At 38.3% G+C, this 288358-nt stretch overlaps 5 protein-coding genes across 8 annotated transcripts; 3 read left to right on the top strand and 2 right to left on the bottom strand.

Moving 5' to 3' along the window:
• Window positions 1-31578: 31578 nt before the first annotated feature.
• atp6v0b (ATPase H+ transporting V0 subunit b) lies at window positions 31579-38570 on the top strand. The gene is made up of 8 exons (XM_026937077.3): window positions 31579-31842; window positions 33527-33575; window positions 33669-33752; window positions 34997-35074; window positions 35165-35234; window positions 35439-35490; window positions 35610-35800; window positions 36777-38570. The coding sequence occupies exons 1-8, from the start codon at window positions 31773-31775 to the stop codon at window positions 36801-36803; spliced, it is 621 nt and encodes a 206-aa protein (XP_026792878.1). The 5' UTR covers window positions 31579-31772; the 3' UTR covers window positions 36804-38570.
• Window positions 38571-46433: 7863 nt separating this feature from the next.
• Window positions 46434-183820, top strand: b4galt2 (UDP-Gal:betaGlcNAc beta 1,4- galactosyltransferase, polypeptide 2). Its single transcript, XM_026937068.3, has 7 exons — window positions 46434-46929; window positions 67968-68397; window positions 110040-110275; window positions 150520-150707; window positions 157150-157272; window positions 170909-171013; window positions 182542-183820. The coding sequence occupies exons 2-7, from the start codon at window positions 68061-68063 to the stop codon at window positions 182690-182692; spliced, it is 1140 nt and encodes a 379-aa protein (XP_026792869.1). The 5' UTR covers window positions 46434-46929; window positions 67968-68060; the 3' UTR covers window positions 182693-183820.
• Window positions 183821-188355: 4535 nt separating this feature from the next.
• zgc:113531 (uncharacterized protein LOC541359 homolog) lies at window positions 188356-198238 on the bottom strand. Its single transcript, XM_026936117.3, has 3 exons — window positions 197681-198238; window positions 191849-191978; window positions 188356-189658 (listed from the first exon to the last, which is right to left on the bottom strand). The coding sequence occupies exons 1-3, from the start codon at window positions 198014-198016 to the stop codon at window positions 189477-189479; spliced, it is 648 nt and encodes a 215-aa protein (XP_026791918.3). The 5' UTR covers window positions 198017-198238; the 3' UTR covers window positions 188356-189476.
• Window positions 198239-199440: 1202 nt separating this feature from the next.
• ccdc24 (coiled-coil domain containing 24) lies at window positions 199441-219745 on the top strand. Of its 2 annotated transcripts, none has more exons than XM_026936541.3 (9): window positions 199441-199536; window positions 199770-199942; window positions 202207-202364; window positions 210259-210384; window positions 211033-211137; window positions 213365-213419; window positions 216580-216637; window positions 218377-218488; window positions 218646-219745. In XM_026936541.3, exons 2-9 carry the CDS (start codon window positions 199790-199792, stop codon window positions 219124-219126), a joined length of 1248 nt encoding a protein of 415 aa, XP_026792342.2. In that variant the 5' UTR covers window positions 199441-199536; window positions 199770-199789; the 3' UTR covers window positions 219127-219745. The 2 variants fall into 2 exon arrangements, with proteins under 2 accessions (XP_026792342.2, XP_026792343.2); XM_026936542.3 differs by lacking the exon at window positions 199441-199536 and adding an exon at window positions 199542-199608.
• Window positions 219746-224236: 4491 nt separating this feature from the next.
• On the bottom strand, window positions 224237-278080 carry slc6a9 (solute carrier family 6 member 9). 3 transcript variants are annotated; one of them, XM_026936540.3, is made up of 14 exons: window positions 277941-278080; window positions 269498-269734; window positions 234290-234446; window positions 232934-233065; window positions 232116-232389; window positions 229667-229799; window positions 228598-228732; window positions 228348-228451; window positions 227482-227719; window positions 226990-227124; window positions 226810-226909; window positions 226616-226716; window positions 226238-226408; window positions 224237-225341 (listed from the first exon to the last, which is right to left on the bottom strand). In XM_026936540.3, exons 2-14 carry the CDS (start codon window positions 269525-269527, stop codon window positions 225123-225125), a joined length of 1929 nt encoding a protein of 642 aa, XP_026792341.1. In that variant the 5' UTR covers window positions 269528-269734; window positions 277941-278080; the 3' UTR covers window positions 224237-225122. The 3 variants fall into 3 exon arrangements, with proteins under 3 accessions (XP_026792341.1, XP_034159631.1, XP_026792340.1); XM_034303740.2 differs by lacking the exon at window positions 277941-278080 and adding an exon at window positions 275893-276162; XM_026936539.3 differs by lacking the exons at window positions 269498-269734; window positions 277941-278080 and adding an exon at window positions 250319-250529.
• Window positions 278081-288358: the final 10278 nt, after the last annotated feature.

The following is a 288358-nucleotide window of genomic DNA, read 5'->3' as shown; positions in this document are numbered from 1 at the left end:
TCACCCACCATTGGTCCTGGAAATGCCTGGGTTTGGCTTTCCAGCAAAGTCAGCACACCGGCCCAGGCAAGCGGACTGCCCACTGTGAGTCTGGCCAGCCCCATGCTTCTGCAACACAAGTGAAGAGATTGATGAATGCTTCCAGGTCGTCCTGCGGACTCATCTTATAGAGCATGCTGTGGGGCACGGCCGCGGCGGCTGCCGGGTCTGCTGCTGGTGTACCCGCTGGCTGGACCAGGCTTCATTGTCCCTGCTGGTCCTCTGTCTGGGCATGAGTAAGAACCTGGAAAGCTGCCCCTGCTCTGTGCGCAGTGAGGGATTGCTTCTGGGTCTTGATGATCTCCTCGACAGGTGAAGTCTCCATGATGGCAGATCTTTCTCAGTTTCCCTGGTTTTGGCATCAGTGTGACACTCTTACGGATTGGACCGGAAATGAGACTGCAGGCAGGCTTGAGACAACTCAAAAGGTCTTTTCATTTTCTCTCACTATTCTCATCGCTTCTCAGCAATTTTATTTTCCTACGCAGGTTGACACAAAGACACACACACACACACACACTTTGTGCTGCTCAGCTATCTCTCTCCCATGGCACTTGTCTCCCCTCTTTGTCCTTGCTGCCGCTCACTGAAACATAGACCACTTGTTAGAAAAATCTTGTTAGAAAAGATTCTTGGACAGATGAAACAAAGATTAACTTGCACTAGAATGATGGGAAGAGAAGAATATGAAGAAGCAAAGGAAGATCTCATGGTCCAAAGCATACTACATCATCTGTCAAACATGTGGACGCAGTGTTATGGCATGGACCTGTATGCTGCCAGTGGAACTGGGTCACTGGTGTTTATTAATGGTGTGACCACTGATAGAAGTAGCAGGTTGAATTCTGAAGTGTACACAGCTATACTTTCTGCTCAGATTCGGTCAAATGCTGCAAAATTGATAGGACGGTGCTTCACAGTACAGATGGATAATGACTCAAAACCCAAAAAGCAACCCAAGAGCTTTTTAAGGCAAAGAAATGGAATGTTCTTAAATGGCCGAGTCAGTCATCTGACCTCAACCCAATTGAGCAGACTTTTCACTTACTGAAGACAAAGCTGAATTCAGAAAGACCCACAAACAAGCAGCAACTGAAGGCGGCTGCAGTAAAGGCCTGGCAAAGCATCTCAAGGGAGGACACTCAGCATTTGGTGATGTCCATGGATTCTAGACTTAAGGCAGTCATTGACTATTTTCATTGAGTCAGTTGAGTATTTAAAATAATCCTTATATCTATAATTATGTTAGTTTGTCCAATTACTTTTAAGCCTGTGAAAATGGAGGGACTATGTAAAAAAAATTGACCGTAATTCCTAAACAGTTAATGCAATATTTTTGTTAAACCTATTGAATTAAAGCTTAAAATCTACACTTCAATCACATTTTAATCGCTTCATTTCAAATCCATTATGGTGGTATGTAAAGGTAAATTTTCAAAAATGGTGTCACTTTCCAAATGCTTATGGAACAGACTGAACATGTTACCAAAGTCCCTCTCCCAACTGCAAACCACATCATCCAAGCTTTGACATTGTGAACCTTGAGAAATATAAATCTAAATGAGCAGAATTTTGATATAAACTGAACTGCACATTTTGTGTTAATGAAAAATTTGTCTACCTCACTATAAGAGGGCGTGTCCGATGATGAGTTCAATTTTGCAGTAATGTAGTGACGAATTTGCAGAAAACCAGAGTGATCCTGCTTTGAAATAGCACATTTTTGCTGCAGCTGCTGAAATGGCATTATAGTGTTATCCTGAAGTAGGTCCGCATATTCCCTTAAAGTGCCATTCAGTGAAAAGCGTAGAGGTTATACTGGGAAGAATTCTGAATTCCTGCATATAGGAGTCAGCAAAAGTATAGCCCCCACTTCTTTTAAGGTATCTTGTAATCTGCTACCACTCTTGAATAGAATTCTAAATATAATTTATATAATTTCTGTTTTTTTGGCCATACCATAGAAACCTTGAGCCACATAAGTTTAAAGGCACACATAAAGAATCGTTTAATGAACCGCAAAGTATCATTTAAGCACTCGATGAATTGTCATGGCATGTCATATATACATAACTGTGGCCTTGTGAATTTTTTTCTAAGAGTGTATGGACTTTAATCTTAAAATCTTAAATATCTTCAATGTTTTCTTAAGCAAATAATTTATTACTTGCACCATTGTTTGCAACATTTAATGTTGTCCTCTTAAATATACTGCAATATTGGGCTAGAAGGTTATTATTGGGTGAATTTTTCATACAGTTTTAGACAACATGAGGTTATTGTTCAGTGGACATGCACTTCTATGGCCCAGTCCCCTTCAGTGTTTGTTAACAAAGCTGTGAACACATACTGTATAAAGGGACACAAAGATGTCCCCTCATGAATGGACTTCTCATCCCCACACAATAACTGCAAGCCAAATATGCAGTTGTTCTGAACATTTGGATTAGCTTCAAGGTCATAGAGACAGCTCGCAATCACAGCTGAGTGCCTGCAGATAAGAAAACGAAGGACATACTGAACAGTAATAGAGGAGGGATGGAGGACGCACACTCAAAAGGACTTGCAACGTCTCTTTAATTACTTTTTTTAATACTCATTGCCTTTTTACATAATCATCCACTACATTAAAATTTGTATTCTGACCTCGCATTAATCACTCTGAAATTGTATTTGCTTAGAGTGCTGTGGTAAAAGTATTTAAGGGTTCTTCAGCTTGTCCATCTGCACCTGAACAACAGGGGTGTATGAGGTACTATTAAAAATAGAGTGAGTTTCTAGAAAAAAGGGGCGAGTGTTCACAATCTTGAAGCCTGCATTGTGACATTTCTGTAGTGTCTTTTACCCAGTCCCAGAGGGAAAAAAATCCTTTATACCAGAATGGGTAACTCTCACATTCTCACACCACCAAAACGCATCTAATACCAAATCATGAAAAGACCCATATAAAATTGCTCCCTGAGCAAGGAAAGCAAGGAAATGATCTCCACTTGTAAGACAAGCAGGACAAGTCAGAGACATGAGTGGAAAAGTTCAATCTCCAATAAACACTTTCAATAAAGATGGCTCTGTTGAGGGGCTGTCTTGACATGCCCAAATTTAGTGGTATTTGACAGGGGATATTTGACTGCAATCTATTTTAAATCAATGTACAATTGATTGCCATTGCTGTTACAATGGCACAATAGACAAGCTTGAATTACATTTTCAGGCTTAGAGTACAAGTTGTCACTACATGTTAATTTAACATTTTTTGTCATATTGTCATTTGTCTGTAATTTGGGCAGACAGTGTGAAAAGACCTATACTCTTCTCCAGCTTTATATACATATATATATATATATATATATATATATATATATATATATTATATTCATGCTAATTTTGTGCATTTTATAATTCTGAAACTTCAGTTATCCAGTATTCAGTTTTATATTCAAGACAGTTTTCAAAGTTTGTACTTGAAATGTTGGAATTACAGTATGTTATATAACACAGCATGTTATTTAAACATTTTTGGTCTTCGGTTTCAAGAACTGCATCATTACCTTCAACCACCAAGATCTCAGAGGCACAATTAAGCAGACAGAAGCTTGGGAAAAATTTACATAATGCAGGCATAAATCACCTCAAATAACATGGTTATGACTTCTGCAGAAATTCAACCTGATGAACCTGAAGCCGAGTTACTGAACTCAGTCAAATTGCCTTGAACAAAACAGCTTTGAAAACAAACCACTTGCTATTTAGTCCTATCTTGTTGCAGGGTGGCTAGGGCAGTTTTTACTGGCTTTTAGTTTGCTGGCTGAAAAGCCTTAGAACCCATATTTGTATTCAGGTGTCAGAGTCAGCTCTGTTTCTGGGATCCAGCCCTACAATTGTCATGCAGTTAGATGCAGTAAAAGGTTGAATTTTGAAAGTATTATGTGGCTGCAACAGAGAGGCAGCTCAGAACCCACAGAGTGTACAAACAAGTTTCTGCATAAATAAACTGATATTGTAGATACAGAACATCCGTAATTACACATGATGGTAAATTATTCATGAAGTTTAACACACACAGCCATTAATTCATAAATAGTTTTCTCTGTAGAGAAGGAATCTTCTAGATTTTAAACAGAATAATAACAGTGAAAGCAATTCACAAAGGAATGAATGAATGAATGAATGAATGAATGAACATACAAATGGAAATCAGTCACAGAACTCCGACCTCTCCAGTTTTTTTTTTTCTGCATAGCACAGTGCTGTGGAATAAAATAAATGAAGTTATGTCATTTACCATAGACAATATGTAGTTTTTTCAACTATTAACAAGCACTGTAACCTACATCCTAAAATATATAATGGCACCCATCCTCAAAAATAATCTGGAGTTAGCTATAACATAAAACACAGCTAGCAACACAGCAACACACACTGTGCCAACTGTTCTCTCAACAGATCACTACAGTGTGAAAAACACTGTTGAAGGAATTCCTGATTAAAAAAAAAAGTATCTATTTATATGAATTTAAATATTAAAGAGTGTGTTCAAAGGCTTGGAGCCAAACCTTGCAAAATGTGGCATTTATTAACATTTATTGTTTATTTATTATTCATTTGTTTCCTGCAATGAAGTGTTGAAGCAACTGTGAAGAAAACTATATTATCATTACCACTGTGAGTATTCCAGGTATTTCGATATCTTATATTGGATATCTTATATCTTATTCATTTGTTCTTGTACTATTTATAATGATTGCATATTGCCGTTTTATTAGTAGTTTTATTATTGTGCTTTTCTTTCGTTCTTTTTTGTTTTTTACTGTTTCTTGATTCTTGTAATGTGCGCAATTTTACAATTGTTGGTTTGACCGACTCCCTCTTATTCTCAGAAATGATATCCCGGTAAAGTGTGATTTAAAATAATACAAACCCTAACCCTAACCGTATCCCCCCACCCTCATGCTGGCCAGGCACATCCGTATTGGCTTGGTGACCCACAATGCTTCAAACACACCTCCTGACTCCTGACTGGTCAGGCTAAAAGCCACTTTACGCACATATACAAAATGTGTGGTGTTTCATTTGCCTCCAGCTACATTACTCTCTGTGTGAGATATTACATTTCTCCCTTGTTGCTTTAGCACAATCACTCATTGCATTGAGATATCAACTGTCCATTGTACAAAATTTGGAATTGTACAATAGACAGTTGTTTAAACCTTAATAAGTTGAAGCCTACATTCTACACTCAACGTTCCTCAAGGGTTCTTTGGATAGTTAATGGTTTTTAGCATACTAAGGTTGTTCTACTTGAAAGATGCATGTTTTGGGTTCTAGATAACCCTTTTCTACTTCTAAGAGTGTTTCTAGTCATGTACACATTTCATTTAGAACCTTTCATATCCTGATTTAAAGAAGGGAAATTTGATTTTGGTTACATGCAACACTTTTAGAGGCAAAGGGATTCCTTTTGGAACATTTTCTGAAAATGAAATTCTCTGTTGTATCATTCCGCACAGAGCATTTAAGGTTCACTCAGCGAGAGATAATGGTGAAACGTGATGCATAGTTTGAAATGATGTCGTGATTGCAGGTTTTGAGAATTTAACAGTATACTTAGGCAATTGAGGAAAACTATAAATCCTACCATTTATAATCTGTTCACTAAATCATTAAATTTGAGCAAAAAAGCACTCTGGACATTGTTATATTCAGGCAATAATCTATAGGATATACCTGGCACTACTCTAAAGAAAGGCATTACTGTGCTGCGTATACTGATGAGCACGCACTTATATTTTACTGCTTCCACAGTTCGTCCACTTTTATTCCTCTAAAAATGCAGAGAAAATCTGAGAGGCAAAATTAAGTAGATAGAATCGTGGGAAAATGTACATAATGCAGGCGTAAATTACCTGGTTTTGAGTTCTGCAAAAATTCAACCTGCAGAATTCTAGTTCCGATAGATGCTTTTAAATTCTGTGATTTAAGTTCTGGCTCCCTCTTTATATTGTGTGAATGTCTAAATGACAGATAACACTGGGCTCTGACTCCACTCTGACAAACTTCTGTTATAGGGCAAGGCTGATTACATGGTCCCCAACTGTAGCCTGTATTTCTTTTGCAATGTTACTGCAAAGCAAATGGATTATTTCTTTGATCAGTTCTGTCTGATCTTTCAGATCTGTTCTTCCAGAAGCATGGGTTAGTGATTCAGTAACATGAAGCAAAGTAAACACAAGTGGAGTGGTAATTACCATTCCACTAAGTCAGCATATCCTTAATCTACATTTATTGATTTGGGTCATGAAACAGAGGCAAGTAGATGAAAGTAAGAGCTTGATCTTTATTAAAAATTCAAATCAATTGTGGTCAAACAACAAGTAAAGGTTAAACAATCAAGCAAACAGAGCAGTACAGAGAAACCAGATCAAAATGGTGAAAGCAAACCATGAAGACAACTGGGAAATAACTCGCTTGTGCTGCCAAAACAGCTTTGACCCATTGAAGCCAAGTCAACACATTGAACTTTTTGTCATGTTCCTCAAACCATTCCTGAGCAATTTTTTGCAGTGTTGCAGGGAGCATTATCCTGCTGAAAGAGGCCACTGCCATTAGAGAATACCGCTGCCATGAAGGGGTGTACTTGGTCTGCAGCAATGTTTAGGTAGGTGGTACGTGCCAAAGTAACATCCACATGAATGCCAGGACCCAAGGTTCCCCAGCAGAACATTGCCCAGAGCATCACACTGCTTCTGCTGGCCTGCCTTCTTCCCATAGCGCATCCTGGTGTCATCTCTTCCACACGGAAGCGACGTACACACACCCAGCCATCCACATGATGTAAAAGAAAACACGATTCAACAGACCAGGCCACCTTCTTCCATTGTTCCTTGGTTCAGTGCTGATGCTCGCATGAAATTAAACTATGAATATTAATAATGACATTGACGCTGATTCACGTTTCATGGTTATTTTTCCAACAGTTGACTCGAAGCATGCAAGATCATAATAGAGACTGCCATGGTTTAGACTGAGAGAGATTGAGAGAGCCACACCAAAGGTCTGAGTAAGAGAGTATACTCAGGGGTGCTACAGCAATCAGTCCACCTATGAACAAACCAATCTTGAAGTCTAACTTGTATCAGGAAGGTCATCCAGCGTAAAACCTGTGTCAAATCAAATACGTGGACCAACGATCTGCTGTGGCAACCTCTAAAAGGAGCAGGTGAAACAACATTTATAGATTATTTTCTGTTAATAAAGATTTATTTTCAACTTTTGTGGAACTAAGTGCAACAGCACCACCAACTGTTGTAATAAAAATATAGAGAATGGTATGAAGAGGCAATGCTGAGGCTGATTTCTTTCTAGGCCAGAGAGTAGTTTAATGTGCCTGCAAGTTACAGTTGTATCAGGTAATTACAAAGAGTGAACCACTTCCTAGAATTCATGTACACTGGAGCTGACATTTATGGTTTGTTACACATTATGAGCAGTGACTGAGAAGGCACATGTTAAATATAGTCGCAGGTGTAATTGACATGAACGAGGTGGATTATTATCAGCCATGTATGTTTCTCTAATTATATACTAAAATAAGATTGACTGAGTACACATTGTCCATTCAAAGTACAAATGACACAAAACTGTAAGTTTTTTTTTTCTTTTTTTAATGAAAGGGTTACAGATTTTCTTATCACCATGTTTGGCATTCAGAGGAAACACGGCATGGACCAAGTAGAGCATTACAGACATGAAACACTTAAAGAAGTGTTAGAAATCAGAAATGCAGCTGCCTTTGTGGCTTTGTGTGTGTGCGTGTGTGTGTATGTGTGTGTGTGAGAGAGAGAAAGAGAATTTGCCCCACATCCTTCTTATGATGCCATAGATAAGATTATCCTGTCTTGGGAATTTCATGTCCTGTATAATAATTTTCAATCCATATTTATATAAAAGCATTGGAAACAAGTAATTATGTACTATTCATTTTTCAACAGAAACATAACTGAATGCTGCCTGAGGCTGTTTGACCTTAAAACATGGTGCAATTCCCACAAGCACTAAAAAGCCAAATAGCAATACACATGCTGCATTTTTGCATATTAAGAAATCTACCTCTGTTATTTGATTTTTTTTTTCTAAATTTAAGTTAACCTTTAAAAAGCCCATTTCCATCTCCTGCTCTTGTTTGTGTTTGCAATAGGGAATGTTATTTTCAGTGCTGTTGTGTGCAAGTTTTGTCATTGTGTGGTGGAGAGGAGAGTGCAGTTACTGTCATACTGTCATACAGAAGTGAACCTTATAGTTGTAACACTGATCCAACTACCACTCATTTATTGTAAGTCTGGACAAAGCGTTTTAACTCATGGTGGCAGGAAACCTGGAGAGATTGCTACTTGCTGAAAAATGTCTTTGTTGCAGTATGCAGTGAATCACCGTGGCTGTTTTATTGCCCAGACCATACTGTGATCCAGCATTGACAAAGCATTTCAACCATTCTATATAATGTATACAAGCACAGAAACAAATACACACACATACACACTATAACAAACTGTTCCAGCATGCCTGAACAACCGACCTGCCCTTGGCAGCATGCAGCTGGTGCTCCATCTCACCTAAATCCTGACACCTGCACCTTATTTCCTGTATTTAAAGACTCTTTAAAAAAAAAAAAAAACACTGGCCAATATATCATTTTACCGCAACACTGAATTTTCCATGTGCTCTCACTCTAACACTTTTGTGCCTAGATTTACTGTCGTGATATTCACCTAGTCTGAGTTTATGTCTTGTTGTAAATTCCTTGTTAAAGTTAATCACAGTCTTTCAGCACATTTCTTAGTTCCAGGTTCCTTTTTCGTCTTGTTTAGTTCCTAGTCTTTGTTTTGATTCAGTCACTTCCAAGTTTCCTGATTCAAGTTTTCTGTTACAGCTATCACTGTTACAATATTGGTCACCTTCTTGCTCTGTCTGTTGCTTCTGCATCTCCTGTTCCTGCTGCCTGGGGTGCTGCACATTTTCATTTTTATGATAAAATAATGAATCATTTTCATGCTACAAGTATAAAGCCAGGCATTTAGACTCTCATGGGCAAACATGCCGGCGGCTATATTGATGTGAGTTTATTCGAATACACCACAGGGCAAAAACAAATTCTGAGAACTGAAAATAGAAAAAAAATTCATGTGTGCTGCCACAAACAGCCTTGTGCCCATCTCCAGTTAAATAGAATAGAATAGAATAGAATAGTGCTTTTTTCCCAGTATGGATCATCTCAAAGCAGCTTTACAGACATCATTAGTATCTTAACCCCCACTGAGCAGGCCAAGGACACCTAACCCTAACCTCAGTAACCAAAAGGATATATTTTAGCTCTTTTGGTTTTTTAAATTAGTGAAAAGAAGAAATTTTCCTTGTTGGGACCAAATGATTGATATTTAGAGCTGGACATTATCCCATCTATCTTAATTAAAGCCCTCGTCCCAGCTGAAGAGACGCAGCCCCAAAGCATGATGCCACCACCACTATGCTTCACAGTTGGGATGATGTTCTCTGAAATTATGTTGTCTTTTCATCAAACATACTGGATCTTTTCGAATTAAGTCCAAAAGGTTCAACAATTGTCTCATCCGTCCATAAGGCATTTTCCAACATGATTTGGTGGAAATTTTTTGTCCTACCACCCATCCCTGATATGTGTAGAATATGGGGATGATTGTCACATGTAAAGAAATTCCAGCAGATACTTTAATATTGTTGTAGGCCTCTTGATACACTCCCTGACATTTTCTACTTGTCCTGTCATCAAATGTAGAGGGTCATCCTGATCTTGGCAGTCCTTTTTTTCCACATTTTTTCCACTTATTGATAACAATCATCAAAGTGTTTCATGGTTGACTATGTCTTTAATATTCATAAATACACATCTCCTGATTGCTACCATTCAGCAGTAATATCTTGTGGCTGTTTTGTGAGCTCCTTGTGGACCATGGCTATCCCAGTAGAATGCGCCTGTGGTGTAATGCAGAGTTGAGATGGATGCAGTTGCAGTTTAAGCGTTTTATTAAAGAGGCAAGCAGACAAATCCAAAATGAGAGTCAGAATAAAAAGAGGAAACAGTCAGAGATCGGGCTATCTATGAACAACAATAATAGAGATAATCCAAATATACACAAATGAGAAAAAGTAACTAGGTCAGTAACTTGGAGAATAACAATGTGAAACAAAAGTCAGGTGGCAAAACACTGAACAATACTCCACCACGAACAAAGACACACCGGGGGTTTAAATATACAAACTAATTAAGAACAAAATGAACACAGGTGCAAATGATCATGACACGTAAGGAAGACAAATAATGACAAGACAGGGGTGGAGACAGGACATGAATCAAAACAAAAACAGAAATGGATCAAAGATCTATCTCCCAAAGAAGAAGGTTTAACAGTCACCTCATCTATACTAAGTAGAAAGGTGGACAAGTTTGATACAATTTAATTTTGGGCCAATGAGTATAACTTAAGTTTTCCTGGGATTCAGTGGGATTTGATATCATGAATAAAGGATATTAGGGTAGGGGGTGGGAGGGCGATGGTAGTTTTGGTGCTGAAATAAATCTGAGTAAGAGTGAAAGTCAAGACCAGGTGAATGATCTGACCAAGGGGCAACATGTAAATAATAAGGAGAAGGGGGCTAAGGAATGATCCCTCAGGAACACCGTGAGAAACAGTGTCAGTGGAGGATTTATTTTTCCAGAGGGTAACAAAGTGAAATCTGTTAGTAATATAGGACATAAACCTGTTAAGACCTGTGCCAATAATTCCAATAATAGATACATGGGCAATGAGCACTTCATGGTTTACAGTATTCAATGCAGCACTTAAATCTAAGAGAAGGATACTGAGGGTATCAGAATCAGTAAAGAAGAGGACGAAAAGGAGGAGAGGATCATAGGTAAATCTCTAACATGATTTATCTTCATTTCTGGATATACATCATAAAAACCTGCAGTTAAAACAAGGATGTGTAGACTTTTATATCCACTGTACACACTTTGCTTTGAACAAATAAAACCTATTTCAACTTTGGGTCTTATCCAACAACAAAAAAAAAATTTCCCCCCGAACATTTGATGTTACATCATGCAGCAGGTAGAAATAGATCTGTGGTGAATGTGGTCATGAAACAAGAAGAAGAAGAAGAAACACAGAAGCACTGTATAATGACTGCTCATTCGATCAGCACGTGAAACTATGCATTGCTTCTACTTGAAGCACCTTGATACATAAGCACATCAATAATGCAGTTAACATTGAGAAGTGTGAAATTATTTTGACCTTTCTACCTCACCAACACAATCATTTACATTCTGTCCTAAAATGTTTGTGGCACATTTTATTTCTCAAATCCATAACACACCTCTACATTTCACACAATCCAATCTTATTTAGTAAAATTAAAGTCAGTTATAGATTAATGAGAATTTGTCATATTCTAGTCCCTACTGTACATTCCCTCAGTATGAGAGAGACATTCTGCAGAACAGAGCAGTCACTCACGTATCTATAGACATCCACAATATGAGTTACAAATCAGTTACATTGGAGCTCCTGGTGTGGCCTGCTACATTTAGTTTAAGGAAATCCTTGTTGCTGCACTAAGTTTCAATGTTTTCAGCCTTACCTGGATGAAAGCATCTGACAAATGAATAAAAATATTCATTGCATGCATTTCCTCTTTGTGCATCTTTTGATATAACTATGAACAACTATTAATATAAATGAGTGTGTAAACATGTAACTATTCACTCACACTCTTTCCTCTTTCCTCTTTATTAAACTAATGTGACATTTGAAGTGTGTGCTCTATTTGAAACTAGATGGCCAACATGCATTACCCACAGTTCAATTACACCAAATATTCACCCAGCGAGAAGTGCCTGAAAGATCTCTTGCTGGTGCACTTACCTTGCTTTTAAAGTGCTTCATACCTTTAAACCCTGAAAACGCATCAGGCTTTCTGGCAAATATTGATGATTATGCTAAATAAGTTGTGCAATATGCTGAGCAAATGGTGTGAAAGTAGCTTATGTTTGCATCAAGCCAAATCTGAAATGGCATTATTCAGAATGTCTCTTGGGTTCTTAATGGCAGATGAGGTTTGCTGAGAGCTGGTGATATGCAAAACAAAATTTGTTAAGTTGTTGAAACGGGACACATCACAACTGCCGTGTGCTTTTGATTAAATTATGTCAGACATGCTTTGGAGAGAGCCAGGTATATTAAATAACAAATTGGTTGGAGCTGAAAAAGCAGGATATTCATATTCAGCTGTTCAAAGAGAGAATCAGGCAGCTGTAATGTTAGATTTAAAATACGGATCTGAACCAAGATAACATACATACACTGTCCACTTTATTAGAAACACCAGTACACATGCAGTTTTCCATGCAGCAGCATAACACTTAAAATCATGCATATATGGTCAAGAGCTTCAGTTAATGTTCACATCAAACATCAGAATGGGGGGAAAAAATGTTCTCTGTGACTTTAACTGTGGCATGGTTGTTGGTGCCAGATGGGCTGGTTTGAGAATTTCAGATACTGCTGATCTCCTGGGATTTTCACACACAACAGTCTCTAGAGTTTACACAGAAAGGTGCGAAAAACAAAAAAAAAACATCCTGTGTGCAGAGCATCTGCAGGCTGAAACACCATGTTGATGAGAGAGAGAGCAAAGGAGAATGGCCAGACTGGTTTGAGCTAATAGGATAGTCTATAGTAACTCAAATAAGCACTTTATACAACCATGGTGAGTAGAAAGGATCTCAGAAGGCACAACACGTTGAATATTGAGGTGGATGAGCTACAACAGCAGAAGACCACATCAGGTTCCACTTCTGTCAGCCAAGAACAGAAATCTGAGGCTATCATGGGCATAGACTCGCTGAAACTGGACAGTTGAAGACTGGAAAAAGTCCGGTTTAGGTGAGTCTGTGCCCATGATGGTCTCAGATTCCTGTTCTTGGAACTCAATGTGGTCTTCTGCTGTTGTAGACCATCCACCTCAAGGTTCGATGTTATGTGCATGCTGAGATGCTTTTCTAATCACGATTGTACAGAATGATTGTTTGAATTACTATATCCTTCCTTGCAGCTCAAACCAATCTGGCCATTTTCCTCTGACCTCTCTTATCAACAAGGCATTTCCTCCCACAGAACTATCACTCACTCAGTATGTTTTGTTTTCCGCACCATTCTGTGTAAACTCTAGAGACTGTGTCAAATTCCCAGGAGATCAGCAGTATCCGAAATACTCAAACCAGCCCATCTGGTACCAACAACCATGCCACGATCAAAGTCACAGAGATCACATTTTTCCCCATTCTGATATTTAATGTGAACATTACCTGAGGCCCTTGACCTGTATCTGTATGATTTTATGCATTTTCCTGCTGCCACATGATTGGCTGATTAGAAAACTGCATGAATGTGCATGTATACAGGTGTTCCTAATAAAGTGGATAGTGAGTGTATGATGCTACAGAAGGTACAGCAAACTCTACAAACAGGTAACTAATGGCAACAAGTTAAAGTGTGTCTGAATGTGTAATATTAGATTTAGAAGCAAAACGTCATGGCAGCACTAATTAGAGATAATCCTAAAAATAATAATAACAGTAGTTATTATTTATTCTTAATATTAGGGTTCATTAGTAAGAATGACGTTGCCATGCCATATTATTATTATTATTATTATACAAAGATAAATTAATCAGAAGAAAAAGTTATACGTTCTAGCATCACAACTCTAAAATAGTGATACCTTCAAGGATATATATTGAGCCAAGATGTTTCACTCAGAATTGCCATATTTCATAAAGTCTACAGGGGGTTTCTTTGACAGAGAAACCTGTGAAAACCTGCTTTCAAAGACAGTGTCATTTGTTATAGCACCAAACCAGGGAACCGCAAGAAAGATTTCAAATTCATATCAAATCACACAGTTCTTGAGGTGTCTCAAAAGCAGAAGATTGGCCACCAAAGCACTTAGACCTCAATACATTTCCGTACCATTCAGTCTCAAAGGACCGGGTCATACCTGTCTCCATTTCATTCTGAAGAATGGGAAGAACAGTATGGCAAACGTCCTGTATAATAACAGTACAGGTGAACAGAACAGTGCCAGGGAAAGCATGAAAAAGCAAGGACTTATTTTCATATAATCTGCCATTCAAACAGAGAATCTTACGTGAAATTTGAAAGGAATTTGAACCGAGGTAGCTTTCATGTTATAAACACCCCATGTTTGTGGGAGTTGTATCCCACCATCTATGTCCAATTCCATATTTTAATAGGAATAATATGTTTGTGAAGCAGATGGCATTTATATCTTATCCAACAATTTTGAATGTACACTTTTTCTAGTATTTTTGTTCTTTAAACAGTAGGCTACCATATTTACTGTTACAGCAGACTGTTAATGATATAACATCGGATTTCATTATCATTAGCCACGCTTTTCTGTTGCACCACTCAGGCCACTGTCTGTGTGTGTTTCCACCAGGTTCCTCCCACTTCCCAGAAACAAGTAGGTTTACTGACTGCACTAAATTGCCCCTAGATGTGAATGAGTATGTGAATGTGTGTGTGTGTGTGTGTGTGTGTGTGTGCGTGTGCATGGTGCCCAAAATATACCTGTCCTCATTTGATCATCACTACATATAACCATTATATAATGTAGACAAAAACTGACACAGATTCTTTTCATGCTGTTAGTTAAACTCTACAGTTTATTTAATTTCTTTCAAGAGTTTAAGTTCTTTAACATGCAAGACCCAAAAAATATCAAATTATTCATTAGTACTTCATTTACTGATTTGGAGGGGAAAACAAATTACACAGAAGTTAAATGATCATGATTTAAATTTAGCTTAAAAATAGAAAGAATAAGGATTGCATGCCTAAAATGTTCATGCTGTTAAGGGAGTAGTGCAACACTTTCAGCTATCAATATTCAGTCTTCAATTAATCAATAAAGATCAACCTTCGCATAGCTGTTTCTGCATGCTGTTTAGTCACGACTGGTTTTCTACAGATTGATGTTGCTGTGGTGATGGAACATGGAGCAAGCACAGCAAGAGAAACGCAATTTCTCATCATCCAAGCAAAGTACCTGCAGTCATACTGTTTGTCCTTGGCTGTTCCACAGAGGTGTATTAGTAAATGCAGATGGCAGTAATTTTATTATTAAATCCCTTGCATTATGTCCTTGTAGAAAACAGTATTTTGTTGTTTTTATTGCATCATGGTTAGAAGTATTTTTCTGCATTAATGAAAATGTGAATAATTTTCCATGCATACACTACCATTGAACCGATTAATATAAAGCTTTATAGTCTATAGAACAAACAAGTGTATTACTCTCTTCTTCTGATCTTTGAAATTCTCTGAGTGTAATATTTAGTCATATACATTTGTAGTCATATATGGGGGGATGAAATATTGGGCTTCCTGGATGATGGTGCAAAATACAAGAAAAAACTATATAAAAAAGGCTTTGTAAACATAAAGTGCACATAGTAAATGTAACTTAATCTCTAAGTGCTGTTACTGCAGCATATGAGTGGGATGAGTGACCTTGCTGTGATTTTGACATGTTCCCTCTTCTGAGAAAAGAGCAGAAAACCTGTTTACTGCAATCACACATAATGGAAATCTAGGGGCAGGTGTTGAGGCAGACAATAAACATTTTTGCAAAACACATATTTGTAAAATGCTTTCATGATTTCTTCAGAGATATTTTTTGCAATTCTTTGTCATTTGAGATCTGTATGGTTCATTCTTTCAGAGATGGGACCACATTTTCAAAGGGAAGATTTTGTGGTGAACACAGAAACGCCTCAGATTTTAAGTAATCATGCATGGACACCAGACTACCTTACAAAAAGTAATCTGAATCTGAGTGTAACAGTTGTAGTTTAGAATTTCTTTACTGTATTTACTGACTGCTTCAGCAACTGCCCTTAGACTTACACTGTAAGCTAGTTACAACTAAATGAAACCTTTTGTCCACGCTAATCACACATATGTGCCAGTCAGGGTCGATTTTAGATTTAGGTTAAAAAAAATTAAAGTCAAGGGATTTCATTACAACCCGTCATTAAGAGACATGACTACCCATCTGCTTATTAATCCATACACATTTATTACTAAACTATTATACTATTACTATTAATATATAAACCATTAAATTTCATATTTCTTTTGGAGAATTTTGCTTCTCTCTGGTATCTCTTAAACCACTGTGGAGGTGTAGATCTTTTATAGTGAGGCATAAACAGGAAAGTGGTTCCCTATAACCTTAAGCAACTAATCTGCACAGTATCAGTGAGTGTTCCTGTGCAGATTAGTCATTAAGGTTATAGGGAACCACCTTCTGAAGCTGCTATTACCTAAGAAGGTAGATGTAGAAACTTGTATACACGCTTTCTATACAATAATGAATGAATATTAATTATTTTATAACCGACGAGAAATTGTTCTATTGTTTACACCTCAGTATAAAAGAGCTATGCCTCCTCTGATCATGGGCTCACTTCTGTATAACTGAAGTGATAACTCACTGCTGCTGTATTGCTGAGATGTGCTCCCTCTGCAGAGTAAGAATAAATTTCTCTCCTTTCGATCTGTAAGATTGTCTGCTTGCTTTTTTTTTTGTGGAATAGGGAAAATTCTTCAACAATTTCCTTACTGTTCTTCAAATGCAGCAATACAGAAAGTCATCCTCAGGAATACTTGGAATTTATTGGACTGAAATTCTGAATTTCATTGCAGAAATAACAACAACACAATTAAGGGGTGGATCCCATGGCTATTTAAAGGCCATGCAAAAGTGACCAGTTGTTGGCTTGCCATCTGTCTTGCCATTGTGCTGAAACTTCACATAGATGGGACCCAGTGGAGCGCCGGGCATGGCAAGCAAATGAATGACAGCCTGCAAGATGCCAATCTCCCTCTCTCTTGCATCACAGACAGGAGACTGACTAATTGGCCTTTTTCTTGCAGTGACCTACATTTGAAGGGTTTATTATAGCTGACTTGAATTGCCAATGTTCTCTTTGCACCTCAATAGATAAAAAATACTGTATTGCAAGTATGTTTTTTTCAATCTGCATACAATACAGTCATGGGAAAAAGAAAGTACACCCCCTTCGATTCTATGTTTTTAATTTATCAGGGCCTAAATAAAAATTGTCTGGTCCTCACAAACTTCTATAATCAAACAAATAATCTCCGGTGACAACAAAAAAACCCACAATAGATTTCAATATGTAGTCATTTTTTCCAAATCAAGTGCGAAAACATAAGTACACCCTTCCTACTTCTACAATCATTAAGAGAGTAATTAGCATCAGGGTGTTACTAATGAAATGCACAAGAATAATTCATCATCAAGAAGTGTGACTACCTCTATAAAAGCAGAACTTTTGGCAGTTTGGTGTTCTGGAGCGCTTAGGTGTGTTTCTATTTCATGGCAAGAAGAAAGGACATCAGCAGTGACCTCAGAGAAGCAGTTGTTGCTGTTCATCAACTTGGGAATGGTTATAAGGCCATCTCCAAACAAATTTGAAATTCACCATTCTATAGTGAGAAGGATTGTTTACAAATGGAGAGCCTTCAAGACAGTTGCCATTCTTCCTAGGAGTGGGTATCCCAGGAGATTAAAGAAAAGGTCCTTTACAGAAGTTGGTGAGGACCACACAATTGTTATTTAGGCCCTGATAAATAAAAGCATTGAATTGAAGCAGGGTGTACATTCTTTTTTCCCATGACTGTATATAATACATAAGTATAAAATTATAAAGGTGGTATACTGTAAATATGTATGAAATATGGTACAACTGCAAATCCATGTTACCAATAATTACTCTACAATTTACAGTAAACAACTATAAAACATGTTTAGAGTAAAATTCTGTAATATCTTAACATTGTTTAAAATAGCACATAGCCAAGTACAGATGCTCAATACAGGATACAACTGAGCTGAAGGTTAATCCCAAACATGACATCACTGGGATTTTAACATGCAACCTTCTAACCTGTGACTCAAAGCCTTAGATACTGAGCCACCACAACTACACCACAACAATACCGCAACTAGTTTGCATTGATTCAACCACTTCTACCACTGAATTAACTCCACTAAAAGATTGCATTGAATCAAGACCCTTCAGCTCAGTTGTATCCTGCGTCAACCAAACTGGGTTATGAGTGACTTTATCCTATGTAAGATATTATAATACTTTACTGTAAATATGGTTTACAGTTGTTTACTGTAAATTTTACAGTACTTTATTGGCAACCCCAGGTAAAACTTTACAGTATACAATAAAAAATTGTTTAACTATTGCTTTTGCCCTGAAAAATATCGCTGCTGTGTGTCTTACCATTTTATTTAAATTAAAAATTTTTAATTATTATTTTAAAAAATCTTTGTCTTGTTCTTTCTTTTTGTACTGTACAAACTTCCCCAACTTGGTTTTCAGATGGTACTCATGACCAGTCAATGACCAGAGGATGTGTTTTTGTTAGAGACTACAAAACACTTCTGTAAGTTGCTGTGGATAAGCGTATCTACTAAATGCCATAAATGTGAATGTCTAAATATGAATGTTCACATCAATTTTCTTGAAGCAAAGCATAGAGAATAAGGCATTTGCTGCTTTGACAAGACTTCAGTGTGCATCATATACAGTGTGTGACCATTCAGATGAAGTGAATCCAGTCTTGATTCCATTTTATGCAACTGAATTTGCTGGCATAAGACAAGAAATTTAAAACATATTGCACAGCCCATTAGCTTCGCATTTCTCTATGGACTATCTATAAATATAAGCAAAAACAAATAAGTCAAAGCAATTTCAGACATCATTCTGTTCCTACTGGTGGATTACAGTATGGCAGAACATAAAAGGGTTAAACATATTGGCTTAATATTGACAAGAGAAAAGAGCACAAGCTGACTGTTTAATCATAGATCCCCAATGGGATCTGAAGTAAAGAGTTTTCTGAATTTGCTTGTTGAGTAATGGCACCAATTTAGGGAGCTCATAGAGGACATCTTAACTAGCAAAGTTTCCAGCTATGGAAACAGCATGTAACCATGCCAACAAATTTATGAAGCACAACTAATTCCATGCGCTTCTCGGTGTTCCATATAAATCACACAGCTGCACTGATCATTTGGGTAATATTACACTCAGTTCAGTGCTTGGCAAAGCAAACTGGTCAACAGCCTCCTCGGGGCACATCCTTGTGTGTATATCTACCATTCAATGCACTATATGCACATATTGCTTCTTTATGATATGGCACTTACACTGAAAAAGGGTGTAACATATTAATTGACTACTCTCTTTGTTAACAACAAAAAACAAAATGTTGTCCTGCTGTGTTGTCCTAAACTTAAGATTAAAGGGTGGTACAGTGGGTAGTATTTTCACCTCACAACTCCAGGGTCCCTGGTTTGAGCTCTGTGTAGAGTTTAGCATGCGTTTCCTTCAGGATCTCTGGTTTCCTCACTCCTCTCAAAAACATGCCATAGGTATAAAGGACAGCGGTAATGTATGTGCATGATGCCGTGGTGTCCCATCAAGGGTATGTTCCTACCCATCACCCAGTGCTCCTGAGATAGGCTACAATTTTATTTGCGTGGCAGTAGCTGAGCTATTTTCAAAATAATGTAGCGTTTTGTTACATTACACAGCTACTCTCCCTTTTTCATATAATTAATTCAACATTATTTTTGAATTAAACAAATGTGCAAACTGTTTTATCCATCCAGAACCAAGTTCAATATTTCTCATTACTGTAGAATGCACGTATACACCCTAGTAACACAGGTCTGTCTGCAGAATACCAGAACTGTGATAAAGCTACAGAAGATGCATTGTACTGGTGATGAAAACAAGGCAAACAAGACAAATATTTCAAATGTCCATGGCTAGGTTTATCAGTATTTATGAGTCTGAAATATTCACACAGCAACAGACACACATTTGATTGTAATCCATTCAATCTGGAAATGAAAATACTGTCACCATTCAAAACTTTCAGCACCAATTTAAGAACTCATATCTTTGAACAGTGTATTTCATTTTTGTTATTGCTGTTGATTAACTTGATGGTTAAGAGAGTGATCAGGAGTAATAGCATTAGGTGCCGAGTATTTCGTATTGCATTAATGTGACGAAGCAGTGAATTGTCAAAATGGCTAACTATTTTGATGCAGCTGACAGCTGACCAAATGTATTTAACCTAATAGTTAGTGCAAGCCAATTTAAAATAAGTAATAGTGGCAAGCATTACTACTGATAGTAATGCAGCACACACCCAAACACTGCTAAATGCTTCAATGTTATATAGCTGCTTTATCAAAAGAATAGTTTGGATGTAGCTTAGCTATTTTAAATCATGGGTAGCTTGTAGCTTAATAAGATAAAATTGTAAAGTACACTAAACGGCCAAAAATATGTGGACACCTGACCATCACACCCATATGTAGGCCTTCCCTAAATGCTGTAGCATTACAATTTCCCTTCACTGGATCTAAGGGACAAACATTTTTCATCATGACAATGTCCCTGTGCACAAAGTGAGGTTCATGAAGACATGGTTTGCTAAGGTTGGAGTGGAAGAACTCGAGTGGCCTGCAGAGAGCCTTGACCTCAACCCAACTGAACACTTTTGGGATGAACTGGAACACCTACTGAGCCCCAGGCCTCCTCGCCTGACATCAGTGCCTGACTTCACTAATGCTCTTGCAGCTTAATGAGCAAATCTCCACGGTAACACTCCAAAATCTAGTGGAAAACCTTCCCAAAAGAGTGGAGCTTATTATATCAGCAAAGGACAGACTAAATCTGGAATGGGATGTTCAAAAAAACACATATGGGTGTAATGGTCCACAAACTTTTGGCTTATTTTCTCCTGAAAAAAAGACTGACCGCCAGTTACTGAAGATGAATGAAAGACATTTTAGAATATACAGAATAGAGACAAAGCTATCAAAAGAGTCTAATGCTGTAGAAAAGGCTAACATAGCCACGGTTTGTCATCTTTGATCATCTGAAATAGCAACTTAGGAAGAGTTTGTATATGCCTGAGGATTTTAATCATTTTAAAATCCTCATAATCTTAAATCTATGCAACTTAGAGACATTTCAGAGGTCACTCAAAGGGCATCCTCAGTGTCTGGTTCCTCTCAATGTTTCTTCATCATGTTGTCTCAGAGAGCTTTTCCTTGCCACTTTTGCCTCCGGCTTGCTCATTAGAGATCTAAAGCTATATCTAGATTTCTCTAAAACTGCTTTGTGACAATGTCTATTATGAAAATTGAATTCTGAAAACAGAAAGGAGACAATCACTTTGACCTTCTGTTCAGTTGAATCCCACCCACACTGAACACTGAACCATGCAGAACTGATGAAGCCCAGAGCATGAGTGTTAGAAACATCATCAAGATTCTAACAGAAGACACCTAAGCTGCCTAGACTCCAGTCCTTTCCTAAAATTAAGATATTTTTCCATCCAATGGGTGTCATGTGCAGTTAGTGTGGTGAGTAACCAAAAGGTAAGTTGCCTAGATTTACAACTACAAGACCTTAAAGACTTTCAAAACATATAGAACTGGAATTGAAAAAATTTTCCACATGGACACATAAGGGCCTGATAATGGGCTGAATAATGCTGTTTTAAATCACTTGCTCAAGGCGTTGAAAGAAATCACTTAAAAACGCTACTTTTCAGGATAATTTGATCTCATGTGGGTAGTGTAGCTCCATGGTGATTTCGCTTCAATTCATGTCAGTTTGCTTTGTGCAGCCATGGCGGTATTGAAAGACTGGGTTACTGACAGATTGGCTGAAAAAAAGTCTTTCCTTTCTGTTAACTTGTCTAGGTGAATGCAGCAGCCTTTCTTTAACAGTCAATCTCTTCTGTGCAATAACCATTAATGACATGGGCGTTTTTCTTCTCTTACACTAAGATGCTGATTTAGCTGCATATAAATATAACAGTTATCATATTTCAAGTGTGTACAAAACAGCACTATATTTTCACAAACTATGGGTGAAAGACCCTGACATTAAATTTAATTATTTGTATTAAATTCAATATATTTTATTTCCACATGGCTTTTGAATCTATTTCTGATGCTGAGATGCAGTCCCAAAATGCTCTATTATATTCCCCTTTCATGAGGTGAAATAAATTTATTATCATCAACACATTACAAAAATGAGAGGCACCTTATAAATAATGTGGGGGTTCAGAATAAAGGACTCTCAAGATGAGGTTGATTGAAACATCGTGCGCAATTGGCCTAAGATGGATGATAATTCAATTATTTATAATGGCACCATGCAGAATCACATACCTCAGTTAGATTAGAATTGGTCATGAAGGCACATGGGAGCAGGTATTTGTGCACTGTCCGTCGCCAACTATGAACAGAATATAGTCAGATACAGACAGCTAATTCTTGATGAACTGGAACGGCATATTATGTTTGCAATCGCTTTATATTCCTCATTCATTTCCATTCTTCCATTCTGCCTTGTTGCTGCAGTTACCACCATACACGACATGCTGAGTATCATGCTCTTAGCCCGATGGTCCACTGATACTCATTATCTTGCATTTTCTAAATCAGCAAGGCTCTTTTGCTGCCTGGTTTGAAGCTGTGGAAATGTGTCTGGAATGTATAAAAATCTAATCAAGTGAATGCTATTTGTTCTTCATTTTGTCCTATACGACGAAAGAATTTTCATGAACAAAACAAACTGATTGATACAATCATTATTTCATAAGAGAGAAAAAGATTGATATAAACTGCAGAAGGCAAGAAAGAAACAGAAGAAGAAATAAGCCCACAAAGTGAATATACACTATTATAATATATATTTTTACTCTGGGCTTGGGAGCTGACATGGAGCCGAGAACAAAAAACACAATCACTACAATGCCAAGCTAAGAACATGCTGTGAATACATAAAAGCAGCTATGGATTTTAAGCAATAGTCTTTGAACGTTTAAAGTGAGCCTGTAGGTCGAAGGTATTGAAAATGCCAAGGTATGTCTGGACCTGAATTCAGAAAGCATGTGATGGGTTGTCATGTGTACCCTTAGTTTACTCCTATGTACACAGACTGAAATCTTATCCACACAATTAGCCATCGTGTGCAGCAGCAGCACATCAACAAGCCTTACTGTGATAACATTATGCAAACCCTGCGTTTTCATTCTGTGCATTTCAATGCTACTCCTGTGTCCCTGCTTTACAACTGTCATGCACAAGATTGGTTTTCTCAAGAGCTGTACCAGCTAAAGATGTCATACACTATACCTGAAAACAAATCCTGATATGTGTGTATGACTGGAATATATAGGCCTGGTGTGCTTTCTCTTTTAATAGGTATATACAGCCACCCTGCAAACATGCAAACGTGCAAATGAAGGAATTCATGTCAGTTTTAATATATTTAAGAATGTGTAAGACACAACGGTGTTGTGTTAGGGCAGGAGAAGTGAAACAGCTCCAGTGGTCTGCCGCAGTGGTCCAGTGGTCTATAAAAGCATTAAATTAAAGTTGCCTGAATACTGTATATTATTATACTTTACATTATTAAGTTGTACACCTTTGGTTAATGAAATGTGAGTACTGAATGGCTAAATAAATGTACTTTTTTACAATCATATCTAACACACAGTCAAATGAAAGGACTAAAAACTGAAATTTCACACAGTATTAATATCACTGATTTTAAAGGAACTTTGGCACCATCATCTGTCTGATAAGGCAATTTTTTTTTGGTTCACAGTCATTATCACTATAGATAATATTGACCTTTAGATTATATAAAGGTCTCATATATGACTTTTAGATAATATAGGTCTCATATATATATATATATATATATATATATATATATATATATATATATATATATATATATATATATATATATATATATATAAATAAATAAAGTGATTTACCGTTATATCACATATATATCTGAAATAATACCTTATAAAGTTTAGGTCAAGGAAACTAAAACAAAGCACATGGCACTGCTTGATTGGGTTGGATTTTGTATCAACCACAGATAGGGCTGAAATCTTCTCAAATATGTTTCTATACAACAATACTTTTCAGTACCTCATTGTGTTTAGCCTAGCCTAATATTAAATTAATCTGAAATGGCTACCTATTTGACATGTAGTAGTGTATTATTGTATAAAAGCCTGTACTTCAAGCTTCATATAATGCTCTATATAGGACGTTTGGGTACAGAGGGTGCCGATGTTCTGACAAATTGTCTTACCAATTATAGGGTCCTACCAAGAGCTTCTGTGCATACACACATATTCATATCCTTGGAGAGATCCTTGAAGCATTTCTTGGGCTTTTCATGCAGGAATTCTCTGAGGCCCAGGACAGTGTCCCACAGGTGGGAAATACCAAGGCAGTATTAATTCAATTCAAATTTATTTGTAACAACAGACATTGTCACAAAGCAGCTTTACATAAATCTGGATATAAAATATAAAATTTTCAAAAATCAGAACTCTAGATATAAAATTTTCAGACTCAGTAGGGAACTCATCCTCTTCTGGTGCCACCAAATAGTGTGATTATAAATCATTCTACTTTTATAACTGTATACTATAAACTATATACTTAAACTTTAAGAGTTTTAAGTTTCATTATCAATCCTTTAATGATGTTGAGTGTAAACTGTTCTTAGCAATTGCTGTCTGAAGGCTATCCAAGAAAGAACATCCACAGCCATCTTTAGGGTGTGGTGGAACCATCCGCAATAAATACACATACTAGAGAAATGAATGTGTATATGTGGTGTTAGACACCTCCGCAGGTGAAAGCTTACTGGAGAATTATCTGTCTCTTTCTGACACACACACACACACACACACACATACTGCTACAAATATATCCTGATGACTTAACTTCTAAAAGGACCTACCTTTGTATTTTATTTTAGGGAATTCATTTTGATTATATGCTAATACCATCAACAATCATCATGATATTATAGTAGCTACTGTTTTATGTTTTATCACAGCCTTGCAATTTCTGGTTGGAGCAGTTATAGATTTATATCATGATGTATATATGAGGCCCCAAAAATGGTTCAAGCCCAGGGGCCCCACTCTGAGTCTGCCCCTGCCTATAACAGTACTCTTGTAACAAAGGGCTCTCGGGCAGGTTATATGGATCCATTAGCAGAAGGTTTATTAAGACAAAAGGCAGGGTCAGAATGTTCCAGGTCAAATACCAGTAAATCTCAGAGAATGCAAAGTCCAAAACACATTCCAATAACATGGTCAAGAAGGCAGGCAAGGTCAATAACCCACAGATCAGAGATAGCATCAAAAGTAAAGGGCAGAACCAGGGCAGAGCCAAGGCAGAAATGAGACAAGCAAGGCAGGGTCTTACACAAGACGACTATCAAGACAAAATGACTCAGAACTTGCATGAGTGATGGGATGAACTGTAAGGCTTTGCAGCAAAGCTAAAGTCCATGTGCTTTATATAGGGAACAAACAGGAAATGACAATAAACAACAATGAAGTCATGCAAAACTCAGGGCGAGGGGGCCCTCTGGTGGTCAGGCCAAGGTTTGACCAAGCTGGACGTTACCAGTTCTTTGGTGGAACTCGCACTTCTCGAGGCATACAAGTTGTTTTCTAGAAGTTTTCGTAGTACGACATATTCACATTCAGTCTTAAAATAGATCAGGACATTAATGTATGATGACACAACAATTCAGGAATTCTCTGAGAATTTCATTTACAAAGGCATAACCAAGTATTCAAAATGACCTGAATTGGTAATGAAAGCCGTCCAAGCTGGATGTTACACTCTAACATAACATAAATGGAGATGACTAATCAGCCTCCTATTTCTTAAGCAGGATTGTCTCCTCTCATGCTGGCATGAGATTAAATCTGTTACACCATGAGCCATAGCAAGAAAGTTTCTTGCAGTCAATTTGTGAGAGTACAGTTGCTAACTTTCAGAGATATACTGGCGTGAGATTTTTCATTTCATTTTTTCGGCTTTTATACTATACTCGTGCCAACATATAGCATTATGCACTGCTTAAGTCAGTCCTCTGTAAGCTGCAGATTTGAAGACGAAACCTGCATGTGAAGATCAGGGTCAAGGAAACTATATTATAGAGTCCATGATATCATTACAACAAGTAAATTCCAGAAAAATACTATTACAGAGAGACTTATCCATACCAAGATTATCTTCCATTTTAATTACAGCCTCACTGTGCTCGCCATCTGGGACAGTGGAACATAAATTAAGTGTCATAGGAAAGCACAAGTCCTTCTGGTCCTTTAAACCTCTTTAAACCTCTGTAGCAGAAACTGTCATGTTAGTCAGCATGATACTGGCAAAAACAATGCACAATCATATACAGACAGATGCTGATACTGATGTGGGGTATACTAACTTTTGATGCCTTGTTCCTATTCCTTACTCTTGGATAGGAGTATAGTGACTTCAGCCATCATTACTTCCTGTAAAAGAACTAACACATCTACTGTAGTTATTAGGGTTGTAACTGAATATGAATACATTAAAAAATGAACAGATAAAATGTTCTGAACAAATACAAATACAGATGCAAATAGGAGGTGCACTATTCATTTAAATCTGAATACAGATACAGACATGGATATCTGGATCGCATAATTGATAAAGATACAGATAATTTCATTGTGTTACACCCTTAGTAGACATATATCTATTCATTCATGCATTTATTAGAATTCATAATATTATAATCTTTACATTCATGAAAAAAAACTTTCGGGAAACTTTTATAGTTAATACCTTTGCTTATACAATCGTTTGCTGCACAAAATGAACTATAACGCTCACTCTGTTTCGATTGCAGAACAATTCCATAATCTGCCAGAAGAAATCGGCTTCCTCTTGGTCAGGTTCTTGATCCTAAGATTTCCACCGGATAAAACGAATCAGGTCCTCCTTCTGCATCTTATTATATTACTGCAACAGATGTTGGAACAGCTTGCTAATATGGATTACTTCACACAAACACCTGACGCAATGGTTCAAAACATTACTGCTTAAATAGCTGGCATAATTAATATTCAGCTTCTGTGTATCTCACCTCATAAGAAGGTCAGGAAGAGTTACATTTTGCCAATCAGACATGTAGTTATCATCATGGTAGTGGATGTTGACCTTTCCTGGGGTCAAAACCTAAGTTATGACTACAGAACCTGAACCTGACTCTATAAACATATAAACATTGTTTATATTACAGTACTGGACTGTTTCTATTTAATCATATCCAGGATTAGAAACTACAACCTTACACATTAGAATGCATTTATTGTCTCTTGTGTATGAAATGTTGTCATGTATCATGTAATGTGATAGGCCTTGAATCTTAATCTTATTTTCCACAGCTTTTATGTTAACATTCCTTTACTTCTGCACTGTGTGTGTCCTACATGGACTGCATGGATGAACACCAGTTTCTCCTCCAGATTGGTATTGGGCTTTTCTGACATTCGCACGTCCATCATGTTCAACAATGTTGTAGAAAACTGTGGGACATTAGAATTTATATGGTTATTCTGTATAATTTTTCCCAGATGTAAAACAGAAACAAAATGGTTCACTTTTCACTAACAGAGGTCACTGTCACCAGAATGTTTCTGATTGTGTTAGGTAACATGTGCTTAAGCTTTATGAACTTTCCATTCTTTTCTCTTGAGAGAGTGCATGGAAATTATTTTACAGTTAAATGGATCCTTGGCTGCAAAAAGTTTGAGAATCTCTGCCCATGTCTGCATTGATGTCAGACGCAAACTCCCTGGAACAGTGTAATGCTAGGTTTGGACACAGCCATGTTATTCTCATATAAGAAGATTAGGAAATATTTCATAAGTAAAACAAGAAATAGGTAAATAAATAAATATCAGTAAAATAGGAACAGCGAGAAATTGAAAAAAATAAAAATAAAGGGGCAGTAATTGATAGAAAGGGGAGTAATATGAAGTTATTTTAATACATTTTCTTGACTATTTGAGATTTCAGGAAAGACTTAAAGGCATGTTTGAGCTCATCATTTTTTGTACTCTGTTATACACATTTATAATCAGATAATCCTCTCTGCTCAGCATGCATATAGCCTAGGAGTCATAATCACAGTCAAATTCTGAGAGACCAAACATCTATATTCTGATGCTAATGAAAACACACACAACAGTAATACGGTTGTAACACTTTCAATTTCAATTTCAATTTTCAATTTATTTATAATGCACATTTAAAACAACTTTCATTGACCAAAGTGCTGTACATAAAGCATAGACCTAATTACAGCATTTAAAAAATGCACAGACCTAATCGCTGTATTAGTATTGCATAGTCTTGTACACAGCAGTAAAATCCATATAACCTTAAAACAACCCAATCACCTATCATTAAAAGCACAGGAGAAAAGATGAGTTTTTAACAGACATTTAAATTCAGACACTGTAGAAGCAGTTCTGATAGATAAAGGCAAAGTGTTCCATAGTTTGGGACCAGCAACAGAGAAGGCTCTATCTCCCCTACATTTTAGTCTTGTTCTGGGAATCCACAACATATGTGTAGTCTGAGATCTGAGAGATCTGACAGGATTGTGGACAGTAAGCAACTCTGAAAGATATTGAGGAGCAAGACAATTAACTTTATAGTAACTTTCATGAATATATCATTACTAGTTATGAAAAGTTTACAGTATACAGCTCATATCATTGTGTAAACAAGTTTACATTCATCTTTGGCTAAATGATTGCATTACATACAGTCATGTATAATTAGGTATCTACATACACTAAATCATATTTCTGACAAATAATTTATTTTGTACATTGTGTAAGTCAGAGTGTTCCAAAATTTATTTAGTGTTTTATATGTGTAATTCTTCAGTAAACGTTTACATCACACATGTATGAACCATGAATCAATCAACCCTTAATTGCAAAATATTACTAACAAAATACTCAAGAAGAACCACAAACGCAAGTTCAACTTTTAATCTGACTCAGTTAAAACTCATTTTAAAATGGTTTATATATACACTGCATGCGCTCATGCTTACTTTGTGCCATGCTTACACTGCCCTAAATCAGTTATTTAGTCAAGACATCTGTAACATTTGCTAATTTAGTTCACTGTAGTTCAAGTTCATGGTGTTTCTGCTCATTAAGCTCATGTGGCTCTTGCTTTTTATATATGTGAAATTTCATATTCATCCTAGGAAATGGAGTGACCCCAGGTTTCAAAGTTTTCTAACGTAAATATTTAAATATTTTAACAAATTGAAATGTTTTACAAATAAGAAAGCAAAAAATCTACAAATTTTATAAATTATTGCGACACTTTTGTGACACTCCACCCTTGCAATGTATATTTATATATTGTTATTTGTATATTGTTTTGATTCATATTCGGAGTATATGAATTTTTAATGTAAGGGGTTCTCAAACTTTAAAGTGAAAATAAAATGAAAATGAAAATAAAATGAACACTATTTAGTGTAAATGAACACTATTTAAATGTGTACAATAATATTTTATCTATTTAATGGAGCCACAGAGCTTTTTACGCCTGACCTTTCCACCACCAGGGCACATTAGGTCTAAGGTCACATCATTTATAGGCCTACTTGTTTTTGAGTTTTAAGATAAGATAATCCTTTATTTGTCTCCCAATGGGGAAATTTGCATATGTGCAAATTTGCATGGGTTTGGAGAAACCCATTCAATTTCAGTGACCGGTCAGATGGGTTATTAACTATAAGACCTCAGTAATAAAGATAATAACTTTCATAATGGTGGGTGTGATTTCCACCACTTTAACTAAATTTAAAAAGCATGAACCTCCTGGCTATCCTTCATGGAATTCGGGGTGTCCCTGGACCTCACTTTAAGAACCATTCTTTTAATGTATTTAGCAGCCTGCCCCATAACATGGGGGGACAACTAGTAGCTGTCCCAGGCCCAGACTGGGTGAGGGCCCTGGAGAGTTTAGTAGTCCACTGACATGAAGTATAAAACCATCTGAAATATGTCTATTTAATAAAACTATGGTGGTAAAAAAATTAGGTTTATGCATTGTTTCCAACTCATCAGTTTAGATAATATTTACTCTATTTATGTAAAATGTTGGTCTGCTGCATTTCTTGTGGCCTTGTATGGCTACTTACTGACAGTTTCTCATACACTATATGGCCAAAAGTATGTGGACACCTGACCATCACACTCATATGTGGGTTACCCAAACTGTTTCCACAAAGTTAAAAGCACACAAAGAAAGCCTAAGAAATGGGGGTTCCAACTTAGGAATGGGATGTTCAGCAAGCACATATGGGTATTATGGTCAGGTGTCCACATACTTCTGGCCATATTGTGTATGTAAAGGGTCTCTGGCCATTAGTCGCCTTCAGTCTTGCAACGTTGCTACAATGTCGCATAATTCAGGAACACAAAAAAGAAAACAGGAAGTACTGGTTAACTTAAGGAAGTTCTTGAAGCAATCCTGAATATTGCATTTGAACGAGTTATAGTTCTGTTATGGCAAAGTTCTTGAAGCAATACTGAATACTGCATTTGAACGAGTTATAGTTCTGTTATGGCAAAGTTCTTGAAGCAATACTGAATACTGCATTTGAACGAGTTATAGTTCTGTTATGGCAAAGTTCTTGAAGCAATACTGAATACTGCATTTGATGAGTTAAAGGTCTGTTATGGGAAAGTTCTTGAAGCAATACTGAATACTGCATTTGATGAGTTAAAGGTCTGTTATGGGAAAGTTCTTGAAGCAATACTGAATACTGCATTTGATGAGTTAAAGGTATGTTATGGGAAAGTTCTTGAAGCAATACTGAATACTGCATTTGATGAGCTAAAGGTCTGTTATGGGAAAGTTCTTGAAGCAATACTGAATACTGCATTTGAACGAGTTATAGTTCTGTTATGGGAAAGTTCTTGAAGCAATACTGAATACTGCATTTGATGAGCTAAAGGTCTGTTATGGGAAAGTTCTTGAAGCAATACTGAATACTGCATTTGATGAGTTAAAGGTATGTTATGGGAAAGTTCTTGAAGCAATACTGAATACTGCATTTGATGAGCTAAAGGTCTGTTATGGGAAAGTTCTTGAAGCAATACTGAATACTGCATTTGATGAGCTAAAGGTCTGTTATGGGAAAGTTCTTGAAGCAGTCCTGCATATTGCATTAGAATGAGTTATAGTTCTGTTATGCACGACGGGCCTGTTACCGGAAGTCATTTTAAAAACAGCTGTATGTTCCAGCATGGTAAAATAGTGAAATGTTGTAAGGGGAATACAGTAGACTAGCACTCATCTTGGTGAGCGCGCGCCCTCCGTTGTGTGGCTGAGTCACGTGCTAAAGTGGTGCTCGTCACATGATCAGCTGATCTCCGCTTCCTCTCTCTGGATGGCTGCAGGATTTTCAAGCTCCTCTGGTTCATCGCTGGTAAAAGAGCCGCTTCGTTCGTGTATACTTTAATCTAAAAGCCTTTCGAGCCACGACAGGCTGTAGACTGATCTGGACGCGCGTTTAGGTAGCAAAGCTGGCGCTTTTGGTTGAGTGGATGATGAACGGCCACGCAATTCTCTACACCGGGGTCACTTTGGCCTTCTGGAGCACCATCCTCATCGTCGGTATGTTCTTTAATATTATCATTAGTCCCTCCATTTCCTCTTGCCATCCTCCATCATTTCTGATGAATGGCATGAAAACGTTTGCTCATAAGATTCGTGGATTTCTTGACAAGCTAGCTTTCTCTTACTCGTTCAGTCGTCCACAGTTAGCATTGCTAATATAATAGCTAGCCTGTGGAACAGCTAGTCAGGTTACTGTCAGCTGTCACACAGCGCCGGTAGACTTCATCGAGATAAAAATGGAGATACTGCTGAAGAAATGGTGTTAAAGCTCGCTGGAGGTTATAATGTGTATTTTAGAGAGCTCTAACTCACAAATTACTTGACGTGTTGCTAACTAGCAGCTAGCCTAACGGCTAGTTAGCGGTGGCACCGTGATAGCATCGGCCTTGACGTTACTGTTTACATCTGCTGAATAGTATGTGTACTTTAGCTATTTGCAAATTCTGAGTATTTCCACCGGAAAACTGACCAGGCCACGGTTGTGAATTTGTAAAACAAGAGCATTATATTTATTATAAAGGACAATGACTTTGTTTTTGTTGGACGGGTTTTAAACACTGAGAGTCACGAATTCTCCAAATGTTCATTTCCAGCTGCTTTTAGCTTCTGCAGTAAACATTAGCACAGCTTTAGTCTGAGCCTTCCTCTTTTACTTTAGTACAGCATAACTATACCCATTCCTGCTCAATATATCAAAAATATCATATCGAGACACTTACAAATGTCGTTGATATACGATATTTATTCCTTCATCACTTTCAGTTCATTCGTTCTGCCTTTTCAGTGAGGAAAGATACACAATACGAATTAGAGCATTGCTTTTGCTAACAAAACAGTGGAGCCATTTACTGAAACTGATCAGCTGAGACTTTCATTCATTCATTCATTCATTCATCCATCTTCTGTAACCACTTTATCCTGGTCAGAGTCATGCTGGATCTGGGGTCTATCCTGGGAATAGTGGGTGTGATGCAGGAATACACACTGAATGGGACGCCAGTCCTTTTCTGGACAACGCATACACACTCACACACACATTCACACCTGAGGCAGTTTAGAGTAGCCAGTCCACCTACTGGCATGTTTTTGGGAGGAAACTGGAGAACCCAGTGGAAATCCGCACAGAGAACCGGCACAGAAAGTCCACACCGGATGTAACCTGAGCTCAGGTTCAAACCTGGGACCCTGTCCGGTGCACAGCCATGTGACTTTATTCCCCTTTACAAAATATCAAAGTGCTGCATGGGGAAAAAAAGCATAAACTGATACAAAAAAATTTCATTCACTTTGTTAAATATAGTTAAAAAGCAGTTATGAGAATACATTAAATTGTCTGGTCGGTTAAATTTGCGTATTTTTACTTATCCGTCATGAAGTCTTTCTAGTCTTTGTAACTTGGGCTGAATGAGGAAGGAACAATTCTCATGTGAGTGTGAGTTATCACACATCCTCAATGGAGCACACACTTTGTCATGGGCCTCTTTGTAGTTGTGGAAACAAGTTAAATTTATTTATTTATTAACTTTGTTTCTGCTAGTTAATACAGAAAGATGTCTCAGTTAGATTACATTTGTCTGAATGATCCTGCCTTATTTATTTATGTGTTTTATGAAAAGGTCTATATTTGTCTGATTTCTTCAGATTCTGATGTGACTAAACTATGTTTCATGTTTCTCATCAGGAATCTGCTATACAATCTTTGACCTCGGATTCAGGTTTGACGTGGCATGGTGAGTGTTAAGTATATCCTTTATGATATAATGTGGGATTTATATCTTATTTAATCTCTCTGCATTTTAAAATCTTGGTGTCTCGTCTGGCAGGTTTTTAACAGAGACGTCCCCGTATATGTGGGCCAACCTTGGAATCGGCCTGGCCATCTCACTGTCTGTGGTTGGAGCGGCTTGGTAAGAGCTCATGCTATTTCCCCTTTTCTCCTTCTTTCACAAGAGAACAGCTCACAGTGAAGGCAGGGGGGATTTTATGATGTGGAAAAAGCTGAACTGCCCATATATCTGTCTTAATGTCTGAATGCCTTTTAACAAAACTTGTGTACATGTGTCAGAGTGCAGCTACACTACACATGAAAAGGAGTTGTGACCTTTTATAAATGAGGAAAATCCATTCACTGCATATGTAATCCTGAGCTCAGCATTAGTGTTCTTATACAATTGCTGTGACAAATATTTGCATTTTTGCTCATTTTCGCATTTGTCAAGGTCCCATTTTACATTCTTTAGTAGAATAAATCAAGAACTACTAAACCAAAGTGAAGGAGAGATCATCTGACATCCTGACAGTACTATAAACATCAAATGCTGCAAGTTAGAGAGCAGAATTGGCCCTGCTTTTCCTCCTGTTGATGTAATTCAGTCTGTCCACTCATGTAGTGTGTATTTAATAGGGCAGTTAGTGCTCTCCTCCAAGTGTGTTCAACCGCAGATGCTACATGAGCTGTAGGGAAAGAAGATGAATTGGTTTCATGTTAGGGCTGGGTGATATGACAATATAATGTTGATATCTTGATAAATATGATTGCAGTACACTGATATTCTGAGATATTGTGGGCATTGTGATAACTTTTTAATGTTTTGTAACTAATATTTACAAAGCCTGGAAGCAGCTGATTTGATGTTTTTCCAGTGTTTTGGATCAATGATCAATTATTAAAAAGATTTTATGAGACCATTTTATTTTTAATTTTATTTGAGCTTTATTTATAAATGCCACACTGCTGCAGCAAACCAGTATATCTTGATACATACCTTGTTGTTGCTCATTACTGCTGAGATTGGTTGCTGACTTTAATAAGTATTTTAATAAATTAGATGATGATAATAATGGAAAAGCTCAATTCATAAGAAGAGTCCTGTAAAAGTGTGAATTTACTGTGATTGGAATCAGACTTTTGTTATTAAAGTCTTTTGAGCACTGATCTACAATAATCTGTAGTTAACATTAACTAACATTAGTTAGGAGATGCTTCTATCCGAAGTGAGATGGAATAAAACCCATGTATGTTGAGCAGATTAGGGTTTACCACTGCTCTCTAACTATTTGCATTATATTATAAATTATATACATATTATGCAGTATATAAACATGCACGTTATATTGGTATTAAGCTTGTTGTATATTCTCGTCTCTGCAGGGGAATTTACATCACTGGCTCCAGCATCATCGGTGGAGGTGTCAAGGCCCCGAGAATTAAGACCAAGAACCTCGTCAGGTTAGTTCTATCTGCCTTCTGTCTTTTATTTTTAGTTTATTCATTTCATGTGAATATTGCTGACGTCGTTATATGGTCTTTGCTCTGCAGTATAATCTTTTGTGAAGCTGTTGCCATTTATGGGATCATCATGGCAATTGTCATAAGTAACATGGCAGAGGTGAGCTGTTAAAAGTGAAAGTGTAACTAGTCGACTCGTTTGTTTCTGTTTCATCACAAATAAAATCTTTTTATAAATAAAGAAATAAATAAATAGAGCATTCGAATTTGAATTCAAATTTATTTAATTCTTAAATGTTTTGTTGAGAGATTTTGTTTTGTAAGTATTTTAATAATTTATCATTCTAAACTTTGTGTGCCTCAGAGGTTCAGTGGCACAACTCCAGAGACAATTGGACCAAGGAACTACCAAGCAGGTATAAAACAGCACATGCGAAAGGAGTTTTAGATTTTACTTCAAATTCATCTTTGAAATTTGGAATTTTGGTTCTGTTTATTAAGTTAATTAAACCATTTTATGGTGCCATATTTCCAGGCTACTCCATGTTCGGGGCAGGTCTCACTGTTGGCTTTTCCAATCTCTTCTGTGGCATCTGCGTTGGCATCGTGGGCAGTGGGGCTGCTTTGGCTGATGCCCAGAACGCCAGCCTGTTTGTTAAGATTCTCATTGTGGAAATCTTTGGCAGTGCCATCGGGCTGTTTGGAGTCATTGTAGCCATCTTGCAGGTGGGTAATTCTTTCCACTTAATGCACTGTCATGAGAAAGAATTATATCTCCATAGAGGAGAGGAAACATATATTTATTTTATGATTAGGCATAATGATAAAGACACTTAAAGACCTCTCATACCTCCAGGAAGAGGAATTAAGTTTTCCTGAAACCATCATGTTCCCTTTTTTCCTGTTGCAACATTCTGAGGGGCTTCCTATTTACTGTAATTGAGTTTGGTATGTGACATTATCATGGTAGGAATCCAAACTGCTTGTAGTATCAGTGAAAGGCTGTTTAAGCAAAAGAACAAGAGTTCGTTGTCACAAATAACGTTACTGCTTTAAAAGAAAAAAAAAAGAGGAGCTGCTAATTATCAGCTACAGGAGACTCTTGTTGTGCTATATGGTGGTTTTTTTTTTTTGTTTTTTTTTTTTTTTAATGGTGTTTTTTTCTTGATGCACATTTATGTTCACTTCTAGGTAATCCACATATGGTTAATTTGTACAACTCAGTGGAATTGCATGATCAATGATGCATGATGTTTGTCTACATGCTATCAGTAATGTTTGTCCTGGACGTTTGTGGACATTTTTGATTGTATTTAAAAAAAAAAAACAAAAAAAAAAAACACTCCTATATAAACCAAAGCCAATATGGAGTTTTCAGTTGTGCTCATTTTCATTATATCAGTTCTCCATCTCCATCTGGCCACACTAAAAAATTGATATGTGCCGTGATCATAATTTATTAGTCACACCCTGGAGATGGATCTGATGTGTTTACTTAAATTCTGATTATCCGGTAACTCTACTGCAAATGAAACAAATGGAATTGTGTGTGCGCGCGTGTGTGTGCAAACGGACTACGCTGTGAATTCATATCACATTCAGTCTGCTTACTCCTCAAGTACAGTTGATAAATTGAATCCTCCCACCAGTTATTTTCTTGAATATTAATATTGTCTGACACGTATTTTTTTTCTTTCCCCAGACATCGAAAGTAAAAATGGGAGATTAGAGAATACGCCGTCTGCAAGACAAACAACAAAAGAAGAATGACGCTGTGTTGGATACACAGCCTGACTATGTAAATACATAGTAAATTATTTAAATGTATTTTCTTTCTTTTTTTTTTTTTTTTCCCTGTGTCTGTTTTTAACCGTTGTTTACCGAAGAGTGAAACATTCGCACCACTTTGTCTTAAAGGAATGCACGTTTAAGTCAAACCCAGATCTTTAAGACGTTTCACACAAATGAACCTCAGAAGAAGAAATATCTTCAACAGGTGTGATGTTGGCCCTATTATCGACGTATAAGATATATGAGAATTGTATTGATTTCTAGAGGTTATTTTATTTGAAATGTATGAATACATGTGTAAAAATATAAGTAGATAGCAGATTCTGTAGAGTAGAATCCCATCATGCAAAGACTGGACTTCAGACACCTAAACTCCCTGAAAGATTACGTGGTACTTTGGTGAAAGTTTTGAATTTCTCTAGGGCTGTGTAGCTTGCTGTGATTTGCTGTTCTGTACAAAACAAAAAAAAAGTGAGATGTTGTTATTTGTATGTATTATGGCTGTCTGAAGTGTTATTATTCCATGGTATGGAGATGCGTTAAAGTCAGATCTATTGTAAATCCTATAGCCAGAACAACTCTGGACACTTTGAATATCGTTCATTCTTGTGTGTTGTGTTCGTTCATCTGCGAAGCCATTAATAGACGAGGACACGGCTGATCTCTCATTATTCCCAATCTTTAAGTGAAACACAGTTAATTTGATATTAATAGTGTTTGTATTTGCATTGGCACCAGGACACACTTCAGTTGCGATTGGTTGAGAATGAGAGGATGTATAAATCTAATGTTTATAAGAATATCTTAAAAAAAAATATGTGAGGCATGAGGATGTTTAGCATTCCATATTTCTCCTACTGTATGTGATCTTCTTTGGTTTTTTTTTTCCTTTACTGACGTAAGATGCACACTTACCTGCATTTAAAGTTCCCTATTCAACCCACTTAGCTCTGTAGGTACTCCTCTCAGGAGATGAGCTTGCAGTGATGGTTGCCACTGCAGAGGATTTGTCTTGCAGTCAGACAGATTCAGGTGGCTTTGACAGGCTTTTGGTTATGTTGCATGCACTTGCAGCTCTTCCTTTAGAGAGTTACAGCTTGACTGTACATTTTGTGTTTTTCTTTGTTTCTTTCTGTAATAATGTATCTGTGTAGTCCCGGGACATGCAATACAAAGCGCTTCAGTGAATTCTAGCTTCTAATGAATGACCTAAACCTAAACTCCAGCACACTTCAGTAAATTCACTGCTCCCAGACAACTCCTTCAACTCGCCAGATAATTCTCAGCTTTAGTATGTGTGGTCATATAGAGACTGTCTGGATTATTGCAATAGATTTTTTTCCTTTTTTTAAAAAAAATTCACACCGGAAAGCCACAGTCTTTTACAGAAACACCACTGATGCTTTATCATTTAGTCTATACACATTTATTTCAAAGCATTCCAGTAATGTATCTTGATGTCAGCTCTTGGAGGTAAAGAAGGCCCTATTAGCAGCTTGGCCGCTTTCATGTGCCTTTGCTAATACGGAATGTCCACATCTATGCCTACCTGTCTGCTTGTAATTCTTGATTCTCTCTTGACCAGGCATCCAGTGATTGTGTTTATGTTCCTGTGGTGATTTTCATTGTTTTGAAATGTAAAAGTGGATGCTGTTGACTTTCATAAATGGTCCTCGAACAAATAAATACATCAAGCCTGTCCTGATGTCCTTTTGTTCCTGTGTCAGTCTCTTGTAAATCATTTCTCTTAATATGTGTATTTGTTAATCAGTAACTGATCATGTTAACAGGCACTAAACTTGAGGCTCTAAACTTATCCCTAAATGTAGAATTGCACTAATTAATTTCTGTGTATGCTTCAACTTAATGCCACTTTCTCTTTAAGGATAATCCGCAGAATATAACTGACATGATCCCACTGGGGCAGGAATTACTCTGTCTGACGCTCGAGAGAGGACACTTAACATGGACATCATGATTATGCAAATAATTGGAAATAAATCTAATAAATTGCAATGTGTCTATGATGTATAGAACCATTTCTTTTTCTAAGATATATTGCAAAGATTGGCATTATTTATGTCGTCCTGCCCCACCAAAATCTATGGTCTGCTGCCCCTGCTCTATAACTTTCATGCAGCATCATGTTTATGGTCATATTAAAGTAATATAAATTTAAATAAGTTATATTTGCTTACATAATTGCTAATATATAATATCAACTTCTGGGCTTATCAAGTTCAAAATTCACTCAATTCATTCAATCAGTTACATAACCGCCATCTTAAAACTCAACCATGAGAAAGGGATTTGTCTGTCTACTAATGAAAATTTTTATATTATTTATATATAATTTCGATTGCCTAGACATACTTGGTATTCAATAATAAATTTGACATAAGAATAAGAAAAATATGATTAAACTATTGAGTACTTTGACATTCTCTGTTGAGTTCTTACCTTCAAGTAATCACTAGATGGAAGCAGAGTGCATGAAAAAACCTCGAGCTTCTAAATACCTCACTCTTCAGCTGCTTCATGGTTTAACTGCAAAGCTAATTACTAAAATTGCTACACATGTTTGACTGTATAGCTATTTAGAAACATATTTGATTTCCCATGCTGTTTTTTTTTTTAGAGAATCCCTTTGGTGAAAGCCCTAATGCCATTTTATGTGCTTTCCAATATGTTTATTCGTTCAAGTATAGTTTAAAGGATGAACCTTTAGCAGCTCAGGAGATTTTATTTTAACATGACTGTAGACTTGAGAAAAGAAGAAACATTTTATGTTCAAAATATGAAGCTAACTACTTTGTTAGCTGATAACAACTGAAAAATGTATAACCTTGCTACATTATTCCGCCATGCCTCCCCAGATAGCAAGTCACAAGTCAAAACGTTTATTGTCATATGTACAAGTACTATGTAATTCTTGCTTGAATGCTTCTCCACAGACTGTAACCAAGACAAAAAATATGTCTGCGAAGAACAGAAATCAACACATCACCATGCCTTGGCACCATTTTGTTGTTGGCCATGTTGGCTTAAAGTCAGTTCGCTACTACATTAGCAAATTATCATGCAAGCTAGTTTGCTAATTAGCTGACTGTCAACCGTTCAGGGAATTCTTTCCCCAAGTTGATTTTCCAATTGTTACCAGTTCACTACGGTCACACTGCAATGCCTTCAGGGCAACATCTGCTCCTGAGGTCCATAGACACCCCATCCACCAATTTACTCCGTCAAAACCTGTCAGCAATTCAGTCATATTTTATTGGATTATGACTAAAAATGACATTTTGTGATTTAATGCTGCCTAAAGGCTTATTGTTGTTGTCTGAATCGAAGTTTAGTGAGGTATAATCATCAGATCAATATGGCTGATCAACTGAGTAAAAAATACTTAAAGTAAGCAGATAATGTAAAATATCCTGTTTCTATCAGTGACCTATTTTTGATTCATAAGTCATTTAGCCGTTCATTGAGCAGATGTTCGAATGATTTGGCTATTTTGTAATGTGTTTCAAGATGAGTTATTCACGTGGTCTTGTTCTGTGGTACATCCAGGTGTTATTTTAAACAAATTATGTACTACAAATAAAGATTGTTCAGGAAAACGCATCAAGTTATTAATTGGACTCACATATTTAGGCACCAAAAGCCATCTGTAGCAATGAAAAACAGTGGTTGTGATCCAGTAACCTGTCATGCACACAGTAATGAATTAAAATATGAGGAGGAACAGAATCTGATCTCTCTGCTTCTCTGGTATAATTTGGTGTCACAGAGTGAGGAATTGCTGGAAAGCCACTGACACTTCATCCTCCTCTATTGTTAGCAGTGTGCAAAGGACCACAGGGGACTAAAATATATGCTTGTTATCCTGGAACCGCCGGGCTACAGTCTAAGTCTGCAGTCCTAAGTTAAAAAAATAAAATAAACAAGAACATAAATAATCCAACACCACAAATATAAAGTAATGCACACAGGTATTGCATACAGCTTAAACACAGGGGCATGCTCTATAGCTTTATTTAGTTTTTTATATAGGTTTTTTCTTTCCCAAACCAAAAAGTTTTCTAAAGCATAAGTATATTTTTTTCTGCAAAATACAAGTTTCAAAAAATTTCATATCCTAACCAATAATAATTGCTGAAGTTGCCCCTGTAAAGAGAAACAGCAGTGAGTCCCCTGCGATGTCTAACAATGCTGGAGATGCTTGTAGAAGGATCCTATCCAACATTTCAAACTCCTTCATATTCTTAGGTTTGTGCTTATGGACTTACCTCTTTCATTTCTTTTGATAGGAGTCATTTCTTTTTCTTTCTTTTTTTTTTTTTTTTTTTTTTGAAATCTAGCAGTCTTAACCACCATTATACATTATATCCATTACTTCACTGGTGCAGTTCTGCCTTTTTTCTCTTGGCAGCTCTTCGGCTTACTGAATGGTCATGATGACAATGTTTCTTCATGTATGATCATTTGTTTGTGTGTATTTTAAATATTCTTTGGAGTGTCAGTAATTTTGCCTTATTAAGTTCTTACAAGAATGTTTTAGAGCAACAAGTAAGCAAGTAATAAATAAGTAGTTTTTGTAATGTTTGTGTGAAAATTTTAAATTATTATATTGTTTATATTTTTGCTTATTTTTATGCCAACAGTAATGATCACGGGGATGAGAAGTCCTCGTCTAGGATTGACTTTTCCTCAACTAAACAAAATGCCTAGTATACATTTAAAGTAAGAACTGGCAAATAGCTCACTGGCTGTCTCACCCGAGCAGCTTCATCCCTCCACCTGAGCTGTACATGAAAACTGACTGTGGAAAAAAGAGAAAACAAAATAATAAACAAAAATGTACAGTACTAAACTACACATTTGGACCTGTATATGGTATTCCCTTACACACCTTACATTCTGGATGTCAGGTGATCCATTACAGTGTAATCATTGAACACCACTTGGCCCAGGGCGAAGTGATATTTCCCATATTTAGTGATCTTTCACTATGTCATAGCAGCCTCTCCAATGTGCAATGTGCAATGGTTGCTGGGATTTCATTCAATGTAAGCGTGTAGCTGCAGTCCTATTATTCAGGTGTCTGTTAAATCTCCAGATGTGAAAGCATGAACCATGAAGTCTCAGTATATGCTGTGTTACTGTGAGATATGTGTTTGGCTAATGCATGGGCAAAGTTGTACACGCATCAGCGCTTCCTGGACACTTCATATAAAAAATGTGTGTGCCAGCATGCATACTCTTGACTGTGTATATGCACGGAGTGAAAAAGTAATGAATGGAACTTTGTTATATTCACCCATTATGATTCATAGAGAACATACAGAGGGGAAATGAAGTAGTCCATTCACAGTTAACTGACACCCTTGCTAATACGAAGCCCTTTTCCCCTGTTATAAGTGCGCTTCGGCCAACCAAAAAGGTGTAATGGAGTAGCTGAACATTTTTTAGAGCACAGCCAGTAACCGAATAAGGTTGTTTTTAAAAAAAAAAAAAAAACGCACTTTGGCTCATGATGATGACTGGCTTATGAATCATTTTCAATTCCCGAGGGCCATTCTCTTGGAAATGTGTTCTGAATTGGAGCCAGCACTGGAGAGGTCATCATGGAGAAATCGATTATTTGGACTGCATCCTGTCTCAATTGCAAGTTGCTTTGGGTAAGATATAATGTGTCTGCCAAATAAATAAATTATGTAAAATGTAATCAGTCAATTCCAATACTCTTACAGGTACTGAAACTTTGGGGTATTTCTCAGCAGGTACGTAATGGTGGGAACTGATCTTGCCTGTCTCACTCATCTCTGAGCCCTGTCATGTCAGCTGCATGGGATAGATTAATTAGATTTTCACAAACCTAATTGGCACAATCGACTTCAACCATGCTGAAATGAAGGCATCAATAGACAAATCATTATCACTACATTAATCTGTAAGTGATCTATGGCACAGTTCTGTCTGAATGATGTTATTTCCGGATGGCCTGGGTCAGTTAATTAATTTAATTAATTGTGTATTAGACTAAGCACGCTCACATTTGTTCCTCTTTCGGTTCCTCTTTTTTTCAAACAAGTGAGTGGGCAGAAATGATTGCACAAATTAACTGTTACATGAAATGCTGAAACTTTTCCGCTCAAATAACTGGAGAAACAAATTGTGCTTTGAGTGGCAGGGTGGCGCAGCGGGTGACATCCACAGCTCCAGGACCCGGCGCTGAAGCTTGAGATACCGTCTGTGTGGAGTTTTATACTGCATGATTTTCTTTGTCTGGTTTCCTCCCGAAAACATGGACTGGCGACTCAAAATTGCCCCTCAGTATAAACAATACTGCGTAACTGTGTGTGATGTAATAGTGTATTTTTGCCTTGAATCTGGTGTTCCACAGATACACATCAGATCAACATTGACTAGGATAAAACAATTACAAAACTCCTCATTATAGCAACTTTTTAAATGTTGGTATTCCTCTTAAATACATATGTGGCTATTTTGTGGCTATGGGCACCCATGAAGATTGCTGGCAGCATGAATTTGCCAGGGTCAGGACATTTTATCGCTAAACCTGGACACCTCTGCCAAAAAAGTTAAGACATGTCCAACAAAACAGAGGCCCTTGAAAAAGCTTTGCAGTGAAATTATTTAAATAAAAGTTTGACCGGATAAAAGGGGGCTAATAAATTGCACATATCACACTAGAGTCAGATATTCAGAAATTGTGCACTTATATGGTATGTACTACTACATAAATAAAAACTGGCTGATGAATGTTTCTACAAATTGTATCTAATTAACTGGCAAAAAAAATGTATATTACAGTATTTTCATAAATCATTCAGCCTCTTTTCTTTTGGTCTGGAATAGAATAAATGGATATTTCTAATATACTAATCTACTAATCATTAAGCATTTTAGCTTCAGGGTTTTTTATTATGACGATTTATATATATATTACTCAATATTATATGATGTCAAAAAATGGAGATTATATAATTAAAAAGAACTGATTAGCAACACAAGTTTACACGCCTTCCTACATATTTTAGATTTAAACTTTGTTTATAGTTATATTTTTAATGCTGTAAGCTCAGAATCATTCCATCCACTCTGATGGAGTTGTATTCTCTATTCGAGTTGTGAGAGTTCAAGCTATTATGAAACAATATTTTGAATTTTTCCAACATAGACAGAATTCTTTCTCTGGTAGTTCTTTCCATTTTATAACTCTATTCCCATCATTGTATAATTATTAACTGTACTGATACCATTAGAGCCACATGTCGGCTCTACTACCATATGGACACATGAAAATTATAACTTTTCATGAACATTGTGGAATTTTTCAAAATGGCTTACATTTTCAGAACAACATATGGAGAGATGTTACCTTAAAGCTCTCCCTTTTAGTTATGCTGTCATAGCTAGACATGCTGGAGTCCCTGCTTCCTGATCACAGTGTACACTCTTTTAAACCACTGTAGGATGAGATCATAGCTAATCTGTTCTGTCTCTGTCTGTCGAACAGTGTGTGTACCCCTGCTGCCTGATGTGATGCCAGTGCCAGATCCTGACACACTTCTACTGCTGTGGCTCTTCTTACCCTCCAGAAATGGCTGATTCATCCTGATACTCTAATTCTGCTTGGAGCTTCTGCACATATGACTCACCTTCTGTTGGTGTGAATGGTCCCACATGGATACCCTAAAGATCTACACTTCCGAAAAACAGGAAGACTCGCCCTTGCTTCAGTGGATAATCTCACCTGGATGCTATAGACGTGTACCTTTGAACTGCTACTTTAATCCTAAACTCTGTTCAATCCAGGACTTCCATTCGCAACATGATCATACTGATGATAACATGCTTTCAACTCACTTAGTACTGTCTGACTTTATAGTGCACAGTTGAAAAACAAACAAATTATGACTCTTAATCTCATTATCTGGTGTCACGCAGAAGAGGATGGGTTTCCTTTTGAGGCTGGTTCCTCTCAAGGTTTCTTCGTCATGTTGTCTCGGGGAGTTTTTCCTTGCCACCGTCACCTCTGCCTTGTTCACTAGGGATCTAAATCAACATCTGGATTCCTGTAAAGCTGCTTTATGTCTATCCTTCTTTTTTATGTGACATCACGCTGTATAATCACTGCCTTCGTTAAGAAGATTTATATTCATTTATACTGGTAATCGACTGTCATAATACACTTGCCTGCATACAAAACATCTTCACCAAGCAGCAGTGCAGCTATTATACTGCCTTGTAGCTATGTGATGGGATGACTGGGAAGTTATCTCAGCAACAAGTGATGATGAAACACCCTGATCTCCTTTACCCTCCCAAATGTGTGAGTATATGTGTACATATCTGGAAAATCAATTTGGTTAAGATTTCTGCAAGTTTAAGGACCTGTTCACACCTGGTTCTTCGTACTTTCCCCCTGAACTGATGAAGTGCACTGAGACCCTGTTCACATCTGGCATTAACAAGCATCCTGGGTGATCGGATCGTAAGTGGACAGCTCTTAGTACAGATGTGAACAGTGGACTCGAGTGATCCGATCACAAGTGGACAGTAGCTGTTTACACCTGGCATTATGAATCCAATCACAGTGACCACTTGTGATCGGATTTCATACATCATTTCTGCGTTTATTACATCTGTCTTCCACTGCATTTATTTTCAGGCAGAAATGTCCTGCAAATCGTATCTCATGTACCTCATGTATCAATTTATAAATGAATGAGAGATGAGATGAACAAAAGAAGCTATGAAAAGCAGCTGCTTTCGTCTCTGCTGATATAGCATTGCCTGCCATACTGTTTAGAATGATTTCCAAATAGTCTCTCAAAAGTTATGTATTCTCTGGCTGGGCAATGTCGAATAGGCGGTCCTTTGTTGCTGTCCGGGACGCACTGAGATGCTTTTGTGTTCCCACTACAAATGTGATGCGGTCATATGCGTCCTAAACCACCCCTGAATGTGGTTTGAGTGACCGGATCACAATGCATCTTCGAGATGCATTGAACCCTGTTCACATCTGTACTAAGAGCTGTCCACTTACGATCCGATCACCCAGGATGCTCGTTAATGCCAGATGTGAACAGGGTCTAAGTGCATTTCATCAGTTCAGGGGGAAAGAACGAAGAATCAGAGTCTATTTCACTGGCTTTGGCGAAGTACTGTTTATTCTCTTCTGAAGTAAGGTGGGTCATTTTAGCCGTCTTTCACCTCTAGTTACTTTGGAGTTACTACCACAACAGAAAAATCATGCGACCGAAATGCTAGAATGGTTAAAGGTGCTCTACAAATACAAAAAGTCAACTGAAGTGAATTGGAACACATTTTTTATCACATACAGTATGAAAGTACTACATTTCAACCTCTTTATTTGTAGCTGTTTCTTTCATTTCTAGCTTTTTAAGGTTGTCACGTGCAAGTACAAGTCACCACAAACACAGGTGAAATACAGCCTCTCTTCTTCCACCTTGTGGCGAATCCGTAAATTGCCGTTTGAACCTTCTGACTCTCCGTACTAAAGATGCTGAAGCAGAAACCTCTGTGTGTGTCAGTGTATTTTTTTTTTTTTTTTTTTTTTTTTTTTGTTATTCCCGCTTGCTCCATCCACACAGCGAAGACGCTGATTTTTTGCCATATGGAAACACAGCGGGCATGAAACTGCAGCGACTCTCGGAATACCGACCTGATGTTTTTGTGCAAACATGCACGCGCTGCATTTTTCCCTGCATTTTGGCGACTCCGCGCTCGCGCTCGCGCTCCGGGCTGCAAATAATGAATTAACAGACAGGAGGAAATAAAGGAGAAGCGGCTAGCTGCAGCCACATTGCATTGTGCTCCCTGGATATCATGCGCATTTTCCTACAAACTGCTCCCATTCCCTCTTAATGAAACCTTTCTTTGTTGTGGAATGGACACTTCTCCCAAAATAAAAATAATAATAATAACGCAGGCTGCTCTGCTAGTCAGCAGCTGAAGTGCTTAAACAAAGAAATGCATTCTTAAAGAAGAAGGCACAGGCTGGATTTAACATTAAGGTAAAGAAAAAAATTATCTATGTAAATATCATTATGACTTTCAATGCATGCATGCATGCATGCAGTGCAGATATTTCCACCTTTTTGTCTTTGTTTGCTTTATTTAAAGCTATCCTGTTCCCTGCCATCTTGATGGAGGCATTAAGAGATGGAGCTTGTTTCAGATCATAAACACAAGCTCTGGATTATGTTATCATACTGAGCTAGATGCAACACATCCAACACTGTACCTGGGGCTGATTTAAATCTTAAACATGGAACATGGTATTTGTTAGATGAAAAGAAAGAAAGAAAAATGGTATCACACAGTTGCAATCTTTTCTTTTGTCACATCTGCAGTGTCTTCACTTGGCCAACTGGCAAGCCATGCATGGCTTTGTCTTATTACACAGCTAGACAGCTGCCTGTAAGTTTATCATCATAGGGTTGAATTAGATCCCTGTGTTCATTTACCCCTAAGATTCATTAAGTAGACACTTCCTTCTTTTTTTTTCACCTTCTGGAAACTTGTTACATTGCTACATGCACCTGCTTCAACTTTGCAAAGATTGATGGCATGTAAATCATTTTCAGTATTATTCATTATTACAGTTTCGTTTGTTCTCCACTCTTCACCGAGTTACAATAAAGTGTTGGTTCATCGCACTAACCGGGTGGATTGTACTGTTTTGAAGGGGTTTTATACTGCACGGTCGACGTGTGCCGGTGTTAAACATTTATACAGTATACTGTGATATTCTCGCACTTTACTCACCTTACAGTCCATTTGGAAGAAGAATGCCTTTCTGGCCAGAGAAGAGGCTGTCTTGTTCAGAAGGCAGGATAGGACAGCTTCCTTCAGAGGGTCTTTATTTCAGACAAATCGAATGAAAGTTTAAAGAAGTGATGGACATAAATTTTGCTCCAAATGAGGTACAGCGTTTTAGTGACGTCATTTTTAAAAAAAAATACAATACAATTTAATAAGTGAGCAATAAAACACAATGAAAATAATTAAAGACAAGGTGGAGTCAAGCAGACGGATGTGAAGCGAGTTACTGTTACCACCCCAAAGTTGATTATTTTCCTAAAACAGCACGTGATTTATTCCACCTATACTGTAACAATTTTTTTTTTAAAACAAATGTCATACTTTTTATTTGTTTATTGTTATTTTCAATGTTATAGAACATCTGTGGATCAAGTCAGTTATCACTTGCGTTATAAAACTATAAACAGTCATTCCCACACTATCTTTCCATCTCACTCTCTCTCTCCATCTCTCTTTTTTCTCTTAATAAGACAAAAAAGCTTGTCATGTTACAGAGAAATTGCAAAGCCGTCTGTCCTGAAGACTTTCCTGTGGTGGAAAAATGAAAGAAACAGCTTTCTCGCTGACTGTTGCAAAGCACTGACACTGGAGACTCCTTCCAAAAATAATAATAATAAATAAACATCTCTTCACAGAAAACTGCATCAGATCAGCAATTGCACGCTTTTAACTCTACATCTGACATACAAGTCCCCGTGTTAGTTGTTACTATAGAAACAATGACGTATTAGAATGAGCACATTAACATAAACCTGGAATTTGCCTTGTAACTGCTGTCAGGTCTGATCTTATAGAAAATTACTCAAGACCTTTTGACTAATCAGCACTCTCTTGTAATTTTTGATACAAAATCTTGATAATATCATACATTACCATATGATTTTTATGTGATATGAAAATACAGTATTGGCACATGGCCTAAAGAAAGTACTCTCTAAGGCTAGTTCCTAAAATGGTTCTACTTGGAACCTTCTGTTCTACGGTTCTACATAGAGGAACTACCAAAGAACGTAAGGTTTCTAGATTTAACTTATTTATTTATTTTTTTGTTTGTTCTTTTAAAGTGTGTGCCGCACAGGATTTATAGTGTGTAAAAAAATTTATAGCCAACTTTAATGAGCACAATGTTGTTTTCACAGACTCTCAGAAAAAAGGCTGTTCAAGGGTTCTTTAGATAATTAAGAGTTCTTAGCTTCCTGAAGGGGTCCTAATTGTACGCCTCTTTGATAGAAAACACTGTTGTAGACAGCATAGAACCTTTAAGAGCTTCTGAATAAGCAAACTGAAAAACCTTTTTTCTAAGAATGTGTATATATTATGATATATTCGTCACTGTCTTGCATTTCGCTTGGGAGGAAGCTGACTAGGTAAGCAGCATATACAGTTGAAGTCAAAAGTTTACATCCCCCTTTCAGAATCTGCAAAATGTTCCTTATTTTACCAAAATAAGAAGGATCATACAAAATGCATGTTATTGTTTATTTAGTGCTGACCTGAATAAGATATTTCACATAAAAGATGTTTACATATAGTCCACAAGAGAAAATAATAGCTGAATTTATAAAAATGACCCCGTTCAAAAGTTTACATCCCCTTGATTCTTAATACTGTGTTGTTACCTGAATGATCCACAGCTGTGTTTTTTTGTTTACTGATAGTTGTTCAAGAGTCCCTTGTTTGTCCTGAACAGTTAAACTGCCTGCTGTTCTTCAGAAAAATCCTTCAGGTCCCACAAATTCTTTGGTTTTCCAGCATTTATTGTGTATTTGAACCCTTTCCAGTAATGACTGTATGATTTTGAGATCCATCTTTTCACACTGAGGACAACTGAGGGACTCATATGCAACTATTACAGAAGGTTCAAACGCTCACTGATGCTCCAGAAGGAAAAACCATGCATTAAGAGCCGGGGGGTGAAAACTTTTGAACAGAATGGAGATGTGTACATTTTTCTTATTTTGCTTAAATATCGTATTTTTTTATTTAGTACTGCCCTTCAGAGGCTACAGAAGATAGTTACATGTTTCCCAGAAGACAAAATAAGTTAAATTTACTCTGATCTTCAAATTCAAAAAGTTTTCACCCCCCGGCTCTTAATGCATGTTTTTTCCTTCTGGAGCATCAGTGTGCGATAACATGCATTTTGTATGATCCCTCTTATTTTGGTAAAATAATGAACATTTTGCAGATTCTGAAAGGGGGATGTAAACTTTTGACCTCAACCGTATAGGCGGAATTATGCTCCTGAAACACTGTCCCATTCAGAAGGCAGCTTAATAACAGCTGAACAGATTTGAAAGCGGGATTGCATTGATCCTTCGCAGAGACGCAAGTGGAAGTCTGTTGCACTCGGAGCACTTCGACATTCCGGGTAAAATGATGCTGAATGCACACAGATAAAGGTAAACAAGCAGGTCTATAGTAGTGCTGAGTGCATGCCACATCACACGGTAAAATTAATGCAGTTGTTCTGTGTGGTTGTTCTGTAGTGACAACTTACTTGTAATTGTAGTCAGTTGCAAATTATTGTGGAATATATATAAGAGGAATAAAACATTCTGGGACATGCTGTTATAGGAAAATAATCGACTAAGCAACTCAGGCTTCATCACACAGCTCATGCCTAGATCAGTTGCAGAATTGGCCAGAGTGAAACACAAGTTATATATTTGTTATTTATGCAAGCTAGTGTGATGCCAGTTGTTAGCTGTGAGACAAGTAGTATTTTTGTGCTTAACACATCTATTCTATTTCTGCGATTTGTTTTTTAAGTTGTGTACTTGGTGCTGTCTCTTTCAAACTGCTTGGGGTGTTGCCTCTGCTTGAGGTTGGTTGTGGTGAGAGAATAGACCTCAGATTTGATGTTTGCACTGTGAAGATAGAGGAGGTCAGATCATTGATCTCCGAGAAGCTGAAGGAGCTGGTGAGTGCCTGTTGCCTCTCTCTCGCTGTCGTCATCTTCTGCTTGTTTCTTCATTTTTTTTCTGAATTGTCTCTTCATTTCCATATTCCTATTTCGATTCTTTCTGCTAAAATTGCCCCTAGGTGTGAATGAGTCTGTAAATGTGTATGTGTGTGTATGTGTGTGTATGTGTGTGTGTGTGTGTGTGTGTGTGTGTGTGTGTGTGTGTGTATATATGTGTGTGCGCGTGGTACTCTGATCGACTGGCATTGTGGTGTATTCTTTCCTCGTGCACTGTTCACAGGACAGGCTCCAGATCCAGCACCCTTACCAGGAAAAAACAGTCACTGCTATTTCAAATCTTCCTTTACTTCTACGACTATAACTACTCCTCTATTTCCATTTGAGTCTTCTTCTTGTTTCTTTTTCATCTTCTTTTGTTCATCAGCGTTTTCTTCTTCTGCTGCTGAATGTGATATTTTCTGAATGATTGTTATTTGGTTCCTAATCGCTTGTATTCTTTGTCTTTTCTTGTAGTAATTCATCCTTTTTTTGGTTGGTCTTAAGTTGTACTATCGCTTCTTCAGTTTCTTGTTCAGTTTCTTCTATTTCTGCTTCTTTTCTTGTCGTTAGACTTAAAAGGTCGAGTTTTGATTGGAGACGTTGGAGTGCCGTAGAGAAACTAATGTAAGAATTTTTTTTCAGTCAGCCAGGTCATATGAACTGTTTAGTAGTAGTAAGGCGAGACTTGTGGGTTGGACTTATTAAAGACATTTCGCCACTCATCCAAGAATTACTGATATTATTATACTGATCTAGCCAATTAAATAGCAGAGCCGCGGAAGGATCAATTAGTAACTAGCCGTTGTTGTTATAGGAACAGTGAGACCGTGGATGGATCGATGGCTTCATTTAGTACAGTAGTGCCATCGTGATATTTTTCTCCTGCGGTTCAGGAGTTCTGATGCTATTCTCACATCCATCCAAGACAGTGGTGTAAAGACAGTATTTACACCATCGAGACATGTCTGTTGGTTGTAGCCAAATTTTTCCAACTTGTGTGGGTGTTTTATGTTATGACTAAGGGAATAAATGTGTTTTAGTGAACCTGAAAGCCAAGATGCTGAGGTGGGCTGAAGTGGGCTGCAGGCCAGTCAAAAAGCTGCTTTCACTTTGTCTTTAAACATTTAATAAGGACTGAGTGCTTACAGAATGCTTATGCTGTTTTCCTGACTGACTATAAAGAGTCAGGGCCCTTGAACCTTGTCACCTCCTCTTCTTCTTTTCAGCTTAATGCAGAAATTTCACAGCAATGACTATTTAACTATTATAACTAGATAAAATTACTATTTTGTTTTCTTTAAAAATTCATAACATAACATTTCATAGATTTAGTCTTTCTTACTGTAGCCTTTTAATTCTTCTTTCCTTACTTTGTGTCTGTTTTTATTTTATTGTGTATGTTGGTTGTTATGAAGAAGGAACGTGTCACACGTTTCCCGCCACACACAACTTTACACACAGTTTAGACTTAATGCTCTTGAACACTTTATAGTGCCCCGAAATCAAAACTGGTGTGTCAAAGCTTTTTATTCCTGTCCCTTAGTGTTGTGGACACAAATACGATACTTTATCATAGTATATAATAGTTTTTGAGTTCATCAATTCTGAGAAAATGTCGATTCATCATGGTAAATGATGATTCATCCTGTACTAGTATTGTGTTTGTCCGGTTAAGTACTCTCTAGAACGTAAATGTTCTGCCTCTGGGGATGGGTCTGGCTCTACAGCGGCAGCTCGTTAGCAGTGAACAGGGTTTGTCTGTGTCTTGACTGTGCATCTTCTCGCTTCTCACACTATTCCCTTTTCCAACCATCCCTTGATTGAGAAAAATGGTTAGAGTTGATTCATTTGGAAGAGGGTGGAATCTGAGTTTATGTGACAGACACTTTTCAGAGGAGTGTTTTTGCCAACATGGGGCTGTTCAACGTCTAATCGAGAGCACTAGTCCTTCTTTGCGTAGCCTCGTCAGGGCTTCTCGATCAGTAAGAGTAAGTAATATCATTTTATCAAGTAGCATATTAGTTCAAATTATTGATAAGCCTACCATTCAGACATGTCAGACACGTCCTGGTGATCACTCTCTGTCACCATTTGTACCGCTGATGCTCGACCTTTGCTCAAATGTGTACGGTATAATTCTGAAATCACATGGCATCTCGTCATCTAGATCATCATCCTCATTAAAGTCAACACGCGTGGGTGAAGGAGGCGGTGTGAAATTCAGTACAGTTGAAAAAAAGGCACTTGTTAAACATTTCCCTGTTCTACATGTTGCTATAAGTTAAAAAAAACATTATTAGGGTGTAAACTGTACCTATTTCTAAGGCTAAATGCTAAAGAAAAGCAGCAAAAATATGTAAGATTGCAATTTTTGTGTGCTTAACATTTGCTTCACCACTTTCAGCTGGTTTTAAGCACATTTATATAGCAAAGTATTGGATCTGTGCAGAAGCAGCGCACTTAGCACTTCAGGTTTAAAAACGAGCTTTTCAGTTCACACATACTGACTGTTTTGAGCATTTTGGTGGAGACAGGGTTTGTGGATACAGGCTCATTAACGAAAGGCACAAGGTATAGACATTTGGAGCGACTGCTAAAAACATAATCCAGCTACTTTCTTTATGCTAGTTCCTTTTTAGCACAATTTCTGCTAGTTTCTTTTGCTGCTTTAAAAACTCTGAAGTGGAACTACTTACAATGACCACACATAACTATGTGAATATAGTGTGTGTTCCTTATATAATGGTGTGTACTACCTAAGGAATGAGCCTGATTTTTTTAAAGATACAGGCTTTAAACTTGCAGTACAGTGAATTATAGTAGTAATTAGAGAAGCAAATTAGTACACTGACTTTGAATGACTTTCAGTTCTTTAATGCTTTTTCTTTTTGTTCAGATCCTTATAATAGTTTCAAGAGATTTGTATGAAGCTGTTCAGAAAACCACAGTATACAAAAGTATAAAAAAATAAACAAAAGGAAGAAACATAAGGAATTAAACATGATATTGTGGTGTGGTGAGTATTGTTACCATCAAGACATTTATTTTTTTCTTATAACACCATGTCCTGATGTATTTTATTCCTCTATATCAATTTGCCAATGATTACATTTTTTATTAATTAAAGAATGTATGTCATACTTTTTATCCATTTATAGTTACATTAAATAAAAGCAGTCCTTCCATCAGTACTCTTCTTTTCTCCCTCTTGTAGTTGAAACAAACAAAAAAAAAATGCAGCTTTACATGTTACTTTACTTTACTTTACTTTACCTTACCTCTGACTGTTACAAAGTGCTGACACTAGAGCCTCCTTCCATAAATGGTAAATAAACATCTCCTACAGAAAACGTCACCTTACAATTATACATATTCATATGGAGCATCAATCATACAAGTCTCTGGGTACGTTGTTACTATAGAAACTATAATGGGTCAATCCATGTGAATTCACCAGAGGCCTTCTTACTGACCATCTCAGATTTGCTTCATACTTCCTGGAAATAATGTCTCTGATATCTAAAAATCTAAGAAAAAATCTAAGATTTTTGACAATCAGTTGGACATATAATGAATGATTGTAGCCTCTTCTCCAATTATGGATTGTGTATATTGATTATTTGGGACTTTCAAAACTGTGAATTGATAGAAATTTCAAATGACTTTTTTACATAATGCAATTTGTGACAGCCTTCAGTAAAATTGAGCATTTCTCCAATGGGGCATGGTGCCAAAGAGGTGTATGTGTATGTAGCAGTGACAAAGACAAAGGGCCTACAGATCATGTTGTCTTGGTCTGCTTTTATAAAAGAGTAGCAGCTCCAAATAGTTCTGGCACATATGGACATGTATAGTAGAGTAGCAGAGCTCTGCCACTATATCCGTTTGTAGCAAAGCATGGAATATTTGAGAGCTTAATAAATATAGTTTAGTTCAAGGTACCAATTTTATATTTTGTGCGTATATGGGCAATATGCATTTGAAATTTATACCTCATAAATCAGAAGGTTCAAATTCTTTCAGACCTATGTATGTATGTATGTATGTATGTATGTGTGTGTGTGTGTGTGTGTGTGTGTATGTGTGTATATATATATATATATATATATATATATATATACACATATATACACACACACACACATACACTCAGGTCTGTAAGTATTTGGTAGTGATGCAGTTTACGTCATTTTGCCTCTGTACACCACCACAACACAATAAAGCAATCAAGATGTGACTGAAGCGTAGACTTTCGGCTTTAATTCAAGGGGTTTAACAAAAATAAAAACAGCCTAATGATGGCCTCCTTCATTTGCATCGACACCTGTTTGGACCGCATATTGAGAGTTCCCATGAACAGCTACCAATTGCAAATTCAACACTTGGAATCTACTCCAGACCTTTTATCTGCTTAATTTGTCATGAAATAAGGAGGAAACAGGCCACATCTGGCCATGAAACTGCTTATCAGTAAATTGTCCAATTACTTTTCTGCCTGTGAAAATGGAGGGACTCCTGTAATTCCTGTAATTCCTCAGCCTGTAATTCCTAAACATTTAATGCAATATAACTCCTTGAAACTCCTTAAAGCTGAAAGTCTACACTTCGACTGGGTCAGAGCATCAAGTCTTGTGGGGTGTTTCTTGTATGCAGTGGTCATTACCTACCAAAAGTGGTTCAAGGAAAGACAACTGGGGAACTGGCGACAGGGTCATGGGCACCCAAGTTTCCTTGATGAACATGGGGAGTGAAGGCTAGCCCGTCTGGTCCAATCCCACAGAAGAGCTTCTGTAACACAAATTGCTGAAAAAGTTCATGCTGGCTATGATAGACAGGTGTCGGAACACACAGTGCATCTCAGCTCACTCTGTATGGGACTGTGTAGCTGCAGACCGGTCAGAGTGCCCATGCTGACCCCTGTCCACTGCCGAAAGCACCTACAATGGGCATCAAAACTGGACCATGGAACAATGGAAGAACGTGGCCTGGTCTGATGAATTACATTTTCTTTTACATCGTGTGGATGGCCGGGTGTGCGTGCGTCACTTACCTGGGGAAGAGATGGCACCAGGATGCGCTATGGGAAGAAGGCAAGCAAGCAGAAGCGGTGTGATGCTCTGGGCAATGTTCTACTGGGAAACCTTGGGTCCTGGCATTCATGTGGATGTTACTTTGACCCGTACCACCTACCTAAACACTGTTACAGAGTAAGTACACCCCTTCATGGCAGCGGTATTCCCTAATGGCAGTGTCCTCTTTCAGCAGGATAATGCTCCCTGGCACACTATAAAAATTGTTCAGGAATGGTTTGAGGAACATGACAAAGAGTTCAAGGTGTTGACTTGGCCTCCAAATTCCCAACATCTCCATATGATCGAGCATCTGTGGGATGTGCTTGACAAACAAGTTCGATCCATGGAGGCCTCACATCACAACTTACAGGACTTAAAGGATCTGCTGCTAACGTCTTGGTGCCAGATACCACAGCACACCTTCAGAGGTCTTGTGGAGTCCATGCCTCGATGGGTCTGAGCTGTTTTGGCAGCACAAGAGGGACCTGTACAATGCCAACAAAATGCCTTTTACCTAAGAGAGGTCAGAGGATTAAAGCCAGATTGGTTTGAGCTGCCAGGAAGGATATAGCTCAAATAAGAACTCTTTACAACCGTGGTGAGCAGAAAAGCATCTCAGCATGTGCAAAACTTTGAACCTTGAGGTGGCTGGGCTGCAACAGCAGAACACCACACTGGGTTCCACTTCCGTCAGCCTAGAACAGCAGTCTGAGTCTAAGTCTATCATGGGGACAGACGGTGAGCCTCTATATCTCTCTATATCACAGACGACTGTGGCCATATAAAAATAATACAGAAGACCAGTGTCAGGCAGCGAAACATTGGCTACAGAGAAATACAACACATATAGTGTGCATGAAATGGCATATTATGATCTAAAAACTATAACATAATGCATAATGCAGCACTACATGATATATCAGACCTAAAAATTATAGTATATTAAACAGATTTAATGTGAATTTCACCGTGTTATATTGTATAAACTGCATTGACGAGCATAGACCTCTTGTATAGCTTGAAGAACATTTCGAAATACCCTGCATCTCTATTAAACATCTGGGATCTGGGCTAAATGAGGAGCAAGAGCCTTCGGTTAGATCCCTTTGTCTGTGAACAAAAATCAATGACACAGACATCAAAGCCCAACCTGGCAGGATGATGTTCTGACAAAATCGAAGCTTTCATCCATGTCGAGGAAGTGAGAATCTCTGTAATTTTAAAGTCGTGGGCATGCAGTGCAGTTCATGTCATGCCTGACATGTCAGTGTACACGTGCTGACTGGGAATTTTTCTCCGGCTTTACAAAAGTGCAGTGTTTGACTGCAGCAAAATATGTTGGCGAGCCAGTGATAGGGGCTGAAATGATATTTTTATTGTGATATTATTACATTCTATTGACTTTCTGCAGCTTGCCCTAAGTGTGCATTTTCCTTGAACTAAACTACAAAAACTGTTTGTGTTACAGGATTGTGAAATGAAAAGCTGCTTTATGTCCTGCGCCAGAGCTTGGGGGCAAGGCCGGTCTAAAAGCAAACATTATAAAATTATAAACAAGGAAATGGAAGAGTATATAGATATCAGTGATATGATATGGAAGATGCAGACATGTCAGTAAGTAATAAATGTGATTAGGCGGGGTAATTATCTCTCTTTTTCTTTTGTTTAATGTTATTACCCATGCTAGATTTCAAGAAGAATTGAATAAACAATGAATTTGATTATTTAAATTTCTCATTTGTCTGATCATGAGCTACAGTCTTGTTAACGTGATCTAAAGTAGGAGTCATAGCTGATGCATTGTTTTCTTGCTTGACACGATTCCAGTGAAATACTTTTTGCCATGAAATAAGTCACGCTGTGAAAACCACGATAAGTTTCTTTCTCTTTTTGTGTAGGAGCTGTGGAGATTGTGTCCGTGCCGATATGTAGTCTCTGTTAAAGCGTTTGAAGAAGGTAGACGTGTGCTGATAATCCATTATGCAGCAAATACTGAGGTATTCAACTCAGGGCAAATGTTATTGGAACACAGGCGGACTCTGTTTACGTTCTGTTAGGGAGGTTGCAGAGGAGTTAGGGATCCATTCGAAGGCTGGCGAAAAAATACGGCTTTTAAGGTTACCTCACCTTGTTGAAATTTGAAGGTAGCATTGAATTTATCTTTCTCAGTGAAAGCAATATCATACTTGAATATTGCGTTAAGGAAAACATGGCCGTCAGAACTGTTTCTAAGAGAAATCCCCAAACTTTCTACTTCTTACGTTTTTTATTTAGACCATTAAAGCACTGAGCGTGTGCTTAAGCAGTATCGCACGAGCCAGGAATGCTGTTGTAGTGAATATCAGCGTGGCTGTGATTCGGCTGTAGGCACGAGGCCACAGGTAATCACAGCTATGCTGAAATTCAGTACAACAGCATGATTGCGAGTGTGATATTGCTTTTATATTACAGTTGTACAAAGAAGATATTAATATTGACCTGACATTTCAGATGAAATATGCGAAAATATTTTGTTCATTTTTGTGCAACGTCAATATTTCCCACAGAAGCCACAGCTGGATAGAGCGTTGCGTGTTGCCATGCCAACGCACAGACTGACTGACAGCAAGTGTAATAACAGTTTCAAAGAAATATTGCTAGAATTACAATTTTTAGGTAGTGAACACAGGCAAGCGGAGTGATACAAACAGTGAAATGTGCCAGTGCTGTTATACTACATATCAGCATTCTTGGAATGCTGCTTGGCCAAAAAAAAAATTAGTGAACCTGAACTAACTGTTGTGTAATCAAAAGTGTATCAGGGACTAACTGCAGTGTGCTTCAGTAATAATAGTAGCTGTAATAAATGTTCATTGTAGTACAGAAAGTGAACATTTTTAGTTCTTATATAACGCAATTGAAAAAAAGCTACAGTTTATTTCAAATTTATTTAATCTAAGCGCACAGTTTTGAGGCAGCATAGGCTGTAGGAGGCATTTATTCATATGTAGATATGTAATATGTCTGTAAACAACAATCTCGATTAGAACATTTTGAAAATAATTATTCAAATTATGCAAATTAATCGTGAAAATCACCCAGCACTAACTTACCGTTGCTCTCTGCTTGCCTCCTGTTGCTCTTCTCACTGTCATGGTTCTTCTCGTGTATATTCTTGCTCAAACATGTATGACTGGATTATCATATCATATCAATGCATACCGTTATCCAGTGAGCATTCCCTCCTTCTCTCCTTCTCCCCTTCTCCCCCCATTCCTCTCCCACCCAAAGTATCCACCATAACCTTTGTAGTTTTTCAAATTTTGCATCCACCTCCAAGATACAGAATCAGGTTGGGGTTTCTTCACTATTCAAACCCGGAAACTTTGCTACACAGCCCGCTGCATCCTCGCTGTAAGATGTGAGTAGAAATGTTTACAATAGATTTATCACTGGTTACATTTTCAGATTTTGGCTGGAGTGCCCATTGAATAACTAAACATTTTCTAACTGCTGTGGTATAAGAGGAATAAAACACTTTCTATAATGGCACACCTTTTTGTGTTTTATTCCTTAAATAGTGAGTGAATGTAGTGGTTTAGGTGTGGATTTCCTGTCACTGTGCAGCTTTCCTGGAACAAGCTGCAGGTTAATACGTTAATTATTCAAGGCCTAATATAACAGGGCTGTTAGTTCATAATCCCTATTAATAATGACTGACTTTCATAATGACTTTAATAAAGTATTTGATTTTTTGCATACTTAGGTGGTCTTAGATTGATTGAACTGATGTGGAGTGAAGATGGTATGTGTGTGTGTGTGTGTGTGTGTGTGTGTATGTGTGTGTGTGTGCAAGCCAGTGTGGGATGTGTGCCAGTGTGAGATGAGCAGCATCACACAGTGTAATGAGGAGACAGTCGGGGTCAGCGATGCTCACCTCTGCTTTCCTCACCTGCTGCCATTACTGCTTATCTGCTCTGTAGCTTCCTCGAGATCTGACAAGTTATGGCTCTGACCCACACTCACCTGCGAAACGCCATGCTGGAAAAGCTTCTGTTTGCCCCTGCCACTTATGTGTTTAATTTCATATTGTCCAAGCTGTGTAAGGGATTTGTTTAAGCGATTGCTTACATGATCTCAGATACTCAGGCATGAAGTTTAGCCTTCAGCGTCTTCTTTTGTAGAGCATTATTTCTTCCAAGTTCTGATTAGAAAGTTGCTGATGATGGAGGAGATGGTTATACTTGATTAAACGATTTACTGTGATGTATGTGATTAGCAAATGACCCTGGATTGATCTGAGGTAGTAGAAATAGAATAGAAAGTATTTTTGAATGCTGGTGTCGTTAATGATTAGTGGGCATTAATGATTAATGAGCATGTGTGTTGCAAGCATTTAAATCTATATTTATGTTTAATGAGTGTACAAAGTGCTGTACTGTGTACACTCTGTGTATATGTAATATTTAAATCATTAAAAAAAACATAATGGGGTATGCTGTTATAGGAAAGTAATCCATGAAGGGCGGTGAAGTTGATTTATTTTCTAATAACAACATCTCCCGAAGTGTTTCATTCCCCTTATAACACAACAATCTGCCAAAGATTACATTTTTTTTATTATTAATTAAAGAATGAGCCATTATACTTTTTATCTGTTTATATTTACAAATAATGTTGTGGAATGTCTGTCAAACTTGCTAGCAAATATTGTGCACAGTGGTGTACGACAAAAACACTATCACAGCACACATAGCACACATAATGTGTATTAGAGTACTTAGTTTTGTTGAGGTTTTGCTAACAGCAAACGTGCAGTGCCACAATGTTTTATAAAAGGAAAAGCAAGAAAAATTAAACTGTTGGTTAAAAAAGTTGTTACCGTAAGTAACGACGCAGTTGGTCAGTGTTGTAAAACTTTTAACAATATCTTTAATACTGTCAAAAACATGTGCTGTTGTAATTTATTCCCCCGAGCTCCACTGCTCTCGTACATTCCTATGCGTCCGTGGTCATACACACATTATTGGCACAGTCAGCAGCGGTACGATGCAGGGCAGATCAATTACAGGCTTGTTAATTTAAATTGACTACTAAATTATCATATGCGCTTCTGTTACTTACACAGCCCTTAGTGTCCCTCTCCCTTAGATACCAATTATCTGTCTCTTTAAATATAGAGCTAGATGTCACATGCCTCTTGTAATCTGACATGAGTAATTTAAGCCAAGTAACCTTGATAAGCTCCAATGATAAGCCTCAAACCATTCTCTGTAACGAAGCGAGCTGGGTCTGAAGAGCATCTGAGGGAAATCAAATCAACACCCCTCATTAATGTTTAAACTCCTCGCTGAGCATATAATAGAGCTAGGATCCTTAATACAAATGTAGCACACTGCTTTCACTTGCTTGTGGATACACAGTGTAATGATCGCCGTATGATGACATCATGTGTGCTCCCTCTCTCTCTCGTGCACCTTGCCGTGTGTGCGGATGTGTCGTACCACCGCTATATATTATAAGTGTAATATTTGATCTTTCATTCATTGACAACGGAATAATCTGGCAACCCTATGTGAGTATATAGTAACCTGCTGAAATAATTGAGGGACAGCATTATCTCTTCGAGTCCAGTCGAGTTATGTCCACTTTTGTTCCGTGAGAATCTATAACCTGATTCTTATAACAGCCAGAGCTTGATTGGATGTCCAATGCCTTGGCTGGAGTCGTAATTATTTGGAACAGTATTGTTGCTGAGGATGCAATGCTTTGGGAACTTAATAATAGAGCATTGGGCTGTCATGTCTTCTTACAGTGGGCATGCATCCGGACTCACTCCATATTGTAGTATACAATAAAGACTTCAGTTTAAGTGTGATTTTTTTTTTTCAAAAAGACAGTGGCATGTTTTCCAAATGTACCGCTGTGTTCCCTAAATAATGGCCTCCACAGTCATGAGGCAGCATAAGAACATGGGTTATCTTACCTTCACTTATATCTGTCCAAGCAAAGCAATCCTTTAATTCTGTTCAATGCATAAGGATTTCCGCGAGATACGGTTAAAAATGTAAGCTCAGTCTCACAGCCAGCATTTACTGCTTTGACTAAGTTATTTTATGTTCGTGAGATTGCAAAGACCTCATTTGTATAATTCCATCTAGCTGCAATGTGACTCGACAGGCAGCTTATGTGAAGTGCTAGCGTTAGAGAACAAGTACAGATAGATATGCATGCACTTTAAATAAAAAAGAGTATGTGATAGCATGATAATGTAGAAAAGTGAAAAAGGCTAGGCAGTTGTAAATGAGACGAAGTATTTCCCAGCATATGTGTAGTTTGAAGGTGACTGTAAGAATGCCATCGAAACAAGCTGTTTTCATCTATTTTGGAGAAGACCCTAAGGGGTTGGCTGTGGGACTTTTTAGGTCTGGAAGTGAGACTGGAATGGGAAAATGCCTCCAGGATACATCCAGCCTTCTGGACTGAAATGGAGCCCTTGAATTATGGAGCTGTGAATGAGAAGTATAGGAAGTGTTCTTCCTATAAAATAAATATGAGCAGGTAGGGCTGTGAAGAATGATGGGCTTTGTATTCTAGTCAGCTTGTTTAGAGTCTCATGGGTTTTCCTCTATATTTCTCCCCAAGTTCACTTCCCCATTTTATTTCATTTTATTATTTTTTTCCCCGAATGCACTTCACGGTGGTGTGACGAACCTAAGTGCTGTAACTACAGTGCATACATTTAATGCTGCTGCTGCTCTACACATATTGGCTATGACTCTACAGTTGCACAATTTTTACTAGGTGGATTAATTAGCATGCGCAGATGAATCAGGATCATGTATAAATCCATTATATAATTTTCTTGCTGTCACACTGGAGCGTTTACTTGCCTGGTGGGCTTGCTAAAAAATGTATGATTTGTCTGGCCTGTTTATTTATTGAGCAAGATGAACAGTGATCCAAGATGCAGTCACTCAGCTAGTGTATGTTAGGAGGGAAAAAAACCCAGGTTCGGGTGATGGGCACGGTGGAGGTTCTCAGACATCAGTTGTCCAGTTGTCCACACCACCCTGTCTTTGATTATTTTCCTAAAACAGCACTCCATGTTGTGTATTATTCCTTACATATGTGCTGCTGTTGTTGCATTGCTTAGTCTGTAATTCCTATTCCCACAGCATGCTGTTGTTGTGTCCTGCTAGAATGCTGCTAAATACTTTTGGTATGTTTTTCTACTGATAATATATTCTTTACTTATAATAAGTCTGTGTTGATTCTCTGATGTCACATTTGAAAGATGAGTGTGAGAGAAATACACTGGAGCTAATGATTGTGTGCGGTAAGAGACTGATTGATTTCATCGCAATCCAGCAATCTGGTCCTCTGCAAGACAGCAAGACAGGCCTCCTGCTCAGACAGATGTTTATCTGTGAAAGATATCTAAATTCCACCTGAAAGACATCTAAATTCCACCTGTTGTTTTGCTCGACACAGCTTAATAAGCGTACCGTCGTTGTTATATCAGCTAATGTCTTTGCCAATACTACGGAGAGCCTCGGCTGATTAATGCTGCCCACATCAATAATGTCTCGGTCTTGTACATGTGTGTTTTAGTCATAGCCTATTGGTCTTCCTTGCACTATATTTTATTCTGGGAACTACCTTGTACCAAAGATGTTCACAAGACACTTTTTCAAGTCTGAGTCAAGTCTCAAGTCTCTGAGCTGCAAGTCTGATGTAACAAAATAACACTTTTTATACTCACATATAAAGCAAAAAAAATAATCATGTTTTAGATATCAGGCTAAATAACATATTTCTGTGTTTTTAAAAATGTCATATAAAATACACCCTCACCAGACACTGTGTAACAAAGATATTTAGTGGCAGCAGCAGCACAATATATATTATACAATATAATATTATGCAGATACAGGTGAAGAGCTTCAGTTAATGTTCACAGCAAACATCAGAACGGGGGAAAAATATTATCTCAGTGTCTTTGACCACCCTGTGATTGTTGGCGCCAGATGGACTGATTTGAGTATTTCAGAAACTGATAATCTCCTGGGATTTTTATTCACGACTAGATTTTACACAGAATGGTGAGGGGGGAAAAAACATCCAGTGAGCAACAGTTCTGTGGGTGGAAACGCCTGGTTAATAAGAGAGGTCAGGGGAAAATGGCGACACTGGTTCCAGCTGGCAGAAAGGCTATAGTAGCTCAAATAACCACTGTTTACAACCGTGTTGTGCAGAAAAGCAACTCAGAATACCCAACACACTGAACCTTGAGGTTGATGGGCTACATCGGGTTTCATTTCTGTCACCTAATGACAGGAATGTGAGGCTACAGTGGGCGCAGGTTTACCAAAACTGGACAGTTGAAGATTGGAAATGCATCTCCTGGTCTGATGAATCATTTCTTCTGTGACAAGCAGATGGTAGGGTCAGAATTTGGTGTCAGCAGCATGAATTCATGGACCCAACCTGCAAAGTGTGAACAGTTCAGACTGTTAGTGGTGTAATGGTGTTGAGAATGTTTTCTTGGCATTGTTTGAATGCAACAGCCTATCTCAGTATTGATGTTGACCACATGCGTCTCTTTATGAGCACAATTTACCCATCTTATAATAACTAATTTTGGCATGATAATGCACCAGGTCGCAAAAGTGAACATTTGAACTGAACATGAAAATGACAGTGAGTTCAGTGAATTTCCCAATCTCCAATCACCAGATCTGTATCTAACAGAGCACCTTTGGGATGTGGTGCAGTAAGGGGTTTGCAGCATGAATGTGCAGCTGACCAATCCGCAGCAATTTTGTGATGCAACCATGTCAACATGGACCAGAATCTCAAAGAAATGTTTTCAAAAATGTGGAATCCATGCCATGAAGTGGCTGTTCTGAGAGCAAAAGGGGTCTTGCCCAGTATTAGTATGGTGTTCCTGATGGAGTGGCCAGTGAATGTATATTTTATATTTTGTTAATGTCCTTTATTTTGATGCTGCATTTATCACACATAACACTTAATATTAACACTGAGTCTCTATCTCTGGCTTATATCATTCTGGCTAATTTAGGTTGTAGTGTTTTTGTCCTCTAGCCTGGTCATGTTCCATTTATTCTGTTTCAGCAGAATTCTGAATGCTGGCTTTAAATTTCCAATTAATGATATGTTGTGTCAGCACTGCTTAATCTGGGTGTTGTTAAAATTTCAGCTTTCTGCAATTGTCACGTTGCCAGTTTGTAGCCAGTTTCTTGTTTTTTTTTTGTTTGAAACATCCATTAAGTTATGACTTTAATGTAAAATATTTATAAGTTGCTGCTATTTCTGTGCTGTTTCACTGTGTGCCCACTGAAAGTGGCCTTAGTGCTGAGGCAAATTTCTAATAAGCTTCATACCTCTCATTAATTGTGAAAAAAAAAATTGGTAAGCACTACTTGAACTTTCAAATGACACTGAAGTGAAATTAAGTGCCCTCTTTGATCACGAGAGGTCCCAGTCCATGCAAACCCATAGAGGCATGCTGACCATAATGCTTACGCTCTGGACCGACACTCATTATCAGTTATGAGGTTACACAACCATGTTAACAGTTAAAAAGGGCTCTTCAGTTGCCGTCACGATACCAGCCCCACACCGCTGTGATCTATGGTGCCTAAGAAAAGTGCCCCAGAATCTGGGCATTTTAGCCAACTTTGGAGCTCTATTTCCGGTTAAAAGCATGACTGCTTTGGAGCTCATTATGCTTCAGCTCATTATGTTTCATGATGTGAGTTTCTTCACATCAGAGACTTTGTTTATTCAGTAACATTTATTTATTCATTTTTAAGGTATTGTGAACCTGTTTACAATATTAAACTTCAGAGCAGTTTGTGATTTATTGTTTTATATAGACAAAAATGCACATTGCTTTGCATTGTTTATGATCTGGAAATAAAAAAAAAAAAAAATATTTTCAGTCAAAAATATTCCGAGAATCACATCAGCTCGAAATGGTGCAGCCAGTATCATGAATCGAATCAAATCATGACTGGAGTGTATTGTCACACTTCCAGTGTAGGTTGGGATTTTTCAGATTTTCTTCACAGAAAAAAAAAACAAGCATGGGTGTAGTGTAATAAAAGAGGATGTATAATAAGTCCACATATAGTGATGAGTGTTGCTGCAACTGTACTTCTTTTTCTCTCCCTTATCTCGCTGCACTTTCCGGATGCTCATTATAGAACTGCATCACAGCGATGTCATGTTTACACTCAGATTAAAGAATTATATTAGCAATATTACTCTGAAACCCTTGATAAAACCCATGGAAGAGATGTCACAACGTCATGTTTCTAGATACACATCCCGACTTCAACCAGTCAGTGTTCACCTGAAGGCTGGTTGATGCACAGTGCCACAGATACACATGACATGCTGTTCGTCTGTGTGCTACACTTACCCATAACCCCCTTCTCTGAGTTGCAATGCAAATATGCTTTAACAGCAGAGGTATAACCAGCCTTCATTTTTAAACTCTAAAGCTCTCTGTCTGGTAATAACAGCAAGGAGAATAAACAGCTCAGGATATTACCAGGAGTCTTTTCTACAAGGCCCCTGCAGTGTTTTGATGAATATTTCACCAGCATTAGTGTTGAAGGTTCAAACAAACAAACAAAAAAACATTATTTGAGGTACCCTTCCCTCTCTCTCTCTCTCTTTTTCTTTCTTTCTTTGTATCCCTTTCTGTGCTCAGCTTCTTCACGCATTCATCTCTGGTTCATACGGTAATGACCAAAAAACTGGGACTTAGGCACTGCTTATGAAATCATTGTGTTGATGCTCCCAGATGGGCTGAAGCCATGAAACGGCAAACAGTATCTGAAGTTTGCCCAGGAGTGAATCATTAAATAAAAGACTGCATTATAATATCAGATATAGTCTAGGGGCCCATTGCGCTTCAGTGCAAGCCTCCTGCAGCTGTAAGTGGAGGGCTCGATCTGTTTCTGCCTGTACATCCACTCTAGAACACCACCAGGGAAGGATGCTTGTTGCCCAGGTTTCTGCATTTTAAAAAGCATGGAGAGATCTCCGAATGAAGTTTGGTGCTTCATTGTCTGTTGGCTGTGATTCGTTATGGAGGTAAAAGTAGGGCAGAGGAGGGAGCTTGTGAATGCGAGCTGCTGTTTCGGCAGATATACAATGTTCCCAGATGGAGCTCAGTGCAGGCTCACTACAAGAGCTATGATTTCCTCCACCTGCTACAGAGAGAATAGGCACATTGAGGACAGTCTTTGCAAAGCCGCAAGCATGTTTGAGCGTATCATCCATCGACCACCCTCGCATGCTGTAAGTCACTAGCAGAGAGTGGCCAGACTGAGAGCTTTCCACTTGGGAGTTCCCACCAGACAGCCAAATGTGAAATCAGGAGACTTTTCCTCCAATGTTTTCACCAGTGATCACTTCAGAAGAGAGGAGAAGAGCAAGATAAATTGGCTTCAGGCCTCCCAGCCTTCTGTTTGCTTCCCTCCTCTTCCCCAGTTCTGCTTGATTGGAAAAAGCCATCAGTGCTGAAATGGCTTGCAGTGAGGCTTCAGTAGCCACTCCAGTTGATCCCAGGCCCAGGAGATCACGACTACAGAAAGTCATTTTCTTACAATTGCTGTGAAAATAACTTCATCTGGAATCAACTCAGGAGCGTATTTGTTTGCAGTGTGTGGCGCATTTGGTTCTGAAAGTGCTTTTGGTCTTTTGTTCACAGCACAGAGATGGGAAGATGCAAATGAGAGACAGACATTAATAATTTGATCTCCCGTGGAGTTCAGATGTGTAATAATTCAACCGAGCTCCATGGTAAATCACGGCTGTCAAATTAATGGCTGCAAGAAAGTGTTGACATAATGAAAGCTTGTTGCAGCCCATGTGTCAGTTAAAAATCTATGAAATACATGACTAAGCTGGCAAAAATCCAGGAATTCAAAGTTACCTAGTTATCTGAACAGCTCTTGAGAGGATTTTGAGTAGCAGTAGCAATTAACAGATTTTAGAACACACAAGTACAGACCTCTTTTTGTGTGTAGACTTAGTGTGTAATTTGAATAGCTTCAGCAAAATGCTCCTGTGATCATGAGATTATTCCAGATCATCAGCTTGTCATTACTTCTCAAGGATCATTGTATAAAAAAAAAAAAAAAGCATTTTGTGTTTATCTTGTCTCCTGCAGGTAGTTTGTCCGTGCTGCTGCCCAGAGGTGAGGCGAGGCAGGGGGAGCTGCTGAGCGGATGCCTGTAGCGGCGGGCGCCGCGTGCCCTCGACAATGAGCCGGCTGATGCTGGGCCGCACTCTGGAGCGGGTCTGCAAGGCTGTGCTGCTGCTCTGCCTCGTGCACTTCCTCATCATGATGATCCTCTACTTTGATGTCTACAGCCAGCGCTTTGACATCTTCAGCCGTTTCAACAATGGCCGCGGCGCCAACGCTTCACGCTGGCCGCACCATTCTTTCTACAATTACTCCAGCGCCAGGCCCAATGCCACCTTCGCCAGCTATGTTCCCGCCTCAGAACAGCTACCACCCAGCGGCAAGCCTGAGCTCAACCGCACACACCCAACCCCCAAGCCTATTCCTCCTTGCCCAGAGGTACCACCTGGACTGGGTAGGTGCTTGAACTTTTTAGTGAGATGAAGGTTGTGTCTGTTTTCTTCTGCTATATTGCTATCGATAATAAGCTAAAGGCTAACAGTGGTTCTCATAACATGTAATTAATAAATACGAGTTTCCAAGAAAAACAATTTAATACATGCATCAACACTGCAGTGCTGTACATCATCTGATTTTGTATTCTTTAAAAATGATCATTTATAAGCAGATACTGTTATGTACTAAAGCTGTGATACAAGATTGCATTTCTCCAGTTCTTAGCACTATTTTGTGGCAAATGCTTTGGAGTGTTTCGTGAGTCTGTTTAGTCAGCTCTGTTGTTTTGTATCACTAGAATGGGACAGTGAGCTAATGTCTCAGGAAAGGCCTGGGGCCTCACAGTAACTAAATAAATAATACAAACTGTTCATAGGGATGATAATGGCAGCTCTGGGAATGTCATATGCACCAGTCTGTAATTATTGGCAGCTTAAGGGGAGAGTTTAAAATGAAGTTAAGAAGCGTATCAGGTAATAAGACCAGGGGCCTTTTTAATGACAAAAAAAAATCCATCATAACTACAGTGTGATGAGCCAATCAAACAGCTCGTTATGTTAGGGAATATGAGAACAAACAGCAAGGATGGCGGATATCTTAATGTCTGGAAACTCTTAATTAGCGCCCATTGAACAGGAGATATGACAGAAGCATATTGTGTGTGTGTGTGTGTGTGTGTGTGTGTGAGAATGAGACCCAGAGCTGCTGGCCTGCCTCTCCAAAGTGCTGTGGATTCTCTGTAGGTTCTAATTAGTCTAAAAGCTGCCTTGCTTTCTATACGGAGAGGGGAATCAAGAAGCAATTTGGTCAGCATTCTACTCCGTATGATCCATTTCAGCTGAGATGCTGAGCCTCTTCTGTCTCCCACTGGAATATCACAAACTCTGGTGGCTGAATGCTGAACCTTCTCAGGGAATCTGGGGGCACGCACCCAATAGGAAAATTTGACCGCTTTAACAGGATCAGTCTGGGTTCCTGTAAAGTGAATAGTAAAAGACTAGATACACATTTGGTCAATCATTACACAGTCCAATAATTAAAACACTTGAAATATCAACTTGGTCTGAGTTCACTCAACAAACATTTAGGAATAAATAAGTGTGAACATTTCATTTAAAGCCAAAATTGAAATGGATTTAGAAGCAAATGCATTACTATTATCTAGCCTGCTTTGCCCAGTCAATAGCTGCATTATAATTATAATTATAATCTATTACTTATCAGGTATCTTGCTTGCTGAAGCTAAGTGCATGCTAGAGTAATAAAAAGTGCATTCTTAAAAAACAGCATTGATTCTGCAGTGTTTTCACTCATGCACCCATTTCATAATAGAGATCACCACTATGCCCATTTTGTTATGTCCATGCACGATAGACTTTGTACCACATGACCTCAAGCACCTGTAGTGCGATGAGTTTACAGAAGAAGAATGGAAGAAATTATGGGCCTCATTTATCAAGCTGGATACAAACGGACTTAGGCCAGAATTGTTCGTATGAGCGTTTACACAAAAAATTTGGTATTCATGAAAATCCTGTAAACTCGGAAAACCTTTCATATCCTACTCCTGAGTGCAAATTCACATGTAAGAAGAATAACTAATGTAAATCTTGATTGATCAGCTTCGAAATGTATAATTTGGGATGAGTTACTGCATTATTATATATGGATTACACTGTCAAGTTCAAATCATTTATTTGAACAATTGACTGACAAGAAGTTAATTGACTGGGTGCGGACCATTCCCTCATTACTTCAAGACAAATGAAGCAGATAAAAGGTCTGGAGTTGATATCAGGTATTGAATTGGCATTTGGCAGCTGTTCGACTGGAGCTACCGATATGTATAAGTCCAAGGAGATCTCAATGCAAGTGAAGGAGGCCATCATTAGGCTGAAAAAACAACATAAATGTATAAGAGAGTGAAAAACCGTAGGTGTGGCCAAATCAACGGTTGGGTACATTCTTAAAAAGAAAGAAAGCACTGGTGAGCTCAACAACATCGAAAGGCCTGGAAGACCACGGAAGACAACTAAAGTGGATGATCTCAGAATCCTTTCCTTGGTGAAGAAAAACCCCTTCACAACATCAAAAGAAGTCAAGAATACTCTGGAGAATCTACAATGAAGAGACGCCTTCATGAATGTAAATACAGAGGCTTTACAACAAGGTGCAAACCACTGGTAACATTCAAGAACAGGAAAGCCAGATTAGACTTTGCCAGAAAACATCTAAAAAGCCTCCCGTGTTCTGGAATAAGATTCTTTGGACTGACAAAATCAAGATTAACTTGTACAAGAATGATGGGAAGAGAAAAATATGGTGAAAGAAAGGAACAGCTCATGATCCAAAGTATACCACATCATGTGTCAAACATGGTGGAGGCAGTGTTATGGCATGGGCATGTATGGCTGCCAATGGAATGGGCTCACTGGTGTTTATTGATGACGTGACTGCTTGTGTTTATTGATGATGTGACTGTAGCAAGATGAATTCTGAGGTGTATAGGGCTATACTCTCTGCTCACATTCAGCCAAATGCTACAAAACTGATAGGATGCCGCTTCACAGTGCAGGTGGATAATGACCCTAAACATACTGCGAAAGCAACTCAAGACTTTTTGAAGGCAAAGAAATCGAATATTCTTCAATGGCCAAGTCAGTCACCTGATCTCAACCCCATAGGGCATGCTTTTCACTTACTGAAGACAAGCCTGAAGGCAGAAAGACCCACAAACAAGCAGCAACTGAAGGTCTGGCAAAGCATCTCCAGGGAGGAAACTCAGACTTTGACTTTTGAGAACATGGACTCCAGACTTCAGGCATTCAATGACTGCAAAGGATTTTCATCCAAGTATTAAAATTATGGTCATATTTACAATTGTCAAATTGTCCAAATATTTTTGAGCCCCTGAAAATGGAGGTGCTTTGTTGAAAATGGCTGTAATTCCTCTTAAAATAAAGCTAAAAGTCTACAATTCTGTCACATCTTGATTGTTTTATTTCAAATCCATTGTGGTGGTGTATAAAGGCAAAAATCACAAAAATTCTGTGATTGTCCAAATACTTCTGGACCTGACTGTGTGTATATATATATATATATATATATATATATATATATATATATATATATATATATATATATATATATATATATTAGGCAGGAAAAGAACAACCATTTTAAGACAAGGCTAGTTGTTCAGTTAAGATGTCGGAGGATGGTCTGGTCTGCACAGAAGGTAGCTGTAAGCTGAAGCGGATGATGCCCTTATCAGGAAACGAATAATTAAAGAGTGGTATGGTTTTTTTTAGAGGATGAATGCTGGCTTATGAGTCGGTTGCGTTTCAGTTTAAAAAAGCTTTGTCATGGTTTAGCCTCCCCCAGTACCAGAGAAACTCTGTTGATTAGCAGTAATACTTTTTTTAAAACTCAGTTTTGAGTCAGACCATTTTATTTTGACCTTATATTGCACATGATGGATGAAACCGAATTCACCTCCGTTATTTCTCTTAATATTTTGCCCTTTTCAGGTGCTGTGGCTCTGCTGGATACACTGCTAAATAATATTTTTTATTCAAGGAGACATAAGCCAAAAGTACTTCAACTTCTGCCAAAAGAGAATTTTTTCTTTTTTTTGCCCATTTTGTCTTTCTGCTCTGTGAACTTGGCCTTTTATGGCCTTTTATGGCCTTTTATGAACTTTTGTAAATCCGGCCTAAAATTATTTTTCGGTTTGGCTTACGCAGACATTTACACACAGATGTGTACTCAAAGTTGTGATGAATGAGGCCCGATGTTGGAAAGCTGTGAGTGAATTTTAAAAAGACCAAAATACCTGCTTGTAGTGAAAAGGAACAAATGTTTTCCTAAACAATGTTTTAATATTATGTAATGAATATTATACTCCTAGTTACTAAACAAACAGTGAATGAATGAATGAATGAATGAATCAATAGAGCAAGTGAGTCATGGGTACGTGTGTCGTTTCATTCAAAACCTGCCAGCCAGGTATTACACATAGAGTGTTTATCAAGACTGAGTTTTGCCCACAGAAACAATGACTAACTATTAAACCAGCCATTAATATTGCTGCTTTCCTTTTAAATATTATTGGAGGATGCACTGTGCTCTTGTCACCCTTATTATAACATTAATAAAGTTATGTACTAAATGACAACTCAATTGTTTTTGCTGTGCGTTAGACCAATAATGAAAAACTAACATCTGAGAATTGTGATAGGAAACATCTGAGAATTGTGATAGGAAAAAAATTTATGCAGCTCTGAATCGTATATAAACAACTTTTGAACTCCTAAAATTGCTGCAGCATTCATATTACAAAAAAACAAGTTCTGTATTTTTTTGTCTTTCTTGCAAATGTGCCATTTTGTAGTGGAGCACTCTGCGCAACAGGGAGCAACCGACGTTCGCAAATTGCACAATCACCTGGAGATAGAGAGTGTCTGATGCCCAAGCTGTCTCGTAAACACATACAATAAATAACTGAATGGAAGCTGACAAGGAAAAGCAGTTCAAGTTGTCCGTGTGATCATTTGTGCAGAAAAACTGAACAAAAGGAAGACAACAAATCATGGAAGAGTGAATGATTGTGGAGACACCAGCAGTAAACCCTGTTTTGTAAAGGGAAGTAAAGCTTATTCAGACGTTTGCACATTCCTGTTTTGAAATGATGAAATCAACAAGATGTTAAATGCAAGTTAAGTTTTACAGATATTCCTTTATATTCTTTTGCATTATTGCAAATCCCTGGCATTTTCTTATTTGTCTTTCATGCTTTGGTAGTGTCTTTGTGTCTGTGCTTATTCCAGTTCTGAGTCATGTTTTGTAACTGTTGGTAGTATTATAACTGAACACAACTCTTAACGTGAATGCTCACAGCAGACTGCTTGAGAGTTTGAGTCTCCTGAATATGCCTTAAATGTCTTAACATAAATGCGTTGACTGTAGACACCTGAATGATTCAAATAACTTAAATAAAGGACGTCACTGGGGATGCAAACTTTTGAGCTTCGTATTAAATTTTTAGATTTAGTTGCTGTTATATTTAGATAATTTTTTAATAGATTTTTAGATTTTACACTTAACTGGATATTGTGCAGAGAGTCAGACATGTCATTTATTTTGATAAAAGGAATATTATGGCTGCTGAGTGGTGCAACAGAAAAGTGTTTTCGCTATCGCCGGAGGGTCGCGAGTTCAAATCCCGACAATGCTACAGCCATTTGTTGAGTCTGTGAGTGGGAGGGATGACATACTGTGTCTCTCCTGTCAGTCAAAGTGACACTAGTCAATCGTGGGTGTCTGTGAGCTCATGTATGCAGAAGAGGGCAGACAGCTCTTTCCTCCCAGTGTGTTACTCTGCCCTATGATGCAGCAGGAGCAGCAGTTTGAAAAGCTGTGGTTGGTTGGCTTTACATGTCTCGAAGGCAGCACATGTTAGCCTTCCCCCTTTTTGATTGGTAGATGTCATATGATAGGGGAGAGCTGGGACTTGTCTCTGTATGCTTTTGCTGTGTGCTTTTTAAAAATAAAAAGTCCTCTATATTACATCTGTCAGACATAACCATTTGTGTTGTCTCTGACAGAAGGTTTAATTGACAGGTGGAGTATTTAATTTCAGTGGAAAATTACACCTGATTACACCATATTAAATATGCTTTCCCCCCTCTCCTAGTGCTTAACTGAATATCCATTCATTAACCCTAATGGATATCCAAATAATAAAATTAGGCAGAAGGACCATCCCTAGTATGAGTGTGTGCACATATGGGGATGAGGTTTGTTGGTATCTGGGATTAGATGCAATGAGCAGAGTGATGAAAAGCGACAGTGCTACGGGGAACACAGTTTATTTTTTTCTCAGCACTGTGAAATTGTGACAGCAGAAGCTAAACTGTGGAAGTCAGTGCCAGTTTTACCCATTAGGATCTGATGGTAGTAATTTGCAGCCATTTTTGCTATCAATGTTCTCAGGTTTCATACTTTGGTATGAACCTTCATATATATGGAAAAAAAAAAAGCAAACTCAAGTTTTATTGATTTAAATGGATAATGATCACACCAAATGATCACAAATCTGTAAAGCTTCAAGAACAAAAACGGATGACTGCCTATGACTACTGCCTATGGAAGATACTGAAGGAAGTTGTAAGGGTTAATGCATTAATGATAAATATTGCCGGTGGCGTGATTTTTATTTTTTTTGCAATTGTTGTTATTCCCATCTGCTATCCCTCAGCATGAAATAAGCAAAGACAAGAATGGCACTAATACCTATTATGGTGGGAAAAAGCTATCCAGTGAATATGACAGATCAGCTGCAGCTGTGGTTATGCAACCGGAACCCGGACCTCAGCCACAGGGAGAACTGCCTCTCGCTGAGCAATGCATGTCATCAGTGGGGGTAAAAATAATCATTAGTTACAATGTCATTGGGCTGCATTTTCCTGGCTGTAATGAGGCAACCTATTGTAACAAATGCACTGTATCACCATTTGATATGCCTGCGAGCAGCGAGCCTTTGCCACCCGTACACTTCTAATGAGTTTTCACTAGGGCTCTTGAGCTGTTGAGTTGTGCTGTGTCATACGACCCTTATGTATTAGATTTCCTCTCTCTCCCTTTCCTCATGCTTTAACTCCTGAACTTATACGCACAAATAATTGAACAGGCCTTGTAGAAATTTTAAGATCTGTTAGTAGTTTAATGCATTATGCATTTTGCAATAAGAGCTACGCATTTTAACATTGCAGCATGCTGCTATGAGTTATCACTCAAAAACATGCCAAAAAGAGTCTTCTCTTTCCCCAATAAATACAGCAGATGAGCCGAATGACATATGAATCTAGAATGACTGACAGTTGTGAAGGGGTTTTGAACTCTCCAATATTAACTGACATCAACTGAGTGTGCATACAGTCAGGTCCATAAATATTCGGACATTGACAAAGTTACTTCAGCTGTCTACTACAGTGTACTGGATTATGGATATTGGGTATGTACATCCTAATCTGGTGAATGGTGTAGGATTTACTGCACTTTTTATATGTGATCCCTTCTTTTTAAGATCTCATTTCAGTGTGGCATTTGTGTTTGGAATCTGTTGCTGTTAACTCTGAATATAAAGTCTAAAGAGCAAGCTGAACGTGTTGGTGAGCTCAGGAACACCAAAAGGCCGAACGACCGTGGAAAACAACTATGGTGGATTACAGAAGAATTGTTTTCCTGGTGAAGGAAATCTCCTTCACAGAGCAGGGACAATCTCCAGGAGGTAGGCGTAGCTGTGTCAAAGTCACCAATCATGAGAAGACTTCACCAAAGTAAATACAGATGGTTTACCACAAGATGTAAAACATTGGTAAGCTTTAAAATCAGGAAAACCAGATTAGAGTTTGCCAAAAACATCTAAAAAAAATACCTGCACAGTTTTTCTATGGACAAATGAGACAAAGATCAAACTTGCACTAGAATGATGGAGAGAGAAGAGTATGGAATGGAGAAGGGAAGGAACTGCTCATGATCCGAAGCATCAGATCTGATCACCTCATATTATTGCATGGCCATGTATATCTGCCAATGTATTTATTGATGATGTGATTTGTGATTGTGTTACTCCCAACCGCCCCAAATGCAGGACTACAGTTTCTCTTTCTGCTTAATGTCAGGAGCTACGAGGAATTATTTGGTAGCTACAGTGAAACTACATAATGAAGGTGTGTAGTACTGTGAGTGAGAAACATAAGTGGGATTTAGGGGGTTAAAGCTTATAGCTACAGCACTCAAACCCATGATTACTTTAATTTTGTTCCAAAACCAAGGATATTTTTAATTAACAAGCAAAAAGCGAAGAGTTTCCTGGATCTTAAAGAAGGAAAGAGTGGATAGACAGATGTAGAAAGTCCCAGCATTTCAGGGCCATGACACTTCACTATAATCCATCAAACAGGGCACACCAGCAAACATCATTTTTTTGGCTCTCTGTGGCTCTCATCTTTCTCTCTGCTAATGGAAGCGGGACTGTGAAGATGCTATGAGGAAGAGGGATGCACTTCAGTCCAGTCTTTCTGAAGAGCAAAAGGAAGCTGTTCACGAGAGTAAAATCCGTGATTCCGCTCCCTGTTGGTTGGACGAATCAGCACTACGAGAGGTACAGTATGTCGTGACTGCGTAGAAAGTTGGATTTTGGCTGCTAAGACAAGACGAGTGAGTCCGTGGCAAAAGCTTAGGGGAATGCCAGATGGCTTTGACTAGAACGCTGCCAAACATTTTGGAATATGATCTTAATTAGGACACAAACACATAAAGCAAAAATTGCTTTACCAAAAAAAAAAAAGTCCGAAATTGAAGGCTGCACAAATATTAGAAAGTTAACCAACTTTTCATTTACTGACAGCAAGGGTGCTTTCATACCTATGGTGTCAGGTGCAGAAGTATCAAATTTTTTTCTTTCATTTAATCCATGCTTACTTGAGTGTGCACCAAACAGCTGAACCTGGGTCTGGAGAAAATCTGGGCCCTTGGTTCTCATCCAAGCGAACCCTGGATCAGTTTATTACTGGTGAGAACAGGTTCATGATGGTCCACACAGAATGGATGTGAAATGAATTACGTGCTTCTCACCGTAGTCAAGTTTCATATTTTGACATTTGTCTTTTTGGCTCTACTAACTTTTCGAATGCACTGGTGGAAGCTGCTGCTACCTGATTTGCATTTCTGCTCGGTTTTTGTTAGATTCGCAACAGTCTGTGCACAGATGCAGAGGATATGACAGTACATGACACTTTTGTTCATGCGGAAAGATAAAGAACATCTTTTCCAGCAGAACATGTATTTATTTCTAAAGTGCTTATAGATCAATGCACATGAAATTGTTTTCTTTTAAATTGCTATATCAGATCTATTGGAGTACTAAAAATAAACCCAGCTATAAAGAGTTCACATAACCTTCCTGCTGGTGAGGTTAGAAAGTGATTCCGTTCTCTATCTGACTTTGACCTTAAACAGCTTTATATGAAACAACACACTGCCTATATACACCTGCGTAATGCTATTACTTTCAGTAAAACAAAATTGCAAAACACAAATTACTGGACCATCCGTTCCTGAAACTGTGTTAACAGTTGATTTTACTTATAGCAAGTTTTGTGGGACTTTTGAAAAGAATATATTTTGCAGCATTGTTTTTGCAGACAGAAGCACCTCTAACTCGTCTTCACCGAAATAAATTCCACTCAGTCTACTTGTTTATTCAGATCTTGGATAACTGTAGTAAAAGGCTATCCTTTTATTCGCTCACTGACATATTAATTGTTGTGTGTTCCTTGTAAATACAGCACATGAGGGTCAATTGGGGAGTCATACGCATATGACATGTAAATAAATGACTAGTGGGCGGGCAATTTTATGCACGCAGCTGAAGCTGATTCATCATTTGCGCACATTTTGATGTCATAGAGGAGTCTCAAGGATCAGCTGCAGATTTGTTCATAGATCATTCTGAGTGCTCAAAATCTGTGGTCGTTTATATCCAGCTTTGATAAATGTGGGCAGATGAAACCAAAAAAATCAGACTCTGTACAGACTTTGTGTGGAAACATCCCAAGTGTGATGAACAGGATCCATAAGTAATTTTTTATGTCTCTGCAAGTATGTCCTGATCAGAGACTCCCTCTATGTAATAGCAATGTGCTACTCTGGCAGGTGCTGTGTGTGGGTGGTGCCTTGCCTTTTCTCCTTGTTTTTTTGTAAACCCCATTATCTCCCCAGTTTTAGTCACTGGCAGCTCCCACCCACCCATCTCCTCTATCGCGTGACAGCTACCAAACAGGGAGATTGAAGGGGAACACATACTTCCTCCCAAACACATGAATCCACCTACAACATCTTTTCAAACTGCTGCTCACACCATCTCATAGGGCAGTTAAACACACTCAGAGGAAAGCTCTAATGGCCCCCTTCAACATACAAGCTCACAGATGCCTATGATTGGCTAGTGTCACTCTGATTGACAGGAGAGAGAGTACTCCCACCCGAAGAGCAAGGCCAGTTTTGAGCTCTTGGCTCTGTCATTGTCGGAAGGCAAACTCATGATGTCTGCTTTTCCAGGGAGCCGAGATATTGCCAATCTTCACACTATGATGAGTGTGACAGCGGCCCCCTCCTTGATCTCCTGCTGGCCTCCACTGAAACAGCAGCTAAACATCATCAAGCATCCAGAACAATGATACTTATCTTTGTCACTGTTCCACGCGATACACTTGATTAGCAGGCTAAGAGAGCGAGTACAGATTTTGTGTTTGGCCATGCGGCAGCAAATCTCAGACAGTCAGGAGACTTGCACTTGGCACAGTGAGGCGAGATTGATCATTTCCTCTGGGACGATGCCATTATTCTCCTTCTGAGAGAAAAGTTGGAGGAGCTCATTTCAGTGAGGGTGCTTAAGACTGTGTCAGGAGCAGGAGAGCGAGAAGGAAAAAAATTGGGTTGATTCTGTTTGATGATGCTTTAAAAGTACTTAGATTTTTTTAATTGAAACTAAGCGATGGAATAATTCAAGCCAAATGACGGCAGGTGTACCTGCTTACTATGTAAAGGCTACACTCTTTGTATACACTCGTACTAGCAGCATTTTTTTTTCACCTCAGGTCACTCTGCGTTGATTGCTAGTGGGCGTGTGTGCTGTGGTTTCACTTGTTGTGCCTGGCTCGTGTACTTCAGGCACATAAACTGCATAGGTAGCCACAGAACATATACAAAACCACCCTTAAGTGGTGTGCTTAGGTTTCTATTTTCAGTTGATTAAAACGTTATTAGAGTGCACTAATTGAAACATAATAATACAGTGTTTGCATAGTGTTCGTCTGATCGTTCAGATTCTTAGCAGCATATAATGAAACAAAAGCTGTGCATGTATCCAAATTAAAACATGGCAAATTAAACACTAGCTCTCTGGCCAAGCTTTCTCTGAGGTGATTCTCAAGTGGGTGTGCCTGAAACGCAGGATTTTTTTTTTTTTATTTCAAATTGTGCTGTCAAATTCACACAACACACTGTGCCTCATATGTGTTTTGGAATCCTGCATTCTCCACTATACTGAGCAGATTTTCGTATCTGCAGCTTGGAACTTACCGATCAGCCATAACATTATGACCACTGACAGGTGAAGTGAATAATATTGATTATCTCGTTACAATAGCACCTGTCAAGGATTGAGATATATTAGGCAGCAAGTGACCAGTCGTTTCTCAAAGTTGATGTGTTGGAAACAGGAAAAATGGGCAAGTGTAAGGAGAGACTTTGACAACGGCCAAATTGTGATGGCTATATGACTGGGTCAGAGCATCTTTAAAACAGCAGGTCTTGTGAGGTGTTCCCAGTATGCAGTGGTTAGTGCCTACCAAAAGTGGTCCGAGGAAGGATAACCGGTGAACTAGCGACAGGGTCATGGGCGCCCAAGGCTCACTGATGCGCGTGGGGAGAGAAGGCTAGCCTGTATGGTCTGATCCCACAGAAGAGCTATTGTAGCACAAATTGCTGAAATGTTAAAGCTGGCTATGATAGAAAGGTGTCAGAACACACAGTGCATTGCAGCTTGCTGTGTATGGAGCTGTGTAGCCACAGACCTGTCAGAGTGGCCATGCTGACCCCTGTCCACTGCCAAAAGTGCCTATAATGGACAGGTGAGCATCAGAACTGTGCCACGGAGCAATGGAAGAAGGTGGCCTGGTCCGATAAATCACGTTTTCTTTTACATCATGTGGAAGGCCGGGTGCCTGTCCATCGGAAGAGATGGCACCAGCATGCACTATGGGAAGAACGTAAGCTGGCGGAGGCAGTGTGATGCTCTGGGCAATGTTCTGCTGGGAAACTTTGAGTCCTGGCATTCATGTGGATGCTATTTTGACACATACCGCCTACCTAAACATTGTTGCAGATCAGGTACACCCCTTCCTGGCAACGGTATTCCCTAATGGAAGTGACCTCTTTCGGCAGGATAATGCTCCCTGCAACACTGTAAAATTGCTCAAGAATGGTTCGAGGAACATGACAGAGAGTACAAGGTGTTGATTTGGCCTCCAAATTCCCCAGATCTCAATCCAATCGAACATCTGTGGGGTCCGATCCATGGAGGCCCCACATCGCAATTTACAGGACTTAAAGGATCTGCTGCCACTGTCTTTATGCCAGATACCACAACACACTTTCAGGGATCTAGTGGAGTCCATGCCTCGATGGGTCAGGGCTGTTTTGGCAGCAAAAGGGGGACCTACACAATATCAGGCAGGTGGTCATAATGTTATGTCTGATCGGTGTAATGCTGCAGTGATTTCTTTAACCTGGATTGAATCGCTGAGAAAAGGCTGCCTGAATTTCGCAGAGAGATGTGCATGTTTGTGCAGATGTTGCTTCATGTTTTTGTTTAGTTCTATAGAAAGACCATCAGCATTGTATCTCACTGGGAAACCAAAGTGGTCCCATACACAAAAACTTCAAGATTTCAGGGCATTTAACAGTTCCTGCTTGTTGCTGATGGACGACATTGCTGTTTTTCCCCAGGCTACTATGGTAATATATTAGTATGCTAGCATATTAGCTCATGAACAGTGTGCTTAGGAGAAGCTCCCCCACAGGGCCTCTCCTGATTCAAGATAAAGAGCTCCTTTTTCAGAGCGGGAGTGTGAGCTTAATTGAGTTTACATGTTTATTATACCTCGCATAATGTAATGACGAATAGCCAACTGTATTATGCAGTCTGTTGAATGTATTTTCAATAGGCAGATTTATTGAATCGAGAGCCTTGTATTGAACAATGATATGATACACCGTATTGTTATACCCCTGTCCTAAGTATACACTTAAAGTCCGTAAACAGCACTGCGATTAGCATTGGATGGTTAAGAAGCTGTGATTGGAAACGAATATCTGGAACTAAAAAACATAGATAATGTGACATAGTTGAGGGGTTGGAGGGGGGTTCTTTGGCACATTGCATCAGTTGGTAGCACCTAAAGAGGGTTTGCTTGGAATCCTCTCAGTGGTGTTCTACATAGAACTTTCAATTTTTTTTTTTAAATTATTGAGGGTACCCCTGGTGTAATAGATCCTGATTAGCATGATATATTTTACTTTGCTCTTCTACTACTAGTACTACTACTACTACTTTGCTCTTCGACTACTAGTTTAGTCATATTTGCATTGAACCTTGTTGCTTGTACCTAACCTTTCTTTGTTGCAGATGGAAATATTCAAAAATATGCAAGACAAAGAGTCTGGCATTTTTTGTGCCACATTTGGGATCACGTTCAGGAGTCCATACTTTTTTGATTCTTCAGTTAACATTTAATTACATACAGGGTTGTCATCTGGTCCAGTTTGGTTTCAATCACTGTTTGGAAAAAAGAAATCCTTGGCTGTTGCTACTTGTCCACCTGTATGTTTGGCCTCATTGAATGGGAATTAATGACTGCACAAGAAACCCTCCGGCACATCTGTGAAGTAAAGGCCCTAGAGGCTTTGGGTCGCATGTGAATAACATGATAATGGTGATGAAATTGGTTGCTTATTGCCCTTCAAACCACCAACCAGTGCAGAATTGGCTAACACATGCCTTTTCAGTACAGCTGGAGCTTCAGTTGATGAAACATACAAAATAACTTTAATGAAGACAGCAAAGAGCTCTCATAGGAACTGTAACTGTGTTTAAATAAGGATGCTTCCTGTGGGGCCACACTTTCTTGCAAGATTGTCTTGTCTTGATGACCTGTCTGCCTTCCTGTGTGCTCAGTGGGTTCACTCCACCACCACCCCATGGTTAATGGGTTTGCAGGATTAATATTGTCATGTGGGAGCAGCGTAGCTGCTGCAAGATTATGGACACATAATCAATGAATGCCAAACATGACAAGGTAGACGAAGAAAGAAAATTGCTCTGGTTCCTGAGTTTGCACAGGTGGCTATTAGGATGTCCATGCATTAACTAGCCTGAACAGCAAATTCCTCTAAATGATGAATGACAAAACAGGAGCATGTTATTGGCAGCTGGAAGGGAAGTACAAAATATCATTTTTTGGCTAAATGAGCTGTGAAGGAAGATGGAAATGTGGCTATACATATAAGCATGTAGTTGCAGCAGTCACTATACAGTAAGTATTTGGGCACTATTGTTTTTATTTAATATACTTCCAGCATACATTTCCAGATTCAGATTCAAATTTAAATACACACATTGTCTTTTGGGTCTGAACATATAAATGTGAAAAAAGTATGTGTGTTTGTAAGCATTAAGAAAAGAGATATGTTTGAAAAATGAATTGCATGTGGGAAAAGTTATTCAGAAACCCCAAATTACCAATATCCTTTGTTGCAAAACTGTGGTTGGCAATTACAGCTTCCAAGATGTCAACGGTAAGAAGTACTTCTCTTTTCACAACATTGTGGTTCAATTTTGGTTCATTCCTTTAGCCAAATCATCTTCATTTCCCCAAGGTTATAAGGGTCCCTCTGATGGACTTGATTCAAAATTTCAAAATCCTCCATAGATTTTCAATAGAATTTAAATCAGGGGGTTGGCTAGCCCATGCAAGGCCTTTTTGGGTTTGGCTGTATGTTTGGGATTGTTGTAATGTTGAAGCGTCTGTCTTCTCCCCATATTTCTTCATTAAATTCTCCCATAATATATCCTGTTAAATTGCTCCATTCATGTTTCCCTTGATAAAGTGTAATGCCCCAGTACCATTTATGGAGATGCAGCCCCATATCATGATGAGTGCCTCTCTACTTCATTGTGGTACAGTGTTTTTAGGATCATGTGCACAACCCTTCTTTCTCCAAACATGACAAGCTGAATTATTGCCAAAGAGCAATATTTTTGTGCGATATAGGAAGGGAGATCATTGTGGTGTAATACATTGCTTTGTGTAACTGCTGTACCTGCTACCTTCAATTCATCCTGCAACTTTTTTGAGTAAATGCTGAGTTCTCTCTTACCTTCTTTATTCTTAGTCTAAGACCATGTTGTAATCATTGAAAATTTGTGTTAATCTAACAATATGAGTGTTACCCACATTAATTTGTCAGAAGGTCATAATTAATATTATTTGTCTGCAAAATAACCCAAAGGAACAAAATCAAGGTTTTGATTTGTTATTTTGTGTTGTATTTTGTGTTAATAAATCTGCTATGGTTACAGTGATTTTTAAGTGTGTACGTACGTGATAAAAATGTGTTGTTCAAGAGAAGTATTGTCTCTAATGCGTCCTCTCCAAGCTGTTGTGTACACATGAAATAAAAATATATATTTAAGATTAATAGATTAGTCTTTCATAATTATTTAATACTGCCCATGAATGGTATTGTGTATTGGCCAAAACATGTATGTCAGGATAAATTTTTCAGACTGTGGCACATTATTTGATATCGCACAAGAAGAACGGAATGAATGTGGAACTGAGACATGGCTCTAGCTGCACTGAATACAGATGTCCTCAGTTTTGGTATTAACAGTGTTTGTTGTGTTTTACTCAATTCTGAATGCTTCCCAGGATGTGTGGTGGACAATGATCCAACAATCTGAAACCTTTGTATACAGTAAGATTAACTTCATTGCTATGTAATATGGCTATGCATATTAATAATTCATAGCTTCATAGCTCTATTTCAGCCAAATATGCACATTACTAATGTCACAGTTAGAATTATTACCTTAAAGCCCCTCAGCGTAAAGAGATGTAAAATGTCATAACCGAACCCCGATTAAAAAGCCTAGTGAACTGTGTGGATCAACCGAAAAAGACAGATCATTTCACATCCTGAGGTGTGATATCATGTTCTGTCTTCATTATAGCACATTAATAAAGGGTTTGATAGTGCGAGTCGTGCCCCCAGCAGCCTGTCAGAATAAAGGCTAAGAAAATCCGGGGTCATGACTGTGATGTGTCTCTTTCGGATAAGGACACTGAAGCGGATCATGTTTTAACAGCAACACTAAAAAAAAAAAAATACTCTCAGGCTTTTTACTGCTTTCAGGAAAGAGAAGCATTAGAGCTTTTCTTCATTAAATGCATTCTCTAGTGAATGTGTGTTTTTATTGGTGGTTTATAATGGATCTTCTTTTTACTCTGACTTGAAAAACAAGATCGCTTTTGACATTAGCAAAGATATTTCAGAAATTATGGATTGCTTCTGTTTGTGCGCTCTGAAGTGCACAAGCACGGTAGATGATACGCTGGTCAGCCTTTTTTTCAGAAACAGTGAGGCAAAATCACAGGTCACTCTAGGTCACTGAAGGACATTGACTTATCGACTTATCGACTCTTTTCCTAGTGTGTGTTTGTATCAGGTGAGAGGCAGATGAGGCCACACGCCTAGCTGCCGCCTCACTCCTGGATTTTTTTTCTGGAAAGAAAATAAATGTCTCACATGATCTAGAAAGATGAGTCATTTTTAAGCCTTCAGGAGTAATAGTATATCCATGGACCTTTTTCAGGGTGTTGGAAAACACCTGCGTATTGATTCAGTGATTCAGGCGAGTATTGTCTTCCTTGCATTTCTTTAAGGCTGACTAGATATCTAGAAAATTAGATGTTTGGTAAAAATAACAGAGCCATTACTGAGAATACAGAGAGTGCTAGGAGTGACCTTGACCTCAGTAAGCGTTGTCTTTGCGAGCATTACATTACAAAAATGGCATTCGGTGCACTTCAGCTAAAGAGCCATAGAATTACAGAGACACACTAATAGAAATGGATGCTGTCTTGTATCCTTGATAGACACACAAGTAATAGTGAGTAGTTAGACTGTTGGTCTGTTGGAGGAGCTTTGTGCTGTAAGCTTTTACTGCAATTGGAAAAGGTTCTGTATGAGCCTCAGGCTTCTCGACTACAGATCCAGATTTGTAGAGAAGGTATTGGAATGGCTTTTGCATGGCATGCTTTTATTATGTCTAGAGGAAGTAGTAGTGGAATGGAGAGAAGCTAAGATTGGAAAATGTAAGGTTACATCTACTTTGGTGCCACAGAACTGCACGTACTGTATACACATAAGTACATTAGTCTGATGGTCAGAGAACTCAGCTCAGATCCACATTGGTTGGGATCCTAGCTGTTGGCTGCTGCTGTTGTCTGTTAACCCTAAGCTGTCATATGCTGGCTGATGCTGTGCTTGAGTTAATTTGAATTGCTTTAGGCGAAAGCATCAGCGAAATGTAAATATAATGTCTGTCTCAAGGGCGTGCATTTAATACTGTTTTCAATATGACTTTATGCCTTTAAGCGAAGGACAGCTTAATGAGTGCGAGACATTTCTCAAGTTCTCAACTGTTGGAAAGTTTTTTTTGTGCAACCTATGCAAATAAGTAGGAAATCCACACAGATTCTAATATTCGACCAAAATAACACGTTCTCCAGAATGATCGTCAATGCCTGTGGTTAGGTCCTTATATCTCTCTGTGGGCGTCCCACTTCATTTTATGTTCCAATTAATTTACTGTATCATGATGCCCTTAAAACAGTGTTGTAAACCACATGATTGCTGGCAGTTGTTTGTCCTCAATCATTTTGATAGGTGGTGCCAGCATCTGACTGGAAGGAAGTAGATAAAGGAGATCAAAACTATTCAGTTTCTCTCAATTACAGTACACATTTGGAGGACATTGACGTTGATTTATGACGTTTAATCACAAAGCCATGAGGCAGTGTATCAAAGTTGGATGATTCGTTTTTGTCTTGCAAATTTGCGACTATTTGTCTTTGTTTATTCTCTGTGTTTACTTGAAAGAGAGCGGTCTTTGTGTTTCGTTCCATCAGCCCTAAGCTCAGATAGCTTTGTGTTGGCAGCGCTGTGAAATTGCCAGAGCTGGTTATTTTCAGCCACGGACGAGCAGCTGTAGGTAATTTGGTTCAGGCAGAGTAGTGAAAGGTATTCACTAGTTTCTGACCTGATCATAAATCATGAGGACTTCAGATACAGTGGCATGATTCAGGTGAAGGCCATGCTTGGTTTGCTCACTCAAGACATATAGGGCAGTGTTTAAAATTAGTTACACTTGCTGTTTTGGTTGGTAATGCTGAAATGATGGCAGCAGTGAAAATCTCATACTTATTACCATAAATTCTGTCAAATAGCAGTGACACTTCTCTCATATTCTGTTGCATAGACGCTGCAGTAATTGCCATCATAGAGCTCAGACACTGCCATAATTGCATCATGTTTCACAGTGGAACAGCACTGCAGGCACAAATAGGAAATTTGATTGACTTAAGTCAATAAATCAATTATCTGTGTGTTTTTCATTATTTCAAGAAGTGTACTCAGTAGACGACTTGCCTTAAAGCTACAAAAAGGGATTTTTAAAGCCAGTTCAATGTCAAGATTGTAATAAACCCTGTACATGCTAATTCTATTTCCCTACTGTGAGCCAGGACAGTTTTTCACCTCAAGACTCTAAACGGCTTCAAAGGAAACATTTTTCTTAATATGTCATATTATTTCTGGTTGGTTTTGCATTCAAGAGTTAGCCTGCTGTTGTTTTTTTTCTGGTCGGCCATTCTGCTCATGGTTTCAAGTCTCAGATTTTATCTGTCACATACAAGAAGCTATAGACTGTGAAATGCTTGGTAGCAAGTTCCAGAGCTGTGCTTACAGACAATAAAAAGATATGGAAATAAAGACTATACAGGATGTATACACGGAGCAATATTTATGTTGTTTAGTGAACAAAGGACATCATCGCCATGTATAATATGTGCTAATGGGAATTGGGGTACGAGAGTCTATAGTGAGTAATGGTATATAGATAGTCATGTACCAGAAGACATGATTCTGGAGATGTGCATAATGTAATTTTTAAAAAAAAAACAACATAAAAAAAAAAACTCTTGAAAATGGAATAAAGACACTGATTTTCTTTTAATGATCAAACCAGGAGACTGATTTTCTTTTAATGAACAAACCAGCTGTACAGCCTGGTTCTGTTTTCACTTCTGTACTAGCTTGGACATTAATTGCTTAGAATATAATTGCTTAGCCAATTACTGTTTTGCTTCTAACTGCTATTTAAAGTCAGTTCAAGTTTGTGTGAAACAGTCGGTACCAGAGGCAATGATTTTTATTCCACTAAATGGAACTGCTCCTTGTTTTCGGCTCAGTCTGCTCTCACTTAGCTCTCCTCTCTGTGGACTCTAATCTGGGCTTCTTGGTATCAAAGTTTTGGTTTGGAGCTTTCAGTCAAAGTCATCTATTGCAGCAGGCCTTCTGCTCACATATCCCTCCAGTTGGCAGGAGCAAGCAGTGCATGTGGTTCAGCTAAACCCCAGACATTAGAGTGGCTACTGAACCATAACGATTTGGCCAGAGAGAAATGGGCTTTTTGACTATGTGGCTCCATGATCAACCTCCCTGGACCTGCTATCTAAACTCCAGCCTTTATCTGTGCTATCACAGCACTGCTGTTTTATAATGGTCATAGCCTAAGCACAGAACAAATATTGCCAAAACAGCATCCTATTTTGATCTGTTGTTTTTGTGCATGCATTGATCAAACGTTATCAACATTTAAAAGGTAACAGAAGTTAAAGTCCTCAGTGGTTTCAGTGCTACTGGCAGGCAACGCTGTTGGCAGCAGGCATCTTAATAATCCAGTTGAATGCATAATTTCCCAGTTCCCATTTCTATGTTTTAATCTTCTGTCAGAGGAGCCAATTTTGGAATTACGTTCTTCATCTGGTTCATTTGCCGCAAAGTTGAGTAAATGTAAAGAGAGCTATGAGTGCAAAGAAACCGAGGAACACAAATGTGGGCTGATCCATGGAAAAGACATGCAAAGCATCACACAACAGCAGACGCCTAGAAAGCCATTACGCTATCTTTTGGGAGCCTAAATAGCAGTTGTACAATAAATTTTTGCCAAAATTGTAGTCACTAATTATTAATTCAATTTCTGTGCTTGGTGAATAGGACTGGCATGGTGTTCTGTGAAGACAATACAAAATGTTAAGACAAAATACAAATGTTACACAACAAAAACTTGTTTTGACTGGCTTGCATTTCAGGCATGAAAATGCTTTACCATGTAGATTTCCATATCTCTTGAGCTTGAATGCTGGCAGTGTTTGGTTTTTACGTACTCGAGATGATACCTGGTCTCTACATACAGTACTTTGTAAAAGTACAGTCTTCGGCACCCTTTTTTTTAATACTTTGTTATAGATTTTTATTTAATGACTTCTAAATTATCGAGTTAGTGCAAAAACATTTTACATTTCCAGATTTCCAAACATTAGTTTTGTAGAACAAAATTAAATGTTACAGAAAAATATTTGTATCTCAGTAAAGAAAGAAAGCAGTGTATTATGTAAGAATACATAATGAAGGCTTCTGGGTTTTGCTGCAAAAATACGAAGCAAGTGCAACAGTCAAAGTCTCCAGAAGAACTGTGGCTGCTTCTGCAAGATGCTCAGTAACACTTACAGCTCATTTCTTTATAAACCTGCACAAATTTCACCTGAGCCTGCTATTTTATTTTTAAATAAAACATTTAATTTTATTATATTGAAGGTGTCTTTGCTCTACAGCATTTCTTTGCATGTGCCTAAGACTTTTGCACAGTACTGTAGGATCATGTTAAATAATTGTGGTTTGTTATTGAATTGTCTGATGAAGGATTGAGCTGAAGAATTCATTGTAAGATTTAGATGATGATTTTCAAAGTGGGAGACAGTATGTACATCCCTTATTAGTGTTATTTATTATTATTACTAAAACTGATACACTGAAGTTATCACTTCCTCATGCAGTAGATACACTGTATATCCAGAGGTTTGAGGACACTTGATCATCACACCCGTATGTCGTTCTTCCTCAAACTGTTGCCACAACATTGGAAGCACCCAGTTTTATAGAATATCTTTGTATGCTGTAGCATTACAGTCTTCTTCACTGGAACTGAGATGACCAAATCATGACAGTGCTCCTGTGCACAAAGCGAGCTCCATGAAGACATGGTCTGCCAAGGTTGGAGTGGAAGAACTCAAGTGGCCTGCACAGAGCCCTGACCTCAACCCCACTGAACACCACTGTGATGAACTGGAACACTGCACTCCAGGGCTCCTCGCTCGACACCAGTGCCTGACTTCACTAATGCTCTTGTGGTTGAATGAGCACAAATCTCCACAGCCACACTCTAAAATCGAGTGGAAAGCTTTAGAAGAGTGGAGGTTATTCTAACAACAAAGGGGGACTAAATCTGGAATGGGATGTTCAGAAAAGCACATATGACTGTGATGGTTAGGTGTCCACAAAATTTTCGCCATATAGTGTAGATCCATAACATGAGGACATGTAGACCAGCATATTGATATGCATCTGGTGTCTTGCCACCAACTTGTAATGTAGGTATTAAGTATTAGAGGTGTTAGAAATTATTTGAATACTGAAATCATTATGTCTGTGGTTGTCATATTCGCAGGACGTTAGTGGCTTTGAAAAAGTAAAGCCACATCTGCTAATAATGCAGAGAGAAGCAGAGTGATGGTGTGCAAATTAGAAGGGGTTGAAAAGGCTGCGGGAGCGGTCGATATTTACTCATGTGGATGGGAATGGCCGAACAAATATGAAGCTCATGGGACAAAAGAGAGATAATATATTTCCAGTAACGTTTAATGCTATTAAAGATGTTAAATGTCAGTGGACGCAAATCAGTTACCTCGGGTTTGCAAATTAAACCAGTTTTACTCTATTAATGGCACTGCAGTCAAGGCACATCTCCAACTGCTCTGCAACACTTTTCATTATACACCAGGCACTGGGCTCGCATTGAAATTTTATTTCTGTGATTTCATTCACTGATTTAGTAAATATAATGTGCAAATATTTGTACTGATGGACAGATTGTTATGAACATGCCTTGCTGCTGTTAAATCTGTTAATCCAGTGAGATTCCAGTCCTGCACTCTGTGGCAGTTTTGAAACGAAAGTTTAAAGAATACTTGATTATGCCAGACTAAAGCTGGTTATCTGGATATCCGTTAATTAACTCAAATTACAGATATTTGAGTATTAATATTAGGTAGAAGGCACATCCCTAATTGGTCCACTTACACATATTTATCTCCATTTATTTATCTACTATTTGCATTAAAACTAATGAAGTTGCAGCTGCAATAATAGAGAAACTGCTTTCACAATACATCTAATCTTGCAGCAGACAATGTGACTGACAAAACAGATTACCAACAGCAGACCTTTTCCTGTAGCCTGTTGGCACACTAGTGACATTATCTTCTTTACTCACCACTAACTCCTTCAAACTCTTAAAAATGTTCAAAGACTCAATATGTCATAGTGTTAGGTTTTTTGCTTGAAACCATTGTACAGAAAATTCAATGTTCTGAAGCTTGTGGCCAGAAAAGTGTAGAAAAGATATCAGAGATCAGATACCCTGTATCTGTAAGCTGTGAGCAAAGTGTCTGAGGAAACCTCAAAACCTTACAGTAGTTCCCAGCAGTTGTGCGAGGTTTGTGAAAGGTTTTCCGAGACCACAGATGACATTCTGGGATGTATATCAGTTGGCCAGGAAAGGTACAAGATGCTAGTGTTTGCTAAATCATATCTCTACCACAAGGGCTGTAATGCTGCTAGGGGATGCTTCATATCCTCTACTTCTCTGATTACTGAAAGCTTTACTTGAAAAAATAGATTTCGACTTTAACTTTATTCCACACTCACATGGCAGTTTAACAAAATTCAAGCATTTACAATCCATTTGAGAATATATGTAACAACAGCTTCCACAAGCCATCAATCGCCAGCTCAGAGACTATACAGGAAGCATTCACACATATAAAGGGTAGATGGAGGTGCTTACTGAGGAGGTGCTTCACAATTTCATGAAATTCACAATGAAGTATACAGTAATAATGAAGCAGGAGAAGAGGAAGGCAAAGATGAAATTCACTCTTACACTAAAAAATTGTCCATGTGGCTAGTGAGAAAAGCTTAAAATAAAGAACAATTTCAACATAAAAATTTAAATTTTTTACATGTATTAGTGAGTTGACAACTTATTTTAAGAAGTTTGTCAAACTGAAAAGAAAGAAATCTGTCTCAGCTTATTAATATATGGATTTTGAACAAACAGCCTTGCTTTCACATAACAACAAAAAAGTATTAAGTTAGTGAAACGTGAAAATGTAGTGACTTAAAAAGCAGAGAACAGAGCTGGATCTTGTCTGAACATGTCAGAGCCAGACCACGCCTATAGGAGGAGAAACAACAGCAGAAACGAACAACGAAGGAAAAGTGCGAGTGCAAACATCAAAAGTACATACTGAGGAGCCTAACTAGTTTTGATTTGTTTTACTAGCAACAGCTATCAAACTATATCGGCACACAGTGCAAAAAATCGTCGTCACAGGACACTAAATTTTAATGTAACGTTACAGCTTGCCCCTGGCTAATTCCACCGTTTGAAAGTTGACTTCAGCTAGCTAGCTAGCATCTTCTAAGTTAGCTACAGCATGCCCTTTGTTAATTTGGAGTTAGTGAAGTTGACCTCTAGCTATCGTGTGTCTTCAGTTTTCTTATGTTTTGTTTTACAGTGGCAGCCGAATGACTGTAATCCGCACTGAATGTTTGAGAATAAGTCTTGCGTTGTCCTAATTTAAATTTGGCACTACTAATGAAAGTTTGTGGATCGATCGATTTTGCATTGTTTTTACAATAAACAATTATAAAATTGAAATTGCTGTGTTTTTTCATTCTGACAGAATTGAAATTAGTTACTATTACTCAAAGAATTAAGATAACAACTTGTATGGACATTTCTGAGTAGACTGAGTAGAAAGCTAAATAAATAACATAGAACAGCTTAAATTAACTAATTTGACCACATAATATTAAGTTGGTTCAACTTAATTAATCTTTTAGAGGACAATTCAAATCATGTTGGTTGTGCTAAACTAATTGAGTTGGGCTAACTAGACAAGTCTCACAATATTTACTCAAAAATGGCTTGAGTTGAAATAACTTAAAAAGATCCATGCAAATTGTTGCCTTAATTTTTTGAGTTGAGCCAGTGTATTATTTTTTAAAAGGAATATTTTGTGGGGTACGAATGACATTTACACCATTTTAGATTTTTATCCCATATGCTATTGAGCAACCAATCATGTTTGCTGTCCAATGTTTGTATTTTTGAATTATTATTATTATTATTATTAATAATAATAATAATATTAATAATATTATTATAGCCTCCAGTTTAGCATAACTTTGTGCCTAAAATCATTGTGTGAATTTAAAGCCGTGTCCTGATTTGACCTGGTCTCATCTTATTCTGAGGCAGTGCGGATGCTGATGCTGACTGGAACAAAAATAACTAAATGGAAGCATTGAATTTTCATGAGCACGTGACAGGTGCTGCTGATGGCTAGATCAAGGCTGAAAGGGCAAAAGCATTGAATTTCATTCACCAGGGTGTTGAGATTTAGAATAAGGGGGTGGATGCACATTTTCCTCTGAAAATTGCATGTTGTGCTTCTCAGCCTCCATTTGTGCCCAATTACCCAGCTGCTGTGTTTACATGACCTCTTCATACTGGTTTTTTCTGAAGATGCAGAAAGGCGTCAACAGTGATACACAGTGACCCTGGGATTGAGCTGCGAGTTGGCTGTTACTACTATTGTTATAATATTACAATACAAGTTTAATAAAAAAGTTTTGCATAGGCCAAGCAAGGTCATTAGCACTAATCATTGCTTGAGAATACTATCCTATCACTTTTGTCAAGTAAAAATGTAGACTTGGTGTAGAACAGATAAAGGTAGCCCATGTGCCACTGGTTATGGACTAGAGTGATGCACTAATTATTGATAACTCATCTGCAAACAGAGGCTATGAAGATAGTAACCTGTGACATTCAATAACATTTTATTGTAAAACATACTGTGTAATTTTTCATACCACTGCAAGATTTACTGAATTTTTGTCTTTTGCCATAAATTACATAGACACTGTTCAATACTTCAGATGAAGCATTTGATATATTTGAATCATGTATTGTTTGCATGTCATACTCACTCAGTATATCCAAAGACTGTGTGTGTGAAATCATATGCAACGTAACAACACCCACAGTTGAAAACAACTTTATGCCATTTTCTAGGTCTTAATAATGAGAAAGGTTACAGAATAACAAGCAGTGTCTGAAAATGTTGTATCTAATTTCTAATTTGTTTCATATTGGATATTTTCTGAACTTTCTCACACCTGATACCAACAGCACTATAAACAGAGTCTGAAAAGTTTTCATTTACATTTACCTTATTAACATAATGAGAACTGGCTGCAGCTCCTGGGGACAATTAGCACATGCAAAAATCTCATTTATATTTTGCTTCCTCCCCTCACTTGCCCTCACTGTGGCATTTTAGTAAATCAGGGCCACTGTCTCCTCTGCAGAGCACAGTGTTACATTTCCCCACTATTATTAATAGACTTTAAACAATAAATAATGTGACAAATTCAACTGATCATGTTATTCGATTTCTGACCAAAGTAGCAGATTTCTTACACACATGGTGCTGCCCAAACCCAAGCTTTCTTGAAATGAACCCCAGGTTCAAGAGATTGGTTCTTGGGACCACATCCAGATTTTCATTTGACTTTTTTTTAATGCCTGACCAAATTACACTCACCTTCCACTTTAATAGGAACACCTGTACACCTGCTCATTCATGCAGTTATCCAGACAGCCAATCATGTGGCAGCAGCACAATGCAGACAATCATTCAGATCCAGAGCAAGGGCTTCAGTTAATGTTCACATCAAACATCAGAACGGAGAGAAAGTGTGATCTCTGTGACTTTAACTGTGGTATGGTTGTTGGTGCCAGATGGGCTGGTTTGAGTATTTCAGAAACTGCTTTTCTCCTGAGATTTTTACACACAACAGTCTCTAGAGTTTACACAGAATGGTGCAAAAAACAAAAAACATCCTGTATGGGGTGGGTCGGCAAGCTGAAACACCTTGCTGATGAGAGATATCAGAGGAGATTGACCAGACTGGTCTGAGGAAGGAAATCTATAGCAACTTAAATAAGCAATCTTTACAACCTCGCTGAGCCAAGAACAGGAATCTGAGGCTATCATGGACACAGAATCACCCAAACTGGACAGCTGAAGACTGGAAAAAGAACAGGTGACCTAATCTAATTTCTAATCTTCAACTGTCCAATTTTGATGAAGGCCCATGATAGCATCAGATTCCTGTTCTTGGCTGACAGGAGTGAACCTGATGTGGTCTTCTGCTCTTGTAGTCCATCCACTTCAAGGTTCGGGGTTTTGTGCATGCTGAGATGCTTTTCTGCTCACCACAGTTATAAAGAGTGATTATATGAGTTGCTATATCCTTCCCGGCAGCTAAACAAGTCTGGCAGTTTTCCTCTGACCTCTCGTTTCAACAAGGCATTTCTACCCACAGAACTGTTGCTCTCTCAATGTTTTTTTGTTTTTCGCACCATTCTTTGTAAACTCTAGAGACTGTTCTGTGTCAAATTCCCAGGGGATATGAAATACTCAGACCAGCCCATCTGGCACCCACAACCACGCCACAGTTAAAGTCACAGAAATCACACTTTTCCCACACGTTCTGATGTTTGATGTGAACATTAACTGAAGCTCTTGACCTGTATCTGCATGTTTTTATGCATTGTGCTGCTGCCACATGATTGGCTGATTAGATAACTGCATAAATGAGCAGGTGTACAGGTGTTCCTTTTAAAGTGGAGGGTGACTGTGCATACATTAATTGAACATAAGACATCAAATAAAACTTTTCAAATAGTGATTTCTTTAGAAATGGCATATAAAAGTAGTGGACAATTGTTTTAAGATTTAAAATTGCTTTAATCTAAATGTCTTGTGTCAGTAATTCTGTAGCACTTAAGGTCAGGTTAGCCAAGATTACAACTCTACAGTCTGTACTTATTATAAAGCTTTTAATAACTAATGAGTTGTGGGAGCAGTATTGATAAAACCTTTTCTCAAGTACTGTATAAGGAATATTGCAGAACTGAAAGTAAGAGGTGTGAGTCATTTTACATTATGTTCCTGCCATAACGATCACAGGGAAGCTATCAAGAGACAATACTGTCTGTGTATATGACGTTAAAAGTAGGTGTTATAAAAGCAAATAAGAAATGATCAACCCCCACAGGAGTTTTTTAGAGCACTACATAGATAGAGCTAATAAAATGTAAAATGATTACAAGATCAGTGTAAAAGCTCAAACAGCAGTGTCTAATGTACATTTAGTATTTGCGTTCCTTTATGACAATATAAAGGTGATGTTGTTTCTGTGTCCTACAGTAATTTCCTCTTCGAGGAGTATAATTCAGTTATAATATATTCAGATGTCATTTTCACACAATTCTAAACTATATACTGCTGTATAAAGTGTCTCTACAACAACTCTTACTGTGAGTATATTTGAGCCTGTCTTTGCCTTCAAGGTATAATGTGAAGAGGACTGCAGTAGTGTGAAACACTCCAAAAGCAACAAGAGGACACTGCTCAATTTCACAGCGTTTTGCCCCCAGTCGAAGAGATTGCAGTTAGTCTGGCTGGCTTTAATAGCCTTAGATACCAAGCCATAGATACAGTATCAGTGTTTTGGACTGTGCTGTGCTTATCTTTGATCACTCTTCTGGGACAGGTATTCTCCATCAACAAGGCAAAGGCTGGATTTGTCGACCTCTCGGCCTTATGTACATTTTTCTCATGACTGATAGCCTGATTCATTTTCAGCATGCCTGTTTGGGATCCTGGAGGAGTGGCACAGCGGGCAGTCCTTGGCATGGGAACACTCACTTTGCCTCCGGTTGCTGCTTCCGGCTCCTTTTTGCTATCTCGGAGCTTTGGCTGAGCTTCCATGGCTCCACATGAAAGGTTGGGTTTGACTGGGAGGAGATGGCAGCTGGCAGACCCAGACAAAAGGAGCCTTTCTTTCCCCTTAGTCGCTTTCAGCTGGTCCTTTTGTATGTCAGGACTCCGGTTTACCCAGGAATTGAGTAGAGAGAAGACGGATTCCGGCCGCCTCGGCTTTGGAAGGGAGCGGCGCAAAAACTCTTTGCTCAAGTACAGCAGTGAAGCACTGAATGAACTAAAATCTTCCCAGAATGTACCTGATGAACTGTTATTTTGTCCATGGCTAGTTAAGCCCTCCATGCATTTGTCCGAACTCTGGTACCCATGGCTACTTAATCTTGCTTAGTCTGTTTTTCAGTAGTCTTTGATTGGACTGATTGGTGTAAGAACGGTTATGGCTTCAACATGCGTGTTGAGTCACATTATCTGTGATCAGTCTAAGCTACTTTGTTCTCTTGTTTGAAATGTGAGTGTTACAAGTATTCTTGCCACCCATTTATCTCACGTCTCAGTAAGTAATTGGTAAAACAGTGACAAGACCACCACAGAGTCTTTTTTTTTTTTTTTTTTTTTTTCTCCAAGCTTGCCAAAAATGAAAATGGTAAAATCATTTTTTGCTGTGTTTTAGTGGGTCTGATCTAGCATTCATTGATTGCTTCCATTTTTCAGCAATTTCTAATTAAGGATTTGAGTTTAAGTAGAACTTAGATACATGCTGCAATCAAGCTAACACAGCACTTTGACTGTGTTTTAATAAGCTCCCTTTCCATTGCCGGAAATCAGTCAATGTTTACAACTCTGGGCAAATCTCAGAAGTCATTTATTTTTTACGCTCTCAGTGGATGGATGATGATCCTCAAGCAGTGAGCTGAGGGTGAAGGAGTTGAATTACAAGAGTGCCTACATCTGTGATAATCATGACTTCAAGAAGACATTGGTCTTCCTCACCCTTTATCTAGATACCATTCCATCATTTGTATTAGCTCCCATTATAATATTTCTTTTTTTCCTATTTCTGGTGATCTATCCCTTTCTCTTCCTCCCCAATGAGTTATAGGAAGGCATCAGTGTTTTCTAACTGAGAGCAACTTTATTATTATTATATGCTCATTTGTCAGCATGTTGCTCATGCCCAGTCACTCCAGTGTATTCCTCTCTTCTCACTGAGAGAGTACTCTTTCTGGTTTCGAGCCTTGTGAAGTGAGCCTTGTGAAGTAGGCCCTGCCGCTGAGAGGACTTTGCTTATAGTATCTGAAGAGGCTGATTTTCATATGCACACCATGAACTGGCACAATTAAGAGCACTGTGCTCAGATCACTGACAAAATAATTTCTGCAGTTAATTGTGTGAATGAGGCCTATTGCTATGAAAAGGTGGATAATAACGTTGAGTGATTGGTTGAGTGGGAGCAGAGAAGATATGTCCATGTTGCGCTGCAAGGCGTTTCATATTATGCCTGTTTCTGAAAGCTAAGTGAAATTCCTATAGATATCAGCAGACTTGTAATTCCTTTGCTATGTCAATGTCTTTATTCATTTAATTTAAGTGTGTGTTATTCGAATTGTGCTTTTAAGCATAGACATTGTCATAGCTGACATATTCAGTTCAATTCAATTCAATTCAACTCATTGTTTGTATAGTTTGCATTTGTATAGTTCTTTTAAGAGTGTACATTGTCACATAGCAGCTTTAGAGAAATAGATAAATTCCTGATATAAATTTTAAATATAAATATAGTTATATTTTTTATTATTAATGAGGAATCCGGAGGGGATGGTGGCAAGGGAAAAAGTCCCTGAGAGGACATGAGGAAGAAACCTTGAGAGGAACCAGCCTTAAAAGGGAACCCATGCTCATCTGGATGACAACAGATATAAATACAGATATAAATAAACAGATGGGTGATAGTGCAGTTATGAGTAATTTCTCTTCTGTAACTGTATACTATATAGTCAAAATGTGCAATTGTGTAAACAGGAAAGAAACAGCTTTGTGGGCCTGAAGTAGGACATGGCATTGGATTGTGGCTGTTGTGGTGTATAAGCAGTGGTGTAGCTTCACTTGCTTTGGGCTGAGGTGCATATTAAGAGGTGATAACACTCTCCCACTGGCTCCTGGCCTACGGCACTGACACTCTATCGAGACCCAGCAGAGCGTGGTTATCTTCGTACACGTCTTCTAAATCACATTCACTCTGTCTGGTATACTAAATCTCCAGTGCTTGTTTTGCTTTATTTTTGTTTTTCTCTCCTTTTACTCAGTTAAAGCTCACTCTCTCTCTCACTCCTTTTCTTTCTCTCTTTTCATGGTACTTGGAGTGCAGTATTTGTCAACTCCTCCTCCATCTGCTGATTTTTTTCCCCCCACCCTCATGGTTCAGTGGTCACACTCTTGCTGGTGGCACTGCATAACTCTCTGCCTTCAGAATGAAAATGAGAGGACTGGACACAGCCCATTGTGCTCCAGCAATTTGGAATCATGCAGTAAAAATGACTGACGGAGTGTTAAGAGCTAATTGCTGTGCTACCGTTTTTTTTTATTATTATTATTTTGACAGTGCATCTGCTAAGCAAGTGTAAAGTGTGTGGCAATCTACTGATGCAAACTGAAGTATATGTTGCTGCTGCTGCTATAGAGAGGTTTCTTCTGATAAAGAACACAATTTGGCTCTGTTCAAATTGATTTAGGTAGCTGTTTTGCTGACTTATATATTGTAAAAAGGTATCATTTTAACTCATTCTAATACCATGGTTCTGCTTGCAGAGGTAGTACTATTTGTTACAGGGATGTCCTTGGGTAATTTGTTAAGGGATGGTGTAAGATATATTTCAAGCCTTGTAACCACAGGACTGGTTGACTTCAGTGGATCTTCGCAATGCCAGTTTTCATGTTCCATCTCTCCAGAACATAGATAGACTATACATTTTAGGACTTTCCAAGTCCTACCTGTTGGCCTCTCCAAGCACCATAGCTCATTTTGAGATGTATATCAACCAGCCTTGATTCCCCTGATGGCATCTCTTACAGGCTGGGGAGCAGTGTGTTGCCACAGTGGGCTTGTGGTCCCTCAGTGTAAGGTCAGAACACATCAGCCAGTTGGAACTGAGGGTGGTTCATCTGTCCCTCTTGCTCTTCTTACACGTTCTGGAACATCACCATGTGTTGGTTCACTGAATGTTGTGATGGTCCGTCCATCAGGATGACACAAGGTCAAGCGTCATTCTCCGCCTTGCATGGAAGCTCCACAGATGGGCTTAACCATAGCTAGCTTTATGGGAACAGCTCATCTTTCAGAGCTTTACTACAATGGTGCAACAGATGGTAATGCCTTCCAGGTAAGTAACAACTACATCCTGAAGCAGAGGTGCCAAAATTGTAAATCCTAGCAGGCAGTGAGAAAAACAGCATAGTTCCTAACACCTTAAATGATAAGACATGTATTGGTTGGAATGATATTCTTCTGCAGTCTGTAGGAAGGTTTAGATTTAAACGCAACCAGCTCAGTGTATAAGCATAGCACAGTCCACTCAGATGTTAGATCTTAAAGATATTAAAGCTTTACAGAAATATATAAAATACAGGCATACAGGTCATTCTCACCGGAGGTTATCCAGGGTTAGGAGAACCCCAGCTTTTGATCTCTTAACAATTTTGCAATTAAGTAAGAGTTAAAGGAAAAGATTCAAAAGTAATCACTGTGCTCTATTTCAACCCACGGACCCTGATATGTGTTTTTATATCCAAACTAAGCATGTGGTCATTACTCCAGTGGTCAAAGTCAGAGCGAGATGAGAGCTTTACTCACTGATTAGATCTAAACACTTTAGGTACTTAACATAGGCTGAGTTGATTGGATTGGCCTTCTCCTCCTGCTAGGCTTTAAGTAGATTTTCTGATCTTGCTAATCTCCCTTTGCTCCAGGAGAGCTTGAGTGAGCTAGCTTTGCCTGTTTATACTGTATATCCTTCCTTTCTACAGTATCTCTCTCTCTCTCTCTCCATTTTTCATGCTCTGTTTTTCTCTTTCTCCTTGACTTGCTGGCAGCCCTCATAATTTGCATTGTGCATGTGCAACCCACTTTTGGACAGAGAAAGACAAAGAGACATCTCAGTAAGTCATAAGGACCTGGTAACACACTCTGTAATCACTGCCTGTGTGTTGACCGCCAGCAGTTCGCCAATCAACACATTGCTTACTGGTTCCAGATACAGGTAGTCAGATATTGTTACACCAGAACATCAAAACTCCGAACTCGTCTTCAGGTGCTGCTGGCTGTTGGAGCTGTGGTAATAAGCTGGCAAAATCACAAAACGTTTGTCAGCTTTTTGTCACACATGCTTCTTTAGCACAAAGAGAACAGAGAGAACATGATGTACAGGAACACAGGGACTGCAGTAGATGTACAGGATGTACATTTCCCCAGTCATTAAGACATTGTTCTGGATCTATGTGTGGAATATATGAATATATGATGTGAAAAACCTTCACATTTCCTTCTATAGGTTATGTAGTTCAGAAAACTAGATGCAATCTCAACCAAAAGTAGAGTTGTAGCATTTGTAATTACTGCCAATTTATAAAGAAATAAGTTTATAATGGAAAATGAGTTTTAACTTTGATTAGTTGCATCATCCACATCAGTCTCTGTGTCATCACCTGAGGCAAAAATCACTCATTTAAACAAAAGCCTCACTGTTGCCATTACCTTGGCTGAAATTCAGTTCTGTTCTGTTCACTAAATTTATTTCAGTTAATGACTTTTTATTAGGTCATTTAAACGTTTACAAACTTTGTCCGCTGTCATCTGCAGAGAATGTGTTAGCACTCTTTTCTGTTTTTATGATGTAACTGCATAGGAGAATCACAGACATTCTGGCCGTTGGTATCTGATTACAAACAAAAATTAATTAGACTTAAGTCTATTTTGCAACAGCACATAACCATCCAGCAATGATCAGTTTAGCTTTGGGCAGACTGATTGCACTCGTAACTGGGCTTGTGCGATATAACAATTTAATTGTCTCTATACGATCTTGCACTGCCACAATGTTCAGTGATGTTTACGCCATTTATATTATATTATGTTACCAGACCTGCCAAACTTCACAGCTTAACATCAGAGTATCCTGGTGCGAGTTATCACTCTAAAAAAGAGCAGTCATTTTCCCCCAGTAACATGGGAGATAGGGATATTAATCTGGAATGATTTGTGCAGGGGGTTTTGAGAATGTTTTGAGTTCAATAATATGAAATAAAATCTATCAAGGTATGTTTGACTCAGCTAAGGTTAGACAAGTATATATACTGTACTACTTACCATTGTAATTACAGCTGCTGGCAAGCAGTTCCTGACTGCATAGCTGCTTTTATCACACACTCCCCTACTCTCCTTAAACCTGAAATAGTGGAAATGCTTATTTTTCTGTCTTTTTTTAGGCTGTTGGTTCTGGGCGATTAAATCCTTTATCATGATTTTATAAAATGAACCCCAAGCAGGGAAAAAATCTATACTGCACAAGCCTATTTACTGTGGTGTTTGTTAAACTGACTCCTTAGCTGCTGTGATCTCTGAAAGCAGATAGCCAGGCAAGGTTAGAAACTATTTAGAAACTAATTAAACACATTTTGATGTTGTTATGGTGAAATATATTGGTTTCTTAGTAGAAAGTAGAGATGGCAAAGTTTTGTATTGGTTAAAAAAGCCCACATATTTGGTTAAAACCTGATTTTTCATTATATTTGGTTGTTTTCCAGCTAAATCTGATGGGTTTTCCCAGATGACAACACATACAGTATACTGATGGATAAATAAATGGCAACACCTAAGACATGGACTGAAATTCCAGCTTTAGCACACTGCTAATTGGTCCCACTGGTAATATTAAGCTAGTGAAGTGTTAGCAAGAACACAGCAGTTATTCTGCAGTCCTTCAATAGCTTATGGAGGCTCTACTGTTGACCTTCTGGGAGCCTCTGAATCTGAATCATCAAGTAAATGTGCAGTTGTAGTGTATTGAGATTTCTTGAAGGGCATCAGCATGAAGCCTGCCATTCACAGTCCTGAGAACCATGTGGGTATTGCGTCTGCCAGGAGTTTGAGAAGTACGGATGGCAGATCTGAAAGTAGCTCTCAAAGGGACTAGTAGATATGTAGGTCCTGCCACTCTGCTAAAATCTTGTCTGCAGTTGGGAAACAGTGGAGTGGTTTTACTACAGAGTGTCTGACAAGGGCACCACTTGTCTTGCTTGCCTGAAGCATTGACATTTCTTTCTCTTGCCTCTTCTGAAGTCATTCTGAAATGTACAGCAAAGAGACAAAGAGCTTTAGACATAACTTGATTAAACTATGTTCCTGAGAGATGACACTAGGTAGAAGTGCTCTGATGGCACAAACTCTATCATTTTTCAGTGTTTATAAAGAATTAACAGAAGAAAGAAATTTTAGAATTTAAGGCATGATGCTACAAGTAGAAATGCCTGTTTTTGTCATGTCAATCATTTTCTGACTTTCGGATACATTTCAGTAATAAAAGAAGAAAGTTTGAGCTCCCGCCCACTTGGCGCAATCTGTTATGTCACAAATCCATTAAAAAAAGTTTGTTTCCTGATGTAAACACCTATGAGGCAAATGATTATGACTACTCACAGATGAAGCAAATAACGTTTATTATCTCGTAACAATGGCGCATGTGAAAGTCTGCGGTATATTAGAAAGTAGGCGAACAGTCAGTTCTCCTGGTCAATATGTTGAATATGGGAGAAATGGGCAAGCATGAAGACCTGAGTGACTTTGACAAGGGTCAGATCATTATGGCCAGATGACTGGGTTGGAGTATCTGTGAAACGGTAAGGCTTGTGGGATGTTCCTGGTCAGCAGTGGTAAGTACCCATGACAGTGGTCCGAGGGGGGACAAACCACCAACCAGAGACAAGGTTTGGGGCACTTAAGGCTCATCAATGTGCAAGGGTGGTGAGGGCAGTCCCATCTGCTTCAAACCAACAGAAGAACTACTGTGGTATAAGTCACAGAAAATTATAATGATGGTTACAAGAGGAATGTGTCACAACACACAGTACATTGTACCCTGCTGTGTATGGGGCTGTGTAGCTGCAGACCGGTCAGAGTGCCCATACTCACGCCTGTCCACCATCGAAAGCGCCCACAGTGGGCTAAACCTCACTTAATAGAGTGGAAACACATGAAACCACATTTGAAAATTACCAAAATTGTTTTTTAAAAAAAAATAAAAAATTCAGAACCAAAAATAAATGTTTCTAGATGACGTTCATTTATGAAATATTTCACATTTCTATTCCTAATTAGAAGCATATAACAAAACATTGATTATTGTTGGATTGATGTTAGATTTTATACTGACAAATAGCATAAAATATGGTATTTTCTTGATTAAACAATAAATAAATGAGATTCCAACAAACTCTAAAAAAACTAAAACAAACTGTAAAAAATCTTTCTCTTGAGAGCACATTCACAATAAAATAAAAAGCTATTCTGACATTAAAATACTAGATTTTTGATTTATTAAGTGTGTAAACTCATGCATTTTTAATTAGATGAAGCTTAATTTAGATAAATAAATGTAATAAATAAATGAAAAAAAAATTCTAATGGAAAAAAATACCTGAATATCAGTAAACAGCAAAGATTAATTGTGACTACTGCGTTCTTTTGGTTTTTTTTTTTTTTTTATTAATTATATAAAAAAAGCGCTATTCACTGGTAGTGTCTTGCCTTAAGTGTATAAACTGGTGCAATTTTTTTCTCCAAACAGAAAATGTTGCATTTTTTTTAAAAAATCATTGTATAACTGTGTACAATATTCATATAGAGGTGCTGACTTGTTCAAAAGGTATATCAGTGGATATATCAGCAGATTCTTACAGTGCTATATTTAAGCTGATATTGTGAGTGGCCCATTTAAATATTGAAATGATCTGTATGCAGTTCATGCCTTTGGTGTTGCCAGATTTTTGTTGCCTTCAATAAAGGGATTTGACCCTGAATCGACCTAACTGCAGGTAGTGAACCAAATGCTGTATAATCTGAGCTGCTGTACTGACCCAAACTTCAAAGTGCTGCAAAAATAAGATTCAAGATGTCTGGACAGAAAAAAATGATGACTAGAATACACAAAATGTTGGCCAAAAATACACTACAATACACTATATGGCCAAAAATATGTGGAGACCTGAGTATTGAACATCCCATTCCAAAACCATGAGCATTAATATTGAATTGTTCCCCCATTGCTTCTATAACAGCTTCCACTCTTCTAAGAAGGCTTTCCACTATATTTTGGAGCGTGGCCATGGGAATTTGTGCCCATTCAGATACAAGAGCGCAAGAGGTTGGGCACTGATGTCGGGCAAGAAGGCTTGGCGCACAGCCCTTATTCCACTTCATCCCAAAGGTGTTGAGTGGGGTTGAGGTCAGGGCTCAGTGCAGGTCACTCAAGTTCTTCGACTCCAACCTTGCCACACCATGTCTTCATGGAGCTCGCTTTGTGCACAGGGGCATTATCATGCTGGAACAGGTTTGAGCCCTTTAGTTCCAGTGAAGGGAAATTGTAATGCTCCAGTATACAAAGTCATCCTATATAATTGTGTGTTTCCACCTTTCTGGCAACAGATTGAGGGAGACCCACATATGAGTGTGATGGTCAGGTGTCCTCAAACTTTGGCCATATACTGTAGTGTAGTTGCCTTTAATATTATTTAATCATTTATTAAGAACCATCTCTGTGTTCTGTGCTCACTTGATTTCTGTGATTTCTATGCGAATTTTCCAAAGCTTAGCTTACCTTTTTCCATTGTTGTATTTGAACGCTAAATGAAACCATTTTTACGAGGTGTTTTCAGCCCTCGACCCCTCTACACACACTTCAGCTGAAGTTTTTTTTTTTTTTTTTTTTTGCATGTGCATTGTGAAACCAATCCAAATAGCAAATGAACCGAAAGGATCAATTTCACTCTGATTCAAAGTTGGCAAACTGACTAATAGGTATGAAAATGAACAAATCAGATGATCCAAAAGATACAAACGATGATACAAATAACAAGATGACCAATGTTCAAATAAATATTTAATCAATGCTATATATAGTATATTGCATATTATATTGAAGCTGATAGACATGCATAACCATAGTTAGTAGTGATAATTGAATTATTATGCCATCTTTGCAAGTTTGTCTTAATTTAGCAGTATGGAATCCACCCAGATAGCACTTCTATAATACAATAGTGTACAACAGATCCATATAATAATGGAGAAACTGGCCAAATATGGAAAAGCTAAATTTTTAAAAATTTTATATTATTTCTTATTGTGTTGTTTCTATATTTAATATTGCTCTATATAGCTTTCCATAGGTTTTGAGTTGATTTACATTGAACAAAACGTGTATCAGCAAAATAAACAGAGCAACTGAGTTTCTAACTCAGGATAAGACACCTCACATTGAGTCTTACGGATATTCTAAACTAATAGACGCTTTTTCACAAAATGCTACCCCCATTATACCATGTGCATTATTGTGCATGTTCTTGGGCATGTAGTGCTCTCTTTGTGTACATAATGAATATTTCTGCGTATACAGTATCTATATCTGTATACCTGGTGAAACCTGGTGTGTTCTTTTCTTTATTGGTTTATACCACAGCTCTGTTGAATGATCGATTCTGACTGTTTTGAAGGAGTTGATTCATTTTTGATAGTAGCATGGCTCTGATGGTAGTTCCAGCTGCAATATTAATACACTTGTTTTAATACGTTATTATTTCTGTAGTAACAATTTACACAATAACTTGTATGGCAGACACTCCAAATAAACAGATTTATTGGTAAGGTGCAGCTAATGTTTTCTGTAAGGAGACACTTTTTAAACATTTACAGAAGGATTCTCAAGTGTATGTGATTTTTAATAGTCAGATATAAATTTGTAGCTGTAAGCTCTCTGATATGAGAGCGTCTTTGGGATAGAGGTCTTCCTGTTCTTAGCTGGCAGAAGTGGAACCTGATGTGGTCTTCTGCTGTTGTAACCCATCCACCTTAAGATTTGATGTATTGAGTGTTCTGAGATGCTTTTCTGATCACCACGGTTGTAAAGAGTGGTTATTTGAGTTACTGTAGCCTTTCTGTGAGCTCGAACCAGTCTGGATATTCTCCTCTGACCCCTGTCATCAGCCCTGCTCACTGGAAGTTTATTGTTGTTTTTTTTGCACCATTCTGTGTAAAGTCTAGAGACATTATATGTCCCAGGAAATCATCAGTTTCTGGAATACTCAAACCGGCCCGTCTGGCACAAACAACCATGCCACGGTCAAAGTCACTGAGATCACATGCTGCATGATCGAACAGGGGTACAGGTGTTCCTATTAAAGTGGACGGTGAGCGTAAGTAACAACAAGAACTAACGTGTCTCACAGACATTACACAACATTAAATGTGACTTTAAATGGACAAAAAGTATGACGTCATTCATTATTAAATAAAAAAAAATGTAATTGTTAGCAAATTGTTGTGGTATAAAATGATTAGAACACTATGGGGCATGCTGTTATAGGGAATTAGTCAGCTTTGGGGTGGTAATGCATCACCCTAGTGTGGATAATTTCCCTTTAACAGTACAACCCGATGTGTTTCAGTCCTTACATATTTACACTATACTTCTATTCAAAGCAATATTTGACTAATGTGCACTTTTTTGATATGTGCAGTGTGTAATTTCACTACTTCCCTCAGCATTTTGTCTGCATGTCTACACTAAAATGTGCTAATTTATGATTATGATAAAGGGTTATATTATACTGTCTACACCTTTATGTTTGACTATCTGTTCCCAGTTCCAATATGGCTGCACTCATCTCTCCCCCTTCTATATCCCTTGCCTCTTTGGCTTTTTTTTTAATCTAAAACCGCTAATTAAAAGTGGCCAGATCCAATCAGCTTTTGTGGAAGGATCACTTCAAAGGGGCCTTTTGAATGTTAGGGGACACAGTAGAGCTGAACACTGGATTTACTGAGAGAAGGAGGAAAAAGCCTGTAATTGGGTTGGTGGCTGCCACATCTCATAAAAAGTGGACGCAACCCTTTATTTGTCCCATCCTCCATCCTATCTTGTCAGGTTTGTAAAAAAATGGACCATTATGGCATTTGCTATAGGCTGGGGGGGAATCAATGACATAACGTAAAGATTTATAAACATTGGATTGTGAGAGAAATAATTGTCCCAAGAAGAAGCCTATCAGGAAAAGCTGATTTATCTCGCTCCAGAGAGCAAAAGAAAACACACACAGAGAGAGAGAGAGACACAAATCCCTAGCTGTCTCCTGCGTGCTGCCCGGGTTGCCCTGCCACTGCTTATTTAATGATTTGGGAACAGAGAATGCTCAAACAAATCAGTCTTTGCTCAAGCAACTTCATTAAGCATTTTTTTTTTTAAAGCCAAACTGTGCTTGTGGGTTTGTGTGTGTGTGTGTGTCAAACAGTTCCATCTGCTGTATTCAGATCAGTAGCTCTGTGATGTTTGGATGGGTTTCAGTCAGCACTGTTGTGTTTGACTGGTGCCTGGCACAGAGGAGTTTCGTTTCATTTTGATTCAGGATGCTGGATTGTGCAGTGCTTGAACATGCACTCGTCTCCCCCGAGTGTCAGTCTCCCACATAATGAAGAGCTTCTGTGTGTTTGATCATTTATCAGCACTGAAAAGTGGCCCATACCTGCTCCTAAAGCTGTCCATCATTAGAGTGTTCTCATTTAGTGGGCTCATGGCTCAGCATGTATCCCTCCTTATATATCCCTCCATGAGTGATTTAACTGTGATGTGAGCTGAGTCGTGATCGTGCCTCTGTTAGGAATTGACTGGAGAAAGCATCTGAGCCATGCAACTGCAACCTGTCTTCGCTATGAATATTTAATGGCTTAGACACCTTTGCTAATGAGAACATGAGAAACCCAACCGTACCCTGGGATCAAGGAGGGAAAATTGGGAGTGTATTTTAAGTTTACTGATTGGATCAGCTGAGATGGAATTTATGAACCCTTGATTCTTACTCAGCTTCTCTGATCATTCCTCAATCATTACACTTTAGAAAGTGTTAAAATGAGATGTTTAGATGTTTAACGTTTAAGCAAAGTAAGTGTATCTGTGAGCCTGCAATCAATTTGTGATCCAGTACATTCCTGTTTTAGGACTATTGATTATCAGTTGTTAAGCTCTATGTTGGGTGGCACGGTACAGCAGGTAGCCTTGATGCCTCACAGCTCAAGGGTTCCGAGTTCCTTCCTGAGCTTACTTTACTATCTCTACGGACTCTGGTTTTCTCCCAAAAACATGCATGTAGGTGGATTGGCTATGCGAATCAGTGTGTGAATGTGTGTGCATGGTGCCCTGTGAAGGACTGGTGTCCCATCTGGGGTGAACGTCTTGTGCCCAGTGATAGATAGACTCCGGATATCCTGCGACCCTGACCAGGATAAAATGGTTACTGGAGATCTATGAATGAATGAGTATCTATGGATGAGCAATAAGCTAGTAACTTGAGGGAAGGATGAGGCCCACCTTCTGCTGGTCACATGACTATGAATTATGCAAAATACCTATATTGTGCAGTATTTTTGGTCTTTATTATACTTTAGTAATTAGTGGGGCCTTTTGCACCGCTTTAGTTCCAGAACTAAATTTACTAAAGTACTGGGCGATTTTGCGCGAACTATTTCCCAGTACCATTTAAAAGGGTTGCATTCACACTGACAGTGGGCACTAGGAAGTGACATAAGCCGGTAGACAGCGACGTCATTTGTGCGCAGCGTTCAACAACGGAAACAAAGAAGAAACGTAAAGAACCCGAGGATGGAGGACGCTGTGATCGGAGCTGTGTTTTTGTTGTGTCTCGCAGGTTTCACAATAATGGACATGGAATGTCGATGTGTATACGTAAAGCAAAATAAGTTGACACTACAGTATGTTTACACGGCGTTTTAAATCATGGCGGGTGAGGGCGTTTTCGTACACATTTGGCCAATCAACGTCTACTTACGTCACGGATAGTACCAGTTATGCTGGTTAAACCCTGCTCCGGAGTAGGAGCTAATTTGGTTCTCGAAAAAGGCAGTCCGGTACTAAAATCGCACCCAGCTCCGGAGGTGCGAAAACGCCAAAAAGTGGGTAGTTCCACAATTAGTTCAGGTACTATGAAAAGGTTCCCGCGGTGCGAAAGGCCCTATTATTATACTATGGTACTATATTATATTATTTCAATATAATAGTTGTATTATAATTGTTACTATAATTGTTATTGTTGAATTTATTGAGTCTCTAAATCTTCCTGTATATTTCCGCAGTCTTTTCACTATTTGGTTGTTCGCTTTAATTATCAAAATCCCCAAAAAGGATGGTTTCCCTTTGGAACCTGGTTCCTCTCAAGATGGACTTCCTCCCATGTTGTCTGGGAAAGTTTTTTGCTTGCAACTGTTGCTTCTGGATTTCAAATTGGGGAACAGTGTTTATGGTTAAAAGTGCTATACAATAAAAGTGAATTGTATTTAGCATTTTTATTCTTCTTAAAATAATGTAAACCATAGGTAAAATAGGTAAAATAATGTGCCATTTTTCTAAACTCGTTTGTGTTGTGTGTGCAGTGGGACGGCTCCTGATCGAGTTCAGCTCTCTGATGAGCATGGAGAGGGTGCAGAGGGAGAATCCCAACGTGACAGAAGGGGGCAAGTACACACCACCAGACTGTCGGCCGAAGCAAAAAGTAGCCATTATCATTCCATTTCGGCACAGAGAGCACCACCTGAAATACTGGCTCCACTACCTGCACCCCATCCTACGGCGGCAGAAGATCGACTATGGAATCTACATCATCAACCAGGTGTGTGTGTGTGTGTGTGTGTGTGTGTGTGTGTGTGTGTGTGTGTGTTTGAGTTCCTAGCCAAGCCTTCTGATGATAATGTTATCTAACTACAGGTTTGAGGAAGTATTACTCATCTTAGGGTGTTGCAGAAACAAAAAAAACAGCATCATTCAAAAGTTTGTCTCCATCCGTCTTATTCTGGGGAGAAAAAAGGTGTGCATCAAGGCTGGACGCTGTGAGCACTCCATCAGTGGAGGGCCAAAAAGCTTCTGATGGATGGAATTGGGAGTGAACTGTAGATTAAAGGGCATCTCTGATGGGTTTACGTGCAGAGCCAGGGTACTGAAAGTGGGCCAGCACTGAGTCAGTGTCGTCTATTCGCATTCTGAAGCATTTGTTATTGTAAAGGTCTCAGATTCAAAATATGGGCAGCAAATGTAAATTAAAAATAATGCTAATTATAAAAAGCTCTCTCTATATATATACATACACATAGATGGATAGAAATAAAAATGGATGGATTAATAGATGTGAACAAAGACAGTTTGTTGGATAGAGAGATATACAGATGGATGAACTTTGCGATGTTTAGATAGTGAAGCTGAAGGGATAAATGGATGGGTTTGGTGTTTTCTAAGCTAGTTGTCCTGTGTATTGACTAGTTATGCTCTCATGAAAGGGGTTCTTTAGATAGTTAAGGGTTCTTAGCTTCTTTATAAAGGGATTCTACTTCGAGCCCTTCCTGACTGGGAGACCCATTGTTGTAAGGTTCCAAGTAGAACCTTGAAGTGTTTCCCCAGAGGAACAATTCAAAGAACTGTTTCCAGGAGGGTCTTAATTATGCAGTTTTTTTTTTTTTCATCAATGACTGGAAGAAATATGAAACTGATTGAACTGTATGGCATAGTGTTTGAGCCATTTCATCCACCAGTGGGATACAGATAATAATTTCTTGTCAGTCTGTAAGCTAGCTTGCTTTATGAAGAGCTGTCACACCCCATCTGTGAACCATCTGTGTATGTTAATGTTTTTTTTTTTTTTAAAGTTCTTTTCTTTTTTCCTGGGTTTAGAAACACAAGTAAGCAAAAGAATCGAGCAAGTTTTCTAATATGCAATTAAACTTTTATAGTCTTCTGTAGTATACTGAAGTCTGTTGTAAAACATGTGAGGCTTATGATGACACTGTGATTATTTTTTGTGTGTGTGCGTGTGTGTGTGTGTGTGTGTGTGTGTGTGTGTGTGTGTGTGTGTGTGCGCACACATTTTTGAGCACACCAAACTTGTCCTCGTTAGTTAATGAGCTGTGGTTAGTAGTGTCCATCTAGTGTCTGCCCTGTCTTGTCCTAATAACTCCCACTATCTCTCACTCCTACACTCTCTGACACACACACACACACACACACACACACACACACACACACACAACACACACATGTAATGTAGCTGTTCTATGCAATCACGTAGCTGCCACTGAGCGTCATTATCCATGTCACTCAGAAAGAGGACAGCACCTTGTGAGAATTATTAGCATTGTGCTTCCTTTCTGTTTTCCATGGTGATCATTAGGCCAGTTGAGGCTGATGCACAGGGCTGTGAAGAACTTCACACCACAGTGCTTCTTTTAGCTTCAGAGAACAAAATGAGCTTTTTCCTCTGAAAAAAATCCAAACTTTTTATTTGTTTTATTTGTTAACTCTTTATTAGTTTTTTGTCTCAGATCAGAAAATGCACAACAGTCTCTTCTAACATGCAAAACATGCCGATAGCTGTTTGAGCTCTTAAACGCCAAGCAACGTGGAACTTCAACCACAGCATATTCATGGCACAAATTATGCTGGCAGATTTCCTCATCCAAAACAGTGAGAAAATACACTGCTTCAGCCCAGATCACTGCTTAATGCACAATCTTATTAGCAGCCTTGCTTTTCCTTTCCAATTAGAACTCCCAACTTCCCAATTTGTTTGCTTACAGAATGTGTCCCTTGGCTTATTGCTATGTTTTGTGACGATAATGAGGAATCCTGTTAGGTTGCGTAATCGACTACACTTTACAATTATACACGAATCATAAAGAAAAAAAATCCACCATTACCAATCTGTCCCGGATTCAGAGTCCAGCTCCACCTTCATCTGCGCATGAGTGTGTTTCAGAGGCACTCAGCTCTTTTAAAAGCATTAGACAACCTAAATCACATTACAGCCAAGCACTTTTCCTTCTCCAAAGGCCATGTGGTTTGAAAACAATGAGATCTGGCAGATGCTGCACAACAGTCTGTCTAAAACAAAGTCTGTCCAAAACAAAACCGCCTGTGCTATCCTTTCTCTCGCTTCTCTCTCACCCTATCATTCTGTCCCAGGCGTGAATATGGCAGCATTTTCCAGACTTTATTCAAATTCCGTTGGAATGCTAATTGGAAAAATGCTAATTAAAACATGGATTTGCAGCTGCATGTCCCTTATTAATGTGCGTAAATAGAGACAATTCAAATTCAGCTGCAGATTGTGGATTTGCATTTGTGTTTTTGTGCATAGCAATGTACAGTGGATGTAAAATGCAAATGCACAATCATTTCATTTTCAGTGTCTAAAAGGATCTGATTGTCTGTGTAGAATTTTGCATGTTCTCCCTGTGTCAGTCTGGGTTTCCTCTGAGTTCTTTTGTTTCCTCACACCTCACAAAACACAACAAATAGCTCCTAGGTGTGAATGAATGTGTGAACGCTCTGCTATGGAGTGACATCACGTTCAGGGTGTATTCCCGACTCGTGCTTAGTGTTTCCGGGATTGGCTCTGGCTCCACCGTCACCCTGACAAGGATAAAGCAGCTACTGAAGACCAATAACAGAAACGGGTGTGATTCTGCCATATTGAAAAGTAATACCAATCCTTCAGTTTGTGATTGCATGTTCACATCCTCACAGTACAACTAAGACAGAAATAGAATCTATTTCGATCCTCTTTTAAATTTGCATTTTCCCTGTCAATGAGGTAGACCTGTGAATCAAAGCTGTAGGTGGGAGTTTGAAGGGGCATTGCATGTCTGTGGTATTTCCTGCAAAATAAGCTGCTTTTGCTATCTTTTTGCATCGAGTCTTTTACTTGATGCAAGTTTACAAAGTCAGCATCTCTAATAATGGTGTTTGTGAAAGGCACAACCTTTCCCAACAGATCAAGAACCCTGTCACCTCAAAGCAAGAAGAAATCGGTTGTGAAATGTCCCCTTTGGCAAACATTAAAATGTCCTTAGCAATCTCCATATTCATACCACTGCAAGAAAATCTGCCACCACTGTCATAAGATTATTTTGATTTCATCACTTCATCACAAAATGTTCCCCAGATCCCCCAGCCCCTACCAAAAAAAAAACCTCCCACCCACAGCATTTGATTGACAGGTCTACCTCATTGATAGGGAAAATTCAAATGTAAACAGGATTAGAAAGATGTTTTATTTTTGGACAGGGTGTAGTGTAAGATGAGTAAGTGCAGTTGTAAATGGAAGAATTGCTATGAAGTTTTCATAATGGAAGAATCAGACTTTAAAAAGGGAAATGAAATCAAATGGACTTTGCATTTGCACTCTAGTTTTGGCAGCCATTGTACCTTTCTGTGCACAAAAATCCAAATTCAAATACACCGTCTACTATTCAATTTCAGCTATGTCTCAAAACCTCACTTGTAAAGGAAATGCAAATAAATGTTTGAATTAGCATTTCCAAATAAAATTTGAGTAAAGTCTTTTAAATGCTTGAACACATGACAGTTGGGAGTCCTTTTATAAATCATGCTCAGTAAAGTGTTAATTTTAAGTGAAGACTTTTAGTTGTAGTAGCCCTCTTCTGACTCCTGACATGGCTGTTCCTAGAGTCAAAACAATTTTTATAAGAGACAGCTCCATCTCTCATCTCAGTCTGTCTGCGTTTCAGTGGTTTGACACATTCATTCTTTGCCAGTTGCGCATGTGGAATTGTCCTGATTTTACATGACCTCCCTGTGGAGTCTGTCCCAAGTCTACCTGGATGGTGGCATTTATTTTCCAAACTGCATTTCTGGAACCTCTTGTTTTCTAATGTCTTAAAATGCCTTTAGTGTGCCATATCTTAGAGCCAGAAAAATGTTTCATCATCTTGTCTCCAGTGGCCCATTAGCCCCTGGTGAAGCAGCAGCCTTGAAAGAGACAATGCCAGTCTCATTTCTTGTGCCACTAACCTTGCCAGCCATGAACAAAATAAAGTTTAGGAAATGATGTCAGAAGGGGCGCTGGGGTGTAAAACGACCCAGTGCTTCCTGCAGATTTTATGCTGGATCATCATTATTCTATAAGCACTAACACTGAGAACTGCCGCTGTGTCCTTCCCAAAGAGGCAGATCATTTCACGTTTGTATCCACTGCAACATATCGGTAATAATGTGTGAAGAATGAAGTGTGGCAGGAATTTCCCCTGATGCAAGAACTTTTCTAGTCTTTGTTTATGCCCTGGTTTAGGTCCCTTAGGCTTTGTGGACAAAATAGTGCTGTAGAAATAAAGAAAGGGAACATTGGTGAGCACTGGCACTCTCTGCAGTCTGCTGCTCCCAGAACTCAGTCATCATTCTATTGGCAGGAACCCCAAACTCCATCTCAAGCCCCTTCTAGACCGGAAACCCCTGAACAACCCCAGACTCCAGCTCAGGCTTTTTCCAGACCTGGAACCTCTGACCAACCCCAAACTCCAGCTTAAGACCCCACCCCCCCCCAGACCTGACAGCTCCATCTCTCCATCTCTCATCTCAGTCAGACCTGAAACCCCTCTACCAAGAAACCCCTCTACCAAGAAACCCCTCTACCAAACCAGAACTCCAATTCTACCAATTACCAACTACCAATTCTACCAACTCTACTAAGCCAGACCTGAAACCCCTCTACCAAGCCCAAACTCCAGCTCAAGCCCCTTCCAGACCTGAAACCTCAAACGCTCTCCTTGGCTCTTTGGTGAGAGTCCGGTGAGACTGTAGGGTAGCACCAGCTGAACTGCCAGGAACGCAGGCCAATGTTTCTCTGTCCCTCATCATGCTCATCATGTCAGCTGGCTGATGGCCCAGTGGTTGGGGCTGAAGTGACGAGCAGTTAATGTGCTGAGATGTGAACCTGCACTTGCTAATGAGGCTCTGCACTGGGGTTCAGCCTGAGCTCCACAGCCAGCCATTTACACATTGATGACTCTGTCAATATTTGGCTGTCATCAATGTTTCTGGCTAAAGCACTCAGCAATGGCACCATGCCACAGAAAAAAAATACAATAACTCTAATATGTGCAGTAAATATTAGCCTACTTTACTAACACGAACTGTTAACAAGTGGGTTTCCTGTAGGTTTGGTATCAGGAGTGTATTCAGGGTTTTGATTAAATTATCTCTGCAGATCTTTTGCAGGAATGAAAAGTGTGACAGTAATAGGTTACGTCTCTTCAGTGTTAAAAGATGACTTGTCATGAAGTACAGGATTGTATAGCTAACTGACTACAGCATATTAAGTTCAATTGATATTTGTGGTCATTTCATTTTAAATTGTTCCTGTTTTTGGATCTCAGATGTTTTTGTGATGGGGTAAAGCCTGACAAAATGGAGGAAAATGGTCAGATAGTTAATTGCAAACATCCACATTGAATATACAGAGAATTAGCGGGAGCTGGTCTCACATGGTTCTCAAAGTGGAGTCGAGGTACCAGGCAGGGGGTGTGCTGTAAAGCAAACCCAGTGGTCCATGACTTTGTTGTTGTTGTTGTTGTTGTTATTACAGAAGTATAAATCTCTCAGCACTCTAAAAGTTATTGTACTTATTGTTGCATTCTTATAGTCATTAGCCTGGTTTTAGACTGCTCATTTAAATGGATTTAATCCAAAACTCAATAATTAAAAAACAAAAGAACAAAAAAACAAAAAGTAGCCTATAAAATCAAAATGGTCTTAATGTATTCTGTTGGTGGACATTTCTGGAATAAAAAGCTGTATGGCTCCAATAAAAACAATTTTCTGCACATTTGAATAATGAGCCTAATATTTGAATAGACTGTGTTTATAAAATAATTCTGTACTAAAGGGGTCCATGAATTTGGTTTACAATTAAAGGGGTCCCTTCTTTAATTACCCTGTCTACTTAAACTGCTCTAACATGTAGTATGTGAGGTTTTGCCATCTTTTTAGTGTGCGAGTCTGAGCTTTATGTCTCTTTTGCTTCACTGGCGTAAGCCTTTTGCTTTGGTTGTCCTATATTGCTCTGTTTGCTTGATTGTTTGACCATTTCCTCTTTTTGCTCATCATTTTTCCTGCCTACTTGAACTAAATTAAGCTTGCACTTATGTCCACCTGCCTTGTGACAGCTCATTGTGCTGCAGTGCCGAAAAGTTTGTTTTCCTGCTGAAAGCGATACATTGAAGAGCAGAGAGCTAATCAGATTGCAACCTTTAAGATCCTCAAGGTTGTGGTCAGAAAGCAGTGTGATGAGATGAAGAGAGAAAGAGACGAGAAAGGAAAGAGAAGAGCAGATGAACATGTGGGCAGAAACAGGAGATGGGGACACTGCAGAGGAGAAATGAAGGAGAACAGAAGAGGCAGAACCAAATCAGGTCAGGGGATGACTTGGCTTCGAAGCTTGGGTGCAGCTGTCAATTTGTGAACCAAAAAAGTACATGACTTTAGTAGAGAGCTCTCAGGATGCTCAGGAAAAAAAGGCTGAGTGTTGAGAGGATCTCTCTCTGACTAAAGTCTGCTATCGTCTCATTCAGAAATAAGCCTTGCTATTTCACTATAGTTACATCGATTCGTTTCTCCCTCAGTGTCCTTCTCAGTGAGCAAATCATTTAAGTTGTAGCCCTTCTAGTATTATGCTAATAACTTGTGCATAATGCATGAAGACGGAAGCAAAGAAATTTGTCAGGAATTAACCTTGATGCAATATCCTTGCACCCTTATTAAAATAATTTTAATTCCTTCCGGATGAAAATAGGCATCTCTAGTGCTTGTGTCTGTCCATTTATTTTTGTCACCACCTAGGGTTTAAGTGTGCTTTCCTCAATTCTATGGTGTGGTAATACAGTGAGATTGTTAGTCTGAGGAAGTTTTGATGTATTATGCTACACCTGAAGTGAGAACCTGCAGGGATTTACGATGTGGCAGTGCCCAAACCACTGACCTTTACTCATGATGTCATTATACCAGCGCCAGCTCGACCTCCCACCGCCGTCAATACATCACTCCTGTCCTCCTCACTGGCTGCAGAGAAAGGAGAGATGAAAGAGGATGAAAGAGGAACCCTCCAATCCTTCCCTATTTTATTCGTTTAATAGAACTAAGCTCAGGCCAAGACGATGAGGAAAACAGCAGGATATGTATGTCTGTTTCTTTATTTCCTGGCAACAGATTTGCCCAGACATGTTGCTCTACCAAAATGGAATCATCCCTCTCATTTGTGAGGAAGTGAGTGTTTCAAATATAGATCAATCATTTTTCTCCAGCAAATCAAATAACAGTAGCGTGATGAGGCTGAATGTAACGCTGTCGCTCACATCTTCTACTGCTGTTTCTGCCGAGTGGCACCAGTCAGACTTAATCCGTTCTGTTCCACAGCAAATTCACACCATGTCCTGGCAATTTCTCACAATTTGAGCTGTCTGCAATCAGCGCCGGTGTGTTTGGAGATACAGAGACTGTGCATGTCACAGAACAGGCCCTTTATCCTGTCAGCATTGACTTTTATCTTAAGATGACGGAGAAATCTGCTTTCCAGGAAAAAGCCAACTACTGCGCCAAGCCAAGGATTAGGCTGAAGAAAGCCCTTGTTTTCTATATGTGCGCTATATTGAAAGATAAAACTCTACTATATGACTCTTATCAGATGTATTGAGTCTGATCTTTTCTCTGTGATTTGTGACTAGTCATGACCGCTTACTCAACCAGGAAGGCACAATCAATTACCGTACTGTCGTGGTCTGAATTCAAATTAAATAAGCCAATAGGTTTATTCAGGGGTGGCACAGTGCCAATGTTGTCTCACAGGTTCATGGTCCCCGGTTCAAACCTGAACTCGGGTTACTATCTGTAAGGAGTTTCTATCATGTTCTCCCTGTGTCCGCATGGGTTTCGTCTAGGTTCTCCAGTTTCCTCCCACCTCCCAAAACCATTCCAGTAGGTGTATTAGCTATGATAACTAAAGATGTAGTGGAGTGGGAGGTGCTCTGAAAGTTAGCCATACCCACTCAATTAATGGTGGAGCTGCCTCTGACATGGTGGAGTGAACAGACCTGGGTGCTCAGCAGCAAAACTGTACTGTAACTGCATTAAAAAGCTGACGGAAATAATATTAGTAGCTACTGAATTGTCTGAAGATGCATTCACACATCTTATAGGTGTGATTGCATCTACAAACAATTCAGTAGCTCACATCATTTTTGTCAGAGGCAGCTTCACCGTTCATTACCGTTAATTAATAAAGAGGTTAAGATAAATGAAAATGAATTAATAGATTGCATCGAATATTACATTATTTAAATTGTAGAGCAGTTTTACATGTATTTAGTTCTGGCAGTAAGAGTTGGAAAGAGTTTATGGGAATCTCAAAAGCACTTGAGGACTTTGCTCCACTTCATTGCTACTGCTTCTTCCTCTATACTCAGCTGCAAATCCTCTCAGTTGCCACAGATTAATGAGCACAGATCAGCACTTCATTATAGACTAAACTATATTTTTTACTATTTTGCCCACAAACAATCTTTGGGAAGAAGATTATGTCAACAAAAACTAATTTTTTCTTTTCTTTTTTTTTTTTTTTTTTGGTTAAAATTTTTTTTTGGTAAAGTGAGAGAAGCTGTTCTTAAGGATTCTTCTTCTTTGGTTCTTCGATAGTTCTTTGTTCTCTTCCTTGTGAGACTGTTTTCCTTTGGTGGATGTTGAGAATCAGGCAGATCGCATTAATATTCATCTCTGCCTTTCTTGTATCATGCATGATGCGGTGCACAGGAAGTACAAAAGCCCTCCAGGAACACTTACTTTAAGAATAATCAAATCCATGCACGGGCCATTAGCACAGATCTGCATATCAAGAATATATAGAGAAGAAGTCTGCACTAGTTCAGTGGTGGTTCTTGATGAGTGTTAGTGGATCTGAGGAACAGGTCAGAGCTGTACGAAAGGAGGCAGGCAATGCGTCTGATGTGTGGGTAGACAGCACATGCCTTTCACTAAACCCCTTTGAACCATTGAGGAGTGTGTTTATCAGGCCCATCTGGTATGTGTTCACAGAATAAAAAGAGTAGTGTGCTTCATTCCTCTTTTCTGACCTCCTTTTGCCCCTTCTTTTACATTCACAACTGAGATAACGCTTGCATGGTATGCTGGGAAAAAATCATAATAGCGCAAGATGAGAACTTTTTTTCTCTTGTATCTTGTTCCGTTTCTCTCAATGTGGCTATAGAGACATGAAAGTAGAGCACACTGAGTCTTGGTTGAGAGTTCCCTCATAAAGCCAGCAGACACCTGGGGTGAAAGCCATGAACCTTGCTTGATAAAGTCAGCTCTGTTTCCATTCCGACTGCATTACACACGGCATAAAGGTCACCGGACACAGAATTTTAACAGTTTAGAAATGATGAAAGAAAAATATATCTGTTGGAACCTTGTAAAGGTGGACTAATAGTGCCTGTTGACTGTACTCATGCTCCGATAGTTGTTTATGCAATGATATTTATTAGGAATGGACAAAAAAACTAAATCAGACATAAAATATCCCTGTTGCTGCATTCCATTCAAAAGGCAACTGCCATGTTTATGTCATGTTTATACTCTCGAGGCGAAAGCTGTCCCATTTGGAGGGCAGCATAAGAAAACTAGCTTTGTTTTAGCCATATTTTAAGACAAGATGCAAGTAATCATGATGTCAGTTTCCTCCTTCTCATTGCAGTTCCCCTGGCAACAAATGCCATGTGCACATGTTTATTTTGGCTTCTCTTCTGGTCCTGTCTCATTGGTTTGTTGCCAGATTGTATCCACCTGTTTTGTGTTTTATTGTGACTAATTTGTCTGGATATAGACATCTTATCCCGCAAGCATTGTTTTCCTTGTCTGTGTTTAGTGTTTCCTAGTTTTGTGTCCTGTCTGTGTTGGATGTGTTGGCGGTTATGGATATACCTGTGATTACTTTGACTGCCTGTGTTTTGACCCCACTAAAAACCGTGGCAGTGGTTCTTGGTTTGCCATAAATAAAACACATACCGAGTTTATGCTCTTGTGTCCTGAACCTTCACCTGCTTGGGAATGAAAACCAAAACAAATGTTTGTTGGTTCTGTTTGAAAGTTCTGTGTTTTACGATACAGAGCCACAAAGCTTTGACTCAGACTAAGGTGAAGGCAGATACAACGTTTGTTGTTGTTCTTCTTTCGGCTGCTCCTGTTAGGAGTCACCACAGAGGATCACTGGTCTGCATATTTGATTTGGCGCCGTTTTTTTTTGTAATAGCCAGACGCTCTTCCTGACGCAACCCTCCCCAATTTTACCCGCAACCTTTTTTTCTGGTTACAGTTGTGTAGCCAGAAAAGGATTAAAGATGTTTTTAAATAAATGTATAAATTATTTACCTAAGTTAATATGCGGTAGCTTAACTACTTTGAATTTGAATACCTTCATTGGCATTGCATGTAACATACAACGAAATTTCGTATTTCTCTCTACTTGTTGTGTCATTTCCCATCATTTGACTAACATTATGTAGACATGTAAGTATGATATTCTTGTCATAAGAAGAGAGAGCTTGGCATTCATACAGATGCCTGTTTAGATAAATTATACAATGTCCTTGTATATTTGAGCTGAGAATATCACGTATTTGAATATTATTCTTTTTATATATTCATTTTTGCTCATGTTCATGAAGAGTGCCAGTTATACCAGAGGATATTGTGTGTGTGTGTGTATATATATCACTAGATTCTGTTGCAGCAATTGTTATTACCAATGAAAATCAATCTGAGGCGAGACAGAAAGCCAGTCAGGAGAGTTGTGGGCAGGGTTACATGTGTTACTTCTCCCTATTTGTAACCCCAGTCTAAGCTCCAGCACACTGCTTGAGTCATGATGTCATGATGTGGAAAGTCCTAGGGTATATGCAGAAAATACGATCATGATGTTACTACATGAAATATTTGTCTTGTACGACTACAGCTAGCAAAAATAAAGAAAATAAAGTCACTTCTTTCTTATTTCTTTCTGAGAAAAATGTAAGGCTTTTGTATTAAGTGTAATGTAAAGAAATGCATTTTAATCTGTACATTACACTTAATACAAAAGCCTTACATTTTTGGTAGTGGATGGTTCAACTTGGGGACAATTTTGAAAAAAAAAATCCCCAAATTGAACCATCAAATCATATACTCTGACTAACTGTGATGCTGTATCGAGCTGCCAGAAGAGTTATGCATGTAAATGAAACTTTTAGAGCAAATTTCCATAAAGCAAACAAAAGAACATTGATAATATTATAAACTCCAATAAATGTTTTATCATCATAATGATCAATTCAGTAATATCAGCACATGTCTAATTAGTAATCTGTATCTTTATTAATTGCTTCTACAGTTGAATATTCAGTGTGGCTAATAAAAGCAGTCGATACAGTCAGTTGGCAGTACAGGATCTGTTTAGGCTGTATTTTATTTAAGATATATAATCCCATAGTGTGACAGCAGCTCAGAATCGTATCATTCAGCTCTAGAGGAAGTGTAGGTGAATGTCAGCGCTGATCTATTTTGGGTTGCAGCTCTCTGAGATGGTGGAACATGGTGTATTTGGACAGATTGGAGGGCTCAGTAGGAGGAAGCTCATGTTGTGGTGCAGGATACACAGTTTTTAAAGGTCTGTTTGCTTTGGACTCCCTCCTGTACTCAGTTTCTTGTCTGCATTTCATCGTGTGATGGAGGCTGTGCTAAAGTTATGAAATGCAGCGCAACCTTCATTTTTCCAGCTTGAATTTTTTTAAAACCAAACACACCAAACCATAGCCGTCATTCACGTTGTGCAGGATTGTTTAGCCTCCAGCCGCCAGCTAAAGCAGCACATTAAGGTTATTTAGAAAGAATTGTGTACCCTTATGAATAAGATTAATAGTTCACCAAATGTACTAATGAAATACATATTGTAGTTAACATTCATGCATTTTTAAACCCAAATTCCACTGTATTATTTGCTAAGCAAAATGTTTTAACTACGTAAATATGCTCAAATAGATGTGATTGGCTTTTATGCATAAGTGAGAAAAACATCTTTGTTTCTGTAGGGTCAGTAATGGCTTTGAACTATATATCTTGCCAGTGTGATGTATAAAAATAAAACACAACGGAGTACGCTGTTATAGTAAAATAATCAATGACAGGGTGGTCTGTTGTGTTGCCACTGCAAAGTTGATTATTTACTTGTAACAGCACGTCCTGAAGTGTTTTATTCCTCCTATACTACAGCAATTTGACAACAATTAAATTTTAACAAATAAATATTGTATATATTGTAAGATTAAAAAAACCAACAACACCACCACCACCATAGCTTGTCATGTTACCAGAAAAATGCAAAGTCCTCTGTCCTGATGACTCACCTGTGATAGAAAACTAACTGTTAAAAAGGAGCTCACACTGGAGACTCCTTCTATAAATGTTAAGTAAACATCTCCTTACAGAAACCTTCACCATATCAAAGATTATGATTTCCTAAAAATCTGTTTATTATTAGTCTTAGAATAGGTTAGGAGTCCTGGTGAATGATCTATATCATAGAAATAATAACATATTAGAATGAGCACATGAATATAAACCTGTGATTTGAGTTACAGATGGAACTACTGTCAGAGCCGTGCTGTTATAGAAAACACCTTTCCACCAGTAAAAATTGGGACTTCGCCACTGCTGTAGTACATATTATAAATTACAATTGTTATGTAAAATTATAATTATGTAATAAATGTGACGAAACACATTTTTGTGTATTGCAGGTATCATTACGTTTATAGCATAAACACTAACTGTTGTTACTCAGAGTAAGCAAATAGCTGTTTGGAGGCTAAAATATGTTTTCTGTACTGAATGTTTTTGTTTTTCTCTCATTTTCTGAAATAAATGTGTTTTTCAGTCTCCCTTCCTGTACTCTTTTATGAAATTTTGCTGCTCTTTTCCCAGAATAGTTAGCAGTCGATGCAGGACATGACAATTTACATATTCTAATGCTGTCTCTTTTTAGGTAATTTTCTTAATTATCTAATTACAGTGTTTTCAAAGTATGCAACTACAAATACATGGAAATGCACAATGAACCACATCTAATAGAAATGCTCTTTATTTTTAACCATTTACATCTTCTATCACTAGACAACACTCTTTAGCTTTAAGCAGAGGTGGGACATATCAGGGATACAATGTATTTGTATTTTTCATTCATCTAAGATGTTTGTCTTTTACTTACTACATTTCAGAAGAAAAAATCTAAAAGTCTTAAAAAAAAAAAAAAAAAAAAAAAAACTAAATCTAAAGTCTAATGGATATAACTACTAGAAAATGTGAATGATTCTTTGGTGTATTTATTTGTGAATTTCTACATTTATGTCAGATACACATACACCAAACAGGAAGGATTAAATCTTTTTGATATTTAAGAAATCTCATTCAAATTAAAAAAAAAAAAAAATTTAAAAACTTATAGATGGTTGATATGGCAAGCTATAGCAACTTTATGGCAGAGATGGCATGGCACAACAATTTATTTTTTTTTTTCGAAACTAAAACCTGGAATATCATACAATATTGATACAATCTGTTTTTTAACTACTAACCTTTAGAATGAGCGATTATTAATTGAAGCATTTCACTAAAGATGGATGTTTAAATCGACCATACTCAAACCACTCTAGCATGTTATTAGCGCATGTCACAGAATCTGAACGGATTCTTACGTTTCCGCCGAAGTTTCCGCAGATATAGGCCTGATACTGCTACCAGATATAGCCATGTAATCTGTGGCTAACACCAGTTAGCTATTAGCATGCAAGCTAGTTTGAGATTAACAGAGCAACTGTTGTTAGAAGCTTTAGCTGCCCAGGTTCATTGGTTCCTTAGTGAACGGCGACTGATTTATCATCAGTATAGAAAATCACTGTTTGATTTACAGGGTTTTTACTTTCATGCTTCAAGTAGATTCAGAAATTTGTACTACTGCACGTTAACTTAAGTAAAGAAATGGAAGCTTTTATCAGAGTATTGTTTTAAATTAAGATTTGTACTTTTACTGGAAAGGAATTTGTATACTTTGACCACCTCTGACTGTAACAATGCAGTGCAAATGATCTCAAAACTAAATGAGGCTGTCAAGTTCAACAGTTGGTGAATGGCAGCTTACTATAAGATCAAACATGGCATCATGTATGTTTTTTTGATCACGTATGTTGAGTATGATATTAGTTTGAGCTAAGGACCGACTCTTTTTTGCTATGGCTTTGTGTCATAGCACGTTGTTAAGGTTTGGCAGTGTTTTGGTGTGTGAAGAGTGGCAGACAAAAGAGCACAGTTTTCTTGAAGAGGACTCATTTGCTATTCTGCTTTTGTCCTCACACCTGATGGGTGAGTGTGTGAATACCCCGGTCGTTTCTCAGTGTCTTTCTCAGTGTAATGCTAGGATAAACCAAATTTGGTCATTTTATGTGTTCATGCTAAATCAAACCCTCTGACATCATGGATAAAGAGTAGGATAAATGATTTACAGGAAACTTTGCCCTACCGCAGTCAAATCCATCATTAGCATGAAATCACGGCACTCCAGCTCTTTCTACATGGACTATTCATTAGTGCGTGCTTGAAATGTCATGAAATTTGTGACAAAAAAGACAATAGACCAGTATATACGATGCTGACATGCCAGTATATGCAGTTAAAAACGTTCTTCATTCTCCACAGCTGATTGTACCCCCTGACTCCAATTTGTAATATTAACATAACTGGAGTCGCATCCATCGTGGCAGATAAGAGGCTGGTGAGGGGGACGGCAGCATACCAGAGATCACCAATGGTTTTCCCTGAGTCGTGTCGGCTCAGGGACTCAGCTAATGAGTTTTATAATAAGCCTCTGAATCTCTCTGTTGTCTCAGTATTTGTTCTACGAAGCCTCTATGAATTCCCCAGCTGAGTTGCTCCATTACGTTGCCTTGAAACAAATTTCTTGACTCAGAGACAGATACAGAAAAGCGAAGGCTGTCATGGCGTCAATGAGCCGATGAGGATACACAAAAGGTGCGAATTGTAAATGCTCCCAGAGAAAATGTTTGATATATCACCTACTTCCTGAATAGAGCTCTGTTTTTATTTGTGTCTGCTTCATGAGTGCCATTCAGATCCCTTTGAAGTTGTGGTTGTGTACACACACACACTCAAACGCACACACACACATACATACATAGGAAGCAGGAAGGCCACAGTAACTAAATAACCACGGTTTCCACTCTTATCAGACAAGAACAGGAATTTGAGGCTATAGTAGTCACTGGTTCACCAAAACTTGGACAGCTGAAGATTGGAAAAACTGTCCAGTTTTAGGGCCACGTAATTGGATGATTGGATAAATGCATGAACATGTAGGTGTACACATGTTCCTAGTAAAGTTGGTGTTGAGTGTACATTTTTCATGTTAGAAAAATAATAAAATGGGTGATTTTGGCCCAAATACAGTCAATGGGTTTATAGTGCTGTTAAGTTACCAGCACAGTTTCCAACACAGAGTCAAGCATGTAAGCTTATTGTATTTTGTACTGCCACGTATTACTTTATGCAGCTTCGAGGCTAGAAATCTTGTGACTTCTGATAAAAACTCCAACTGGACCCACCCTCCACCAGTCCAACAGTAAATTTCATGTTACTCTGGGTATGCAAGTTCTTTCAAACAAGGCCTATAGACTAATATTGATTAAAATGTCTCTGAGCCCTCTCTCTCATTAATGAACCCGAGAGAGCCTGTTTCTAAGGAACTGGACTTGCCATATTGATCGATTCACTACTGGATATTGTTCATCTCAAGGACATTTTATTCCATCCCTCCATCTATAAACCTCTTGGAAGAATAAAACCCACACAGTACATTTTTAAAGGGTTTTATTGTATGAATTCAAATGTCCTTGCTGGTTTTTTTTTTTTTTTTCCCCCCACTTCCACTTGTTTAAGACTCAGTAAATTCTGTGTCCCATAGATGTAGAACAGGATATCTATGGGAAGAGTGAAGCCACATATCTTAGCAGCTAACGGAGTAAATCGTAAGTCCCAGAGACTTTGAACAGGTGCCTTTCTCATAGAACTGGGTGATATGACAATTTAATATCAATATTGTGATAAATTGTGATACACTTTTCGAAGATATCATGGCTATCGTTTAGGTATAGGTATAGGTATCACATTTTTTGTTTTAATAGCAATTGCAAACTGATTGGAAGCTGTTTTCTGCTGTTCTAAAATTGTATAATGTACTTTTTTTAACAGATTTATTAGAACTATTTTTATTTGTTTGTTTCAGTTAGTTATTTTGTAGTTTTAGTTATTTGTTGTTACAATTTTGTACATACTTGTCAAATTTTAACGTTTTACAAATTTTTCCTGTCTTTTTTTTTCATTTTAAGATGTTAAAGTATCATTGTTTTTTGAATATAAATTTTATTTTTTTGAATATAATACTACTTTTGCTTTTGCTGGAAGTTTGTTAGCAAACCTGTATATCATGAATCATATCATATATCACAGAAATGTCTTCAAGTATTGTTATATAATATGTTTGTTATATTCCACCCTCACTTTCTCCCCCATAGTCCCCCTAGCTCGTCATCCAATGTGCTCAGTAATGCAGAATCAGCAAAATCCTAGCAACAAACAGCTCTTACCAGTTAATAGGCTGTCCCTTCTCTCTGACGCAGAGGAAGAAAGAGTATTAGGAAGAATTTGATGTGACAAAGTAGGCCTATGAGGTTCATTTTTGCGAAGTACGTACAGATTATACACTCACTGCCCACTTCATTAGGAATACATGCAAACCTACACATACAAGCAGTTATCTAATCAACGAATCATGTGACAGCAGGGCAATGCAAAAACTCATGCAAATGCAGGTTAGAGGCTTCAGTTATTGTTCATATCAGACATCAGAATGAATAAAGGTGTGATCTCTGTGACTTTGATCGTGTTGGTACTGGAAGGGCTGGTTTGAGTGTTTCAGTAACTGCTGATCTCCTGAGATTTTCACACACAACAGTCTCTAGAGTTTACACAGAATGGTGCGAAAAACAAAAAAAAACATTGTGTGAGTGATAGTTCTGCTTGTTGATAGGAGAGGTCAGAGGAAAATGGCCAGATTGGTTTGAACTGCCAGGAAGGCTATAGTAACTCATACAATCACTCTTTACTACTGTGGTGACTTGAAAAGCAGCTCAGCATGCACATATCATCGAACCTTGAGGTGGATGGGCTACAAGAGCAGAAGACTACACTGAGTTCCACTCCTGTCAGCCAAGAACAGGAATCTGAGACTATCATGAACACAGACTCACCCAAACTAGACAGCTGAAGAGAAAAAAAAAATCACCTGTTCTTTGTCCAGTCTTCAGCTGTCCAGTTTGGGTGAGTCTGTGCCCATGATAGCCTCAGATTCTTGCTCTTCAAACGTCAAAGGATGTTTTTTTGTTGTTTTTTTGCACCATTCTGTAAACTCTAGAGACAGTTGTGAGTGAAAATCGCAGGAGAGCAGCAGTTTATGAAATACTCAAACCAGCCCAGCTGCTACTACGCTCTTGACCTGGATCTGCGTGATTTTTTTTGCATTGCGCTGCTGCCACATGATTGGCTGATTAGAGAACTGCATGAACAGGTGTTCCTAATAAAGTGGACGGTGAGCGCATATTGTAGATATTTACCATACACATTGAGGATGATGAAAACAGAAATGAGAGAAGAGTGTCTTTCTGGACAGCCTCTGTACATATCCATTTTCCTCTACTAATGCAGACATTGTCTTCACTTTTTAAATGTTTCATAAATATATTCCTCTATAAAGCTCAGACTGAATTTTAAAAGAAAATAAATATTGCATTACATTAGTGCAGTGTTGTGTAGTGAGAAGTGTAGACCTATAAAAATGTGAGCTGGTTACTTCCTGCATCTTACAGTGTTGATATTAACCATGTGACAAACAGTAGCTGGTTTCTTGCACATTCATCAAGGGAACATGAAAATATTAGACTGTTTTAGCTACACTTTATGTACTCCAGGATCTAATAAATTTCAACAAACTCTCTGCAGGAAGAGTTTTATCCCCTTTGAAGATTAGTGCAGCACAAAATATTCAGTTCTATAGCAGTAGAGTGGAGAAATCACACACCCGGGTGTCCAGGCTATTCGTTTTTTATTCATAATTGCCCAGCACTCATCATACATTGTGTTAAACTTAATTCCCTTTGCGGTGATGCTATGTTCTTTGATGCTGTAACTCAATAGCCGCAATAGCTCACGCTACGTCTTCCCACCACCCGCTGAAGTACACACATCAGCCATGTGCGTTGTGCACAGATGATGGACGACCTTCTCAGAATCCGGGAACACAAATGAAACCGAGCAAAGTAAAGTCCAGCACAAAGTTGTCATAAAACTCTCCTGCTAGCACAACCTGCAGTTACCGCACGGAATAATATACAGAGAAAATAAAGATGCCTGCTAAACTTGAATAATTTTAACATACGCTATGATGACAGAGCACCAAATCCCATAGCCAAAACACTGGCGACATCTTGCTGACTTTCTGTTGAGGGCCCATTGACGCAATAGAAAACATTTTCATTGAGGATGATAATCTGATCTTAGTCTGTATTAATGCACCAGCTAACAATCTTGTTATATGTTATTACATTACTTTAGTTGCTGCTGCTAAAGTAGTAAACTACTGCTGCTAAACTACTGCTTTAGCTATTACTGTAGCCTAGCCAGTTAGGTTTCTAAGCAACAAAATCATGGGACTGGGTAGCACACTGGAGCTTTTATTTACCTGTCAGGCAAGTTAATGAATTTACGCCCCATGTTAGAGATGTTCCAAATATTGGTGTTAGGGCTGATACTGGCCTGAAACCCTAGACTGGTATCAGATTGGATATGACATTTTTTTTTAACCCAATCACTTGGGGAATTTTATGCTGTGAATGCCTGTGTTGTTGACAGACATGACATTATGCACATAAACACCAAACACAACAGTTACGAAGAGGTTGTTCAGGTCAATTCAGTTCAATTCAGTGTATGTTGAAATGATGTTCAGTTTGAGCATATTGTGAATACGAGTTCTGGAGTGAGGTTGAGACTTGTTTTTGGTAAGTGCAGTCTTTAGGACCAGCCACAAGAGCAGATGGTGAGGCTATATCAGACTGGTATTGCTGATACTCAGGTCTCAGCATGATTTCAGCATTGGATTTAAAAGGATGGATGGAAGAGCATGGTCAGCACACCCCATATTTAATTCAGCAGCAAGTCATAAGCTTAGCCTTTAAAGTTTCCTCAGTCTGGTGCCGTTCACAAGTATGGGTTAAGTGAGTCAATTAAAAATTAATCCACATTTACAAAGGTTTTTTTTTTTTTTTTTTTTTTGGTTCTTAGTGGCTCACATAAGGTCTCATTTCTCCTAACTCAATGTATCTTTGGGGGTTTTGTAAATCTGGTCTATTTTAAATTGATTTGAATATTTCATATGTGGTTTCACCATCTGTGTCATTTGGATGTCATTTGAAAATGCTTTTTCATGCTTGTGACACGTTTGTGAAAAAAAAAAAAAAATACATATATATATAGAGAGATATAGATAGATAGATAGATAGATAGATAGACAGATAGATAGATAGATAGATAGATCAATATGTAAAAGTAGTACATCTAACCATACTGTTATTGCTTCTGTTTATTTATTATTATTATTATTATTATTTTTTTTTTTTTTTTTTTACTGTCCACAGTGGAGTAGGATGATTCACTTTGTTGGATTATCCCCTACATAAGCTACCTTATTGAGTTGGCATCTATCTCCAAAGTCTACTGGATAGAAAAACAGTTCTCACACACACACACACACACACACACACAACTTGTGCTGACCTAGTGAAGCCTGAATACAAATCAAAGAGGTTGGGACATAATGTCTATGTGAATCAAATTGTTATTCATTGCATCTGCTCTCATCCATACTAAAATAGCCTGTTGAATTGAATTTCCTGTGCCAAGTCCTCCGAATAAAGTGTCCTTTTGTGCAGTGTTTTTAAAGTACTTTCTAAAGTGAGCCTTTAAATCCCCAGACTTCATATACTGTGTGTTGTATGGTTTAAGAATGGTTAAATGGTCTGTCACAAGGAAATATAAAGCAAAACCCTTCAGTGTTTGTAAAAGTAAAAAAAAAAAAAAAGAGAGAGAGAGAGAGAGAGAGAGAGAGAGAGAGATATGCATACAACCTGGTTGCAAAAAGATGAGTAACCTAGCAACCTGACTGTAATCTGACTGAAAAATCCATCAAGAATTCTATTTATGAATTGGACTGGCATTGGCTAAAATGTTATCCACATATTTTTTTGGATTACCACTAAAAGACAGGGAGTGCTATTCGGCTAAACTAACACTTTCCAATGGCGTAACTCTAGACGATCCTTATGGCTTTGCATCTTATCACTGGCTAAGTGATGCTAAGCGGTGACCTAGCCGGCAATGACTGGACATACACACTGTACATATCTCATGGAAACTCCAAGCTTTTACACTAGAGAGGAATTTAGGCATATAAGTCTCTTAATGCTTCCAGCTTTGACATTTGTGGGCATGTTTAAGATGTAATGTTTTACAGGTACAATATTGAGGAAGTTATTCTGGCACTGAAAGCCAAGTTTTAGCTAGCTAAATGTGTCCATTATAGGCAACTCCTCAGGAAGACCATGAACTAGATCTAGCATTATATAGCTAGTTTCTTGATGTAGAAATTTGTAGAGATTTGCCTAGCAGTGTAGGTTTGTTAAAGCAATATTGCGATTGCTATGGTGGCCTTGGAGCTGCGGTTGCCACGAGCAGCTTTGTACTCCATCAGTGGACAGTGGATAGGTTTAACAAACCGGACTTCATGTGAAAACTGTCATCAATTTACTGGTTGCACAGTTGCACTATTTGTCCTGTAGTACACAGTTATAGAAGTCTTTATTTATAATCGCACTATCCATTATCACGTAAATGAGGATGGTTCCTCTCAAGGTTTCTTCCTCATATCATCTCAGGGAGTTTTTCCTTTCCACTGTCACCTCCGGCTTGCTCCGGCTTAGGGATAAATTCACATATTTACAATTTATTTTGGTTTAATTTAATTTGAATGTAATAATTTGCAAAGCTGCTTTGTGAAAAAGCCCATTGTTAAAAGCGCTATACAAATAAAATTTAATTGAATTGAAGCAATATAAGTTAGGCGTGTTAGATATTAACCTTGTTCACATGCTTAGTTAGCAAGCCACCTTCACTGATAATGGCGCTTAGCTATATATCTGAGATGATACTTACTCCTTTTTTACATTCTACCTAACTGCCTGTAACCACAGTCATCTTCTGTTGCCTTGGAAAGGTGTCTAATTTGTTAGTATATGGTAAAAACAAATGTCTTTATGAACCCTTTTCCAGTTCTGACACCCAGCAACACAACCTGACATTTTAGAAAACAAATTATGACTTGCTATTAAAAATCACTAAAAATCTTGCTATGTCTCTGCAACCAGGAGGCACAGCTGATGTCCGAGTGACATGTCTCACTCAGGGGTTTATACTCTGCGATTATTTGGTTTTTGGACAGTTCTCAGCAGAACAGTTACACTAACATGGCTGTGGCATCTTGGTTGTGGGTGTTGTTCCGCTGCACGTGTTTATTATTGCACTATCTGGTTTCACCCAAAAGAGGATGGGTTTCCTTTTGAGTCTGGTTTCTCTCAAGGTTTCTTCCTCATACCGTCTTCTTCCTCATACCGTCTCAGGGGAGTTTTTCCTCGTCACTGTCGCCTCTGGCTTGCTCATTAGGGATAAATTTCCAGCTTTTAAATTTATATCTGGAATTTGTGTATTTCTGTAAAGCTGCTTTGTGACAATATTCGTTGTTAAAAGTGTTACACAAATAAATATTGAATTGAGTTGAACGTGTATCAGGCACAGCAGTGTCACTGCTGGGTTGAGATCCACCAACCGAAAATATCCAAACAGGTATTCAGCAATGGAGAACACTTAAAACACTGATTAAGCAATGGAGAACACTTAATATGCAAGTGCATTGAAAGTGAGTCTTAAATTGTACACACGAATGGCAGTGTGTGTGTATATAGTAAAGTGACCGGGAAGTTTATAACCCCCAGCAATGCTGCTGTGCCTGATCCATACCAGCACAACACACATTACCACACATATACTACCATGTCAGTGTTACTGCTGTACTGAATTGGTCTGCCACCCAAATGATACCTGGTTAACGCTGATCCTTTCCACTGATAAACTGATGAGCTACAGTCAGTAATTGTGTACAATATATGTACATACTGATGACTGTTTGCTCAAATGGTATAAGCTGAAGCTACTGGTGCCGATTATATTTGTAAAGCGGCCAAATATTTGACAGTCTATTTGCTAATGTGTTCAGTTCAAAAGGGCAATAACTGAATAAAATGAAGGCAATGATTTTAGTCACATTCAGAGCAGAACAGTTTTAGGAGGAGGAGTCATACCATCTGGTTATCAAACCGCTGGCTTAATTCCCTGTTTTTAAGACTAATGGGGTTGGTAATTAAAGTTCAGTGTGTCAGCAATACAAACTGTAAATCCTTCAAAGTAAAACACACACCTGGGTTAAATCATCTTAGCGAAACAGACTAAGGACCATTAAAAAAATTAAAGCCTATTTTTTAATTGCTTACCCTTTTTATGTCTGGGTTGGACTCAGCAGTGGATATTTTGGCTGTAATATTGAAATAAGGTTAAATGCTCTTTGGGAAGGAGTTACAGTTTTATGCTCTGGAAGTACAAGACATATTTACTGGAGTGTTTATTGCTAGTCTGACATCTTTCAAGTGTAATGAACATGTATTTCTGGAAAGTACATTTACATTTTACAAGCCTTACCAACATTGTAAAGCTAAACAGAAAGACATTTGTGTTGAGATTTCCTCCGCCACATCAGTTCATCTAGTCTTCAGGTAAAAGAACACCTAGAGTCAACCCAGTAACATGACATGTTTAAGACGCCAGTGACCAGAAGGTTGATTTCAAATGGCAGAACTGCCAGATAGCCAATGTCGGGCCCATGATTAAGGCCTTGAACTCTCAGATGTTTGTACTTTGATTGGATTTTGCCTTGCTTCTAAATTGCTTTGGCTAAAAAAGCTACCAAATGAATAAATGTAAATAGAATCAGCTTGTCAGCTAAATGTCAGAAAATCCTTAATTAAGCTTTATATCTAGCTTTAGCTTAACAACCATTGCAATGCTGCCCTACACCGTCCTTCTGAATAAGGACTGTTTTCTAAGTAACCAAATGTGAATGTGTAATTGATTTTTTCAGTCTGTACTTTTGCCCTCACTGAGCTTCTGCAGATAACCATAGAGGTCTTCGTCTTCATGCTTGACCTTTTAAGCAGTGAGAAATTGAGGTCGTTTACAGCGACAGTCCAATTATAGCCTACCCCTAGTTAGATTCGCCACAGAGGTCTCCCAAAGGGTTCAAAGTAACAAGAGCAGTAAGGCCAATGACCAATAAAGTGCTGATATTGGCTCGTAAAGAAAGAAATGACAAAAGTTACTTCTTAAATTTATCAAACATAAGCATATACTGGAGCAATTCAATCTGAAAAGAGTCCATCAACTTGATGCTACTCTACATGTGTAAATATTATCTAGGCCTGAAAAATATATTTATCTATACAGGCTTGCTTTTAAAAAAAAAAAAAAATCAACATCCCATTAACATTTGGATTAAACCATAAATTCCTGTCTGCAGTGGTTAATTGATTTGGCAATTACCTAAGGTTTCACTAAGATTCGTTAGTTAGTAGACATGCTTACATAAATTGTTATTCTAAATCAATCATGGGATGTAAAAATGTCACTAACATTAGCAGTGAAGATTATAAACCTTTATGAATATGACTTCACATTTCAAGGTAAACATTTCTGAAAATTCCTCTCAGAAATCCTCAGTTAAAGCATGTTAGCTAGGTGGCTAGCAGTAAAGATCATGAACATTTATAAATATGACTTTAAAAACCATCTGAGAAATCATGTTCAGTTAGTAGGGGTGTAACGATACAGAAAATTCAAATCTGATACAATAAGATAGGGTGATGTCTCGATATGATACGTTTTCAATACAAAAATTCAAAAATTGCCAAAATGCCTGAGATCTTTATTTTGAAATGATTAAAACATTCAACATTATAAAAGTACAATATTTGAAACTAACAAGACAGTGTTTGTGTGATTCATTCAGACATGTAGCAGCATATAACAATAAACAAATCTGTGCATTTGAAGTTAAAATTAAACATAGCTGTTAAACATTAGCATTCTGGTAAAGCTTTCACTGGATCACCGGGTTGCCACAACAACAAGAAAATGCGGAAAAGGCCTGAAAGTAGCCCAGAATATCTGACATTGGAAAACGATGTCTTTCAACCTTAACCAACTTAATTTTCAATTGTTTCAAAACTATCTCAATTTGGTGTAAAAACCACGATCCTGGCAACCCTGCTGGTGTGGCTCAAGGGTGTTGTCTGAAGTCGCTCAGCTCTCTGTAATTGAAATGCCTTTCTGAATCCTACATTCTCTTCAACACTGAGTAGAATCTCTTATCTGCAGCTATGAACTTCCCAATCGCCGCAGTGCTTTCTTTAATCCAGATTGAATCAGATGGGAAATGCTGTCTTAAAGCAGAGAGAGTGAGGGTGTCTTTGTGTTTTCTTCTATGTGATGTTAGTGCAGATGCTGGGGTATTAGCTAGTATGCTATTAGGAGATGTGTGTTTGTATGCTATGCAGGAGTGTGAGCTTGATTAAGTTTAAATGTTTATTATACATCACATAATATAAGCGGTATTTTATGATGAATAGGCTGCTTTATTATACTGTCTGTTGAATGTATGAGAGTGTATGTATGAATATTTATGACCCTATATAGAATGATATGATACAATATGCAATAGCTAGCTGCTTACAAAAATCTGTAGTGGCTTCCTTCTTCCTACTTGAAGACTTCCATGTATGGTCTTAAAGAAACACCCACATTTTCATTTATGGTTTTGAAGTAATGGCCATTCAGACCTGCTCTCATTTGCATATATATATATATATATATATATATATATATATATATATATATATGTGGACTCACTGATGATCACGTTCAATATACATTGGGCTTGGGAAGTATAAAGACCCCTTCACTTTATGCACAGTTTATTGATTTATAGATTCAATTTAAAATGGATTAAATGCACTTTTTGCCCATTAAATTACAGACAGTAGTCCATAATGACAAAGAGGAAAAAATAAAATATGTTTTTAGAAAATTTTTCAAATTTATTAAAAATCAAAAATTCAAATATCTCATTTAGATAAATATACCCTTGGCTATGGCACTCCATGTTGAGCTCAGGTGCATCCTGTTTGTTTTGATTATCTTGAAATGCCTTCAGAACTTGTCTGGAGTCCACCTGTGATAAGTTCAAGTGATTGGACATGATTTAGGAAGGCACACACCTGTGTGTGTGTGTATAAGGTCCCACAATTCACAGTGCATCTCAGACCAGAAACCAAGCCATGAAAGTCCAAAGAGCTCTCTATAGACCGTTGCGATCAAATTGTATCGAGACATAGATCTGGGCAGGGGTAAATGCTATGTGGCAGGACTCTGAGAGCATGAGAGAAAAGATTCTGTGGTCTGATGAGACTGAAATTGAACTCTTTAGGCTGAACTCTGGGCACTACATCTGGCAAAAACTTGGTGCTGCTCATCAACTGGCTAATACATCCCTATAATGAAGAATGTTGGTGTGCTGCTTCTGAGCAGCAGAGACAGAGAGACTGGTCAGAATTGAGGGAAGGATGAATACAGATGAATACAGAGAAGTCCTGCTCCAGAGTGCACACAACCTCAGGCGAAGGTTCACCTTGAATGACCTGAAACAGACCTCCAAGTCAGTACTGGAGGCACTGATGTGACATTGGGACAAATCTCTGAATGTCCTTGAGTGGCCCAACTAAACCCCAGACTATGTGGAGAGACCTAAAGATGGCAGACTCTCAAATCTGATTCAGATTGAGATGATCAGCCAGGAGGAATGGAAGGAATTGCCCAAATCCATGTGTGCAAAGCTTGCAGAGACTTGCCAAAGAAGCCTTAAGCTATGTTTGTTGCCGAACTTGCTTTAACAAAGTACTGAATAAAGAGTTTGAATGCTTATCTAAATGAGAGATTTCAGTTTTTGATTTAAAAAAAAATTCTAAAAAGATGTATTCTCTTTGATCTTATTTGTTACTATGTGTAAATTAATGGCAAAATATCAATTTTAATCCATTTTAAATTGAATCTATAATACAATAAATTGTGCAAAAAGTGAATGTTTCTTAATACTTTCCGAACCCACTGTGTACACTTAAAGAAACGCATTCTGCAGTCTGCAATCGGTCGAGCACTAATACAGAGACCTCAGTCCAGCTTGACATGAAATGAAATACTCCAGAAAAATTAATAATGGCACCCAAATCCCTGTACTAACGCAGTCGGGTCATACTTTATTTAACATTCCGATACATGCTCAATAAAAAAAAAATTTAATATGTAAAGATCTGGCTAATCAGTACTTCCCACAAAGTCACCTACGATAACTTTGACACCTCTGACTTCACAGGAGAGTTTCATTTCATGCCACTGAAATGCTTTTCTCAATTTCCTCGGAATGCTTTAAATATCCACCACATTAACATATTTATTAACACTGGCCTTATTGGTCATTGGTGTCCATTTGCATTAGCATGCCATTGCATTAGCATTCTGTCACTCTTCCTGGAAGTTTCCTCCTTAGGCTGAATTTTTACAGGCTGTGTGATTTGCATAGTGTCAGGCTATCTGAACAGACTCCCATCTTTCATTATGGCATGAACCAGATCACCAGTGAGAATACCAACGTGTCCCATGCTCCAGGAGTGCCACTCTGAATCATTAATCACACTGTTCTGTGCATTTTGGAGTTGTTGACTTGTGCAGCACAGGGGCAGATGTTTGGGAGCTAACGAGTTGCTTGATCACGTTCCAACACTGCACTGCGGGACCAAGCGCTCATTTGCATCGGCCAAATCCTTATTCTTCTCTGCCCCTAAACACGGCACAACAGACTGTCAGAACAACACTTGAGCAATGGCGCTTAAAACATACGGTAATTCCACTTTACTTACCTGATGCCTGGCTTGCTTCATAACCCACTGATATTTAACACTTATGCGTAAAAAGGGTTGGTGATCTTTCTGTTACTAGTTCATTCTTTCTTCTGGTGCATTCTGATGAATGTTTAATTTCCCATGTTTTTATTTTGAAATAATGAAAAATTTTTTACACATGGTAAGTCTTCAGCTCAGCAAATCAAGAAAAACACATTGAAACCAGTGAGTTAAAGAGTATATAAAATAACGTTAAACATTGAAAAGCAGATGCTTCCACTTGATTTTGTTTGAATATACATTTCAGTTGTCATAACTGATAATATAGCCACATTAACCCTTTCTAGCAGCACACTGGCGTTCCATTCTGCCGGCGGAATGGAAATCGACGTACTGGACATTTGCAATTAGTATAAACAAATTATTATTAGTATTAACGAATTATTTTATCGCCACATGTCTGTTATTTGATTGTCTTTCTAAGATTAGTCAGGACACTGTTGGGTTTCTGTATGTAGAGTATCATGACTCTGTGGTCAGCTGCTGGTGAGCAGGGTGATGGGAAAAGGGAAGGGTGTTGGCCCCCCTGCTGGGCAAACAATTCACACATAACGTTGGTACGGAAATAAAATGGACAGCACAACTAAAGATTTTTTAGAATGTAAAACACCATATACAACTGTCATGATCAAATTATAACATTTGAACCTGTGCTAGGTTAAAAAAAAAAAAAAAAAAAATGAAATACTTATGAAAAGCTGATAATTTACGCTCTCTGGTTTCTCAGCAAAATGACAGGTTTTGTGAGAGAGAGAGAGAGAGAGAGAGAGAGAGAGAGAGAGAGAGAGAGAATATAACAGCATACAAAATGGTGTGGCCTAAACAGAAGGTTTTTTTTTTTCTTAATTAAATATGAACCCTATTACAAAGTAGTAGCCGAATTGAAACCACCATGACCCTGACCAGCCAGTTGCTAAGGACTGCTGCATTAACATGTTAATGAACTAGGTTCATGGGCTTCATATCTGACCTCTCACTCACAGCTGCATGAAAGTAAAACCTCTGGCTCACAATATTTGTTGTGTTGTATCCTGTGGGATCGCAGTCCCGATGCACACAGCTAGACTGAACCAGATACCCTGTGTCAAGCATTCATTAAAAAACAACAACAATAGTGCACCTCTTATTCATATGTGTATTTGTATTTATAGTAATTCTTATTTGGTTACATCCCTAATGTGTGTATTTTTTGGTGAATAACAGGTTTTCAAATATGTTGGTAAGAGTCAGTAGATTTCACTTCATGTCCTCATTGTATTTGATGTAATGTAATGAATTAGTGGAGCAGGAATAACGAGGGTTTGGCATTATCACTATGTATCTGCAAACTGAAAGGTCACGCTGAGTAAAAGCACCACCTATTTCTCTCTCTCTCTCTCTCTCTCTCTCTCTCTCTCTCTCTCTATCTATCTCTCTTGATGACTTTCCATTTAAATTCATAGTGTGCTTTATTGGTATGGCTGCCAATATTTCTAAAGCAATTATAAGATGGTAACAAATTTAGAATTTCCTGTACTGCTCATAAAAATGTAATGCGTGAAATATGTACATCACTGACCCTTTTTTTTTCGGTCCCAAGAGCAGACTGAGCACACAGAAAGCAGCCTGTTTATCAGTGTTTATCAGCCGTTGTGACTATAGACACTATAGATTTATGATGGAGGATGACAGCATGTCTGACAATGTTATGAAAAACAGGAGAACCGAATGCCTGGAGTAGAGCCAGAAAGGCATGTAGAGAGCAGATCTCACACATCAGTGTAGTGGGGATTATTAAGGTACGGTTGGAAAAGCTGCATAGCTTAGGGAAGGCAAGTTTATTAATTTTATACGCTGCGTTAATTTTGGTAGACTCTTGTATTGTGCATAAGAGTTTTAAGTGGAGATGTTTTTCTGTTCACTTATAAGCCCCGTTGGTGCTTGGTATTAAAAAGTAGATATCTCTTTCTGGAGGAAAGTAATTGTATAGTCATCAGGGGCCTCTTTACACCTGATAGTAGAATGCATCCCAAATATATCTGTATTACCTGCAGTGTAAGCACATTTCTCTATTTTTTTTTCTTGTAGCACTCCAACCTTCCTCAGGAGGTGAGTCAGGAGTTGTGTGTAGATCAGGGCATGTTTCTATACCAGCTGTAAATATAGCTGTAGACTGATCTGGTCAGTGCGTATTCCTTTTGAGTCGAGGTCAGGGGGTCAATGTCCTGAATGAGATCCAGCAGACCCTGCAGGGGAAGACATCAGTGGAGTCTGCAAACCTTTCTTCCATTTTTTCTGTCCTCGCCACCTGGTAGCAATGCCTATGAGAGTGGTTCTGTGTAGATCATGTCAACCTTGCCTGGTTCTCACAGGAGCAAATTAAGAGTGGAGGTAGACTATCCTTGGCCTGAGGTCACTTTATCAACACTGCGTTAATTGTTTTAACCCTGCGAATTATCTGGGGCAGCTTGTAGTTTTATGGGACTTGTGTAACAACAGGACCTTGGAGGGATATAGGAGCAAAATGCACATTCAGAGCTGTAATTAACCTTGAGTGTTTATTAAAATGGCGGGTTTACACAGTTAAGACAAAAACACTCAAAGAAAGAAGAAGAAAGTGTGCTAAAGCCGTCTCCCATGATAACATTTTCTCCCTTATTGCGGAACGACATCTTCTACTTCAACAATGTCCCATGGACCTGTTAGACAACAGAGAAGCTGAGCTTTCACACCCATATATATCTTGCTCCTATCTTCTTCAGCATTCTACCTGGAGCACGAACGCTGAAAAGGCTGATTTATGGGCTCTCATTATGCAGTCAGGTTCTTATCTGGAATCCCTGCCGGCTGATGGCTGAGTGTGGGTTAATCAGGCGCTGATGAGACATTGAGTTCACCCATCCTGTGACGCTGCCGTTACCTGCACGCTTTAGACCAAAAGCAGGTCAGCCACTTTATTGCTACGCATTAGCATTCCTTCCATGTTGCTCCCACACTTCACTTTCAGCCTACTTTCAGAGCACTCAGTTCAGTCTGAAGATTTGGGTGTGATTGATAACATTTTTAGAGCAATCATAGCGCATAATTTATTATATATATATTTATCTTTATATATATCGTCTACGTTTATGCCAATAACTTGTTACATAGTTTTAAAAATGTCTACATATGACTTAGAAGCATATTACGCATGTGTTATGAATGTTTTATGCTCATAAAGAGAGAAACTAGCATGCTGTTGACTACTTAGACTAATGAGGATGTTGTAAGAACTGCTGGGTCTGAAACAAGACAAACTTGTATTAATTTATGATTAATATGATTCATCTATCATCAAGTATTCGGTTGACTCTGTTTTTCCTTCTGAAGGTATCATAATAAGCTCTTTCATATTTAATGCATAACATAAAGATTACGAGGAACAAGCAACACAGACTGAAATTGCTTTTCCCATGTAGCTGTTTGAACCTTTTGAAAGTGCTGTTTTACAAAAAGAAATCTATCGTGCATCCTCATGCTAAACATGATAGCCGTTGTCACTGATTAAAAAAGTCAGCAATGTGTTCAGATGAGAGCATTTGATGCATTAAAACAGATGTTGGCCATTAGCACATGATAGATCTATCTTTTAGAGCTCATTGCAATAATCCACATGGGGTTTGACTGACAGCTTCCCACTGGGCTGTTCCGATATCTTGCTCTGTATCAGGTGATTAGATACGAGTCAGGGCTGCATAATATGGACAAGAAATGCAATATGGGATAAAATTGTTTGGATATTGCAATGAAGATATGAGATGCTATTAATGTAATTTGTGTATGTAGCACTTATTTATTTTGAGTCAAAATCTCAGTTGAAATTTCAATCAATGAATGAAGATAAATGGTGTAAAATATAGTAGTACAACAATTAAAAAATAGCAACATTATTAAAACAATTCATAATTAGTAAAGGAGTCTACAGGTGTATCACAGTCACAGATGAGCCAGTTTGAGCAGGTCGGGCTTTAACCTGGATTTAAAGGTGTACACAGTAAACAAGTACTATCAGCTGAGCTGTGATTAATCCTGGATGTTGATAATAAGCCTGCCTCAGCTGAACAAAGTGCTCGAATTGGCTTGTACTGTTCCAGAAGATCAGCAAGATATGCCAGATTTAACCACTGAGAGCATTATGTTATATTAATGAAGACTAATGTGTAAACAATAATATACTGTATATACAGTGGGTGAGAAAAATATTCAGACTGCTTCAGTTTTTTTGCACATTTTATTGTTATAGATTTAATGTGAAATGGATTAAGATGACTCAGAAGCAGTCTGCCGCTGAGAAGTCCTTGAAGAAAACCTACACCATAGGGATGGTATTAGCCAGTTGATGAGCAGTGCCTCAGACGTACCGCTTGGACTTCATAATGCAGCCCATAGAGTTCAATATTTGTCTATTCAGACCAGAGAATCTTTTCCCTCATGCTCTCAGAGTCCTTTAAGTGCTTGCCATATGCCTTTTACTCAGGAGTGGTTTCTGTCTTACCAAGGCCTGATTAATGGACTATTTCTATTACACTATTTCTACTATATGGAATGGCATCTTTTTGGCAGGTTCTCCCATCTCTGTTAGACTGGCCATTGGGTTCTTGGTCATCTGTCTGACAAAGGCCTTTCCAGCCCGGTTACTGAGTTTGGCCAGAGGGCCAGCTCTTGGAGGAGTCCTGGTTGTTCCAAACTTTTTCCATTTCACAATGATGGAGCAACTGTGCTCCTGGGAATATTCAAAGCTTATTTTTATATCCTTGCTCAGATCTATTTGATAGAGGTCTGCAAAGACTTCTTTGGACTTTCATGGTTTTCATGGCTTTGGATTTGGTCTGAATTGTGGGGCCTTACACACAGGTGTGTGCCTTTCTAAATCAAGTCCAATCAGCTGAATTTGCCACAGGTAGATTCAAGTCAAGTTCTAGATACATCTCAAGATAATCAAAACAATCAGGATGCACCTGAGCTCAATCTGTAGTGCCTTTAACCAAGGGACTCAATACTTAGTTTAATGACAGTTTTTAGTTTTTGATTTCTAATAAATATGCAGAAAGTTTCCAAAATCATGTTTTTGTTATGTCATTATGGATTATTGTGTGTAGATTAATGGGAAAAAAGTTGAATTGGAAGTATTATAAGAATATAGAAGTCTATAGCACAAAAAAGTGCAAAAACTACAGGAGTCTGTATACTTTGCAAATCCAGAAGACTTTCAACTGTAATTGCAGTCAAAGGTGGTTCCACTTAGTTTTGGCCCAGGGGGTTGAATACTTATGCAAGCAACAGATGTCTGTTTTTTTTAAATTACCCTTTGTGTGACAGTAAGATAAATTAATATGGTAAAAATCCCAATGAAATCCATTTCACTTTCTGGTTGTAGCACTACAAATGTGGAAATGTTCAAGGGGTGACTTCTTATGCAAGGAGCTGTACAGTATCTTGCACCATTCTAATCTGAAGTGCCTCAAGTCTGAAGAAACTGGTAGAACTAGTTTTAGAAGGGCAGAAATCTCTTGAAGACATCTTAAGAGGTCAGGGTCTGGGATGAAAAGGATGTGAATTGGCAGCCTTCACTTGCTTATGGAGTGCAGGAGCAGTATGATCTGTCTGTTTTGCTTATAATACAAGTGTGATATATATGGCAAGGCAGACCGTGAAAGCCTGGGTGTCTGTCACTAAGCTTGATTGACAAACGGTGTCTGGCTGCATGATGGATGCCATCAAAATCAAGCTTCCTGCTAAGCAACTCTGACCTCCATGCAATTTTCAATGCACCTTCATACTTGTTTGTTCAGCATATGCCAAGAGCGGCAAGGTTTTTTTTTTTTTTTTTTTTCTCGTTTTTTTGTTACGTAGTAAGTGAGCACTGTCCAAATAAGTCTTTAAATATCAGAGAGCGTCCTGTATGGAGCTTATAAGCTGACAATAAATGATTGAATATGAATTTCGGTTATTTTAATTATGTACACGTCACATTGAATTTCAATGGCTTATTTAATAAATTTACATCTTTACGAATGTTAATAATTAAAAAGTATGGGTTACATGTATGAGATTTAAAAAAACAAAAAAAATCAGAACTCTAAATATAAATCTCAGATATTCAAATCTAAAAAATGTAAATCTCCCAGGGAAAAATAGATGCTTTCAGAGTAATAAGACAGTTTTTAAGTTTAGTTAAGTTTAGTTAAGTTTTTATATAATGCTAGTTTTCAATAGTGATTTTAAACATTAAATGCTTAGTATATGCCCTGTGTAACTCTTTAGGTAGCCTTCCTACCTAGCTAGTTAGGCTGTGCTAATGTTAGCCAAAGGTAGTTGCTTAACAGGAATTTAGCTATTTCAGTAGAACATAAAACCTTTAGATGCATATATATCTTTAAAATAAATATTGTTTTGTGTACTCCACATCTATTTGGTTCACTTCATGAATTGGGTAAATGTTCAACCACTCTGAAAATGTCTACTTTTTTTACTAGGAATCCTGGCTCCTTCACCTTTAACCTAATTTATATAAAATCTGTATTTCTGAGGTTTGAATTTTTGAGTTTTGTATTTAGGGTTCTGATTTTTTTTATCTTAAAATTGTAACCTTAAAATTTTGAATTAAAAGCCTTTTAAAGGCAAATGTCACCCCTAGCAAGTTCAAAATTAAAAAAATAAAATAAAATAAAAGTCCACCATAGAAATAAAATGAAAACGATGTGTATATAATTCAAATATACAAAATGTATATTCAGATACTTTTGTCAGCTTTTAAGCTCTATACCCCTGGATCAGATTGGGATAGTCTCTCTTAGTCTTTATATAAATCCCATTGGAGCTTTGTCAGAGTTAAGAAACACCCCATCCTTGCTGTAATAAATGGGGCTGATAACACCAAAGCTCCTCTATAGCTCTTTTTCCCAACTCCTCTCTTTTCTAATCTTATGTGTTGTCAGGCTATTGATGAAACAGAAACATACAGTGAGTGAAATATAATTAGCAATTCCCGGATGTTTCTTCGTAATAGCTTTGCTCTGTACTCAGATGGCTGCCTTTCATTACTGTAAATCAGTTTGCCTGGCCTGCTGCCAGCAATGTCTCATCCGTCCACTGTGAATATCCCACACACGCACCGATGAAGCCTAAAAGTCCGCCTGTGCCGCTTTTTAATATCTTAGTGACCATAAGGAAGGAGCTGATAACAAGACAGTTCTCTCCTGCGTTCTTTTTGGAATCAAAGAAACTCGAACAATAGCTTCCAATAATAGTGCCACATGCAGTGATTTCATAACCGCCCTGCTGAAAAAAGCAGCTTGTGCTGGTCGTAATGAATCAACCATCATAGTTAGACGTGATATTTAAACTGACCAGCTTTACCACTAGCGTTTTGCTAGTTAGCCAGTATGACCATGCTAAACTAATGCCACACCATATTCAGGATAAACCAGTGTGGAAACTAGTTCTTTGCCTTAGTGCAGATGCATTATAATTTTTTTTTTTGTCGTTTTTTTTAGGTTGGTACTTGATCTGGGCTTTCATTAACGAAGAACTCTTATTTCCTCGGAGTATTTTTCCCGTCTCAGCAATAGAACTTTAATACAGTAACGAGTGGGAAACTAGGACACTACTCCACATGCAATACTGTAGTGGGGCTCATTAACAAGACAAACCAGGTAAAGCCTCCCACACAGCCGCAGTGTGCTTTGGGTTTTATCACGGCTGTGCCACATACGGTGTCCTCATTTAAGTCTTGTAATACATCACCCACAACCATATGATTTGTTGCTTCTTTGGATTGCTCACCTTTCTCTTTTTCTGAAGCTTAATCACCTCTGTACTGTCTTTCACTGCCTCTATTTCTTTTTTTTTCATCTACACATACTGATTTTTAAGCTCTCTTTGTTTGTCTCGGCCCCATCTTCAGGCCTGGCATCAATAGCGCTGCTGGGTGATAAGGTCAGCCTGCTGGGAAGTGATAAAGCAGATGCTCACACACACACACACACACACACTCAATGGAAGACAGCCCTGTGTGTAATCACTCAGTCTGAGACCTGACCTAATCAGTCTCTATAGCAACGGGCGCAGGTAGGCCAGACTCCCTTGACTGTCTCTGTGTGAGAGAGCCAGAGGGAGAAGTCCGTCTCAAGCAGCCATCTCTCTGATGATCAGCTAAAACCTAATGGGGTTAATTGCCTCTCACAGGCCAAGGATTGAGGGAGTGATATTGCTGCGATGAGCCAAAAGTGAAGCCTGATTCTCAGCTCTGTAGCCTAGAGTCTCTGTCACTTCTGCTTCATTGGGTTGCGTCTGGTTCTTTTGCATATGGCGTCATCACTTCTTCCTGTCATAAAGTTTTTAAAGTTTTATCTACCCACCGTGGGCTGAAAATGCCTTCTTCCTCAGCCATTTGGCTGCAATTAGCTTGACAGTAGAAGAAAAATGAAGTGTGTGGCAGGTACAAAATAGACTTTTCCCCCTCTCCCCTAACACAGAGATGCAGATTTTGGAGCCACCATTGGATCTAATTAATGCACTGAGATTGCAGGCACTTTTTTTTTTTTTTTTTTTGGTTAATTTAGTAATTTGGTTCAGCGAGAGCATCAGCTTTTAATGCTTCCCAGACGAGTCATTGTCCCTGTTTAGAGAAGCCGATTGAAAAGAAGGCTGGCTTTATTGGGTTGGCTTTGCAGTTTTATGGTCCTGAACTTAGTCTCTGAATTTGCAGTGTCGTTTCTTTATCCAGAATGCTTGAGGGTGCCGTGAAATGATTGTGATGTCTATCTTATAAATCGGAGGTTTTAAACGTGCTGCGTGATTATGGAAGATGTACTGCTTCATTTGCCTGAGCTGACTTGTACCTCACATCTTATTTCAGCACTAAAATGAGTCCTGTAATGGTTAATGAGCATAGCTGCTGCACAAAATGGCAATTTCCCTTTTAGCCTTATCTGCTGTCTTTCTCTCTTCCTCCATTTAATTCTCTCTCTCTCTCTCTCTGATAAAGGTGCACATTGAAGTGTTACTTTGTTGTCTCTGTGCCTCTGAGATACTATGGATTAAAACCAGGACTTAAAAGAAGTCTGCATGATATGTCCTTGGCACTATATCTCATAATATTCAGAGCGCATTTTCTTGTTAGTTTTTAGATGTAAGATGTTTGGATCAGCCTTCCGAAAAGGACGTATTTCATATTTAGACATCAAGTAAATGTTTGACATTTATTTTAATCATATTTATGTGTTTTAATCACATCTTGTTTGTGTAATCACATTTTGTTTAATGTCATTTTGCTTGTTTAATCACATTTTGTTTGTTTAATCTCATTTAGCTTGGTTATTCACATTTTGTTTAATCTCATTTTGCTTGGTTATTCACATTTTGTTTGTTTAATCACATTTTGCTTGGTTATTCACATTTTGCTTGGTCAATCACATTTTGTTTGTTTAATCTCATTTTGCTTGGTTATTCACATTTTGTTTGTTTAATCTCATTTTGTTTGTTTAATCACATTTTGTTTGTTTAATCTCATTTATCTAGGTAATTCACATTTTGTATGTTTAATCACATTTTGCTTGATCAATCACATTTTGTTTGTTTAATCTCATTTTGCTTGGTTAATCACATTTTGTTTGTTTAATCACATTTTGTTTGTTTAATCTCATTTTGCTTGGTCAATCACATTTTGTTTGTTTACTCTCATTTTGCTTGGTCAATCACATTTTGTTTGTTTAATCTCATTTTGCTTGGTTAATCACATTTTGTTTGTTTAATCTCATTTTGCTTGGTTAATCACATTTTGTTTGTTTAATCTCATTTTGCTTGATCAATCACATTTTGTTTGTTTAATCTCATTTTGCTTGGTTAATCACATTTTGTTTTCATGTTTTGTTTGTGCATTCACATTTTGTTCGTGTGATCACATTTTTTTGTTTAATCACATTTTGTTTGTTTAATCACATTTTGCTTGGCTAATTCACATTTTTACTCAGATTTTGTTTGTTTAATCACATTTTTTACTCACACTTTTTTTATTTAATCCCATTTATGGCAGGATCGGTTGACAGTAGATTAAAATAAAAATTTGTATCATCACCACGGACTTGTAACCCGAAGGTGAACCTGAAGGTCGTGGGTTCGAGTCTCAGGTTCAGCAGGGATTGTAGGTGGGGGGAGTGAATGACCAGCGCTCTCTCCACCCTCAATACCACGACTGAGGTGAGACCCTTGAGCACCGAACCCCCAACTGCTCCCCGGGCGCCGCAGCAAAAAAAAAAAAAAAAAGGCTGCCCACTGCTCCGGGTGTGTGTTCACGGTGTGTGTGTGCACCTGGATGGGTTAAATGCAGAGCACAAAGTATGGGTCACTATACTTGGCCACACGTCACTTCACTTCACTACTGTCTGGCATTCCCAAAATGCACAAGTGTATTAATTTAGTATATGCCCTTACCCCAGACATTCCATGCATGCACATTGTCAAGGCTAAACTTTAGTCACATCATGTGTAATACTTTGCTAAAAGATAATTACGCATACTAAAGTACTAACAATAGATTTGCAATAATGTTAGCACTATGTGTTGCGTTTGCTTTAAAATATCTACTTCGAGATGTTCCTTATTTACCAGCTGTGCGTTAAAGCTCTCTGAAGGAGAAGCTTGTGAAAACTGGTGTTATGTGTAGCAACACCTTTCCTTTGCAGATCAGTTTGGCTAGCACTCTTCTCAAAATGACCGTGGATTTGTAACACCATTCTCAGTGGAAGATCTCTTGGGCAGATCTCAGGAATTACAAGATTACATGGGATTTTTCTCATTATGGGATTAGTAGTTCAGGAGTTCAGCAGTGTTTGGTGTAAATAAGATTTGCCTTTAAAACACAGCTAATGAGTCTCGTTCAAACTGACCTAAAATTGAAGTGGTCCTGCATTGATCTCCTTTAAGCTTTGTCATGCAGTCTTTATTGGAAATTACAGTTTTACATGTAAATGCTCATACCGCTACAGATTATTAAAAACTTAGGTGCTTAATAAGCCTGAATATTGCAACAGGTTACAGCTCACTTTCACAACATTGTATCACAAAAATGGAAGCTAACACAAAAATGTGACAGCAATTGTTTGACAAGTGTAGTATTACACAGCGGAGAGGCCAAGCCACTAAAGCACTAAAGGCACCAGAAGCACAACACAACACAACACAACACAAACAAACTTATCACAGTATTAAAGTGTAAATGAGTATAATACTTTACCTCAGTAAGAAATGAATCAATGGAAAAAAGTTAATTTTTTTATTTTAAGCAGTAGGCTGCAATTTCCTGTACCTGAGTGTGTATGTTTCTGTCAAATACTGTGCATAAGATTAATACCTTTGCAAGCATGGAAAATAAAAACACATTACATAAATAGAATTTTTTTATTAAAAAAAAAGCAAAACAAAAAAAATGTTTTTCGTCTAGAGTTTTTCGTCTAGAGTCTTTCCTCTCTAATAGCTTGTATAATGGGTTTTCACAAATCGTGCAGTTAAATACACACAGACAATATGAAGAAGTCATTTAAAAATAAAATGTCAGCCTGCAAATGGGGTGAAGAGTTAGTTACAAAAAGCTTTGTGTATAGAAGCTTTGTGATACCAAGCTTGGTTTTATATTTCCGAATGTTCCGTTGATTAATTTTCTATAACAGCAGCTCTGACGGTGAAGTTTTCTGTCAGGAGACAATTATTTAACAGTTATGGAAGGAGTCTCGGGTGTCAGCGATCTGTAACTGTCAGTAGGTTTACGCTTTCTAGTTTCTCGGGAACATGGCGAGCTTTGTTTTATTTTGTCATATTAACTTAACAGAAAGGAAAAAAGGGAGGCTGCTGAGAGAACGACTGTTTATACCATTTATACTGTTTATACTGTTTATAGCTGTTATAACATAAGTGATAGGAACCAAGTTGATGCCGTTCCCAAAATGCTATGACATATCATATAGTAATAACTTAAAAAATTATATTCGTTGACAGATTGCTGTGGTATAACAGGAAGAAAACGAATATGCTGTTACAGGAGAATAATTTATTTCAGGTGCGGAATAACCCTGTTATACACATCTGGTCATATCACACAACCCTGCTGTGGATTATTTTCCTATATCAGCATGTCCCATCATGTTTTATTCATTACTTAAAACAGTGACACCGAGTCTGTTGGAGTGGGTAAATCTTGCACTGCCAGATCACAAAAAATGTGAATGCAGCAGTCTGGTCTCTACCGCAATCCTGAGCTCAGCAATCAGACGTTTTAACCTTGGAGCTTGATAATGAAGGCATGCTGAATAAATCATTTTGGATGTTTGTCTCATTACAATTAATGTCTTTCAGTTTATTCTGTATATTTTCAACATTAAATACTTTAAAATATATGTTCCCTGTTTAAAGCAGCTTTAATTTGAAAATGAAAATAATATATAATGATCTAGGATGAAATGATTAAGAAATGATTATGAAGTTGGTTGACAGACTTGGTTTAGTTGATACTTTTGCCCAGAGTGTCTTATGATGGCTAAATTTAGAGACAAATTAGAGAAGCAAGGTTCAGGCCTAGTCCAAGGACATGAGCCATCAGCTAGAGTAAAACCCTAAGCCTCTACCATGAGCGCTTTCCAGAGCCTGATCTTTGAGCAATCTCTGGTTTAATGTTGTCTTCCAGCTTGGCGAGGACACCTTCAATCGGGCCAAGCTGCTAAACGTCGGCTATACAGAGGCTCTAAAGGACGCCGAGTATGACTGCTTCATCTTCAGCGATGTGGACCTGATCCCCATGGACGACCGCAACCTGTACCACTGCTACGACCAGCCACGCCACTTCGCCATCGCCATGGACAAGTTCGGCTTCAGGTAAAAGCCAGTCGTACTGTGCAGGGAGTGGGAGCAGTGTGTATAGAAAAGAGATCATTTCTTTTTATTCACTTTTATGATGTTATGATCGTGTTGATCCTTGGGGCATGTAAAAAAATAGCTTCTAACCTGCAGTTAGCTGCCTGGACTTGCCAAGAAACAGAGTGAAAATTGTTAAATGTATTTGAGTGTTAAATGTTTTGGCCACATCGAGTTCTTTACAAGTGTGGAAGCTTTCTCTGTTCCTGGAGAAAGTGTTGGAATGGATTATAATGTGCTTTTTCTTCTTCAGCACATGCTTATAGTGCCTGACTCTTGTCACTACTGTATGATTAAAATCATATCAGACATCCCTGCTAAACATTTGATGGTAATCATAAAACGTTAATAACAAAGCTGACATCTGACTTTAGAACCCGGTTCCAGTTGCAGCAGTGTGTAGCAAACTCCAGGCAATTACTTTTATGGTACGTTATAGGTTAGATGAAAGAAGAGGCTTGCTTCAGTTATGTTTGTTCCTATATATTGGCTCCTATGCTGTAATACATGTGGTTTTCATAAAAAATATACTAAATATAGTTCAATAAAATGTAGATTGCTCTCATATTTTCAGTGTATTAGTGTAAGCTAATTATCCTCAGTCTTGAGTGACCTGCACAGAGCCCGGGCCTTGAACCCAGTGAACACCTTTGGGATGAACAGGAACACCGACTACGCCCCAGAACTCCTCACTCGCCATCCGTGCCTGACCTCACTAATGCTTTTGTGGCTGAATGATCACAAATCCTGACAGCCACGCTCCAAAATCTAGTGGAAAGCCTTTTCCTAGAAGAGTGGAGGTTATTATAACAGCAAATGGGGAATAAATCTGGAATGGGATGTTCAAAAAACACACAGAGGTGTAATGGTCAGGTGTCCACAAACTTTTGGCCATATAGTGTGTGTGTTTGTATGTATTTTTATATATATATATATATATATATATATATATATGTATGTATATGTATATATGTACACCCCAATAAGGCCATAACATTAAAACTACCTACCTGTGTGTGTGTGTGTGTGTATATATGTGTATGTATATATATGAGATACAGTGTCTTTCTGTAAGCGTACAAGTGGCTAGTAAGCAGTAAGTAGTAAGTAGCAAGTAGTAATGTAGGGGAGTCACGCCCTGTGGACGCAAAAAACCCCCCAAAAAACTGAATTTTAATTATCATGCAGCCGTGAACATTAGCAAAGTGTATAAGTGTACATTTTGTGATATTTTTTAGGCTATGTAGTTGAGTATAGCTAAGATGGAAAGGATCCACCATCCAAATATTAGACGGTAAGCAGTGGTCCTGAGTGTGTGGTACAGGGAGGCTTTGTGCATATCACCAAATAGCCTAAGGTCAATAACCATCTACAAAAGCTGCTACGAGCAGACCTTTAGCTCTGAGTTTGTGATGTTTGTCTTATAGGCACATGTGCTTAAACATGATAGAAGCACTCGATCAGATGGCGAGTGCTGTCTGAAGCTGTTGTGAGCTTTTCTTCCTTTTTTTTCTTTTCTTTTTAAACAAATAGAGCTTCAGCTTAAATGCCCACAATGCACTGCTGCCCAGAGCTGGATAGTTCAGTTTTAGTGTTGTGTTCAGTATCTAAACATTAATGATTTGTGTCAGTACAGACGGGTCCTTCACAGACATAAGCGATCATTTATGGAGCTGAAGGAATGGATGAAAGTTGTTAACTAGAAGATAGGACGCTTGTGTCAGCTTTAGTAGCTGGGGGTAATAAAGCGCTGGGGGTAATAAAGCGCATTTCAAGGGTTGATGCATACTTAACACTGTGCCACAGATGCTGATCTTCATTTGTTAAAGGCTTTCCCTCTTCATTATTCTTTAACAGAGCTGATTTAAACTCTAAGCTGGTTTTAAACTGGACAATTTCAGTAGAGTTTTAAGGTTATTATGAGGTGATTCCAATCAAATCTTGGCTGAATTCTATAACAGATTATGTGATGATGTGTTTTCAGTCAGATTGTGTGATGAAGATACTCCAATGATAGACATGCGATTAAAGAAATTTGCTACATTCTGCTTATGATCAGGGCTTGTGTAGAAAATGGGGTCAAAATTATTCTTCAAAGGAAACTTGAAGTTTTTTTCTGCCCTTTAGCATCTTTTGTTTGTTTAGCCATTGCTGCTACTGTATTTGTAGCTGTCTTGTGAATTTTGTCATCCTGTGCCGTTCTTCTATTGAAGGATTTTTACCAAGTGTCGTAGCAGCGGTCCTACTCTGAGATTTTAATGAAAAATTTCACTGCCAGAACTTTGTTGTCGACTGTCTTTGGTTACAATGGCACTAAATCGCATGCTGTTGAGGAAATTATTCTTATATGATGTGCGATTTTTGTCAGCAAAAGCAAAATCAGACAAAAGCGTACAGGGAGAACCCTTTTACTTCACTATACCACTGGAATTCAGGTTTTTGTTTATATATTGTGGTTATTTCTCACAGCAGCAGATGGGAGCTGGGAGCTGGCTAATGCTCATCCATTATGTCAGAGTAGATTCTAGGCTCAGTTTCCTGTGCTGTGTTTATAACAGGCTTGTCAATTTTCAGTCCTGAAGGGCCTCTGCATTGCAGAGTTTTACGTTCACCATCTTTACGCACACGTGATTCAGCTGTACAGTTACATACCAAGTCAAATTAAATGCACTTGAGCAGTAAGCAAAAGAATTGACTATCATACAGTAGCACTGCACTGAGAGCCAGGCCACCTGTGACCTGCTGTTTTAAAGCAAAATTCCAAGAAGGACATCAGTCCATGGCTGCTCACCTGCCTGCTCTACAATGCCACAACTGTTACTGAACAGCTTGAGCTTTTCCAGTCTGCACTTCATCAAAGCCTGTACCTGCTCTGGGCCACAGTTCATGTTTGGCTGCAGTGTTTGCTGAGAAAGTAGACTTCTAGCCTTTGTATGACTCACCTGACGACAAGGTTGGAATCTGGCACTCATTAATAAGTCAGGCATCTTTTTCAAGAGCCCATGCACAGAGCCTGAAATGTGACTCCAATGCCTCGATTGCACTGTTTTTGCCACTGCAGCAGATGGACTCATTAATTTCAGCTTGTTGTCTTTGTGTGTTTGATGTGTGTATAGTTTTGTACTTTTGTCCTTGCTGTTGGCGGTTTTGTGTGGTTGGATATGTTTTGCTGTCATTTTCTCAGCTATTCAGACAAACCCACAACACACATACACACACACACACACACACACACACCCACGGTGTGTTGTAGCCTTGGGCGAACCCCAGGCATCTACCCATGCGTAGTCCTCGGTGGGTATCTTCAGGAGATGCTCACTTCATGCTTTCATCATGAAACCTGTACTCGAGATTCTTTCTTTGCCTTTTTCTATCCAGCATGCCTTCATAACAATGCAAGACCTTTTTGAATCATGCTGTCAATGTACACAAGTATAAAACATCCCCATTCCAATCGTGCACTCTCATTCTGGCCCTGATTTTCTAAATTCCCAAAGAAAGCATCCTAATTTGCATCTGCGGTCAAATAAATTAATAAAAAAGGAGATTTCTGTTTATGCTAATTGTTCTCGATAGCCAAGACAAGTTCATATTGCAGAAGAGTAAACTGAAACTTGCCCCGTGTGTGTCATAGCGTGTCTAGTATATCCTGTTAAAGGGGGTAAAGCCTTGTTAAAAAAAAAAAAAAACTGATCAAAATAAAATATGAATATAAGATAAAAGAGTGGAGACATGAGTGCTCTTTTCATAAAGTATATGTATATAAAATAAATCACTTCACAGGCTTTTTGAATGCTCTGGCATAAGAGCGAATATGTGGCTAATATCGAATATAAAACAAATTTTAGCCTGGTAATAATACGCAACCAACCTTTACACGTATTAATGAGCAGATCTGACGACCTTTATGCATTTTGCTGCTACAAGTTATCACTCAAAAGTACACAGTTTTCCCCCAATAAAAACAGTAGATTAGCTAATTAACACGTGAATCTGGAATGATTTGCACAGGTGTTCCAAACTCTCCAATATTAACTGACACCCTGGAAGCCCCGCCCCCTTCCCTCCATCCCACAATAGTAATCTCTCATCTCGTCTGCTTTACAGATGCACTGACGCAGCACCCTCGCTTTCTGTCAAGGTGAATGAAGGATGTTCCGAGTGCAATAATGTGCAATAAAAACTCTCAATGTGTGTTTAACTTAGCTAACATTAAACGTATAGAGTATATCGTTAACATCATTTAACTGCTGCACCATGTATTAAGGATGTCAGAGAAAAATTGAGAAAAATTTCAAAAAGATTAAACAGGTCTGCAACAGGCTCCCAAGTGGTGCAACAGAAACGCATTTGCCCTGTTGTCCAGAGACTGAGAGACTGAGAGTCCTGACAATGCCACAGCCATCTGTGGCTGGGAGTCCAAGAGAGCAAAATTTGCCGTGCGCTCTGGGTGGGATTGCTGGCATACTCTCTCTCCTAGCCAATCATGGGTGTCCGTGTGCTCATGTATGTGGAAGAGGGCAGATAGCGCTTTCCTCTGAGTGTGTTATGCTGCCCTTGGCTGGCAGCATGTCTCGGAGGAAACACATGTTAGCCCTCACCCTTCCCGATTGTTAGCAAATCTAACACTTTACAAATAATTTTAATGTTAATAATAATTAAAAAGTGTTTAAGAATGCTACTTGCTCTCCTGTGCCAGTCAGCATAGACACGTTCAAACAGTATGGTCAAGCCTGTCATGGTAGACACTAGTGTGTATATATACAGTATGTGTGTGTGTGTGTGTGTATATATATATATATATATATATATATATATATATATATATATATATATATATATACACAAGTTGGTATGGTAAGCAGCCAGCGCTTTGGGGGAAAAAAATACCAGTTTGTTTTAGTTAGCTCTACTTTCCTGCATGTAAACTTTTCTAGTGTCTTCACTCTTCATCTTAAGTAAAATAGCCGAGTTTTTTCCCAAGCTCCTGGTGGTTAATGCAAAATTCTTTATATGCGCATATTACAGTTTGTACCTAAGACAAGTAAGTTGTGAAAGGACTGTATCAAAATGTACTGCCACTCTTCACCCAGCTATAAACACAGGAATATGCAGTGTTCGTCTTTAGAGTTGGCAGGTATACAACTTATATAGGGAAACATGCAAAACATGCTATGTAGCTTATTTGAAAGAAGCAAGACTCCTTAGTAAATCAATTCGTTTTTTTTTTTTAATCAGGGCTTCAGTGGGTAAAAAGTTAAATGTATATTCCTCCTTCTTGTACCTAACCCTTTCTTAGCATGGACCTCAATTCAGATTTAAATTCATATGTCTGCAGTTTTACAACAAAAGTGGATGAACAGAATTTTACACATCACTGAGGTCCTTCAGATGACTTGCCAGCTCTGTTCTGAAGTCACTCCTTCATTACTTTCCCAGGTGTTTGAACTTAATGACTGAAAAGTCCTTTGGAGCTCAGTGGAAGTATTCAGTGGTAAGTGTGCTCAATAGTGCTCAGTGGAGCCCATGTCAGATATACTGGTAGTTCGGAGAGAGAGAATAGGAGGTAGGAAGTGTAGTGCAGGATGAAAGAGGGTCAGGAGGGGAATCAGATGTCATTTCAGACACGGAATTCCACGGAGGGTGAATTCTATCTCCCAGCTCACTCATGCAAGACGGAATTGTGTCAAGTTCAAACGCCTCAGTCGGCACCTAGAGTCGGTTCCTTTTGTTTTAAATCCAGGGAGGGACTTAAAGGATTATTGCCTTACATCTAATGTCAGCTCAGTGTGGAGATTTGGCGCTTAATGGAGCCTAGAAAGTATGCAAGAAATTAGTGATCAGAATGTCAAGCTAACTTGTATTTCCATGTTTGCTTGAGGGCTGGAGAGTGTATGAGCCAGAATTGTACTATATTATGTAGCATAGTAATGCGAGAATAAAAAATCAAGATGTAAATCAGTCCTTTTTTAAATGATATAATCATTTACCTTCACTATCTTTGTTCCATCATTTGAAAGAGTGTTTTCCTCAGCAGGGTGGTGGTGCTTGTCCATATACATTTGTTTTTTTCTGTGAGATCGTGGACCCTGGAGCTGTGAGGCGGCAATGCTACTCGCTGTGCCACATCTAAATAAAAATGTGAAAATCACAGTAGCTTAGGAAGGGGTGGTGGTGTTAAGACCTCAGCATTAACACCAAGTCAAACATTGACATTAACATACTGACAGTCAGAAAAAAAAAAAAAAAAAAAGTCATGACCTTTTCTTTTTAATGACGTGTTCCTTGAAAATAATAACAGTTCCTTGAAAATAGTACTTTTGCCCAAAATGCTGTTGTGTGGATTAAAGCTGGAGTATCTGTTGTGAACTGTCCGTGACTGACTGCTTCCTTTCTCTTTCAGGTTACCGTACGCAGGATATTTTGGAGGGGTCTCTGGCTTGAGCAAGAAGCAGTTCCTGAAAATCAATGGCTTCCCCAATGAGTACTGGGGATGGGGAGGAGAGGACGATGACATCTACAACAGGTGACGTCTTCATATGTACTGTATACAGATTAAGCCCAACATTTTTCTCTCTCTCAGTCTCTTAACTAATGAACTAATGAAATGCCATCTGATAACTGAAGCTTTATGTATAACTGTTATTTTGCTGAGATTCCAGGATGTGTGGCCAGTTAAACAATGTTGAGTAAGGGTTAGGGTTAGAATGCATTTGCTGTTTTTAAAGGCATGCTGGCTCATGCCACAGCATGGAGGCAGGAGAGGAGGAGGCATGCTATGAAATGCCTTTTTCAGAAGTTTCATTGTTACAAATAGCAGTATAACAAATGGCTTTGTCTCAGTATAACAAATAGCTGCTTCTGCAATGCCTCTCGCCTTTCACCCCGGTCAGGTGATTGGTGAGTTGCTTCCTCCTCAGTTAGTGCAGCTCAGACAAGAGACAGCAGCACATACCGAGATGGACCACTCAGTGACTGCAGAGAGACAGATAGATATACAGAGAGACAGATCGATAGATTGATGAATAGACAGACAGACAGGTGGGCAGACAGACAGACACAGACAGCGTCTAATGTGTCTGTGTGTATCTATAAACAGACAGACACATAGACAAGCAGATAGGCAGGCAGACGCATAAACAGACACACAGAGAGCCTAATGTATCTATGTGTATCTGTAGACAGATAGACAAACAGACACAGACTGATAAAAACACATAGACAGACACATAGAGGCATAGTCAGACACACAGTCACAAAGACAGATACATAGAGACATAGACATAAAGACACATAGGTAGACAGGCACATATACACATAGACAGACATATAAACATAGACAGACAGAAAGACAGACCGACAGGCACATATAATCCCCTCCGGAAGTATTGGATCGGCAAAGCAAATTCTTTTTTTTTTTGCTATACAAACATCTGAAGACATTTGGGTTTGAGATCAAAAGATGAATATGAGACAATAGATCAGAATTTCAGCATACATTTCCTGATATTTACATCTAGCCATGTTAAACAAGTTAAAACAAGGCACCTTTGTCGGCATCCAACTTTTGGTGAGCAAAAGTACAGTTTGGTCTTAAAGTAAATTAAACCAACCCTTGCTTGCAATAACTGCATTAAGATGGCGGCCCACTGACATAACCAAACTGTTGCATTCTTCCTTTGTGATGCTTTTCCAGGCTTTGACCACAGCTTATTTCAGTTGTTTGTTTGGGTGGGGTTTCCCCCCTTCAGTCTCCTCTTCAGGAGGTGAAATGCATGCTCAGTTGGGTTAAGGTCTGGTGATTGACTTGGCCAGTCTAAAACCTTCCACTTTTTTCCCCTGATGAGGTCCTTTGTTGTGTTGGCAGTGTTTTTTGGGTCATTGTCTTGCTGTATGATGAAGTTCCTCCCAATTAGCTTGGATGCATTTCTCTGTAAATTGGTAGACAGAATATGTCTGGAGACTTCTGAATTCATTCTGCTGCTACCATCATGAGTTACACCATCAATAAAGATTAGTGAGCCCGTTCCAGAAGCAGCCATGCAAGCCCAAGCCATGACACTACCTCCACCATGCTTGACCAATGAGCTCGTATGTTTTGGATCATGAGCAGATCCTGTCTTTCTCCACACTTTGGCTTTTCCATCACTTTGGTAGAGATGAATCTTGGTTCCATCACTTTTGTGGCTCATCTCTGTATTTCTTTGCGAATTGCAGTCTGGCCTTCCAATTCTTACTGCTGATGAATGGTTTGCATCTTGTGCTATGGCCTCTTTTATTTCAAAGTCTTCTTTAAATGGTGGATTGTGATACCTTCACACCTGCCCTGTGGAGGTTGTTGGTGATGTCACCGAGTGTTGTTTTTCTTCACAGCTCTCACAGTGTTTCTCTCATCAACTGCTGTTGTTTTCCTTGGCCAACTTGTTCACTGTCTCGTTGTTAGTACGTCAGTGGTTTCGTTGTTTTTCAGTACTTTCCAAATTGTTGTATTGGCTATGCCCAATGCAACTGGTTTCTGAATGTCGGTTTACTTTTTGGGAAAAAAATGACTACGTATTGAAATCTGTTGTTTTTTGTTGTCACCTGAGGTTAGTTTTTTGTTTATAGAAGTTGTTGATGACCACACAATTGTTATTTAAAATAAAAAAAATAAAAACATAGAATTGAAAGAAGGGTGTACTTTCTTTTTCCCATGATGGTACATTGACAGACTGATGGACACATAGACTCATAGACTCATAGAGACAGGCAGACAGACGTACTTATACATTGCCAGGCAGAGAGACACATAGAGACAGAAACAAAACACATTAATATCAAGCCTAAAACAAGGACCGATAACGACCTAGCTTGTGCGTTTTTGGTTAATGTTGACGTGTTTCCAAATTTTGTGTTGTGTTTTTGGATTTGCTGTTTTGTTTCCGAATCTGCTGTTGCGATTTCTGATTTGTTGTTGCATTTTTGGTTTGTTAATATATCTTGCACATACTGGCCACTGTAAAGGGGTATAGATAGACAGACGGACTGACGCATGGATGGATGGATGGATGGATAGATAGATAACGTATGGATGGATGGATAAATAGATTCTCTCAGTGAAAGATCTGTCTCTCTCTCCTCACTGAGTTGCGTGTTGTATAAAAAAGTTACTGCGGTAGCTTTAATGGATTACAGCATCAGGATTTCCCTCGAGTGTGTTTGTTCACAAGGGCTATTTTTATAGCTGATGGTAAGATGGCCAAATATTTTAAGTCTTTCTTATAGGAGTGTTAATTGTGCATGAGTATGCACTGTACTCCTGGGGTCTAGTAAATTTTTATTCATTTATGAATCATGTACATTTCACATTTTATGGATGTTGTCTCTGTGCCAAAGCTTTGCCAAGTTGTTCAGAATGCTAGCCTTTCACTTTTTTATTTATATTTATGCAAAAACGAACCTTGACTCTCATTTTTCATGGTCATTGACCGTGTATCTGCAGATCTCTTCTCTGCATTGGTGAAATGCAGTAAGTTTGGACTCCAGGGTGTTTGCTGTACTTTCTCTCTCCTCTCCCATTCTCTTCACGCTCACTGTTCCCCTCCACCGCTTCCCTTCTTTCCCTATTTCCAGACAATAGCTGGTTTGGCGGCTTACGGCTAAAAACTGGGATCGTCTGTCATTCTGAGCAGCGTCTCTGCTTCTGAAAGGCCTGCAGCCGCACACTAATTAACTTATCACCCAAGGCATCTTCTGCACTGTTACTGGTCAACTGAGTGTCAAAAAAATACTAGAGCATCACCAGCTGTCCTGAAACTCAGCAACAAAAATATCCCGTGTGAGGGCAGTGTCTTGAGGGAAAACTTTATGCTTTAACATATTAGCTATGATTTTATAAAAGCTTTTTTTTTTTTTTTTTTTTTTTTTTTTTTTTTACACAAAGCCATTAAATCAGGACAGAGAGAAAGATAGAGACATATTGTTCTGCAGTGATGTCTTGCTAATGCATGGCTTCAGCAGAGCGTTGAGCTCAAAGTTTGTAAAAAATCCCCTGCTAGCAAATCTCGGAGGCCTGAGAGAGATAGATGAAAGCTCTGTTGTGCTAAGGATCTAAGGATGTTATATAATAGCTGAAGTTTGAGAGAACTCTATATTATATGCCCTACAATATCCTTGTTTATGGCAAATTTTCACACTTCTGAAGTTGTGTATTCCATCCTCAAGCCACGATTGATTCGTTGACAGCACTCACAAAATTATCAGTATCGTTGTGTTTTTTTTAACACAAAGCACTGATTATGCTTCTGATCAAGACTACTTCATTTTCAATTTCATCTGCTTCATGACTTTGTCTTTTCTCCTCCATCAGGCTCCAGGTTTCAAGAAACATATATATATATAATTTAACAATAATGAATGTCTGCTCCACAAAGACACATGCAATGCCCTTGGGCTGATTTATTTCTCTCACCTGCGTAATACAATAATACGTAATCCTGGCTCCTTCGTGTCTTTTTTAAGACATTGTGGGCAGAAATAGCCTTTTTTGTAGACCCTGTGGACCAAAATAGCTCTGAGAGAGATTTGTGGAGATGCAGGACACAGATAACTGCCCAGCAACTCTCGCCTTTGACTTGCGTCGAGTTGGAAGAAAATAAGAGAATACATTTCTTCCCTGGCGAGTTTACTTATCCCCTCTAGCCATGTGCAGCAAGAAGCCATGATCTTAGATGTAGCTGCATCTTGAGGAAGAGGACAGAAGCCCTAGAGGGACATTTTCCTCGCTTTTTTCACAGGAGAATAGTGAAAGTGGCACCTGGCAGAAGTGTTCCAGAGTTTAAATGGAGTGGCAAGGGATAGGAGACAGGAGACTTCTATACAAATTTGTGGTTGTCAGTGTGATGGAGGCAGTAAGGTGAATATTTCCTGCTGTGCTCCACATAGTCAGGTGGATTTGTTGTAGAGACACACTGCGAGATTTTTTTTAGAACCACACAAATTGTCAATATTAGAAAAATTGCAGTAACTCCAATTATTGTGTAGGTACTAATTATCGACTTACATATTGTTGAAAGGAGCTGTTTTTTTCTGGACCACTGAGTGGGACAGGTTACAAAAAGGCATATTAACACACTGACTGACTCACTGATTTGTCATTGTGAAACGTAGGAGTCCCCCAGGACATCCCTACACCATGTGGACGAATCAGTAAACTCAGAGAATTAGCAAGGAATTTCACGGCAATGTTATTTTCCCGACCCGTATCCTGACAGTCTCTGGGTTTTGCATGAGCAGCAGTTTTGACTCACAAGTAGTCCAACAATTAGACACCTGAGAAGCCAGTAAAAGAGCTTTGTCAGTATATAGAACAGCAATAACCTAATAGAAACCAGTGAATGGTTCTCCTTCCCTGGTGATCGTTTTGCATCAATTCTCCTACAAGCCTGGTTGCTAGCTAGTAATTATGTATTGTATATAACATAATAGGACTCACACAAGCACCTCTCAAACATTCCTATCTAATCTTCCTTCACCTGTCACCCAAACTGCAACTTTACTGCCCCCACCCAGTGACCACACCTAGTCCTTCCCCACCACTCATGTTCCCCAATCCAGATTTACGATATGAAGATATGAATGACTTCTTACATTTCTGATGGCAGACTGTGATCTGTCTAAGTGTAGACTTGCCTTAGTGTATTGTAAGCTCTAGATGCTCCACCCATGGGATACAGAGTGTGTGAGATCTTTTGTGCACCTTTCTGGCCACAGCCTTCAGAATGTTGACAGTTGCAGTCTGCTTCTCTCTATCCACATTTCCATGTGCTGGTTTCCAGTGAGATACCAAACACCGCAAGACTGCAAGCTTTGTAGAGCAAGATGTAATCTAAAATGTTCAGTTCTTTTCAATTAAATTTTAAGAGTCCAGCACATTTATTGCCTGAGCAGCTTTACACAAATCTGGATGTAGGTTTAGATCCCTAATGAGCAAGCCAGTGGAGTGAGTGGCATGAAAAAAACTCTGGAGGAAACCTGGCGAGGAACCAGACTCAAGAGAGCCCAACCTCTTCTGTAAACCACAGGTGCAATTATACACTCACTGTCCACTTTATTAACACATATACACCTGCATATTTGTGAAGTTATCCATTCAGCCAATCATGTGGCAGCAGCGCAATGCAAAATATTAAGCAGGTACAGGTCAAGAGCTTCAGTTAATGTTCACATCAAACATCACAATGAAGGAAAAGTATGATCTCTGTGACTTTGGTCATGGCATGGATGTTGGTACCAGATGGGCTGGTTTGAGTATTTCAAAAACTACTGATCTCCTGAGATTTTCACACACAACAGTCTCTCAAGTTTTTACAGAATGGTGTGAAAAACAAAAAACATCCTTCATGCGGAGGGTCTGCAGGCTGAAACACCTCGAGAATGACCAGACTTGTCTGGGCTGACAGGAAGTCTATAGTAACACAAATAATCACTCTTTACAATTGTGGTGAGCAGAAGAGCATCTCAGAATCCACAATACATACCTTGAGGTGAATGGGCTACAATTGCAGAAGACCACATCAGGTTCCTCTCCTGTCAGCCAAGAACAGGAATCTGAGACTATCATGGGCACAGACTCACCGAAATGGGACAGTTGAAGATTAGAAAAAAAAATCACCTGGTCTTTTTCCAGTCTTCAGCTGTCCAGTTTTGGTTGTAAAGAGTGCTTTTTTGAGTTACAACAGACTTCCTGTCACCAGTCTGGTCAGTCTCCTCTGATCTCTCTCATCAGCAAGGTGTTTCAGCCTGCAGACTCTCCACTCACAGGATGTCTTTTTGTTTTTCGCACCATTCTGTGTAAACTCTAGACACTGTAATGTGTAGAAAATCCCAGGAGATCAGCAGTTTCTGAAATACTCACACCCATCTGGAGAACAATTTGATTTCATCCTGATGTTTGATGTGAACATTAACTCAAGCTCTTGAACCTGTATCTGCATGATTGTGTGCATTGTGCTGCTGCCACATGATTGGCTGATTGGATAACTGCATGAAGGAGCAGTTGTACAGGTGTTCCTATTAAAGTGACCGGTAAGTGTAAATCATTTCTGTATACAGGTGTAGAAGAGTAAAGGCAGACAGTATAGTGTGCTGAAAGAATGCACCATGCTAACAGAATCCTGTCTTTAAATATCTTTAAAAAAGGGTTGTTTGAAGTAGTTAGTGGTGAGTAAACAAGAAAGTAGGTGGTTCTTGGTCTTCTTTATTGACGGAACATACCATGCGCTCTAGCTTTGCTAGAGGTCTGGCCTGTGAGATTAACCTTACTGTTGTATTTGATTTTTAGAATTGAAAGTAAGCTCAGGCTCTGTAGTACAAGATTCTGTGATCGGCTCGGAAAAAAATCACTAGTGTAGCATGAGGTACACTTAAATATTACTGAATCATTTACAATTTAAAAGTCCTGTAGTGGGCACTCTTAAAATCACTTGTTTGTGTTATTATGATGGCTCTTTCAAACTTGTGTTTAACCTCAGATTAATATTTGGAATAGGTGGCTCCTTGTAATAAAATACTGTTGTTAAGCCTCTAGGGTGTGAAATTTCTTTGAATGTGTGTGTGTGTGTGTGTGTGTGTGTGTGTGCATTGTGTGAAGGCATATGCCTAGCAGACATTCTAACACTTAATCAGAGTTTATTTGCTTGCATTAATGTGTAGGCCTGTTGCAATTATTACATAATAATCCAGCCTCAATTATATTTGAACTGATCTGGATTAATTGCTAGATTCCACAATCACATATATATATATATATATATATAACACAACATTGATTCCAAATTAGTTCTTTATACTGTATAATTATATAATTTTACTCATTATTGCATTTGTAATTATGGTTTGTTTTGCTGTGCGGTTGTCATTGTGCCATTGTCACCAATTTGAATGTCTTCCATTTGCAATATTGTAGTACAGTCTAAAAGGCCAGCAAAAATTGCATTAGTTTTCAAATTTTGATAAATGTTCTTCACAAGGTTTATTATTACTCTACTGTTATTCTTATAAAAGTGCCATAAAGTCCATGGAAAAGACTACTAAATTATTACTCATATTTATGCGTATGCTAATTGTAGCCAGAATGTTATAATCATGACAAATCAGTTATTGTGTGTGTGTGTGTGTGTGTGTGAGAGAGAGAGAGAGAGAGAGAGAGAGAGAGAGAGAGAGAGATGTTTAATACTATCCCAGCATTAGCGTGCACATTTTCGGTGTTTTGTGTATGACGTATGGGGCTACATTCATCAGATATTTGTCTACTAGTTAGCATAAGTGCTGATTTACACACAAACAGACACCTCTGAAGCTCACACACACTGCCAGCTTCACAGTTACGACTGAGAGAGATGCAGGTATCAGAAGCAGCAGTGCTTTTCCAGACTCATATATCACATGTCCTCTGGGATATACCGGATACACACACACACACACACACACACACCACACAAATTTTACACAGTCAGCATTCCACTAACAGAAGGGTTGTTCAATTTAACATGACCTCTCTCTCTCTCTCTCTCTCTCTCTCTCTCCCTCTCCCCCACTCATGCTCTCTTCCCCTCTCTCTTTGTCTCTGTGATCTCTCTCTATTCCCACTCTGCTTTCATTTCAGCTCTGGCAGAGGAGACATGAATCAGTTCTAATGATTCCAATTCCCTCCGACTCCATGGGTCTAATGCAATTAAGTGAACAGCGGAGCAGATTGAGAGAGACGACGTACAGAAATACACCACTAATCCAATCAGAGAGAGAGAGAGAGAGAGAAAGAGAGAGAGAGGGCACTCAGAACGGATATCCAGTCAACAATATTCATTATAACTCTCACTATTCATAGGGAAATCGCAGGCTTCTCATTTCTTAAATGAGGTATCTTTAGCTGTTTAGCTCCAAATAATGCAGTTGTGGTGTTAGTGTTGACATTTAATAATTACTGGCTGGTCTTTTTCTCCTTTCTTCTTCTTCTCTTTCTCTCATTCTCTTTATTAAGGAAATACTCCAGCACTTTTTACACTAATTGCTATCCACCACATCTCTAAAATATAGGTGATTAACACAGATAATAACATTAATGCATTTCTCTCTCCTGAGAGAAGACTGAAAAACCTGTTTCCTCACTTATAATTGTAGACAAAAGGCAGTTGGTAAACTCCAATAAATGATTAAAATCTGTTTGCCAACACTAATAAAAGTGACACATCATATTTTTTATCTCTTTATAATATACATTTAATGTTGTAGAATGTCCGCAAAACAGGTTAGTTCCTGTTATCACTTATGTTATGGCACCTATGGCACCGTTGTTCCCTCACCACCCTCTGTTTTTCTCTCTCTCGCTCTCTCACTCTGGGTAACACGACAAGCTGTAATTTTTGTTTTATTACCTTTGCGTGAGAGCGAAAGAGAGAGAGAGAGAAGTGTAGTAGCAGTGAACTTGTTTCATGGACGTTCCACAGCATGTAATGTAACTAAACAACAAAAAAAACGAGTATGATGTGTGGCATTCTTTGATTAATTAAAAAAAAAAAAAAGAAAGAAAGAATCTCTGACAGTGTGCTGTGGTATAAGAGCATGTCATGTCAGGGCTCATCACACCACCCCGTTGTTGATTAATGTCATATAACACCGTGTCCTGCCGTGTTTTATTCCTTATATAACACATGCACTCAATAATAAAAGTCTGAGAATGAGATAGACATGAGGGGAAATTTGTTTTTTTTTTGTATTTTTATCTAACTTTTGAACACTGGAAGCTCTACAGTAAGAAATGATTCCAGTTATTTACATTTTTTTTCCCTTTTGTGATATCAGTGAGTACGCTATGAATATCAATATATATATACCAAATACCAAATATCAAAAAAGTATACACATGCTCTACATAGGCATCGATTAAAAACAGTTGGAAAACATCAGAGATATGTACAGAAGATACAGAAATCTTTCCAAGTGCTTCTTGGAACCCTCTCTGACAGGGAAACACTCTGTTGTTGGGTTATACATTGACTTTTGAAGGATTCCCCAAGAGGAACAAACTGAAGAATCTTCAATGATTTTAAACATGTATTTTCCTAAAAAACGTGACTGCAGACACAATGGCAATTTGTTATAAATATGTTTGTATTTGACAGTTGAGTTGCAGTAGCACAAAAGACCGGTTATTCCTTTTCTTTAAAATATGACGGAGTCAGTGCTGGGCTCTGTAAAACCCCCTTTACTCCCCATTTTTATCTACGTTGGGTCCTTCAGTGTGTCTTCTGTGTCACTGACTTGTTTCAGTAACCCCTTTAGACAGAACTAACATTCTAAAAGAGAAGCAGGGCGTTTCAGACAGAAGTCCTTCACCAGCGCCAAAGCAAAGTGTTTCTGAAGTTTAATCAATTTGTTGCTTCCGTAGGGAAAACTAGTAATACTAATGGACCCAAGTCTTTAACTCACCACTCCTCATGCATCACAGGAGCTGTTTATTGTCTTTCCTGCAAGAGACGCAATCAGCTGTACGTCAGGGAAGCCAAGAGAAAACTGGCTGATCAGTTTGTTGAGCATTAGAATGAAGGATTTCTCCTTTGCAGTGGCGAGACAGTTGAACAGTCATGGGAATAGCATTAACGACATCTCGGGTTGTGAATGAGAAACATAAGAAAATGATCTCATCTCCTCTCCGTGAACCCAGTGGAATAACCGTCATGTTTTGACAACAATTATCATCATCAGCTAGTTTCAGTATCAACTGCTTTCACCAGCGTTTGTCCAAAAAGGCTTGTTTTTAGCAGAAAAACTTGTATTATGCTGAACTTTTACTACATCTACTATAATTATAGTACACTGACGTGAGAGATTATTAACAATCCACTCTCTGAATAATGTATGACCTGTTGTTTTGTTGAGTGAGACAACGTTCCCTAGAAATACATCCTTATACCTACACTTGGGTTTTCTGTATAAATAAGCACTTTAAGAAAAGCTTTGTGATTCCTGGGCAGAAGCCAAGCTGAGAGAGCATCATTTAAGCAATTTCTACTGACTCTGAGCTTTGTTTAATTAAACCAACAGGATTGAGCTCCATCATGGCTGAAGAACCCATAATGACCATCATGACCATATGGCATCTTCTGATTATCTTTTTCCATATTGGTTCTGCTAACCGTGTGTGTGTGTGTGTGTGTGTGTGTGTGTTGAGAGAGGTAAACAAGGTTTTGATGAGGTTTTGGTTTGGCAATCAGTGAAAGCACTGAGACATAAATAAATAGTGATGTCAAGCTTTACTGCAATTATAAGACAAGAGCAAATAAACATCAAGATATGAAAATGGAAAAGAAATAAGGCTTCTAATTTGATCCCGTTTTTTTTTTCTTTCCTATTTTAGTTAAATAGGCTTTATTTGCATGATTGCTCTACATTGTATTTACATTGCTCTACATTGCCAAAGCAATTATAATTTAACAGCTAACAGCATTTGTGTGTGTATTTATTTATTTATGTGTTTACATGTTTATGTCGTTATACAATTTATACAAATTTAATAATTTCTTAGTATTTAGCATGTCCTTCTTTTGCCTTAATGACAGTGTACTCGAGCTGGTATGGACTCCACATGAAACCTGACGATGTTAGATCAAATCATTCTGAGTGCTACTTGAACATGTGCTTTGACAGAAGGGATAAAACTTAAGGAAAATCTGACTTTTTTTTTTTTTTCGAAGGAGTTAAGACTAAAGTGGTGCATCTGAAGTGGTACCAGGTGGGACTTGGATCCCAACAAAAGCGCCACATGAGCAAGAGATTTCCTTTCATGCAAGCGAGAGGTCGTATAAAGCTCATGAGACAAACAAATTTAAACACCTTGGGTTTAAATCTAAATACAGTTCTAGATACAGATAATTATAGATACAGAGCACTAAGCAGATACAGATAATCAAATTGTGTTACACCCCTAGTTCCGACCATGCAGTCTGATTGGGTGAGAAATGTCATTCCATTGACCAAGGGTTGCTAAGTAACAGCAATGGTTCCATTCCTCCAAGTTGTTTCCAAGTGTTACGCATACGTTAACATATACAACCTTTTTGTAAATGGATGTGTTTGGAAAGATAACTTACATTGTTGTTGGTTTTATAACAATACTCTAAATGGTAACTGTGAGCACTGAGTATAGGTTACAGGGCTGAAGTGTTGTAGAGATGTGTGTGTGTGCCAAACTACAGCCCATAGCAGGTTTAACCATTGAGATCATAAAGAGGTTTGTCATTCACCACCTTCTGTGGCACTGTTTTTAATACATTTAATTAATTCTGCTGCTAGATAGAGATTCAAATTCGTCAGTGTGTTGTAGAAATTTCTCTCTGACCCCGGGAGGCAACCTGCATCACGTTTATACACGAGGCTGAGTGCAGAGTTCAAAGAATAGTATATTAATACCTTAACAACAGCAGTAATTGTCATCCTCTGTGTGTGTGATGTTTTATAGTAAGAATACCTGTGTATGTGAACACACAAATACATACAGTCAGGTCCATAAGTATTTGGACAGTGACACAATTTTCATCATTGTGCCTCTGTACACCACCACAATGGATTTGAAATGAAGCAATCAAGATGTGATTGAGGTGGAAAATTTCATCTTTAATTCAAGGGGTTTAACAAAATATTTTTAACCGTTTAGGAATTAAAGCCATTTTTTTTATAGAGTCCTAAATTCCTTCCATTTTCACAGGCTCAAAAGTAATTGGACAAGCTAAAATCATAAATATTAGAATTATTTTTAATACTTTGATGCAGATCTTTTGCAGTCAATGACTGCCATTGACCAAATGCTGAGTTTCCTCCCTAGAGATGCTTTGCCAGGCCTTTACTGCAGCCGCCTCCAGTTGCTGCTTGTTTATTGGTCTTTCTGCTTTCACCTTTCAGTTGGGTTGAGGTCAGATGACTGACTCGGCCATTTAAGAACATTCCATTCCTTTGCCTTGAGAAGCTCTTGGGTTGTTTCTCGTGGTACGTTTTGGGTCATTATCCATCTGTACTGTGTAGTGCTGTCCTATCAGTTTTACAGCATTTGCTTGAATGTGAGCAGAGTATAGCTCAATACACTTCAGAATTCATCCTGTTACTTCTATCAGCAGTCACATCATCAATAAACACCAGTGACCCAGTTCCATTGGGAGCCATTATACAGTATGCCCATGCCATAACACTGCCTCCACATGTTTGACAGATGATTTGGAACATGAGCCTTTCCTTTCCTTCTCCATACTCTTCTCTTCCTGTCATTCTGGTACAATCTTGTTCCAGAACTGGGCAGGCTTTTTTAAACCTTTTATATATATATTTATAAGTCTAATCTGGTCTTTCTGTTTTACCAGTGATTTGTATCTTGAGGTAAACCACCTGTATTTACATTCGTGAAGGCATTGATTGATCTTGATTGTAGACTCTGACAATGATTCACCTACCTCCTCCAGAGTATTCTTGACTTGGGTAGATGTTGTGAAGGGTATTTTTTTCACCAAGGAAAGGATTCTGCATTCATCCTCTTTAGTTTTCTTCCGTGGTCTTCCAGGGCTTTTGGTGTTGCCGAGCTCAGCAGTGCATTCCTTCTTTTTAATAATGTACCAAATTGTTGATTTGGCCACTCTTGAAGTTTCTGCTGTCTCTCTGGATGGTCTGTTTTGTTTTTTTGGCCTAATGATGGCCTCCTTCACTTGCATCGACACCTCTTTGGACTGCATATTGAGAGTTCCCATAAACAGCTATCAAATGCAAACTAAACACTTGGAATCAATTCCAGTTGTCCATGGACAATTGTCACATCTTGATTACTCCATTTCAAATCCATTGTGGTGGTGTACAGTGTCACTGTACAGATACTTATGGATTTGACTGTTTGCAACAAACAAACCAGCAGATATATGAATAAATTATAACAATAGAGCACATAATCATACCCTACACACTAATAAGTATATTTGGAGAAAAGAAGCTGTTACTGGCTGTCCCATGGCAACAACAAATTCAGCAGCAAGGGATGTGTCTTGTGTCATCTTCTTTTGACTGGGAGAAATGTGATGATTTGTATTGTTTTCCCTGAAATATATCTAATATTTCTCTCTCTTTCTCTTCATCTCTGTCCCTCCAAGGATTACACTGAACGGGATGAAGGTGTCTCGACCAGATGTGAGGATTGGCCGCTACAGGATGATCAAGCACGAGAGGGACAAGCACAATGAGCCCAATCCCCAGAGGTGAGTTCTGACCTTCTACCACACTACAGCATTAACACACACTGCCTCGCAGCATCCTCACTTAACCCGACTCTTTGTGGAGCCATCATATTCACTCCCACTCTTTGTTTTCTCATATATTGATCTGAAAAGTCCCGAGGCGGGTGATATAAATTTTGCATTTCACAGGCGTTTTATGTGAACATTGGCAGGTAGCTTTTCTCTGCTTTTCGGAGGAGGTGTAGGAGGTGCTGCTTATTTAATTGTCGTTGCAGTAGGTGAACAGTGCCAGTAGACTTAAAGGTGCTTCCTTCCGTAATGAGCTCTGTGTAGAATGAAGAGATTAGAGATTTTAAAATAAATAAATTATACTTGTAAGAGAAGCCTTGCTGGGGATTATTGTTAATCTGGAATTCAGGTGATCTAATGTAACACAATTTATTGCCCGGACTTCAACCTTCAAAGAGAGACAGACAGACAGAGAAAATGTTTTTATCTGTTTTATATTCTCAGTGTTCACAAAATCAAATTATAGCCTTCCACCTTTCGCTTATCTATCTATCTGTCTGTCTGTCTGTCTGTCTGTCTGTCTGTGATGTTTGTTCTCAAAGACTGTATCCAGGCTTTGGCATTAAAAATGTTAATATTTGCCATTGCAATATTAAATTTTGAATGAGAGAGAGAGAGAGCGAGAGAGACAGAAAAAGAGAGATGTAGAGAAACAGAAAGACAAACACACACAGAGAGAGACAGAAACTATATTTTCTATTTTATATTCTGTTTTATTCTGAATGTTCAGAAGATCAAATTATAGTATTCCATCTTTTTGATTGTTATTCATTTGATTGCTATATAATTGTTTGTTTGTTTATTTATTTTCACATTTGGTTTTTTTGTTTGTTTCTGATGTTTTTCTGATTTGTTCTCACAGATTGTATTCAAGGTTTGGCAGCAAAAAATGTTAATATTTGAGAGAGAGAGAGAGAGAGAGAGAGAGAGAGATTACCCTAATGACCATGATGATCTCATCTTTCGGAGTAAAAACTGTAGCTGTATTGTCTTTGTAGTCGCATTATACCTTGTAAGTTGCTGTGATATAAGAGGAAAGAGACACCACACAGAGCGTGCTGTTATTGGAAAGTAGTCCTCTTCAGTGTTGGTAGCAGTAACACTGTGGCCACATCACACCACCCCATCGTTGATTTTCCAAATAAAAGCACGCTACATTGTGTTTTATTCCTTAGATATTGAATAAATAATTTCAGCACACGACTAGAAGACAATATTTTTATTTTGTTATGAACCCATACGACGTGCTACAGCAGTTGTTGTGAACTGTTACCTTTAAACTTGCAGTGCATATAAATTCACAGCCGTCCTTCCCACAGTCGTTCACACACTTGATCGTGCGCGTTTATGCTGAGCTAAGTGCATTGTGTGCCTGAATAGTCCGGGTATGAATGGGTATTGATGAATATAAAAAAAGGGCCAATCAATGGCTCTGGGGTTGAATGTTGTGTTGCAGAGATGGATTGTTCTCAGCGAAAGAGAATGCATCGTAGAGCAGCAAATTGCAAAACAATTCCAGCGGCTGCCACAGGCAGTCAGAGGTTGGCTCGCTCCTTATCAATCCTAGATGGAGCTGTGGGTAAGAAAGCAAGACGAAAGTGTGGGCCAGCCATTAAAAGTTGGCAGTGGGCTTTTCTCCACTCAGAACCATTCACTGCTGACATTCACCTTTTTTTTCCTCTTTATTTTTCACTCTCCCTTCTTGCTCTGTCTATCTGTCTGACTCTCCTTCTTGTTTCAGAGCACAAAAATAAGATTTAGACCATTTTTTGCAGAACAGCTACAACAAAAAAAATATGATAATCCCAATCAACAAACTAATTAGATCTACTGAGCTATTCTCTCGCTTTCTTTTTATTCTTTCGGCCCTCTCCAAATGAGCTAATGGAAATAATGAGCGCCACCCACTCCATTAGCTTCATGCTAATTTTGCATGCACGCTGACACTAATGAACTCGAGCCAACGGTTCTGCTTTCACATTTGTTTGGGCTCTATCATGCTTCAGATAGATCACCACTACCCATCCATACAGGCTGTTATTCCCTAAAAAATAAGCCTTAGTGTTCTTGGTAACCTTTGACCACTTCTTCTTTAGGAATGCACACTAAAATGGTTAACAGGATGTGTCGAGGAGGGTGATGCAGCGTTACACGCCTTATTAATGGATGGTATTATATTCAGCCCTGCGGTAAATCACTCTTTTGTAATTGTCAGCGTTCATTCTAATTGCAGCGGCTTTCATATCCCCAAGACAAGTGGAAAAAGCTCAGTGTGAGGCTATTAAGTGCTGCGTGAGACAAACCCCACCATACAAATGAACACAACCGTCTATTGAGAGGTAATATCCAATGGAAATTGCTCATCAATTGGTGTAATTTTCCTTATGCTCCCACTTCGCGTGGTCAATTATACAGCTTTATCGTTCTGTTGTTCTCAGCGGATGAAAAAAATTCAGATTGATATCACATCCTCTACTTCTGTGTTTAGTTTTCAGTTTGGCGTTAGGGCGATAGATATTAGATTTATGAGCACTTTATAAAAGCATATGTCAAAATACAGTAGGTGATATAATGTGCAGAAAGAGAAAATCACTTTTATTAGCCAAAAGAAATCACAATTCAGATTGTTTATGGTAGTTAATACATACATACATACATACATATATATATATATATATATATATATATATATATATATATGTGAGTGTGTGTGTGTGTATGTGTAAGTATGTACAGTTGAGGTCAAAAGTTTACATCCCCCTTTCAGAATCTGCAAAATGTTCATTATTTTACCAAAATAAGAGGGATCATACAAAATGCATGTTATTGTTTATTTAGTGCTGACCTGAATAAGATATTTCACATAAAAGATGTTTACATATAGAGCCGGGGGGTGAAAACTTTTGAACAGAATGGAGATGTGTACATTTTTCTTATTTTGCCTAAATATCGTATTTTTTTTCACTTAGTACTGCCCTTCAGAGGCTACAGAAGATAGTTACATGTTTTCCAGAAGACAAAATAAGTTAAATTTACCCTGATCTTCAAAAAGTTTTCACCCCCCGGCTCTTAATGCATGGTTTTTCCTTCTGGAGCATCAGTGAGCGTTTGAACCTTCTGTAATAGTTGCATATGAGTCCCTCAGTTGTCCTCAGTGTGAAAAGATGGATCTCAAAATCATACAGTCATTACTGGAAAGGGTTCAAATACACAAAAAATGCTGGAAAACCAAAGAATTTGTGGGACCTGAAGGATTTTTCTGAAGAACAGCAGGCAGTTTAACTGTTCAGGACAAACAAGGGACTCTTGAACAACTATCAGTAAACAAAAAAACACAGCTGTGGATCATTCAGGTAACAGCACAGTATTAAGAATCAAGGGGATGTAAACTTTTGAACGGGGTCATTTTTATAAATTCAGCTATTATTTTCTCTTGTGGACTATATGTAAACATCTTTTATGTGAAATATCTTATTCAGGTCAGCACTAAATAAACAATAACATGTATTTTGTATGATCCCTCTTATTTTGGTAAAATAATGAACATTTTGCAGATTCTGAAAGGGGGATGTAAACTTTTGACCTCAACTGTATACATATATTGTGTGGTTTTATTAAGAACGGTGGAAGAAATAGGAGCATGACAACTAACAGCCAAAAATAGATGTGCAGAACTCTTATAACAAAATTCTTTCTTTCTTTTTTTTTTTTTTTAAATCATCATCATTACTATTGCTATAGTTACTTCACGGCCACAAAGCAGTCAGACTATAAAAGACGCAATCTTACAAGATGATGAAGATGAACTTGCAGCAAAGTGCTGAGTAATACACATAATCACAAGCGACAGACTCATCAGTCACCTCAGCTGGTAACAGTATTAGCAAAAGAGAACACACCTAAGTAGACATTTACTCTAGCACTGCAGTGAAATGAAAAATCTTGCTCTAATGCAAAATCTGGGCTGAGAATCAAAACCCAGAATCGATGCTTTTGTAGTAAAAATGTTGACCACTACCACTACTACTACTACTACTACTACTATGACTACTGATGATAATAATAATAATAATAATAATAATAATAATAATAATAATAATAATAAATAAATAAATAAATCATTAAATTAAATCATCAAAATCATTAAATCATCAAAAAAATACATCATTTTTGTAATAATTATTTGTCATTTTTGTATATATTTTGCTTTCCTTTCTATTTTGATGCTTTTAATTTAAAAAAAAATTAATTAGTGCTTGAGTTTTTGTCTCACCCCTCATTTTACAGATACACTGACTTTCACATTAATGAGAATTCCAACATAAAAATATAAGAAACAGCTAAAATTAGGCTCAAAGTTCCAGAATGCAGTGCAGCTATACAGCACAGTTGCGCTGAGTTACGGCAGAGAGACGGCTCAGGTAGTTAGCTGTCTACAAGCATGATGATGATGATGATGATGGCGCTGTAAAACATGAAAGCTGAAGCTTTGGAAGCTAAACTGTTTGAGAAGAGTGTACAGAGAGGAGGTAGAGTTAAAGATAGGGCTGTCCCATTGGTGCAGCTATCAGCAGGTAGTTGAACGGCATTGTGGGTACTGTGGAAAACATATAACCAGAGTGAAAATATACCAACATGCCTATGATAAATAATAAATAATAAATATTGGACTCCATCAGAGATTATGTGTTAAATTATCAAAATTACTATGCAAGTCATTCCGGGTGGATTTGAGCTCTAAGTGAATGTAAAATAGAGCATTGTTCTAAAAACTGAGTGGATTTAGTATGAAATATTCGCTGGATGAAATATTCGCTGAACTTTCAGTGCATCACACCTTTACACGCATCTGCATTCAGTCCTGAGGGTGTTTTTTTTTATGTTAAAGTGTTCTTGAGCCAGGATTTCAGGCATATCTAGATGCTTATGAGGGAATGTGCAGATCAGAATTAGTGAATATTGTAGTAATTGTTCATATATTAACATCATAAAAATAGTGCGAAATTATTAGTGCCTTCTGGGAGACAAACACACAACACCCGTCATTAGCACACTTGTGCATTATTTCAAAAGGTCTTATTCTGCATGATAAGAGGTTTAGTTTTAGATAAAAGGCTTAAGAAGGTTGAAGAGCCTTTAAGGGACGCCTGTCTATTTGATTAGCTCATGTTGGTCCTTTTTATTTCTGACTTCCTATGTTTAGGCCTGCTGCGTGATTCAGTGTGTAAGAACCTTTGCTCGATTAGGGCTGGTTATCTCATGTATAAGAGCTCTGTGTCGTATCTCAAGCACGGATTAATTCTGAGGCTAATCTTGTATGAAATAGGCGTATTTGATATTTTGTAATTTGTATTTCCCTTAAGCCCAGGCTGAAAATTTGCTTATTGAAAATGCCACTAGTTTTCTAAAAACACTTAATAGCACGCAAATTCTGTTCACCTGTAAGTGGACAAGTTTATATACATAGCGCAAGTGAACTCAGAGTGTTGAGTGTGCAGTCATGTGTTATGATACTAGTGGCTTGTCCTTAGATAAAATCCAGAAAAGGAAAGAGAGATAGGTGCGGAAAATGTGCTTGCATTCTCCAAGCAAGGCTGATGTTTACCTGCTGATGAATGTTTGCCCTCTTTACCACTCTATCACTGCCATCGCTGCCTTTGTTTTGGTCACTCCAGCGAAAGAGCTCAGTAATGAGACACCACGCTCGCCCGAGGAAGACAGCGCGCTATTTATCAACATTGCACTGATTAGTTAACATCGATGCCACCTGAATATTAAATCCAGTCTAGCATGAGCCCTCTCATAGACACTGAAGCCGTTCCACCTGAGGACATAAATCGTCAGCTTTGACCACTCTAGCGGCTCTAATAGGCTTTGTAGCTTGTCTGATGATATGGAAGCTGATAGCAGGGTATAAATCATGCCAGGCTTTATGAGGACTTGTTTAACAGTGCTCCCTTGTGACTTGACTTCTATAGGAAAAGTTCACCATCAATTAAGAAGAAAATCTTCAAGGAAACATCTTTTTGTTAGAACTTGTCTGGCACTGAAAAAATAAGAAAGTAGGGCTTAGTAGTCAGGACTGCAGGTTCAAGCAAGGGTCCTTACTGTAGTGAAATGGACTCCTAGAGAGATGGGGCAGTCGTGGCCTAATGGTTAGAGAGTCGGACTTGTAACCCAAAGGTGAACCTGAAGGTCGTGGGTTTGAGTCTCAGGTCCGGCAGGGATACCATGGGATACCCCCAATACCATGACTGAGGTGAGACCCTTGAGCAAGGCACCGAACCCCCAACTGCTCCCCGGGTGCCACAGCAAAAAAAGGCTGCCCACTGCGCCGGGTGTGTGTTCACGGTGTGTGTGTGTGTTCACGGTGTGTGTTTGCACTTCACTTCACTATTCACTATGCAGGTTCGAAGGGCAGTAAGCCAAGTATTCTGGCACATTAGAAAGTCTTCAACAGAGTAGAAAGTTGATATTATGGCTAACAGATAACAGTAACGATAACATTCACTATTACTGACATTAGCTATTATCTGATAACAGTAACATTCACTGTTACTGACTTTAGCTAGCTACATGCAGTGTTCATAATAAACTGAAATTTCTAATGTAGCTGAGTACTAAAGGCCACCTAGCAGACCTGTAAGAAGTGTTTGTGTGGTTGCACTAAATGTTTTATTGTATATTTTGATGTTTTTATAATTACATTAATACATTTGTTACAATGAAAATTTGAAAATAAAATGTCTACGAACAATGTCAATTTCTAAAAAGTGAAATTTTTATAAAACGTATATTTTCAGTTCTAAAATGGACTGAGCCTCATTCGAAGCTGTTCATTGGCCACATCGCAAAACTTGAATACTGTATTTGAAACCAATAAAACCATTACATGAATGTCTAGTGGACACCCTATGATTTTCAAAATCTCAGAAATGCTGTACTGCTCAGCCTGCGCTACTGCTGCCGCTCACGATCAGGTGTTTTGTGCAGACTATACAAGCAGTCGTGAGGAGGCTCACACACTACGTACACATGATCTTTCCATAACAGTTTATGCCCAGGTGTTTAGCAGCATCTTATTATTTATCGGTGGTTATTATGATAGCTACATTTCAGCTTATCTCATGTGCTAACTGTGTTCTTGTGCTTGTTGTGACAGCTTGACGTGTTATATTTACTTTAACCTTACAGGAAATGTCACTTGGTGCGCATGATTTCTCATAAAAGATTGTGAGGAAGAGCATAAGAGACATAAAGAACATAACTTCTGGGCCAGGCAGAAGCAGGAAAAACTGATATCCAGCACTTGATTATATGTTTTATACTATAGGTGCTTTCTACATGTGTAACTGAAATAGCAACTCCATGTTACTTTATTTATCTAAAATTACGGCTAGAATTGGTACCATTTTAAAATGTTCATTATAGTTATATCTTGTGCTACACATCATGACTATTACTGATGATGTTAATATGACGCTCTTATATCACTGGATCTAAACTTTCATGGCTAATCATAACAGAGTCGGCTATCTTCCATGACACATTTATGATATAGTTACATTATTCAGATCTACAGACGATAAATGTTCTGTGTATGTTCTAAGGTCTAATATGGTTTGTGGTGTGTATATAATAGCATTCTACCAGTAGATTAGTTATTAGATTATACCACAGTGCTGTAGAATGTCGGATTCTGATAGTTCTGATAGTTCTGGCTGTAACATGAATGATAACTTTATATTATTGCTTTTGTTCTAATACATTACTGTATCTCTTCTACAGAAATAGCTCATACACAGGGACTTGTATGGTGGACGTGCCACATGATCTAAGACTAATAATTAACAGATTAAAAAAAAAGAAAAACATGGAATTGTTGATGGCGGAAAGTTTCTTATTAGGAGATGCATTTGTAACATTTATGGAAGGAGTCTCATGTTCCTGGGCTTTGTAACACTCATGATGCTTTATAAAGTTTCCCAGCACAGGAAAGTCTTAAAGACAGAGGAATTTATGCTTTGTGGTTTCTTCACAAAATGACAGAGAGAGAGAGAGAAAATGTAAATGATAACAGAATCCATAACATTAAATCTAACCATAACATGTTAAAATATGCAATGAGTCATTCATTAATAATCATTGTAATCCTTGGCAATATGCAGAACACGTCGTTATATGAAAATAATCCACTTCGAGGTAGCACTACGCGCGGCACTCCACGTCATGTCAGACCGTATCACACCACCCAAGCATGGATTATTTTCGTATAACCGCACGGTCTGTCATGTGATATTCCTTATTTATACCACAGTGCTGTTGAGTTCTGGATTCAAATTGGTCAGTAAATATTATTATTATTATTTTTTTTATATAACAGAAGCACTGACAGTAGTTTTGCTGCAAGGCATATCACATAAACAAATCACATAAACATTGATATGGGGAGACTTTCTGTAAGGAGACATTTATTTAACATTCATTCAAACTGGAAGGAGTCTCCAGTTTCAGCACTTAGTACCAGTCAGAAATTACAGCTGTTCCTTTAAGTTTTCCACTACGGGAGAGTCTTTACACTAGGACAGAGGACTTTACATTTTGTTCTTTCTTAGTAACAAGCTGCATTTTTTCTGTCTTATGAAGTTCGAGTGAAAGTGAAGGGACAGTTATGCAAAGTGAAGTTTTTGAGCATTTTGTAGTGTTTGCTAGGTACGATGGGGCCGGCACATTCCGAGTCATTTCAGATCATTACTCAGGTTCCCCAGCAGTCTGTTCTAGGACTGTTGCTATACTTTGTACTCTCACAGTGTTATGTGATTATGGCTGTACCACATGATACAATATCATTACAGAAAAAGCTGAAAGCCAGGTTACACAAGGAACAATTTTTATAGGGATTACATTATAGTGCAGTTTGAAGACCAATAAGCCAAGACAGCTGAAAGAATTAGGTTGGTTTAGAGTAGCATTAAGGTCCAGATTGTTCAAGAACTGCGTCCACGTTATTTCTCTGTCACCTGAGTTTGTGTACTAGCAAGCATTTTCCTGTGTGCCCTGTCTAATAACTTCAATGTCATGAGACCTTGAGTCATAGGACCCGAGAGCCACACTGTGTATGTTACGAAACACACTGCATACTCTGCGTAGTTATTAGATCATTACTATGCAGATACGTTGCTGCTTAATTTAAAATGAATATGCAAGGAACATGCTGCATAAATTTGGAGTAAATTAGTATGAGAGCAGCAAAACCACTCAAATATGTGTAAGTGCAATTTATGTAATGCACTCTAATTTTTTCCCTCCAGATACAGTTGGCCTTGTTCCTGTAGCCCAAGTGTGGCCCTGCCAGGAAGCCCCTGAATTACTGGCATGGTTGTACGTTAGTCAGCTTCCACTCTGAGATCATGATACCAGTGTTGGAAATGATAAATTATAAAGACACCCAGTCATAGTCTAATGATAATTGCCTTCTGTGAGTATTATTATTACTTCAGTCATCTCTACAGTGACAATTTAGAAGTGGATGGCAAATGATAGGTCTTACACTATATTCTCTGTGCACAGTTAGAGAGCCTGTTGTACATCAAGGCCAGGAGGATGCTTAAGGATCTTACACCAGAGCCACTAGCTTTAATGTTTGATTCAGTAAGACAGGCGCAGGCTTCACTTTGACAACTGAATCAAGGCAAACTTTGTACTGCTTCACCCAGATTTGTGTGGCAGTTTGGGAAAATCTGTCAGATGTCACCGTGGCTGAATTCTGGCAAACAGCCAAAATGAGTAACAATCAGATTTCAACTAAAAGTGGGTTTTCCTGAATATTATATACTTATATATACATCTCTGCCATATATCTCTAACAAAAGGATATAGAAATGTTTTATTATCTTAACTTGCCTAGGCTTTCTGCAAAGGTCAGGTGAAGTAGATAAGTGGCCAGTTTATAGGTGCATTAGGTAAGATTAGTCTTTTTTTTTTTCAGGATTAGTTCTCTAACGATAAGGTCGGTTCGACAATTGAATGATTCCCATCCATGTTCACGAAGCTCCACTCCCAGGTCCTTAGCTGGCGCGTGTAGTGTTTATAAAATGACTGACGAGGAAGTGCATCCAAACACAAACAAGCATTCTGGACCGGAAGTCAGTTTTCCAAACGGGTTTTCTCAGCGACTTAATGAACTTTTGCTCAAGTTCAATCAAGTTCTACGTATATCTTCCAGGTTATTTGTATAAGTAAGGAAATAAAAAATCTGATATTACATCTTTAACCACCAGAGCTGTATAAAGGTGGATATAAAGTCAGATGGTGGTTTCCATGGTCATATTTATTATTTATATATTTTATTGATTACATGTTAAATTAAATTAAATGCAAATGAAGTCAATACATAGCGTTTGCACAAATAATGTGTTGGTATCTAAGACTAATAATAAACACATTTTTTTAAAAGACATGTTTAACAAAGAAGTTAGATTGGAAGTTATTTGTTCAGACTTTGTGTAACATGTATGGAAGGAGTCTCCAGTGCCAGCGCTTACAGTAACAGTCCTTTATAAAGTCAGTGGATTGAAATGGAACCTTGCAATTTTCTCCCATTTTGCTTTTGGAAATAACTTTACTCCTGGTTGAGATATGTGAAATAGTGAGTCATATTTCAGTTTTAGGAAAGCATGTAGGTTTTAGAACTATATATATTAGACAACTATTTCTCCAGTCCACCACAAAAATGTGTTTGCAGTAGTGTTGTTGTGTATGTATAAAGTGTAGAATAAACTTCCTGGAAAAAAAAGAGCTGCTGAAGGAGGGGGATTGACTGCTCTGTTATTGCTTTGCCACTTCTGCCATCTTCTGGCTGATGATGTTACAACAATCCGGGAAATGGAAAAGCATGAATGTAATCTTGGATCATTTTCATATATTCGGGATAAATAGATTTCCTCAGAGTGGTGCTGCTGACAGAAAGTGCATACATGTAAAGTTTAATCATTCAGAGCATGTCCGGTCTTTTGGCTGTAGATGACGCTCTAGGCCATGGACCTGACATTTGCACTATTATTATAAATATTTTATTTTAATGCTGGAATGGTAGCATGCTTATTTGGGGGTTTTCATTAAGCTGTTTTATACTCATTTTGAATTTGTGCATGACTTAAACCTGAACGGAAATGACAGAATAAAAGTAGAGGTCCATAGGCAACATGATAAATGGTAATGGAAATAATAAATGATGTTGTACAGGTGTTTAGGATACATTATTCCATACAGGTGTTCATAGTAACCAGGAAAGCTTTGTTGAGGCATGTGTGTGCACTGATAAATAGCATGTACCACTGATTATGCGCTGTTTTAACACACCATCTTGTGATGCTTCTTCAGAATATCCACAACAGTAGATGATGAAAATATGCCGCAATCCACGTTTTCTTTTTTCGTAAATCCGCTTCAAATTTGCTCTCCTGCTTTTTTTCTGACAGGTTCAATAAAATCCAGAACACAAAGAACACCATGAGGAAGGACGGCATCAGCTCGCTGACGTATCGCCTGGTCTCCATTAAAAAGTACCCGCTCTACACCAACATCTCAGTGGAGATTGGCAAACCCCCTCCCAGACCACTCAGAGGATAGACCACGGCCAGGTCCACACACACACACACACACACACACACACACACACAAACATATATATATATATACCGCCCATGGCCGTGCGCCTCTGTGTGCAGCACTGATATGCTGAACAGGTTAGTTCTCAGGAATACACTGGACTTGTTGTGGATTTATACACACAAATCCACATGCAGATTCTGACTCCAGTACAGACACTCAGTATCTTGCGATGAGGGGAACTGACTTTAGAGCACGGACAGCCATAGCAATATGGATGATGCTCTGACAGACCTTCTGGTCAAACGTAGAGGACACAAATAAACATTGTTTCTGGGCACAATCTCAAAGGAGAACCCTGTTCACTCGATGTAAATCAGTTGGAACATTTCAGAAACGAATGTGGTTTGTACCTGCAGCTCGTTTTCTCATCATATCTACAAAGCTGGAGATGATAAAGACACTTAATCGGTGCTTGAAGAAGCCTCTGGATCATCTTCTCTGTCACTTTTTTCTTATTTTGTATTTCTACTCTTCCTGCTCTGTGACTTCAACCACGGAAGCACTGATTGCGCTGAAAGCTTAAACATTTCAGTGACCGGATTTGGGTAAAGTGATAGTGTGCACAGGTGCTTCGGCAACCTTTTTCTTACTAGAGCCCTGCCTTTGGTGGTCTAGAATTGAGTAGAAAGGGATTCTGGGAACTCTCACTTGGAGACCAAGGGAATTCTGGCAAAGCTGTACATGGTCACCGTTGTCAATCGCTTGAAAACAACATTAGAAGCTATATGTTTGTGTTTTTTTATTGGTTGTTCACCTATGCCTGAAGTTTTTTTCAGCTTAATGCATCTTAACATTAATTGCTGTGTGTGTGTGTGTGTGTGTGTGTGTGTGTGAAGTCATGCTCATTCAAGACCACAGTGAACTTTTATCAAACACTGGGGATGAGATTTGATTTATTTTGCAATCCTGTTTTTTCCCCCCTTTTTTTTTTTCATTTACTGCCTATGCACACCATACTGATGCCTTCAGACATTTTATGAGGTGCTCGAGTCGTGTTTTCTTCTTTGGATATCTGTGTTAACTTTAATCGGGCCACCTTTTTTTCATTGCCATTCCCCCAGCCTATTAAAGAAATACATTTCATTCCTTTTTTTCCTCCTGGTGCCTTCTGTTTGACCCCTTGTCATTCCTCTTAATGTGCCGTGTTTTTCTTCCACGTGGTGAGTAGTTGTTTTTTTTGTCACCTTTTGGAGAACACTTCTCTCAAAAGCTAATAGTGTTTCTGAAATTTGGCCTAGATTTACAAAGCTGCCTTGTTTTTGCATTATAGGTCAAAAGTTTCTCTAAAAGAGAAATGTCTAATTCAGCAAACTTCATGGTCATTTATTCAACACATTTATTCAAGCTGGTCATTATCTTAATATTATATTTATAATATTATACTACCACAGCGTTGTTGAACTCTCGATTCTGATTGGTCAGAAGGTAGTAGTGCCAGCTACAAGGCAATTCACAGGTTTATATTAGTATAGGAACAGTTTACACAGGGACTGGTATGGCCACATAAATGGCTTAATAACCATGTGTAATTGTTAATATGGTAATGTTTCAGAAATGAGGAAAAAATTCAGGGACGGAGAGCTTTGTGGTTTCTCAGTAATATGACGAGCTGCCTTTTTTGTCTTTTTATGTCAAGAGAGAGAAAAAAGCAAGGCTGGTGAGGGAACAACTGTATAGCTGCCGTAACATAAGTGATAACAGGGACTAACTTGTTTCATAGGCGTTCCGCAATATTAAACGTAACTATAAATAGATGTATAAGTACGACGTGTTGTTCTTTAGTTAATAAAAAATTGTTCACGTTAAAAGATTGCTGTGGTATAAGAGGAACAAAAAAAAACAGTTCAGGACATGCTGTTAAAACGGTTTTAGGAAAATAGTCAACGCCTCCCTACTATTGATTATTTTCCTATAACAGCACGTCCTGTTATGTTTTATTCCTTACTTATAATATTATATTTATAATACTATACTTATATAATCCTTATACAAATATACAGTATACCAAAGCTTATCAACCGTGTTGCTAGTCAACTGTGGTGCAAATGTAGCTGACATACAGTTTGTGATAACCCACATGCAACAATCTATTATATAGTGCAGCATAAATAGGCCTACGTACATACAACACAAACTCGAACATAATAAGCAAATATAACATTATAACAGCAGTATTGGACACAACGGCATTATAGTCCACTTTTTTAAAAACATATTATACGCAACAGTATGGTTTTAAATATAGCACAGACCATCATGCTGGATGGAAGTAAAAAAAAAAGGTAATTGTATTTTTTTTTCTGTTCCTGTTGTTGGTATATTCTGAACAGGAGGAACAAGAGCAGTACATTGAGCACATCATCTTTTAAATTTTAATTTCCCATACCAGCCATGTGTGGGGTTTATGAGATGTGAAGGGTGTTTTTTTTTCCCCTCTTCCCTCACTTCGAGGCTGTCTTACGAATTGCAGTACACTGCAGGCCATCTGCAGCAGTTTTTTTTATTGCTGTGAATGTGTACATATGTGACAGTGAGGAAAATAATGCGATCTGTCTGTAAGTTAGAATAGTGCGTGTGTGCTGCTGAATTGAATCTACAGTGTAGATGTGAAGGTGCACGTTTTGTCAGTCTGGAGGGGAAGAAAAACGTCGTTGGAATATAATCTCACTGTGGTTTATGAAAGAATGTGTTCTTTTTTGTAATCATCTACATATCATTGCTGCTATATCATGACGCTAGCAAGGCAGTCATCTCATTACATGTTTTGCACAGTGCAAGAAGGAAAAGATCAGTATCACTAATTATACATAAGACAGAACTACTTCATATGATCACAGCTTAAGCACATTCCAGGATGATAGCATTTTTGTTGGGAGTTTTTATGTCGAATATTTTCCCTCTCTAAAGAAGTAGCGCACTGTGTGTAGCTCTGTCTCCCCCCTCTTGGTGTTTATGCTTCCCTCTCTTCTCCTCTCCTCTCCTCTCCTCTCCTCTCCTCTCTTCTCCTCATCCATCCCATCCCTCCATCCTCGTCGGGAGAAAGTGAACCGTACGAGAGAAGGGCAGGGGCTCTCCGAAATATTACACCTGTAAGAAACAAACTCGGGTCTTCAAGCTCGGAGTGGCTTTTTAAACACCTATTGGATCTACTTAGGGTTTTTTTGTACATTGAATGTCAACATATGGTTCTATGTAGAATGCATTATGTCATATCGAACATACTTTTTGTATACAACAAATAAAGAAGAGCTGTGGCTTGGAAACCTGTGTCTTCCTCGTGATACTCATTTGCTACACTGTGTTAACATTACAGAGGAGGGGAAAGTGTGTGTGTGTGTGTGTGTGTGTGTGTGTGTGAGTGAGAGTTTACAGTGCCTCAGACTGTCATGGTGTTGACAGTATCTCACATTAAGGGGACTTGTTAAATGTCAAGCCGTTATACCAGCAGAACTTATCAAAGCATGAGCTAAAGCGTTTTGAAGTATACAGTCTCATATTTGCACAATTTTTAACAGGATAAATCCAGCATATGTCTGACATTACACCCTATTAATACCCTGTTCACTCTTTCACACATCACTGTGGGAGTTGTGTCCATATACCCTGAGCATTTACGACGTCCCATAATGCACCACAACAAGGTCACTACATTAGAGCAGAGGTTCTCAAACATTTTGTAGCCAGCGACCTGTAAAATAAACTCCACAGACACACACAGTATGGATTTATTTTATGAACATAATCCATCTATTCATATACTAAGCTCGTTATTCACATTTAAAACACAATAAAATAAATTCAGTAAAATAACACAATACAATAAAATTCTGGCTATGAATTGGAGTCGTAGAGTTTTTTGTTCCAGAAATTTCCACCCACAGGTCCAAATTGACAAGTGTTTGACTTATTAAAGTTTGGATTAAACCCATTCCGTTGAAGTGACCAGTCAAGCAGGCTAATAACTGTAAGAACTCAATAATAAATGTAAAAACTTGGTGGTTATGATAATGGTGGGTTGTGATTTCCACTGCTGGAAGACCATGTGGACTAAACAGTGAATAGTGTGTGCTTTTGGACATATCCCATAACATAACTCACCAATATGACTTGACATTCGAGTCATTCTATCACAGATAGAATAAGTAAAGAAGATTTCTGTTTTATGTAAAATCTGTGTTATGTTACCGGACAGTCATAAAAGGCATTTCACTCCACATCATACTGTGTATGGTTTTGTGCGTGACCAATAAAATTTGATTTGATTTGATTTGAGATGTCTGACTGTTCATGCAACTTATGTCGAGAATCACACAGGATATCAGATGTTATATTAATGTTCACTAGATACAAGTCTTATAAATAGGTAATAGACACAGAGGCTGGATAGCATTTCTAAATTGAAATTCAAGATTTCATTCCTGAGATCTTTCTCGCTTGAGAATTCCTTTTTCCACTACAACACAGAATAACCTACAGATATATATAAAAAATATTCTGTTAGAGATTTTACTGCATCAGTTTTCACATGAGCACTGATTTATTTAAAACAAACCTTGTAGGTTGTTTCAGAGTTAGAGAACTTGCCACGGTTCTTCTGCAGAGTTTGGCTCTCACTTACTTCTGTCTATGCAGGTCCCAGACGACCTTAATGTTGCTTTCATTAACATTGTACAAAAATTTCTTGGTTCAATTTTTCTGGAAAACATTTTTTGCTCTTTCTGTTGACTGACTACACTATGTGCATGAGACGTAAATATCTAAAAACAACATTTACTAAAATAAATTAAGGTAACCTAAGATTTTGCACAGTGCCATATTACTGTATAAGGTGTTTACATGTAGTAAGTCATTTGATTACTAGATTTACATGATAAAACATTAAAATCAGATTGAAATCCTGGGCTATAGTTAGTACTTTATGTATTCCGTTGTCAATTTGTTGTCATTTTTCGTATATTAAGCTGTATGGTTCACCGAATTTATAAATGGGAGAATGTAAAGAAACATAGTTACATTTCTAGCTAGATAAAGTTCAATAACATTTCTGAAAATCTCGAAAGTCTGCTCTGTAGTTAACTAAATGTTATGCTATGAAGTGTGTAACTTCAAGGTTTATACTGCAATACTATTGGAAAGTCTTGTGCAAAGTCCAGATTTTCCAAGCTATTTGACTCAAATTATAAGTGTCAGTGTGTTAATTTCTTTCTCACAGGACTTGCGACATGTCTGCTGGCCTTTGCTGTAACCACAGACTGTAATTTTAATTTTCTAGTATTGTTAGCCAGGCATGATGGTGTAATATTTGTGATAATCGCTTGATTCTCATAGAAAGCGCATGCTACCTGCCAGCATCATTAACATCCAGTATAAAGATTAGAAAGGTTAACGGCTTGTGACTGCAGGCTTACTGGAGTCACGATAAACACAAGGAAAACTGCTGAATGCTTCATTTCCTACTGAATGTTTAGTCCACTTATACTGGAACAATTAAATTGTCCATCGGTCATTTATTTTACAATTTAGCAGATTCCAAAACTTGCTGATAGAACATTAGAAATCAAGACTTTCTATACAAGCTGATAGAAGAAAAGGAAAAACCTGGTAATCAAGACAAAACAGCATTTATTCAAAGTGGTTTATTTATTGTTGTGTACTTCAGTATATCTCAGAGTTACAGGACAAATCAAAACAATGTTGATTTACACTGTTTAATAAAAAAAAAGGAGTGAATTTCTGAAAATTCTGAAAAAGCTACTTCCATGCCTGCATGGAACTGGAGTAAATGTTAACCACAAAGTGTCTTTTTTTTGTTTGTTTTATTTCGTTTGCAGGAACCTCAGGCACACATGCTTAAACTTTATGATTATGTACATGTGTATATGATTATGTAATCATTAAGTGTATAATATGTGCATTGTTATATGAGCAAATAATCACACATCAGTTCTGTTTAACAACTGTACCTATTGTAGGTTCCAATGCAAAATCTGGGATTCTCTGAAGAAACTTGTTCATGAATTGACTCATAGTTTGAAGGCACAGGTTGAATCGTTTGCAGAATCATTTTCAGTTTCTGGAATATTGCTCTGATTTTGTTTCGTGTCATGTTTTTTTTTCCTGTAAATATTTGAAAACGTATTTACATGTAACCACTAACAGCAGAAGACTTCAACTGATGTGATGGCAAATTAAACAGAAATGTTGGAGGAAATACAGGACAGTGCATTTTATTATACAAACCATTAACAGTTCTAGCTCTGTGTATTGCATGTGTGCATTGTACGATGTATTTTTACAGATCTGTACCTAAATCTAACTTCTTATGCAATAAGGCTAAACAACATTCAAGAAGAAAAGAAAGACTGATGTCACACGTATGGCACCCAATTCATAGAGTCTCATAGTTACTAAACAATGTCTAACACTATTGCTATTGGTTTTGGATTTTGTATTAGTTTTGAATAGCTGATTAAATATTTTTGGAAGTGTGCTCATACTTTTGGTCCTTACTACAGTCTACATACTAGGGCTTAATTTGGGAACATCGCTTACAAGGCCAAAGCGACATTCAGCCGTGTCATTTAACATTTAACCTCAATGTTGGGCACGTTATACAAGACTACTGTTTGTAATCACAAAGGCTACAAGAGGCTACAATCAGCTACGCGAGCACAAGCCATCTTCAGCTTGATATGCAGGCCCTGCTGAGCTTCACCTTCTGCTACTGGAGAGTGTGTGAGTTTTAGTTTTCCCCCTCGCTGACTGTGCAGTTGCGGAGGCGGGTACATGTGGCCACTCGGTTGCCCTCCCAATAGCCGGCATCCTGCCCGTCATGGCATCGGCATTTGGTGCAGGAATCCACCCACACTGCCTCGCCTCCGGGGATTATCTGCGCCCGAGAGTCGTCCACATAGCAGTTGGGACCTAAAACAATAACAAAGACACACACAAAAAGACCATGGACCGGAAATTAAATTATCATGCCAATCATTATGACTAGGGCTATAATGATAATAGCATGACATAGAAATCAGAATTTTTTTCTTTTAAATAATAAATGCTAGAATTATTTAAAACGGCGTGGCCCACTTTATAAATAACATGCTCTACCTCTTGCACGGTATAACACTACTAACACTGCTGTGATGATAAGCATTGTATTTATTACTGAGAATAATAGCTCTGATGAATTAGAATCTAGTGCCCCTACAATCAACTTCAGAAGTATTGGCACCTTATGTGAAAAATAACAAAACAGAAACGAATTTATGTAGAGACTTTATAGACACGGTGGTACAGCGAGTAGCGTTGTCGCCTCACAGCTCCAGGCTTGTTCTTGTGTTTGGGTTTCTGTCTGTGTGGAGTTACACACGTTCTCGCTGTGTCTGTGTGGGTTTCCTCCCACCTCCCAAAAACATGCCAGTGTTTGGACTGGCTACTCTAAACTCCCACAGTGTGAAAGTGTGTGCATGGAGGCCTGAGATGGACTAGTGTCCCATTCAGGGTACATTCTTACGTCCTGTGTTCTTGGAAGAGGCTCCGGATCCACCACAACCCTCAGTAGAATAAAGTGGTTACTGAAGATGAAAGCCTGAATGAATGTATATAATGAAGAATATTACACTAACGATATTACCACAATATTTTCAAGTTTTTTTTTTTTGCTAGAAATGCTAGTTGCAAAGATAATTATTTAATGAGGCTTGAGAAAATAACAAGCCTCTTCCTGTCAGGCCAGCTGTAATGCCGCTTTAAAGCTGTCGGAGGGTCTTACGTAAGGTGTGAAAGGTATACTTATGCATCCAATTCCTGGAAAGTTTCAAACTGTGCCATACTTTTTAATTTTTTTTTTATTAATGGTATTAAAAGTATACTGCTTAGACATTTTTTAAATATTTATTACTTGAACTGTGGCATCAATTAGTGTTGGGTCAGTGCCAGTATGTGGATTGGCTCCTGTAAATTCTAATGAGTGTGTGTGTGATGCCCTGCTGTAAACTAGCGTCCCATCCAGAATATATTCCCGCTCGCACTCAGTGTTCCCAGGATAGGCTACAAATTCACTGCAACCCTGACCAGGATAAAGTGTTCACTGATGATGAATGGATGAATAAAGTAATTACTTGACTTGTGCATCAACCTTCCATCACCATGGAGAAAACCAGAGGACTTGCAACACACAAGAGATTTAAACGCTTTTTGGTGTTAGCTCAATGTGATGGATGACAAGTTCAACAGGTCAAAGACAACAACAGTTTCTGGAGAGAGGAAATTTTTTAAATCATAGCTTGGTTTTGCTACACAATTTAGACAGACTGTAATCATTTAATAATTATTTTGTGAGTAGTTTCTCTAATTTTTGTAGTCATTTTTTCCCCATTCCATGAAGGGTGCCAATAATTCTAGAGTTTAAATTATGAATTATGTTTTTTTTTTTATTATTTTAAATGTCTCATGAGAGTAAATCAAGGTGATATTATAATCTTATGTTATAACCTTGAAGACAAAGAGTGGTGAAACATGCGTTAAGTAATTGTTTTTGACTTAATATTACTAGTAATTTTATGCTGCTTTATGATATTGCCTTAATTCCTTCATATGCTACACCTTTATCTTCATAATCATACCCTAAAAAGAAAGAAGAGACGACTACCAATAGTCCTTCAGCTGGCTTGCAGGCCTTTAGTACCTCAGTACTACCTCAGTAGCATGGTCTGCTGATTTAGCTCCCTGGAGATTCTTTCCTTTTTATCTGTTTGGATAAATGCCATGAGTACCTGCTTCCAGCATACACAGCTCACAGTGCACGCCTGGATGAATTTCACAAGGAGCAATATTACATTTCCTGACTGGAAACTGGCACACTCATGTTCCCGCATCATATCCGTTTTCTCGAGTTTCAGATTATGTGCAAGTATTACACCAGGGTTATTACATTTCAGAGGAGACAAGATGAAGAGAAAAGAGGAACACAGATAAACGATGGCTATATCGCTGCCTGGGGTATTTTGAGTTCGGAATAATAGGATTAGTAATACACTTTGATGTCAGTGTTTGGAAAAGGGGCTTTCTCCCCCTGAATTGGGTTTATCTACACTATTTAAAGCAGCTTACCATCTTTGCAGTCTGGGCAGCACTTCCCTCTCTGAAAGACCGGGTTCACACATGCAGGGGGGGCACAGTCCGCTACCAGGCACCTGGCAATGCCGTCGTTGTCGCAGGTGCACTGCTCACATTCTGATGGCTGTAAAATACACACACATACATTTGTCAGTGGAACCTAGTCTAGCCTAGTCTTGAAATGTAGTATGCAAAGCACATAACATCTTCTAAAGCCACATTTATCATACAGAAAATCAGTTTTCTCCTCAGTGTATAAACGAACCAAGGCAGCTGACAACTGGCTTCTATATGTAGAGCTCTTGTACTTTAACAAATGTAGAGACATGACCATAAAATGACAGGCTTAACCTTTCACATTTTAATACAATGTCACTAGCTGCTCTGCATCATTTTGAGCTTTTCTCACAGAATACTTTATACAATATGTTCTCCTCTAGGACAAAGAAATCACAGGCCAGCACACCCACCTGCTGTTTAAACCGAGACAGCGTGCCACCTGCAGTTCAGATTAAATGGGTTGCCAAAAAAAGAAAAAACACATCAGCTGGGAAAAGCGCTCGACTGCAAACCTGTCACGGGGCTTTGATTACCCCCTCAGGTTTCTTCCATTCCCTAGAATAATCATAATAACTATAATCACTGACTGAGGAAGATAACAAGGCATATCTAAGACTGATCTCTACTGTGTGCATCCTGTGCTGCAGTCCACAGAGTTATTTGCTTTTTTTTTATTACTGAATGAAGGAGTGCTACTCTGCCACCATTATACACGCAAGAAAGGGACAACTTCTGAACTCTGACTGTAAAAGACTATGCAGGAACCTTATAAAACATCACATGCCGTCTCTGCACATCAGTGTTCTGATGTGCTTCCTGTAATGTCAGATCCAGTCCAGCATCTAGTACTTATTCACAATTATTCACAATAATGTAAAGCTGCTTTAAGACAATATGTATTATGAAACACTACAACAGTATATGTATATGACTATAAAAGTGTCCCTACCTACAGGTAGATTTATAAAACACTAAATCAGGCTTCCATAGTTCAATGATTTTCCTACTCATTGATGGTTGATGAAATTCATCACTATCTAGGATCAGTAGGTGGTTTAAAGTGAGGACATTAGTCAAGACTGGAGTTTGGGAACCCTGGATTATATAGTAGGGCTGGCCCGAATAGCATTTCACAGACATCACATATGCATTGGTCATTCAGAATTAACCATAATTTTCATTATGTTCATTATCGTACAAACTGCAAGTCAATAACTTAATAATAGCAATAGCTAACAAATAATAAGCCAAGATACTTCATCCGATGGTGCAATATACGCTCACTATCCACTTTCTTAGGCACACCTGTACACCTTCTAATTCATGCATCTATCTAATCAGCCAATCAAGTGGCAGATTACTTGGGCCAATGCATAAAATCAGACCAAGAGGTCAAGAGCTTCAGTTTCTCATCAAACATCAGAATGGAGAAAAAAAATGTGATCTCAGTGACTTTGACTGTGGCATGGTTGCTTGTGCAAAATGGGCTGATTTGAGTCTTCCAGAATCTACTGCTCTCCTGGGATTTTCCTACACACACACACAAAAGTTTCTAGAATTGACACAGAATGGTGCAAAAAAACATCCATTGAGCAGCAGGTCTGCAGGCAGAAACGGCATTTTGATAACAGAGGTCAGCAGAGAACAGCTGGTTCGCTTAGGATCAGTTAGGCTACGGTAAATCAGATAACCACTCTTTACAACTATGGTGAGCAGAAAAGCATTCAGAATACACAACAGCCCGAAACTAAAGATGGATGGCCTACAATAGCACAAGACTGCATTAGGATCCACTCCTGTCAGCCAGGAACAGGAATCTGAGGCTACAGTGGGCACAGGATCACCAAAACTCCACAGCTGAAGATTGAAAAACGTCACCTGTCCTTTTTCCAGTCTTCAACTGTGCCCGCTACAAGTGTAGTGCAGAAACCATTATTTCATTACCTCCATGGTGCACTTATATAAGAAGTAAGAAAGTAAAGATGAAGCTATAGATAATAAAGAAAGGAATACCAATGTAAGAAATGAATACTCAAGTATTGGCCTGATTGTTTGGGCCAGTCCTACTGTACACAGTTATAAGAAATAATTCATTAGCCTGAGCTCCAGGTTATTATGCACATCAAATATTCTCATATCATCTAAAGATGTCTGTGGTCAAGTCCCTTGTTACCCGTTTCCTTGACAGCAGATTCAGTCGTACTCCACAGAGGACCTGCATGTCCAGAGTCAGGTACTGTTTGGTGATTTCCCTGTTCAGGCAACATCTAATTCAACTCATCTCTACAATACCAGGTTTAGTAAGGTACAGGATCACATTTAGGCTTTCATGCTCTCCATAAATAACCTAATAAACTACACTAATTACAACCTGAGCTGCTAAAGTACATTAGCATTTTTGCTGTACTGAATGTATAGGATATGAATAACCCAGTGGTCACCAATACTCCAATACTCCTCCAATACTCCTCATTCTTAGCAAGCAGAGATCAGTATCAAACCAAATCTAATATTCACCTTGTCCAATGTCTTCTGAAAGTGATTAATTGGATCTGGTGCAGTACAATATATCTCAGTATGTGCAAAAAGGTAAAGCTTGAAGTGGAAGTGGAGTAGTGACCACTGATCTCACAATTTACAGCTGTTATTATGAGGAACTGAAGAAATATTTAGGCTTTAGGTCTCTACTCAGCCTTGACTTTGACCATCTTTCCATTATAATCAGAGGTACAGAGGGGGTTGTAAGGGGGTAGGCCTCTGGGAGCCATCAGAAAGACAGGCAGATTGTTTATGAGCCACAAGATCTTAGTGATTGAGTATATCACTGAGATACACTGCATGCAAGAAGATGCAAAGTGCAAACATGGAAGTTAAACTTTGGTTTTAAGCATATATAAAACACTATAGTTTACCTGCTTAGACAATCATTCCTGGATGAAGGCTCGATTTAAAAAAAAAAAAAATCCAAAATCTATCAAAAGTGACAAATAAATAGGACTGCACTATGGGCAAGTACCATACAGAGACCTACAGTGGGACAACCGCATGGTGGCACCGAACTTTCCAAAAGAAATATTCATCTTGGCTGGCAGTGTGCCCAGGTTCCTTGAAGCAGACTCGAACCAATTTACTGGGTTACAGTGTTTAGGAACCAATTGTCTGAATTACAGTTGGCCTGGGAAACATCTGTAGAAGTGCAGAGAACATTCAACGCACATGCAGATGATTCCAGAAGATAAGAAACTTGGGTTTGAAAGCCATTCCCAGTTGTCTTGCCTCAATAAGCAGTCAGGCTGTGAATACTAATTCAAGAGGAATGATAACTCAGGTGACATGCTGATGTCCATACCACACACTACTATGTGTAAAAATATCTACAGTATGTAAAAATAAAAATAGTATTTAAAAGGAAACTACCCAAAGAGTGGGCCACTTCTTACACACTGTTCATTTAAATTATGTGGCAACAAGGAGCTGGATTCATGCCACACTGTTTTATTATTATTATTTTTGGTTATATATGTATATATGTTGGATATATATATAGCTTACTACTATAATAAACTGTATAATAAATTGTAACCTCTGCTTCAGTTAAGGGCCATGGCCACATGGGTGGCACCAGCTGCCTCCTTTAAAATCAGCCTTGCCACCCTAACTGCCACCTCAACTCTGACCTCAGATCACAACTCTGAGAGATCTACTACTGTATGCAGTTCAATGGGGAGTAATAATGAATCATATCTAGCTTATGTAGTTTTTAATCATTAGAGCATTGTAGATATTTTGACCAAATCTCTTCAGTACACAAAAAAAGGTTACATCTAGCACCACCAACGGGTTTTGGTTAGTTTCTCTGGGAGAACCTTTAAATGTTCTACGTATAACCCTATGTATAACAGGGAAACCCTTTTATATTTAATACTGTATTAGGAAATATAGGGTAAAAACAATGTCAGTACAGTAGGCTAATACATAATTAGGTTGTACCAACTGTTAGTGTGCTTTTGTTCTTCATTTTTCTCCTTGGGGAAACCCTTAAAGGTGCATTAGCTAAGATTTGTGAGAAAAAAAGATCTCCAATGGTTAACTGAATGGAGTTTTTTTTTTTTACTCGCTGACCCTGCCCCCATTTCCACCCATGTACACAAAGCTCCGCCCCAAAAACTTATGGCGGTTCAAGTAGAGTTAACATGCTAAATAGGGTTACCATTAACAAGGGGGTCACTTTCAAGCACACTTGGACATTCAACTGTTTGAAAGCCGAGTTACAACCCATTACATATAAACATGCAAAATTCTCCTCATAATGATTTAAGAGGATGTGAAGCGGCGTTGGGGGCGTGTCTATAAAATGACCAATCCGAATACAAACAAACATTCCGGACCGTAAGGCACGCTTCCAAACTCGTTTTTTTTTTTTTCCAGCTACATAATCCAGTTGTTCTGAGACACTGGCTACTTTCACATGCACATCAAATTCTGTTTAAGGTCTATATACAGGTTGCAGCCATATTCTGAATACGATGTTTATATGCGTACAATATTCCTGTATACATGGTTGTTGTAAGTTTGCCGATCTACACGTGCGCTTTTCCTTTCCCGCTGTTATTTCCCGGGGGATTCAATATGCTGCTGTTGGTTATAGAGTATGCTCAGTTATTCGTTTTATTACTACTTTTTCACATTAATTTGATCAGGACTCTAACCATCAAAAATGCCCAACAACATAGCCTCGAAATGGAAAGCGTTGGTTAATCATACGTTAAGCTACGCATCTGTTAGCACCCACAATTCCTTGCGGACTGAGCATGTGCATATATCTCCTTCCAGTGGATTTTCTGATTAAGGTGTTTACATAAAATAAATTTTCGACTGAAACAAGGGTGCGAATCAGAATTTGGGTAATCAGAATATTGTCTTAATCTGAATCAGCCAATCAGATTGCAGCGTTTACTAACGCTAATTAGAATATTGCCAAATTCTGATTAATATCAGATTATTAATGTGCATGTAACTGTAGCCAATGGCTTAAACTATTTTTTTAAACATTTCTACATAATTGTCCACATTATGTGTACTAGTAAGAAAAGAAAAGTATTGACTATTGCACATTTAAGGCTTTATGCACAACCCATCACCAGAGGGGTTCAGTTTCAGACAAAGTTCCAATTAGAACCATTTTAGATGCCAGAACTAGTCCTTAAACTCTCCAAAGAACACCTTTTCCTACCAAACCATGCTGAAAAATGTGTGTAAGACACATCCTTGCTCCTTTTGGCACACTTTTTAGCAGGTTTGGGACGTTAGCATTCGGTTAAATCTGCCATCTGTTGAACACTTGATACTATTTAGTGTGGAGGTTTGCGCTTTGGGACGCAGCCGGATTGAGACTTTGTGCATTAGAGCAGTGATTCATTAGAGTCATTAAACTGAGAACACCAAAATGATTCGACTCTTTGATTCATTGATTCATTGCTGCGTTCAGGTTTGGGATGGAGGCTGCAGGGAGAAACTTCTAGAAATTCAAAGCTAGGAATAGTTTCAGGAATGAGGTGCATGCTCAGTTAGGAAGTGAGTTGAAGAAGAAGGAGGAGGATGAGGAGAAGGAGGAGGAGGTTTATGCTGTTGCAGGGATTGAATCTTTTTGAATCAGTGTAAAAAGATTTGGTCGATCATAATAACTCCTAGCGTGTTTTTTTTTTTTTTTTTTTTTAAACATTTCCATCCTGTGCAGTGCAGCACTGTGTGGTTTGGAACGCTCACCTGGAAGGTTTGGCCGAGCTCGTACACCTCGCCCCGGTGTTCGCAGCCGATCCTCTCGCAGCGCGTGCAGCAGTCGCTCGGGTAGTGGCTCACGTGGATGCAGGCGGCGGGCAGCGCGGTGCACTCTGTCCGCGCGCACAGCGCTCCCTCCGCCGTGCACTCACACTGCGTGCAGTGCTCCGAGTCCAGGAAGTACCACTCTCCCACATAGTACACCGAGCCGTTAGCCTCACACGTGCCGTCCTGCCCTGCCACTGAGAAGCCCCAGACGCCCTGCACGCACAGCAGAAACGCCCCGATTCCGAGCCACGCAGTCCGCTGCCTCAGCGCCGCCATGCCCACTGATCTGCTCAGCACTAGGTGCACTAGGTGCTTGTGCTTTGCTATCACAAAGTTACACAAAGAAAGCGAGCTGTTACATTGTAGGCTGGTTTCACATTGGCGCTCTTGCTGGCCCTCTTACCGACCCGGAGTCAGACTTGTACGCCTCTCGGATTATGTTTCATTTCACACGTGACAGAGGAATAGAGGGATACTCCTGCGCTCCTGCACGACGCCCCAGCAATATTCTATACATGCTCATGTACTGTAGCTACAGACTTGCGCGCGTGCATACGCATGTTACGTGTGTGTTAAAAGTCATGGCTATCTGCAGTCACTCAGAATATTCCACACTACTGCTTCTGTAAAGCAAGCAAAGTTCCTCAGCTCACTAGATCAGCTCAGCTCTACTTTTTAAATGCAACTACATCTACTTTTTTTGTACTTCATAAATAAATGTCTTAATTATTGAATATCTGGCTCTATAATGACTCCATAACACACAGCTCAGTGTGCACAAAGTTTCCAGAGATACAAAACTGGACTAAAGTCCTTCATCTGTGCAAGCAAAGTGCCTCCTAACAATAATAATAATAATAATAATAATAATAATAATAATAATAATAATGTTCATTGTTGCACTGTGGGACGTGGAACTAAGGAAAAACATTTCACTACATTACATCACATGTATGTTATATGTCTGTGACAAATAAAGAACCTTGAACCTAACAACAACAACAACAACAACAATAATAATAATAATAATAATAATAATAATAATAATAATAATAATAATGATGATGATGATGATAACAATAGTAATAATTGCTGTCTTTATCAGTATCATTACTGGTATTTGTTTGTGTGTGTGTGTGTGTGTGTGTGTGTGTGAGGTTTCCCAGCACAAGTGCACCTGTACCTACATTATGTGTGAGTGAAGGAATCAGTAAACTGTGCCCATTAATATTAATTATAATAATAATTATTATTATTATTATAATTATTAGCACATTAATATTCCCTGTCACATGTAATGAGATTGATTGATTGATTAATGTAATGTTTGTTTGGGTTTTCTTTCTTTAAATGCATTTTCTTTATATTTTCCTGTAATATTGTCTTTCCTGATGAAAAGAATACCATTAAAAGTCTGTTGTTTCCTGATGGTTTATGGCTTGTAATGGTGTTTTGTGTGTTTCAGTCTGGGATTCACTCTGTCATGGCTTTTAGAAGTATAATGGGGCTTAAGCAGGGATTACCACAGGGAGACTAAATATGGATATATGATGGTATTTTAAGTCATTTAAAAATCTAAAATATAAAACCTCCTGGATATTCTGAGATTAAATCCTAATTGAAAAAAAAAAAAAAAAAAAAAAAAAAAAAAAGTAGAAGTAGAAAAACGGGCTGTATGTGCTGTGGGCTCTTTTCCATGTAATTTCACTGTTTCTCGTTTGTAGCTGAAATCTCGCGATAGTTTGTTCCTAGCAACGCGCTGTTTACATCGATACAGGAAGCGGCGAGGGAATTAGGTAAGAATCAATCTAACTAAAGCACGTATTTAATAGTGTTGCTACAAACAGTGGAAAAATAGTTTTAGCCAGGTATTTTAATATTTTTTCATGCTTATGTGCTATCTGATTATATAAATAACTTCCTGTAACTGTTGTTATTAGTCTTGTATGTTTCCAAACTCACTGTTTTCTGAGCAGCTTAGCTTTACTGATTGATTTTCATGCAATGCTTATTATATATTATACTGCAGAGTGCACAGAATGGTGTTAAATGAATGATGTCAGTGGCTTAATGGAGCCTGTCCAGCAGCAGCAGTGTGTATGGAGCCTGATAAAGGAGTGTGTGCCAGACTCTGAGCTTCCTGAGATAAGGGCTATACTTGGGGATGCACTCATAGACATGTACACAGAAATCCACTCTGAGGTAAACCAGACTGTAATTTCCACTGAGTCACCAGGTATCATGATACACAACAAACAAACAACAACAACAACAACAAAACACTTCATCTGCTTTCACAAACGAATGCCTAACTGTGTTCACATGTTACCAACTGCATTGTTTCCCCCAAAACCTTTTGAAGAAAGGATTGTCTGTAAATGTGGTACGCATGAATGAGTAGGTCTGCGTAGATGTTTGCCTTGGCGTCGCTTGGAGTCAGTGAACCCAGCCAAACTAAACCTACAACGTTTCCTGTATTGAAAAAGAAGCTGTTCCTTTTCTGACATATTTGCAGGTTTCTGTCAAGTTTGCGGTTTAGACACAAATCTAGTGAGCCTGTCAGCTTCATATTTACTTATCGCTTCATCCAACATTAAAGCTCTGACAAAAGCAGAATTTTTTAGCAGCAACTCCAAAAGTGCTGGACTTGAACGTTGAAAGTCATGGCTGTCTGCAGTTACTCGAAGAATATTCCACACTACTGCTTGTGTAAAGGAAGGGAAGTGAGTGTGTGTGTGTGTGTGTGTGTGTGTGTGTGTGTGTTCACAATGTCAGTAAAACCAGCTCATGTGAAGATGCTTCACATGTCAGTGTAAGGTAATTTAGAGCTCCCAGAGGTGCACTATCACACATGGCCTAAATGTGTGGAATGCCTTCATGTACATTACATGTATTCATTTGGCAGACTAGTGACTTACAAGTGAGGCAGAATCCAAGCATAAATTTGAGTAGTTGTTGTTGAAGGGCTTTGCTTAAGAATCCAAGAGCATTGGGTAGGATTGGGTTTTAAAATCACAATCTTCCAAGCACGAGTATAGATCCCGCAAACTTTATTTTTTTCTGACTTGCTTGTGCTTAAGCCAAGGATAAGAGCCTGCTGACTTTCAGGAAAGTCAAACATACTGTATGTATCTGCCTAAGTACCTTATTTTATAATACTGTAAATAGTTAACAATTTCTTTCGGTTACTACTTCATAGTAATTGTTTTGTGATTTGTTTATCAATGAGTCACAAGTTTAAGATTGAGTGTGTGGAGATCTGAGCTCAAAAAAAGAGCTAATCAAGGACTTTAATGCTCCAGTTTCATCCTGTTGTTAGGATTATGTAGACATAAAATATCACTTTTTATGATTTTGTTTGTAGGATATTTAAACTTGGAACAAAGTAGACATCTGATAAAAAGGTTACCGCCTTCAGAAGGTTTCCAATGCAGTTGAATCTTGTATCATGAAGAAAAGTAGTAAGGTATAAACTTAGTAAGATTTTGGGTCACCACGAGCCAACAGAACAGCTTCAGTGTCCCTTGGAATGGATTCTCTGGAACTGTACTGGAGGGAAGAGCACCATTTTACCATTTTTCCAAAAGATATTCTCTTAGTTAGTGTTTTGATGATGGTGATGGAGAGCACTGTCTAACACATTGATCCAAGATCTCGCATGGGTGGTCAACTGGGTCGAGATATGGTGACTGTGAATGCCATAGCATGGGATTTACATCATTTTCATACTAATCAAACCATTCACTGAGTCCTCGTGCCCTGTGGATGGGAACAGTCATCCTGTAAGAGACCACTCCCATCAGGATTGAAATGTTTATATAATAACTTTGTATTTTTTCATGCATGTGGATCTCATTCAGCTTTCTGAAAATTTCCTGCTCTCTTGATAATTGTGAGTGTTTAATTACTGTGAGCTCTTAATTGGAAGAAAGGAATGCGATATCGAAGTGACAGAACACAATGGCGTATCCCGAGACTGTTGTGTACAGCGAACATGGGGTTCTGTGCCTGAGGTTTGGACATTTGGCTCTTGGATTCAGAAAGCTTCCTGACATAGATTACTTTAATCAGTTTATCTTTGTAGTTTAAGAAGACTAAGTGCAAGACAAGTGGACAGGGCCTGATTCTAGATCAGCTCAGCTCTTCTTTTTAAATGCAATTACTACCTACTTTCTTTTGTACTTCATATATAAATGTCTTACTTATTGAATATCTGGCTCTGTAATGACTCACATAACTCACAGTATGTAGCTCAGCGTGCACAAAGTTTCCAGACAAAAACAAGACTGGACTAAAATCCTTCATTGTCTGTGCAAGCAAAGTGCCTCCTGATAATAATAATAATAATAATAATAATTGCTGTCTTTATTAGGATCATTATTGGTATTGATATTGGTATTTGTGTGTGTGTGTGTGTGTGTGTACACGCACTGAATGTTGTGTTTTCCCATGTTGGCTCACTACAGGTGCAGATGTGGGAGCAGATGTGGCATGAGGTGCATGATGGAAAATCCCAGATGCCCCATTCCTCTCTTGCTGACCCTCCAGCTGTTAAAGAGCTGCTGCGTTCTGAGCTCCAGCTGCTGCTGCTCAGTCTGAGACAGCAAGCCGTTACACTGGGCAGGTGAGCAGAAATTCCAGTCTGAACCATTACAGCTAACACACAGCTGCAGTGTTACACTAAAATGGCAAACGCAGCGAAGGAAAGGCTCTCCACAGCAACGACTAGTAGCACAGCTGAAGTTCTGTGATGCTCAGAAAAACAGTACAAGGAACACATGTTGCTGTGTGATTGTTGATGCACATTTCTGTCTCTGAGTGCTTGTGTGTGTATGCCTGTGCTCTTACCTCGTGAGGTAATTCATAACCTTTGTTCCTCGGAGTTATTATGGATATATGGATGTTATTGTGTATCATTTCCAGTGCTACTGTAACAACCAAGGAGTTAAACTATGAAGCAAACTGCAAATTATACATGAATAATATGAATGAATAGTGATGAATGAATGAATGAATGAATGAATAGTGCATATTGGACGGTGGTACCCTTGAGAATAGAACAGCTTCACACACTTTATGTTGTCTTACATGTTGCTCCCTGATCCTGATATGTCATTCCTCTGTATACATGGGTAGGGCTGGGATGACATTAACCCTTTAACAGGTGGCTCAACCACACGGTTACACACAGGTATCATTGTAATTCCAATATATAGTGTTCATAAATTCATCTCTAACTATAACTTGGAAATCGGTACGCAAACCAGACAAGTGCCTGCTCCTCATTCATTAAGTTGCCGAGCTAAAATGTCAAAAGTTACTGAAAAGACAAAACACATACCTTGTTTTTGACTTTCCAGTCTTGAAATTATGATATGACAGTCATGCTCCTGTATTTATGTATGAGTTGTTGTTAAAACTCAGGCAAGCACACAAACTGGGCGGCTATGAACTTTTGTGAGCTTTTTTACTAAAATATGTAATAAATATAGATTAAGAAATAAAGAATAAAGTTTCCAGCTATGTGTATAGGATATTTAGTATATTTTATTTGGTTGTATTTGTTTTCTATAGAAGGTGATAGTCATGGTATCGTTCTGTCTGGTGTGTGTGGGCGACTAAATACCTAAAAATATTCAATTATTTTTTCATATCTAAACATTTGGAAAAGCTTACAATCAAAATTCCTTAAATTTGTAGTTGCAAAAGACTGTTTAGCAGCTCACAAGGTTTTGGCATAGATTGTAAGAACTAACATATAAATAATTATTTTGCACAAGTATTTCATTGAGTGCCTGTTAAAAGGTTAAAAATGGATTTGACTTAACCCGATTGGTCTGCATTAACCAGACTGATCCTTGTCTACTTGAAGTCTGACCTCAATGAACAGCCATGCATGAAATTTCTATCGTCAAGTACATGGCAGGAGATGTAAAGGACTGAAACAGGAACTAAAACATCCTGCAGTCTAACAAAGAATCAATTTAAATGGGTGTCTGAGATAACAGAGGGAGAAGAAACCAGCGAAATTCAAGTCCTTTCATGTGAATGAATCAGTCTTTGCACTAATCCAGGCTTCATTTCTATTCTCAGCTCTCAGTTGGCCTTTAGATTCACTTTCCTCACAAATAAATGTGCTGATAAATGTGCTGAGACTACACTGGTCTCTGAGGTGTGGGTAAGGGTCAGGACCCCAATTTGTGAAATGTGGACAAAGCTCCAAAAGAGCGAACACTGGGATTTAAATCATTTATTTGTTGGAGCCGGTAGAAACCGGAAAGGAGCGGAGACAAAATTTAACCCAGTCTTTAAGTATGAAGGCAACTTTAAGCATAATGGAACCTCAGCTATGCTGCTACTAATTGTTTTACAAAGCATTTCTTTAGCATTGTTCACTCCTTGTTTGCTTTTTTAATTTATTGCATTTTATGATAACATTTCAATTTGTTGCCTGGTTACACCTAGTATAGAGGATGCCATGTGGCAAAATAGCAGGCTTTTGGGTGGCCTTGCTTTTCAGTGCAACAATGCATCCGGATGACCGTTTAACTCTTTCTAAAAGAAGTTATTTACAGGTACTACTAGAACAGAAGGAGTGATCGTATCCAAGTAGTGGAAGGATGGTGGAAAGAATGCTGTGTCTGCCAAAGCACTTCCTTCTAAATAGTGGTTTTATGTGTTAGTCCTATAGAATTTTTTCGACATTGATGTCAAACTTCACTTGACTTTGCATGCATTGTAGTTACACACTGACGGTTAAGATTAGAGGCCTGGTTTCCCAGACGTGGCTAAAGCCTAATCGTAGATTAAAAGGCTTTTTCAATGCCGAATACCAACCGACTGTAATTTGGTCCACCCACGGCTTAATCTGCGTCCGGAAAAGTGTTCATTAAAGCTTTGTTTGGTGCGCTAGACCTCATTGTTGGGAGCAGGTGCACAGCAAACAGTGAGGCACTTAATCAGAGAGAACACTTCGGATGTTTACAAATAGTTTTAAAGCGTAATTTGTGATCTCTTTCGTGCTACGTTGAAATAAATCGCCCCAGTCGACACTAGCGGATGCCGACCATACGATGGCCTCGCTGTTTTTCAGTCCTGTTTGTTTTGTTTGTCATGTCTGGTCTCTCTTGCTCTCTCTCTCTCTCTCTCTCTCTCTCTCTCGCCTTGCTTGTATAATTAAGTCTCACACTGTAAGTCAAGTGCTTTCAGATGGGGTGTGGATCTGTGCCCACTGATTTGCTCCAGGCTTGTGTTTTTATTTTTCCCAGCACACAACAGGAAACCTTTGACTCAGTGCCACTTTCGTGGGGGCGGGCTCACCTTTTAAAAAAGAGCCTGATTTACAGGAGTCGACTGACAGCATTTTTTTCTCTTTCTCTCCCTGGGTTTCACCAGCTTCCCTCCCCTCTTGTGTGGTCAGCCTCCACTTATTGTGTGTGTGATTTGTTATGGGTGAAGGCAGTGGAGCCGCACCTGTCCCTTTACACTGAATGCGCATTGATCGAGCGCCTTAACGTGGCCGTGTGAACTGCAAACGCCGTAGGCCCTCAAAGCTCCCTAAATCTCCACAGGAAAGCAGAATAGCAAGTGCAGCAAGCCTGGAAGCCTGCAAAAGCTGTGTGTACATCGTATTTTATTTTGTAACGGAGGCAACATTTTCAGCCTAAAGGAAACTAATGAGTCCTTATTTAATGCAGATGCATAGCTTTCATGAACAGAGCGAAAAAGCATTTACTATTTGATGTCTGTGCCATCTTTTTTTTTTTTTTTTTTTTAAGTCATTAGGAATCCTCTCACTGAGAGCAGCTCTGTGCTACTCTCCAATCTACGCTTGTGATCTGTGCACAATGTAGCCTCTGTTCTCATCCTCGTCCTTCACCACAAACACACACACACACTAAGAGAGATGAGGAGGCTGGTTATCATGCTTGTGGCCTCTTTCTATAAAATAGTGTAAAATATACTGTACATTATATTCACCTTAAGATCCAAATTTGTTAGCTTTTCCTAGATGTCTTCTTTACTGAAGGTTAGTTCTATATAATATATAAGAATGAATGAATGAATGAATGAAAGCCATTATTGTCATTGTATATCTCTGTATACAACGAAATTAGGAGCACTGCGTCTGAATGGTGTTAGAAATCAAACATATAACATTAGACAATAAATGAGACTATAAAGTGAGTATACCGTATGGTATAAAGGTATGTATGTATGTACAGCAAGTATACAGTATAGTATAAAGTATATACAGCAAGTGACTAAGTCATAATATTGAACATTGAGCATTCAGAACAATCTAAGTGATTAAGTGACCAGTGATAGTATTGCACATTACCCTCTACACTGGTGTATGGGTTAGTGTGTACGTTGGTTAATCTGTACATTGGTGTAATATAAGCCTAATAACCCTCCATAAACATTTATTAGGGACAGTTTTTTTGGCATGAGGTTGTGTTATGACCTTTTCTCTGCTGACCTACTGAGATCATTGTTATGATTGACTTTGTAAGTCGATGGAGTTCCGATATGTCCGAGTCACATAATGGTGATGGTGTAATATATCGAACATCACGCTCTTATTTAGTGTCAGACAAAACAATGTTGTTTCAGAAGTCAAGAGTTTTCATAAATAATATATTAATGATGTATGCGTAAGGCACATAGTCTCTGTCATTATGGTGTCATTGGTTATTATCAAAATCTTATTAAAATGCAAAATGAAAAATCAAAAAAATACACTATATGGTAAAAAGTATGCGGATATCCCTCCTGATGATTGAGTTCAGGTTATTGACGTTTAGCCACATTCATTGCTAACAGGTGCATAAAATCATGCACATAGCCATGCAGTCTCCATAGAAAAACACTGGCAGTAGAACGGATTGTACTGAGGAGCTCAGTGACTTTAAACATGGCATTATCATAGGATGACACCTTTGCTATTAATCACTGTGAAATTTCTGCCCTGCTAGATCTGCCCTGGTCTACTGTAAGTGCTATTATTGTGAAATATAAGCGTTTAGGAGCAACAACATCTCAGCCACGAAGCAATAGACCACACAAACTCACAGAGTGGGACCGCTAAGTGCTGAAGTGCATGTACAAATCACCTATCCTCTGTTGCATCACTCAATACAGAGTTCTAAACTGCCTCTGGAAGCAACGTCGGCACAAGAACTGTGCACGAGGAGCTTCAGGAAATGGGTTTCCATGGCCGAGCAGCTGCACACAAGCCTAGGAGCAGATGAGCTTATTAATACTTATGGTTTAGGAATGGGATGTCCAAAAAGCTCATATAGGTGTGATGGTCAGATGTCCACATACTTTTGGCCATATAAGGTATAACTGTCTTTACAATGCAATGATATTAAATATGTAGTAATTAGATGTATGTCTGATGTACTATATGTACACTTTGCCTGTTGGATCTTCAAATATACAGCAGCTAATATGGAAAAAACTCATATTCATCTTAGATTCATATACACTAACTTCATTATCAATAATCTTCTACTTTCAGCCCTTGGAGTTATATTGTTCTATCAACATTTGCTTTAGCAATCTTGAGTCAATGTTATTCATTATTTACAGAGAACTTTATACCTAAATACTGCTTCAAAGCATTAAAAGGTTGCTTTCAAATAACCTTTTACAAAATGCTAGAAAGAGCACTAAATACTCCTAATACTCTTAAATCTCAGTGCAGTTTCATAAGGAATCTTTTCCAACCATTTGCAAACTTTACCTCAGTTCTTCTGCAAGGCTTCGGTGCTCAAATGCAGCTGTTTCTGCAGGTCTCCAGACAGCCTTGATGATGTTATTCAGAAACATGGTCCAGTAACACGTAACAGTGTTGTTTAGTGGGTTTTTGAGTCAATATTACCACTGAGTGCTATATTCAGCTGACACCACAGGACACTTGTCAGTTTATTTTGTTAATCTATATTCATCACCTTCATGGGTGCATCTCAATCAGCTCTCTAGCTCACTAGGTTGTGAATATATCGTGTACACGAGCCTGGCTCACTACACATTGGGACAATTTCTGGCAACATGGCTACGTACCCACATTGTAAAACGTCACAACTGGCATTTATCAACAACAAGCAGGACTGAAATCTTTCTGGCATTATATGTAATATAAATTTGTTAGCTTAATCACACGCGTTTCTGTGACGGGACTTCAAGCAGGATTGTAGGCCAGCTAGTGCATTTTTTAAAAATAATTAAACACTTACAAGTCGTAAGACTCAAACAACAAATATATAGAACATCAAATAAAGTTGAAAATCACTAATGTAAGTGAACGTTTGAGCTACAAAAACAACAACAAGCTACTTAAATTTGTAGATGAATTTGGCTGAGAGTTCGTCCGCCATTTTTTTCGAGCTGAGAGGATTCCGAAAATATGACGTCATTTCCTGTAAGGGAACATAGTGAGCATTGATGCTCCCTGGTTTTTGCAGTCCATTATGGGATTTTTTTAGGGAGCTAACGTTCCAGTGCACTGGAAGGATTTTGCCCTTAAAATGGCCGACTCTGATCAGTGCCCTGTGTCATATCATAAGTACAATGAGCTGCAACTCAGTAGTCATGACTTTTTTAAAGTATGTCCGTTTGGAGAATGTCATAACACAACCTTATCCTGACAAAAGTCTATGTAACTTAACAAAACTGACAAAAGTATTATTTGACAGCTGTCAGCTATTGGAATAAACTGTCACTGTTATTTAGGGAAGTGTGTATCATTTGTCATAAAGGGCTTATGTTCACCTCCAAGGCAGTGTAAACACACTCAGTTTACAGGGTTCTGTGACTAAATCTCTTAATGAGAAGGTACTGCAGTGCCTCACACATGTCCAAACACACAGCCTTCTGCTTTCTGATCATCACACACACATCCACATCCACACTCGTCTTTTAGTCCAGCAGAGTTTATTTCATGGCTGTGGAATTGGCTAGGGATGAAAGATGTGTTCCTGCTGCCCAGTTCCAAATCCCTCTACTTAGTCTCTGTTTTTTCTCTCTGTCTCTGTTTCTGACTGGAACACAGACAAGAAGAAAAAAAGGAAAAGGAAAGGATTCCCTTTATCTTTTATTTTCTTCCTGTCTATGAATCAGTTCAGCATGGGGAGTTAAAGATTACAGCACAGAGCTTCAGAAAACAGGGCACATTAAAGGAAGAGGCAGAGTGTTCAGCATTTAGGAGACATGCATAAACTGCAGACGCACAGAATGTGCTAAACATTATGGACGCCAGCCTTATAGGTGACGCTAACAACCCAGCTTGTTGTGTATGTCAAAATATGCCTGTAGTCATCTACTCAGTGTAAGATATTCCTTTCATAAACCGTGTAGGTAACACTTTATGGGTCTTCATAAATCATTTAAAGCAGGGATTCCATAAATCGTTTCTATAGTGACAGTTCATTCACAGGGATTCGCAAGAAACATGCTGGCATTTAACAAAGAAAAAGTATAATCACTGATATGGTGAAGCTTTCTGTAATGTTTATTTAACATTTATAGAAGGAGTCTCCAGTGTGAGAGCTTTGTAACAGTAAGCTTTCTGACACAGGAGAGCTTCAGAGCAGGCTGGTAAGGAAATGACTGCTTCTAGCTGGGATATTTTAAGTAATAACAGGAACTAACTTGTTTTGCAGCTATCCCAATTGTACTAATTGTAATCTTTGGCAAATTGCTGTGGTATAAAAGCAATAAAACACTTCAAGATGTTCTATTGTTGAAAAAATAACCATGGTGGTCACAACCCTCTGCTTGGCTTTGATCATTTTCCTATAACAGCACACCCCATCCTGTTTTATTCCTTGCATACACCCCATATTTCAGTGGAATGGTTTTCATGTTTCATCTCAAAAGGATACGCTTATAAATTTTGCATTTATGACACTCTATAACTTCATAAGAAGCCCAGAAGAATAGAAATGGATAGAACATTTCTCAAAGCTTCATTAATATATTGTTAGTAATACAAATGAGCAAAATTATTAAAAAAAAAAAAAAGGTTGTAATAAATTAGCATTGCTGGTAAATCAGGACTTTTATTATTGGTAAAGATGTCACACTGCATAAAACCTTTCCTAAATCTTTCAGCATTGTTTTAGAAATGCTTCTGGACACGTCATGAAGGCCCAGTATCCTTTAAATAAAAGTGTTCCCTATTGTTTCACACCAAAGAGCAGACCTGAATAACTGGAAGTGCGTATTATTGCACACACAAATGAACCTTTCTCCATTGTTGATACATGAATGATGGTTACACTGATTATTATTGTTACTATTATTTTTAAATAATAAATTATTTCCGTTACTGTGTGTGTTCTTTTCAGTTTCAATTCACTTCGATTTGTATAGCGCTTTTAACAATGGACATTGTCACAAAGCAGCTTTACAGAAATATAAATATCTATTTATCTATTATAAATTATAAATACTTTGACTCTTGTGCACTAGTTCCTTGTGAAGATCCTTGTCCTCTGTGTGTGTTGTAGAGATGGAGATGAAGTCATGTCCCGGTACAGTCCCAGGGTGGTGAGTTATGCACTCGGCACAGAGAGACAGCGAAGTCCAGACAGCACTGAGTGTACAGCATCAACTAGCAGGCCTGAGTCCAGCAGGTCAGTGTTGCACAAGCATTGTACAACTACCAATCCACTGCCATTTCATCTCATCTCAAAAACTGATACCAAAATATATTTTACAACCATGATTACATCATTTATCATGGATTGGGACACTGAATATTTAAGTCAAATATCTGCACTTTGTGAAACTATGCAACGTGTGTTTCAGAATCATGTGATTCTTTACATCTGACCTTGACTTAATCAGAAAACGCAGGTCTCCAGTGACCCAGTAAAGTAAAAGCACCTAGAAGCAAAGCACGAAAAGAGTGTGAGAAGTGTGTCAAAGGTCACAGCACCTCAGGCACAGATGCATGCAGGGTGAATCCAAATTCGTACAGTCCAATACACACATCACAAGTTTAACAGTTCTGTTAAAAAGACATAACTTTAAAATAAATGAAAATAATGAAGTGTAATAAAAAATTAAGCAAACGGCATGTAAACAGGAGTTTCAGTACAGTACATAAAATGATTTGTCTCTGTATATTTAATTTGTTGAACATAGCTTTTCCTAGACCTTTGGACTATACTGTGTTCAACTTTGTATGTGTTTTAGTGGCAGCAGAATTATTGAATTTATATTTTAGGGTCAGTAATAAGCAGATCTTATGTATTATGTATTATGTATTATTTTATCAGGTCAAGCTCAAGGCTATCGTCTCACTCCAGCATTGAAGATGAAATTGAAGCTCTGCGCCATAAACTGAACATCACCCATATAAACGAGGTTGTGTCCCATCTAAAGTGAGTAAAAATGATCTAAATAATTCAATAGGTTGCAGAAATACAGGCATTCATTTATGCATTTCTTTATTCAGAGATTCAAGTCCTCATTCACAATTCCATACATTTTAAATACTGTTGAAATACTAATTGCCTCGTTTGAGTGACCAACCATTAAAAAAAGTTGCTATTTGACAGATGTAAAGCCCATGTTCAACTGATATACTTGCCTTTCTGCATGTTGACTAATCATGGGACTGCATGCTTCATTTAGCGCCATTATTTAGCTTTTAGTATTTAGCTACTATTGCATCTAGTGGTCAAAAATGGGAACTGTAGCAAGTGCAAATAAATAAAAAAAGATTTTCTCTGCCTCATGATTGGAAGAGGAACAGCAGATAGGACAGTTAAGGACAGTTAAGTTGCTAAATTGGAGTTTAAAATAGTGTGTGGCTACCAGGATCTCATTTTTATAGCAAATAATTAGAATTAAATCAAATTAATTAAAGCAAAGTGTAAGTGCAGACAGTGTGTCTGTGATGTACAGAAGCATTTCTATTGTAAGATATATTGCATATATATTAAGATCGGGAGGGAAAGGGGGATTATGGAGAGGATGATGTCTATACATTAGAAATGCGTGCGCACCACGGTGAACTTGTTTCCCACTCAAAGCCTGAGAAAACTCCTATTTTTTTTCCGACATGAGCTGCTAGACTGTGTGGGGGATGACTGTATACTGTTGTTATTTTTTACAATTTGCTATTTCAGGGTAACTTCACTAGACGCTAGCTTCTGGCATAAGTCAAGTGCAAGCCTCATTTCCCTGTTTCTACCCGGAAACCATGGCAGATGCATACCTATACATTTTGCATTATAGATTGCACAGTTCTTTGTAACATGACTGTAATGTACAGTGTATGATTCTACTGCGTGTAAAACATCCATCTATGGCTGATCAGAAAACAAAGCTAGGATTTAGTTTACAACCACATCCTTGTTGTCCAAGTCCAGGCTCACAGTGGTTGTGTTATAAAGCCTAATAGCAGTCGATTGGAGTGACTTATAGCTTCTTATTTTTTAGAGTAGAAGCAGACGTGGCACAAAAGTTCACTTAGTGCTATAATGCTATACTCTGGGAAGCAATATTACAATAAAACCACGACTGTTTATAAAACTCCTTCACCATGCATTAAATGATATGATATATGATTTTAAAAACCTGAAGCAAGATTTCTATTTAGAAACACAGAACACATCTCTTGGTGTGGCCTCCCACTTTATTCTATTTCCATCCAGTGAGGTAAATGTTGTGGAATGAACGTTCTTCTACTGAGATTTCTTCAGCTGCTCTCCCGGTCTGTGAACACAGAGCAGACGTGTGTGCAGATGTGCTATTTAAAGACTAAGCACCCCCCCCTGTTTCTCCCTCTCCTCTGTTTCCCCTTCAGTGGCACTCCCTGTCTAGACTCCCAACCTTCTACACAACTTCTACAGTTATCCTTTAAGACATCAGATAGCCCAACTGGACATTAACTTCGGACTTTAAGAGAGGTCTTGTTAGCAATTTAGTAATAATTAGCAATTATCAGCCTTTTAAAAGAAGCATGGATGGTGCATGGATGGTGCCTGGTTGATATCAACAGAAAAAACTGTATAATAAAATAAATAAAATAATATCCTGCACTGTTTTCTACACTTAAGCGAATGGAGACTAGTGGGTAGTGTAGAGTGGAGAGGAAGTGGGCCAGTTCAGTCCACCAGAACAGAAACCCCCTTTGTGAGCAAATGAATAGCAGACCCAGGCATATGTAAGATTCCTGAGTCCTAAAAAAAGGAAGCAAATTAAAAGCCAACGGTGTTTTTGTAACAGGGAAAGAGTAGCCCCTTCTTTCACTTCTTTCCTGCTTCTTTTAAAAAAGACTTTGAGCTTTGCAGTAAGATGTTCAAATAGCCTAAACTAGACATAAATTTATTGTATCTCAGAGTAAAGGAAAATTGGAATAAAGGATGTACAATAACGAGACAGAAGCATTAGAAAAAAAGTGATAAAGCAAACAAGAGGAATGTTAGCATTGGTTTCAGCTCAGCGACTGTAAAAATACTGTATGTTAATCCTTGAATCATGTTCCTGTCACTCTTAACATATAATAAAGTTTTAATTTTGATCCCTATATAATCCAAGTAAAATCTTTTTTTTTGTAATGAATGTGATTGCTTCTGATTGTTTGCTTGTATTGAATGACAGATCAGTTCTTACTGAGGAGTGTGAAGTTCTGAAAAATGATGTTCTGTTGCTGCAGGTAAGATTGCCCTTTGTTGTCTATTAATCATGTGATTTTTTTTTTAAACATCCATATTGATGAAAAATGGAAAAATAGAGCAATGCTTGACCATCAGTCAGTCTTCGTTAGACCTGGAGCTTTATTTTAGGTTGGAAGACCTTATCTTGAGTTGATGTCACTGCAGCTGAAGACATATGGTTTCATTAATGTGGATACCTGAGTAAAGGTCAGCGCTCTGTCATATCAGCTCTGACTACAGAAGCTCGTTGTGTTAGTGTAAGATGAGCTCAGGCTAGTTTCAAAACCCCATAAGAAAGGTTTAAATCCAAGTCAGAGTGTATTTTTCAGTACTGCACTCTACTGAAGAGTGCAGCATCACACACTATCGACCATGAAATTTTAATGGACAGGCTTGAAAAGATGGTCAGGTTTGCCTGGTTTAGCTCTAACTTGACAGAGTGTTACCAGTTTGTGAGCATTAAAGAAGAGTCATAAGAGCCTAAAAATGCAGTATGGTGAGTTCTAGACTCTTTATCATTTATCTTTTATATATAGCCTCTTGGATACATAATTCACGAATATAATCTGGTTTATTTCACTTATACCAATGACTTCAACCAGAACAACAAAGCTACACAAAATGAGAGACCATGTTAAAGACATTAAAGCTCAGATATAAAGAAATTTCATTCTCCTAAGCTCTAATAAACAGAAATGCTGACACTGGATATTAAAACTTCAGCCCTAGAGCTTGATGGCTGTTATTTGAAAGCATTGTAGTATGGTGTCCCGCAAGGTTCTGTTCTAGTGTCTTTATTATTCATTTTATACTTTTATACATAGCCCATTGGATACATAATTAACAGATATATTGTTGGCTTTCACTTCTATGATGACGTATGACTTCTATGATACAGACTTATGAGTTTGGCCAGATTCAATAACAAGCTACACAAAATGGAAGAATGTGGAAGCTGTAATAAAAAAGCTGGAACTTTTTTATTACAGCTAGACGTCCCCTAGAGCTTGACGGCTATTCTTTAAAGGCAAAAGAACCTTAGTGTAATTCTAAACTGGTCTATCATTTCTTTTAAATATGACATCTAACATCTCTAAAACTACATATTAAGAAGAGAGGTGATATGATTTCTAGAGAGATCTCTATCACTAGAGAGACAAAATAAGACATATTCCAATCTGTCATAATGCAGTACTTGTACTTGTATTTTTAACCTCTATTTCAGCATGCTGCAAGCTGATGGCGCTGCTTCCACTTCAGAATGCACACATCATTACCAGGAACATATCTGGGGCTGTCCAGTGAGGCACTGTACTTTATGCCTTGGCCATCATCCATTTACTGAACAAGATCAAAAACCTTTTGCCAGTTCAAAGTGTCTGGGCTAACACACATGAAATAATCCTCATAACAGTATAACATAACTATCCAAAGGAGCTGAACATTATTATGGAACATTTTGAAGTATATAAAGCAGCCGGAGGATGGGACAAATAACAAAGAGCTTAACATTTTAGGAAGATCTAAAGAAAACTTTTTTGGGAGTACAGCTGAAGAAAGATGAAGGAGTTTAAAATGAAAAAGTCAGTCATATTATCCCACCTCAGCACTGCTGAATTCCCAAATCCGATTAGTCTGAAGGTGTTTCCTATTTTTCTATAACAACGACTCTGAAAGTAGAACTGGCTGAACTTATTCTTGTTGTTGCTCTTTAACAAAGGAAATCATGTAATTGTTGTTATGGTCAAGCTTTCTGTAAGGAAATGTTTATTTACCATTCGTAGAATATGAGGGTGTCGGCGCTTTGGCAGTAAGTAGGTTTTCTGCCATGGGAAAGTCTTCAGTTCAGGGGACTGATTAACGTCAAGAGAGAGAAAGATGAAGGAGGTTATGTGGGAAAGATAATATAATGTAAGTGATAACAGGAACTAACTTGTCTCACGGACATTCCATGACATTAAACGTAACATTATGTCATAAGTGTCATTGATTAATAAATTAAAACTTGTAATCATTGGAAATTGTTGGAAATGAAACACTCTGAATCATGCAGTTATAGGAAAATCCTGCACTACAGGGTGTCATCACACCATCCTGTCATGGATTATTATGTTATCTTATAACAAAATGTCCCGTACTGTTTGATTTCTTCTACTTATGATGTTTACAGCCCAGAGTGGTTGAAGAGGTATATCTCATCCCAGGCAGCTCTAACATCACCCCCAAACTCTGCAAAAAATGAGCTTTTCATGATTTGTGATCATTGTCATTGATATTTGTAGTTAATAGTTCAGTCATAAGTGTACCTTTACCAGTCTCTCTGTCTCTTTTTCTCTCTTATAAACACACATTTCCTCCAATTTGTGTTGGCACAGCACTGAACGCAATTCCAGATGTGGCACTTCTTACTGCTCACACATGGGAAAACCATCTATCCACACATTCCCAGACATACATACTGTACTACCAGTGTAGCACTCAGTGTCTCCATCCTCACTACTATATGATTTAAAAGAACAGCTTTCAATGAGGTACACTCACTATTACTGAGCTGTTTGGAAAGTATTTACATTTACTACATCATCAACACCCAGATTGAAACTCCTATTCTAAAACATGCAAACTTATTTTATAACATTTTCATCTTTGCCCTTCCGAAGTTGTGTTTCAGCAGGCTTTTCTCCACACTCTTGGCACACTGACACGGCCATCTGCTTCAGCTGCACTGTGGGCAGAAAATTAGCACACACTTAGCACAAACATCATAACAGCTGTGTCCTGCCCACTAGGATACTTAGCTGTTGAATCCATGTATCAGAGCACATAAAGAGGGTTTGATGGGCCTCACAGTGCTCCTTCACTGCCAGCTGCTAGATATCACATGCACTAATGAGGGAGCATGTCCTGTGTCAGCTAAAGCAGTGTTCTAATAGGGCTGCTTGAAGTCCAATCATTTAGCAGTTTTGGGCTGACCAAGTGGACCAAGAATTTATGGGGTTCAGGCTTAGTCGTACATTTGATTTTGCAACATGATGTTCCATTTATTGGTTTCTGTAAGGATAACACAGTTTGTTATGCATTCAGATGCTTCCGTGGCAGTGTAGCTTCACCTGTGTGTGTGTGTGTGTGTGTGTGTGTGTGTGTGTGTGTGTGTTTCAGGAGAGTGTGGAGTTGGAATATCTGAAGCAGAGCGGCTTCATGGAGCCCACTCTAACAGGTCAGTAGGCAGCTGAATCTATAATCACACCCCACATATACTGAATGTATTTCAATAGCCAGTTTATCCTGGTCAGGCTCTTGGTGATCCATCTTGGGGACACTGAGTGTGAGGCACACTGGATGAGATGCCAGTCCATAGCAAGGCATCATACGCACATATCTGTGCATTCATTCACATCTGGGGCAATTTAGAATAGCCCATCCATTTACAGGCATGTTTTTGGGAGGTGGGAGGAAACCAGAGAACCCTGAAGAAACCCACAGTGATACAGGGAGAACATTAAATTATATATGCTGAGTTGGCTGATGCTTCTATCCAAAGCAACTTACAGTCGAGACAGGATACAAGAGTTGAGGGTTATGGATCTTGTTCAAGATCCCAACAGTGGCAACTTGATGGTGCTGGGATTTGAAATCACAGCTAAAATCAGCTAGGATAGACTCTGGAGCAAGCATGACCCTGATCAGGTTAAAGTGGTTATTCAAGATGAATGAATGCATGAATGAATGAATGAATGATATATTTATATATTTATATTTTGTCTGTGATTTCACTTTCACTGAGACTCACAACCGAAATAAAAGTACAATAAAAGGACATTGCAAGGTCAGGTATCATTAGGAATTTAATCATGGATGAAGTTGATCAGAAGGAGGCTTTGATTTAGCTTCTAGACAAAATTTATACATTATTATTTTCTCCTCCACAATATTCATATAGAAAAAAGAAAGAAAAGTAAGGACTTTAAATGAAGCTGCAGAATTAGCTGCTCTGATTTAGGTCTTGGTCATCAGCCATTTATTGTGAATGATTAATCTGGTGAAATACCTGGAAAGTCGTCAAGAAAGAACTTTTATATGAACCAAAAGAATCTGTGGACAATCTGTGGCAATTATGTAGGAATAAAAAGAAAGTTAAAATACAGTTAAAAATACAACATATATTTAGATATGTGGTCCCCCTGGGGAGCCCTTAAAGGTTCTGTGTAGGACCCTTTTTTGGAGGCTTTTTTGGAAGAATTCTTAATTATCCACTGAACACTTTGTTAAATGAATGTATCACGAAATATGAACATTATGAAGCTAATTAACTAAAGCAACAACACTGAACTATGGTTAACCAGATATGTAAAAAAAGAATAAAATTATGGATTTATTCACTAAGATAATTACTGACATAATTATTTCTGAACTGTCACATGGGAGAGTTGTGTGAAACCACTTTGAAGTACATTTTAAACCAAGTTCTTAACCATATCCAGATGTGCAAGCACAAGCTGCTGAATTGGGTTTCACTACCATCTAGTGGTTTAGTGATGAATTTATATCCTGTTTTACTGTTGTTTCACCCTCTGAATGGATCAGTGGCCTGCACAGCACAAACATCTATACTTGATTTGAGTGAAAAACACCTGAAATTAAGCATCGAAACCAGGGAACGAACAATCTTAGCCCTTGAGCTCAGTTAGTGTGTCCTGCCTCAGCACCTCCTCTTTACCCCCTTTAACACAATGACATTTTTCAGTTCCATTTAGCTGCTTCAACATGCTAATTATAACAATATATCCTGGCACTAAATATTTGCTTTATTATAAGAGCACTAAAACAGAAATATACTTTTTAAGTGATGTTTTTATTCACAGAAGGGAATGGAGAGGTTTTTGGTTTGCAGAGACGTCTAGTATTTCTGAGATTGCAGGTCTTTTATGTCACTTTTTGATGCTTATTTCTTCACAGAGCTGAAAAAGGAACGGCGACTTATCCAGCAAGACTTGGAAGCCCTGAATCTGATGAATGACTCTACATGCACAGATAAGCTGAAGCCTGATGTTTCTCAGATTCCCAGCAGGTCTGATTGAAAATCCTGCCCCATAACTGATTTTGTTTCTTACCATTTAACTATTTTATGTTTTTTATTATAAAACCAATTTATCCTATTTCTGTCTGAACTTAGATATTGACAACGTCAGTATTTCCACTAATCACTACTAATCATCATTTTTCAGAGAAATGAAGCTGACTGGTTTGGCAAATGACTCTGAGAAGAAGCAGTCAGTCTCACCAGTCTCACCTAAAACAGATTTTCTTCAACCAAAGCCTCCTCCAGCTGTAGCACTACACGATAACAGACCCGCTCTCCTGGGCAAAACCAGGCACAGAATTTCTCTTAAGGTTACACAACTTCCAGGGTCGTCCCCAAATCCTCCACAGGAACTGGATTTGGAGAACTCTCATATCCAGCCAGTGCCGCAAATTAGCTCTGCTTCTTCAGCCACTGTACAGAGTTCTCCAAGTGAGTCGAAAATTGCATTTGTAGGATCTGCAACCTGTAGACTTAAAGACAGGGCACTGGCTGGGCATTTCAGAGCTGCCCCGACACCACTGATACCTGCCCCACCTGCAGGGCAGAGAGCCACCAGCAGGGGGCAGCGGGTGGGCAGACGCCTGGCACTCCATCAGACAGGAAACCTGCTCAGTGCCACCTGAACGCACCAGCTCCATATTCTCTCAGATTAAACTGCATGATCTGGCAGCTGGCTTAGACGTATTATTTACATTATAAACTTTATAGTAGAGGTTTAACAAAAGACACCGCATGTTTACACATTTATTTCATACATGCAATGCAATTAAACAGCTCAGTTATTCCATAAAAGGCACACAGACAGTTGATCTTTAAAATAAACTTTATTTTACCATTTGAAATTGAACCATTTAAGATACACAGCTGATGCGACTAAGACAATGTTTGATGCAATTTGGCCCTAAGATTCCAAAGACATGGTTAGATATGTTTGATAGAAAGTTCTGAGCTCATTTTCATGGTGCTTTACTCTCCCTCCCTGCCCTCACAGTAATTTCACCAGGACGTGACAGTAGTGAACAATACAGTAGTGGACACAGACCTGCAGAACCTTTGAGTAGAAGAGAATGGGTGGGGTTGTAATATATGTTGCTATTAAACAGCATAAAAATGATCATGTAAAGTGCTGGAACAGCATGAAAATGCAAGATGATGCATTCTGTTCCCAAATAAAAGGTCTCTTTACGACAGCAAGCATCTGGATCAAAAAAAAAAAATCACAGTTTTAGTTATGCTTTACTGTCATTGTCCAAATAAGATAGTGTGCATTAATACTTGGCAAACCCACAAAACATAAATTCAGCTACATTTATAGTGGAAATGAATAACACACAGATGAGCAGCTCAGATACTCAAACCAGGAGTACAACGTGTCACGGTGTGTTACAGTATCTCTGTTGGGAGATTTTGCAGCAACCGTGCAACTTTAGGGCTTGTGACATTTCAATTAAATCAGCAGCACAAAACAACTGGATGATGTTATGTATTAAAATGACTAATAATTTCACAGCTACAGGTTAGTAGGAGTCGATCATCCACTTTTAAACGTCAGTGGATCCTTTGGAAGTTTACAGAAACAGCTCAGTTCCCAGTCTAACTAATAATTCATTTCTCACTAATTAACCAGTTCAACTACTACACGGTTTGTTGAATCCAATATAGCATACACATTTTAGTTCAGGTTTAAACACTGAGCACACAAAAAAAGTGAATATCTATGTGTAGAGGACAGGGAAAACCCATCAGATGTCACTGTGGCTGAATTATGGCAAAAAAATCGAGTTTTGGCTATATTTGTTTTTTCTGCCTATAATGTTCTTGGAAACAAAAATTATTTTTCATCAAAACGTGTTATAATAAAATGTTATTTACATTTTACTCTTGCCTGGGCTATCTTCCTTCAAGGAGCATGTTGGGTTAGGCGTCAGTTTAAGCAATGTGGTGGTAAAAACAGTCGGTCTACTGTAAGATGTCTAACGTGCGCTTCCTCACACGATGAACGACATGTTTTGATCAAGTGAAAAGTTACTTAGCAGCAAAATGGATATAAGCCCAATCAATTCAGTTTGTAATCAGATACTGGCTGTCAAATTACCCTGCACTGCAGTCAGAATGAAATCTTTAATTGCAGTTTTTTCCATCTTCACTTTTCACAATTTCAATTCAAGAAGTCTATAGTCTTCATAACTGTATATGGTAAGGGTCTGAATATATAATTATATACGTATATATGGTAGACATTTATATACTATATATAGATAGACAGTAAGGGTCCCTGGAGGACTAGTGGTTATGCCTCAGTGCTCTCACTGCCCTGGCCCGGGTTCGATTCCTGGCTAGGGAACTGACCCTAGCCACTGGGGTTGAAAAAGACAGTACACTCCCAGTGGCGGTCCCAAGCCCCGATAAAACTGGGGAGGGCTGCGTCAGGAAGGGCATCCAGCATAAAAACTGTCCCAAATCAAATATGCAGACCAATGATCTGCTGTGGTGCCACCTAACAGGAGCAGCTGAAAGAAGAACAACACCCCAGTCTAACCTATATATAGTAGAGAACAACATCCCATAGTCTAACCTATATATAGTAGAGAAAATTTCATCATGTGAAGGGTTTTCCCAGATGGTTTCCCCACACACTTAGTGTCCTTGTGTCCCCTGTCAGACTCCGCTGTTGCTTTATGGTAGGCTACCATCTCGCCAAACAATAGCTATTATTAATATTAGCTAGCTGCTGATTAGACTATGTTCACTTTTCAAATTCCTCTCTTTTGTATCAGGACTCCTGTACTCTGTCCCAAAGTACACACTCAAAGTTTTCTCCACCGTTACATGTTCAAATGAAATCTAATAAGAACTCTTCTATCAAACACTTCTATCAAAAGAGTTTGGAGTACACCTTCAGTTGGACCAGGGTGTGTATAGAGTCATATTTTCATGCTTTAGGGAAAGTGGTTCAGGCAGAATGTATTACACCGTGGTGGAAGAATAACTCTTTAAACCTGCTTTTGTACTGTGCATTCATTGTAAAAGAGGTGAATATTCTTTCTTAGTTGAGCACTGTGAAAATCATTCCTCTGTGCTTCAAGTTTCAGTCCAGAGTGTTAGTTTGGCAACATTTTTGATATCAGCTGGTTTAAGGAGCTTGAGATAAAATAAACAGTGTCACTGTATACAGATAGAAAAAAAAAAAAGATACAACTTTAAGATAACACAGTTTTAGTACTATAAAAATAAAACAAAAGCGACTCTCTTAAAAAGGTAAACTCTTTGTTAAATGACCACGTGGCTAGTTACATACAGGTTTAAAATGACATCAATACTGATATTATTCTGTACTATGTAAAGACTCACTAGTGAAAGATTTTCACTACACATAATGCTGAATACACACAAACACCAGCTAATAAAAAGAAAACCAAACCAAAAGGTCCCCAATCTGATAAAATCATTTAAAAAACTGCACATACACACCTGTCCAGTTATTTAATTATTATTTTTGATATCACTGTAAAATAAAACAGTACAAGACCAGGGTGTATTTGCAATTAGACCAAGTCTCATCATCGCTAGCATAGACACGAATTAACTGAATTCTACACACTAATACCATATTCATTTCAGACGAAGAGGTCAGAACATCAAATTAAATGCTAAAACACAGTTTGTGGGCTACGATTCACCGTATGAACATGTCCTTCATGCATCAACACTGTGCATTCGTATTACACGATATAAGAAATTATTACTGGCATGGGTAAGCTTGCACATGCTAATATACTTTTTCATACCAGCTACAGGTCAAGGGAAGCTACAGGTCAAGTGAAGGCTAGTCTCAGCCTCAGATGCCCTGCTCACAGCCTGACTGAGTGTCTCATGCCTTTTCAGAATCATGAAAGTTGCAAGCTGACTGGACCCCACAATTCTGTACACTGGTTTCCAATGGGAAACACAGTGACACAAGATTTTCAAAAAAAACAACAACAAAAAGACAGTCACAGACATGTCTTTTAAGATAGTACAGAATTTTTGAAACATAGCAAGTAAATGTATTTGGCCATTTGCAATGTCACTGCAAGGCCTTTTCCTGGGGGCGGTGACAAAAAAAAGTACCTGACTCTTCCTATCGATGGGATATTGCGATTTTGAATCTTGATGATGCTACATCTATCTGTGGCCGGAAGTCCAAGAGAGCGAAACTGACCGTGCTCTCAGGGTGGGAGGGATAACATTACTCTCTCCTCTGTCACAGAGTGACACTAACTTGTATATGGAGGAGCTAGCACTTTTCTCCAAGATGTGGTGGTAGAGCTGCAGTCTCCTAGGAACACGTGTTAGTGGTGTGAGAGAGAGAAAACTGGCTAGTGGGTGGGAATTGGAAATGTCCCAGCTGAGACAAAATCGGGTAAAGAAAAAAACCTGAAAGCTAAAAGACTGTTTTAGAAGAGTGTCAGATGTCTACAAGAGGATGTTAATCTCCTTTGTAATAAATAAACCTCGGCCATAACGAGCATGTCTAAGTCCAGGTCAAACAGCGGATTTTCTATAAAAGGCTTGATTCTTCTTATGGAAAACACACAGGTTATTTGCTTATTTAATACTGGGCCAGGGCACGTGCAGGCTTCTAAACTCTGCAGTGACAACATTTTGATGATTACAAGATATGGATTATTGCAGTATATCATGGAAATGACTATGGACACATGCATAACCATGACGGCTAATGTACGCAGCATGTATGATGCTGCTGTGCTCTTTTCATTGTAAAGTCAAGTAATGTAAAATCATTGCACTGACCAGGTTTAAGCTTGTGCTTATTATTATTTCTGTAAATGGCTTGCATCAAGGATTTGCACTGCGCTGTGCCCAGCTGAGCGTCCGATACCTCGCACCTCCCACTACTTCCTTTTTTTTTTTTTCGTTCCTATTGCTGTTTGTTAGTTTGTACCTTTTTCTACACGTTCTGGGGGATAATCATATAACTTTCATCAAGAGGTTATTAAACAAAAAGGAATACTACAAACTGAATAAAATGCCAAACATGACACAGTACTGTTAAGAGATTAACACAGAAGAAATACAACCCAGGAGTTTCATCAGTTGCATCATGAAATGCACTTATAGCAGCTACATTGCAAGACCACTGCCTTCCTCTGGCACTGTCTGGCAATATCCCTAACATATACAGGTGTCCAACATCCCGCTAACACTGAGAATGCTGGTCACTGTGACAATAAAAGACAGGCCTTGGTGACTTTGTGTGACTGGAATGACTGTAAAATGACAATTCCAGTGAACAGCTCACGACCCAAAAACACTACAACGTCTCTTTCGGAAAATAAAACACAAAAATTCAATTCACGGGTGAGGAATGGTAAACATTAAAAAGTTATTACACACGATCCTCTAGCGTCTTTACAAAATAAACGCACAATGATGTAGTACCATACTATACAATGAAGAATGTCAGTAAAGCTCTATTCTATGTATTACACACACTACGCAATTCAGTGAGGTCAGTAATGAGGACTGATTTCGTTTCCTAAATCAGAAGTTCATCTCCAGCATTAACTCTCTGTCTCCACCTTACTGCACTTCTCGTTCTTCATCAGTGTGGTGAGGACAGATTTTAAAAAGATGATACTAAACACAAATATAAAAAAAAATACACACACACACATACACACACAGTCCAGCAATGCCCCCAGGATGTAGGAGGTTTGTGCATATCATACCTTTTTCTTTTTTTTTTTTTTTTTTTTTTGGAGGCAGCATGCCTCTACCCCCATGACAATCCTTGTGTGTGTGCACACACTACAGTACTGAGTCTATGGCAACATCCCTCCTGCCATCTCTCAAATGATCCGTTCGCTCAACATATAGCATATTTTAATTTTCAAAATGGAAGACTAGTCAGAGCCAAAGAGTCGTCTCTTGAGTTAAAAATGTTAGCATGATCACAAGCTGTTGGAAAAAGGTTTAGAAAAAAAAAGGAAAATTGTGCACAACCCTGAGAATGGGTTTGGGAACTTAATGTGCTTAGATCGAGGGAGTTTCCTTCAGTGGCTGTTCTAAAAGCTGAAGGCAAAATATCCTTTGTGCTTCGTCTTGTGCATCTGTTTACTCGAGTAAAAACTGTGGGTTCTGTTAAAAACGACCAAATACAACCACTGATGAAAAGCTACAGGCAGGGGCAAAAAACCAGAAATCCCAAAATAAAGATTTCATGTGGCTGAGATATGATTATAGATTATAGATGGTATGTTCACTATACTCAAAGAACATTTGGTCTTCAGCTTTTAACCCGACCAGCACTGTCACCGCTGTACACACAACAAGCCGAAACCTACAGCTGCAGCAACAGTAGTCACATTTCCAGATACATTTTACATGGAAGGAGAAAGAAACCAATATATCCCACGCTGCACTATATATACACATGGTAGGGATGCATAAAAGACTTCCTGTGTATGCATATGAACACATTTTTGTACTTACAAAAACAGCATTATTAAATTAAAAAGGAAAAAAGAGGGGTTGGGATGAGAACCGATTCTCTCTAGAGGTTAGGAGTAATAAAGCCCTTACAATATGTAAAGGTTCAGCAGGTGTGGCCTCGCGTCTATACACTGGGTGTCGGGTTGAGTGTGGAACCGTTGCTGCCCTTTATGGTGAGCCCGATCTCTTCCTTCTTCTCTTTATCCTGATCTTTCTCTTTCTCCTCATCTTTAAGGGAACGCACCTCCACGGATTCAGGTCCGGCCATCGCGTAGCGGCCCTTGCGGTGCTCTTGCAGCGCCGGACCCCAGCTGGGATGTGGCTTCATCGAGTTCTTCAACCGCTGCAGCAAAGCGGAGAGATCGAAATTAGATTAAGAATTAGAAGACAGACGTATCTTTTCTACCTCGTGGTATACGCTTTATCGTGCTTTCAAGGCGGTTGGAATTCTTCAGAAAAAGCTGAGTAAGCCAAAATAATGGAGCAATTTTAAATGAATGGCATGCTGATGTAGATAAGTAATAGAAGGCTTGCTCATTTTAAAGGAACATTCTAGATTAACTGCATTCATGCGACTCTTTTATGCAAAGCATATAGCTCAGGGTTCTTGCCCTTTCCTTGTGGAAACATTTTTTCCCAAGACTTTGTTTTCACAGAGTTTTCTTTCCAAAATTTCCAAACTTTCTATGCTAAGTTTTGTTGGTAATTTTAAAGGTCATTAACTGCATCCTGATTTCTGCATGTGATTAAATGCATTAAGGAGGCTGCATTAGTGCAGATGATATGAGAATAGCTAAAGACAACAGCTTTTTTAACCTTAGGGTCTCAAGTCTACTTGGACAACAGACAAACAGATTTTCTGAATTTCCATACTTCCAGATCTGTACAGGAAGTCTATGTATGGGAGCAGCTGAGGGTTTCTCTCTTGCACTCACAACCTTCTGGTTACTAGCACAGTCGTGTCGTACTAGCGGTGGACTCATGGTGGATCTGGAGCGAATCCCGGGAACACTGGGCACCAGGCGTGAATACACTCTGGATGGGATTCCAGACCGTTGCAGGGCATCATGCACACACATTCACAATTCAATCACACCTAGGGGCAATTTTAGCATAGCCAATCTACCAACTGGCTTGCTTTTAGAAGCTGGGAGGAAGCTGGAGGACCCAAGGTACTCGTCCTCGTTTAAATGAGCACTTCATTTTAACAAAACACTGACTAGACGCATAACATCTCACCTCCAAAATCGTGGTTCCATCAGACATGGCAATCTTGAAAAGGGCATAGATTGGAATACAGATCACCGAGGACAGGGCCATGCAGAAGCCGATGACCAGAGACCAGTCTGGGTACACGTAGTCATTGTAAGTGATGGGTTTGTACTGGATCACAGTGAAGATCAGGATGAACTGCACACACAGAGGAGGAGACAGTGTTAATGCTAGCTGAGAACTGAGTTTCACTACAAAGCTGATATGCACTTTTACTTAGTTGAAACAATAGATTATATACAGAAAAACACAATTTTTATTTTTACCTCCTTCCAATTTACTACAAAACCCCATTTACTTCCTTACTGCATGGTGACTACCAATCTGGCAAAGGCTCACACTTACCGAGATAATAAGCGGAGAGATGAACCTCCAACAGATCCTGAAGAACACCGGTGGAGGGAAGCCCAGCATCATCTCCACGTCCTTAAAGTAGTTTCTGTGGCCTGCAAGAGGAAAACACACTGAACACTACAGCCCTATCCACACACCAACAGATAAACGTCAGTAAAAGCAGGAAGTGGAGGCGACTGACTTACCATAAACATACATGATGCAGATGCACATGATGCACGAGATGATGACTAGTGAGAAGCTGGCAGCGTAGTTATCCATCAGCAGCAGCCAGTATATTCCTGCCTGCAACCACAAGAGGGCAACACAACATGAGGCATTGCATGGGTCACTGATTTTTATTCTCAGGTGTATGCTGAACTCACCCGTGTGGTCAATGGCACTCCTAAGAGAAACCCGAGGATGGCCACTCCAAGCGTGATGAAGGTTTTGTTTCGGATGATCCAGTCCGTGCCGATCTCGTCCACTATGGCTGTCACCAACGTCTCCAAAAGACAGAACTGTCCAAACACACACACACACACACACTAAAGTGAGGGAATACTGCACTCTTCAAACATTCCGTTCTGAAGAGTGGACTATCTGACATGCTCAAAATAATCCTCGAGTTTATTATTTCCATTTTTCACATGTTGGTAAATGTATGTAAAGTGCAGCACTGTTGAATTCTTGATTCTGATTGGTCAGAAGGTGTTGCTTAATTTTAAAGCATCTTTTAGTAACAATAACACAAACAGGAAGCCTCTCCATTCATCCATGGTGAATGCTCCAAATAACATTTTCCATTTTGATTGGAATTTTTGATATATTCCGACCCAGGCTGAATTTCCGAGACAATAAAGACAGACTGAGTTTACCTGTGTGCCGAGACCCAGCAGGATTAGCATGAAGAAGAAAAGCAGCGACCAGAGTGGCGAGATGGGCAGCAGCGTCAGGGCTTCTGGGTAGGCGACGAAGGCCAGGCCTGGACCGTGGTCAGCCACTTCGGACACGTCCACGCCCAGGTGCTGCGCCATGAATCCCAGGATGGAGAAGATGACAAAGCCGGCGTACACGCTTGTTGCACAGTTTGTCACACTGATAATGATGCTGTCTCTGTTCAGCAAAATCAAAATAAAGTGTCAGAAAACCAGCTAAGGTTGTCACAGAACTCAATATTCCTGCTATAACTGGGAATTAGTGTGAATTCTCCCAGTTCTGAAAATTCACACACCAACCCAAGCTTTAGGTATAAAGTTTTTATAGGGCTTTTTATTCATGGTGTAGCCATTGATTTCATCATTGTTCTTGTACATTGTTCTTGTTGGTCACGTTTTGATGTTTTCACAGACTGTAAATCTCCTTAAGCTGCATTTCATAATGTACAATAATATAAAACATACCCTATATTATTTATTATTTATATACCTTTTTTTATTGTGGCAGTGGTCAGTTTGGTGAAATAAACATTTTCAATTAAATTATGAATAATCATTTATAAAACTTGCTGTGCTAAAGTAAAATTTGGAACCAGGCAATATTCAATATTATACAAGACATCCAATTCATCAAATATGTAAAGAGAAGCATTTCACTGTGCTGTATTTGTATATGTGATAATAAAGGCTTTTTTTCCCCCAAATAGTCAACCCAGCCTGCCATTTTACTTATTCATAAGCAGAATGGTATAAAAATGTCATGTAAACTCTTCAAGACAGTCAGTCAATCATGGCATGGCCAGTACCTGAAACAGTTGTTGTGAAATTTGTTATAGGAAGCCATGGTGATGAGCCCACCCCAGGCACAGCCCAGAGAGTAAAAAATCTGAGAAGCAGCGTCACCCCACACCTACAGGACACACACACACACACACACACACACAAACACACACAAAAACACACACTGTATTATACTGGTGCTAATTAATAACATTGTTTCAGCACACAACCCACTTCTTATTGTTACACTTCCCTCCATGTCAGTGGTATGCTGACCTTGGCATCCAGGATTTTCTGCCACTGTGGAGTGAGGTAGTATTGAATTCCACTGATGGCACCATCTAACGTGATGCCTCGAATGAAGAGAATGGTCAGTACCACGTAGGGGAAGGTCGCTGTGAAGTACACCACCTGAGAAACATCCAATATAGCAAACTTAGTGCAAGGCATTTTTTCAATAAATTCTTCTATTCTGTAGATCAGGGGTCATCAACTGCCGGACCGTGGCCCGGATAAAGACGCAGCAAAGAATTTCAGCGGATGAAACTGAGTACTTGTAAAACAAAAAACAAAAAAAGACAACCAAAAAATTAAAATTTAATATTACTGTAGCAGAGCCGATAAATGAAAAAAAGACAGCCGCAATTCAGTGCCTCTAGTTTTCTATACATGAACTATCATGACCAGCAGATCCTCTGTCACAGCTTATCCTGCTTTTAGCTTAATAATTTAGGTAAATTATTAAGTTAAAAGCAGCTCAGACCAGAGACTATAGGACTAGAGACCATAGGTCTGTTTTCACAGATTTACACAGATTTTATTTCATTTATTTACCCTATCTGGTCTCTGATAAGTGAACTAACAGCAAGGCTCGTTTTAAAAAAAACATAATACACAACGCATATGCGTTTATTCTCCCTGCATTAAATTAAAGACAGACGTGTCTCATCTGTTCAGAGTCCATGGTGCTAGCCAAAACTGGTAATGTGAAGAGTCACTACGAAACCAAACCACCACTTCGAATTGTCTATATTCATTTATATAGACATAAACTCATCAGTAATGGTTAAGCATTAAAAGATATCTGTTGTCACCATTCCGTCAGGGTAATTGCTAATCCAGGTTCATGTAAGCAAGGAGGTTTATGTAACGGAATCTTTACAAATTTTGGTTGCATACCCCTTTAACAATGTTAACAATGCCAAAAGAGCTATACGGAAATATATCATGTGTTATGTTGAGTGTTTCACAAAAAAAAAAAAAAAAAAAAAAAAAATCACACTGAGTCATTTAGATTTCTCCACTGTATGTAGTTTGTGAACAGATGGAGGACAGTCTGGCTCACCTTGCCAGAGGACTTCACCCCACGGATGAGGCAGAGGAACACCACCACCCAGGAGACAGCCAGGCAGCCCAGGATGGGGAGGCGCACTTCACCAAAGTTACCTATGCCATCTGAGATGTTCAGTACATAGTTCCTGAGAGGACAAGACAAACGAGTAATGAGTGAAAAACGAATACATATTTAACCCTCATGTCTGTTTATTTTATTTTCTACCAACAGAATTATTTTATTTTTAAATATTCATCTTTCCCTCAATTATTGGTAATATCAACAACATTTATAGGAGCAGACACATAAATCCTTAAGATGCTTAGGGATCCTCCTAAAGGCAAAGTAACTAATATAGGATCGAATATAGAAATGAAGTCTTATAAATCAATAGAAATATAATTATTAAGAATAATTTCATGAAGAGAAACAACCAGTTTCATGCAAAGTCTCATTTGGAAGTAGGGTAGTATTTAAAAATGTCACTTTGAACATAAGGCTTCTGAAAAACAGCATACAAAGTCAACTGTTCCTTATCCTATTACAAAAGCAAAAAAATAAAAATAAAAATTGAAATAAATAAATAATTGGAAAATTGGAAAATAAATTGAGGCAGTATACTGACTGAGAAGATTTTCTCTCTCCTGCTTATTCCTTTGCTGTAGGTTTTCACTTACTGAGGAAACACTATGTCACTCTGAACCATGTGTTTAGTAAGGACTTCAACTTTGCACACAGACAAAAACAATCCAATATTTCAAGATCGCTGCCCAATCCAACCAATCCAAACAACTCTGCCCTCACAACCAGTGGTCTGGGGAAGAGAACAGCAGCAACAGAAACGCCTTTCATGGTAGAGTAACAAACACAACCCGAGGAGCTAGGCACAAACCATCTAGAGGATGATTCAACACAGCACACACACCTCGCTGTCAAAGCTTCCATTCTTCACACAATGACAGTGGAAGTATGTATACAGAAGGACTACACACACACACACGTACATTCACGTGTGCATGCACGCGCACAGGCATACACAAAAACATTATGCTCTGCTGTTGCCAGCCTCATGTTTAATTCTTCAAGCTGAAGGCAGGCCTGATGACTCAAAAAAAAACCCTCCAACAATCATATCTGTGAACTCCAAATCCAAAACTTGCAGTGCATTCCCACAGCATAAGAAAACTGCAGAGACAGTAATTTCATACACTAATGAAAAAGGCAGTTTATCATAATAATTAGATCAGTTCATTCATTTTTAAGCACACTGCAAGTTTAACTGTTACAAGCAGGGCTGTTTCTGAACTTTCTGGGGCCCTAAGTGACATCTCACAGAGATAAAATGAGCCTCATCATCTCTTCACCCGACTGATTTCTGTCCACGCTAACATCAGTAGGGAAATTATCGCCGATTACGGTAATTTTGTGAGCTTGATTGGGTACGTTTCATACAAATATTTGAAAATTTTGTCCACTGTTTTAATGATGTGATGGTGCAGGAGCATCAAAGACATTTCTGACTGCTGATATCTGATTACAAACTGAATTGATTGTGCTTCTGTCTATTTTGCACTGCTACGTAGCTATCCAACAACTTAATTGAAGCCTGGCATCCACTGTGTGAGGAATTCAAACTTGGCTAACAAGGTTTTAGTCATCCTGTAGGCAGGCTGACTGTTTTTACTGCTTGCTCCTTCTGCAACATGAACTTTGCAGATAGAAAGCCAAGGCAAGGTTATAAAGTACCCTAAATAAAAAAAAACTCCCTGTGTTAGGAAAATATATTCATATTTTCTTCAAGTAAAGAGAGTGAAAATATATTACCGGAATTTTTTTCATTATATTTGGTTGTTTTCAAGAATTCAGCCATGGTGATATCAAAAGGGTTTTCCCAGATTTCCTCACGACTGTAAAATATTATAATTGAGGATGTTCCGTATGTTTAGATTGGATAAGATGTGTTAATTTAGAGAATACTGATCAATCTAAAAACTGCATTGTACTGCACTGAACAGTACTGAATATTTATGTATTTTACTTTCACTTTAACTTTATTTATTTTTTACTTTCACTTTAACTTTATTTATTTTCACTAAAACTTATATTAGTTTTTTTTTACCATAACAGATTTTTCACCCAGAGTATCTACTTATTTATTCTGCACATCATTTTATCAGAAGATACCTAGTATATACTGAGAACTGAGAGTGGATCAGGTGGAGCTACATGGTCTCAGGTGAGGCTCAGTCATTATATAAGAAGTTACAATGAATACAGTAAGTAGTGAGTCTAGCATTTACATCTACTGGCAAATTGATGTAGAGAAGCATGTGTGGGTGCAGCCATAGTGGTCCATACCACAAAATTAAATAATCAGAATACAGTTGTTCTAATATAAATATATATATATGGTAAATCCTATGAGGTTTAAAGAAGACAAACTCGTTGGTGCCATGCTAACCTCCAGTATTCCTCACTGGGACTCGTCCTCTTGGTGTGGCTGATCACCTCAGTGAGGCCTGACACTACATTAGCAGTGACATTGGCGAAGGAGGCATTTGCCCGCGGTGTGCCCACTACACCACTGCAGTCTGGGGTGTTCCAGGGGTTGTTGCAGTATGTCCATGGCAGCAGATTGGTCATGGACATGAAAAAGTAGTAGATTGCGATACAGATCACCACATTGTAATAGATGCCAATGTAAGTGGAGACCACCATCATTCCATAGCCGACACCTGAGAGAAAAAAAGTGCAAGGGCAGTATATTATTTAATCTGTCGGCTATTTACAAATGTAATCTCCTACTGATGCAGGCTGTCAGTTTTTAGAAATATAAACAATATCAGAATCCTACTAATAGCAGCTCGTACAGGAGGAAGTACAAATAAGTGATGGAGGTCATGCGACAGGAACTAAAATCATCTTTTTGCTTCATCATTTGTCATTTGTCAGGACAACTTCAGGTCAAAGTAACCTGGACATAGTTTCTGTAATGTAAAGACTTTGTTTTGTTTTCCAATATAATTTTTTTGTTCATTAGACAAATTCAGACAAGCACATTTAGCTTCATAGGGGAAAAATATTTTTATATTTGTTCATAGAAATCTTGAACTTTTTTAAATTCAGATTTCACAACCAAACAGATCCTGAACATTAGACAACAGGTCTTGGTTAAAAGAAACACTGAAATTTAGACCATAAACCATGTGTCTTACAGTCATTATCAAGTGACATCTGATTCCGTATCTACAGTAAGTGGTACTATTTACGGCGGCTCACCTTTGAACATGGGGCTGACCTTCCACACTCCCAGACAGCCCAATGATGTGAACTGGCCAAAGGAGAGCTCCAAGAAAAACAGTGGGATGCCACAAAACACCAGCATGATAAAGTACGGTAACATGAAGGCACCTGACAAACATATAAACACATCTCATACTAAGTCCTTTATTTAGATCAGGATGATTTTTAGTTAAATAACTGAAATACCATCTGAGCAAATTATTCTGTTATATCAAAACATGGTTGCAGTTACATCAACTTATCACAGGAAAAAAAAATCCAGCATTTTTCTTTTTCAAATTTCACTTAAGATGAAGTAAGGAGAAATGAACAGACTTTTAGAAATAAGGATAACTCTATAATCATAAAGCACTCTTTCTTTTGTTTTGCCAACTGAAGGAGCCCTTAATGGTTCCATATAGAACCCATTTTCAGAAAATGGTCCAAAATATAGGACCCCATTAGGAAGCGAAGAGATCATGACTATACAAAGACCCTGAAAAACCCTTTTTTACTAGTATTCAGGGGTGAACAAATCATAAACTAGGCCAAAAACTGGTAGACGACACAATGGAATAACATATGGCGAGCTAAATAGTTAACTAGTAAAGTGCATTGATTAAAAAAAAAGTAACACATTGCATTTGCACCTTTGACAAAAACTCTTTGGTCAATGTTTCAGCTATAAACTGTGGTCAGTAATGTCAATAAGGAGTAGGGTTTTGTCTTTTTATGGCTGTTGAATCCACTTGTCCGATGGGCAATGACAAATGAAAAACTAATAGCCCAGCCTCACAATCTGCTTGTCCCAGGCTCCTGGGCTGGTGATGTGTCTATTTCGGAGTAGTATAGGCTTCATCAAGAAGCAAACTAAGTATAACAAACTAACACCACCCACAAATACACACAGAGGCATTTAAGTTTGATGTGCTGGGATATGTGGTGCTCTGTAAAGCCCAGTATTGTTTGAGTTTGTTCTAATTCAGTGTATGACCCCTCGCTGGAGGTGGCAGTCACTGAAGCTCATAAAGAAAGAATCAGTGCTACTGGATGCTACTGGAGTCTTGACAGCACCAGGATACTCTATTTTAAGTGAACTGGCCAACTTGATACTAGAGGATCTGCCTTTTTATGGCAATACTGGGTAACACAACTATTCACAACACACTCAGTGTGCAAACTCTGTGATTCACTGTTGCATACTCGATAAGATTAAAGGCAGGATATGTAGTTATTATACAAGATAATATAAACTCATATTGATTTACACAATAATCTTTTTGAATGTAAATAGAAAATCTGTTAAGAATACATTATAAGAGAAAACATGAAAAAAAAAAACAACATAGTCACCTCCACCATTCCTGTAACAGAGGTAAGGGAACCTCCAGACGTTTCCCAGCCCCACTGCGTAGCCCACACTAGTCAGGACAAACTCAATCTGGTTCCCCCAGTTTCCTCGTCGAGAATTCTCATCCTTCTTCACTTGTTCCCCTGGAACCGCTCCATTCTGGACCACAAACACACAGAAGCACTAAGGGTTAGACATTTACAAAAAACAAAAAAAGTGAATACTCAAATGAAGCTTGCATTCAGTATAGTGTTTGAACACACATCAAGCTAACTCCTCACAATTATTTGCATATTATCAGCCCTCTTAGCCCTATTAGCACCCAAATCGTGAAGGTAGATTTCTGCAAACCCTGCAAAAGAGCAAGGAGTGCATGTGAGTGAGGAGTGCAACTGATGGAAACCAAAATGACTGTTGCCTCCAGAAGACTACACTTTGGGTTTGTTGGCTCATTTCCTCCATCTGTTCTTGTCAGATGGTCTTTGGCGTGACCTCCAGAGTGACCACTAGAGAGGCCCAGTGAGTGTGTGTTGCCACAGTCGCAGCAGGAGTGGAACTCACAGGCGCTCTGCTTACACAACTGTCTGGGCTTTTCAGGTTCCCATCAATAATTTAAGCTGAACAACACTTCATATAAAAAAAAATGAACAGAACAGAATAATAATAAAAAAAACACCTGAGCACAGAGAACACAATTGCTAGATAAACAACTAGTTCAAAACATTTTGTGTATGCAGACCATTGCAAAAAATGTCATCTTAGCAAGTGAAAATATCTTGAATATAGTCAAATTTATCTATCATTTCTTATTATAAGATTACAATAAACCAAATATAAGTTCATTAAACCTATTTCTGGACATTATTAGTCATTTTAAGTGTGTAGTTTTCTTATTCTATTGGCAGATAATTTTGCTTCTTTTTAGAAATAAATGTTTAAAATGAGTAAAATTATCTGCCAAGAGAACAAGACTATTTCAAGCTTGAAATGAGTACAAATGGCTTGAAATAGGTTTAATAATCTTATATTTGGTTTACTGTAATCTTATAATAGGAAATATTAGATAAATTTGACTATATTCAAGGTATTTCCACTTGATAAGATGTCATTTTTTGTAGTGTCTGCGTTTACGTTTTCTTTTTGTTCCTTGGTCCAAATATCTAGAACACATCACATTTCTGCATCTCTACAACTCTGTTCTTTTTACTCAGTTAGCATCTCGTGCCATCTCGTGGTTTCACAGCTGGTATCTACAGAACAATGAAGCCCTCAAACTGAAATATGTCATGTTGATTCATTTCTTGCAGCTGGATCGTCTGAGGTTGGAATCACTCCCTCAGTGCAATCAAACAACATTAGAGTTTGTTTGGAACAGGACCGAGACCACCTCTCTCAGATGGTTACGTATGGATCATTTTGGTTACTGTGCTCTCGCCTGATGAAACCAACGTTTAACCCTGGGTATGTGAAAGTACTCTTAATTAACATGGGACAGCCTTAGATGGCCTTTGTACCTGGTCATATTCCTGCTTTTTCATTCTTCTGGAATAGTATAGTTTGTCCTGCATAGTAAATGAACTGGTCTGCTTGCATCCCCCTCACAGAACAGGACATATAGTCTCTAATAACGTGTACACTTACCATTTGCCTGGAGGCCAAACAGCCCCCAACCTCTTTAAACAGCTTTTGACATAACACTGGCAGATACCACACACTGCCTTCTTATGATCAGATCTGAGATATGTGAGGGTTGCCTATTTTTTCCGGCTAGATTTGCTAAGTTTTGGAATGTTGTCCTTTTGCTGTGTGTAAATTCGTTCCCTATTCACCATGTAGTGCAGCCAGTTTTGTGGTTGCTGTCCAAATTTTCAGTGGATAAATTTTATTCTTTGAATAGTTAACTATATTATCATCCATAGCACACCACAAATCCAGTATACAACTGACGCACTGTACTTCCGTATCGTAATGCATAAAGCTTTCTTTCAGCTGAAATTTACCTGTGAGAATGAAAACAAGCAGTCAATTTGTTATAAAAATGGAAATAAAAGATGTATAAATATCTGCTTGTGTTGTATTCAATATAAATAAATCACTTCTCTATTTAGATGATTTCAGGATGCTGGGTAATTTGTAGCATCTGGTGGATCATGACCATGACTTTCTGGAGCACTCACTAGTCAGTGTCGTCTGAATTCAGTCTGGTGTAGAGTTGCATGAATTTTTTTCAGACTGAGTATGAGCACATATTTTTTGGTGCTTGCCAAATACTGATATCAATACTGAATTGAGTAACTTGCTTATTAATCAATCAGGGACAATACAGGGTGTCTTATTTACTGGTTTAAATAGTGGTCATAAAAAGTGCACATGCATGTTCAGCCCTTTAGGCTACTTCTTTAAAAAGTTAGCAAGTTGTGCATTAGCTAGCTATACTAGTTACCTTGGATTGAGTAGGGCTGTAGTGTAGAAGTACAAGTTTTCTTTCACTTCAGAAAACAATGACGTTTTATCTGGTTACTTGTACTGCAGTCTGGTGTCTGCCTTACTGCTGCTATTTACTATACGTAAATAATTTGTTCTTTCTTTCATGAATTTTCAGTAACTGCTTTACCTCTTTATTATTGCATACTGATCTGAGCACCAGGGTTTATAGTATTTGCACTTTTCTTGTACTGGATATATTTAGCTATATTTGGTTGAACATTAAGGTTTTGAGTCTAATCCCAAGGGAGATTTAAATGCACCTGAGCCAAATAGCTGATGGCAGTACAGGCCTGATAAAATGCCTTGGGTGTGGAAGCAGCTGCAACACTTCAGAAATGTGGACTGGCTACAGGTCCTTTAAAAGCAAACACCTTTTTTTCTAATCTATTACTCTCCATTTTTGTCCGTCAATGAACTCCTTGTGCTGAGTTTTATATTTAAGATGTGTTTTCAGGTTATTTGTATTGTAAGAAGATGCTGTAGCTCCCCCTTTTGATATTTTCTTTCTTTTATGCCTTCATTGCCATCATTAATCATAAAATACATTTTTAAATTTGTGTCATCTGTTCATTTGCACGGCAACATACTCTAGGCTTCCGTCACATAGTACCACCTGGTATCGGATGCTGATATCAGAGCTTTTTTGTACAAGTAATTGAGCACTGTATCAGACCAATACAGATACCAGAATCCCTAGGTTGACATATCCCTTTTACTGCTGCCCCTACATAGTGCTCTATCAGAACAGTCTATATAGTAAACAGTTCATTTATTCATTCATGCATCTTCAGTAAGCACTTTATTCTGGCAAGTTTAATCGGAGTCCATTCTAGGAACACTTAGTCTGAGACTCGAATACTTTCTGGATGGGAAACCAGTCCATCGCACTTTATATTGTAAATAGTTATCAAATGAGGAGGGAGCCGTTCCAGACACAGCACCAGGTCTAACTGTTAACTTCTTGGAATTCTTTTTATTTGTAGATAAACCACTTATGTGTCATGATTTGTACAAAACAAATTGGGTATTTTGGTAAAATCCACTTGGTTTATTTGTATTTTGGGGAATAATTAGCTTAGTAAGAAACCAAGAGAAATGTAGCCAAGAATGATAAACAATAACCTTTCAGATTCATTACTGAATGTCTAAGTACAACTGTATGCAAACTTGGCTGGACAGCTGTGCACCTGCTCTCCGTGACGAAGGCACGAAGAGTGAGTTGTGGCTGTGTGCTGGAGAAGGCATGGCACACCTGCACTGCTTAAAGTATTAAATATAACCAGAGAAGATAACAAGGAGAAGGCACATAAACACAAGCACTCTTTCAGAATGGCCTGCTCAAACCATGTTGCACAATTCCCATCAAGCTAGTCCGTTACTGGCAGACTCGTGATCAGGCACTTTGCTTATTAAACACTCAAGCATTAGAAGTTCCCAGAAGATCCCAGGAGTGTGTGAAATTCATAATGCTGTGTGTATTCTTACAAATCCTGCCACATTAGAATTATTACATTCTGATCTCGTGATTCTCTGAACTTGTATTTCCCCACCTACAACTGGTAAAACCCCCCGAAAACGCCCCTTCTACTTGAAATTTCAGCTCGTCAACTTGGGGTAGTCTTCTCAGCTATCAGTTCCTTCCTGTCTACACAGTGATGTCAAATCAACATGGCTGCGCACACTGTAAACAGTGTAAAATCTCCCTTCTCTACTTTTAAATTCGTTTATACCAGTATTAGCTTTAGATAGTTAGTTTTAACACACTACTTGGTTATCTCTATAACACTGACCATACTAACCACTGTTTTGAGAAGCTAATAATCAACATTAGACTTATCATAAATGTTAGCCGGCTAGCTTGTTGCTAAACTATTTGATATTGTCCGTGTTGTAGCTGTACTGCAATCTCAGTCCAAAACGTTGCATGAATATTTGAAGTTCACTACAGAAGAACAGAACCAACAGCCACTCAGGCCTGTAACTGTAAAAGTACAGTTAAAGTAGTTTTTAGTTTTTGACAGAGCAAACAAAAGACACTTTCATGGAGGCATCCATGTTTTTTTTCCCACTTTGCACTTCGAATGCACCGATGTAAATGAAATGACATTATTACAGTTTACCAAATTACCACTTACACCATGAATGCAGCTATATTTGGTTAAACATCAAGGCTTTAAGTCTAATCCCAAGGGAGTTTCAAATGCAGCTAAGCAGTATACAGACCTGATAAAATGCCTCAAAATGCTTTCAGCTTATATAAAGAGAAGCATACCTAATTTTTGACTAGCATGCTAGTTTTAAGTGCCTGCATAGAAATAAATGACCTGAATATCACAGTCATTTCTACTTATATTATTTACTTTCATAATGCCTACTTGATAAAGTAATCTATTTACTCAAGTCACATCAATGTTTAGCCTTAGATTTAATTTAATTTATTTTGTTCAGTCATGGGGACCATCATGCTGTGTCCAGGCTAGCTGTTTTTAAAAAAAGCACTGAGTGAGAGTGAGAGAGACAGAGAGTGATCAAGAACTAAAGATCCCAGCTGGGATCATCTGCCCTGTTACACAAGTACGCACACGCACACACACACACACACACACACACACACACACACACAAACAAGTACAGTTGTACATATATACATATGTATGTGCATTATTTCTCAAACAACTTTGCAGCAGAATGAAGATAGTAGGATGGCACAGAAACAAAACACTGGAGACTCTACAAACACAGGAAGAAGAGGTGAACTCATGAGACTGTGAAAAAAATCTGATACAGGTAGGGAAGATAGGGAGTAGCTGGGCTTTTGAAATGAGCTGAATGTTTGCCAGTGCTTTGGTGAGACAGCTCAAACAGGTTAAAGGTCATTGGCTTTGACTCTGCTTGTAAATACCAAGTAGAGATCTAGTGATGGTAACATATCAAGCAAGATGCATGATATGAACAGGGACCAATAAAGAAAAGTGTGTATTCTTTGATATGATAAACAATATTATCATCTCAGGAAGTTTTCCCTTGCCACCGTCGCCTCTGACTTGCTCATTATGGAAAAATTCATATATTTAAAACGTATATCCTGGATTTATATATTTATATAAAGCTGCTTTGTGACAATGTAAAAAGTGCTATGCAAATGAAATTGAATTGAATTGAATTATGGAGACATAAGCTTAAAATACATGAAAGACAACCTGAAGGACAGTGAGAGTGTTTTTCTCAGAGTCAAGACACCATATTTTGAAACAGCTGAAGCCATCTGTTCAAATACTCCGGTTATACAAGGTTCACCGTTGCTGGAGGGCTGACCTCCTGCTAAACCTTCTGAACCCAAGTGACCCCTCGAGGTCTCATTTCCAACACCATGTTTTCAATCGTTCTCTCCTTGGGGAGAAATTCCTTCACCACAGGAGAGTAGAAGTCCCAGTTCAGAGCGAGTGCAGCTTCAGCGGGTCACTGAGTACTACAAATATCCAAAAAGTGACAGAGTGATTACCATGGTTCAACTGATGTTAATAGTACAGAGTGTCCCAAAAGTCTCCATACATAGGGGAAATGAACACTTTTTAGCAAACTTTATTTCCAAAACATCCATTACATGATCGCCATTTCTTTAACTCTGTAAACACACACAGAGTTGTCTTTCCTGCTCATAATGATCTCGTATTAACACATCTGGGGTTGTGAATGTAACTGCATGTCCATCACAACCTTGTGACAGCTTCATGATTCAGCCATGAGAATGATTTCAATATGTTCTTCTTTTGTCAAAGCCATTCTTAAAGACTATCTGAAAAAATATTTAATAAAACTAAGTACAAAAATTTTTGGAAGACATTTTGCTAAAAAGTGTTAATTTCTCCCATGTATGGAGACTTTTCGACACCCTGCATAATATCGTGAGCTTAATAAGAAGATTTTCAGAAGGCTGAAAAACAGAGGAAAGAGCTCAATGCAACAATCTTAAAATAGCTGCCTTTTTGTCACAAAAGTGAAATTCTGATGCCTGGCTGAAGCAGCATGTTTGAAATGAATTAGTAAATGTAAAAATAGGTTAAGTTCATCATATCTGTATTAGGCGTCAGTCTTTCCTAGACCACCATCTGCTTTAGGCCCCTCAGAGTTCCCTAAACATCATTCAGGAGGTAAATAAGAGGGGCTTCATTCTCCTCCAGTGGGATTAGATAAAGTTGTGTGGACAAAGCTCTTAAAGGGCCCATTATGCAATCCCTGTGAGGTGAAAGTAATTCAGCCAAAGACACTAAGCTTAGGCTTCTCACCCTGGAAGTGGTGGGCCACATTTCTGCACCTTCATTGGTTCATAGCCTTTGAAAACAAAGTAGTTGTTTGATGAATAACTTGCAAGGACAACTGGGTTGGGAAGGGCAACTCTGAGTTAGCATTAGGTTACTGGGTTAGGAAAGAGGGCAATGTGGGGTCATGTCAAATCAATCAAAAATTGTCTTGATATATTTGTGTTGCTTTGGTTTGAAGTTAGATCTAGCTAATTCTGTAGCCATATAATTAAGCTGCAGGTTTAAATATATACACATGTGAGTCAAACTCAAACTTAAAACTGATACTTGATGATCCCCTAGACAATAAAGACACAGTTAACAATGCTAAGGTCAAAAAGCTCCTGTGACTATTACCAGCTTTGTAGTCAAGACTGTCTCAGTCTAGACCAGAGGTGTAGAATTCTGTCCAAGCCACATCAGCATTTTTGTGAGATTGTGAGGGCCATTACGTAAGACTATTCATTTTTTTTATAACATATTATCTATTCTGTCTATTAATGCCAATATCCTAGGCTCTAAATGTGGAATAGGATGTTTCTAGGGAAAAGAAGGACTAATAGAAGCTCTTCACTATTAGGCATAGGTGATGTTTACTAAAGTAATTAATGCTTGTTTTTTTTTTATTATATAGTGGTCCAGCCAAGTTTTGCAAATGCTGAAAATATAATGTTAAGAAAGACATTTAAGAAGAACTCACCCAGGCTTGTCACTGCTAAGAACATACATATCCTTAGTCTCCCCTCTCTACTGTCTTCGCACTCCGTCAACATGTGCACTGAACAGAGGCAGGTAAACAGGTGGTCGCTACACTATGCGTCTGATGTGAATTCTAGATAGTAATACTTTGCAGTGATGAAAATGCCAAGTAGTAGGTACTACAGGCTGTTTCAATTTGAAATTATTCATTCAAATTCATGCAAAACTATTTTGGCAAGTTTGCACGGGATGAATGAAATGAGGCAGCGGGCTGTGTTTGGCCCATGGGCCTTGAGTTTCACACCTGTCTGTTTTTCTGTGGATCCACCGGAAAACTCTTTATGGTTATAATTTCAAATTGTATTATAAGTGAGGACAGTGATATTGGTACACTAAGCAACCTACAGCAAAGGCAGAACTAGAGGAGCAGGACAACATATCCATTTAAAAAGTTATAAAAAGCACTTCTAAAAAAGTCTTTTAAAGTGTACTTTTTTATTTGTGATTTCATAATCATTGTCTTGACCATATTAAAGACTTATGCACAAAAACAAGATGAAATTGAGACAAAATGGCACTGAAACCATGAGGAGAGTGAAGATTAGGGTACAGTGGTCTCAAGACAAAACCTTGAAACTATTACTTATCATTAGCTTTTCACCTAGACTAGTAGCAAGCATGTTTAGGAGAAGGTGTCTTGATTTATTAAAAAAAAAAAAACCCTTTAGAATTCTTTCGGACACCAAAACCCCATAATCCAGTGCTTATGTACAGGTGTGAGTGAGTGTTTACTGTGTGTAGTCCAGTCAGACAGTTCACATTTTTGCTCATTTCAAACTGTACCAAGCTATTAAGAACACGAGATAGCTGGCTCAGGTGTTGCATGGACAGAGAAAACATGAACTCTTTAAAAAAAAATGGCCTGAGGACTGCTCTGGGAAATGATCTAAATCCTATATGGCTTTTTCAATACACAAATTCATGTTTTTTCTTGTTTTATACATCAGCGGAAATTTGCAGCTAATCCTCCTTTCCTTTACACTTCTAAGCAGTCATGTTGGAGTGGTGAAAGCACTAATCCATATAATACTGTATATCCATGATAATATGGAACAGCATTGCTCTATGGATCAGCTCCTGTAGCTATACGTACATTCTAAACATCTTAATGTGATACATTCCACTAAAAAGTTTTTTTTTTTTTTTTAAACAATGACCTCAGACTACTAATAGCCAGGACCAAAAAGAAGTTTACACGTAAGTTTCATCTGCTAGATATTCGTTTACTATATCCAGGCTTCTGATGTCATGGCTTATCTAGTTTGCTAGAAAAAAACTACAACAACAACAACAACAAAAAACCTGCTCACTGCTTAGTTTCTCCACCACACCCAGGTCATGCATTTGGCATGCAATACAGTAAATAAAGTCTTCTGAACAAGTGTAAGTGGAGTGAGGAACCAGTCAGAGCTATGCTGATCAGTTTGTTCTCACTGAATATCGAGCACTTGCAGGCAGAGTCCGAGTTCAGCACAGGCTTGAACATGTACAAAACTGCCGGAATGATCGGCACAGACATCAAGGTCTAGCTGTAGCTATGCGCTGCACGTGCTTAACTGCATCATTTAATTAGTGCTTAGTGAGCATAGCTGTCAAGTGATGCAGGAATGTAGCCTGAGGAGTTCTGAGCCAACGCAAGCTGTTCACCTGTCCCACACACACATACACACATACACACACACTAAAAATAGCATGAGCACAACAAGCCGCTCTACCATAATTAATCTCCATCACTTACAAGTCAAATTAAAGTCAAATTAAAAATGAGCAAAAATCCAGACCATAGGTTTTCAGTCTGATTCAAAATCCCAGACACTGAGATGGTGTGCGTATAGGTCTGTGCATGTCGCATTCATTCATTCATTTTTCATTTTATAATAAAAAAGAAAACAAGAACAGCAGCTTTTTACTTTTACTTTTGTTTTCCTAACACACTAAAATAGGAAATGCATTTTTTTTTCATAAAATTATTTAAAAAAAATAAAAGATTGACTCGTTTTTCATTTCTTTCTTAAGAAGTTAATTTCTATACATTTTACCACATAAAGCCTATTAATCAAATATTCATGAATTCATATCTGGAAGTACAAGTGGGCTATTCTACATGCTATTCTCTGGTTAAGACATGTACTCTGGAACCTTATTCTGTTTTCATAAAAGTTATGATTTTAAAAAAAGGGATCCGCATATGCAGAAATACATTTTCGGTGATTAAAATATTCTGAAATTGCAGCACCTGGAAAATCCTGCTGATTTTTTTTTTCAGTCGTCCACCATTAGCATTAGCCTCTTGCTATTTTTATAAAACATATAGTGATCCATATTAGCATTACATCTCGAACAATGGACTAACGGCAATCTCCCCTTCTTGCTACTAGCCATCCAGTAATCGCTGATACATGTCCAGGACTAATAAACTAATCGTTCAATATGATATTATGAAAAACAAAGGAGAAGGAGAAGTACAAAATTTTGTAATATTTATTCTTTTAAAGCCCAAAACTGTTTTGAACATCGGTGTATATTACATACACTTTTTTTAATTCGAAATAAAAAAAAATGGACCAGGTGGCCATTGCGAAACATTTCAGCAGTCATTTCTGTGTTTATTTGAATGTAGGTTTGGGGTCACTGGCCCCTTTCAGATTTGGTGTCAACATCCATCTCAGGTGGGCAGATCAGATAGTACTAAATACAGGTGTGAATGGGGTCAAATGCTTCTTGTAATCCGATCACTCGGGTCATTGGAGGTGCGGAAGTGGTCTGGGAAGCATGTGTCCACATTACATTTCTAGTGTGAATGGATGAGTCCCGGACAACATCAAAATGCCTAGTCACTAGTAATGTCAGGTTTGCAGTCATCAGGCTCAGTCGAGGCTCATTCAGTCTCACTGTTGATACACGTAATGGGTTGATCTTTTTGCCCATGCGTTGATTTTTATTTGTCCACAGCTTGAGGGTTTTGCAAACATTATAGCAATTAAATCTCTATGTTAAAAATGTGCATACGGTCCATGTGCAGTGTCCCCTCATATGCACCATTCTCAACATCAGCTCTTCTCATTACTGTATGAATCCAGGCTATTTGTATCAGCGAACTGGTCTACACAATTTTTATTTATGACAACATGCAATAAGTAATATTACAATAATACATAAAGTTTAGAAGGAGCAAACTTTTTTTATATATATATTCAGCCACTGGACAGCACTGTTAAAGGAAACGTTATTATACCGTTGGATAGAATGAAATTAAAGCAATGTGCACGTAACAAATAAATCTTCATATATGAGCTAGAAACATGTTTGTTGGACATGTTCTGGAAACACAAAATATATTGGCTGACTACAATACATGCATACTGTTATTATATATTTAATATATTTGAGTTTGTATTTGAGTTTCTGTACACTGTGTTCACGTTCTTTACTTGTTGTTTGTGATGGACTGAATTCTTTTTATCCTCAACCTCTTTACTAAATTTATATATACATTTATAATATGTATATAATAATAATAATAATAATAATATACCTATATGTGTATCAATCAATACGATCTGATGGCTAAATTGTTTGGTATCAGCTAATAGTTTGGATTGCTTTTGTCAAATTTGGCAATTCCTTCAGGCTGTCAATTCTTCAATTCTTCAAATGTTTGAGTGGAAATTTTAAATCATTGTGTATAATAGAGCTGTAATGCAATGCCACTATCTGGATCCGTTGTACTAAAGTACGTGTTGCACTCAAAAACTTGGACTAATAAACCTCCGAAAGCAAAGTAACACTGACAAACTACATAATGTTCCTATTCTGGCACTGAAACTTGCCCAATCGGTGGAAAATAATGAATGCAGATGTTGCAAAGTACCAAGAATCAGTCCACCTTACTTATGCAGGCAATACTGACTGGTCTCAAATGTTCACATTCTCAGCAAACAGACACTCATCACACAAGTGTGATGCCTGGAGTCAATTAGCTTCTAATTCATCTAGGCTTCAGATCTAGACATTGGCAAGGAAACAGTGACTGCGCAGATCCTACACTACCTATAATTTATTAACCTATACTCATCTATGGAATAACAACTATACTGCTGTAACATAATATTCTATTCCTCAGGTTTGGAAATGGCAATGAACTTGCACATACACACTCTGCATACTCCCTCAGCATGCCACGAATGTTATAAAGCTAATACTGGAGGCTGTTAGCTATTAATCCTAAACTAACCTCTAAAGAATATTACGAGTCTTGCCTAAAAAGTAAAAGTAACTTAGCTGTAAATAGAATTGTGTACACATTTGTTGACATTTTGACTTTTTAAGAGTACAAAACTCAAATAAAAATAGGCCTACCAAAGCAGGGCTCTACACGACTGGGAACACTGTTGTAGTTTCATTTTAGAGTCCCCAAAGGTATGTCTTACACACCATGTAAAGGAAGCTCCAGGGGTATCGAAGCCATATTTTGATTATTCACACCAAATACAGATAAGCACAATTATTACATTTTCCAGAGCTGCTTTCATCATATTGTGTTCTCACAGTTCATAGTGCATAGTGCCTGCATGTAAAGAGCATTTTGCAGAGATTGCAAAGACTGGAGCATGTAAGAATTGTAACTGTGTGACAGGACTGGAGTGTGAGGAAGGTTATCTCTATCTTATTCCAGTCTACTCATCTCTCTCTCAGAGTCGGGAGGAATACCAGTGATAATTTTGCTGAGAGGTGACAATGACTAGGTCATAGGGTGTCAACTGAAACACACATGACATTCATATTTATGATTTAGCCTCAGTTTCTTGCTCCTGGCTGACAGGAGTGGAACCTGATGCAGTCTTCTGCTGTTGTAGCCCATCTACCTCAAGGTTTGGCATGTTGTGTGTTCTGCGACGCTTTTATAATCATTACGGCTGTAAAGAGTGATTATTTGAGTTACTGTAGACTTCCTGTTAGTATTGGCATTCTCCTCTGACCTCTCTCATCAGCAGGGTGTTTCTGAGGGCAGAACCGCGACTCACTGGATGAATTTCTTTTTTCTTTTTTTTTTTGCTGTTTTCCACCATTCCACCATGTGCATGAAAAAAATGCTCAAGCCAGCCTCTCTGGCACCAACAACCCTGCCACAGTCAAAGTCACAGAGATCACATTTTTTCCCATTCTGATGTTTGTGTTAACACTAACTGAAGCTCTTGACCTGTATCCGCATGATTCTATGCAGTGTGGTTCTGCCACATGATTGGCTAATTGGATAATTGCATGAATGCAGTTGTACAGGCTATTAAAGCGGCTGCTAGATTGATTGATTGATAGATTGATCCACCTAGATACAGACTGTTACAAGACAGAAAAGAACACAAAGAAATGCCTCAGAAAGATGAGGAAAAGGCACAGGAGGAGAGAGCGCTTAGTAGAACATACGCACTAGTGACTGGCAGCTGTATGCCTTGGAGGGTAGTCAGTGTGAGACAAGAGGAGGACTCTGAGCGGCTGCTGCCTCCAAGCAACCATATGTCTGTCCCGATGTCCGCTTGCTCTCTCGCACTCACTCTCTTCCTGCCTCTCCGATGTAATGTCTTTGTATTGAACAACGACACTACAACATACAAATAGTGAACATTCAATCTGTTCGCTGCTAATAATAAATCACACCTGCGTGATCACATAACGAGTGATAAGGCACAAACCCAGGACAAGCCGTATTATTATTTCTCCATTCCAATGCAATAACATTCATTACATGTCTGTCACACTATTTAAGGCTTTATTCTGGTCAGGATTGAGGTGAAGCAAGGCGAGAATACACTCTGAAATGGACGGAAGTCCACTGCATACCTCAGCAAAATAAATGCCTTTCATTTGTCCATGCTGTGAAAGCATGTGGGGCTCTGTCAGAGCTGGCACAATCATAGCTCTACGTAACTTCTTACAAGTTCTTATTAGTGCAATTATTACTGAAGCATACAGTTTGCCTAAGAAAACCCTTTAGCAGTTACATAAGAATGTGGTGAAACTACTCTGTATTATATGCTTGAAGAAGAAGGGGATGCTGGTAGAGGCAGAAGAAACTGAAGCCCGACATGGACACTAATGCCTTAGAGGTGATCGAAGCAATTCAAGAAGCAGGATAAGTGATCAACAAATATTAGCAGCTTGTAATTAACATTTTATAGGGATGAAGTTGTGCGATATAACAATTTAATCGTAGCTACACAAAAGTCCACTGCCATGATGTCCAGTGACGTTTATTCTGATTAAATTATATGACCAGACCTGACTACCTTTACATATATTGTGTTGGAGCTCTGCAATTCAACAGTGGAGTACAGTGGTATGGGTTACAATTTTTTTCTCCCCAGGAAAATTGGGAGATGAGGCCATACACATTTTAATCTGGGATGATTTGCGCAAGTGTCTTGAACTCTCCAATCTTAACTGACACTGCCGGGAAGCCCCGCCCCTTTCCCCCAATCTTATGTGCTTTCTGTCATGGTAAATTGAGAATATTTTGAGTTCATTAACATGAAAATAAATCTATCAATTTACATCTATCAATTCTATCAGTTTACTTGGCTAACATTTTACAAATATATTAATTTGGACAGAAATGTTCAAAAATGGCACTTTTTTAATCTAAAAAAATAAGCCTAATCTAACAACTTTACAAATAATATTACTCGTGGTGATGATAATTAGAAAGTGATTAAATCTGTTGTTTTTTTTTCTCCACTGATCATCACAGACATGTGAATATTATACAACCCATGTGTACAAAGGATTATATTAAAAATGTATTTTTTTTTTGTATCTTCTAATCTTCTCTCCATCCAGCAATTGCTGCTGCCAGCAAGCAGTTCCCGACTGCACAGCTGGTATTATTATTAATTACGCCTAATTCCCCTACTCTCCTTGAACATAAAATGGTGTAAATGCTCATTTCTCATCTTTTTGCCTATCACTTTTGGACAATTAACTTGTTGGTAATCGATTAAATGGTAAATGCAGGGAAAAATCAATATCGCATAAGCCTGTTACACACACATGTTCATTCAGAAGAGCAGGTACATCTGATATACTCTTACCCTTTAGTGCCTTAAACATATTTAAAAATAGTTAATCAGTTAATCATTAGGAGAAACAGAACTAAAATCTTTTGATCCCTCATGATTTTTTAAAATTGGTCATGTTATTCCATTTCTACCTGCTCCGCGAGTGAACTCAGTAGAAGTAGCAAACATGCAGCATATACATCCCAGAGGAACAGTTGCTTCACTGCACTTCTTCACATTTTATTTCCGACAAATCTTCCTGGCTACTGCTTTTGCGTGTATGAAGTTCAGCAAATATGTCACACATAAATCAGTCATAAATCACATATAAATCAGCTTTCCTACATTGAGTGTATAGACATCTGACAATAATCATACTAATGAGACAGCGCTTGGTGCAATGTGCCATAAATCTCTCCACCAGAAACAACATTATGTCAATTGAAACTGTTAACCATTCATGAAACAATGTAGCCATTCCACTGGAATAATACATGGATAATATCAAATTATGCTTTAAGATATTTTAAATATTAAAAAAGTCGAGGTTTTATATATATATGTATATATATATATTTTCTACACTTAAGAGTAGAGATGCATGCACAAACACAGTCGGCAACACAATTTAAAAACAAATGCAGTTAATCTTCAGAAGAAAAAAAAAAGCTGTTGTCCATTCATAAATTTGATTTGATTGACGGTATTGTTGCATCTCCACGCTCATAACAAGTGGCTCAGTAGAAGTAGTGGCAAATAAGCCACATGTAAATCTGAGAAGTACAAAGTGGCTTAACGGATATCTGTGGCTCTTTTTTCTGAGCAAATCTTCCTGGGGATTGTTTAAGTGATAAGTGCCCTAGCGGGTAAAAGGGAAGCAGAGGAAGAAAGAAGGGCATAAATATGAGTCAGCCTCCCTCCAAAAAAAAGCCTGGACACTTTCCTCCTTCCCTCTGTCATTCGGTCACACAGTTCTCCTGCCCACTTCCTTAGAAAGTTTATCACACAGCCCTTCTGCTAGTGCAGCCCGAACTTCCCACTGCAATTAGTTATAAAAACTTTTCAGTCGGCCCACACGTGGTTTGTTTTTTAAGGAGCTGCAGCTCCCTTCTCACGTGGTATATGGACTATTGAGTCGTCACAGGCCCCCTGAATGATGGCTGAAAAATAAGGCGGTGCAAACAATGCTTGGCCTTGATTAATTCAATTCTTTCAGGACCCTGCGCCGTCGTCCGGGCAGCTTCAGACAATCGCCGCTTTGATGCTTGGGATAACATACTCTTGTGCGCTTATTGAATTTTTCAAAATTTCCACCTTACTGATTTTCTCATTACAGTTAAGGTATCAACCTTTTGCTTAAAAAAAAGACAAAACTTTTTTTATTACAGTGTTATGGCACTTCTACCAAAGACACAGAAAAAAACCCACTAACCTGATCGGCCTGACACGCCACGGTGTTGCTGGACTCCGACATGGTTCACCAGCACCTGCAGTTTCTCTAGGTTCCGATCTCCAGCTCTTCATTCACCTTTCCATTCGCTTTCACAGAGGGCGCGTGCATGAGAAGGGGGGCGGGGACCCTCCTTTCGGCTAGGCTTGATTAATGCCTGAATTATTTTCACCTCATTTCATTTGAGGGAGTTCTGCTTCCTCTCCGCCTCTCTCAATCATTCGGCGTGGAAGCGTTCTCTCTCTCTCTCCCACCCTCCTGCAACCCACACTCCCTCTCTTGCATTCCCTCCCTCATCCATTCCCTTGCCTTACCTCCTTTCCTTCTTTGCAATCCCTTTTCTGCTCTATTATACATTGGAGAAAGTGCCCCCCCCCTCGCCCTCGTCTACATTGTGGGGGGAGCTGAGCAGATCCACAGCCCTTGCCTCTACTTTTGCCATGAATAGATTCGTTGTCATTCCAAGCACTTTGGGTGCATACTGAGTATCAGGGAACTGCTAGCTTAGCTGCCTGGAGTTTGCTAGATGAAAGGGCGAGAGTACCATGCACATCCACAGGATTCTGTTTCACAGTTTCTTCTACTTGTTTTCTGACGAGCTGAACCCAGACCACCAACGCTTCCCATTCATAGATACTTGACTCTCAAATCCTTGTCCCTCAACATTGCCAAGCCTTCAGTAACGTCCTGCTAGAGGCCAGGGGAGGGACAGACGCTGTCCTCCTTCTGTGCTGCACCATACTCCCTGTAATTCATCTGCTTTTTCTCTAAAAGGCAGCAGATTTCCTACTCTTTGTTGTTGTGGCCCACAACCAGTCCATAGATCCATTGCAGGAAGGTGTCGCTTGCCGGAAGGAGGATAACTGCATCACAATGCATGGGAAAAAGATTGTAGAGAAGCTGAGATCTTCGCACAAAAGAAAGCTTTCAATGGATGCTCTTGGCGGTGGCCTCAACCGAGTATCCTGTTAGTGGTGTCAGAAGTTGACAAGCATTTGGCCATCAGCCTAATGAGCATTTAGTGAAGGTAAACAATGGTAGCAGGGTGTTCGATAAACAGGCCCCAAGTTAATATGATGAAAGTCTTGATGCCACAGATTTCAAACTGATTCCTTTCGAAATAGGAAACTCCAATATTAAAACGGGATCTCAGCGATGCATCAGAGATACACACGAAGATCCTAGAACAGCTGTGTAACACACTTACAGAAGATAAATTGTTGCTTTGTGTTTTTTTTTTCAACTTACAGAATCATCAAGAGATCCCAAAAAAAGTGGCAGGAAAAATTAGATTAAACATTTCCAAACTCTGGAGCAATGCAGCAGCATATTCTGGACTGATGAACTGCATTTCCTTTCGTTTCAATCTGCATATGAACAATATATTCAACAGACCACATAATAAAGTAGGTTACTCAAAATGAAATACCACTTATATTACATGTATACTGAAAATTCAAGACTAACAGAAAATCAAGTCCACAGTCCCTCCTCTGAAAAAGTTTAAAGTTTCCTCGTTATCTTTAATCAGGGGTATACAGGGTACAAGGGGTTAAAAAACCATAAGCCATAAGCACAATGTTTTCACAAGCCAATAAGCTAGCATACTAGCATAGTAGCTTGGGAAAAGCAGCAATGGCTTCAGTCAGCAAATCTTTAGGTCTGGTGTATGGAAGCACTTTGGCTTCCTGGTAAGTTATGATGCTGATGGCCAGTGAGTGGAGGAGCAAAATATTAGTGTGCTGAATCTGACAAAGAAGTGTATTATACACCAGCACATCCACGTATCTGTGCCCACAACATCTTTTTTTTGTGGGTCAATAAAACTAGACAAAAACATGAAGCAGCGCTCACACACGTGTCACTGATTCAAGAAAGAAATTGGGAAGCAATTGGGAAGTTCGTAGCTGCAGATATAAAGACTCTACGCAGTTTAGTGGAGAATGCAAGATTCAAAAACATGTCTAGGGCTACAGAGAACTACGTGACTCTAACGGAAGAATGGGAAATAAAAAGCCCTGCACTTCAGTCACACCTCCTTGAGAGTAACCCTAGTGAAAGCTTGGCCACAGAGCTAATGTTTAATCAGCCAGGTTTAATTCTGTTGTACAGTTTTGCACTCAGGTCTCCATCAGTTGCACTATTTGTCCATGTATTACACAGTTATAGAAGGGAGTTATTTATATTTGCACTATCCATTATTACCCAGATGAGGATGGGTTCCCTTTTGAGTCTGGTTCCTCTCAAGGTTTCTTCCTCATATCGTCTCAGGGAGTTTTTCCTCAGAATGTATTTATTTCTGTAAAGCTGCTTTGTGACAATGTCCATTGTTAAAAGCGCTATACAAATAAAATGGAATTCTTTCATTTTTCTGAAGGTTTTAATTCAATGAAAATAAAAACCTAAGCAGATAGCAATGCTTATGTTTGCTGTACTAAAAATGTCAAGACACCACTGTATCGTATTGAATTTGAGTTTTGTGTATCATTGCACTCCTAGCATTTCACCGTGTTTACAGGGTCACATACGAGTCTGTGTATGAAGAATGACTGTGACCAACTAGTGAAGGAGGAATAATTTCCCAGAGCTGTTTTTCATGGTTCAGGATAACATGGTTCCACTGATTTCACTACAGTACACTAGATTTCTAGACAATTCAATGCTTCTTACTGTGGCAGTGGGTTGTTCTTGTTGCACTAATGATCCCTTATAGAAATGGGTTGCTGAGTGAACTGTTGAGTGAACAGCCCTCCCTTAAACTGCATCAAATATCTCTGGGTTAAACAGCGACAGCATAAACCAAATCTAATCACTCATCACCCATTGCTGCAAACAACCAATGCTGTTAACAAAAGTCAAACATTTGAGCCTTTTTACAACACTACAAGGTGGTAAACAAATCGATTCTAACTGATGTAGCAGAAGCATATATATGAATCATACTGCATATGCTAATTTGATTTGATGGGTGAGACGTGAATTAATAATTTTTGTGCTAAGTATCAAAATCTAAGTACAAATAGTAAGGTTAAGTCAAACATTTTAAGTACATCTTCCATTTATTAAGTTATTTTATATGCATTTTGCCAGTGCATTTTTTGTTCTGGATTTCCCTTCAGCTTCTGGAATCAGTTTTTGCTTCAGACTTTGTCATGTTTTCACAGGTAGACAGGCCTTAGAAGACGTTATCCATGATAACATGGAGTTATCCATGATATCTCACTCAGCATGGCAGACCATCAGACTGAGCAGGAATATCTATCTAGGCTTGAACATGAAGCTTATATAAAGACTCCAAGTTCCTTCTCTTCGCTAACTTGTAATATTGGGTACATCACCAACACTAGCTAACCTTGATACTAGCTAACCTGGCTAACTAGTTAACTAATATTTGAAATGGAGCCAGAATTAATAATTTGCAATTAGTTAACTAGTTTATGATCACGTAAAACATAATTATGTGATAACGGCATACATTCAAGTCTAAGCTAATAAACTCGGCCTATGAAGCTGAAACCTGTTTGAAGAGGTTGACAGAGTGCACAACATGCTTGTAGCTAGCTAGTTATAGTACATATGCACTGTTAGGATGATTAGCTTCTGTATAAAATATTATTTGTTGCCTTGCTAATGGATGCATGCATTTGTGCCCATATAAGTCTCTTCACCCCATCTATATGGGTAGCAGATAAATTATTATTTAAATTTTAACGAGCCATCAGCTCATAACTTGAGATCTTTCTAAGATTAGGGTACTGAATACTGAATATTCTGAATAATGTGTGTTTAAATCAATAACTGATCATAAAACTGAGATTTTAACTGAAAGCCTTGTTTTTTTTTTCTTGTTATGACTATACTGTTGTACATTTTCACAGGTGCCAACATTATTAACAAGAAAATACTAGCTGGCAGAGAGACTTTTACCACAAAACAGACTTTTACCACAAAACTCCCAGCATATGTTGGTGGATGGGAAGGCTCTATGCTAACAGCATAATATATTTTTGAGATGAACTGATTAACTGAAATCTGCAGAAATGTGTGGATTTCAAAGCAACCAGCACAGTGTATAAGCTAATTTTACACATTTGTTAGAAAATTAACATAAGTGCATGTCCAGTCTGCAGTCCGGTCCATGTCCATATTATGCTGTTGTATATGATAGCATAAAAAACTGACTTTTTTGTATACTGAGAATCAAAATCAGACCATTACAGGCAGCCCTGACTCTGTATCTAGCAGAGTTTTTTTCAGAGTTGCAGCAAATAACAGTAAAGTAACAGCATGGCAAAATTTTTGGTGCGACTGCTACCACTATTTTTTATTTTTTTTTGACCAAAGAGACCACAGTCCCATCCGCTTATTTTCTATTGGCTCATATGACAGAGTCCCATGAATGTCCAGGTCACAGTTCACCTATTCAAGGTCGGTTCAAAGCACACTGACAAAACCTCTACTGGAAGCAAATCCTTTTCTATTCAGTGATCGGTGGTTTTCCGATTCCTTTCCTCTCTCCTATTCAGTGGTTTAAGCCAGCTGAATTTTATTATTTATCACTGCTTTATCCGAGAAAATGGAAATGCATAGTTTTCAGGTGCTTGTGATGTAAAGAATAAGAACAGGGCTGTAAATGATAATCAGCCACACTATTATTAGGATTTTTAAATTATCTTTACATTAACTGCTAACTAACAGAATGGGGTAGAGACACTTGTACGGCCAATAATGTGTGCACTTACATATGAACAAGGCGGTAGCTAATAAAAGACTGTGAAATAATAATGCATTAAAATAAAATAAGCAACAGCAAATACATTGCAATTCAGTGAATCAAATTAATCTTCTAATTTTTATGAAGCCTAATTTAAATGAACGTTATCAAATACTGTTCACAACAGATAGGTGTTAAGTTAGGAATAACACCATGGTCCAAAGTGTATTATTCTACTTATATCACTGTGGTTTGCCAATGATTACAGTTGTTTTATTTATTATTGAACAACATATCATACTTTTTAACTGTTTGTAGTTACATTTAATGTTACGTGGAATGTCTGCCATACAAGTCCATATACAAATCCATATACAAATACAAATCATGTATGGTATTTACAGCTGAACTCCTGTCAGAAGTGTCCTAATATAAAAAAATTAATGCACAACTTTCTGATTCGAGAATTCAGCGGTATTCTGGTATAAACAGAAATGCATGACTGGTGCTGTTTAACTGTACATGCACACTGCACATGCACACTAATGCACTAATATCTCCATCACCTCACCACACCTTTAATTAGGAACCTGTTGAGGTGCATGTTTACCTAAACAGAGAGTTGCAAATGAACCTTTCAATCATGCTAGTTAAGCTAGATAATAAACAGATGGCATGCTAATTTGTTACATTCATGTTTTAATGTTCTAATAGTTTAGTCAGCTACTGGCTTTTAACTCCAGCTACTGGCTTTTAACATAATTACAAAATAATGTAGTTTGGGGTCATGAAGTAACTTTCTGAGCATGACATTTTAGGGTAACTAGATACTTTATCCTTATCAAGAACCTTAATGAGGCCATGTGGAAGTTTTTAAATGAATAATTTTAGTTAATATATGAAGAAGCTTTCACTTCTTATGAAAGGTTAACGGTTTTCACTTCTTAAAAGGATAAAACTGAAAAAAAAATTAAACCTATTTTTGTTCAATCCAATAAAACATTGCAAGGTCAGATAATGTGTTTCTTTCTTTTCTTCTTCTTCTTCTTTTTTTTCAAATTACTATTCTGATATTGAGAATCATGATAAAACCAATTCTGGTATCATGACCAGAAAAAAAAACTTTCCACATTGTTTCTTCTATCCACATGGAAGCTAGTGCAAATGGAAACTTGCTAAAAATACCATTGATTTCAAAAGAAATGTTGAATGAGCAAGTGTCTAGACCGTTTTGCACATATAGTGTAGCTCAGCGTGTGACACTATCATATAAATTACCAACGTCACATAAGCTACCTAGGATCAAACAGGACATCAGGGCCTATGAGTGTTTATTTGTGGTTTGTTCACGTGGACTCTCAGGTAAAGCGAGCCTGAATGGGGTAAAATGTCTGCACTGGAAACCGAGTATGGCATTCGGTCCTCTGTAAGTGAGTCTTGCAGCTAAGTTTACATTAGCACATAAACACTGAGCTCCTTGGTGCATCTGGCCTGGCAGTCTGGCCCAGTGAGAAGGATCTGTTTAGCTCAAGGAGAAGAGACATCTCATACTATTTGCAGCTTTATGGCTTAGAAGACAGCATATATCTGGGGTTGTGTAGTGATGTCTGGATTCAGTGCGGGATTGAAAGAATCGTTTGGTTTGTTGTGCACAAATCATGGATGAAGTAGAATTAAGTCTTATTTAAATAAATAGAAAAAATTGGTAAGTGAGGAATTCCACTGCATTGTCTGATAACTGGCTGAAAACAGACAATCTAGATAATTTGACAACGTAAATCAAATAGTGGAATGGTATCAGTAGCTCTAATTTATTGTAATTTTATTTTACATTTACTAATGAAAGCCAGTTTTTAGCTCCATCCTAAGTGATGAAGTGCTGGAACACCAGCAGCGTGCACTCCAGCTCCGGCATATCTTCTCCATCTACAGTGTCTCAAGCATGGACGCGACTACAGTGAAACAGTGTTTGTGATTCATTTTGTTCCATGTACATATGCAAACAGACAGACAGACAGACAGACAGACACACACACATACACACACCGCTCCAGGCAGCGTGCTGCATCTGAGCCATGGGCCTGGCAGGGAGAGAGTTTGACACCAGCGGTCATTAGAGTCTCTAGGGGCCGCAGCCAACTCCTATTAGTCAAAATGCAGCACAGCGTCTTGCCGCCTGCCGTACAATAGCGCTCTTCTAATGAGGATATGAAGACCGGCTATTTTGACAACTCAGCAGAATGAAAGCTACGAGAACAAGGAAGGAGGTACAAAAAAGGAAACGCATACTAAGTCTAACCTCAAAAAGGGTTCCCAAAACAAGCATGTGTTGGGGGCAATTAGCTCTGATAATTAGATGGTTATATCAGGTACTTAGTGCTCATTAGGGAACACAGATGTCAAACTGTTGACTAAGTCCAAATTAGCAGTGAACATTCAACAGGACCTTTATCACTCTCCAAAGGTCTCTCTGAAAGAGAAAGGGTGCTTTTAGCTCTACAGTAGCTATTCTATTTTTTGTTGACTTTTAATGCAATATAAGTTTTGGAGTGTGGATTCAGCAGGTAGCACAGACCTCCCAAATGAATATCCTCAGAAGCTGCATTGAGTTTAATCAAATTTATACTTCGTTTCCTGTAAAAGCTGTAAGAATCTGTAGCAAAATAGCATCTCTAGTTTTGCTCTAAGCACATATACTAGCAAAGCACATGTTCATCCTCAAGAAGAAACTCCACAACTAGGCTTTGCTAGGTGCATAAATAGTCCTGTACTTCCAACACCTAATGCCCAAATGTCTAGCATGAGGCACTGGATACACCCTCCAAACCAACAGCAAGTTTATAAGCAAGAAGGTCGAAGGTCCTCAAGTGGTAATTTGAGTGCATGGAGCTCATTACAATAAGTCTATGACTTAATTTGGCCATAATGCAGCACAAAACGGTACACAACGATACACAAGATTAAGAGTCGATACGATATGATATAGAGGTGTCTCGGTATGATACATTTTCAATACGGCACAAATAAGCATTGCCTGAATATGGGCCTTAGGTTTCCATTTTCAGTTGAAATTTAATAATGACACAGTGTTTAAGAGTCCATTCATACACTTAGCAGCATATAGCCAAACAAAACTCTGCATTAGAATGTAGCAAAATCAAAATTAGTAAACATTAGGTCTCAGACCAAAAAAAAGGTAATATGCACTGGTGTGCAGGGTTGCCAGGTCTCAGCAAGATTTCCACCCAAACTTCAACTCAAAAACTGCACAAAAAAAACTGAAAAGTGAGATGTTGGAAGGGAGATAACCATGGAGCAGATGCATTTCTGATTGGTTGTTTCAAAAGCAGCAAATTTGGCATCAATAGACCACAATCCTGACGAAGTGATTCGGGGGGGATCTTTGTACTGTATGTGTATTGTGTGTGATCTGTGTCTGTGTGTGTGTTTTTTTTTTTTAATTCCCGTAGCCTCTCCTGATTCCAGAGAAAGAGGAAATTGCTTTTTCAAACAAAGGAGTGTGTTAGATGTTTATTTAATTTTTTTAAAGTGGTATTTTATGGCAAATAGACTTTTTTATGATGCAGTTCTATACACAGATATATGACATAAAGAGCCTTGTATAAAAAAAAACAGTATCATATTCCCTATTGTTACAACCCTAGTAGCGAGCCAACCTCTTTTTTCTCTCTTTGCTTCATTATGTAGATTTTGCTTCATAATTGCAAAGAGGTAAGAGTATCATCATTATCCATTATTCCAAAAATTTAGCCTATTCACAACATGGACATTTTCAGAAAGCTCAGAGGGAGCAAAAAAAAAAAACTCACAAAGATTCATGACAGAAGAGGAAACAAAAGATAAGGGACACATAAGAGTGAATTGAGAATCTGTTAGTACTGGACTGGAAAACCAGAGGAAAGGACAAGCAGCCACTAAATTTGCCAGAGAGGAAGTGCAGTTTCAAGCATCTCTGCTTAACCAGGTATTTCCTATTCGAGACACGTCTGTGCTATTGACAAGCCGAACAAGAGAGCCTCAGTGAGCGCTAAAATACTACTGCTGACTAAAAATGTCACTTTTTTGAACTTACTGCGCCTTTGATGCGCCACCTCTTTCCGCCGTACTCTCTCGTTTGCAATCTCAAGTGGCATGTCCGACAGACACATAAAAACTAACACGCACAAAGCAGGGGACCACGGCATAAAGCAATCCTGCACGATTCTCAGCCCACTGCACAGGACAACAATGAGGCTAGAACACTGACTGGCCTACATAGCACGTTATGCTGGTAACAAACTATCTGATAGTATGCTAGAAACCCAAACACTCAAGTATACCAATAGATCTAATTTAGCTTTGAATGAAGACTTTTGAAGACTCATTGTAAAGCAGTAATGTGTACACTATACCCAATTATTGGGTTGTATTAATGATTTAAGCATAATAACTGACATTCCCAACAGCTCAAGAGTCCAAAAATTGCTGAAACCATATAATATAAAATGTCTAACAGTCTTTAATGCTTTACTTTCAGATCCTATTATTGATTTTTCAATAGGTCTGTGAGAAACGATTAATTAATTCATGTTTAATTTAGTAGGACAATGAGCGACAACAGTTTCCCATTAAGCAACCAAATAACCTTAACATTATTATTATTATTATTAAAGAAATCACTCGCTGCTGCTTAGAATGGCCCCACATGTACAACCTAAAGATCACCCTGAGATTACTGTGGATGGTACCACTTAGAAACCATAAAGAACAATTTGTACTCAAGTCTGCATCACTGAACAGTTAATAACTTTAGTTCAATACAATAAACTTTAAGTTAAAACAATAATGAATTCAGAAATGACTCTGATGCTCATACTCGTAAATTGCTCATAAGTTCCTGTTTACGTAATTGCAACTTTTGACTATATAATATGTGTACAGTTATAGAAGAGAAATTATTTATAATCGCACTGTCTGGTGTCACCCAGATGAGGATAGGTTCCCTTTTGAGTTTGGTTCCTCTCAAGGTTTCTTCCTCATGTTGTCTCAGAGAGGACAAACATATTTTGTGTCCCTGCTATTAGTTGTTTATTCATAGTTGCCTGGATGACAAGTAGGTTTAACAACCAGATTTTTAAAAATCTACTCTATATTGACTTTTGCAAAACAAAATAATTTATTTGGGATGTAGCTAAGTTTCAGCGTAATGTGCTTCGTGGTAATGAGACACACCTCGATGCTGTAACTAGAGTGCAAGCTCCTCATTCCGAATCTCACCGCCTGCTGCACTGTACACATCAGCTGAGGGGTAGTCTGGTTAACAGTAGAATGATTTTTACTATCCGTACTAATGAGCTTGGAAGACGGTGACTGGTGATCTTTTCACAGTCAGAAACATGCAGGTTTGTGAAAGAGTGATGAAACTGAGCAAATAATGTGTAGCCATCTCTCCTGCATATAAACATATCAAGAAAAAATAAAGATGATAGACAAACTCAGTTTTATGTGCGATATAATGATAGGCTACTTCAGAAACTTTGATAGAAGGTGTTATGGTTACAAACAATTGTCTCCCCCCCTCGGGAATTCATATTATTCCCATCCTGAAGAAACCCAATCTGGATGCCAACTACCAACTGGTAACACTTCTCTCTTTTCTAAAATCCTCAAATGCACTGTCTACGATCAACTGTCTCTCTATCTCTCACAGAACAACTTCCAAGGTCCTGATCAGTCTGGCTTCAAAGCGGCACATTCCAGACAAAACTGCCCTTTTGGCCATCACTGAGAAGCTACATGCTGCTAGATCAGCCAAACTGTCATCAGTCCTCATCCTCCTTGACCTTTCATCAGTGTTTGACACAGTCAACCACAAGACTCTCTTGTCCACCCTCATGAGTCTTGGAATTCGTGGTGCAGCATGGCAATGGTTCGCTTCCTACCTGGAAGGTCGTTCATATCAGGTGATGTGGAGGGGATCTACATCTGCTCCATGCAGACTCTCCACTGGTGTCCCACTACTTGGTCCTCTTCTTTTCTCCCTCTATATTCGATCTCTCTATGAGGTCATATCCTCACATGGGTTTTCATACCACTGCTATTTGGATGACATTCAACTTGTCCTCTCCTTCCCTCCCTCAGACCGCTCAGATCTCAGCATGTCTGGCAGACATCTCATCATGGATGGCAGCTCATCAACTGAAACTTAATCCCAGCAAAACTGAACTACTGTTCATCCCAGGTGATTCATCCCCATGTCATGATCTTGCTATTTCCCTGGACAACTCTCTGATCTCACCTTCGGTCACTGTAGGCAACCCTTGGGGTAACCGTGGACAATCACCTTTTGTTTTCCTCTCACATTGCTAATCTGACATGCTCATGTTGATTTCTCCTTTAGAACATCAGAAAGATTCGTCCATTTCTATCCACACAGGCCACTCAGGTGCTTGTTCAGTTCCTTGTCATTTCGAGACTGGACTACTGCAACTCGCTCCTGGCAGGTCTGCCTCTGAGCCTCATTCGACTTCTGCAAATGATCCAGTTGCAGTGCAGCTGCATGACTCATTTTCAACCTTCATAAGTTCTCCATTACTTTGCTCCCTCCACTGGCTTCCTGTTGCTGCCCGCATCAGATTTAAAACACTGATGCTTGCCTACAAAGTCAAAGAACGGACCAGCACCCACTTACCTCAAAGAACCTATCCCATCCCACACTGCACCATGCTCCCTCCAATCTTCTAGCACTGTTCGGTTGGACCCATCTTCTCTCAGGGTACAAGCAAGGCATGCATCAAGACTCTTCGCTGTTCTGGCACCTAGTTAGTGGAATGAACTTCCCCTAGATGTCCAAACAGCTGAGTCACTGGCAGTCTTCAAACAATGACTAAAGACCTACCTCTTCCTGGAGTACTTAAATTAGCACTTTATAAATATATATATATATATATATATATATATATATATATATATATATATATATGTATATTGTGTTGTCTATATGCTTCTTTTACTATATTACTTCCACAACAGAGATTTTAGACTGATGGTATTCTTAGTCCGTGACCTAGTAAAGCAGTATCAGGATGTATTTTTTGATAGAGACTTCAAAGCATTTCTATAAGGCACTCATGTTTTTTAACCTTTCTAGTGAATATATATGACCATTATTGTGATCAATTTAATTGCCACTCACACTGAATTATGCATTAAGATGCACAGGATGGTGTGTAGGGCTTCCGAAAGTGTTATCCTCCTTTTTAAGTCTTTTCAATTCAGGTTCCCAAGCATAAAAAGACGCAGGTGCTCAAGTTACTGTGCAGCAGGAGACAAGAGTCTTTGGAGTATTTTAATCCTGCTTGACCTGAGCACACCCCACTCCCCACTCCCCACACCCCTCTCTGAGGCAACAGAAGGGCAAATATATATGAAGCTGAAATCAACTTCCTGTGCCATTCCTTTAGCTTGTGTGTAGTACAATCTAAATACATGACATGTGACAGGTTCAGCAATGTTCAGGAACACGGGGGAACAATTTATAACGCCTGGGTTAATCTGAAGTTTCCATGATAATTTCCCCCTACTGGAAGGGCCCCAGATGCTAATTCTGTATAAATAGCAAGTTGCTCGCCTCTGGGGAGAATGGTGCTCATCAGAGAGGCTAGGACACAAATTGAACCAGAAAAAAAAAGCATACACATTTTGACAAACATATGGGACCATCAGCATGGACAAATGGGAGGTTGATAAGACTGTTGCATCATCTTATGTGGATTCAGCAAGGAAAATTGGAAAAGCTGCACTTTCAAGCTTAAGAGGACACACACACACACACACACACACACACACACACACATATATATATATATGTAAATGGGCAATGGTCAATAGTATTTTATTGGGGGAAAATATGAATGAGAACAGACAGAAAGACCATGTGTTTCCATGTTTGAAGAGCAACACTGTGGCTTGCATATTTGGGCACATGCTAAGAGCAAACAAGTTTCAAAGGGAGGTCGGGGCAGAGGGTTTAAAAGGGCTTCTGAGGGGTCAAGGCTGTTTTTCGCAACTCACAAAGCAACGTTCCAGAAAGAAGCCTAAGATACTTTAACATACAAGTGAAGAAAAAAAAAAAAGACATGGTGACCAAAAAGAGCAAGAAGTTTTACTTTAGAGAAAGAAATTATTGTTCTGATATTTTTGCTTGTTTTCAGAATCAAGAGTGAGAATTTGAAAACGGATACTGACACGGATAGCTTCAAAGTGATAAATAATAGCAAAGAGGGGCTGGCTGTGGGGAAAGACCCCTGAGAATTGTGAACCCCCCTTTATCCCATGCCTCCTATTCAGCAAGGCAACCAGGGGAGCAGGTCAGATTCAAGCACAAAAAATGACCTAAATATGGGGTGAAAAGCCACTGAAGGCTTGTAATTCAACTATTAAAAGAAATAATAATCCAAAGCGAGATGGAGAAACGTTGTGAAGTCTCATGGAGAGACCAAAACACAAAATACCATCCTATTTTTGTAGTTGCTGTTGGACTTGCTGTTGGTATTTTTGTTTAACTTCAGGCCACCTCCATATATAAAAGGAGAAAGGAAGCAAAACAGAAAAACGAAATTTTCAGCTTGAGTGGTTTCTTCAAACAGAATCCAAAGGCTAAGGCTCAATGGGGCCTTTTGGCGCAGGAAAGCTGGATTTTTTTTAAGGAAACGCAGCAGTGGACGTGTTTAGCATTTGGTGGCCCTTGTCCTCCCATTGTGCCTTCACCACAGTGACTGCCTGACCCAGGCTCGGTGCACTGTATTGCAAGGCAAAACAGTCAGAGTGTTTGACTTCCCCTTTGCTCCACCACATCTGTTTCCTTTCCCCTAAAGGCAGCATGACGCAAAGCCTCACAGGGATGCGAGTGTTACAAAAATCTAGAGGGCGATTCACATCTCAATATGTTCCTTACGTAAGTCCAAAATGTCTAGCATTAGAGACGTGGCCTTGAGAATAGCTTGGCTACATGTGTAAAAAAAAAATGAAGGATGCACAGGATATGCTGTATTGTAAAATAACTGCTCTTAATTAAGATTATTTGTATTTGATTAAACCAAAATTAAAATGTCTTTAAAAACATCTTTTTGAATTCCTAATGGAATTCAATCTGTTTTGTGAGTGAGACAGGATGTTTCATGCCCAACTACCTCAGAAGGAGTCAGGAAAAGGAGAAGGAAAGATCAACCTATACTGCAGCCCTGCTCTGATTTGTTGGAGCTTTGGAAGGTGGGTGACAGTAAAGGACGATATGCAGTTTGAGGAGGGAAACAGCGAGTACGCTGAGCTGATATTTCATTGTCTACACATCAAGAGCTTCTTAAAGCTGAATAGCTCCTGTCCTGAGATAAGGAGAAGGCAAAGTCTATTCAAGCCCTTGGCACCAGATTGCATGCCATTGTTTTGTATGACAGTACAAACACCAATCTTCCCTTCTATAGATTTGGAGTCGCGTCCATTGCTCAGATATTGTAAAGTACGCAAAACGGTCCTGTACTGAAAAGGGCAGATGCTCCTGCCCTTCAATCAGGACACAGCAACAGAAGTGATCTGTCCATCAGAAAAGTAATTTCCTGCTGAATGCAATGCTCTAGCCACTCTGCCCCCAGCTTCACAATTCAGTGAGCTTAAAAAATAAGAATGCTGAGTGCCAAAAGCCCATCTGTCCACAAAGTCACTTACGTCCATAAGTTATACAAGGGCATAGATAAGGCCCGTCTTTTACAACATTGGCATGGGGCCCCGAGCCTCAGTGGCACAAACAGCTAGCAGAAGAAACTACAGATGATCACAGTGGCACTGCTGCAGGAAGTAAAAAAAAAATAAAAAGAAGGAATATGTTCTATATAAAAATATCTATTCATATTATAATGCTTTTTAAATAAGTAGGATCAATTAATAGACTTTAACGTGTTAGAAGGAACAATATCACATTAAACTGAGACAAGAACCCATAAAGTTTGCTATATGCAAAGCTGCAATTAGATATATATCTAACTAAAAACAAAGATATCATAAAAATACTTAATCTATTACATAAAAAATTCTGATGCTTAAGCAATAATGAAACCCTGATCCATATACTATGCAGATTTACAGTAATCTAAAGGCACAAATATATTCTGAATCTCTCCCTAATAAACTTCAGTTAACATTCTGCCTAACTACACTGTGTTTAGTCATCTCACACAGGTCTTTGGTACGTTTGTGTGATCTCCTCACTACACGTAGCAACACGAATGTTACAGTCAACTCCACTTCAGAGAAGAGAGAAGACCCGAACATGGCCACAAAACACATTTCTGTGATCTTTAAAACAGTATAACAAACATCTTAACACGTAACATTTTAGCACGAATGAAGTATGAGTTCAGTTACATGTGCTGCTTTTGCACTAGTTTTAATGTTTGAGTAAAAACATATTCAATGCAGTACACTGAGGATTAGCTGCTGATTGTTAAATAATCCATTTTGTGAAGCCCATATTTGTTTCTAATAGTACAAACAAAAATTCTACATAGCTAAAAGTAAGGCTAAACAGCAAATATATTTTTGTACATGCCATGATCTTAACTTGTATTGGCTATTAGTCTTTTTTTACAGTACACATGTACAAGCCTTTGTCCTTTTTTCTTTAGTGTTATGTATTACACAGTTAAATACTCATTAGGATGATCAAACACTAATCACGGATTTCACTCATAACTCATTTGACAGATAATAATAATAATAATAATAATAATAGTTATTATTATTATTATTATTATTTGACATAATTACTTTTAGGTGGTATGAATTTGGCAAATTAAATGAAGCAACACTGAACACTGCTGTAATCAGCATGAATTTCCATACTTGGCATATTATGCAGCTGATCACCTCAACAACATTTCTTTGTTCCTGTGATTGATACGTGTAACACCCTAGGAAATAAATGTATATCCTATGAAATACATATACACCTTATGAAATACAGGCAACACCCTATAAAATATGTATACACCCTATGAAATACATGTAACACCCTGAGAAATACATGCAACACCCTATAAAATACATATACAGCTTATGAAATATATGCAACACCCTGTAAAATACATATGCACCTTATGAAATATATGCAACACCCTATGAAATACATATACAGCTTATGAAATATATGCAACACCCTATAAAATACATATACAGCTTATGAAATATATGCAACACCCTGTAAAATACATATGCACCTTATGAAATATATGCAACACCCTATGAAATACATATACAGCTTATGAAATATATGCAACACCCTATAAAATACATATGCACCTAATGAAATATATGCAACACCCTGTGAAATACATGTAACACCCTATAAAATACATGTAACACTCTATGAAATACATGTAACACTATGAAATGCACATACACCCTATGAAATACATGCAACACCCTATGAACACACTTTGCTTATTTTTCATATTTAATTAGAAGGTTGATACAATGATAAATAATTCTAACAGTGATATTAAAACTGAGTAGTAAACAGTTTTTAACAACCATTTATAGGAGTCGCTCTTTTTTCTACTGCTCAAATCACAAATGGCATTCTAGGGCCATGTGTCCTGTAACATATAATCTGTTCTATTCCAAATTTGGAAATATAATATAATTACCACAACATACCGAAATGTAATTACATAATATTCCCTACACATGCATCAGGAACAAATTCTAAAATGCACCCTGGACACTTTTAGTGATTTACTGGTCAGTTTCACTTTATTTTAACTATCCTATTCCATTCACCCAACTGAATTACATCAAATGAATGATACATAAAAAATGACATATTAATGACAGTGGCTTGCGTGCATGTCAGTAAAAAGAGATAAAGATTAAACATAAGTTCCATAAGATATATTTTAATGCATATAAATGAATAATAATATCACAAATATCCTCTAACTGAGCTATGATTGTAGGAGAATACAACTGAGCAGATGAGAGTGAAGTGTCTTGCTCCAAGTCCCAGCTGCAGCCTGGCAGTACTAGAATCCGAACTCATGACCTTCAAATCAGTAGCCCAATGCCTTAACCACTAAGCTACCTCTTCCTCATAGTTTCACATTATAGTTTCACTAGTTCTCACAAAAAGCCATGTAATGTAAAGCTATACCCTATTCTTTATTAATTAGAACCCTATTCAAAGGACATATAATTTTAAAAAGAATCTGTTAGCTTTAAGTAATTTAGTTTTTGAATTCAGTCATTTTTAAGACTGACCCTGCAAATGTGTGCATTTTCCACCATTGTTCTTTTGCACCTGGTTAAATCATCACCTTTGTAAAAAGTAAATGAAAAAAGGAACAGTGAAAACCAAAAGTATTGCTGTACAATGTCAATTATTTTAGCAATAGTGCTGTGGCATCAATTAGCATAATCTGGTAAACCTTCAAAATCATGGTGACCAATCGGTGGAAGTGGGAGGAGCTTTTATTTAATTTTGGTTCATTTATATTTACTCAATTGTATCTAAGGGTTCCTGCAATTTTCCAGATATGTTTACCCGTTTTTTCTTTGCTAGGAATGCCACAAAAATATCTGAAGCATAGGGAATGCAGTATTGAAGCCTCTTAGATGGAACTGTACTGACAAGAAAGCAGAAGTATTAAGCTGGACATGCAACGTCATCTTGTGTACAGTTACTGAAATTGCTACATAAATATAATCTCTGAACTACAATTTAGATGGAATAATCAAATGTGATTTTGTATAGGACTGCACAAATAGTGCAGAATTAAACTGCTCTGTGTAAGAAAGCTTTTTTAAATCAGAATTAGGAGTGACTGGCATGAATGAGGACAAGATTGTCTTATAGATAGAATTGAAATACATAAAATGAAACTAAAACTGAGACACTGCTTTAAAATAAGTAATGATTATAATAATAATAAAAAAAAAAAAACTGAACAGACATTTTCAGTGCCTTTGTACTCGTGAGCAGCAGCTCTTCTTAGAGAAATATTACTTTTGTCAGCGTATACATCCAAAATGATGGACAAGAATAATAAACTACAATAATCGAATCATGAAAGTGTCCTAATAATATAATAATAATCACGGTTTAGCAATGATATACCATAAGTATGTGAAAAAAAAAAAAATCTTCTCTTATATAGAATGAGAAGTTCTGACACTTAGGCACAATAATGAAGCCCAGATCTACACAGTAGCCTGATTTCCACTACTCTAATGGCATCCATATGAACACGTACTATATTTTTTCCGGCTAAACAAGCAGTGTAAACAAATCTCATCTACTCAACATTCTCCTGACCTACATTGTGCTTTGTCATTTCACTGAGTTCTGAGTTATGTTTGCCCACACTTCTCACTGCATGCCCTAACAAGTCTGTTCTCCTGTCCACACCAAACACACTGCTGGATGACCTCTAGGCTGTACTCACTGATATTTCTACGCCTTTATAACATGATTTCCAAACAGACACTGTGTCATGTCATTACACTGCGTAGGCTGAGCCAGGCTACTGCCATACAGGGTTATTAGCAGTAGAGCTAAAATGTGTAAAGGCTTTAAAGAAAAAAAAGTTTTCTTTAAATCCTTTACACATTTAAATCCTTTACACATATTACTGGGATGGTTAGTACTGCTAACCATCCCAGTAATACTGAATATCACATATTTGAAATACAAATGCAAGTTTATGACAGTCAAAGGAAATTTCCTATGGGCTCAGGCCAGTTACTAACACTGCACAACACATAAGACTCTGTTTGAGTCGGAGAAGAAATGTAAACAGAAAAAGACACTGATTTATTGTACTGATGCTCAGAATGCTGAAGTACAGCTTCATAAATAGGAATTTGGACTGGGGATGAGCATGCATTGTATGTTTTCAACAGGATTTTACTTCTCATTTTCAAATAGAGCATTAAATAACAGAAGTGTTAGATTATTTGCTGAGGGGAAACTGCTAGAATGGATTTATTAAGCAAAGGGTTTGGATTATTTGCCATTGTTTATCCTGATGAAAAGTTGTATTTTCTGTGATGTCATTATAATGAACAGTACAGTACACTAGCAATATAACTACTTCACATTTTGATACTGATAGCATCATGGTGTTGTAATGTCGCACCTGCAGTTTGGGGTTTGAGCAAAATGCATGAATGTTGTTTTATTGTCTACTTGGCATTAAAAATTCCTCAGCTGATGAGTTGTTGAGAGAACTTATACTAACTCACTAATTCACTCATTTGTAATAGATATTAAAGTGAATACTGTGTACAGCAGAAGTTAGGACTGATATAATAACCATCAAAAAACAATTAGGTAAAAATATCAGCATTAGAGAAGTATATGTATAAAAACATATGCAAATTTGAATAAAATGACTCACCAAAATGCCAGAAAACTGTTTTTCCTCCATATTGGCAAACTATGCTGTCCTCTCGCAGAAGGATGAAGGTCCTCTGCTCTCTGGGACTTGTCCTCGTGTTGCTGGATGTGTGTCTTTCCTTCTGTGCTTTCTCTCTTTCTCGCACGTTGGCTCTCTCACTCCTCTTGTTCACTTGCTGGCTACTTTGCAGTGCCGGGCTTTATGCTAATTCCACACTAATCCAGGAACTTTTCTATGCTGTGAACAGGGACATGTGACAGAAAGTGGGGCGGGAGGGACAGAAGAAAATGGGAAGGAAAGAAATACGGTTTACTGCATTTCCCTTTACAAACCATTTCATAAATGAAGCCCTGCATCTGTCCTAAAACATGCATAATGTAAAAACATCAATAATGCTGAAATGTGTAGTTAAAATGCTAAGCACAGCTTCTTACACACCAAATGCTTCATCACATTTATAACATGCAAGCATATTCAAATCATATGTTTTTCAGAAAACTTCACACATCCGAGCTCATAATTCAGCAAATTCATTATCACTCTGTAAACAGACGGACGCTCTTATCACTTACTGCCATTCCTTCACCTATCAGTCAGCACTCATGAAAATGCAGTAACTCAAAGGCAAATAGTGTCATGTGCTTCCTACTTGGTTTTAATCTCTGGAAATAATTATCTGCTAGACGTTTTAGGAGCACCTCAGCAATTAAAACAGATAGCTTCTATTACTCAGCTCACTGAAGGTGCTAAATTAGACAGACTGCGCTGGAACAGAGAGCTTCACGGTCTAGAAGTTTTTAAAACATCAGCAATTTTTCTATAAATTTGAGATACTGTGTTACTGTGCCATTTTATTTTATTTTGTGCATTTCATGAAATTTGAGTCTTTGTATTAGACCAATAGTGATACTTTTAAAAACTGTAAATCACATTAAATCACTTTCTTTTATTTGCCACTGAAGCAGGACAACAACAAAAAATAATAAAAATAATGATTTTTTTTTCTTAATACAAGATTGAGGTGATAATTTGGGAGAATATATTAGAATCAGTATAAATAGGTAGGAATTCATTACAAAGAGTGTATGTTCAGTCTCAAGTGTGACAGTCAGACTTCAACTAAGCCATATTCTTCTATGGTTTCTCACACCAGAAATTTAGGGTGCATGCAGGAAAGCAGACGCTGACGCAAACATATCAGCCGCTGGACAGCGCCACACAACTGGAGCACAATTCAATGAGTCACAAAAACCTTTCTGTGAAGAAAAATTTGGGCCTCCATATAGTCAACAGTCATAAATCACTCACACTGGTGGCCCCTGGGAAAATGTAGAGCAGAGAGACCTTACAAAACTAGGTTAAAAACCAAGCCTTACCACGGCAGACCACTGACTTTCATAAACACTATGTTTTAAAGAAGAAGTAGGTTGCTCGACTAGCACTTCTGTGAAACTCTGATGAGGCCAGACCAGCGTCCGTTCCCCCTCCTCCAACTCCTTTATGTACACACAGCTCTTTGCTGAGCTATTCACACGGTGGATTATGTATAGAAAAATACAAGACCCACTCTCAGAGACACCATAACATGCGTGCATGTAAAGCCAAATCTATCCAGGCTGGAAAGATGCCCTAATGCCCTGGTCTCCAGGAAGAGGGTAAGAAAAAATTAAGGAAGAACTCTGAAGAAGTGGAAACCAAAGAAATAATCAGTTAGTCCTAAAGAAGACACTTTTATCCAGCTGCAGCCTTTGGGGTTAATGGAAGAAGTTTCTGTTACTAAATTAATGGAAATGGTAAAGAGCACAGCTAGATCATATAAATATACGATATACAAGTGCATCTATATCTTGGAACAAAAATAACAAGGGACTTATTAAGCAAAGCAAACAATATATCAACCTTCTGGCATTAGTGACAATCAGTGGTGTAGACGAAGGCAGCATTTATCAGCTTCACCAACAGATGGCACTTACACAGAAACCAAGACAAAGTAAATATTTTTTAATTTACACGCAATAAATAACTGCAAAGAAATTATCTGTAAGCCAGCTATGACAATATGAGCTACATATACTAGTGTTACTTCACAGGAACAAATTTACTATTACTGTTTTTCCTGCATAGAAGAATGAGACATTACTTACAACACACACAACACAACACTTAATAATCCTGAGGTGCACGTGAATTTATTAGTACTCGTCTATCTATGTAATATGTATAAATTATAGAAAGACATGATGTACATGATGATTTACATTTTTGCAGCACAAGTGTGTATATATATATATATATTACTGGAGATATTTGTAAAAAAGTGCTAGGTAAGTAAAAAAATGAAACTATTATTCTAATATTATTTTTTCCCCTCTTACATAATTAAGTCACACCTAGGAGCTTAGCTCTACATGCATGCTATTTCTGTTTGCAAGATTGTGGAAAAGCATTGTACCGCAGGTTGCACCCATTGTAACACATATCTCAGAGGTGTCTCAGACTGTTCAGAATAGTGAAAAGTGGCAGCACTGAGACAGAAATGTTGCACAAACTAATTTCCACACTGAATTCCAGTGTATGTAGGGCTCCTAAAGACATTATTCTTTTTTAAAATCAGAGAATTATGGTTAAACCATAGTAACCATATACCAGATCATAGTAATCATGGTTAATAGGTCTTCATTCTGGTTGCATTTCTTTGCATGTGCATAATGGACATCCAGTGATCTACTGTCATTTAACATTTTCCAAGCTACACTCAAAAGTATATCAAACAGTGGAATGGATATATGAAAATTTAGCATTGAATTTTCCTGATGTCTGTGCAAGTTTATGTTTTTCAGTGCTGTTACAAATGACCTAAGTAATGTTACAATTGTGCAGTGGGACTTGTTTTGGCTTCAGTGAAAAGAATAGAAGCAAAATCTATTTTAAAAATGAAATAAATGAAGTAATAGAAATGAATGCTGGTTGTAGCAGACTCCTGTTGTGAATATATTATCCTAAAAATAATTGATAAAATGTTTAAAACATACTTGAACATCATGACTATAAATATGTTTTACAGGCTTAAAGATCAATACACAAATAAACACACAATAAACAAAGCTTCCTTTGAGAAGTTAGGTATTAATACAAACTATGAAAACATGAACCCCTTTCTATCGTCTTCTGCATAATCACTGTTCTCTGTAATAATCATAACTGTGCTGTGTATGGATGCTGAATTATTTGACCTAAAATGCTACAATATGTTGTCAAAGGGACACGTTAAACCTAAAATATAAAATACAATCAAATTAAATAAGTATATGATCCGCCACAATTGCACAGCAACGGCGAGCTTTATATCCATGTTCTTTTCTTCATTAATAAAGTATGAGACACAACAAAAAATTATGGATCTTAGCTCTTAAGATGCAAATTCACACACCAGGTGATGGTACCTACTGGACACAATTTTTTTCAAGCATTATTTTTTTTAAGATCAACAGATGAAAGTTTGAATACTTCATAAAATACAAGTGAATGCAAATCATGTGAATCAATGTTTCTTTTAATGACACTTCATGAGCCTGTGCAAAAACAGTACATGCCTTCTCCAGATTTCCAGATTTCCTGACTTAACTCCAAATGGTGGATGAGATAGCAAATCAGATTATACTTGGGGCTTTAGAAGGTAGTTGTTTATGGCCCTGATTTACTAAAGGTTTTGTGTGTAAAACTACATGTAAATTTGACCACCAGTACAAAAAACATAGCTGATTTACTAACAGAGTCTGCAGAGGAGGATATTTTCTACATGAAAGTGTAAAATACTGGGCAGAGTCAATGCAAATAGATTAATTTTGCACCCACAATAAGATTTACTAAGCATGAAAGTCACTTTGGGAATGGTTTGGGAACATTTGCCTGTGCAAATTACTACGTCCACAGTGCAGGTATTAAATTTGCGAAAGCCAACTGAAGATAAAATTCCATCCATTCCATTCTTTGTATCCCTTATCCTACGCAGGGTCGCGGGGCAGCCTGGAGCGTATCCCAGGGGACTCGGGGCACAAGGCGGGGGACACCCTGGACAGTGTGCCAGTCCATAGCAGGGCACAATAACGCACACCCATTCACACACTGTCTCAATTTGGGCAATTTGGAGATGCCAATCTGCCTACAATGTATGTCTTTGGACTGGGGGAAGGAAACCAGAGTGCCCGGAGGAAACCCCCAAAGCACAGAGAGAACATGCAAACTCCACGCACACAGGGTGGAGGCAGGAGTTGAACCTCCAACCCCAGAGGTGTGAGTACCATTTTCAATAGGTTTTAATGTTTATTTAAATTATGCTGAATTAAAAAGAAATCAGAAAGCATCTGAAATTATTACCTTGGTCAAATTGTCTACATTTATTCATGTATTTTGAACAGTTTTTCAATGTCTCACTGCTGTTACACTTGAGTTAGTTTCCTCAAGTTATTCATTAGGTTTATCTTGACTTTTCTGGGAAATCTGAATTCTCTGCATCTACCACAACATTTATTTACGTGTTGTTTCATCCCCGACTTTGAACAAGATAATTCACAAATAATTCGCACAAAATAATGATGACTGCACACAGAAAACTGACACTTCCACGTAACAGTCTATTCTTAGTTTTTAATTCATTCGTGTGAAACAGAAATGAGAACGATTAAAGTGTTCGAATCATTGATGTAATGTGTTATGATTTATGTTGGATTCATAACTTTTTTTTCCATAAAGGCTGCGTACAACAAGAAAGGGGTCAGGATCAGATTGTTTTTTCAATGCTGGGATCTGGGAGATTACACTCGACAGAACAACACTGATAAACACATTCCTGGTTTGCACTCATCCGAGAAAGGGAATATGGAAAATATGGCCACCTAATCCTGTGGCCCCCAGTGTAATGACAAAGGACAGGCACATGGTCTGGACAGGAAATTCAGTGTTTGGGTTTTCTGTGACGGTGCCCAGAGGCATGAACAATACAAAAAGTATTATAATCTGAGATCTCTTCCCAGCTAATCATGTTGAAGTAATTTTCAATTAATGGATCATCCCTAAGACAATATGGACATACCACTCCTGGCCTGTGTTTTGTAACCTGCCAAAATTTGCTGTTTTTTTCCACCCTGTCTCTCACTCTGTGTCTGCCGACCAGGATTTTATCAGCACTAAGATTGCAGAAAAGAGGCACACAATGGTGCACATCACTCTGAGAATCCTTTTCAACTTGTGGTGCAAACTGGGGGAAATTCAAATGAGTGCATTGAGAGTTATGTGACGAAACGAATGGCTTGTTAAAATGATTGCATCATGCACTCTCAACATGAGAATGAAGCTTGCTGACTAGCGTTTAAACGCCTGCATTCCCTTTAAAGCACTCCAATCATTTTCACCTGTCACAACAGCAACGCAAGACTCACACCGATTAAGCCCGACAGAGACTGCAGTGAAAGAGAAAAAAAAAAAGATTCACTTCTGCAAGGGCAGGAGTCCTGGCTCTGACAGTGTGGTTTATTCCACAATGATGGACCACATCTGGTGAAAAAACACACAACATAAAAAAAAAAAGCAGAGACTGGGCTCAGATGTGGTAGACAAAAAAAGTGTCTGGATGTGGGTTCAGATATGCACCCAAGCGTGCCATCAGAGGCTCCGTCTGACAGATAACCTTGCTCAAAACATGTTACTGTCCTTATTACGTAATACCCCTGAACTATGTATTGGTCTGCTTATGGGATAAGGGAGTTAGTTAATAAGTGGAGTTCAGGGGAACCCCTTTAACTGACCTCCTCCCTTCTGTCTGACAGGTTAAAATATAACACTTGTCCTGACTTGTTTAGACATTATTCCCTTCTGAATATTCTGTCATTCTGGCCTTGGGCTATTTGGGAGCACCCAACTTTAAGTCAGAAATATCACCATGTCTTGTAAATACAACTAATAATAATAGCATTTATTAGTTTAACACTTTTTTGTTCACTGCAGTATTTCAAAATGTTACTGTCTCCACTGTTATTCTAAAGTTGTACAAAAACAGAATAAGAAATAAAGAAAAACCTTCACGAGCAGATGTGTCCACATTTATGAAAATGGGTTGTGATTTTTTCCCCCCAGAGTCATTATCTTGTTTATTTTATAACCAAATTTGATTCAATACAGTGAATGGACTTTAAACATCTTTTTCAATCTTCCCCTATGACAAAGTGCAAAAATAAACATTATGTCACTGATGCCAATGTTATAAATGGCTAAAAGTGGAAAAAAGTGAGGGAGGAAAACAGGAATGGCCTAGAGGAGGTACAATACAGTACAATACATGCATAATGAATTCTAATACTTCATAATACCTAATACATATTACATGCAGTATTTCCTACCTCAGATGTTCTCAAACATCAGGAAATCCCAGCTAGTTCATATTTACCTTCAGTTCTACATCTGAATTCAGTGAAACCACTGCAGAGATAAACATCTTACAAACTTTACCTGGGTCAGGTGAGTTTGGGGCTAAAGCCAAGAAAAATGTGGACTGGCTGGTCTCCAAGTCTGACGAGCTACAGACCCTACATCAAATCTGGTAGTATAGAGCCAGGGAACCGTTTTAACCTTGTAACTTTGACTCCCTTAATACAGATTTCTTTCATGAGAGTAAGCCAACTTTTTAAATACTGGTCTTATTATTTAAATGGGTGCAATAATATTTTGGTTATTTATTTGAGCCATTAAGCTTTTCATTCCCAAATATTCCATTTACAGAAACTTTTTTTTATTAAAATTGTCATCGAGTTACTGCTATTTATCATTGTTTTGAGTTACTTAAGTTTGGTTTAAACCCTTTCAACTTAAGCGTCCAGTCAAATAAACCAATATCTATATGAACTACATAATAAATAACAGACACCCTGGCTACACTGTTATTTTCCTTGTCACTGGGGTGATACCATAAAGGATAAATCCTATGTCTCTTTAGTATATACCATTTATTCACTCTTAAAAATAATTTATGGTACATAACTGGACCTTTAAAGCTATACTCTATAGGTACACCACATGCACCTTCCCAGGTAAAAGATACATACTAAATGTACAAAAGATGTACCATTGAAGGTACCACCCCAGTTACAAAGAAAGATATATTTTGGTGCATTTATTTCTGAGAGTGTAGGCTTCACGGATCCCTGGGAGTTCCTAGTCCCCAATTTGAGAACCATGCCATCTAGAAACTGACTATTACTACATACATCAATCAGTCAATAACTCTACAATCATAGGAAATTTAGAACCATGAAAGACTCTTCACTCTACACAGAGTTTTCCTATCAGAAAGGTTTGAAGTTGAACCCTTTTGAAAAGCTAACAACCCTTATTTATCCAATGAACCTTTCAAGAAGACCTGAAGAACCATTTTAATGGGTGCACCTAGTCAGCTAATGTATATGGAATATTTTGAAGTGTTCACAGGAACTAAACATCTATCCATCCATTTTCTGTACCACTTATCCTACACAGGCTGGCAGGGAGCCTGAAGCCTATTGCAGGAGACTTGGGGCACAAGGTGGGGGACACCCTGGATGGGGTGCCAACCCACTGCAGGGAACAATCACACACTATGGACAAATTAGAGATGCCAATCAGACTACAATGCACGTCTTTGGACTGGGGAGGAAACCCCCAAAGCACAGGAGGAACATGCAAACTCAGAGGCAGGATTCGAACCCCAAACCCCAGGGATGTGGGGCAGCATTGCTAACCACTGATATATGTGTGTGTATATATACATATATATATATATATATAGATATAGATAGATAGATAGATAGATAACACTTGTATATGGACACATAGCCTAACTATAACATTATATAACATTACTGATATATTTTCTACTGTTTTTTCTCCATAAAATTCCCATGAAAGAAATAACAAAACAGGGACTCAGCAAACCTTCACAGAGCATAATGGGATGAGAATATTCTTATTAATATATTCCTCTTAGGTTGTTTCTATTCGTTTTCTGCCCTCTTACTGCAGACTCTGGAGCTGCAAGTGATTCGCCACGTGGTTAGAGAACACACTTAACACATCACTGTGTAGGTTTCTGTCAAAAGTTTGGCGAAAGTCCAAGTTTGAATAATAAATTGCAAGCAACACCATGAGAGCCCGATTGTCTGGACAGTGCGAGGTTGTGACCAGCCTGCATATAAAAGATACAGTGTAATATCATATTTAACACTTAATTAGCCCATATGATGGATTAACGTCTTTTAAAACGAAAAACCGGCTTTAGTCTATATTTGACCTTAACCGGAACAAGCATTTAAAATAAACAATAATAATAATAATAATGATAATTAGGACTTTTAAACGACGCACAGTTTGTTTACTTTCTGCGGCAAATTCACAATCAGTGTTTCATTGCTCTTACCATCACTCGCTCCCTTCTGCTGTAAACTGGCCAGAAATGAGAATTTCCTTAGACAATTAAAAAAAGAAAAAAAAATGGTGCATAAATCTTTTAGCACCAGATTCTCCGGGTAACAACTCAGGACCTCCCTTTTCTATAAGTAAGACCCTCCCTTTTTTTTTTTTTTTTTTTTTTGTGTCGAAACGGAATATTCAAAGTAGCAGGACTCGCTGCGCCCCTCCTCCAGTCCATGTGGACAAACAGAAACAGCCTACAAGTGATCAACCTCACTGATTCACCTCACTGATTCACCTCACCGATTCACCTCACTGATTCACCTCACCGATTCGATTCTTTCGAATCGTCCACACATATTGTGTAGACTACAATTCCCACCCTAAACCCACATTTACTCTTTTCATACTATAACCTTAATACGCAAAATACTCAACTAACAAAAATGATGTCTTTAGGACGTCCTCTGAATGTCCTCAAAGGTTACGAGGGCATTAAAGGACGCTCCCAGAACATCCTCCTGCTACAAAAAGGTTATCGAGACGGAGCACCAGAACAGGACCAAATATGTACATAGTTAAATATTTTGTCTGTAACAAGTTATGTTTACTATTTCATTTATTTTTATTGTTCATCATTTATATTTGTGCCCTGAGATAGGGTGGCACCCCGTCCAGGGTGTCCCCCGCCTTGTGCCCCGAGTCCCCTGGGAGAGGCTCCAGGTTACCCCGCGATCCTGTGTAGGATAAGCGGTATGAAAATGGATGGATGGATGAAATGGAAATTTATATTTATTTACTACTTTTCCTGGTGGCAGAAAGCCACGGCAGATCTGTTAGAGTATTTATGAGAAATTATTGTATATTCATCAGAGACAGAGAACAATAACAATATCAGTAATCACCTGCTAACTACTCTGCAGTATGTGAAGTAGGTTATATTAATAATTTAACTGTAATGGCCATTTAGGGCTTAACTTAAGTACTATTAGCTTATTAAGTGTTACTATTAAATCTTATAGAAGTGTTGGGGAAAATATTTTCCTGTCTAGGGTCTGCAGTCCTGATAATGTATTCACACTCCTGCTCATGCTAGCATATTCCTGAGCCTTTCACTTTTTTTTTTTTAATTAAAACAGTTTACATGGTGCAATTCTCTACCCAAACAGCAAGGTTTCTGCAGGAGCTGCACATATTTCCATATTAATAGTAGATTTAAGCCTGTATTATACAGTCGTTGGGCTTACTCTGTGTGTACTGCCATGTGCCCACCCTTTACGCTAAATGTGAATGGAAGATCCGGCACAGCAGCAGGCTTTTGAAAAGGCGTGCAGTCCTGGTTATGTTCAGTTCATTTGTATGCGCACACCACAAACAAGCCACATTCTCTCAGCCTGAGCCCCACAACAAAAATACGACCCTGTGCCCCTTACACCATTTGAGATGGCTCTGTTCTCAACAATTTTAGCATTGCTATCAAGCGTGGATATCACCATTAATGTGGTTCTTTCATCTGCAGCAAAAAAATACTTTGGTTAACATTTCAGAAGGTTTGCCAACAGGGCCAGCCCCTGGGCTTGTGAGGCACGAGTCGAGGGCATGACCATATACATATATATGGTCATGCCCTCGACATATATATATATACACATTGAACCAGTGCACACAACACGACAGAATTCTTTCTTTTATTAGAGTAAGCACTTCACAGAAAAGACACTTCACTTAACACTTCACTTATATATTTTGAAATGCTTATTTACTGCAACAGATACAGTGTACATAACTGAGTTGGGGCAGAACTTGGGTGCAAAAGTGCATATGAGTGCAAACAGATTTATTGCAACCAAATGTGCAAAAGAATATGAATTCATTTGATTCACAATATGAATCAAACCCCCAACCCCAGAGGTGCCAGGTAAACATGCTAACCACTAAGCCACTAAGCCACCATGCCCCCAAAGTCTTCATCTTAATGCATGACCATAAGTTAATAGTAAGCCATGGGAGATCATTTAGCATTGGGAAGTCACCAGCGGGGATCTGTATCATTGCTATCATGGTTATGCAAGAAAAAAAAAATCCCCATTCGCATCTCATTATTATGAAATAAAAAATCACAGTTGATCTTATTTTGAATATATCTACATGGTTAACAATTGCTGGGTTCTGACTAATGGCCTAGATGACAGAATTTTACTTAATGCTTGGCTTAGACCACAAAGAGAGACGGCATGGATGATATTTTTATTAGTATATGCACATTATTAAGGACTCTCAAATCCCACACTGTTAATAATTGCAGCAAATTAAATTTACAGCAATAAATCCCTGTAACATACTAAAACACATGGTTGCTCTGTAAGCCGCAATGCAATTTGGGTATTTCAGGGGTACTTGGGAAGAACCAGGTATACAGACTTAATTGGTTCCATTCTCCATTTATTTTTAAACAACAGTATACATTAGCTACACTGGATCAGTAAATCATAGTTTGCTAACTATCTAGCTAGGTAGAAATCCTAACTAGCTAGCTTGTACTTTAACCTTATTCATGACACAGTGAATTTCACAAGGAGGGAAAATTTCCCATTATCCCAACTCGATTTCGTTTACTAGACAAAATATCTAACACTTGGTAGGAAGCATTAGCATGTAACTGTGTTCATGTTAAAGATTAGCACAATGTCTACCTAATCTTTTTAATAAGCTAAAACGGGTGGTGCAATTTATCAGCTGTAATTCACTCAAAGATTTTATTTTTTATTAGACACATGGCATGTTTTGGTCCTATATTTTCACAGAAATCAGGGCCGTCAGAAAACTCCGAAAATTCCCTCTTGGAAAGAATCGGTGGTTGACATGAATCGTTTTCACATTCAGAAGCTGGTAATTGAAGCTACGAGACATTTGCTTTATTGTTTGACATATGATTGGTCTCACACTCAGGGTAATGTATTTGGATTTTAATTTTTTAGGCTAGCTAATACCTCATTCTAGCTTGCTAGGGATATAGCTAATATATTTGCCCTTTCATTGTGTTTGCAGTCAGCATGCTAATGAGTACTTGTACAAGCAAAAAGTGCTTTAACAAAGTATTAGTTAAGGGGTGTGCATATTTATGCAACCAGGTTATTGTAAGTTTTTCTTTTTCTTTTTTCTAAAACATTTATATTTATTTTCACTTGAATTTTGCCGGTTACTATATTACATTAAAGGTGGAACATGACCTGACTGATGATTGATCTTGGTTTCATCTTTTACAGAAAGCAGTTTTATAAGGGGTGGGTAGACTTTTTATATCCACTGTATCTGACTGCCTTGCCTTGTTTTGACCCTTGCCGTGTTTATATTCGTTTATTTTTTGGATTGTCTTCTGGCCGTGTTTGCTATTCCTGATTGTGTGCTGACTTTCTACCTCCCTTAAAATTTGTGGATTGGGATTATGATGCCAAATAAACCTTTTTTGCCCATGGATCCTAACTCTGCCTCTGAGTCTATCTTGTTAGAATATGGTTGTGTCTAGGACAACAATCCCTTTCAGGTGGTCCACAGGCACGTTTTCAAACTGAAATTTGATGAGACCATTACAAATACATTTTAGTGATAATAGGTTAGTATTCATGATAGGTTTTTCCTTACAGCTTAAACACAGCTGACAAAGTTTTTATTATCTGAAGTTTGGACACTGGCAGTGTCTTGTTCCCCACTATGTCCCCTCCTACGCTTAAGACAGGCTTGCCCACTAGCAAATATTTATTCTTGGGTGAGAGCATAATGTTCCCCTATTGACTGACAGCTTACAGCATAAATTCAAAAGATGTAAACTGAGAATAAGGTGGACAACAGCTGCAGCAATGTCTGAGATTATTGTTAAACAAAAAGAAGCTGACATCTCCTTGCTTCAGCTGATTTTTTACACAGAACACAGGTTTGCTTTGATATAGAACTTGGATCAATCGCACAATTCCATGTCACTTTTGTGCACAAGGGTTTGCATTCAATCTATCATTGTCTTTTCCTTTAGTTCCAACAGTCAAGCCGTGAAGAGCGGCACTTTTTGAATGCATGGCATGTCATCGTGTGGGAGTACCTCTAAACAAGGAGCTGTTGTACACTTAAATAAGATTTTTTTTAGACTTTCAAATACTGTTGATGGATTTTTTTTTTTTTTACTTTAGCTCAAAAGTGATCAACTGCTTGAGTGCAGCCTTTGAGTTGAAATGCCTTGCATATACTGTATATAAAAACAGTTTTCGAGTTGTGGCCATTTGCATTTGAATTCCTTCTTTGGTCCATATATTGATAAGGCATCCGTAACTACCCTTTCAAGAACTTTGAAACAGGAAGTAACGTGAACCAATTATCTTCCATGGCATGCAGCACTGAGAGCATCCACACATGATGTCAAACACACCTGTGTTTGGTTGGAGTGAGTTCCAGACCATTTTCAAGAGGACCAGGTGTCAGTTCGCTAGAAACAGCTCTCACACTCGATCAAACATACTGAACTCTCAGAACAAACAGCCCTGGGTCTGGAAAAAAGCCTAAAAGGCTAAGTCTTATATCTCATGGTGCACCACACTTAGTAGTGATAGCTGCTGGCTTTGTGAAGCTTTGAATGGTTTCTTTCTCAGGGCCAGTTTCACTGATGTGTGTCATTCTACTGAAGTGCAACCATAAAAGTATGACGAGCACTGTTTAGTTATGTATTACGGAAGTGATTTTATATATATATCTGCCAACATGCCAGCTGTTTTTAAATGGATCTTTACAGTGTCCTTCAGCGTAAGCTTCTCCAAGGCTTTGATAACAAAGTCGATCTCATCATTTGTGCAAGAGTCACATTGGATCTAACAAACATTTCAGTGTATCATGAAAAACAACTATCAGACGCAAGAAACACTACCTATCCTGGAGCTTGGTAGTGTACTCTGAGAGGCACCAGATGCTTCCTCTCCCACATGAGAAAGGTGACCTACAAACAAATATATATGCAGGTCATACAGTTCATTTAGAACATTGAGAAATATAGAGATTTAGGTAATCGCTACTTGGATTTTTACCTTCGGCTGGGAGAACAGTACACATTCCAATGGACCGTGCCTTCTTGTGCTCAAAGGCATAATCCTGTGTTTGGCAACCGCCTGACTGGTTTTCCCAGTAGCATGGTATTTCTCTGCAGTTTTTCTGTGTGACACAGTAAAGTGTGTTGTTAATGAGAAAATATGTCTGCATTAAAGATTGACATCACTTTCGGAAAATGTTAAGCTAATTATGGCACAGTTCATGTTGCTGGGGTGGAACTATCAAGGATACACAGTTTGTACCTTTAGTATGTATCTTTAACCTAGAAAAGTTAGCACTACATCAACTTTTCCAGGTGAATGATAAGATAATAATGACAGAGTAATCCCACCATCAAGTATCACCCTGAAAAGGATAGGTTCCCTTTTGAGTCTGGTTCCTCTCAAAGTTTCTTCCTCATATTGTCTCAGGGAGTTTTTCTTGCCAGTGTATTGCCTCCTTGCTCATTAGGGATCTAAATCTACATCAGGATTTCTGTGAAGCTGCTTTGTGGCAATGCCTATTGGTGGTCTTGACTACAGCCCTAGTTGATGATCTGAAAGTGGCTTTGAGACAATGTAATTCTATATAAATCTATTCTAAAATAGACTTTGAACCAATAGAAACAGACACTTTTTAAAACCACACTCATAAAGCCTTTTGTACAAGTAGAACCAGAATTTTGTCTTCTTCTTTCTCTAAATTTATTGTTACATATGTCAGCCTAAGACTTACCAGTGCACCTTTATATACTCACACATTTATATACTCTCTTAAGGTGAATATAACAGAAATCAGAAAAGTGGGGGGCATCTTCTATGTAGTAGAGCTCAATGTTTCACCTAAACATTTTTGCAGTGTGCTTCATCAGCAGCAGCCAAGCAGATGCTCCATGCAGTTTTCCTCTTCTGGCCTGGTCTCACATCAGAAGATGTCTGCAACACTGATGGTTTTTCAATCAAGTTCTCAGAAGCAGGAGACTCTGTAAAGCAGGGCACAAATGTATTAATGAGAATGCATTGCAGATTACTAAGTGCCTTTTCAGACTTGGCCCAACTACTTGAGTCCAATTCAGGACCCAGGACTGATTCAGGGCTAGTCTGTGGGAAGGATCACGGGTTTGCTTTGACATAGAAGAATTCCAAACCATGGCATGTCATTGTGAGGGAATACCTGCAAACTAGGAGCCTTTCTTATACAGGATTTTAAGCCATGCAGGCTGGCCTGAGACTTTAAAATACTGCTGATTGATTTTTTTTAATATATACAGTCCCCTCCGAAAGTATTGGAACGGCAAGGTCAATTCTTTTGTTTTTGCTATAGACTGGAAACATTTGGATTTGAGATGAACAAAATGATAGATAAGATGAATATGATATGATAGATCAGAATTTCACCTTTCGTTTCCTGACAACTTAGAACATTGCACCTTTTGTTTGAATCCACCCATTTTTCAAGTGATCAGAAATACTGGAACATCTAACTCACTGATGTTTCTTGTTGCCCAGGTGTGCCTTGTTAGATTGATTTATTGTTTAAACAATTAATATCTTTGAATGTCTACTCTTGGTTTGAGTCCTGTGTTTTGCCTGTAAAGACTGCATTTGTTCTTAAATAGGATAAACCAACATGAAGACCAGAGAGCTGTCTATGGGAGAAAAACACCTGAGAAAAGAAGGAAAAGCTGAGAAAAGAAGAAGGAAGAAGCACTTGTGTACTAACATCCAGATATTACAGAGGTTGGTCAAGGAAAACAACAGCAGTTGATGAGAGAAACATTGTAAGAGCTTTGAAGAAAAATCCAAAAACAACAGTTAGTGACATCACCAACAACCTCCACAGGGCAGGGGTGAATTTATCACAATCCACCCTTCATAGAAGACTTCGGGAGCAGAAGTGTAGAGGCCATAGCACAAGATGCAAACCATTCATCAGCAGTAAGAATTGGAAGGCCAGATTACAATTCACAAAGAAATACAGAGATGAGTCACAAAAGTGATGGAACCAAGATTAACCTCCACCAAAGTGATGGAAAGGCCAAAGTGTGGAGAAAGACAGGATCTACTCATGATCCAAAACATTTGAGCTCATCAGTCAAGCAAGGTGGAGGTAGTGTCATGGCTTGGGCTTGCTTGGCTGCTTCTGGAAAGGGCTCACTAATCTTTATTGATGATGTAACTCATGACGGTAGCAGCAGAATGAATTCAGAAGTCTACAGAAACATTCTGTCTTTACAGAGAAATGCATCCAATCTAATTGGGAGGAACTTCATGCAGCAAGACAATGACCCAAAACACACTGCAAACACAACAAAGGACTTCAACAGGGGAAAAAAGTGGAAGGTTTTAAACTGGCCAAGTCAAGATCCAGACCTTATTGAGCATGCATTTCACCTCCTAAAGAGGAGACTGAAGGGAACGCCCCCCCACCCAAAACAAACAACAACTGAAAGAAGCTGCGGTACAAGCCGGGAAAAGAGTAATGGAACAGTTTGGTGATGTCAGCTGGTCACCAGCTTGATGCAGTTATTGCAAGGGATATGCAACAAAAATGAAGTGCTATTAACTTCAATTTACTTTACAACTATTTTACACCTGTTCCAATACTTTTGCTCACCTAAAAATTGTGTGATCTGCCACCAAAAGAGCCATATTCTAAGTTGTTTAACACATCTGGATGTGAATATCAAGAATTGAAGGTGAAATTATGATCTATTGTCTCATATTCATCTTTTGATTTCAAACCCAAATGTCTTCTGTGTATAAAAACAAAAGAAATTACCTTGCCCTTTTCCAATTCTTTTGGAGGGGATATAGTCTATATAGTATATAGTAATTGGAAAACGGCAAGGCCAATTCTTTTGTTTGTGTGTGTGTGTGTGTGGTCTGTGAAATGAAATGTTACACAATTTCTTTGTTACAGATAATAAACTAACAATATGCTTTTAATGACAATTGAGTCATTGTCTGTTATAAGCTTTTAAATATAACATTAGACTAAGTTGAAATTTACAGCCTGAGATCAAGTCCTTATGCCTAGCTAGTGGCTAATGAACTAGGTGCAAATGTGCCAACATGCCAGGACGCTTAGCGCTCATTAAAACTGTGTGCAAATCAGGCAGGGGAAACGGTTCGGGTAAGCACAAGCACACTATAATTTGGTGAAAAGGTTTATGTAACAGACAGTCACAGGGGGCCACCTTGTGGTGTGACAAGAATAGAAAATGCAATTCATGTGGCTAAATTTGTAGCTAACATAGGAAGATCGTGAAGAAGCGTTTATTTCTATCTGCAGCAGAAAAACACACAAAAAAAGCAGAACAAGCTAATTAACTGGAACTATTTGTGCACTGACTTTCTTCAGTTAACTAATCTAACTAGCAAAACACACATTTCAGAAACAACATTTCTACTACAATACAACTAAATGTTTTTAAAGTATTTTTTTACTTACTTAAAAAGGTGAAAGCACAAACTACCTCTACAGGTGAAACACTGAAACACAGATGAGTAGTAAAATGTGTTCAGCAGATAGAGACACAGTTTTTTTTTTAGCAGATTCGTGAGTCACAGTTTTTAGCAAACTGAGTCGCAGAATTTATTTTCTTCCTTCACGTTTCTTCATGGGGATATGGTGGCTTAGTGGTTAGCAATGTCACATTACTGTGACATTGCCACATCAACATTTTAGAATTATACTGTCAATCAGCCTGTTCATAAATTTGACCATTTCACTTATAACATTAAAAGTCCTAAACACCAAAGGGGTTAGGTAGGCCAGTGCAGACGGCTCCCTTTGTCACTAAAATCGAATCACAGGTTCCTCAAAAATATGGCATTTACCATTTAGGAATTACAGCCATTTTAAGCAAAGTACTTCCATTTTCAGGGGCTCAAAGGTATTTGGACAATTGACTGACAAGAAGTTAATTGACCAGGTGCGGTCCATTCCCTCGTTACTTCAAGACAAATGAAGCAGATAAAAGGTCTGGAGTTGATATCAGGTATTGAGTTGGCATTTGGCAGCTGCTCAACTAGAGCTACCAATGTGATGTCCAAGGAGATCTCAATGCAAGTAAAGGAGGCCATCACTAGTCTGAAAAAACAACATAAATCTATAAGAGAGATAAGAGAGATAGCAAAAACATTAGGTGTGGCCAAATCAACAGTTGGGTACATTCTTAAAAACAAAGAAAGCACTGGTGAGCTCAATAAGATCGAAAGGCCTGGAAGACCACGGTAGACAACTAAAATGGTGGATTGCAGAATCCTTTCCTTGGTGAAGAAAAACGCCTTCACAACATCAACTGAAGTCAAGAATACTCTGGAGAAGGTAGGCGTATCATTGTCAAAATCTACAATCAAGAGACGCCTTCACGAATGTAAATACAGAGGGTTTACAACAAGGTGCAAACCACTGGTAATATTCAAGAACAGGAAAGCCAGATTAGACTTTGCCAGAAAACATCTAAAAAAGCCTCCCATGTTCTGGAATAAGATTCTTTGGACTGATGAAACCAAGATTATACCAGAATGATGGGAAGAGAAAAGTATGGTGAAAGAAAGGAACAGCTCATGATCCAAAGTATACCACATCATGTGTCAAACATGGTGGAGGCAGTGTTATGGCATGGGCATGTATGGCTGCCAATGGAACGGGCTCACTGGTGTTTATTGATGACGTGACTGCTGGTGTTTATTAATGATGTGACTGTAGCAAGATGAATTCTGAGGTGTATAGGGCTATACTCTCTGCTCACATTCAGCCAAATGCTACAAAACTGATAGGATGCCGCTTCACAGTGCAGGTGGATAATGACCCTAAACATACTGCGAATGCAACTCAAACCTTTTTGAAGGCAAAGAAATGGAATATTCTTCAATGGCCAAGTCAGTCGCCTGATCTCAACCCAATAGAGCATGTTTTTCACTTACTGAAGACAAGACTAAAGGCAGAAAGACCCACAAACAAGCAGCAACTGAAGGTGGCTGCAGTGAAGGCCTGGCAAAGCATCTCCAGGGAGGAAACTCAGAATTTGAGTTTTGAGAACATGGGCTCCAGACTTCAGGCATTCATTGACTGCAAAGGATTTACATCCAAGTATTAAAATTATGGTTATATTTACAATTATGTCACTTTGTCCAAATACCTTTGAGCCCCTGAAAATGGAGGTGCTTTGTTGAAAATGGCTGTAATTCCTAAATGGTAAATGCCATATTTTTGTGGAACCTCTTAAAATAAAGCTGAAAGTCTACACTTCGATCACATCTTGATTGTTTTATTTCAAATCCATTGTGGTGGTGTATAAAGGCAAAATCACAAAAACTCTGTCATTGTCCAAATACTTCTGGACCTGAC

The sequence above is a fragment of the Pangasianodon hypophthalmus genome, chromosome 4 (assembly GCF_027358585.1).
Source record: "Pangasianodon hypophthalmus isolate fPanHyp1 chromosome 4, fPanHyp1.pri, whole genome shotgun sequence".
NCBI lineage: Eukaryota > Metazoa > Chordata > Actinopteri > Siluriformes > Pangasiidae > Pangasianodon > Pangasianodon hypophthalmus.
This window is presented reverse-complemented; position numbering and strand designations above follow the sequence as displayed.

Bases quoted from the DNA above. Each gene is read 5' to 3' on its own strand.
- ccdc24 (XM_026936541.3), top strand. From the start codon at position 199,790: ATGAATGATGTCAGTGGCTTAATGGAGCCTGTCCAGCAGCAGCAGTGT. The intron at 202,365-210,258 runs GTGAGCAGAAAT...TGTGTGTTGTAG, and splicing joins CAAGCCGTTACACTGGGCAG to AGATGGAGATGAAGTCATGT. The intron at 211,138-213,364 runs GTGAGTAAAAAT...ATTGAATGACAG, and splicing joins GAGGTTGTGTCCCATCTAAA to ATCAGTTCTTACTGAGGAGT.
- b4galt2 (XM_026937068.3), top strand. From the start codon at position 68,061: ATGAGCCGGCTGATGCTGGGCCGCACTCTGGAGCGGGTCTGCAAGGCT. The intron at 110,276-150,519 runs GTGTGTGTGTGT...GTTGTCTTCCAG, and splicing joins GAATCTACATCATCAACCAG to CTTGGCGAGGACACCTTCAA. The intron at 171,014-182,541 runs GTGAGTTCTGAC...TTTTTCTGACAG, and splicing joins AATGAGCCCAATCCCCAGAG to GTTCAATAAAATCCAGAACA.
- slc6a9 (XM_026936539.3), bottom strand. From the start codon at position 250,360: ATGTCGGAGTCCAGCAACACCGTGGCGTGTCAGGCCGATCAG. The intron at 234,447-250,318 runs GTTAGTGGGTTT...TTTGTGGTCCAG, and splicing joins TGGCGTGTCAGGCCGATCAG to AATGGAGCGGTTCCAGGGGA. The intron at 226,409-226,615 runs GTAAGTGTGAGC...CTGTGTGTGCAG, and splicing joins TCTCTCCGCTTATTATCTCG to TTCATCCTGATCTTCACTGT.
- atp6v0b (XM_026937077.3), top strand. From the start codon at position 31,773: ATGATGAACGGCCACGCAATTCTCTACACCGGGGTCACTTTGGCCTTC. The intron at 35,235-35,438 runs GTGAGCTGTTAA...TGTGTGCCTCAG, and splicing joins TCATAAGTAACATGGCAGAG to AGGTTCAGTGGCACAACTCC. The intron at 35,491-35,609 runs GTATAAAACAGC...CCATATTTCCAG, and splicing joins ACCAAGGAACTACCAAGCAG to GCTACTCCATGTTCGGGGCA.
- zgc:113531 (XM_026936117.3), bottom strand. From the start codon at position 198,016: ATGGCGGCGCTGAGGCAGCGGACTGCGTGGCTCGGAATCGGGGCGTTT. The intron at 191,979-197,680 runs GTGAGCGTTCCA...TGTATTTTACAG, and splicing joins AGCTCGGCCAAACCTTCCAG to CCATCAGAATGTGAGCAGTG. The intron at 189,659-191,848 runs GTAAGCTGCTTT...TTATTGTTTTAG, and splicing joins CTGCCCAGACTGCAAAGATG to GTCCCAACTGCTATGTGGAC.